Raw genomic sequence first — 288,358 nt, 5'->3', positions numbered from 1 at the left:
AACATAGGCCAAAGGTCAACTACTTTTTTCAAATTTCTAAAATCCTCAATTTTCATCCGATTGAATTGAAATTTGAATAGGATTTGCATACCAGCCAACTGAATTCAACCACCAACTATTTTTGAGATCACCATAGGCCAAAAGAGCAACATAGGCCAAAAGTCAACAACAATTTCTAATTTCTAAAATCCTCAATTTTCATACGATTCACTTGAAATTTGAATGGGATACACACATCAGTTAACTGAATTCAACCAACAACTATTTTTGAGGTTAAAACGATGCTCTACTGAGTGCTATTCCACTTTGTTCTGTTTTGCCAAGTGTCGCTCTATGAGTGATTTTTCATAATGTCTGTTTGTTTGTTTGTCTGTCCGCTCTCTTATACTTGCCTACAGGACACAATTTTAAACCGATCTTCACGAAACTTTACCAAATGGTAGAGTTCGTGGTCCGACAAAATCCTCTATTTTTGGGGTCAAAAGGTCAAAAGGTCAACACAGCCAAAGGTCAACCACTTTTTTCAAATTTCTAAAATCCTCAATTTTCATCCGATTGACTTGAAATTTGAATAGGATATACATATCGGCATACTGAATTCAACCACCAACTATTTTTGAGATCAGCATCGGCCAAAAGGTCAACATAGGCCAAAGGTCAACAACCATTTCAAATTTCTAAAATCCTCAATTTTCATCTGATTGACTTGAAATTTGAATAGGATTTGCATATCAGCAAACTGAATTCAACCACCAACTATTTTTGAGATCACCATTGGCCAAAAGAGCAACATAGGCCAAAAGTCAACAACAATTTCTAATTTCTAAAATCCTCAATTTTCATACTATTCACTTGAAATTTGAATGGGATATACACATCAGTGAACTGAATTCAACCAACAACTATTTCTGAGTTCAGCATAGGCCAAAAGGTCAACCACTTCTTTATAAATTTCTAAAATCCTCAATTTTCATCCGATTCACTTGAAATTTGAATAGGATTTACATATCAGCAAACTGAATTCAACCACCAACTATATTTGAGATCACCATAGACCAAAAGAGCAACATAGGCCAAAAGTCAACAACAATTTCAAATTTCTAAAATCCTCAATTTTCATACGATTCACTTGAAATTTGAATAGGATTTTCATATCAGCCAACTGAATTCAACCACCAACTATTTTTGAGGTTAAAAGGATGCTCTACTGAGTGCTATTCCACTTTGTTCTGTTTTGCCAAGTGTCGCTCTATGAGTGATTTTTCATTGTTTGTCTGTTTGTTTGTCCGCACAGAATAAATATGATTTTCTCTGCAACCATTGATCCAATTGACAGGAAATTTTCGTCATAGGTGCAACTCCTCCTGTCGATTTTTTGAATGAAAAGTATGACGTCATATGTCACGTGGTACAGGTGCCATCTTGGAAAAACTGAAAAACTTTGCACCTCTATATCTACGAAAGCGCTGCATATAAAAAATTGAGACATGGCTCATTTGAAAGAACTCTCTATCAGGAATAAAATATGTTAATGATGATGTCATAGGTGCCTCCATTATGACGTCATAATTCGACAAGTACAAAACATCATCCGATCAAGATGAAATTTATTGAGCATAATCTAGGAATAAATTAGTTTAGAAAAAAATAATGATGACGTCATCGGTCACGTGGTTCTTAATGCCATATTTGTTTAAACACAAAAGCCTTAAAAACCACTGAAAACCCATCCTGGCAAGGGTCTGCAATCTGTGATTGCTCTTTCTTGTCGATTACTGTGCTTGACCTACCATTTTCGAATTGTCACCTAATTAACAACAAAACACCTTTTTTGATCATGATTTGAATAACTTTCCTCCGATTTTCATGATGTTGAGATTTTATGGATGGGATGTCGAAGTGGACATTTTCTTAATTTTCACTCTGTCCATAAATGTTGAAGGTCAAGGTCACAGGGTGGTCAGAAAAAATATGGCCATCATTGGATCACAGGCCAAGAGTAAATCGCAGGTGATCGCTTTGCAATCACAGATATTTGGTGTGGGCGATAGGTGTGAATAATTTCAGCCATTAAACTAGTAGTGGTAGTAGTTGTAGTAGCAGTAGTAGTAGTAGTAGTCGTCGCAGTACTATTATAATTAGAGGCCTATTCTCTTGACAGAGCTATGGTCTTTTGAGAAATGTTTCAAGATTGGAGCCAATTCTGGGACAGGTTGCCACACTGACGCCGAATATTCGACCAAAGGTGATTTGGGAAGGAATTTTCCAATTGTTCAGAGTACTATCACGTCTGACTTTGAGGGTACCTGCTTGCTCTCTGGGAACGACACCTTGAGATCTTTAGCGTCCACCAATGATCGGTACTGGCAGAGACTGGCTTAACATCCATCCGAGGAATGCCACGTAACACCAGGATGACAGTTCATAGCTGTCGAGTCTCGAACCCAGACTATACAGGTGAAAGGTGAGTGCATATACCTCTGTTATCCTGCCAGCCACTGTAATGATTGACAGGTGTGTTGTATATGTGTACCATGTAATGACATGTATACGTTTATAAAATGGAACCAAAGCCATGGAATCATGATCGACCGCAGAGGCCACATTTTCGTTTAATGTACACGTCACGGTCCGCACACCAAAACGACCTCACCAAGCCCTCGGCATGACTCGCAGTGCTATAGAGTTCAATGCATCCATCCTTAAGACTGTTCAACAAGAGTCTAGACTCTCTTTCGTCGAAGTTCGGTCTTCGACTTGAGGTTCTCTTTGTATAATATGCTTCGAAGTAAGTTCGAGTTGCAGGTTTTTAACAATCACCTCGGAAAATTCAAGTCCCGAGTCATTTCGAGTCTTCAGCCGGAGAGTCTCGAGAAAAGTCAGAGTCGTCGTCTCGGTCCCACGGGCGGAGTGTGGAGATGTTTGATGGAGGCGCACAGGAGAGATGGAGGAGGGATAATGAATACTGAAAAGAGATCGAGGGTTATGAGGGAAGTGGGAGAGGGGATGGTGTGGCCCACATTGTTGTGTTGAGCAGGGTTGGGAGGAGGGAGCTGCCGAGACAAAAGGCCCACAGATGCATCTGTCGTTTGTCGTCGCTCATCCGCAGGCTACCATCACCATTCGTTGGCACAGAGAAATGGTGAATGCTAATATGGATGCCAGTTTCCACTTTAAAATGGCTGACAAAAAGCAGTGAACAAATGGGTTTTTTTTCACGAGGAATTCTTGATATTTATTTCCCAAAGTCCTTTTTTTTGGCAGAACAAGATACTGTATATCCATATGATGACGAGAAATGGGGAGCGAAGGAAAGTAGGAGTTGTTGAGAAAGTCAGATGTTACGAGAAGCTTCTTATTTACATCTGTTTTACTTCTACATTCAACAGTTAAACATTGGAAAAATATTGGCTGGTTATTTTTTGGTCAGCATTATTTTTCAAATTTGCTTCATTACCTCCACCACCAAATGTGGATGGAGGTTATATTTTCACCCCTGTCTGTTTGTCCGTTTATTTGTGAACAAGATATCTCAAAAGGTTGTGGACGGATTCGGATGACATTCGGCAGAGAGGTAGCGTATGTGACAAGGACGAAATGATTAGATTTTGGTGAAGATCCGGATTTGGATCCGGTAGTAGTGTAATAATGTTGCTTCTGGGACACCTCCGTTTAACATGGGAAATCCCTATCTAATGTCATTTACCCCCTTGTCTTTTTCAAAAATCATAAACACCTCTATTTCTCCCACCCTCATCTTTATGAACCTTTTGTCTGTAGTACCTATCCTTAATGTTGTTCATTAGACCACTCAAACACTACAAATATTTGTTTTCTCTTATAGACCTATCATCCTTCTTCTACATATCATCTGGCAGATTAATCTTTGGCCCACTCAAACATTGACCCATTCACTTCCATATTAATTCTTTCCCTCCCTCATTGCCCCTAAACACCTATATTTCTCTCACCCTGTTCTTTACGAACCTTCTAACCTTTTGACATGTTATCCTTATTCATTAGACCACTTAAACACCTGTGATCCTTCTGACCTCATGGACCTTTTAACCTTTTACTCTTAATATCATCTGGTGAATATAACCCACTCAAACAACGACCCTACAAATATTTGTTTATGCGTGGGAAATAATTTAATTCTCCTACAACTCTCTTCACCATCTAATATATTAACAAAAAATATGTTTGAGTTTGGTTCTTTATTAAGATATTTTAACTGAGCTAAGATAAAATGGTAAACCTCCCTCAATGTTCTTGCTTGAGCGCCTCCAGTGCCACATACCATTTTTAAATTAAAGTATATATTTTCCTGACAACCATCAAAGTTTTCCGTCCACTCAAAAATATTTCCATCTTTTTTACCCAATTCACCGGTATTTAAATTAATTCTCTTATTTGTTTTGTGAACTTTTTTACCAGTTGCCTTTTCAATTATACCTATTTGATATTTTTCACATTCATTATGTTTTCCATTTATATACCAAGGTTGATTACACCTCCACTCTTTAGTCTGGTTGATACTTGGTTCTATCATTTATATAATAGTAAAAAAGGCGGCGGTAGCCCGTTAAAATCCCCAACCCCCCCCCTTTTTAACTTATCACTTATATATATCTTATCACTTATATATATCTTATCACTTATGTATATCTTATCACTTATATATATATCTTATCACTTATATATATATCTTATCACTTATATACTTATATAACCATAAGGGAGACTATCAATTCCATTTTCTAAAATAAACCTCTTATCATCAAAAGCCCCCAATGCTTTCTTATTTATCTCTTCTGAATATAATTGATGTTTATAACTTCTTATTCCATTAATCTTTCTAAACTCTTCTTTCTTTGTTGTTAAACAGTTATAATAATCCTTAAAGTTTATTGTTTCTTTAATAACATTTTTCTTTACACCTTTTAACTTCTTATCAGTCTTTTCAACGTTATTCACAATGTATTTATAAGCATAAGCCTTTGACCTCAATCCCACAAATTCACTCATAACATTTCCTCCTAATTCATCCTTGAACTTTCCAATCACCTTTTTATTTTTAGAAGAGAACAACTCACTCTCTGGACTGTAATTACTCGTGTCATAGATATTAATGTCTCTTTTCATGTCTGAATAAACATCGTTGGTATTAATTTTCAAAATAAAACTATCTGTATCCATATAAAGTAGATTAACATCATTTTGATATTTCTTCCTCAAGTTATTATAAAAGTAATCATACATTAATGACTTTGATAAATCAAGAATTGTTGTTCCAATATAAATAGGTTTGTTCATTTCAATACTCTCTTTAATCAAATGGATCGCACAAAAGTTCTCAGTAAAGACCTCAGCTCGAGTAAAACTCGGTCTATTAATTAATTTTGATGCTTGTTCCCAAGATGTTGATAGTCTGATATTTTGTCTTTTCCTCACATTCTCCATAGTCTTACCAAAGACCGCATTATTCATCAATTTATAAAAGTCTTTCTCAAAATCTGTTTTTGACTCTGTTCTTCTTTGTGTATTAAAATCAATGTACCCCTTTAACCAATGACTTTGATTGAACTTTAGAACCCTATGGATCTTCTCTACTCTTAGACCTTTTGATAAATATTGTCGCAAATTTCTTTGGTGTAGAACATAATTTTTCTTGTTATATAATGTAGTAAGTAATTTTTCTGTTGATTCACCTATATCAAACGATCGTTGATAATCACTCAACCATTCTTTCTTTGGACTTGCTTTCTCACAAGCAAATGGGAGATCTTTGTGTAGGTTATGGAGTTCCTCTGGATATTTTAAATCAATTTCAAAATAATAACCAACTTTTTCTTCATCCAATTCTTTTTGTGTAGAGATACATACATCTTGTAAAACGTTTTTGTAGTCTTTTTCCTTTACCCATCTAAGTTTTCCATAAGGAAGAGCCTGAGACATTGCCCAGCCATACAGGTTGTTCGCGTCATAGTACATCAAGTAAGAACTCTCTTTCGTTGGATCATAATTTGGAAGATATTTGTTATTTGCTTTTGCGTATCTACTCGAGCAGACTTGTGAAATTCCACCTCTTTTTGCCTTTTCAATCATCAAAAGCATATCAACATCGGTTATCAAATCCAAATCTTGTTTTGTCATTTTCAACATCGCACTCCAGGCCAATCCAGGTGCTGTGTAGTAGTGAGCAGGATCCAATCCATATCCAGTGCGACAAACAGATCTAAAGGCTTCAAATACATCGGCCAATAAAAGCACATCAGTTTTGAGATACAAATCGTGATACTCGCCAAGATTCTTGATGTTATATTTTTCCCAAACATTTTGTGCGTGTACATAATCTTTATCAGATATATGACTATTATTTAATTTGTTATAGAAATTTTCTTTTGAAGGAAGTTGTGTTTCATTGAATCTCTCAAATGAGTCCATATAGTCATAGGGGTAAATTCCCTTTTGTGTTAGAAAATCTTTATCTAAAAAATACTCTGAAAGACATGGAAACTCTTTTAGATTTTGAACCAAGTTAACCAATGGACTTGCCATGAATTTAAATGTATCAAGAAATCTGATATGAGTAATAGGAGATGTGTGAATTGTTTTTGTGAATGAAATGTATTTCTGATCCGTGTTTGGAATTGCTGAGATACTTCCAGAAGTCTTTGAGAGTTCCTTGATAAATAGATGTGTATCATAATGAGCGTTGTTATGAAGAAAGACAGGAATGAAAGAGGGGAGTTGATAATTAATATTACAACTTTGATGAGCCGGACCTCTATATTTACCAGTGAGATGGCAATGGTCTCTAACCTTTAGACCTTTACCAATTTTCTCCTCACAAATATGACAGACATTGTTTTTTATAAATTCCCTTTTTTCTTTACTTGTTAAGGACATTGGTTTATTGGTTTCTCTCATTATCTTGGTTAATCGAACACAGTCTTTTTCTAGTCGTTTCACAAACTCCTCTGGGGTATTTGAGCCTCTATACATCTCTAACTTGTTATATTTATCACCAACGGATGATTTGATATAATAACAAAAACCACAAGGAGTATGTTTTTGATATTTATTTGTGTATGATTCTTTTGGATCTTGAGAAGCAGTATCAATTTTTTCTAAAATACTTTCAAAATCAGCATATATAACAAATGGATGTTTGATCTTTTTATTTTCATCTTTGAATGTGATCTTTGAGCCTTCTTTAGGCATATTGATTACCGTTGATTTATGTTCACCACAATAATTTGAATGTTTATCTAATCTTTCTTGTGAATTGAAGAAGTTAAGACAACGCAAACAAATATATATTTTATTTGTTCTCTTACAGACTTGTGGTTTTATTAATTTAGCAATATCTTTGATGTATGTATAATGTGAATTTTCGTCTGAATTAAAATATAGAAGATTAATATGAGTTTGTTTACAATTGTCAGAAAGCTTTAAAACCTGAATGTTGTTTGTTTCTGTTAGACCATAAACATTAACTGATAAATTATTCATCTTTTCAAATTTAGGAATATCATTTAAAGTCATCGGAAACTTTAGATCTTTCGTATTTAATGTATTCTCATATTTTTTATAATGAGATACTCTTTCATCATGAAAATGTGGAGGATGTAAGTGTGCTAAAATAGACCAGAGAAAACATTTATTGTCTTTATTTTTGATATTGATAACTGCTTTTCTATTTTTGATAACACTGGGTAAATCAATGTAAGAAGAAGCTTTTAGAGGATCTGATTTAAGAATATGAATGTCTATGTAAATAATTTTTCCTATATTGAATCCACTTCCTACGATTGAATTATCCACATCTTGCTCTTGTTTAATAAGTTCATCATAGACTCCTGATGTTTTAAAATCTTGATATGAAGATATAAAGTGTGGCTCAGTTCTCATGTATGGTGCATCTATAACTCCTTCATCCTTTGTCATTTCTAATTTTACTCCCATATAAAATTTAAGTGGTTTCATTTCCTTTAGTGTTTTTTCAATCAACGTTTGAACAGCAGGTTTAACTATTTCTACAGCATCAACTATAGACTCTGGTTCAGGAGGTTTGAAGTTAAAGACTCTTATTTTAATATGTCCTTTGAATGCTCCATCAGAGTTTTTAGTTGTGATAAAATTTGATAAATGTAGATTTGTTTTAAGATGTATTTTGAAGCCTTTCTTGAGGATATTTTTATTACATGTAGAACAGTGTTTTGTTTCAGGTGGAAGAGGGGAAAGTTTGTTTAAAATGTTGTATGTATGTTTTGCGGTGAGAATATGTTGTTTATAATATTTTACTTCCTTCTCGCAAGTATCACAATAAACCATATTTATAGCGTGAGAAAACGTGGTGTTTTATATATATCACTGTGCTTAAAATAAAACACTTTTGAGCTTTACAGCTCCGTTTTATATATATCGCTGTGCTTAAACTAAAACACTTTTTCACTCAGAATCATCTAAGTCATAACTATCACATGAATACTCAGAATCATACTCAGAGTCATCAATAAAGCTACTCTCATAACTATCATTTGAGCACAAACTATTAGTATCATAACTATCATCTGTGTTCAATGAAATACTATCATCACCATCGTCCAAGTTCAATGAAATACTATCATCACTATCGTCTGAGTTCAATGAAATAGTAAAATCTTCACTGCTGTATTGACTCATATTTAATTAGCAAGAAAAATATTCCCATCAATATCTATATACTTTCTTTCATTAACAGATTCAATCTCTACAATTTTTATATCAAAAGTTATCTTTAAATAATCTCTAACTATCATAGAACGAAATGACATTTCACCAGAAATATTAACATCATTCATTTTACTTAGATCTACACCCTTTGGATTATTAAAGAAAATACAAATGTCTCCTCTAGAATTATTAATGGTCTTATCATTCTTTTTCAAAGTATCGTGGTCAATCACTTTTTCAAGCTTTGAATAAATTGCCAGGAGTAGAGGAGAAACTTTTGTTAGATTTACTTTAATGGATGTCTTTCCAGGTATAGTTAGAGCTCTTCCTTTAAATGAAATAGAGGGGCTCATGTTATTTTCCATAACTGGTTTTACCCAAAAATTTCCATATTTATCTTTGTTCAATTTAACATCTTTGACATATTTTTCTATATCTTCCACCGAAGTAGAGATTGATTGAAATTTGTCTTTTGTGCTTTGAAACATTGTATTTATTAATGAATAAACTTGCGTTTAGTTTAAGTAAAAATTTACCACATAAATATGATAAGTTCTGAAGGATATTTAGAATTTCCAGACTCTCCATATGATAAATTAGAGAATTGTCCGGCTTGTGATAGAGTGGGGCTTAATGATGAGGATTCATATAAACAATGTATTTTCTGTGATTTAATTTTAATTAATGATAATAAGAAATATAAAAAAATATATAACTCTTTTAAATTAGAACCAAAAATGAATTACTTTACAAGATTAATAAGAGAGATGAATGTTAAGTATTGTGATGATAATACACCATTTCTTTCAAGGGAAGAGACTAATTGTATTGAGGAAATGTATAAGGGTTTAATGATATTTATTATTCAAAATAATTTTAATGGAAATGTTAATACAAGATACTATATAAATAAAATAATGGATTATTTTGAAATTAAACCCGAACTCAGGATAAAATATAGAGTTTCTCAAATAGCTCAAAAAAAGTTGGATAACTTGTTTTCCAAATATATAAATGAATGATTTTTTACCCGTTTGGGAAAATAAGATAAAATTTAATAACCATAAAAACATTCCAAATTCATTGAGATGTCTAATAGTTGGTTCAAGCGGATGTGGAAAAACCTGTTTACTTTTAAAGATGCTCCTTGGTTCTAATTTTTTAGATTATGATAATTTAATAATTTTTACAAAGTCAAGTTTTCAACCCGAGTATCAACTACTCTCACAGGGTTTTAATGCGGGTCTTAAAAAGGAAGACATTATCGGTTTATTTAAACTTCAAAACAAACTAAATGATTATAATATTGATGATATAATACAATTATTTTGTGATACACAGAAATCAAAATCGAAACCCATAACTTGTATTCTCAGTGATAATACGGATGATATACCTTCACCTCAAGATTTAGATAAATCAAAAAAGAACCTTGTCATCTTTGATGATTGTGTTAATGAGAGAAACCAAACAGTAATGGATAGCTACTATACAAGAGGGAGACATTCTTCTTGTAATTGTATATATCTTAGTCAATCATATTTTCAACTCCCTCGACGCTCAATAAGAAACAATGCCAATACTTTTATTTTATTTAAGTTAAATTCAATAGATGTAAATAATTTTTGGAGAGATAATTGCTCTACGTTATGTAGTAAAAAAGAATTTGAAAATTATATGAAACACACGATTGGAAAATATAAATATATTGTTGTGAAACAAGATGAGATACTAAATGATATTTTTCAATAAATAAATACAGAAAATGAATACTGAAGAAAGAGAAAGAAAGTTTAAGGAACATCAACAATTAGTTTCAAAAGTTGTTAAACAACAGGAAGAGATAAAGAAGAAACGGAGACAGAAACTAACTGGTGAAGAAGCCTTTGAAAGAAAACAAGAGAAATTCTTTAAACCACTTTTGAAAACTCAACACCCTACAGTTCCCACGGTAGAATTTACTCCGAAAAAACTTCAAATGCTCAAAGATTTTAGTCAGATAACAAAACAAGAACTTGGTGAATTAGAATATGATGACGAGGGATTATTTCGGAAACTTGAGCAGGTAAATCAACCCCCTAATTATGTTGTGGAAGCTCTTCAAAACAATGAATATTCTGCGGGTTCAAAAACCAGAGCAGGTCTCATTCCAACAGAAGAACCAGCAGTGTTTCATCTTGTGGAAGAAAAGGTATTGATATTTAATGATGAATTGATGTTCTTGAGTTCTACTCAACCAAATGTTAAATTAACTCCAAGATTAATGTTTCTTCTAACAAACCCCGGATTCAGCGGTTCAAAATATTTTGAGGAACCACTTGATATGGAAAGAGAGGAAGATAGGGTATATATTGAGTTGTTAAATACACTTGATTATGGAGTTTCTGTTGCTGGTAAAAGTAAGAAGAATGAGAAGGAGAAACATATTATTGATGCTTTAAGTAAGCTTGGTTCGGGTGTTAGTTTTCTTCCAAATGACCCATCACAATTAGTTAATAGGCTATTATTGTTATTAGGTAGTAAGAAGGCTGGAAACAACAATTGTTTTAATGAATCCTCAGCCATTTTAGATCAGTTGATGAACATGAAAATAATTAATAAATGTCAATACAAAGATATTTTATTAGATATTAAATAAGATGAGAAGCACAATTCTTAGTTTTAATTTCACAACGAGCGATTACACAGCTTCATTCCCTTACCCACTACAACTTGACCCCCTTACCTCATATGAGGCATCTTTGTTGTCAATGGAAACTTACAATACCCTTTTTAATATCACAGAGAAAAACAACAAGTTTAGTTATAATCCAGGCACTGCCTACAAAACTATAACTGTTTCACCTGGAGCTTACGAGATTTCTCAAATATCTTCAGAAGTCTCTCGCCTTATGAAAGAAAAAGGTGATGAACCAAAAAATATTGTAATAGATATTCAAACACACACTTCAAAATCAACTATTAAACTGAAAAATAATTATAAAGTTGATTTCACGATTGAAAATTCGTTCAGAGAGCTATTGGGTTTCTCTTCAAAAAAGATTGAAAATAACGGGACGTTTTACAGTGATAATGTTATCCAAATATCCTCCGGTATAAATTCAGTATTAATTCATTGTGATTTGATTGATGGTGCTTATAACGATGGAATAAGAACAAATACAATATTTTCATTCAGTGCATACTCAACCCCGATTGGTTATAAATTTAATATGGAACCAAAAAATCTTGTCTATTTACCTGTGTCAGGAAAAACCATATACAGAGTAAACTTTAGGATAACCGACCAAGATAATCGTATGATATCCTTTAATGATGAAATTATATCCATCAGAATTCACCTACGTGAAGTTTTTCAATAAATAAATAATGGTTATTGTAAGAAAACACGAGTTGGGAAAATATAAAATAATTACAGGGGAGGGCATGTTCCTTTCACCAGACTATACAAGGTATGTGGGTAAAGGATACTATAAACCTAAGAGACAACGGGGTGTGGGTCATCAATTTCGAAATAAAGGAGATGGGATAATTGATACTCTAATGGGTATTGGTTCAACCATTCTTAAACATAAAGACCTAATTGGTTCAACTGCTTCTCTCATGGGAAATGTAGCAGGTGTTGTAAAGAGTATAAAAGATGCTCAAAAGGAGTCCCATAAATTACAAGCAATCAAAGAAATTAAAAAAGGTAAAACTCAACTATCTTCACAAGAACGACAAAAAATCATTAAAATACTTGGGTCAGGGTTTCAACAATTTTAATACTATATAAATACAAGTATGGAAGCGATTGATAGTATCTATGATTTGGATGATACGATTATCATTTCAAACTCTACTAAAAAGGAAGACTATTTTAAGGTAAATGCTATTACAGGAACCGACTGGAATTCAAACGGAACAAAAAGTTTTGAAATAAATAATCAACAAACTTACTTGAATATAGCTGATAGTTTCTTGCTGTGTAAATTTAAATTCACTAAGGCTGCGAATAATACTAATGCTACACTCGTAAATGATTTCTTCTGGAAAATGTTTGACAGTGTTCGCCTGTATATTGGAACACAAGAGGTTGAAGCGGTTGATTATGTCTCTGCTACATCTGAAATGATGAAATTTACACTATATTCGTTTGGTGATAGAATGGGTAAGGGAGCTGTTGAAGGCTTTATTCCTGATATGTCAACGGGAACAAACACAGACCCTGGTTATAGTCAAAGGAAGTCAATGTATAATGATGACGCAAAAGCTGAGAATAGTTTTACCGTAGCAGTACCTCTTAAAGGTATATTTGGATTTTGTGATTATGATAAAGTTTTGTATGGTCTTAAAATTAGATTTCAACTACAAAGGAATGATAATGTAAATAGATTGCTTTTTGGGGCTGAAAATGCTTTTGGCGACAATAATAAATTTGTTATTAATGATTTGTGTTGGTATATCAATGAATATACTCCTAATCTTAAAACGGAGGAGATGTTAAATAGAAGACTTAACTCAAAGAAACCGCTAAATGTATCATACCTTAAAAGAAGATGTCAACACGTTAAACTGGAACACACTACCTACACTTGGAATTTGGGTGTTCTTGAAGGAAAGCCACGATACCTATGGCTCATTTTTAAAAAACCAGATGGAGAGGAGGGTACTAATAAGAATAATGCGCTGAGTGATAATGCTAAGGTGAAACAACTTCGGGTTTCTCTTGATGGCACATTTTATCCGCGAGATAGATTGGAAATTGATTGGGAAAAAAATGATTATGCGGAAGCCTACAAGTCCTACCAAAAAGTGTGTGAAAGTAATGGTAATAATGATCCTATTTTGGATATGGTTGCATTTAAAGGTTTATATACAATCTACGCAATTGACCTGAGTTCTCAAAAGGAAACTATAAAGTCTAATCGAGTGGATACTTCTCTATACATTGAAAGAGGGGAGAATGAAGAAGTTGATGCTTATTGTTTGCTTTTGGAGGAAACAGAATTACAGATTAATACAGATAATGGTGTTATGATTAATATCACATAGGTTTTTTCTCATAAATAAATGGTAGGGGTATATGTTAATCAAATCAATCTTAATAAATTAACATCTTGTATTCAAAATCAAAAGCCTTGTATTATTAATGTTAATACAATTCAAAGAAAAGGAGCTGTAAGAATTGATGTTTTACTCACACACACACAAGTAAAAACACTAAATGATGTTGGATCACTTAAAATTAAAATGACGAAACCTATGTTAAAGAAATATTCAATAGACGAGTCAAGAGGAGGATTTCTCCCGTTTCTAATTCCTTTATTTGCTGGTTTAAGTGCGGCGGGAGCATTGACTGGTGGTATTTCAGCAGCGGTAAAAACTGCTAACGAAAGGAAGGCACAACTAAAAGCTCAAAAAGAATTGGAAAGACATAACAAGGAGTTGGAGAAACAAATTAGTGGAAGTGGTGTAATTGTAGATTTTGCTCAAAAACTTGAAAGTCTACCTGATAAAGCTAGATTGTTGGTTGGTGATATGCTTTCCTCTATCGCTCAAGCGGGTGTTAAACTAACTAAACGGGGTAATGGATTGTATCTTTCTCATAAATAAATGGATAAATGGTTTAAACAATTTGGAAAGAATACAACGTCAAATATAGAACTAGCCAAGTATTGTAAAACACTAAAAATTGATAATGTGGTAATCTGTATGAGAGATGAATTAATACATATAAATAAGAATACAAAGAATATTATTATGAATTTAGACACACAGAATGGTTCTCATTGGGTTTGTATTCATAATAGTCAGGATAAATATTATTTTGATAGTTATGGTATGCCACCACCTGTTGAAGTAATACAATTCTTACAGAATGGTGTTTATCAAACATTTCAAGTTCAAGAAATTAATTCTAAATGTTGTGGTCAATTATGTTTATATGTATTATTTCAACTCAACAATAATGAAAATTTTTATGATATCATTTTTAATCTAATATAAATGACTTATGTTGGAAAAGATGGTTCTATCTTTGGAAAATCCTCTCAGGATATTGATTTATCAAATTATTATACAAAGGCACAGGCTGAACGACAAAAATATAGTGTAAGTAAAAATATTAATATGAAGAATACTTATAAATTAATCAATTATCCAAACCCTACAGATGCGAATGACTTAATTAGATTAAGTGATTTATCACAATATATATTTTTAAAGAAAACAGCACGTTTTGTGAAAGAAGTAAAATTTACAACCACAACACCTGGTTATACTGACCATACACCTTTCCTCATTGAATTTAACTACCTGCTTACAATTGAATTTTATAAAGAAGGACATTTAGTTAATATGCGAATTAATAAATGGGGGTATGATATGCCTGATTTAGGGTATAATTGGTCTTTTTCAATAAACATAGAAGACCTACATGATTTAAATCAGTCTCGTAAAGAAGAATATTATCCACTTGGTGAGGATAAGGATTTATGTGGAAGTACAATTAGTAAACAACAAATACGTGATTTTAAGAAAAGAAAAATATATGATAGTATAGCGATGGTTCGCATGACAAAGAAGGAAGGTAATGAGATAAGGATAGAAAGCCGAGGAATACAAACCGATTTGGTAGTGGGAAGATGGGGTGGTATTACCTGTCATAATATTAATCTCACATATATTTCTGATACATAAATGGCAGGAAGAAGACTACAAGAGAATTATAATTTTTGTATTCAAGGATACCTACAAGAAAAGGGTGCTCGGTATTACATACCTTATGATTTGGAGCATATACATGGGAATTTTGTCATTAAAAACTGGCCTTATACTGATATTGTTAAACCCACAAATAGAGACTTGTTTAAAATATTAAATAAAAATGAACTTCTCAAAGTTATGAAATATAAAACTCTTTTAGAAATCGTCAACAAATCTTATTGGTATCCTATTATGAGAAAAATAATTATAGATACAAGAATATCTCAAAATCCAGATGAGTATATGTATAATATTCTTTGGGGTTCAAACTCAAGGGTAGCAAGGGATGAGGAAGGAGTTGAGGAGAAGGAGGAAGGAGTTGAAGAAGAGAAGGAGGAAAGAGAGAAAAAGGAGAAGGAGGAAAGGGAGAGGGAGGAGAAGGAGGAGAGGGAGAAAAAGGAGGAGAAGGAGGAGAGGGAGAAAAATGAGAAGGAGGAAAGGGAGAAAAGGGAGAAGGAGGAAAGGGAGAAAAGGGAGAAAAAGGAGAAGGAGGAGAGGGAGAAAATGGAGGAGGAGGAGAGGGAGCAAAGAGAGAGGGAGGAAAAATATAAAAAGATGGAAATCATTGAGATTCATAAAAGATTGAGTGTATTAAAGCAAATAAATCAATCTCAACGCACCGAAGAGGAAATTAAAGAATTAACAACTCTTATGAAGATAATGGTTTCAAAAATAAGAACGTCAATGTCTTCAATTTCAGAGATTTAAACGAGAAAGTGGTGAAGAAGAAGAAGAAGAAGAAGGAAAAGATTATGTGATTGATGATGTTGGTGTCATTGACTTTAGTTAGTTTTTATTTGTAAATAAATGGAGGAGAGAGTGAAGGCATTCCTTAGGATTCTTTATGTTTTAAAAATAAAGATTGAAATGTATATGTTGAAAACCAAAAAGGTTTTGATACTCTGTCGGAATTTTTCTGATAAATAAATATGAGTTATTGTCTCAAATGTAAAAAGAAAACTAAATCTAAAAATATCTCTTATGTTAAAGCTAAAAATAATAGAGTTTATCAAAAAGGAATATGTCAAGTATGTGGCTCTAAAAAGTGCCAATTCATCTCTCCTAAAAGAGGAGGAGACATACAAAAGTTTCTGTCAGGAAGTAAATTTACAACAACTGGAATTCCAGGGGAATTACACCTTCCAGGGTATTCTTTCTGTGGTCCAGGAACAAACTTGGATAAAAGATTAGATGAGGCTGACAATCCTAAACCTTGGTCTAAACCTACAAATAGGGTTGACGAAGTGTGTATGAAGCATGATATTGCTTATGGGAAAACCACTACGTTGACTGAAAAACATAAAGCCGACAGCGAAATGTTGTATAATTTGTCTTTGATACAAAATCCAACGTTGAGAGAGAAAGTTGATAGGTTTATTGTGAGAAATTTGATAAATGCTAAATTGAAACTTGGTCTTGGTTATTCCTCAAAAAACTATTAGGCTCTAATGATGCCATCAAGACTGAGGAGCTTTTGGCTGAAGAATTACACAAACCTATAATCACAAAGTTTAAAAGAAGGAAGGTTTATTCTAAATACACTGACCACATATGGTCAGCTGATTTAATTGAATTGAATAATGACAGGGGATACAGGTATGCTTTAACCGTTATTGATTTGAGGAGTAGATTTGCCTGGGTTGTCCCTTTAAAAAATAAAAGGGGTGATACTTTAATGTTAGCCTTTAAGCTAATATTTGATCGGGATAAAAGGAAACCAAAGAAGTTATGGACTGATGAGGGAACAGAGTTCTATAACAAAATATTCATGAAATTTCTTAAGGGGAAGGGTATTAAATTATACAGCACCTTTAATGAAGGAAAGGCAGTTGTTATTGAGCGTTTTAATCGTACTTTAAAAGAGAAATTATATAAAAAATTCACACAACTCGGTTCTCAAAAATGGGTGTATTTAATTCAGGATATTGTAGATAATTACAATAATACAGTTCATTCATCAACACAATCAAAACCATCAGAAACATTTACAAAATTAGAATATGAAAAGGAGATTAATTTGAGAAAGCCCAAGTTTAAAGTTGGTGATATTGTAAGAATATACAAATGGAAAAGTCATTTTGAGAAAGGTTATACACAAAAATGGACTCGTGAATTATTTAAAATCATTGATGTAATGGATACAGTCCCTTGGACCTACAAATTATATGATTTAAATGGAGAAGAAATCTTGGGTTCATTTTACTCACAAGAATTACAAAAAACACAAGTAAGCAGATAATACCCTTGAAAATAATAAATAAATAAATAAAATGTAATGGGGATACGTTTTTAAATCTGTGAACCCCAAACACAGAATCCCACAACTTTTTAGTTGGGGCTTAACTTTTGTGTGTGTATAATGGGGATACGTTTTTAAATCTGTGAACCCCAAACACAGAATCCCACAACTTTTTAGTTGGGGCTTAACTTTTGTGTGTGTATAATGGGGATACGTTTTTAAATCTGTGAACCCCAAACACAGAATCCCACAACTTTTTAGTTGGGGCTTAACTTTTGTGTGTGTATAATGGGGATACGTTTTTAAATCTGTGAACCCCAAACACAGAATCCCACAACTTTTTAGTTGGGGCTTAACTTTTGTGTGTGTGTGTATGTGCGAGTGAGTCATAATAATATACAAACCCTAACCCAACCCAAGCCCTAACCCAACCCCATCCCTAACCCAAACCCATCCCTAACCCAACCCATCCCTAACCCAACCCCATCCCTAACCCAACCCCATCCCTAACCCAACCCCATCCCTAACCCAACCCCATCCCTAACCCAACCCCATCCCTAACCCAACCCCAACCCTAACCCAACCCCATCCCTAACCCAACCCCATCCCTAACCCAACCCATCCCTAACCCTCACATTCAAAATCCCAACCCTAACCCAATCCCATCCCTAACCCAACCCCAACCCTAACCCTCACATTCAAAATCCCAACCCTAACCCAACCCATCCCTAACCCAACCCCATCCCTAACCCAACCCCATCCCTAACCCAACCCCAACCCTAACCCTCACATTCAAAATCCCAACCCTAACCCAACCCCATCCCTAACCCTCACATTCAAAATCCCACCCAAACCCTAACATAATCTTTCTTTTCTTCTTTTTTAAATACGTATTTCTTTTTTTTTTTTTCCTCTTCCTCCAATTCTGTCTTTCAAGGCTTTTAAGTTTGAAGAAGTAGAAATGGGAAGAAAGAATTTTCCAGCATTTTCTTCCTCGAACTTTCTTGATATTGCTTAAATCAAGCGTCATTAAATAAAGAACATTGTTCATTGCTTTAGAATCCAAAGAGTCTCCAAGAGGAACCCCACAGGTAGAGTCTCCAAAATAAAACCAACTTTCCAAGTTCCCAAGGTATAACCACATTCCTGTTGAGCCTCCAAGATAGGTATCACATTCCGAGTCATCAAAACAAAACCCCCATTCCGAGTCTCCAAAAATATAACCATCTTTCCAAGTCCCCAAGGTAAAACCACAATTTTCAGAAATATTGGGGGTTTCCGTGATAAGTCTCACATAGTATAACTGCGGACCATCAGGGAAAACTTCCCTTTCCCAATTTTTTAGGGTTTCTATGATGTGTCTCACATAGTATAACTGCGGACCATCAGGGAGAATTCCCATTTCACAATTTTTTAGGGTTTCTATGATGTGTCTCACATAGTATAACTGCGGACCATCAGGGAGAACTCTCCTTGCCCAATTTTTTAGGGTTTCTATGATGTGTCTCACATAGTATAACTGCGGACCATCAGGGAGAACTCTCCTTGCCCAATTTTTTAGGGTTTCTATGATGTGTCTCACATAGTATAACTGCGGACCATCAGGGAGAACTCTCCTTTCCCAATTTTCAGAAATTTGTGGGTCTCCAATGTATGACTTGTATTCTGGCTCATCAAGGTAGAACTTGTTCAGTGGGTTTTGTTTTGATAACTCACAACAAGTATCATCATGGTAAAACTCTTTTTCAGGATTTTGTGGATCTCCAAGGTATAACTCTTTGGCTGGGTCATCAAGGTAGAACTCGTTCTGGGGGTCTTGGTTGTTCAAAATGTCTTCAAACAAAAAAATAACTTCATCCCAAGTTGTGTTAAAAGCAGAATTTTCATTTCGTATCTCAGATACAATTTCCTGTGAAAGAAAATAACAATGTATTAATTTAATACAATATTTTTTATTTGTATAAATCAAGCTCTATGAATATTAAAATAAACTTTGTTAACTCTTACACGAGTCTCATCTTAAAAAAAAAAATTAAATAAATAAATAAATAAACAAACTTACCTCCATTGATAAGAGGTTCGAGTCCAGTTCATCAATCTGAAGGTTGAGTTCTACACAGGTAGTAGGACTCCATGGAATAGCAAAGTTATCCCATTCCATTTCGGCATAGTAGTCCATTCTCAAGTGAAGCAGAAAGCGTGTTTGAAAAAGCCTGTGTGGTCGGTGCCTTTTATAAGGACTGGGTGTGTCTTCCTGTGGAAATTCCCTGGGCGTGTCTTAACTGGAAATGATGTGATGGAAATTCCCTGAAAATGATGTAATGTATTACCTGGAAATGATACAATGCTGAAGAGTTTATAAAGTGGGTGGGACTTAGCAAAAGTGGGAGGAGCTTAGCAAAAGTGGGCGGGGCTTAGTAAAAAGTGGGCGTGGCTTAACAAAAAGTGGGTGGGGCTTAGTAAAAATGGGCGTGGTTTACCAAAAAGTGGGCGGAGCTTACCAAAAAATGGTATGTGGCACTGGAGGTGCTCAAACAAGAACATTGAGGGAGGTTTACCATTTTATCTTAGCTCAGTTAAAATATCTTAATAAAGAACCAAACTCAAACATATTTTTTGTTAATATATTAGATGGTGAAGAGAGTTGTAGGAGAATTAAATTATTTCCCACGCATAAACAAATATTTGTAGGGTCGTTGTTTGAGTGGGTTATATTCACCAGATGATATTAAGAGTAAAAGGTTAAAAGGTCCATGAGGTCAGAAGGATCACAGGTGTTTAAGTGGTCTAATGAATAAGGATAACATGTCAAAAGGTTAGAAGGTTCGTAAAGAACAGGGTGAGAGAAATATAGGTGTTTAGGGGCAATGAGGGAGGGAAAGAATTAATATGGAAGTGAATGGGTCAATGTTTGAGTGGGCCAAAGATTAATCTGCCAGATGATATGTAGAAGAAGGATGATAGGTCTATAAGAGAAAACAAATATTTGTAGTGTTTGAGTGGTCTAATGAACAACATTAAGGATAGGTACTACAGACAAAAGGTTCATAAAGATGAGGGTGGGAGAAATAGAGGTGTTTATGATTTTTGAAAAAGACAAGGGGGTAAATGACATTAGATAGGGATTTCCCATGTTAAACGGAGGTGTCCCAGAAGCAACATTATTACACTACTTCCGGTACTATAATTTTTTAAGTGATTCTTCACCATTGGGAGATAAGGCCAAAAATGATACATAGCGGGATATCTCAAAAAGTTGTGGACGGATTCGGGCGAAACTTGGTGGACCGGTTGGGTGTCTGACAAGGACGATTCGATTTTGGTGAAGATCTGAATATGGATTCGGATATGAGAATTATTTAATTTTTTGAGTGATTCTTCACCATTGGGAGATAGGGCCAAAAACGATACATAGCGGGTTATCTCAAAAGGTTGTGGACGGATTTGGACGAAACTTGGTGGACCAGTTGGGTGTGTGACGAGGACGATTCGATTTTGGTGCAGATCTGAATATGGATTCGGATATGATAATTATTTAATTTCTGAGTGATTCTTCACCATTGGGAGATAGGGCCAAAAACGATACATAGCGGGTTATCTCAAAAGGTTATGGACGGATTTGGACGAAACTTGGTGGACCGGTTGGGTGTGTGACAAGGAAGAATCTATTCGATTTGGGTGAAGATCTGAATATGGATTCGGATATGAGAATTATTTAATTTTTAAGCGATTCTTCACCATTGGGAGATAGGGCCAAAACTATACATTGCGGGATATCTCAAAAAGTTGTGGACGGTGATTCCTGTGATTGATTTGGATTAAATGTGATTCTGTATTGTGATTTTTTTTCTGGTCTACTCGGAGATGCAAAACGTAAACTGTGTTCACGAGGCGGAGGTATGCTCTCGACTGATTGCCGTTCTAGTTTTACGGACTGCGCTCATTTTTCGATCTCTATTACATGGCAAACTCTGTTTTACGACTGTTTAATTTCCTGCAATAACAAAGATGTGGTTTCACCAATCTTTAGGATTTATTTTGAGTTGATATCACCAACATAATGTGGTTATAATTGAAATGATATAATAAGGTTATGTTTACAACATGAGGGATTCAAGGAGGGGTGCATCATCCCTGCAGAAATAATTAAGAATAACACGTCATGTACATGAAAATGAATCCGATGCTCAATATGAACTCAGCGAAAACGACATCTGATGGGATAGGACAGCTCAAAGCTGGGACATGCAAAGCCAAAGAGAACTGCCATGGCGTGTTATGGCAAATTGAAGCAACCATGCGTGCATGAAGGTTACAAGCATGTAATGTGTGGGTGTAGGTGTGTAATCACGTGTGGCACCTGGAATGAATCCTTATTTTAGCTCATTTTGCGACGTACAATGGGGAATATTAATCCTCAAAGCAGTCTTTTCGTGGATCTGTTGTACCCACCGGTCTTGTTACATTTCCTACGACCATGATCCCTAAACTACACATGGGGAGTTGAAAAAGCTTCAAAAAGCGCCAAAAAGGTGTAACAAGGTGTTTACATCGATAAAAACCTAAATATGTATTTTCTTCCAAATTGTATGTACTTGTATGATTGAAAAATCCGAAGATCTTTCTGTATCGTGGACTCCTTTGCATCACAATTTAAATCACTCCCATGTTTTATTTTATGAAATCCCAGCTTCAACAGCAATGTAAAAATAGGAGCACAGGACCTGAAGCTCACCTGGATCAGGGCAACAGTCAATGAGGTCATAAAATATCGAAATTTTGTTCATGTGCAGAATTTGGTCACATGGTTGGTTGAACGGAAGCCATCTTGTTGCTCATTACAGCGAAGTTTTTTTTAGCTCACCTGGAACGTAGTTACTGGGAGGTCATGGGATGGCGTGTCATCCTTCCGTCAATCCTTCGGTCCGTAAAAACTTGCAACATCTTCTCCGAAACTGCTGATGGGATTGTGACCAAACTTGGCACAAATGATAGTTGGTATAATGCAACTCAAGTTCGTTCACGGCATTAAAAAAATCGAGGTCTAAGGGGGCCGACCGGCGGTCAAAGTGGATCCAGGTTTGACCCCCCAAAATAGGTATTTGCTTTCTTCTCAGAAACTGCACATAAAATTCCGAAGAAACCTGACCACAACGTTCCGTTCATCATCTGTGATGTACGAACGTTTGTTTCCGCCTTTAAAAAAATGAGGGTCGAAGGCGGTCTACGGGGTGGTTGCTCCCAAAGATAGGAATTTTGTTTCTTCTCAGAAACTACATACAATTTAAATGAAACTTGACCACAACCTTAATCACCCGTGATGTACCAAGGTCTGTTCACGGCATTTTACAAAAATCGAGGTCTAAGGAAGTCGACAGAGGAGGAGGGGGGGGGGGGCGGGGGCGTGGAGGGTTGAGCCCCACAAAATAGTTTTTTTTTTTTTTTCGAAGTCTTATGATTACATTAGTATGATTCTACATGTTGCCATGTCTTCTAGCAACCATTGAAATTTGTTAAAAATACCAGGATACTGTTTAAAATACCTTTAGTTGTTGGAGTGAACACTAACAGGTGGATGCCCAGGGGTATTGCCCCTATTTTTATAGGTTACATGTTTTTGGCTTAGGCCCTGGCTGTGTACGCCCCCTGTAGGTTAGGGCAGGATTTTTTTTTAGCGTTTAGGCCTGATTTCAACTCGTTAATGAGCACAGATTTTGATGCGGTCGATACACCTTCCTTAGGCACCAGATATGAACCTTATGGCCAAGTTTCGTCAAAATCGTTTGTTTGGTTCAGGCGATAATGACTGAAGTGTTTACGGACTCACTGACTGACTTACGGACACTGCTCGATCGCATAAGTTTCCCGGACTAAAGTTCAGGTGAGCTAATAATTGCTATACATATATAGCACCTACCAATCATAGACCATCCATCGTGCAGCTGGAGATGAGGTTTTGCAACTGGAGATGAGGTTTTGGTGTGTGTGTGTGTGTGTGTGTGTGTGTGTGAGTGCGCACACCAGTCTGTCTGTACAGGCAATAACTTTTTTTACCATTTGAGGTTTTGTCATCAAATTTTTTTTTAAATACCTCATTATGAGAATATGGAGAACACTAATGAATAATTGCCTCAAAATGTTAAAGGGCAAAGTCACAGTGAGTACAAATAGGCCTTATTATCCCATTCTCCGGGCAGCACGAGATGGCCGGGTTTTGTAATCGCTTTCATATTTATTTATTTACCAATTGAACTTCTGTAATCAAATAGTTAAACAAACCTTTATTATGAGAACATGAAGAAGACTAATAAATAGTACTTTTAGTTAGCTGTTGTTTAGTTGAGTCAAAAGGAGACGCGGATGGGCTTTGCATTTTGGGATGTTTTCTCGTTGAATATTGTTACGTTTGTGGGGGTAGGGATACTTTAGTCAAGGTAGATTTATGTAGGTAGGTGCTCCGAATGTCGTGTAGAAACCTCGATGTAATAAGTACTTGTTTAGACCGTGTGTTCGGATTAAGCTTGTATCTTCGTTTCCATTACGAGGAATGGGGCATGTTAACTAGTATAGGGATTATGTTAATTTCCCTGTTCGTCAAACCTCAGTGATTTATCCTTTAGCTCTTTTGCCTCTGCACCATAGACACTAGTGAGAAATGCCCATTTATTGCACTAAATAATAACAATAAAACCAACCAGAAGCCAGTTCTGAACACTGCCGATGGACACCACCATCTACATCGCCTCACATAGCTCGGGCAGGCTGAAGACACGCCCCGGGGACTCGTGATTGGCTAGGGCAGAGCAAGAAGCTACCCGCTGATTGGTGGAAGGAAGGCCGAGGAGGAAGCCGAGCACTGGTTGGTGAAGACCACCGATGATGTCAGGGGCGAGCAAGAAGCGGTGCACTGATTGGTGGAGAAGCGCTGATGACGTCACGACCCAACGTTAAAATAACTTAAGGACTGACATTTGCTCTCTTGTTTTCCTCTTGCTTCTTGCCCTCCGCTCTTACCCTGGACTCTTGCTTTCTGACCCTCACTGACCCTCTGATCTTGCCCTCCACTGGTTCCCTTGTTCTTCTCCCTCGCGCTCTTGTGCTTGGACAGACCGGGGCGAAGACACCACCGGGAGATGTGCAGAGACAACAGGAAGAGCCCGCAGCCTGGGAACTGCGGTTCTCCGAGTGGACGACGCGTGGACGGGCACGGTTTGCCGCTGCAGCGTGATGAGGCCGGGGTGAGCGAGATGCCGGCGAGGGCTAGCAGGGCGTGAACGAGCGGACTGCAGCCTTCTTCCCGCCAAGAACACCGCAGCGTCCGGACGGCGAGTTTGGGGCCGACACTATTCCTGACGATTCCGTTCAAGTCGATTGAGCTAAGTGCACACGCACATAATTTATTTTATCCAGTTTATATTCCCCTGTGTCTGTTTCTAAGTCTGGTGAGGGAGCGCTCCATTTAGGAACTTAGTTTTACCGTCGCGCTTTTCTTTGTCTTGGCATCTGTTTTAATAAACCCTTTATGATTTTCTGTACATTTATAAACCCGGTTTTTGTTTGAGTTATTTTCCGCAGGTTGAGACTACCCGGCAAGATCGCTCAGATAAGCACGTCAACTTCCTCTTCTTCTTTCTTCCTCCCGTGCATATATATAGTGAAATCCGCTAATTGAACTGAACGTCTTTGGAGTTAAAGCTGGCTTTGGCTATCCGTGATCCCTGTGGTGTTTACCAAGGGGAATCACACGACAATATTTATGACATGAGGAGGCAACGACAATGAGCCATACACATCATGCCACCAGAATCCGCTCACTCCACTATTTATTTAAAAAAACACTCTAACATCCTTTCAAACGAACATGGTGATTATATAAACTGTAAAGGATGGACTTTACAAAAAAGACTGGCCTTTTAGATATCGTCTTCTTAAAAATTAAACGGGCCATGGCTGCCTGTGTGTTTACACCAACTCGAGTTAGGTATTAGCAGGAGTAAATATCGGACTTACTCGCAGCATGAAACAACAACTACTGTCAGTACAGCTACTGCCTCGAAGGATAGGCTCGGGGTATGTACACTTGCCTCTGAGCAGCTGTCTATCCTGGGTTGGAACCCCGACCCAGCCATAAACTGTCATCTCGGCGTTTTGTAGGCAGGCGAAGCATCATTGTGTGTGCCGTCTATTGGATGGACGTTAAACTGGGCATCATGTCTAACGGTATTAGATCCCCCTGGTGTATCCTTCATGAAAAGTACCATAGGTGAGCTATTGCCAGCACCCTTGCCAAATGATCTTATTGTGAAAACGATATCTTGTTATCATTTTGTGTAATAAAATTAAATGGCCCATAAGTTTCTCGCAACATGAGGGGCATTCAAAAATATTTCTTTCAAAAAGTCTGAGAACCAAAAACATGACTTTATGTATATTTATAGCTATAGGAATGTCATCCACTTCGGACAATAAGTGTCTGACAGAGGATGGAAAATGCACATAAAAGGCCTAGCATCTGTGCAGAATCTGCAGGCGTGGGACAATTACTTTATGGTTGAGGAAAGAACGTTTTGACCTCAGCCATATTCCCAAAGTACTGGACAGCTCGTCAAACTTGAAATGAACCCTCACAACTAGCATGTGTTACAACCACCCACACTGCAAACAAGTGCTTTAGCAAGGATTGCATCAGACATATTGAAAACGTTTTAATCAACATGTCACAAGGCAAAGGGTTGATTGATCTCCAACGTGCAATGTATTTCTGTCACATTGGGCCTTCCAAGTTAACCCGTTTGTTAGTATTATTTGAAAGTTGGTGACATCTCTGTTCGTTACTTTCTTTCCTCTTGTCTACGCCCCTCTGCTCTCTCAACCCCTATTGTCCTCCTTAGCTCCTCAATGATGAGGACTTGCACTCTTTCAGTAACCACCTCCTGGATAAACTCACAAAATCTAAAATTCTCACCCACCACAACACTCCCTCCAGGGCTTTAAGTTGTTGTTGCACCACCCTCTCATATCATTCCCGATCCCTACCCTGATGTTTTCTACCCCATTAACAACCTAACTCAAACACACTTCAAAAAGCACCCAGGAATGGTTGAAGACAAAACGCCGGACTGTTCTGAAATGGCCAGCAATGAGTCCAGATATAAATCCCATTGAACACCTGTGGGGAGATCTGAAAACAGCAGTTGGGAGAAGGCACCCTTCAAATCTGGGAGAACTGGAGCAGTTTTCACAAGAAGAGTGGGCCAACCTGCCAGTGGAGAGGTGTAGGAAGCTCATTCGTGGCTACAGGAAGCGCTTGACTGCAGTTATTTTGGCCAAATTCTGTGCTACCAAATATTAAGTCTGGGGTGTCAATAATTTTGTCAATGCCATTTGTTTTTATTTTCTGATTTAAAAGGATATATTAAGTTCTGAATCAAAAACAAAGATTATGTAATATTAACAGTGAAATAAAGAATTGTGGAGAATAAATGCTTCTGTCAATTTCAACTTATTTTAAGAGAAAATTGTGATTGCAAGGGTGGCAATATCTTTGGTGCCAGTATATACTGCATATGTGTATATATATATATATACACAGTGTATGTGTGTATATATATATATATAATTATATATACTGTATATATATATATATATATATATATATATATATATATATATATATATATATATATATGTATATGTATATATATATATATATATATATATATATATATATATATATATATATATATATATATATAACTGTAAGAAATAGTAGAAACTCCAAAGTACGAGCAGGGCGTCTCATTTGTATTGAATAAATAATCGTTAGATTAAATAAGACGCGGACGTAGCTTCAGGACGAAGCTTTCGACCAACAAAGGTCTTCTTCTGTTGAAGGTGAAGGTCTTCTTTCCACTTCCGTTGAACTTGGGGCTGACTCAGAAGAAGACCTTTGTTGGTCGAAAGCTTCGTCCTGAAGCTACGTCCGCGTCTTATTTAATCTAACGATTATATATATATATATATATATATATATATATATATATATATATATATATAGATATATATATATATATATATATATATATGTATATATATATATGTATATATATATATATATATATATATGTATATATATATATGTATATATATATATATATATATATGTATATATATATATATATATATATAAATATATATATATACATATATATATATATATATATATATATATATATGTATTGTTCCGGTTTTGAACGACCACGGGGAGATGCATCCAAAACATAAAGGAACCCTGGAGTTGAGATATTTCCTAGTACTCGTATTTTGTTTAATTAGATGATCTCTCCCCAGTTAGCTCTGGCAGAGACAACTTGGTTTCAGCCTTTACCTCTTCCATTCAGTGCATACAAGGTATGCCTGTTGCTCTTCTTCTCTCAAGCAATACTCAGTATGGTTGATTTCTCCAGACTATGTTTCTGCACGCATGATGTGTCCAAAGTGTAACAGTTTCTGTTTTAGCATCAGTGCTTCAAATGTACATGGTGGTCAAATTACCTCCGCCACCGAAAGTTTTGTTTGTCTCTTTGTAATTTGGGAAATCAAAGATTCGCAAGTATATTGGTTGATCTGGTCTGTCATTCTATCTGTTTATATGTCAATAGGCTACAGGTCACATTTCTACTCCGACCTTCACAAAACGTAACCACCTAATAGAGGTAGTGTGACAAGCTTGAAGCCTATTGTTTTTGAGGTCAACAGGTCAAAGTGTGAAGGTCATATAAATTATCAATTTTCATCCAATTCACTCGATATTTATATAACGTACTGTAGATAAAACTGAAAAACATGAGTAGGAAATGACCCATCATCGAGATGAAGCCTTGGTTGACCCATGTCTCGTCTGGTTGATGCAGATCCGGCTTATCTTACAAAAATTCACCAAATGTCCGTCCGTGTGTCTGTCTGTCCGTTCGAAGGTACCGTAAAAACTGCTGAGCCGATCGCAACGATATTTTGGGTGGATAATCCTGGGATCTCCAGGAGTAAAAGAGGCTAATTCGTTTTCACAATTTCAGCTTTAGTCTCCAGCATTCTCAGGTTTGGACTCCCACATAACATTCACGTTCGCATAACGTTCAATGTGACGATAACGTTCATTGTGACGATGTTGTTTTCCCGGATGCCGCACAAACGGCTGCACCGATCGCTGCACAGCTGCACCGAACGGACTCGGTGACCTCGGACAAAGACCTTTTATAAGGACATGGGTTGCATCCCTGCTTGAGAGAATTCCAATCCCCTCGTCGCCATCACGGCCATCTCTCGAACTTACAATCCCACGAGATATGCGGAAAGGCCCCCGACCCAAAACCAATATAAACATCATTAAACATCATTCGTATATAAACATCATTAAAAGTAAATAATGACCTCGGCCAAAGTTCAAACGACATTTAATCTCTAAATGAGAGAATTCCACATAGCTATTTTGGCGGTGTATACGCTAACAGATCGCTGTCTCCATCGATCTTGCCAAGGCCGTAACACCTATCGGCTCAAAATCCTTTTAACTGTTGATTTGGTACAGTTACACGTATCGGGAATTTGGTACACGTATCGGGAGTACATACGACATTGCGATAGTGAATGTGACAGCTCTGAGGCGTCTTTCGCTTCGCATCGCAGTGACGGCGAGCACCAATATGGCGGCTGTAAGATTAAAATCTGGCTTCAAGCCCCTCACCACCCAAAGCCTTCAACCAGACATATCAACACGCTCCTCCCCCTTCATTCCCGTTCTTCAAAGCAAAGCGGTAAGAATTGTTGTATCGCCATTATATATGACGAGCAACGGTACCCGCCCTAAGGGCGGGGCTTCAATTGGGAGCCGCGATTAATTTTAACATCCGTTAAATATCACACGCAAATCATCAAAATCTAAACAGGATTTTTAGAATTTCAATAAAAAAAAACACATCACTGTGATTTGATGATTTGCGTGTGATATGATTTAACGGATGTTTATACGAATCGTTTAAAAATAAAAAGAGCCTTCAATTTCTGACATTTTGCCTTTTCATTTGGGCCTACCAATTGAAGCCCCGCCCGTAGGGTACACCGTAGGGCGGGTACCGTTGCTAGTCAGTAGATTACAAAATGTAAGGTGTTCAGCCTGGCAGAGGGACGTACTCTACTGAGTGCTGTTCTCATTTTATCAAGGATTGAATTTCAATTTTTAACACTCGCCTCCAACGCCACATTTCAAAACTGCCAATCTTTCTTTTTTTGTCCCCCGTCGCACCGCGGAGCGAAAGGGGGACTATGCTGCCCTACTTTGACAAAAGGAAGCAACTGTCATTTTTGTCGAAATTGAGTTATCACTTGTTCTAGGGTATTTGAGGTATTTTGAGGTATGCTCTACACGTTCGTACACAAAATAAAGTAACACGACCCTCCATTTCTGAGATATCATTTCTGATATTTGGCATTTCTGCCAAATTGAGCAGAAAGAAAAACACATTTTCCTCATTTACAAGAAAACTCCTTTCAGGCAGTTGCTTCCTTTTGTCAAAGTAGGGCAGTATGGTTTTCCCCACCGTCCGTGTGTGCGTCCGTCCGTCCGTGCGTGCGGACGTGCGTGCGTGCGTAAGCGAAGGACCGAGTTCTATTCTAGTGTGTGGGTGTATCTAGGCATAAGGAAGAACGCTATTGCAAATTGTGTCGCCACGTCAAAATCCAAGATGGCCGCCACCATATATATGTCTGAACCTTGTGAGCGAAATATCTTGAAATATAAACGAACTACTAACTTCTAATCTGGTGTGTGGGTGTATCTAGGCATAAGGAAGAACGCTATTGCAAATTGTGTCGCCACGTCAAAATCCAAGATGGCCGCCACCATATATATGTCTGAACCTTGTGAGCGAAATATCTTGAAATATAAACGAACTACTAACTTCTAATCTGGTGTGTGGGTGTATCTACGTATAAGGAAGAACGCTATTGAAAATTGGGTCGCCACGTCAAAATCCACGATGGCCGCCTTGCGTCTTCCACTTTGTCAACTCCCATCACTTCACCGACGGGGACCTCGGCGTAACGCTTGTTCTTTATCAATGTCCATGACTCATCTATACATTGCAACTGGAAATACCAGAGCATTTACCAGGCTCCTCTTGGTTTGTGTTGTCATATCTTTATCTTTCCAGATCGTTGTCAATCCTGACATTGCTGTTCTCCACAATGCTAACCGACATTAATTTATCCTCCACATTCTCCATGCACTTCAATCTTAGAACTCAGGAAGATGAAACTTTCCATTATTTCCACATGATCGTCTCCCAATCTGAGCACGTCGATTTTCTCAGTTGACAAGATTTGAATCTTTTTTAGGTTTAAATAACGGCCAGTCGTTTCACTTTCCTTTCTCACTACTTGCAGCAGTTTCATCAAGTCTTCTTTAAATTCTGTGAAAAAAGTAGAATCATCAACAAAGCATACCTAAGATTGTTGATACGTGTTCCTCCAATCTTGGCTCCAGCCCCTATGTCAACTAAGTTTGATTTCCTCATGATGTTTTCACGACACAGATTGAACAATCATGGGGAGAGAATGAACCCCTGTTTGACCCCTTTTCCAATTCCAAACCATTCCATCTCTCCATGGTCTGTTCTTGCTGTCTCTTCTTGTTTAGTGTGCAGGCTTCTTATCAGACATATCATGTGCTACCATTGCTCTCAGCATAATCCACATCAATTCATGATCAACAATATCAAAAGCTTTGCTATAATCTATAAAACAGAGATCCATCTTCCTTTGATATTCCCTTGCTTTTTCCATGATTCATCTCAGACTCGTGATTTTATCCCTAGTGCAGTGCCTCCTCCTCTTATGAAACCTGCTTGTTTAATGGGCATTTATAGCTTAATGAAGTCTTTTATTATGTGATGAATGATCTTTTGTAATATATTGCTCCCATGTGAAATCAAGGCAATATTCGTCGTTTTATGCAGCACAAGGCTGCTGGGTAGCAATACTGGCTGATGGTGTGGGTGTGCTGCTGAGCTGCTGATACAATGCCCTCTGCTGGTTAGGGCAGGAATTTGTAATTTGGCTGTGGTGCCGGCGATAGCTCGGCTACCCTTCGTGAAGGACACTGTGGGATCTCGAGAGTACAGCAACGAATGCTGGTGGAGGGGATGCCCATTTAACATCCACCCACGGGACACGGCACACACATTGATGAATCACCCTGCCTGTGAAACCGTTTATAGCTAGGTCGGAATTTGTATGTGTATATATATATATATATATATATATATATATATATATATATATATATATATATACATACATACATACATACATACATACATACATACATAAATAAACATATATATATATATATATATATATATATATATATATATATATATATATACATATAAATATATTATACAGGGTGAGCCAGAAAAATGATTATTTTTAACACTTGTGTAAAGGTAATAAAAAGTTGTATTTCAAAACAAATTCTAACAAAGAGAGTGAAGTACATAACATGCCATTTATTTGTGGAAAAGAACATTTAGGAGATGCGCACCATTTCGTCTGACACATTCCTCCAATCTTGGACGCCAATTATTCATGATGTTCTGCAACATGGCCCCGTCAATATCATTGATTTCACGTCTGATGTTTTCCTTAAATTCATGAAGAGTTTGTGGACGGTTAACATACACTTTGTCCTTTAGATATGACCACAATAAATAATCACATGCAGTCAAATCGGGTGACCTCGCTGGCCATGGAATATCGCCGTTTCTGGAAATGACATGCTTTGGAAAGAGAGCCCTTACAGTAGTCATGGACACTTTGGCAGTGTGGGAGGTTGCACCATCTTGCTGAAACCACGTCATTGGGCTCACTTCTGCAAATCTGTTAAATTCTATGGAGAGGAAGTTAGAAATCATATCGGTGTATCGAGCTGCAGTAACAGTGACGGCATTTCCGTTATCGTTCTCAAATAGGGAAGGCCCTATGATGCTGAACGACGGAAGTGCAAACCACACTGTGACTTTGGGACTGTGTAACGGTTTCGTGTAAATTTCTCTTGTGTTTTCGGCTGCCCAAAAACGAGTATTTTGCTTGTTGACGTAGCCACACAGATGAAAATGTGCTTCATCAGACATGAACAAATTTTTAGCAATGTTTTGGTTTTCATTTCCGTCCATAAATGAAAGCATTCCCTCACAAAAATTATTGCGGGCAATCTCATCATCTTGGCTTAATTCCTGGACAGTTTGAATTTTATAGGGATAAAAGTTTATATCCTTATGCAATATGCGGCGTAGTGACATGTGAGAAATTCTTAAGGCTGATGCATGCTTTCTGCTAGAGCAATGCGAACTTCTCAAAACGGACTCCCTCACACGCTCAATGTTTTGTGCCGTTCTTACTGATTTGGGTGCTCCCGGAAGTTTCTCTTTTAAAGTTGAACCGGTCCTCTCAAACTTCTGAACCCATAACTTGATAGCATGAACAGACGGCACATTTCCATGACGTTGAACATTGAAATGGAGTTTGAATTGACGTTGTGCAGCAGTTGCACGATCATTATTCTTGTAAAAAGCTTTGATCGCGAAAGCACGTTCTTCACCCGACCAGTTCCACATGGTCACTCAGTGTTCTGCCTGCAAAAAATCAAAACTAAATCAGTAAAAAATAAAAATGCATGTTATGTAATTCAATAACATGAATGAATTTATTTTGAAATACAATTTTTTATTTCCTTCACACGAATTTCAAAAATGACCAATTTTTCTGGCTCACCCTGTATATATATATATATATATATATATATATATATATATATATATATATATATATATATATATATATATATATATATATATATATATATATACATGTATATATATATATATATATATATATATATATATATATATGTGAATTTGAGAATGGTTGTAAAATATCACCCTGTGTAAGTGTCATGATTGTTGTAAATACCTCCTTTAAGAACCAAGATCAATGGTCGTCCCCTTAGTTAATTCACCGCATACACCGAGCCAATTTTAGAACCTCTAAATAGTTATTCCCTTATTCTATGTTAGTTAAAGGCTGTGTCTTCCATTAGTTGACACTCCATTGCACCGAATCAAATAAGAATAGCTCCCCTTCAATAATTACATTTCCCAGCCAAACTCTCCATCTCTGGGTAAAGCAGTTTCACAAGCGTGGGGTGCGCGCCCTCTCATTTCGCTGCTATAGTGAATATGTGCTCCGTGCTCTGTTTGAACAGGAGGGGCGGGGTCGCCGGGAAGAGGCAAGCCCAGGGCGCGCCACGAAGGGCAGGGCTGTTCAGCCCCCATGCCCAAATAAGGAAACAAGCCCGTGGCTCGCCACGAGGGGCGCGCCGTTCGGCGCCATGCCCAAATAAAGAGACAAGCCCGTGGCATTGCCATATAAGGTCACGAAACAGAGCACGGGGGAGGGCGGTACCGAAACCGACGAGGGCGTGTCACACCCACGCTGAATGTATTAGACAAGCGTGCGACGATCGCGCAGGAGAGATACAGCAAGAGATACAAAGAAGGTGGTGCCAAATAAAGAAGAGAGAGGAGGTGAGACACGGAGCAGATGAGATACGAGAGCTGAGCTTTGGGTCCACCATGCAGCTTTGACTCCACCACGCAGCTTTGCCACTGCCGCAGTTCGAACCGTAGCAGCTTGCACGACCGCAGCTTTGGCTTTGACGGCGGTGCCAACGTGGCCGCGAAGGAACGGCGGCTGCCCGCTCCCGGCCCGACCGTGCTTCGGTCCGAGCTGGACCTTCCTCTCCCTCCAGCCAATCCATCTGCAATTTCCCCATCGTGTGAGTCTGCCCGTTTGTCCGTCTTTCATGTTGTCTTGGGGTTTATAAGTAAGACTGTATAGGTAAGCTAATAATTGCACTGTGTCTCCTGCTCCTTCCATTGCCTTGTAAAATCGTATTTCATTTCTTTTCTGCTTTAGTTGTGTGTAAATAATAATAAATATCTGTTCTTCCTACCTTGTCTTCTTCTTCACATTCGGTCGCTTTAGAGGTTTCCATATTGAGGGTACGTGGCGCGATTCGGCCAACGAATATAAATCGGGTCTAGTCTTGGTAAACGGCTCACGCCGCAGTTTGCTTCGCTCGGCGCAAGTCATCCATTACGCTGCGGCCGTGAGCAGGGAGTATTTCCTTGCGTACCGGGAGGCGCTGGTATTTAGGTCATAGGACGGTTGGGCCTAATACCCTACCCAGCGCCGACCGGGCGTGACGTCATACCCCCGGGACCACGTCGGTCAGTCATCAGTGAGGGGATTAATCCCCCCTTCTTAAAGGGAAAGGCCGACGCTGGGATCCGTAACTATATATATATATATATATATATATATATATATATATATATACCCTGCAAAAAAAGAAACGCAAAACTGCAAAAAAAGAAACGCAAAAGTGATTTTAGATGTATATTTTATATATCATATAAATAATCAACAGATGGTAATCGACTGTTCAAAATTGGCACACATCATTCTCATTGACCCAAGTTCCTTATGACACACATGGAACAGTAGATTTTCAAGGTGAATGTCATCTGTGCTCAATATCTTGTATGGTCACCATTAGAGTCCAAAACTGACTGGCATCGTCGTCCCATGGAAGCAATCAGATCCCGAATTGTGGCCTGGTGAATGTTCACCCACTCTGCCTGCAGTGCTTGTGCCAACTGTCGGAGGTTCTGTGGTTGTTGCTGACGTGCTCGCAGTCGTTGATCCAGTGCATCCCATAAATGTTCGATTGGGTTTAAATCTGGAGACCTGGAGGGCCATGGCAGGACCTGGATGTTGTGATTCCTCAAAATGGCTGTTGTCAGTCTTGCCGTGTGAGGTCGGGCGTTGTCTTGTTGGAAAATGACGTTCGCTTGTTGCATAATGGGAAGGACGTGTGGCCGAAGAATCTCATCCGTGAGTCGTGGCATGTTTTCGCTGTTCACTTGCAGTAAGATTGTGATGGCATGCAAATGAAAACCCAACGTTTTTATAGCCCCACAAGTGATGTTGCACGTGCATGTCATGTTGGTGTGTTTCGGTGCCAGGCTCTCACGTGGTTGTGTTTTTGCGATTGTTCCATCTTTTCGCCAAATTTCTGCAGTACCTCATTCTTTCCACATAAATCAATCCCAATCCATGCAGAAATGACCAATTCATTTTTGGTATTAATTTTGTATGGATATCGGCAACGCTCTGTCAGATATTTACGATTTTACTACTTTTGCGTTTCTTTTTTTGCAGGGTATATACAGTCATGTGAAAAAGTAAGTACACCCCATGTAAAGTTTTGACTTTTTCAACATATTTCAACATACAGCTATTTGATCTTCATTTCAACAATATTGACAGATAAAGGTGATATAATATAACAAATATCATGAAATATTTACATTTTGTAGTCCATTGTATAATTTAAATAAACATAAATGCAAATTTCGCATGTGGAAAAAGTAAGTACACCCTTGGCTCTAAGAGGTGGTATTTCCCCCTTTGGCAGAGACAACCTCAAGTAGGCGTTTCTTATAACTGTGTACCAGTCTCTGACATCGACTGGGAGAAATTTTTGCCCACTCATCCATGCAGAATTCTTTCAGGTGTGCGATGTTTGAGGGGTTTCTTGCATGCACAGCTCGTTTCAAATCCCCCCCACAACATCTCATTGCGATTTCGATCCGGGCTTTGACTTGGCCATTCCAGAACCCTCCTTTTCTTTCTTTTCAGCCATTCCTTGATGGATTTACTGGTATGTTTAGGGTCATTGTCATGTTGCAAGGTCCACCTTCGGTTGAGCTTCAACTTTCCGACAGATGGCCTCACATTATCCTCAAGCACCCTCTGGTACAATGAAGAATTCAAAGTGGATTCTATGATGGTGAGCTGCCCAGGCCCTGATGCAGCAAAGCTGCCCCAAACCATAATATTTCCATCACCATGCTTTACAGTTGGTATCAGGTTCTTGTGGTCAAATGCTGTCTTTGGTTTTCGCAAAACATGTCTTCTGGTACTGTGGCCAAATAGCTCTATCTTTGACTCAACTGTCCAGAGCACATTGTTCCAGAAGTGCTGGTCTTTGCCGAGGTGTTCATTGGCAAACTTTAGTCTTGCCCTGATGTTCTTTCTGGACAGCAAAGGTTTCTAATGGTAGACTCGTGCACTTTGACATCAACAGTGCCAAGAGCTGCCTGTAGGTCCCGTGATGACATTCTGGGGTTCTTAGAGACTTCTTTCAGCATCTTGCGGTCTGCTCTCGGGCTGAACTTGCTGGGGCGGCCTGGCCTGAACGAGTTGGCAGTTGTTTGGAATCTTCTCCACTTGTAGATGATCTTCCGGACAGTCAAATGATTGATTTCAAATTGTTTGGAGATCTTGTTAAATCCCTTCTCAGACTCGTAGGCATCTATAACCTTCTTTCTGAAGGCCTCAGAGAGCTCTTTTGATATAGGCATGGTGACGCCGCACACTTCAACAACAACGAGCAAACCAAACTAAATTTCTGAGGTTTAAATAAGACAGGTTCCTCCAAGATCCTCTCTAACGATGTTCTAATCATTTGCACCTGAGCTGGTGCACCTGATTCTAATTTTAGATATTTGAAGTAGTGATAAATGTCGGGATGTACCGTACTTACTTTTTCCACATGCGAAATTTGCATTTATGTTTATTTAAATTACACAATGGACTACAAAATGTAAATGTTTCATGATATTTGTTATATTATATCACCTTTATCTATCAATATTGTTGAAATGAAGATCAAATAGCTGTATGTTGAAATATGTTGAAAAAGTCAAAACTTGACATGGGGTGTACTTACTTTTTCATGTGACTGTATATACAGTATATATATATATGTATGTATGTATGTATGTATGTATGTATATATATATATATATATATATATATATATATATATATATTTATATATATATATATATATATATATATATATATATATATATATATATATATATATATATATATATATATATATTGTTGCGGATATGGGATTTGCATCCATCCATATCCGCTTGTAAATATTCCCCTATTTCCTCAATACTTCCCAACTATCCCCAATCCCCCATTCCCTAGTCCCATTTTCTGTAGACAACACTCTGTAGACCCGACCTCCCCCTATTTCCCCCATTAAATGTCGTGCCCAGGTTCACTGCATCTCATGTAAGACAACTATAGGACATCTTGCTAGTTATTCTTTGTCTATGTCAGTTAAGGACTCGTTTCCATTAATTCTGACCCTTCGTTGCACCAGAATGTGATTGTATGGCACTGTTAGGAAGTTTAGGACCTCCCGATACCTCCCCGCAGCTCTTCCTCACGGTTCAGCAACAACAACAACAACAACAACAACAACAACAGCAACGGCAGCGGCGGGCGCGGGAAGTGCGCGTCCTCACTCCGGCTTGGTTGGTAGGGGGTGTTGGGAGGGCACCAGGCCTTCCCAACGAGCCGCCATCGAACATGTGCTCGACGGGGTTACCAAATAGGGGCTCCCTGTCAGCTCCTCGTCAAGGGCGGAGCCCGGTAACCCCCGCACCCAATGGAAGCGGCGGACCGGCCCCAGTGGGGCGGAGCCAACCAGCCGAGGGCGTGTCACTCCCCGGCTGAGCATGCGCGGTGAGAGGGGGGTGACGTTAGAGATGCGCGCAGAGCTGAAGGAGAAAGGATGCACCCTCCGAGCGCCGAGCGACCTCTGCCATTAAGAAAGACCTCCTAAAGACTAAGCTGTATCCTGTCCCCGAGCCAAGGTGCACCTTGTGCCATCGGTCTACCTGCCATCAATCCCTGTGTGAGTCAGCCTTGTCCGTTTGTCCGTGGTCTGTCTGGGACTTAAGTAAGCCAGTTAGATAAGCTAATCTTTGCACTGTGTCACCTGCTGTAAATCACCTTGACTGCTCCTTTTCGTTTGAGTGGTATAAATAATAAATCCTGTTCCTCTTCTGTACGTCTTCGTCCTCTTCTTCCTCTTTCCATTCGATCGCTTTAGAGTTTTCCCCAATTGAATATCTGTGACGCGATTTGGCCAACGTTCGGGGTAATCGGGTTAACTGTACGAACACGGCGGCCATTCCGCTCGGTCAAGCAACATCTTTAGCCGTGTCCGTAACATTTGGTGTCAGGAGTGGGAGTGGACCCGAAGCGCGCTTCACGCGCTCGAAATTATTAACTGTGAAATTTGTTTTGTTTTAAAATAAAAACCCGAATTTTGAAATCGCGCCATGGACAATCAAGGCGATCGGATGTCGGTGGGGGAGATAGACGGGTTAGGGGTAACCCAGGATCAGAGGGGAGAAATGGAGGAGAGCAATGAGGAGGCGGTTGAAGGGGTTCCAGGCGCGCAAAATGGCGCTCTCGCGCACGAGGTTACAGGCACACAAAATGGCGGCCTCTCGTATGTGACGGCGATAGCCGGACCCGCAGTGCCAATGGACTGGGGTGTTTTGATGATGCATTTCAGTGCCGCTCTGAGAGGTGACAGTAAGGGATTTGATGCAATGATGGCTACTCAGGGGCTAGACGCGAAAAAAGCGAGGCACGAAGCAAGGTACAACCCAGTTGGATTTCGGGAGCAAATGAACGCCACGGTAAAAAGAATACAGGAAGACATTGACCGCAGGTTGGGCGAGCAGGTCCCACGGGTGCACGAGGAGGTAACGCGGGTCGAGAAGCGCTGGTTGAGCGAAGCGGAGGAAAGCGCGGGTACAATGACGGGGGTAGAAATCGCGACACGGGGTTTGGAAAAGCCGGCGACCGATGAGGTAGAGGGAATTTATTAAAGCCAACGGTCGTCGAGGTGAGTAAAGAAAAAGCGGAAGTGGGCATTGAAATTGAAGAGATGACGGAGGTAGCCCGGGAATTGCAGGGAGAAATGGAAAATGTACAAAGTCCCTGCTCAAATCATGATGATGTACTCGCTAATCCAAATGGAAGTTTGCAGGTTTTGGTGCAGGGAGGAAGAAGAACCCCGAAGGTGAGACGTGCTGTGTTTTGTGCGGGGAGATTTTGTAAGAGGATGTTTGGCGACAAAAGAATTTTCGCGCGCTTGGGATCGAGGAGGCATCCGGGCGTTGGTGAAGGGTCCCGTGTGAGTGGAAATGGCACGCGTGGGAGGAAAAAGTGTGCGTCGGCGAGTGGGTGTGTTATAAAGTGTGGGAGTGAAACCGAGTGCGAGCGAGAATGCACGTCAGGGTGTACGGAGTGTACGTGCGAGGGTGAGAGTGACACGAGGAGTGAGTTGGTGGTGGAGCGGGTGCGAGAATGCACGCTTGGAATGGTTGAGGGTGTGCGAGGAAGCACACCTGAGTTGGTCATGGCGCGAGTGTGGGAGAGCCCATCTGAGCGCGTTAGTGGGTGGATGCCAGAGTGCACGCCCATGGTGAGTGTTACGGAGGACGTAACGGAGGAGAGGTGTGGACCGAGGTGTGCGCAAGAGTGTGCGCGAGAGGTGTGGTGTGTAACAGGGAGAGCGTTGGTAGAATGTACGGACGGCGTTGGAATGCCGGGTTTTGTGAGGGTGAAAGGGGTAGCGTATGCGTGTGAGCATGCCGGTGAAGCATCGACAGTAACCGGGTTAGCGGTTAGGGCGACGGATAGCCGATGCGAGCACTCGGGGCGCGGTGTGCTTTGTTGGGTGCGAGGCCCGGCGCGGATCGAAGCTGCGTCGTTTCTCTTCGAAGCGTCGTTGCCGATTCGGGCTTGGCCCTGCCCCGCACGGTCGAGTCCGGGCCTTGTCGGGCGAGGCGACCGGTCCGGTTCAAGGGCGAGTGGGAGGAAGCGGACCGGTGCCCCCTCGTGGGGACGGGGTTCCGACCGAGGGAGATTGAGCCATCGGGCCCGGGACCGCAAGGTGCCGCGCCGAGGTGGTGCGTGGAACCTCGGCCCAACCAAACCACCTCCCTTGAACCAAAAGCCGGACGGATTCAACCTGCAGGCGACCAAACCACCCGAATTCATTGCTCGGCTTTGCGAAGCCGAGTTTAATGATGTCATGACGCACCGAGGCTAGGATATAGCGGACTGTGGTGATGATGATAATAGTGATAGTGGTTTTGATCCAAAATTTAGAAAGGTGAATAGAATTGGCAGTAAATAGAAAATTTTTGATTTGTTGGATTTGGTGTGCAAAATTGATAGTGGGAACGTCCCCCATGTGGAGGGATGGCAACTCTGTCATCCCTCACAACGAGGGGGCAGATGCGCTATAGATTATGGGGTGTATGGCAGTGAAAACTAGCCCGGGTGGGTTAGGATATTGTGTGTAGGGATCTAGTGAAGATGACATTAGGTAACGTTAAGGTTAGTTAGTGACAAGGATACCTGTAGAGGGGACGCAGGTAGATTAGAGTGGATGATAATGACGAGGGAGCGCAATAGTTTAAAGGGACGACTGGGAAGCGCAAGTTTCAGAGGGGAGTAGTTAGATGAGATAATGCTGTGTGAGAACTGGACAGGTGTGTGGAGCAGTGTATGAGTAGTGAGTGTTGTGGATCAGCGCGAATGCGCTTGGGGGAGAGAAGGGTGCAGGCGGCACCATATATGAGAGCACAGGTGTGCAAGTACAGGTGTGTGGAATATATGGAGCAGAGAATGAGTGGTGTGGAGAGAGTTGGAGTAAGTGGTACGGAGTGGTGTGCGTGGTGCGAAGGTGTGGAGGGGGGAAGAGTGGACCCCCATCACGGATACCCGGGGCGGGTAGTGCAAGTGTTAGGTAGAGGGTATAGGTAAATTGTGGTTGGATATTGGCATCTGTGGTGTGAGGTGAAAGAATGGTATTTGGATGGGTGCATTGGTGTTGTGGAAATGGCTGGGCGTGTAGCCTGTTAGTGTGTGTCGTTGGTTTGGGCACTCCACCACTGTGAGGATGTCGGCCAGGTGAGGCCGCAGGTGGGCTCTGGGAGCCGGTAGTAGTTGTTGTGGATGGGGCCCGAGGATCCGGAGGACGGATCCGGGTAGCCCAGTGCCAGAGGGCACCGAGGGGTGACAGAGCCAGGAGGGGCCTTCCCCAGTTAGTTAGGTTAGGGTGAGGAGCGAGGTAAGCTCGGGTGGCAACTGCAGTGGTGGAGGTGTGCAGGTGGGTAGACCTGCTGGGAGAGCTACACGTCGCAGCCCAGAAATTGTGCAAGGGCACCGGGAGATGAATCGGGGGAGTGAGACCCCAAATTGAGAAGCACCACAGTTTGGTCAATGGGAATTGGTTTTTAGAACCCATAGTGTAAGTTGGCCAATGGATTTGCAGGGAAAGACCCCGGGTAGTGTAAAGTGTGTTAATGTCATTTAGAGGATAGTTAGGATTGAAGTCTCCTCGCACCATCTACATCCACTCACCTGAGGTGACGTAACTCCACACCATGCCATGTTTTATTATTTTTATTGTGCAGATGTTTTGGATTGTGAGACGCATCATGACGTGGGTGTGACATTGTGCTTTGTTGTTCCATCTCTCCCTCCTTATGAGGATTGATGATGAATTGGTGATAGCAAATTTTGGTTCGAGGGATTGTGGTAACGAATTTGGTATAGGAGAAAAATGGGGAAGACGTGACAGTAGTGACGAATTTGTAAAGATGTAGATTTTTGTAAATATGGGGTAAGGGCAAGGGTAGGGTAGGTGACAAAGGGGGGTGACGTACGGTAGGGACGAGCTTTTCTCACTTCACTCTCCGTATGCACTTCACCTTGCATTGCCTTTATGGATGTGTACCCTTGAGACCTTACCCCTCGCTCATCTGTCTTGTTCCCCCTTTTTGTCTCCCACATGAGGACCTGTGCGCCATTGGGCGCCAAGGGGAGTGTGCGTGAGTCCGCCATTGGGCGCCCGAACCTCTCGCAACCACAGCTGTCTGCATCGATGCACCACATTATGGACCACATGTCTGTGGCCGAGCACCACTTATGGCCCACATGGGTTGGGGCATGGCCCCTCTGCTGGAACCGGCCATGAGGGCCCGAGATTCTGCTGGCGGACCTTGGCCACAGGGCACCGATGCCCCACAGGTGAACCACACATAGTCGGCTCCCTGTGGGCCATAAATAAAAGAAAGGGACACGTGGGTGCATTTTATTTTAATAGTGCAAATAGGCCACCAGCAAAGGAAGATGACAACACCAGGAAAATAATAATAGCCAGCAGAGGGAGCCGAAGAGCAAGAGACACCTGCAGGGTTTGGGTTTGTTGGTTTTATTTTATTGACGAACTATGATGACTGGGCACCGATTGGTGCCTGAGGGTGTATTGGTGCGTGTTGGGCGCTTTCATGGTGCATTGATGCAGAGCGGACTGTCTCCCCCCCAGAAAGAACAATCACAGGTCCTGGGTTAGTCTTGTAAATAAAGTAGCGTCAATTATAAATAATGCTCCCTACCGGCTGTATGTTTATTTTGAGGATGCTTTCCACGATTCGGTTATCCTGTGGGTGTGTTTCTGTTAGGAGAAGGGTGCAACATCGCAGGGGGACATATTTACTCATTTGTGAACATCTGTAAAACTGTCGCACTCAGGGTTGAGTTAATAGTAGAGGGAACTACATCTGAGTGCCACACTAAAGTAGGTAAAAATTTATCGGGTTGGGACGCCCCGAGGTAGAGAAGGGTGCAATGTTGCGGATATGGGATTTGCATCCATCCATATCCACTTGTAAATATTCCCCTATTTCCTCAATACTTCCCAACTATCCCCAATCCCCCATTCCCTAGTCCCATTTTCTGTAAACAACACTCTGTAGACCCGACCTCCCCCTATTTCCCCCATTAAATGTCGTGCCCAGGTTCACCGCATCTCATGTAAGACAACTATAGGACATCTTGCTAGTTATTCTTAGTCTATATCAGTTAAGGACTCGTTTCCATTAATTCTGACCCTTCGTTGCACCAGAATGTGATTGTATGGCACCGTTAGGAAGTTTAGGACCTCCCGATACCTCCGCGCAGCTCTTTCCTCACGGTTCAGCAACAACAACAACAACAACAACAGCAACGGCAGCGGCGGGCGCGGGGAAGTGCGCGTCCTCACTCCGGCTTGGTTGGTAGGGGGTGTTGGGAGGGCACCAGGCCTTCCCAACGAGCCGCCATCGAACATGTGCTCGACTGGGTTACCAAATAGGGGCTCCCTGTCATCTCCTCGTCAAGGGCGGAGCCCGGCAACCCCCGCACCCAAAGCAAGCGGCGGACCGGCCCCAGTGGGGTAGAGCCAACCAGCCGAGGGCGTGTCACTCCCCGGCTGAGCATGCGCGGTGAGAGGGGGGTGACGTTAGAGATGCGCGCAGAGCTGAAGGAGAAAGGATGCACCCTCCGAGCGCCGAGAGACCTCTGCCATTAAGAAAGACCTCCCAAAGACTGAGCTGTATCCTGTCCCCGAGCCAAGGTGCACCTTGTGCCATCGGTCTACCTGCCATCAATCCCTGTGTGAGTCAGCCTTGTCCGTTTGTCCGTGGTCTGTCTGGGACTTAAGGAAGCCAGTTAGATAAGCTAATCTTTGCACTGTGTCACCTGCTGTAAATCACCTTGACTGCTCCTTTTCGTTTGTGTGGTATAAATAATAAATCCTGTTCCTCTTCTGTTCGTCTTCGTCCTCTTCTTCCTCTTTCCATTCGATCGCTTTAGAGTTTTCCCCAATTGAATATCTGTGACGCGATTTGGCCAACGTTCGGGGTAATCGGGTAAACTGTACGAACACGGCGGCCATTCCGCTCGGTCAAGCAACATCTTTAGCCGTGTCCGTAACAATATATATATATATATATATGAATATATATATATATATATATATATATATATATATATATATATATATATATATATATATATATATATATATATATATATATATATATTGCTGCGGTTTTGAGATTGGCACATTGAAGTCATTAAAGGTTAAAGGTTTGCCCCCCATAGTTAGTCACACGTGCAACCCTTGGCGGGAAAGGCGATCGGCACGGTTCAGTTCGAGGGGAGGAAGGAGAGGTCGGAGCTGCGCCCCCTGGCGGGCGCGGTGCTCCGACCGGGGGCAGCTGGGCCATCGTGCATGGGACCGAAAGGCTCCACGTAGGGATGGAGCCTTGAACCTTGGCCCAACAAAACCTCCTCCCCTGAATCTAAAATGCCGGATGGACCCAACATGCAGGAGACCAACCACCCGCATGCATCGCTCAGCTTTTCGAAGCCGAGCTGTGACGATGTATTTCCGCACCGAGAGGCTCAAGTGGAGTGGATGGATAGCGATAGTGTTGGCGAATGGTACCCTGCGTATAGGAGTGGTGGTTTCGCCATTCCTCACGTATTCTTTGGGGCACATGAGCAGTAGATTATGGGATGGCAGTGAAAACTAGCTGAGGGTGGGCTAGGTTAATTGTTAGGGATTTAGAGATGACAATAGGGACGAGATTTAAGTAGTGACTTTTGTACAGGTAGAGGGGACGTAGAGAGATTAGGTGGATGATAATGACGAGGGAAGTGCTTAGTGTAAGGGAAGACGGGAAAGCATGAGTATTAGGGGGAAAAGCAGCTAGTTAGATGATGCTGTGTGTGTGTAGTAGTGTGGAGAAATTGTGGGTGTGGATGAGCTAGAGCAAATGAGGAATTGATTGGGGATAACCAGAGGTGGTGTATGAGTGGTGTATTGAGGACGAATGGAGTGTGTTGAAGTGAATTGACTTGCATGGTGTGCAAGTGGGGAACAGGTATGAGAGCACAAGTGGTGTGCAAGAGAGCTTGGTGTGTTTGGGAATATTTGGTGTGGAATGCTTGGTGGGAGTAAATGGTGTGGAATGCATGGTGCGAAGGAGTGAATGGGGGGAGATGGACCCCTTCTCGAATATCCGGGGAGGGTAGTTTAAAGTCAGGTAGAGGGTTTAGGTAAATTGTTTGGATATTGACACCTGTGGTGCAGGAAGTAGCAGGAAGTGCTTGGATGGGTGCATGAGTCAGTGATTGGCTGGGCATGTGGGCTTTGTTGGTGCGTATGGTTATTGGGGCACTCCGCCACTGGTAGTTTGTCAGCCAGATGAGGCCGCAGGTAGGCTTTGGGAGCCAATTAGCGTTATGAGTAGTGTTCAGTGGGGCCCGAGGATCCAGGAGAAGGACCCGGGTAGCCCAATGCCAGAGAGGGCATCAGGGGGGTGAGAGAGCCAGGAGGGGCCTTCCCCAATTTAGGTAGTCGCAAGGAGCAAGGTAAGCTCGGGTGGCGACTTCAGTGGCGGAGGTGCACAGGTAGGTAGACCTGCTAGAGGAGCCATACGATCCAGCCCCGAAATTGTGCAAAGGCACAGTAAGAAAAATTGGGAGTGAGTCCCAAATTCAAGGGCACCACGGGGTGGGTCAATGGGAATTGGTTTTTAGAACCACATAGTTTAAAGATGCCGATTGGCAGGGCATGACCCTGGGTAGTTTAAAAAACTGGGAAAGATCATTGGGAGATCGATGAGATCGTTGAGAGCTCCTTGAGCGTTCGTTGAGCGTTCGTTGAGAGATCGCTTCCCTTGGCGATCGTTGAGAGATTGTTTTGGACTGAGTCAAAACTTTGAGGAGACCGTGGCGACCGTGAAGATCACTGGAGATCACTGGAAGATCATTGAGAGATCATTGAGAGATCTTGGCGATCGCTGGGCACTCATTGAGATTTTTTCATCGCTCAACGATCTCTCAACGATCACCACCCCTGTGTAAAGGGGGCGTTAGATGATAATAACAAGCCAATTCAATTTTGGTTCATGTCTGGATCAATATCTGGCCTATCAGTGGGGTACAAAACAAACTGTTCAGCCTGGCAGAGGTATGAGCTCTTCAGGGTGCCATTCTAGTTTTTCGTCCCACTGAAGCTCAGTCGCAATCGTCTTCTGCGGAAAGGAGTTGATGAGGCCTACCTGCAGGGCCAGGCCGCATCGCAAACGCATGTCTAATGGTGTGATATTGGGTGCAACGTGCGCAGTCCTCGGTCCAACCGAAGCTGTCGCTTTTGGTGCAGTTTTCGCTCATATCAAAGCTGTTATATGTGGCACGGACTTCGGTCCCACTTGTCCCCAGTAAGGGGGAGGTGGCAAAGGGTGTGTGTTTGTGTGTCTGTGTTTCATTGGTTGTTATCTCCATAATTTGGGTTTCAGAAGGTGGACCGGGGCCCTCTCAGGTCTCGATGTATCCACCTCGTGTGTGTGTGTGTGTGTGTGTGTGTGTGTGTGTGTGTGTGTGTGTGTGTGTGTGTGTGTGTGTGTGTGTGTTTGACAGTTTCATTCCACTGGTCACAATTCACACATGGGAACAATCAACATACACTATTATTACAAATAGATACAGGGATGGCCAGAGAACAACAATTGTCATCATACTAAAACATGCAATTTTGTGTCTCTGTCTATCTGACCACGATACATTCGGTCGTTACTTATCCAATCTCAACCGAATTTGTCAGGAGGAATAAGGGTCACATGATGGAGGTTGCATCGACTTCATTTGCCCCCCCCCCCCACCCCCCTCCCGAAGAGGATTTTTCCTGGTAAGCGTTGCATATTGAGGTGTGTAGCCATATTAAGATAGTTTATTGTGGCGTTTTTCCAAGGCGAGTTTTAATAACAAAAGTAATAACAACTCAAATGATAAGAGCATAATATTAATTTTATTGCAAAACAATATTAATACTTATCATACCCCTCCCTTCATCCTCACCTCTCCCCCCTCCCTCTCCCCCAAGGGGTTTTTGGACAAACATCGTGTTAAGATGTATAAATAGTTTATTGTGCCATTTTCAAGGGAGCCCCTACCAGAAGTATATATATATGTGTATCTATGTATGTATATATATATATATATATATATATTATAATAATAATTCATTTATTTTGTATAGCGCTTTTCCAGAAGCCCAAAGGCGCTTTGACAGAGTGGCAAACATAATGCATAACAATACATGAAAACAACAATTGCAAAAAGACAAGAATCAATAGGGAAATATTTAAAGCAAAAGGAGGGAGAAGGAGAAGAGATAGTCAGGGGTTAAATGCTGTGGGTTGATTGTTGAATGCAGTGTTGAACAGGTGGGTCTTTAGTGATGTTTTGAATGTGGTGAGTGAGGAGGAGTCTCTGATGGTGTGAGGTAGTGAGTTCCAGAGGGTGGGAGCAGCGATGGAGAAGGCCCTGTCGCCCCAGGATCTGAATTTGGTCCGGATGGAGGGGGTCAGGAGGTTGGTACCAGCAGAGCGGAGGTTGCGGGTGGGAGTGTGTCTGGAGAGGAGGTCAGCCAGGTAGGATGGGGCCAGGTTATGGAGGGCTTTGTATGTCAAGAGGAGGATTTTGTACTGGATTCTCTGGGGGATGGGGAGCCAGTGAAGCTTGTAAAGGACGGGGGTGATGTGGTCACGGGTCCAGGAATGGGTGAGTAGACGGGCAGCGGAGTTCTGAATGTATTGGAGTTTAATGGTGATTTTTGAGGGTGAACCATAGAGGAGGCTATTGCAGTAGTCCAGACGGGAGGTGATGAAGGCGTGGATGAGGGTTTCTGCAGCCGTGGAGGAGAGGGATGAGCGGAGACGGGCAATGTTTTTCAGGTGAAAGAAGGCTGACTTTGTGATCTGTAGTGTGATCTGTGATCTATATATATATATATATATATATATATATATATATATATGTATATATATATATATATATATATATATATATATATATATATATATATATATATATATATATATATATATATACATACATACATACATATATATATATATATATATATATATATATATATATATATATATATATATATATATATATATATATATATACATATAAAGCGCGGCGTTACGCGCGCTGCTTGTGAGCAAGGAGGAAGCGGACAAGCGGTAACATATAAACGTCTTTATTGTAAGACTACACTGTAACACTGTACCGCTCCGGGCTGGGCGCCCGGTGTATATCATGAGGCCACGCCTACCCCTCGGACGTGGCCACCGCCCACTTGGTGCGTGGAATGATGTCACCACGCCAGTGGGCTTTTGTGTCCGCCACACGCGCCCCCCCCCAGAATTCCCGCGCACCTGGAGGGCCAGTTTGCGGGGCAGATGAATGACCCGGCCGAAGCGCCCCCTGGCGATCGGCGGCGTCCGGGGTGCAGGGATGCCAGGTGGGATGCCCCTGGCTGCTCCTGGGATGGGTGCAGGACCGGGGGGCGGAGTGGCGGCGGGGCTGGGCGGTGCCGGGGGTCCGCCCGCAGGAGGGCGGCCCCGACGTGGGGGTCGGGCCACTGGCGGTGGATGGTCCACATCGAGGTGGGCCGGCTTGAGGCGGTCTACCGAAACGCGGTCAGGAGTACCGCCGATGTCCAGGGTGAAGTGCTTCGCCCCGGTCTCCAGCACGCGGAAAGGCCCGTCGTACGGGGGCCGCAGTGGTGTCCGATGGGCATCGTGGCGGACGAAGACGTACTCCGCCGTGCGAAGCTCCGGGGCGACGTGCGTCGGTGGGTGCCCGTGGCATGCCGTTGGCACCGGGGCGAACCTCTGGGCGGTCTCTTGCAGAGCGGAGCGCTGCTGTGCCGCGGACCATGGTGCCATGGAGTCGGGGAGGAACTCGCCCGGCACCCGCAGCGGTTGCCCGAAGACCAACTCTGCCGCGGATGCGCACAGGTCCTCCTTGGGCGCCGTCCGGAGGCCCAGCAGGACCCAGGGGAGCCTGTCGACCCAGCCGCCGTCGCGGAGGGTGGCCCGGAGCGCAGCCTTCAATGAGCGGTGAAATCGCTCACACAGGCCGTTAGCCTGGGGGTGGTAGGCCGTGGTTCGGTGCAGCCGGACCCCGAGCCCCTGCGCAACCGCCCCCCAGAGCTCCGAGGTGAACTGGGGGCCGCGGTCGGATGAGATGTCTGAGGGGGCGCCGAACCGGGCGACCCAGGTGGCGATGAAAGCCTGCGCGACATCGGCCGCCGTTGTCGACGCCAAGGGCACGGCCTCCGGCCACCGGGTGGTGCGGTCCACCATGGTGAGGACGTGGGTGAAACCCCGCGAGGGGGGCAGAGGTCCCACCAGGTCCACGTGGACGTGGTCAAACCGGCGTTCCGGCACCGTGAACGGGGCCAACGGGGCCTGGGTGTGCCGGTGCACCTTGGCGCGCTGGCACGCGAGGCATGTCCTGGCCCAGCCGCGGACGGCCTTCCGGAGGCCATGCCAGACGAACTTGTCGGCGATCAGCCTTTGGGAGGCCCTCGCGCCCGGGTGGGACAGGCCGTGGATGGCGTCAAACACCTGGCGCTGCCAGCCCGCGGGCACAATGGGGCGAGGACGCCCGAGGGAGACGTCGCACAAGAGGGCCGCGCCCGCACCGTCGAACGGCACCTCGGTGACGCGGAGGCCCGTGACGGCGGTCCGCAAGGCCTGGACGTCGGGGTCAGCGGCCTGGTCCGCTGCCATCCGGGCATAGTCGATGCCGAGGTGGACTGCGTGGGCGACGGCCCGGGAAAGGCAATCCGCCACCGGGTTGTCCTTCCCCGCGACGTGCTGGATGTCCGTCGTGTACTCGGACACGGCCGAGAGGTGACGCTGCTGCCGGGCCGACCACGGCTCGGTGACCTTGCCCATCGCGAAGATCAGCGGCTTGTGGTCGACGAAGGCAGTGAACGCCCGGCCCTCGAGCAGATGGCGGAAGTGCCTGACCGCCAAGTGAAGTCCGAGCAACTCGCGGTCGAAGGTACTGTAACGGCGTTCGGGCGGGCGAAGCTGCCGGCTAAAGAATGCCAGCGGTTGCCAAGCTCCACGCACCCATTGCTCGTGCACCGCGCCCACCGCGTAGTCCGAGGCATCGGTGGTGAGGGCGATCGGTGCATCGGGCGCCGGGTGCGCGAGCATGGTGGCGTTAGCCAAGGCGAGCTTCGCGCCCGTGAACGCCGTGTCCATCTGCTCGGTCCAGGTAACGTCGCCTTTGCCCGGCTTACCTCGGAGAGCTTCGTGCAGGGGGCGCAGGAGCTGGGCGATACGGGGCAGGAACCGATGGTAAAAGTTCACCATGCCCAGGAACTCCTGCAGCCCTCTGATCGTGCGGGGGCGCGGAAACCCCTTCACCGCCTCCACCTTGGCCGGCAGGGGGACGGCTCCGTGCCTGGTGACACGGTGCCCCAGAAAATCGATTGTGGCGGCGCCGAACCGGCACTTTGCGGGGTTCACAATCAGGCCATGCTGGCCCAGGCGTTCGAAGAGCGTGCGGAGGTGGCGTAGGTGCTCTTCGCGGGACGCGCTGGCGACGAGGATATCGTCCAGGTAGACGTAGACAAAATCCAAGTCGCGCAGGACACTGTCCATCAGTCGCTGGAACGCCTGAGCCGCATTCTTCAGACCGAAGGGCATGCGCAGGAACTCGAAGAGTCCGAATGGCGTGATGACCGCCGTCTTCGGGACGTCCTCCGGCCTGACGGGGACCTGATGGTAGCCGCGTATGAGGTCCACCTTCGAGAAGAAGGACCTGCCCGCCAAACGGGCGGAAAAGTCCTGAATGTGGGGGACGGGGTAGCGGTCGGGAGTCGTGGCGTCATTGAGACGGCGATAGTCCCCGCACGGTCGCCATCCCCCGCCGGGCTTCGGCACGATGTGCAGCGGCGACGCCCAAGCGCTCTCTGAGCGCCGAACGATGCCGAGTCGCTCCAGGGTAGCGAACTCCGCTTTTGCCACCGCCAGCTTCGTCGGTTCGAGGCGGCGTGCCCGGGCGTAGACCGGTGGCCCGACGGTGGGGATGTGATGGGCCACCCCGTGCTTGACGGCCCCCGCCGAGAAGGTGGGCCGCGTGAGGGCCGGGAAGCCGGCGAGGAGGCGGGTGAATGCGTCCGCTGCCGGAAGCGTACAGACCAACGTGGCCGGAACCGAATCGTTCGGCAAGCCGCTTGGCAAGCCGCTCGTTGAGCTGGGCAACGCACATGCGAGCGAGCTGAACGTCTCGGCCTGGACAAGCCGTCTGCGCTTGACGTCGACCAGGAGCCCATTAGCGCACAGGAAGTCCGCGCCAAGCAGTGCCATGGGCACGTCGGCGGTGACGAACGTCCATCGGAAAACCTGCCCTCCAAACCGCAGAGAGAGGCAGCGTTTTCCGTACGTACGGATGGGCGTCCCGTTCGCGGCAAGCAGCGCGGGGCCCCCACCCGCGGCGTGCTTGTCTGACGTGCCGGCGGGAATGACACTCACCTGTGCTCCCGTGTCGCACAGGTAACGGCGCCCGGAGAAGGTGTCCGTTATGAACAGCAGGCTGCTCGAACGGCCGGCGCTCATCGCCACAATTGAGCGCCGGCCCGGGCGTTTCCCGACCCGTTGAAGGAGCACGGCGGATGACACCGCCGAGCTTCGTGGCCGAACTTGGTGTGGAACCAGCACCAGGTGGTGGAGCTGGAGGAGCGCGGCTGGCTCCGCCAGGCCGGTGGAGTCGACGGGTTTCCCCGCGGTGGCGGTTTTCGCCGCGGCGGTGGGCGGGGCGTGGCGGCGTTCACGAGGTGCGTATCAGCATGCTGCTGAAACTCAGCGTGCTGTAGAAGATGATGCTGTGGAACAGCAGCGTCGAAGGCCGTGACGGCCACGCCAACGCTCGCCCGCGTGTCCGAAGCGGCGAAGTACTTGTCCGCCTCGGCCGCCAATGCTCGGGGTTCCATTAGCCCGGTCCCGGCCAACGCGAGGCGAACCTGCGCTGGAAGTTGGCGACGGAAAAGCGCCCGGAATAGCGAACCGGGGGCTTCGTCGCCCAACAGTGACAGCATATGGTCCATTCGGACCGACGGGCACATCTCACCGAGCTCGGGGAGATCCAGGAGGCGGTCGGCCCGTGCGTCGTCCGTGAGGCTGAACGTGGCTAGGAGTAGCCGCTTGAGTGCCTCGTACTTGTGGCCGTCCGGTGGGTGGCGAAGGACGGACACAACTCGAGCGGCCGTGCCGGGCCCGAGGGAGGCGACGACATGGCAGTAGCGCAGGTCGTCGTTGGTGAGGCGCCGAAGCTGAAATTGGGCTTCGGCTTGAACGAACCAGACCTCGGCCTGGGCCTCCCAAAATTCGGGAAGTTTAATCGCCATTGACTTGTCGTTGGCCATTGCAATGGCGTCGTGTTCGGAAGGATCGCTACGGCAGATCCAACGTCGAGGGTCACCAGTAAAGCGCGGCGTTACGCGCGCTGCTTGTGAGCAAGGAGGAAGCGGACAAGCGGTAACATATAAACGTCTTTATTGTAAGACTACACTGTAACACTGTACCGCTCCGGGCTGGGCGCCCGGTGTATATCATGAGGCCACGCCTACCCCTCGGACGTGGCCACCGCCCACTTGGTGCGTGGAATGATGTCACCACGCCAGTGGGCTTTTGTGTCCGCCACACATACATATATATATATACTGAAACGCAAAAGATACTTACCACCTTTGAAACCTTTAAATATCAACAATAACACTGCGTGTAGTAAATGTGTGAACTTATTTGTGGACAATAGTGTCCTCACTGTCAGACAAAACGGTCACGGATGGTCACTTGAACCTTCAATGGTCACTTCATAGCACAGCTGTTGAACAGCCGTTTTGACTGTCAGTGATTAGCCAAGGGGTACGGGATGATTTTAATGAGCTGCACGTGATGTCTTGATATTGGCTTTAAAAAGGCCAGTGCAAAATGGGCATTTCAATCAACATGCCACGATTGTCAAGGGATCAACGGCAGCGTGCCCTGGGCATGCTGCAAGGCGGACTGAGCTACCGTGAGGTGGCACGTCGCCTTGGCTGTTCACACCAGACGATATCGGCCCTGGTGGACAGAGACACCCTCCACAACTCTGCAGATGACAGACCTCGATCAGGGAGGCCAAGAGTCACCACTGCAAGGCAGGACAGGCAGATGGTCCGAAGTCACCTGCGGGATCGATTCCGTCCAGCATCCCACACTGCGGCAGAAACTCCGGGGCGTGCAAACCCACGGATCTCCAATGATACTGCACGAAGACGACTGCATGACTATGGTCTGACTGCCAGAGGATTCCAGCAGCAATCCATCCAAAGACTGGTAGGCAGTATACGCCGACGATGCACTGCCTGTATCCAAAACAATGGTGGCCACACACGCTATTGAAAGGGGACTGACATTGCACCCTGTGCTGTTCTGTACTGTAGAACAAACTGATGAGATGGTGTATTTTGGTCAAAAACTTGACATGTCATCAATAAAATGCCAATGTTTCAATTAGCAATTGTTGGTTTGTTTTATTTTGAACTGTTACAATTTTATTACATTTCAAACAAGTGGTAAACATTTCAAACAATCTCTGTTGGTTGTGGCGATGGGCAGCCGTCATCACGGGGCCTCTGTATGTCTACCTCTGTATGTAGATATACAGTATATGAATATACTGTATATCTACTAAATAAGAGAGATGTTTGGGTGTCGCCATTTTTCTCAGAGATGGCTGAACGGATCTTCGTCAAACTTTCAGAGGTTCACCAGTGAGTGCCTGGGAGTGTTTTAGGCAAAAAAGAAAACAAAAAAATTGAAAAAAAAAGATCGTTTTTTTGGAGTTAAATGTTTTTGTTTTTTTTATCGCTCGATAGTGCCTAAGCTTTTTAAAATTAATGATAGTTATGTACAAGTACACATTCGCATAAATAAATACAAAACAATCACCAGACATTTGAATACAAATAAATCAAACTATTCCGGAAGTGTACGAAGTTGGTAATACGGCTTCTTCTTCTTCCTGATCGACATCACACTTAACTCAGAAACGTGATGAACACCACATTCACCCCATTCACCCACCAGCATATATATGAACCCCCTTCCTCTCCTGCCTCCCCCCTCCCCTTCCCCCCTCTCCTCCCCTTTCACCCTCCTCTCCCCTTCCCCCCTCCTTCCCCCTTCCTCCCTCCCCCCTCCCCCTTCCGCCTCCCCTCCCCTCACCCCTCCCCTTCCACTCCTCCCCAACCCCTTCCCCCCTCCCCTCCCCTGTCCCTCCCCCCCTCCCCTGCCCGACAACGCCAGGTACTTCTGCTAGTATATTATAAACCGCAAACACGTTTGATTACCTTTTGAAACAGTCACTACTGCTGTTTAACAGTTTTGTGTTATTGTTTCTCAATAATAACACAAAACTGAAAGGGAGGAAAACCAGAGTGTGTTCAGTCACAGGTCACATGACGTATTATAATGTTATGTTGAGGTGTATAAATAACTTATATTGCCGTTTTTACAAGGCCGCTATCCCTCCTCCCCAAGGGGTTTTAATTCCGCACAAGAGTGGTTGCTTTGGACAAACTCTGTCATAAGGATTATGTCGTTTTTCCAAGACCGTTTATAATAACAGAAGTAACAACATTTGTGATAATAGCATTATATTAATTTTATTAGAAAATAATATCCCCCTTCCCCAAGGGGTTTTTGTAGTTATGCAATATTGCCCCCCCACCCCACTTCCTCCTCTCCGACACCCTCGCGGAAGTAGATTTCATTATAGGGAATTTAGAATGGTGAGGCACAGTCTGATATTTTCAATGACCTGATCTAACATAAGTAATATTAACAATAATTTGCATTAATAATAACGATATTAATATGACTCCTGCCACTTCCGCAATGAGCGGGTGTACTAGTTCAAAAAAATATGTTTGGATGGTGTTGCAGGATAATTCTTTGTGACCATCCCTACCTTGTTTACATATTTTTGGCATATCATCTCTCCATCATTTTGCATTTCTAAAAAATGTTTTTATTTTTAGAAATTAAATCTGGACATTTTTTAGATGTTATCACAACTGTATGTGTATCGAAAACACAGGAAACTCATCAGACAAAGGACGAATGAAGCAGTTTAGTGTCTCTGAGTCTCCAAAGAAGCTTTTATTGGACTTGCAAGAAAGCACTGCACAGTATGTTTCCTATAATCGCACAGTCAAGATGTCAGATGTTTCTTAAAAACCAAAGCCACCGTTGTTTTCTTGCAATGACATTGGCTTCGCATCTTGACCACCATATCGGTTCCAAATTTATATCTGATGAGTCGTTTTGGAGAAAATATAGGTGTTGGAAGAGGTTTGATGCGGAGCCATAAACTTACTTTGAGATATTTCTACTCACGTTACTTATTTGATAAAATAAAGGTTAATGCGAAAAGGCAAAAAAGGGGCAAAAAAGGAAGGGCAAAAAAAAGAAAAGAAAAAAAGGAATGCAAGCAGATGGAACAGACAAGCTTACTGGCTCCTGCAAGGAATGCTGGCTTTATTAGAACAGTGTAAACGTTACAGTAAATCGGATTGAAATCTTTGCAGTTGATCCCTATCCCCACACTGTCCTGTTCTCCGACTTTGTGTACAATTGCCATTCAAGACCCATTACACCATAATGGAATTTTGTCGCATTGCCACATGCAGTATATGTGTCACGGTTCTTTCAGGCGTTTGTGATTCAATTGCTAACCATACCATAACTTCAGAAACATCTGAAAAAGGCAGAGATGCCTACAGGCTCGAAATGTGGGCGCCGTTGCCCTATTACAGCGCAACTTCAATTATCGTTGAATGTAACGCTGTGACAGGACCAATTGGCTGGCCTATCTATATCTGATGAAAAATGTTCGGCTCGAATGGCAATGTAGGCCAAACGAAGGCAGCGTCGATGTCTGCAATCAAGAAATAAACAAACAAACATAAATAAGTAAGTAAGCTCAGGTTGGTCGTATGTCTGCTCGTTTCTGAATGTCTAATTCTGGGTTTGATCCCAAGCAGAGTCATAGAGTACTTGTTGACGAGTCGAATCTGAACAATTAAATATGTTGCCGTGGGAAGTGCAAACAGGCCGCACTGCATTGTGGATCGCAACAGAGTGGAGGCGATATCAAACTGGTCCAGTAATGTGGAAGGAAAATATATTCCACGATTTTTGTAGTATATCTATTGCATACACATATGTTATGGGATCTTATAACCTCCACCCTTGTATGCTCCATAGATGATCATTCTTTCTCTTCCCACTTTCAACCTTCTTCCCCGTGTCTTTCTACAGTCCTCCCACATTCCCTGAACCTGCTTCCTCTCTTCTATCATCCTCCCTTCTCTTCTTTTCGTTCCTAATTTTTTTTCTCAATTGTTTTCTCAATAGTTATTGAGCAGTCCAGATGCAATAGATCTCGTAATCTAACGGGACATTGATTGAGATGTATGCTTAGCTTTGTGGGAAGCAAGGAGAAGCTGAGTAATTCAGCTCTGACAAAGGGTTACCACCCAAAAAGTAAGTTCTAGATGCAGTTAGCTTAAAATTCATCCTCTCTGTAATTTCTAACAACACAACTATACAATAGTTACCTCCACCTCCAAAGGCGGGGGGAGGTTATGTTTTCACCACTGTCTGTTTGTTTGTGAACACAATATCTCAAAAAGTTGTGAATGGATTCGGACAACATTTGGTGGAGATGTTGGGTGTGTGACAAGGACGAAATGATTAGAGGTTTGTGAAGATCCGAATTTGTATCCGGATGCTAGAATTTTAAAAGTGATTCTTCACCATTGAAATATCGGGCCAAAACCGATATATATAGCACAATACGTATCTCAAAAATGTTGTGGACGAATTCCGACAAAACTTGGTGGACAGGTTGGGTATGTGACAAGGAAGAATTGTTTCAGTTTTTGGTGAAGATCCAATTCCGGATACGAGAATGTGTAGAATTTTATGCTTGTGAAACAAAATTTGGCATTAACATTATTAATGCCTGTTCTGACGTCACTTCAAAAGTGAATGTTGAGCTTTGCCGTGTGTGCAGCTTTCAAATGATTCGTGCAAAGCAGTCACAAATAGAAGACAGACATATGCATGGAAGGACACCATGGTCCGCAATATGTACATATTCAATATGGACCGCACAACACATTGTCATGGATTTCTCTGATATATATATATATACAGTCACGTGAAAAAGTAAGTACACCCCATATAAAGTTTTGACTTTTTCAACATATTTCAACATACAGCTATTTGATCTTCATTTCAACAATATTGATAGATAAAGGTGATATAATATAACAAATATCATGAAACATTTACATTTTGTAGTCCATTGTATAATTTAAATAAACATAAATGCAAATTTCGCATGTGGAAAAAGTAAGTACACCCCGACATTTATCACTATTTCAAATACCTAAAATTAGAATCAGGTGCACCAGCTCAGGTGCAAATGATTAGAACATCGTTAGAGAGGGTCTTGGAGGAACCTGTCTTATTTAAACCTCAGACATTTAGTTTGGTTTGCTCTTTGTTGTTGAAGTGTGCGGCGTCACCATGCCTAGATCAAAAGAGTTCTCTGAGGCCTTCAGAAAGAAGGTTATAGATGCCTACGAGTCTGGGAAGGGATTTAAAAAGATCTCCAAACAATTTGAAATCAATCATTCGACTGTCCGGAAGATCATCTACAAGTGGAGAAGATTCCAAACAACTGCCAACTTGTTCAGGCCAGGCCACCCCAGTAAGTTCAGCCCGAGAGCACACCGCAAGATGCTGAAAGAAGTCTCTAAGAACCCCAGAATGTCATCACGGGACCTACAGGTAGCTCTTGGCACTGTTGATGTCAAAGTGCACGAGTCTACCATTAGAAAGAGGCTGCACAAATTTGATCTACATGGGAGGTGTGCCTGGAGGAAACGTTTGCTGTCCAGAAAGAACATCAGGGCAAGACTAAAGTTTGCCAATGAACACCTAGGCAAAGACCAGCACTTCTGGAACAATGTGCTCTGGACAGATGAGTCAAAGGTAGAGCTATTTGGCCACAGTACCAGAAGACATGTTTGGCGAAAACCAAAGACAGCATTTGACCACAAGAACCTGATACCAACTGTAAAGCATGGTGGTGGAAATATTATGGTTTGGGGCAGCTTTGCTGCATCAGGGCCTGGGCAGCTCACCATCATAGAATCCACGATGAATTCTTCATTGTACCAGAGGGTGCTTGATGATAATGTGAGGCCATCTGTCGGAATGTTGAAGCTCAACCGAAGGTGGACCTTGCAACATGACAATGACCCTAAACATGCCAGTAAATCCACCAAGGAATGGCTGAAAAGAAAGAAATGGAGGGTTCTGGAATGGCCAAGTTAAAGCCCGGATCTAAATCCCATCGAGATGTTGTGAGGGGATTTGAAACGAGCTATGCATGCAAGAAACCCCTCAAACATCGCACAGCTGAAAGAATTCTGCATGGAGGAGTGGGCAAAAATTTCTCCCAGTCGATGTCAGAGACTGGTAGACAGTTATAAGAAAGGCCTACTTGAGGTTGTTTCTGCCAAAGGGGGCAATACCACCTATTAGAGCCAAGGGTGTACTTAATTTTTCCACATGCGAAATTTGCATTTATGTTTATTTAAATTATACAATGGACTACAAAATGTAAATGTTTCATGATATTTTTTATATTATATCACCTTTAGCTGTCAATATTGTTGAAATGAAGATCAAATAGCTGTATGTTGAAATATGTTGAAAAAGTCAAAACTTTATATGGGGTGTACTTACTTTTTCACGTGACTATATATATATATATATATATATATATATATATATATATATATATATATATATATATATATATATATATATATATATGTATGTATATATATATATATATAATTATATATATATATATATATATATATATATATATATATATATATATATATATATATATATATATATATATATACATATATATATATATATATATATATGTATATATATATATATAATTATATATATATATAATTATATAATTGTGGCGCGCGACCACAATTATATAATTGGGGATAATTGGGCATTGCGTACCCCCGTTGCGGGGGTACGCAACGAGGTAACGCGACTTGAGGAGCGCGGGTTGAGCGAGGCAGAGCAGAGCGCGGTTAAAATGACCGGGATAGAAATCGCGACACGGGGTGTGAAAAACCCGACGCCGCCGAATTGGACAAGGCAAATTCATGTGAGCCCGCGGTCGTCGAGCTGAATAAAGAAAAAGACGTGGTTGTAGTGGAAATTGGTATGGGAGAGACGGTAGATTTAGAAAAGGAATTGGAGGAAAAGATGGATAATGCTCAAAGTCTGTATTCGCATCATGATGCCGTGCTTAATCCTTATAAAGATTTGCAGGTGCGTGTGGAGCGAAGAAGAAGAATCCCGAAGGTGAGTCGGGCTGTGTATGGGGCGAAGAGATTTTTCGGGAGAGTGTTTGGCGCGAGAGGGTCTTTCGCGCGCTTTGGATCGCGAAAGAACCCGGGCATTTGTGGAGGGTCCCTTGCGCCCGGTGTGAGTAGAAATGGCGCGTGTGTTAGAAAAAAGTGTGCGTCAAAGAGTGAGTGTGTGACAGAGTATGGGAGTGATACCGGGTGCGAGAGTGAATGCACATCGGAGTGTGGAAGTGGAACGACGAGTGATACGGAGAGTGAGATGGATGAGGAGCGGGTGCGAGGATGCACGCTTGGAATGGTTGAGCGTGTGCGAGGAGGCACACCTGAGTTGGTGGTGGCGCGCGTGATGGGGAGTGTTACAGGGGATGTAACGGAAGAGTGCACGCCCGTGGTGGTTACGGAGTACGTAACGGGGGAGAGTGCACGCGAGAGGTGTGCGAACGACGAGTGTGCGCCAAGGTGTGTTATGGAGTGTGTGAACAGCGAGTGGTGTGTAACAGAGAGTGCGGTGGTGGAATTGACGGAGTGTATGGGATGTATGAGTAAAGAGCGGAACGCGTGTGGATGTGAGCATGCGAGTAAGGCATCGACGTTAACCGGGACAGCGTTCAGACCGACGTTTAGCCAACGCGAGCTCCCGGTCCGTGCCGGGCGGTGTGTGCTGCGGGAGCCGGCAGGGATCAGTGTCGCGTCGCTCCTCTTCGGAGCGCCGTGCACGATTCGGGCCGGGCCCCGCCCTGCACGGTCGAGTCCGCGCTTTGCCAGGCAACGCGATCGGCCCGGTTCGAGAGGTAGGAGGGGTCGGAGCGGCTCCCCCTTGTGGTGCGGCGCTCCACCCGGGTAAGGCTGGGACATCACTCATGGGAGCGCAAGGGATTGCGCCGGGATGGTGCTTGGAGCCCTGGCCCGACGAAACCTCCTCCCCTGAATCGAATGCCGGACGGATCCAACCTGCAGTAGACCAAACCACCCGTATGCATTGCTCGGCTTTGCGAAGCGGAGCTGTAAAAAAATGCATTGATGCACCGAGAGGCTCAAGTTTAATGGACTGTGATGGCGATAGTGATAGTGTAATAGGGAAATTGATGGCAAATGGTATATGGTGTAGAGGGATGGTAGATCTACCATCCCTCACATCGTATCTTGGGGGCACATGAGCTATAGTTTATGGGGTTATGGCGGTGAAAACCTAGCCAGGGAGGGCTTGGTTATTGTATAGGGATTTAGAAAGATGACCATAGGTAACTGTAGATTTAAGTAGCAACATGATACCTGTAGGAGGGGACGTAGCAGATTAGTGGATTATAATGACGAGGGAGTGCAATAGTAAAAGGGGCGACTGGGAAGCACGAATCTTAGAAGGGAGTAGTCAACTTAGATGATGCTATGTGTTTGTGGTGAGAGTGATGAAATAAGGAATTGAGAGGCAATGGTTTGGAGAAGTGAAAGTGTATTGAGCAGAGTATTGTGAAAGGTGTGATTGTGCATTGTATTGAATGAATGCACCTGGAGGAAAGGAGGGTGCAAGTGCCACCAGGTGTGCAAGTGCCACCAGGTGTGCAGGTGCCACCAGGTGTGCAAGTGCCACCAGGTGTGTGGGCACAAGGTGTGCAAGTGAAAGTACAGGTGAATGAAGAATGGTTGTATGGAATAGATGGTCTGGAGTAAATGGAGCATGGAGTAAATGGAGTATGGAATGGATGGTGTGGAGTGAGTAGTGTGGAATATGTGGAGTGGAGTGGTTGGTGCGAAATGAGTGGATGGGGAAGATGGACCCCTTCACGAGTACCCGGGGAGGGTAGTTTAAGAGTAGGTAGAGGGAGTAGGTAAATTGTGGTTGGATATTGGCATCTGTGGTGCGGGTAGTTGCACAGGAGTGTTGTGTTGGGTGCATTAGTGGAGTCAATTGGCTAGGCGTGTGGCCTGTTAGTGAGTGTGATTGAATGGGCACTCTGCCACTGTTAGTCTGTCGGCCAGGTGAGGCCACAGGTAGGCTCTGGGAGCCAGTAGTTGTTCAATGGGGCCCGAGGATCCGGAGGACGGACCCGGGTAGCCCGACGCCAGAGAGGGTGGTAGGGGGTGAGAGCGCCAGAGGGCCTTCCCCAGATAGGTTAGGGTAAGGAGCAGGTAAGCTCGGGAGACGACTACAGTGGCGGAGGTGTGCAGGTGTGCGGACCTGCTGGGAGCGCCACACGACCCAGCCCGGAAATTGTGCGAGGGCACAGGGTGAAGAATCGGGGGGAGTGAGACCCCTAATTGGTGAGCACCGCAGTTTGGTCAATGGGAGTTCGGTTCTTAGAACCACATAGAGTAAAAATGGCCATTGGTTTGGCAGGGAAAGACCCCGGGTAGAGTAAAGTGTGTTAAGGTCATTTAGAAGGTAGTTAGGATTGGAAATATCTTCGCGCCATCCGCATCCACTCACCAAGGTGACAGAACTCCACACCACCGTTGTTTGCAGACATTTGGTATGAAAGACGCATCATGACGTGGGGGTGACATTGTGTTTATGTTCCATCTCTGCCTCCTTAGGAGGGACCGATGAGGAATTGGAATTGGTGGCAAATTTGATTTAGAGGGATTGATAACGAATTTGGATTAGGGGAGATATGGGGAAGACAAGACGATAGCGACGGATTTGTAAATGGTGTAAATACGTGGTAGGGGCAAGGGTAGATTAGGTGACAGGGGGGGACGCACGGTAGGGATGAGCTTTCTCAGCTCACTCTCCTGCGCACCTCACCTCTGCATTACCTTGTGTTGATGTGTACCCTTGTGCCCTTGCACCCCGCTAACCCTGCTTTGTCTTCCTTCCCCACTCATGGACCGTGGTCTTTGTGTGCTGGGGGAAAAGTGTGCAGGTGCCCGCACCCTCGCTGCTGCCTGCCTGGACCGGTACCACACTTATGGACCGCACATTGTTGTGGCCGAGCACCACCATATGGACCACAGGTCTGTGGCCGAGCACCACATTCATGGACCCCACGTTTTGGGGCCTGGCCCCTCTGCTGGGGACCGGCCATTGTGGCCAGGGAGATCTTGCTTGCGGACCATGGTAAAGGTGGCACCTAAGCCATGCAGTTGGACCGCCCTTAGTTGGTCCCTGCTGGCCATAATTAAGAAATGGACACGTTTTGTGCCTTCTTATTATTACCAACTAGGCAGCAAGCAAGAAGTCGTCAAGAAGCATCGGCCCAGCAGAGAAGAGAAGACGTCTCAAAGCATCATTTATTGAACTGTAATGACTGTGCACTGGATGGTGCTTTTGGTGCTTTTTGTGCATTTTGGTGCTTTGGTGCTTTTGGTGCATATTGGTGCTGGTGGTATCAGTGCAGTGCAGTGTATGCCTTTCCTCTTTTCAAAACATCTTCTTTTGTTTCCCAAAAGACAGGTCCTGGGTTCACGTGTAAATACCAAGTAGTTCTTGTTAATAATACTCCCCACCGTCAATGTTTAGTTTTGAGAATTAATTCCGTGATTCGGTTATCCTGTGGGCATGAATCTGTTAGATAGAATGCAACGCAGCAGGCGGGACATACTTAGTTGTTTTAAAAATGTCACACTCAGGGTGAAGTTAATAGTAGAGGGTTACCACACCTGAATGTCACACTAAATTAAAGTTCTTTCGGGCCGGGACGGCCCTGGAGGTAATGAGGGTGCAGTGTTGTGTTTTTTAGAACCCTCCACTTTGTAAATATCTGTAATATTCCCTTATAAATAATCCCCTGTGAATATTCCCATTTTTGGTGTAAAGGTTAAAGGTCGCACCCTAGTTAGGCCACGAGCAACACGTAGCACACCATAGGCTTCTTCTTTAGTTATTTCATTAGTTTGTGTTCCAGGTAAGGATCTGTTTCCAATAGTTGAATCTGCGTTGCATTAATCAAATAACCTAGGCCCCTTCAATTATCCCCAATCTCTCTCTGTCTCTCTCCAAAGTGCCAGTAGCACCTTCAACCGGGCTTGTCCTTCCCAATGCTGCCACATAATCCTATTGCCGTCGTCGCTGCCTTAGCGCTCGCTCCAAACTCCATTGAACATGCGGTCGGCTCGAGGAAAGAAGGGGCGGAGCCATGGGAGGAGGTGTGGCCTCGCCCACGAGCCGTCGAGGGTGGAGCCAGTGAGCCCTCGCTGACCAACCAGGGCTGAGGTGAGCTCGTTAATAGGCGTGGCTCGATGAAGCGCGGCTTGATTTTCAAGCGGGTCATATAAGCGCGAGCGCGAAGCCCTTTTACGGAGATGCGGGAGATGAGCAAGAGGTGCGCCAGGGAGAGAGAAGGAGTCAAACTTGAGAGAACAGCGCAGAGACGGCAGATGATAAGAACACTGCGCAGAGGATCGCTTGGAACGATCGTTTGATACGAACTGCCATTTGGTTTGAGAGCGTTCGGCACGTTATACGCATGCAGCATCCCCGCCCCTCGCATTTGTAAGGTCCGGTCGCGCGCCAACGACACCAGCTGCCTGCCATTCTTTGCGGCGGACCCGGAGCCTGGAACCATCTGCTTGGACCGTTCTCTTCCTTCACACCACCATCACCCCTTTCGTGTAAGTGTGTTTGTATTGTCCTGGGCGTGTTATATAAGAGTGTATAAGGTTGCCCAATGTCCTTTTATTTCCTCCTTTTGTATATTCTTGCCTTTCGTTTCCTCTTTTAGTGTAGTTAATAAATCATATTTGTTCTTCCTTCACCCTTCTTATTCTTTGGGTTTTCCTCTCATCCGGTCGCTTTAGTCTTTTCCCAATTGAATACCTGTGGCACGATTAGAACCGCTCAGAATCGGGTTAGTTTTATTGCTAACGGCTCGAGCTTCGGATTGCTAAACTGCTCGGCAAAATTCCATCTTGTCCGTGGCTCGGGCAGAAGTAGCGCCCTGCTTTGCGGCGAGGTTGGCAAAGGTATCTGGGACTCCATTGACCAGTCACCCTGGTCATTCTCAACCCCGCAAAGAGCGCGATATCTTCTAGGACTCGGACGGCCAGCTTAAAAGACGAGGGGATTAAACCCCCCTCGGTAAGGGGAGCGCCGTAATCTGAGATCCGCAACAATATATATATATATATGTATATATATATATACATACATACCTACACACACACACACACACACACACACACACACACACACACACACACACACACACACACACACACACACACACACACACACACATCTTGTTTTTTTATTTTTGTTTCTCACAATTCTATCTCTTATGATTTTCAATTGTTATTTCTCTTTTTCAATCCTTATTTTAAAATGCATTTAATTAATTGTACAGTATCGGTTGTTCCTAAACTTAAATATAAATAATTTAAAGGATTTCTGTAAATGATGTTGATTTCACAAAATCCCATATTCAACTTTATTTAATTTGTAAAGCTCCAAACATAGTTCCCTTACCTAAAGCAAGAACCTTAACCTGTAAGCAATTGACTATTTTCCCGACTGCATGGATCATCAGCTGGGCACCGTTCTTCCTCTAGGTTTCGATCTACAAGATCATGTTGATGATATATACACACACACACACACACACACACACACACACACACACACACACACACACACACACACACACACTTACGAAACCCGTCTCCTGCAGGGGACAGGCTAAAGAGGATATCTGTACATTCAATGCATAGTTTGTTCTTGTAACATTAAAGTGGCAACATCAGGGGTGTGTGACCTGTGACAGATGCTAAAAGCAGAACTGCTTTTGTGACTGCTTCACTGTTGCTTGGTTTCACTTTATTTTTGAATGATGTTTGTGGATTCCTTTTCCTCTTGGTGTTTGGCATTGTCAACAAAGCAGTCGTTAAGTCAATTCTGTACTGCCGGTTTGTATCTGAGCATAACCCACCAACTGCAAATGTAGCAAACCATTTCACGGAACTTCTGCCCATCCTTTCTCAGGACAAAGATTGCACAGCAGTTCAACTGAAAAATCACTAATATAATGCAAAACTAGTCTTTCTAAAGATTAGAATTGGTCTGTGTTGGCGCAAAAACGAGCACAATCTTAAGTAGTTTGCAGCACATGGTTGTGAGTTAGCATCACTTCTTACAGGGGTGTGGCAGTGCCGCTGATGCAGTGTCCCCTCTAGGTTAGACCAATAGCGTGCCTACTTTTCGCGAAGAACACCGTAGGACCTTCAACGTCCACCAACGAATGCCAGCAGCATTGATGAATTATCCTGCCTGTGAAACACCGGCATGACAGTTTATATTTGGGTTGAGATAAAGAATGCAGACTAGACAGCTCGGAGGCGAGTACACATACCTGTTGGCTATGCTGCCAGTGTACAAGGACAATTAATTTTCTCAATCAAGTGGTTTGTCGATGTTGACAATTTTCTCTTGCTTTGAAGAAAGGCTCACACCCAAAATGTCACTTCACCTTCGTTCCCATGGTGGTTAGCACACTTCTATCAACGTATTGTCCCTGTAAAATACCTAAGCTGACAACGCCCTGTAAAACGACAACAGTTTAATCCTATCCCGATTGTGCGACTTTCGCTATGAAGAGGCGGTGGTCTTGGGAAAAATTCCAAGAGTCCTTTTTTTTATTGCTCGCATCAACCCTCAATAGAGTCACTAGCATTAACCCTTAACTAATACTAATTAGTATTCCCAAGAGTGGAATAAACTTGAACACGAAGGTTATACTCAGCAAATGATAGAGGATTAGAAACAGACTGAAATCTACCAAGAACGACACTCGGTAGAGTGCATACCCCCGCCAGGCTGAATAATTTACGCTTTGTATCCCACTGATAGGACAGATCTGGATTCGGACGTGAACCAAAATCTAATCGGCTTGTTCTTGTTGCCTAAACAACTCATCCACCTAGTTTTGTCATAAGCCGCCCATAACCTTTTGAAATTTCGTCTTTAAAAATTTCTTTTTTAAATTTTGAAATATCATGTTATATATAGCTTTTTGCCCACATAGCTCAATGGTGAAGAATCACTTAAAATTTTACAAAAATCTTGTATCCGGATCCGTATTTGGATCTTCACCAAAATCAAATCGATTCTTACTTCACACACACACAACCTGTCCACAAAGTTTTGTCCGAATCCGTCCATAACTTTTTGAGATATTGTGCTATACAGTTGGACCCCGCTATTCACGGTTCCGTTATTCGCGGTTCCGCTATTCACGGAATCCGCATATTCGGGGTTGATAAAATGCGACATGTTTCTCTATTCGTGGAAAAGTGTCCTGCAAATTTTTGGGTTTTTTTCTATTCGCGGCCATGTTCCGCGGAATCGCGGGGTTTTTTTCCCCTATTCACGGCGATGTTCCGTGAATTCGCGGTTTTTCATGGGAGCAAAAAGAATTTCACGATCCGCGAGCATGACACGTTTATAAAACCCATTTTTCACCAGCCATGCATAAAGTAGCTGGACGTACATACGCAAAAAAAACATCTTATACAAGCTGTGAGCATGACCTGCTTATACAGTACGGTAGAGTACCGTACATTCACTGCTGTGTGATTTGCGTTTTCATGGCTTTCGCGGTGCGAATTTTAGCCACACTATAAGTGAGCTTCACGGGATATCCCACCAGATGTGTAAACTAGTCAACTCCGCGAATTATAGAATGCAAACGCTTCATTAAATCGATTACAGTTTGTAATTTAGGTAAAGCATCATCAGAGATCTTACACAATGAAAACGCTTTGGGGGATGTTCCATCAGCGACGAAAACATGTCAACCCCTCGAATTATAGAATGCAAATGCTTCATTAAATCTATTATTGAAATTAGCAGGTAGGCTCAATACAGCATTCGATAACATCCCCCACAAACAATGGGCAGGGTACTTCTGCAACTACCCACAATGCTCGCAATCCTACATATAGAGACTGTGTTCTCGATCTAGATCATTTTTCTCGTCCCGTTGCTTTGACCTGTGGTTTTGACTCGCTCTGCTCATTGTTCAATTATGGCTCCCAAGCACGAGACCAGTGCCGGAGATGCGTCAACTGCCAAGAGTCAGAAGAAAGTGATGTGCCTGAGCCAGAAAGTGGAGCTGCTCGACCGGCTTTCGAGAGGAGAGAGAGCGGCCTCTGTTGGCAGGCATTGCGGCGTCAACATATCCACCGTTCGCTACATACGAAGAAGGAGAAGGCAATTCGTGAGAAACTTTCATTGAGAGCTGTATCGAGTATGAAGGCGGTCAACCATGTCCGGAATGTCCACATGGAAAGTATGGGGAAGACTCTCAGAATATGGATTGAGGACAACACACAGACGAGGGACTTAATGCTGAAAACCATGATGCTGAACCATTCCATAAACCCAATCATTGAGGACGAGTTGGACGCCATTCCAAAGATTTCCGAGTAGGAGGAGGCGGAGGTGCGCAGTAATGAGGAAGAGGTGCTGAGGTCCAACCTCACAGACCAGTTCCAGGGTGAGTTGCTGCAGGACATGCGGACGATTGTTAACTGGGTGCAAGACGCTGGCCCAGTCGTGGAGAGGTACCTCAAGTTCAAGAGGGACTTGGATGATGCGCTGCTCCCGTACAAAGAACTACATCAAAATGTTGGGCATTGTGTCAGGCAGCTCCCCATCACCCATTTCTTCAGCCCTGGTCCCTCCACCTCAAGACCACCAGCACCCTCTCCTGCCTTCCTCTCAGCGTCTTCACCAGCATTCTCACCAGCGTCCTCACCCTCTCATACCTCTCCCTTAGTGCACGATTTTGCTGCACCATCATTTGGGTCACCCTCAAAGTTCGAGGAATTCATGGGATTTCAATTCACCATCATTATCATCATCACCATCATCATCATCATTTGAAAGTTGCGTGTGTTTGTGAAATAAAAATTTTAAACGGTACATGATGGTGTTGTGTTATTTTTACTTTCACGGTATGGTATGGTTAAGCACTTTTAATAAACTGTAAGTGCATTTCTTTAATAAATTACAAATGGTACCTGGTGGTGTGGTTTTTTTATTTTATTTATCTGTAAGCATTTTTTATGAAGTTCATGTGCATTTGCGGTCGAAAACATTTTAAGCTTTAAAAATTTTCCTCAATGAATCAAGAACCGCTGGGAACCTATAACGTATCCCCCTTTTCCCCATTGAAACAATGCTGCGGCATACATTCACGGGATTTTCATCGACCTTCGTGGATTTTCAACATTCGCGGGTTTTGTCTTGCCATTTCCGGGACTTTCATCGACCTTTGCAGATTATCGTCGACATCTTTTTGCCTCTCCATTCGCACGTCGACATTTGCCTCACCATTTGCAGATTTTGCATTGCCATTCGCACTTTGTTCCTCTCTATTCGTGGATTTTCGTGACACGGGAACATATCCCCCCTTTTTCCATTGAAACAATGCCCCACTATTCGCAGGTTTCAATATTCGCGGATTTTCCAGGAACGTATGCCCCACGAATAGTGGGGTCCGACGGTACATCATTTTTGCCCTATCTCTCAATGGTGAAGAATCACTTTAAAATTCTCGGATCCAGATCCAGATTCGGATCTTCACTTGAATCTCGTCATTTCGTCCTTGTCACATACCCAACCTCTCCACCAAATGTTGTCTGAATCCGTCCACAACTTTTTGAGATATCTTGTCCACAGACAAACAGACAGGGGTGAAAACATAACCCCTATCCACCTTTTGGGGCAGAGGTAACAATCAGAAAGATGAGAAGTTGTCCATTTTAATTGGAGTATTTGGAGATAATGGCATTGCCAACATAATGTTGTAATGACATAATGCTGGCAATGCCCATTTGTAATATTAGGACCATCAAAGCCATTTAAAATTCAGTGAACTAAACTTTGAGGCAAGGATAACAATTGATTTATTTATGGCTTTATAATCAGCATCGTAAGATGTTAATCTCAATTTTGATGGAGAAGTTCATTCGTCACATTACAGGGTGTTTCATTCGATAGCTCAGTGTTGTGTGTCAATGAGACTTGACAGGTTTGTATCAACATGTTACATCAGAGAAGGGAAGAATTTTCTAATCGGCAGAATGGATTGAGACAGTTGAAGAACAATGTTTTGCTCATAAAGTATTTGTATAATATTTCTCTTTTGAATCACCTCACCGAAAGCAGTTTAGTTCTAGGGCACGATTCTCACTACCTACATATATTTTGTCCGAAGGTACTTAATATATCATTGGGCGTGCTTGTGTGCGTGCGTGCGTGTAGCTTCTACATTTTCTAGCAGACTCAAATTGTTGGAAAAGTTTATTTGGAACCATGTGGTATAATAACAGGAAAGTGTGTAACCAAGACTTTGCCCTCAAGCAATATACAATGACAACCATTCCCCGGATTTCTTTCTTGGGTGGTCTGCGCCCTGGCAGGGCCTGACTTGCACCGGCTTGGACACAAATTTGGCAATGGTCCAAATACAGTCACCTTCTCAAACATTCTTAAGACAAATGTAATCATCATTTTGTACACCCAAAAGGATTTTTCACGTAAGATCATGTTGTGATATGTTTGTGTATACAACAAGCGCAGGTGAAATAAAGAAATATAGGATGAGTCAGTTTTATCACCTACTTTGTCGGCTCTGGTGGCGGTAAGTAGGAGGAGTGAAAGGGTATCGTCGACTTAAATTGGCTCCAAAAGATACTTGTTTGTTTTGCCGGGCAGCCTTCAAAAGGGCCACAACACAATCTCGTTATGGTTGTTCCAGTCACATATTACATTTTTGCGTGAAGACAAACACTATATAAATATACGAATTAGCTGCAACCCTGTTGCTGGTAACAGGGTTACTTAACCCTAACCCCAATTTTAAGGGCAGCTGCAACAGTTTTTTGCCGCAGGAGGAAATTACGTTGTAAATCCTTTATCTGGGTTACTGGTACTGCATACTGTTAATTTGAGCTTTTGAGGATGTTTTTCCTATTAATGGAACACATTTTCTTGTTTGCCTTGTAATATAATTACTTACTTTGAGGTAAACAAGGCAGGAAATAGGTTTCATAAAAAGAAGAGCTCAATGCAATCATTCTGTCTTCGACCGCCTCCCCTTTGGTCTTGCACCCTCTGCTCTTTCCGTGCTTCGACTGCCTACTAGAATGTTGTGTTTTAAATGTCGGTGATGGAAATAGTTATAGTACAAATGAGGGGAGGGGGAGGGAGGGGGCTTCTGGTGAACCTACCTAAATCCAGGATCACTGCTCACCTCCACTCATTTGTTCTTCTTTTTTTCCCCCCACCTGTAGAACCAACTTCCACATCCTCTTCAATCTCATTCTTCCCTCCAGGTCTTCAAAACAGCTGTACACCACCTTTTCAGATCATCCCCAACACAAAAACATGATCTTTTCTACCATACCTAACCCTCCCCAAGCCCAGCTCTTTCCAGATTTCCAGTTTTTCCTTCCTGAGAGTTTGCTTCTGTATCCATCTTGTCGAGTCTGTGCGTCCTTCCCTACCCCTCAATCTTTCCCACATCCTTTATTTGGCCAGGTATCCCTCTATTTGTCCCTCAACCCTGCTATTGGTGTGTTTCCCCCTCTCTTTCTACTGTTCCTTTTGTCTAGTTACATCTTGATCAATTCCATGCTCTAGTTCCTCCACGAGCCTCGACATTGCATACAGAAAAAGAGAAATAGATGCAACTTCTCAACAATAAACACAGCTCCTAAATTACTGGAATATATGGTTATTCATTTTTATGGAGACTGAGTTTTGTAAATTAATTTTCACAGTTGTATGTTTTTGGGATTGTGGATTGGTGACAGACACCACTATAATTCTGTAAACCCATAACACCCGAGGGAAACTATGTAAACCCATAACAGGTTACACCTGCATAATGACTGAGTTGGTTTGAATAGCTTATCTCAATTGGACACATATGAATGTTGAGGATCATGGAAAAACTTAACGAAGAAGTATGGCTGGACAACCTATTGACAGGGCATGAAGGGGAATTGTAGATATCACTGGTCAAGTGCCTGGTGTTGGGCTAGCGGCTAGGGTGCCAGTTTAGGATCCTAGGATCCTGGGTTCGAATCCCGGTCGATCGCTGAACATAACGACCAGGGGGGTTGACTCAGCCTGGTCTATTCCTTCTGAGGTCGGCAAATTGAGTACCAGTTCTCTGGTAATTCCCTGTTTGTCGTAAAAAGGCGACAAAAAGGGTTGGCAGCAGGAAGGGCATCCGGCCGTAAAACATTGCTTCAAAAAGGGGACCAAAAAACAACAACAACCACGGTCCCCGAAAAAGGCCAACCCCCGCTTGCGGGGGAAAATGGCCTCTAAAGGTGGTTTTTTTTTTTTACTGGTCAACAAATTTTTTAAAGTTTTATGGTTCTAGTATATTTTGAGGTGATTCTAACCAACATGATGACCTGCAGATGACCTGCAACATGACCTGCAGATTTCGATTATGATATCCAATTTTCACGAGCACATCCAGTTTTTGAGAACCAGTATACCATAGGAATACCACTTCATTTGAAATTCACAAACCTCTTGTTGACCCTGAGAAGGTATTCTTACCACCACTTCATTTGAAACTTGGTTTGATGAAGAACTTTGTGAAGGCCATGGATCAAGATGGTGCTGGCTTCCACTACTTGCTAATGAAGTTCCAAGGCATTGTATCTGAGGCCAAAGTAAAGGCGTGTGTTTTCAATGGTCCTCAAATTCGTCTTGTACTCACGAATCAGGACTTTGTAACGAGACTATCTAAATGGAAAGCGTTGCTTGGGATAGCTTTGTGGCTCTTGCTAACAACTACCTTGGAAGTTTTCGAGAACCAAATTATGAAGAGCTTGTGGACAAGATGTTGAAGAGTTACCAGGTGCTCGGTGCTCGAATGTCACTCAAGATACATTTCTTCCATTCTCATCTGGACTTCTTTCCACAAAATCTTGGCGATGTCAGTGATGAACATGGAGAAAGGTTTCACCAGGAAATTGCCATCATGGAGACTCGATATCAAGGCCGATTCAATCCAAACATGATGGGCGACTACTGTTGGACTTTACAGCATGAAAGTGAATGCTCCTACAAACGCAAAAGTAAAGTTCAGAAGCACTTTTAATGTGATGTAAATAAAAACTTAAAGTTCATATTATTTTTTGTGATATTTTATAAAGTTCATATTATTTTTGGAGATTTACATTTTTTTATATGACGTAAATAAAAACTTCAAGTTCATATTATTTTTTGTGATATTCAAGAAATTCGCATGCTCTCAAGATTTTTTCCACACTTATGATGTACTACGTTAAGGTTACGTGATAGCGAAATTTTAAGGTCAGATTCGGATTCGTGGGCACCAAATTAGTTAGAAACAGTTGAAAATAAGTCAGAACCAATTTGGCTGTTGACCAGTGATTCAAAGGGGATTTAAGAGACTAAAAAATGAGTCTTTTTTGGAATTCGCATCTAAGCACAAAACTCATGGTGTGAGTCCAGATTCAAATCCCATGTACTGGATTTGTCTGTTGTGTTCAAATGACCTTGTAATTCAGGTGAAAGTACACAGATGTTTCCTAATGTCTTTGCCCTGGATTCGATTTATGTACGAGCTTGGCTGTGAGCCTTAAATCAATGTAAAAAAAATGTATTGGAGTTGCCAACCACTATCAGGGCAGAATCCAAGCAGTAACAGCAAGATGTCAAAGAGGGAACCACGAGATGCCTTTAAATTTTGCATTTTTGAAACCGACAAAACTACAAACCTATAAAATGCTGTTGTTTTAAGAAGAAATAGCAATCAGTGCCTCGGTTTTTAGGGGCACCATCTTGGTTGCTGAAGAAGGATTCGCAGGATGTGGTCACAAGTGTGCAAATCATAATTGCCATAGCCTACAACCTCTACAAACCCTTTTCTCCATTCAAATCCAACCTCCGGATGTTGAATAATTGTCAATTTTGATTGTCCCCGTGCTGGCCATTTTATGATACAGAGACACTTATTCATGAACGCAAAGTTATATATATATATATATATATATATATATATATATATATATATATATATATATATATATATATATATATATATACACATACATATATGTATATATACATATATATATATATATATATATATATATATATATATATATATATATATGTATATATATATATATTGTTACGGACCGTGGATAAGATGTTGTTTGCCGAGCGGATGGCACCGCGGCCGAACAGTTACCCCGACTAACCCGATTCCTGAACGTTGGCCGGATCGCGCCACAGATATTCAATAGGGAAAAGACAAAGGCGACACGGCTGTGAAGAAGAAGAAGAAGAAGACAAAAAGGTTGGCAATACTACTAAATTTATTCCTATTATTTACACGCTCAAAGTAACCAAGGAAGAAGGAAAGATAATAAAATAATGTACAGAAGATATTAGAGACAGTGAAAATCGCTAGCTTACCTACAGTCTTAATTAACCCAGGGACAAGACACACAGAACAAACTCACGTACACAAAAGGATGGAAAGGCAGGAGGTGGATGGCTGGAGGGAGAGGAAGGTCCAACGGGTCCTGCAGCACGATCGGCGCGTTTCGCAGCCGCCGTTCCTTCGCGGCCCTGCTCAAAACTGCCGTCCAGGCCCCAAGCTGCTGTTGTTGCTGCTGTGGCTGTGTGGACGTCGCGTGCTCTTTTTAGGACTCGTCTCTCTCGTCTTGTCCAAGCTCATCTGGTCCAACCACTCAACTCAACCACTCAACAACTCAACAACTTGCACGTCTCCCTGTCCAACTACTCCTCGGCTCTTGCGCGCGCGCTTTTTATAGCGCCTCGGGCGATCAAGCCGCCGGCCTTTAGGACACGCCCATCGGTCAGCTCGCCTCGGCCCTGATTGGTTGGCACGGCCCTCTGGCTCCGCCCTTGATGACCATGGGCAGGCACGCCCTTCTTCCCCGAGCTGAGCACATGCTTAATGGCGGCTTTGGGGCGAAATCAGCAACCCACCGCTGTAACAAACCTGGCAAACTGCCCAGTGCGGTTTGCAATGGAGACTTGGAGGGGATGTAGCTGGAAATTGAGATTTTGGGAATGGGAGTGAAAGGGAATCTATCTTGTTTCACTTGGTGCAATGGAGTGTCATCTTAATGGAAGACAAGGCCTTACCCTAATACACATAATAAAGATATAACTATCAACAAGGGGGAAATCTATGATTGGCTGACGTGTATGCTTTATGGAATTAACTACGGGAACGCCCTTTGACCTTTATACAACACTGGAGTGAGGAGGGTCCAGAATAAAGCAATAATAATAAAAAACACAATAAAAAAAACACAATCCTCATATCCACAACAATATATATTTATATATATATATTTATTTATTTATATATATATATAATAAAATATAATAATAACCACCTTTAGAGGCCATTTTCCCCGCAAAGCGGGGGTTGGCCTTTTTCGGGCACCGTGGTTGTTGTTGTTTTTTGGTCCCCTTTTTGAAGCAATGTTTTACGGCCGGATGCCCTTCCTGACGCCAACCCTTTTTGCCGCCTTTTAACGACAAACAGGGAATTACCAGTGAACTGGTACTCAATTTGCCGACCTCGGAAGGATGACAGGCTGAGTCAACCCCCCTGGCGTTAATTCAGCGATCGCCCGGGATTCGAACCCAGGATCCTAGGATCCTAAGCCGGCACCCTAGCCGCTAGCCCAACACCAGGCTACAAAATGTCTGTGTTGTTGTTGTATTATTTATATATATATATATATATATACTGTACAGGGTGATTGAAAAGTAACTCCCTATTTTAAAATATTTAGAAATTATTTATTTCTTGTAATATGTTTCTCGAATTTTTAGTGTTTGTTCCTTAATGTATGAGAATTTAATCTGTGTTGGTTTTTTTCAGATTATTTTTTGTTTGAAATTCGGAAGCCCTACAAACATGGCTGGACGTCTTACCCTGCAGGAGCGTGCCCAGCTAGTGGTATGAAGATTGGTCTGATCTCTTTAAAAATATCCTCTGGTCTGATGAAGCGGTATTTCACATCGGTGGGTTTGTGAACCGTCACAACTGCTATTACTGGGCAGGAGAAGATCCTCGTGTTATTTCTGAAAAAACGCAATATCGGCCCAAGGTAACGGTGTGGTGTGGAATGACTTCGGAAAGGATTGTAGGTCCCTTCATTCTTCGCGATACCATGAATGCCAAAAGGTACCTCACCATGCTGCAAGACGAAATCTGGCCAATTATCAGTGCTTCGGAGAATGTTGAAGATTTGATTTTCATGCAAGATGGCGCTCCTCCACATTTTGCTATTGTTGTTCGTGAATGGCTGAATGCCCACTTCCCTGGGAGATGGATGGGTCGTCGTGGTCCGTATGAGTGGCCAGCCAGGAGCCCTGACTTAACACCATGTGACTTTTTTCTTTGCGGTTGGGTAAAAGAGCAAGTCTACTGTACCAAACCAACGACTTTGGAAGAACTTGAAGGGCGAATACGAGAAGTTATGTCTTCCATCCCACAAGAGTTCCTGGTGAAATCAGTTGACGCGGTTCCCGGGCGGCTTGAGAAGCTGGTGGCGAATTCTGGTGCTCATATCGAATTTTAAATAAAACTTCATGCTATACGCTTTCTTCTTATATCCATTTCTTGTAAAAATTATAGTTAAGAAATAAATTATAAGTATTTTAAAATAGGGAGTTACTTTTCAATCACCCTGTATATATATATATATATATATATATATATATATATATATATATATATATATATATATATATATATATATATATATATTGTTACGGACACGACTTTGATGTTATGGTGGGCCGAGCGGAATGGCCGCCGTGTTCGCACAAGTTACCCTATTACACTCGAACGTTGGCCGAATCGCGCTACGCTAGATCAATGAAGGAAAGGACACAACGGCTGGGTTAAACGACACGACACCAGGGGTACAGTTCTCAAGACCTCTGGAGGAGGTTATAATATGGGTTTGCAGAATGTTTAGATTACACGGACAAAAGGTACAGCACAGAAAGGCGGGCACTTAGACACGGTCTTATCTTATTCCCGACAGACCACAGACAAACGGGACAAGACTGACTCACACAGGGATTGATGGCAAGGAGGGGCAGAATCGATGGCTCAAGGTGCACCTTGGCTCAGGGGCAGAATCGACCTGGTCCGGTCTAGAGATGCGGGGAGGTATCGTCGTGCTGGAGGTGGCGTCCTTTTCTCTCCAAGCTCAGGCGCATCTCACGTCACCTCCGGTAAGTGGCTGCGTATATCCAGCGGGGAGTGACACGCCCTCGGCTCGTTAGCTCCGCCCCAGATGGAATCGGTCCGTCGCTTCTTATTGGGTGCGGGGGGGTTACCGGGCTCCGCCCTTGACGAGGAGCTGACAGTCAGCCCCTGTGTGGTAACCCCGTCGGAGCACATGGGCAATGGCGGCTAACCAAGCCGGAGTGAGGACGCACACTCCCCGCGCCGCCGCCGCGCCGCCCCCACTGTTGTTGTAGTTGTTGTTGTTGTTGTAGTTCCATGAGGAAGAGATGCGGGGAGGTATTGGGAGGTCCTAAACTCACTACTGGTGCCATACAATCACATTCTGGTGCAACGAAGAGTCAGAATTAATGGAAACGAGTCCTTAACTGACATAGACTAAGAATAACTAGCAAGATGTCCTATAGTTGTCTACGTGAGATGCGGTGAACCTGGGCACGACATTTAATGGGGGAAAAAGGGGAAGGTCGGGGCTACAGAGTGTTGTTTACAGACAATGGGACTAGGGAATGGGGGATTGGGGATAGTTGGGGAGTATTGGGGAAATAGGGGAATATTTACAAGCGGATATGGATGGAGGCCAAATCCCATATCCGCAACATTGCACCCTTCTCTACCTCGGGGCATCCCGACCCGATAAATTTTTACCTACTTTAGTGTGGCACTCAGATGTAGTTCCCTCTACTATTAACTCTACCTGAGTGCGACAGTTTTACAGATGTTCACAAATGAGTAAATATGTCCCCCTGCGACGTTGCACCCTTCTCCTCACAGAAACACACCCACAGGATAACCGAATCGCGGAAAGCATCCTCAAACTAAACATACAGCCGGTAGGGAGCATTATTTACACAAGACTACACTGATATTTACACTACGATCCAGGACCTGTTTTTGGAGGAACACATGCAGATGTTATGCATAGAGAGAGCACGCATGCCAGCATCGATACACCAACCCACGAGTGCTCTGTGGCCTTACGGCCTTTAATAATGTGCAGAGCACCCCTTCCAAGCACCAAAAGCACCACCCCATAATGTACAGTCAGCACCATCCGGTGCACCAATAAAGTGTTCAACAATCACCGGTGGTGTCGCAGCCGGCCGATGTTCTGCCGCTGGTCTTGCCTTCATGTGGTGCACTTGGCCTTCTTGCCTCTTTAAAAAATAAAGAAAGGCGCCAACCGCGTCCATTTCTAAATTGTGGCCGTCAGGGGGCCAACTATAAGTGGTTCACCTCTATGGCATAGGTGCCACGTTGACCCAGAGGTCCATCCACGGGTGGTGCTTGCCCGCAAGAGAACTGCGGTCCATGGTGGGCGGCCACAAAAATTGCGGTCCATATGGTGTATCGATCCCGGCAGCAAGCAGCGAAAGTGCAGGCCCACAACTGCGGAGCCAGCACCTCTCTCTCCTCTCTCTCTGCTCCAAAGCCAGATCCTCGGAGGTGGGAGACAAAAGAAGACAAGTGAGTAAGGTGGTAAGGGTGCAAAAGTGCACGCAATACAAGGTGATGCACACTGGGGGCACATGGGAACCAGGTGAGACAGGTACGTTCCTACCGTACGCCCCCCCCCCCCCCACCAGGTAACCTACATTGCCCCTCCCTTACCCTTACTGTATCCACAAAACACAACACTACCCATAAACATCTACTTTACAAATCAACAAACGTCCCTACTGTCTTCCCCGTTCCTCCCATAAACCAAATTCGTCTTCTCTCCCTCCTAACCAATCAAATTTGCCATTTCCAACTCTCATCAAAATTTGCCATCACCAATTCATCATCAGTCCCTCCTAAGGAGGGAGAGATGGAATCACCCCAATGTCTCATCCACGTCGTGATGCGTCTCACCAATCCAACAGCAATTCTCACTTCCTGCAACACAGAACAAAGGAACACAGGTGTGGAGTCATCATCACCACAGGTAAGTGGCTGCGTATGGTGCGACAGGTTCATCAATCCTAACTATTTCCTAAATGACTTTAACAACTTTACATTACCCGGGGTCTTTCTCCTGCCAAACCATTGGCCCTCTTACACTATGGGTTCTCAAAACCAATTCCCATTGACCAAACTGTAGTGCTTTTCAATTTGGGGTCTCACTCCCCCGATTCATCTCCCGGTGCCCTCGCACAATTTCTGGGCTGCGACGTGTAGCTCTCCCAGCAGGTCTACCCACCTGCACACCTCCACCACTGCAGTTGCCTCCGAGCTTACCTGCTCCTTACCCTAACCTAACTACCTGGGGAAGGCCCTCTGGCGCTCTCCCCACTCGGTGCCCTCTCTGGCACTGGGCTGCCCGATCCACACCCGGGATCCTCAGGCACCCACTGACACTAACGGCTCCCAGAGCCCACCTGCGGCCTCACCTGGCCGACATCCTCACAGTGGTGGAGTGCCCAAACCAACTACACACACTAACAGGCTACACGCCCAGCCATTTCCACAACACTAATGCACCCATCCACAATACCATTCTGCAACCGCACCACAAATGCCAATATCCAACCACAATTTACCTATACCCTCTACCTAACACTTACACTACCCGCCCCGGGTACTCGTGAAAGGGGTCCACTCTTCCCCCATCCACACCTTCGCACCATGCACACCACTCCGTACCACTTACTCCAACTCTCTCCACACCACTCATTCTCTGCTCCATATATTCCACACACCTGTACTTGCACACCTGTGCTCTCACACCTGGTGCCACCTGCACCCTTCTCTCCCCAAGCGCATTCGCGCTGATCCACAACACTCACTACTCACACACTGCTCCACACACCTGTCCAGTTGCACACCTGTGCAATCACACCTGTTCAATTCTCAAACACACGGCATCATCTCAGCTAACTACTCCCCTCTGAAACTTGCGCTTCCCAGTCGTCCCTTTAAACTATTGCGCTCCCACGTCATTATCATCCACACTAAACTACCTGCGTCCCCACTACAGGTATCAGTCACTACCTAACCTTATCGTCACCTAATGTCATCTTCTAGGGCCCTATCAATATCCTAACCCACCCGGGCTAGTTTTCACTGCCATCACCCCATAAACTATAGCGCATTTGCCCCACATGGGAAGGGTGGCAGGGATGCCACCCTTACCCACCGGGCCCATCGCTCACTACCAATTTTGCACATCAAATTTCAACAAATCAAAAATTTGCCAATCACTACCCATCATCTGCCAATCATTACTGCCAATCCTTTGCCAATCATCAAATTTTGTTTTTTTCTAATTTTGGGTCCAAAACACTAACCTCATCACACAGTCTACTCACTAATGCCTCTCGGTGCGCCAATTTACTTCTAAAGCTCGGCTGCGTACAGCCAAGCCATGAATGCGGGTTGTTTGGTGCCAGCGGCTGGATACGTCCCGCATTCGGTGCAGGGAAGGAGGTTTACCCGGGCCGAGATCCCACGCACCATCTCGGCGTGGAGCCATCCAATGTCCCGATCTCAACCTGCCGGCACGTCTCAACAAAACGTGGTCGCCATGACGACCCTTCCTATCCAGCTGCCCGCTCCGCCTAGTGGAGCACGGACGCGGCCGTTCAAAGCGAGGCCCGGCACGCACCGAGGGCCCGATTCGGCTATAAGTCGTTCTAAACTCTACCCCGGTTACCGTCGATGCTTCACCTGCATGGTTACAAGCATACGCTACCCCTTTCTTGCTCATACCCCCAGCTGTTCCCATGCTCCTCGTCGTACCTTTTCTTACACACCTCGGTACACTCATCCCGCTTACCGACTTGGTCACACACCTGACCACCGAACACTTTGGCACACATTCGTTGGTCGCACACCTCACCAACACACCTCTTCGCACCCCCTCCTCGGTCACCTCCTCTGTGACAATCACAGGTGTGCTCTCACTCGCACACCCAACCACGTGCTTCACTACCAATTCCAGCGTGCATTCCCACTCACGCTCTACCATTCCAGGTGTGCATCCTTCCATTCCAGGTGTACATCCTCGCTCACCTGTCACACCCAACTCACGCTCCTTGTCACTCTCACTACTCTCACCTCCATTCTTGACAGCGCACTCACCCTTACTCTTGACAGCGCACTCTTTCCTCATGCACCCGTCCGTTACACACCTCTCTCGCGCACACTCTTGCGCACACTCTCCCGTCACACCCTCTGTAACACTCACCACAGGCGTGCATTCTTCCTTGCCTTTGACAGCGCACTCTTTCCCCATGCACCTGTCCGTCACACACCTTTCTCGCGCACACTCTTGCGCACACTCTCCCGTCACACCCTCTGTAACACTTACCACACCACGCTTCCATGTGCTCCCTCGCACATGCGCTACGACCGACTCACTCTCGCCAGCACCCTCACTCCTTGGCACGCACTTTTTCCTCACACACCCCAGAGTCGGACTTTCTCGCACACCTCCTTTTTCGCACACCAGACCTGTCGCACACTTCACCAACGGCCTCTCACGAACACCCGGGTCCATCTCGACCCCCAAGCTCATTAAATCACCTGGCGCATCATACGCACGACCATATTGGTCACCACTTACACCGGGTCCTCTTCCTCTTCGCTTCTCCTCCATCACCTGCGAATCCCTCATCCGGTTAATGAGCACATCATCACGATCCAAACACAGACTTTGGACCAATTCTTTTACCTCCTCTTTTATCTCTTTCTTATCCTCTCTCCGTCGCTTCTTAATTTCGCTCACCCCTTCTTCCACTTCTTCTAATTTCTGCTTCACCTCTTTTATGGCCCGGTACGTCTCCTCAAGCTCATCCTCTAAGGCTACCTTGACCGTTTCCATGTGCGTCCTCACCTGCCGGTCCTTCGTCTCCATTACCTCTGTCACCTCGTCCAACCTCGTTGTCAGTCCCTCATGTACCATCTGACATTCCCTCTTCGTCGCTATCAAGTCGTCTTTTAGTTCTTTCTGTGTCGCTTTTAACCCTCCTAATACCGCAGTGTTCCTTTGAACCTGCTCCACTAACTCCGTCTGTCCCACTGTCAGTTGTTCTACTCCCAGCGTCAACTCCTCTATACCACCTTGCAATTTTACAGTCCCCTTTCTCACCTCCTTCTCCATGCGTTCCTTACAGTGCCTCACCTCCTCGCGCACTCCTCCGACCTCCTCACTCACCCCTCTTCTGATCTCTTCTCCCATCACTTGCATCTCCTGCCCAGATGCCACCCTCATCTGCTCCATTTCCTCCCTGTGAGCATCCAGTTTAGTTTCTACCCCCATTCTGACCCCCTCTATCTGCTGCCCCATTTGTTTAACTTCCCTTTCCGCTTGGTCCCTCATGTCCCTCAATTTGCCTTCCATACTGTTTTCTAACCCCTCTAACCCATTTTTCATCCCTTCCATTTGATTCTCTTGAGCGGCCATTCTGTTTTCTACCCCCGTTAACCCATTCTTTACCTCTTTTATCCCATTGTCTAACCCCTCACCGGTACCCCTCGCTTCGTCCCTCATTACCCCCATTTGGCCCTCCAATCGCTCACCCAATCGCTCACTATCAGCCCTCATTTGCTCACTATCAGCCCTCATTTGCTCACTCTGAGCATCCATCCGATTCCCCATTTGTCCCATAAGGGCCCCCATCATTCTGTTTTCCATTTCTTCATTATTCTTGTCCATAAGGGCCTTCATTTGCATAAAAAAAAGGTTCAAATCTACCAGCGGCGCTACCACGGTCGCGGGCGCGGTCGCCGTGGCCATGTGCGAGGCGCCATTTTGCATGCCCGTAACCTCGTGCGCGATGACGCCATTTTGCGACCCTGCTATCCTCACTGCTTCGCTCTCCTCATGTCCCTCAATTTGGTCCTGGATCGACCCTGCCTCACTCTCCTCTACCGGAACCCAGCCGTCTTGATCTGCCATAGCGCGACTTTCAAAATTCGGGTTTTTATTTTTTTTTGTAAAACACAATCAAATTTCGCTGTTATAATTTCGAGCGCGTTTCACGCGCTCCGGGACCGATCCCACTTCCCGACACCAATTGTTACTCTAATAGTACAATTGGTGTTCCAAAATTTGGGCTAAATGAATTTAGTCCCAGGTCCGAATCCAACTCCTGACAACCAATTGTTACGGACACGACTTTGATGTTATGGTGGGCCGAGCGGAATGGCCGCCGTGTTCGCACAAGTTACCCGATTACACTCGAACGTTGGCCGAATCGCGCTACGCTAGATCAATGAAGGAAAGGACACAACGGCTGGGTTAAACGACACGACACCAGGGGTACAGTTCTCAAGACCTCCGGAGGAGGTTATAATATGGGTTTGCAGAATGTTTAGATTACACAGACAAGAGGTACAGCACAGAAAGGCGGGCACTTAGACACGGTCTTATCTTATTCCCGACAGACCACAGACAAACGGGACAAGACTGACTCACACAGGGATTGATGGCAAGGAGGGGCAGAATCGATGGCTCAAGGTGCACCTTGGCTCAGGGGCAGAATCGACCCGGTCCGGTCTAGAGATGCGGGGAGGTATCGTCGCGCTGGAGGTGGCGTCCTTTTCTCTCCAAGCTCAGGCGCATCTCACGTCACCTCCGGTAAGTGGCTGCGTATATCCAGCGGGGAGTGACACGCCCTCGGCTCGTTAGCTCCGCCCCAGATGGAATCGGTCCGCCGCTTCTTATTGGGTGCGGGGGGGTTACCGGGCTCCGCCCTTGACGAGGAGCTGACAGTCAGCCCCTGTGTGGTAACCCCGTCGGAGCACATGGGCAATGGCGGCTAACCAAGCCGGAGTGAGGACGCACACTCCCCGCGCCGCCCCCGCTGTTGTTGTAGTTGTTGTTCCATGAGGAAGAGATGCGGGGAGGTATTGGGAGGTCCTAAACTCACTACTGGTGCCATACAATCACATTCTGGTGCAACGAAGAGTCAGAATTAATGGAAACGAGTCCTTAACTGACATAGACTAAGAATAACTTGCAAGATGTCCTATAGTTGTCTACGTGAGATGCGGTGAACCTGGGCACGACATTTAATGGGGGAAAAAGGGGAAGGTCGGGGCTACAGAGTGTTGTTTACAGACAATGGGACTAGGGAATGGGGGATTGGGGATAGTTGGGGAGTATTGGGGAAATAGGGGAATATTTACAAGCGGATATGGATGGAGGCCAAATCCCATATCCGCAACAATATATATATATATATAAATAAATATATATGTTTATATATATTGTTACGGATCTCGGTTTCGGCACTCCGCTGGCCGAGGGGGGTTTAATCCCCTCGTCTTTTAAGCTGGCCGTCCGAGTCCTGGAACTATCTCGCTCCTTTATGGGATGAGATTGGCCAGGGTGATTGGTCAAGGATTTCCCAAATACCTTCACCAATCTCCGCAAAGCAGGGAAATGAGTCCCTGCTCGAACCGCGGATGTGATGGTAATTGCCGAGCGGTTTAGCAATCCACGATCCGAGCCGTTAGCAAATAGACTAACCCGATTATAGCGGTTGGCCAAATCGCGCTACACGTACTCAATTGGAGACAGGACAAAAGCGATCGGGGAAAGAAGAAACCAAAATAAAGGAATAACAGGTATTTATTAATTATTTACATGAAACGAAGAGGAAACGAAAGGCAAAGAATATACAGAAGAAGAAGAAGAAGCAGGACACAGGGCAGCCTTAAAACAGTCTTATATTACAACCCCGGACAAACAAACAGACTCACACAAATAGGGAATGGCAGGAAGGAATGGCTGGAAGGAGGAGAAGGTCCAGGCAGGCTGGCAGAGCAGGAAGGTCCGGGTCGATGCGCAGCGTCGAGGTTGGCTCCAGTCCACACTCCGGTCCACGCTCCGGGCTCGAGGCAAAACCCGGCGGCAGCTGCACATATATTTTCACGCGGTAGGGGCTTTCCGAAGCAGTTCGTCAAAGAGCTCTGCGCAGCTTCGTCTCTCAGCCAGACCCCACCAAGCGCCGTCTCCAACCCAAGTCGACTCTGTCAAAAGGCTCGCGCTGGTGCTTATATTTCGCGCTTCAAGATCAATGCGCGCTTCATAGAGACACGCCCGTGATGGTATTTCATCAGCCCTGGTTGGCTGGTAAGGGCTCGCTGGCTCCACCTCTGATGGTGCGTTGACGTGCCACACCTTGTTCTTGCGTCCCGCCCCCTTTTTCCTCGGCTTGAGACCGCACGTTGAATGGCGGCTTGGGGCCAACAACCGAATCAAGACAAGGAGCAGCGAACGCCGCCCTACTGCTCTCTCTCTGCACTTTGAAGAGCGGGAGAGATGATTGGGGAAATTGAAGGGGCCTATCTTATTTGATTAATGCAACGCAGATTCAACTATTAGGAACAGATCCTTAACTGAAACACATAACAATGAAATAACTACAGAGAGGTCCTATGGTGCTCTACGTGTTGTACATGGACTAACTAGGGTGCGATCTTTAATAAAGCCAATTAATGGGGATATTTACAGGGGATCATTTATAAGGGAACATTTACTAAAATTTACAAAGTGAAGGTTCTAAAAACCGTAACTATATATATATATATAATTATATAAATATATATATATATTGTTGCGGTACTCCAAGGTGCACTTGTCAAGGTGCACGCGCGTGCTGAAGAACCGTGCGATCGAACCCTCACTTTCCCACACCTTATGGGTGCCGAGCGGATTGGCACGGTGTGGAAAGCGGCATTACCCCCACGAGATTTATGGACCTGAGTCTAGCCAAATTCGGTCCCGGATGATGCCAGGCCAATTGGTGAAAGGACGTACCGAACAGGTTGGAAAGTAACAACAAAATGTACAGCCTTTTATTTTGAAGGCACAGAGAAACAGAGACGAAGATACAGCTTACCAATTCTTACCCTAATAATAACCCCGACTTGGCGCTTTCACACTCACTCTCACACAGGGAATTAAACACACTGGTTAAGGGCGTACCGATGTACGTGCTGGAATTGCCTCGCTGGTGACCACGTGGTCTGGTGTGCGCAGCTCGCGGCTCGAAAGTGACGTGCAGCCTGGATGAGGTAAGGTCTGAAGGATGAACCGCCACCTCAAAGTTGGCATGGACGAACTTCAGTACAGGTGGGACAAGCTTCCACGCAGGCAGAGGTGAGTCGTGTAGAAAAGCCAACGCTTGCAGGTCAGCCGGATGGCACAAGAGATCGGCGCAGAAGCGCTGGTGGTCGATGAAACAGAAAGGCCAAAACACGTGCCGTCTGCTGGAGCCAAAACAAGAGAGTCCAGAGCAGGGTGGCGTCCACATGGCAAAATCCAAGGCAAGAGAGATCGACCTGTGCACAGCGAAATCCCAGGCAAAAGAGAATCGTGTTGTCCACGAGGCAAAGAGAGAATAGAGCAGGAGGTCGTCGACGTGGCGAAATCCCAGGCAAAGAGAATGAAAATGCGATCCGCGTGGGCTTTTACCAGATCCGCCCACGCCCTTCAAAATGTTCCAGAGCCTCCCATTGGCTGAGGCTTGTCGCATCATGGCGACGGGTTCCCGGCTCGCCATTGGTCACGTGGGCCGTGCTTTTGGCCACGCCTTCCTGCTCATTAAAAATGGCTTCCCTTAACCAAAGAGGGTTTGAAATCCTGTCTAACTTCAACGCATATTGGTTTTGATTACTACACAATGGGAAAGGGCAAATCTTTACATTCAATAGAAAATAACTAACTACTGCTGGCAACATGTTGTCGTGCAACGAGTTATAGGGGGTTTGCCTTTATGGCACAACCGCAACAATATATATGTATATATATATATACAGACTTGGCATTTAATATGGAATTTTTTTTTTTTTCTTGACTTGGGTTTACTTTCTGAACTCAGTATATCAATCTGGTGAGTTTCTTTTACCCTCCGGTGATGTTTTTGTTGAAAGAACCATGTCACTGATTGTCTTTTGCAGCAAGAAGTCAATAACAGGATTATATCACAGGTGGCGTGACAAAATGTAAGGACAGGTACATTTGACGATTGGCTTCACAATCGGGTATATAAGGGTTGTTGCATTCTGTATTAGTGGAAAACAACTGCTGCACGTCTACAAAAGTTATTGTCACTTCCTCTGGAGATGGTCTGTCAACTTGACAATGCTGTTTGTCATGGAGTGGTGGCTTTACGAAATTCTGGCATGAAACAGCGTGCTATTGCTCGGCAGTATGGCATCACTCAAGGTCAGGTGTCAAAGATCCTGAAACAAAATGCTCAGAGGGGTGTCCCTCCTCCAATACCGAGGCCAGGACGTCCACGCAGAACCACAAGGAGAGATGATCGCCAGCTGCACCGGTTAGTCTGCAATGGCCGTACCAATTCAGCTAATCGGCTTAGGGCTGAGTGGCAGCAACTGACAAATGTGCCTGTATCCAGAAGGCTAGTCAACCAACGACTGCTTCAAGCAGGCTATCATGCCAGGCATCCCATGAGAAAGCCATGCCTGACCAGACAACACAGCCAGCGCCGATTGCAGTGGGCCAGAGAGCACCGTCAATGGCAGCCAGGACACTGGAATCATGTGACCTTCAGTGACGAGTCTAGATTTCTGGTCTATCGTCAAGATGGCCGCGTCCGAGTGCGCAGACAAGTGCATGAAGCCCACAACGAAGATTGTATAGTGCCCAGAGTCCAAGCTGGAGGTGGTGGGGTGACCGTTTGGGCTGCTTTTCATGCAGGGGGCAAAACTGACCTGGTTGTTCTGAATGGAAACCTGAACCAGTTCAAGTACAGGGTCATTCTGGAAGAAACATTGCTTCAATTTGCTCGTACAGCCTTTCGAGGAAACTTTGTCTTCCAAGATGACAATGCATGGCATCATCATGCTCGCATGATCCAACACTTTCTTGCTGACCGTGGTGTAGAGCATATGGAGTGGCCTGCCATGTCCCCGGATATGAATCCGATAGAGAACTTGTGGGCAGAATTAACGCGTCAAATCGACAACTTGGACCAGCAGCCTCCCTCTGTGCGTGAATTGCAGCAGACTATTGTCACTGCATGGCAAGCGATTCCTGTCCAAACCTTGGCAAATCTCGTGAACAGCATGCCTCGATGTGTACGTGTTCTCCTGAATGCTCGTGGGGGTTACACGAAGTACTGAACTGTAATTTTACTGTCCGTAATCCCAGTCATAATTTAGCTTTTGTTTTTGTTGAATTTTTTTTTGGCTAATGTGCAAAATAAAGAGATACTTCGGGAAAACGTACAGAAGTTTAACACAGTACTGTCCGTGAATTGAGTTCAATAACAGCTTACATCACTTTCAAGGATCAATTTATTTGTTTGAAATGTCAAATGTGGTTTTGGTTTCTTTTAAAGGTCACATTAACAAAATCTAGAATAATTTCAACATAATTCCAATGAACTTTTGGTTCTAAGTCATCTTGAAAAGTAAGTTCACCCCCACAAAAAAAATATTCCATATTAAATGCCGTCTGTATATGTATATATATACATATATATATATATATATATATATATATATATATATATATATATATATATATATATATATATATATATATATATATGTGTATATATATTGTTGTGGATATGAGAATGTATTTTTTATTTATTGTTGTGGTAAAATGTTGTTGTAAAAGGTTGTTGTAAAATATCACCCCTCCTCCCTCCGTTTGTGGTTGTATAAAGGTCAAAGGGCGTTCCCGTAGTTAGTCCATAAAACATACATGCAGGACACGATATATCTTTGTTGACAGTTATATCCTTATTATGTGTTTTTAGAGTAAGGCTGTGTCTCCCATTAATTGAAATACTCCATTGCACCAGTGAAAGAGATAGATTCCCTTCATTCCCACTCCCAACACTTCCATTCCCCCCGCCTTTCCGTCAATTGCAATTCGCATTGCCAACTGCATGTTGGGCGGTTTTCCCTTCATCCGCCATTGACCACGAGGCAGGGTTGGGGGAAGGAAGGCAGGTCCCCACCTCGTCAGAGAGGGGAGGAGTGAGCCGGCCCCACTCGACCAACCATGAACAAGGGGTTTGGCTTGAGAGGGCGGGGAGAGAACGTTTGGAGGAGGTTCGCAAAGGTTGAGGGGCGGGGCCAATATAACCCACGGCGGGGGTGTTCCCAAAAAAAGATGCACAGTGAGTTGGTCTGAGTCGGTTGCCAGAGGAGTTGGTCGTCAGAGGAGGGTCAGTGGTTGCGTTGGTTGCGGTGGTAAGAAGTCGGTGGTGAGAAGTGGTGGCGTCGAGTGGTCAGTGGTTGCGTTGAGTTGTCAATGGTGAGGAGACACCAGGGCCAAGAGAGAGAAGGTGCCAAGGGCCATTACCAGCAGTTGCGCCAGAGACGGCAGACGTGCCCTGAGCTGAGCCAGACAAACAGCGTTGACTCCACCAAGCAGCTTCAACCCATTACCCCGCGGGGACCAGATAGCGGTGGCATCGGTGGCCGTCGAGGTCCAGCCGACGTCCCGTGCGGGATCAAGCCCGAACCATCTGCCCCAGCTGAACCTTCCCATTCCTCCTTCCAACATTCATTCCATTCCATCCTTCTTGTATACGTGAGTTTGTTCTGTTTGTTCTGTCCTGGGTTAATTAAGCTGTATAAGTTAATAATTGCACTGTGTCTCTAATCCTTCTGTATATTATTTTATTATCTTTCCTTCTCCTTGGTTACTTTGAGCATGTAAATAGTAGGAATAAATTTAGTGGTATTTCCAACCTTTTTGTCTTCTGCTTCTTCTTCTTCACATCCGTGTCGCCTTTGTCTTTTCCCTATTGACTAGTTGTGGTGCGATCCGGCCAAAGTTCTGGGTGAATCGGGTGAGTCAGGGATCCTGTAACGGTCGCGGCAATACCACCGCTCGGTAAATAACATCTTAATCCGCGATCTGTAACAATATATATATATATATTGTTACATGCTCCTCCCCGACCCCCTGGTCACGATGTACCTCCGAGCCCCGGGAGGAGCCACGGCAGAAAAATATGTTATTCTGTGTCAGAAATCAATAGTGAAACCACACCAATGATTAATCACAAACAAATATTGTATTGAAAATCACACAAGAATAACGGTACAACAAATAGGAATCAAAAGTATACTCAATACATCTTATGATGGTACCATCAACTAGCATAGGATAACTCACGGTGTTCCCAGTGAGTGGAAAAACCTTCCCCAATGTCTCTATATTGCCGTCCTCAAGACGAAGTTGACTCGCTCCAGCGATCGCGAGAACAATGTCCAATCGAGACCAGAATCCCGTGTGGATGGCAAGGGCAGTCGCACCACCGAAGCAGCTCTCAGGCGTAGGCGGTCGAAGCGACGCAAAAAGTCACGTGGTCCAAAACCAAAGGCAAACTCGCGGCGGAATGGGAAATCCCAAAGGCGCCCTCCAGATGTGAACGGTCCCGGTTCAGTCGGCGAACCGCCACTTAAACTTTAAACTCAGCGTTGCGCACACACATCCCCGACAGACGACAGGATGGTGAAAAGCTGATGCGTAGCCAAGACCTTTTACTGAACAAAGTGCGAGTGTCAAAATGGCCGACGCCTCTTACTTGAGTCGACATGACCCAGCGATGATTCTTCGGAATCGCAATGCCCAAACCTGACCACGCATGTTTTTTTCAATCCCCCAGCGATAACACCTATCACGGGAACTCCTTTCAAGGAAACTCAAAGGTCACTCGCGACTTTCGTTCGACAACGCTCGCTACGGAGCTGGAAGCTACTCGCTTCTTGTCCGACTTCACTCGCCACGCCCCCGCCTCTTCTTCTTCTTCCTCTTCCGGTTCCCGATCTGGTTTCCGGTTTCATTTGAAGTTAACCCTTTTACATTTTGATAATACTAATGGCCATTTCACTCAAACAATGATAATAATAATACATAGAATCAGAAGTGTTTCAAGTGGATGAAAACCACAACAGCAGAAGTGACGAATCCGTAACAATATATATATATATATATATATATATATATATATATATATATATATATATATATATATATATATATATATATGTATATATATATATATATATATATATATATATATATATATATATATATATATATATATATATATATATATATAATCGTTAGATTAAATAAGACGCGGACGTAGCTTCAGGACGTCGATCTTTAATTGTCGACAAGCTTTCGACCAACAAAGGTCTTCTGCTCAGTCTACAAAAACAGCAGGCATGTATATCAGTCAAGTATGTATAGTGATATGTGTGTGAGATGGGTGATGTGTGTAGAAAATGCATACAGAAGGAAGAGCCACGCCAAAGTTCACTCACCGGCCCCAAGTTCAACGGAAGTGACCGTTTGCGTTACAGTTAGGGTGCACGTGCATATACAAATATAGAGATATACATACATAAACACACAAGCATATATTCATATCCCATTTATATTCATATAATATATTTATATATTTATATAAATGACATATAAAGGTAGAATGAATGAATGAATGAATGATGAATGAATGAATGAATGAATGGGTTACGGTTAACAATTTGATTGGCTTGATGTAGGAACATGCTTTAGTCATCAAAATTTATGCCATGAGGGACTTTTGTCCGAAGTTTGTGTATCCAAAAGGACTCACGTTTCAGAATCGTGGTGTGTGATCGATTTGTGATTGATTCAATGGCAGAGATCTGAATGTCATTTATAGAGTGATCCGGTTGATTAAAGTGTATCGTGTAAGGTAGAGATTTGCCCTGACTGGTGTGGAAGTTATTGATTTCTGACCGGGTGTTATTAAATCGTGTGTAGAGTGTATTTTGAGTTTTTCCAACATATTGTTTGGTGCACTTTTGGCAAGTGATTAGGTATATGACCCATGTAGATTTGCAGTTCATAGAGGAGGTGATGGGGAATTTTTGTCCAGTGCGAGAACTACAGAATTTGTTTCCTTCTAGTAAATGCTTGTGAATAATGCATTTGTTTGCTGTGCATTTATAGAAGCCAGGGATCCTAGTTTCTTTGTTGTGGGGCTGTGGGTGCTTTGCTTTTACCAAGAGGTCCCTGAGTGTCCGACCACGTCGAAATGATGTTAGTGGAGGTTGAGGAAATGTGGTGCCGAGTGTTTCTGATTGATGGAGGAGAGGAAGGGCCTTATTCAGAATACTTGGCAATTGGGATGAGGTAGCAGAGTAGGTGGTTACCAGTGGGACACGGTTAGTTGCAGGTTTGGGTTTGTAAGTCAGAAGGTCTGCTCTCGGTATGTGTTTTGCTCGGGTTATTGCTTCTTTCACAGAGTGAGGGTCATAGTTTCTTGCAATGAAGTGTGTTTCTAATTGGCAGAGAGAAGTTTCTTCTGCCATTTTTGTTGAGCAAATGCGTCTTACTCTGAGTGCTTGACTGTATGGTATGCTTGCAATTGTATGTTTAGGATGAGATGAAGAAGGGAGAAGGTAAGAGTGAGTGTCTGTTGGTTTGGTGTATAGTTCTGTTTCGAGTCTGTTATTTTGAAGCGTGAGTGATGTGTCTAGAAAGTGAACTTCGGACTGTGAGCTGTCGAATGTGAACTTGATGGTCGGATGAATCAAATTTAATTCATTTTCGAATTGTGTGCGACTATTTTGGATATATGAGAAGAAAAACACTTTAATCAACCGGATCACTCTATAAATGACATTCAGATCTCTGCCATTGAATCAATCACAAATCGATCACACACCACGATTCTGAAACGTGAGTCCTTTTGGATACACAAACTTCGGACAAAAGTCCCTCATGGCATAAATTTTGATGACTAAAGCATGTTCCTACATCAACCCAATCAAATTGTTAACCGTAACCCATTCATTCATTCATTCATTCATTCATCATCCATTCATTCATTCATTCTACCTTTATATGTCATTTATATAAATATATAAATATATTATATGAATATAAATGGGATATGAATATATGCTTGTGTGTTTATGTATGTATATCTCTATATTTGTATATGCACGTGCACCCTAACTGTAACGCAAACGGTCACTTCCGTTGAACTTGGGGCCGGTGAGTGAACTTTGGCGTGGCTCTTCCTTCTGTATGCATTTTCTACACACATCACACATCTCACACACATATCACTATACATACTTGACTGATATACATGCCTGCTGTTTTTGCAGACTCAGAGAGAAGACCTTTGTTGGTCGAAAGCTTGTCGACAATTAAAGATCGACGTCCTGAAGCTACGTCCGCGTCTTATTTAATCTAACGATTATTTATTCAATACAAATGAGACGCCCTGCTCGTACTTTGGAGTTTCTACTATTTCTTACAGTTATATATATATATTACTGTAGAAACTCAGAATTCCAACAGAACTCCAAGCCCTGTTGGGATCCGTGTAGGGTTGGACGGCTTCAGGATCTCTACATTACCATCACAGCAGACATGTCACGAAATGGCGATCGCGCTCACAACAACAACAACAACAACAACAACAACAACGATGTATACCTGACCACCACGATCAATGAACTTCAACGATTGATGCAAAAAAGACAAAGACATGAACTACACTTCACTTACCTAAACGAATATAAACAACGAGGGATCGTACCTAAAGGTCTCCTCATTAAAAAACGATCTTGCTTCGCAACTCAAACCAATGATGACGTCATCACTGCACGTTGGAATCTACTGCTATGGAACACTGCTCAACAACTACTGGAGATTGTAATAACACAAGTAAAAATAAAATTAATCAAATTGAATGAGAACATCAGCCAAAAGAAGGAGAAGATGTGGAAGAATGTGAATCCTGGACAATACCACCACATAATGTGCTCATTCAATGATAAGCTAATGGCTGCTAAACACGACATTGTTAAAGTTAAGGAAAGGAAACTTAAACGTGATGAAATGTTATGCAAGCATATAAAACCATCTCAAGAGAATACACCCATTGCAAACAATAACCAGGTAACTCCAACCACCACTCCCAACAACTTTTCTCCAACCACTTCTGACCAACCACTACAACCACTTCCAACCACTTCTCCACCAATTCAACCACTCCATCTTCAACCACCCCAACCACTCCAACCACTTCCAACCACTTCTCAAACCACTTCTGACCAACTTAAGCATAAACACAAAAATCGACATTATCGTAAAAAACAATACACAAACCGCAGACATCATTACATGCAGAACCGTTCCTCCATGGAAATGAACACAGCTGAGGTTGAAAATAGTCAAACCAACAACAATAGAACTTCTACTGCAACCAAACTTGTAGATCTACCTAAACTCGGGATCATCAATCTTTCCAATCATTCCCTCAGTGAGGCGGAAATAAACCTGCTCTCTAAGGGTTTAAAATTTTGCCCAATCGCTCCACAAATAGACCAATTACAATTGAAAGAAGATTTAAAAGATTTCTGTAGGCGAATGACATTAAAGGCACACTTTGCTAAAGTACACCCAGCACCATCAACGCCACAACAAACAACACCAACAACCACGCATACAATCACATACACCGATACTAATACACCACAACTCACTTTACCTAAACCAAAAAGCACCTGGACACCACGTGTTGACAATCCATATCTACATGTCTATATGGAACAAGTGAGCAATGAAATTGAAAAGGTGGCACAAAAATATAATTGTTCCAGACATAAGGACAATCTTACAAAGGCAGAGCGACGAGCACTTCACAATCTCCAAAACAATGAAAAGATAGTCATAAAGCCAGCAGATAAAGGTACTGCCATTGTCATTATGTCGACTACCGATTACGTTGCAGAAGGTAATCGTCAACTACATAGTGATACTTACAAAGAGCTCCCATCCGACCCTACCCTTTTACATCTTGAAGAGGTTAAAAAGGTAGTAGATTCTATTCGGGTGGATAAAACCATCAAATCTCGCTTGGTTCCGAAAGATCCTCATTGCCCTAACCTTTATTTTCTTCCTAAAATACACAAGGTAAACAATCCAGGTAGACCAATCGTATCTGGCTGCACATGTCCAACTGTTCTCATATCAAAATTTGTTGACTGTCATTTACGTCCTCTCGTGTTGAAGCTCTCCTCATACCTCAAGGACACAACCAGTTTTCTGACCCACATCCAAGGATTGAACAGAATATACTCACCTTTCAACTCCCAAACCATTTTAGTCACAGCAGATGTTACATCCCTCTACACTAATATTCCACATTCAGAAGGCCTGTCTGCATGCCGCAAAGCCCTCGATACACGACAAGTCCCAATGCCACCTACTCAAGACCTTATGCGCCTATTAGAACTGACACTCAAACTGAATAATTTCCAATTCAACGGACGACATTACATTCAAACTCAAGGTACCGCTATGGGTACCCCTGTTGCACCATCGTATGCTAACATCTTCATGGGAATGATAGAGGCCAAGATCAATGCACAACCTCATCACGGAATCTTGGAAAAATCCTGGGTACGTTATATTGATGACATCCAGTTCATCTGGTCAAAATCCCCCCATAGTCTCACACAATTCGAAAATGAATTAAATTTGATTCATCCGACCATCAAGTTCACATTCGACAGCTCACAGTCCGAAGTTCACTTTCTAGACACATCACTCACGCTTCAAAATAACAGACTCGAAACAGAACTATACACCAAACCAACAGACACTCACTCTTACCTTCTCCCTTCTTCATCTCATCCTAAACATACAATTGCAAGCATACCATACAGTCAAGCACTCAGAGTAAGACGCATTTGCTCAACAAAAATGGCAGAAGAAACTTCTCTCTGCCAATTAGAAACACACTTCATTGCAAGAAACTATGACCCTCACTCTGTGCAAGAAGCAATAACCCGAGCAAAACACATACCGAGAGCAGACCTTCTGACTTACAAACCCAAACCTGCAACTAACCGTGTCCCACTGGTAACCACCTACTCTGCTACCTCATCCCAATTGCCAAGTATTCTGAACTAGCGGGGTCACCCGTGGGAATCCCACGGGCATGGATGTGTGTGACATTTCGACATATTGAGTTATATGCTGCACATTCATTTTTACAAAATGGTTACTGGCAAGTCATCAGATCCAGAAATGGTGTGAATTTAGTTATTTCACATAATATGTGACCCCTCACTCCTCTCCACCTGACACTCTCCTGTCTCCACCTGACACTCTCCTGTCTCCACCTGACACTCTCCTGTCTCCACCTGACACTCTCCTCTCTCCACCTAGCACTCCTCTCCTCTCCAAACCCTCACATCCCTCTCCTTTCCAATCCCTCACCTCTCCAATCCCTCACACTCCTCTCCTCTCCAATCCTTCACACGCCTCTCCAATCGCGCCTCACACTCCTCTCCAATCGCGCCTCACACTCCTCTCCAATCGCGCCTCACACTCCTCTCCAATCGTGCCTCACACTCCTCTCCAATCGTGCCTCACACTCCCCTCCAATCACTCCTCTCCAATCGTGCCTCACACTCCTCTCCAATCACGCCTCACACTCCTCTCCAATCGTGCCTCACACTCCTCTCCAATCGCGCCTCACACTCCTCTCCAATCGCGCCTCACACTCCTCTCCAATCGCGCCTCACTCGCCTCTCCAATCGGCTTTCCCCGTCTCGTTTCTCTCCTTTTTCTCCCGTCTCGTTCTTTTTCTTGCTCCAAATCGGCCCGTCGGAATCGGAAATCGGCCCGTCTCGCCCGTCGGAATCGGAAATCGGCCCGTCTTGCTTTTGTGCTTGTGCGTAAATAAATTGTGTTCATGACACCATTTCTGGTGTTGGGCTAGCGGCTAGGGTGCCGGCTTAGGATCCTGGGTTCGAATCTCGGTCGATCGCCGAATTAATGCCAGGGGGGTTGACTCAGCCTGTCATCCTTCCGAGGTCGGCTAATTGAGTACCAGTTCACTGGTAATTCCCTGTTTGTCGTTGAAGGCGGCAAAAAGGGTTGGCGTCAGGAAGGGCATCCGGCCGTAAAACATTGCTTCAAAAAGGGGACAAAAAAACAACAACTACCACGGTCCCCGAAAAGGCCAACCCCCGCTTTGCGGGGAAAAATGGCCTCTAAACGGTGGTTTTTACACCATTTCTGGATCTGATGACTTGCCAGTAACCATTTTGTAAAAATGAATGTGCAGCATCTAACTCAATATGTCGAAATGTCACACACATCCATGCCCGTGGGATTCCCACGGGTGACCCCGCAAGTTTGCATTGACGTTCGTCGATGGACTCGTTCGCCCGTCTCATTCGTTTTCTTGCTGCATCCTGTTCAAGTCTGCGTTCTTCATCGATCGTCTCATTCATTTTGGAAATAGAAGTTTCCACGCAGCGCATGAATTGTCACGATCCTCAAGAGGAATTTGTCTCGTAATCATCAAATGATAAATGGCAAGTAAATTATATTGTGGAAAATTAAAGATTTCAAATAAACCTATTTAAAGTGTATTCGCACATAACTAATTTTAAAAAACGAAGAAATATCTCTCGGTAATTTCCTGAAACATATTTTACTTCCGGCTAATAATGTTGAATTAAATAAAAACGAAGAAATATATGTCGGCATCATTGTTGACGTTTTTGTGACGACTGTCATCAAACGAAAAAGTAATATATCTTAACGGAAAAGCAAAAGCGAATTTTTAATATATATCGACACGTTGCCGTCGGTGTCATGTTGGGCGGTGTATGATACACCATGACGCGATTTGTAAAAATATATCTCTGCATTTTCCCGCGTGTGTGGAATGTTCTCAATTATTGCTGACACCGAGTCCAAAACCATCGATAAAAATGAAATCATATGGTGAGTTAGATTGGAGATAAAGGCGTGAGAGAGACTCAATGGCCTTGAAGTTGAAGTTACAGGCGTTTGAGAATTCATTTCGTTCTATAAACGGCAACTTTCATTGGATTTCCTTCCCGTTTTTTTTCAACCGAGTCGAAAACTATGTTAGCGACTGTGAAAAATGAAATGATATATCGAATTTTTAATATGTATCGACACGTTGCCGTCGGTGTCATGTTAGGCGGTGTATGATACACCATGACGCGATTTTAAAAAATATATCTGCATTTTCCCGCGTGTGTGGAATGTTCTCAATTATTGCTGACACCGACTCTAAAACCATCGATAAAAATGAAATCATATGGTGAGTTAGATTGGAGATAAAGGCGTGAGAGAGACTCAATGGCCTTGAAGTTACAGGCATTTGAGAATTCATTTCGTTCTATAAACGGCAACTTTCATCGGATTTTCTTCTCGTTTTTTTTCAACCGAGTCTAAAACTATGTTAGCGACTGTGAAAAATGAAATGATATATCGAATTTAAAATAGATATCGACACATTGCCGTCGGTGTCATGTTGGGCGGTGTATGATACACCATGACGCGATTTAAAATACACCGCCCAACATGACACCGACGGCATGTGTAAGATACTCTCATTCTTTAAATTTCAAATAAACCTATTTAAAGTGTATGCGCACATAACTAATAAAAAAAACGAAGAAATATCTCTCGGTAATTTCCTGAAACATATTTTACTTCCGGCTAATATGTTGAATGAAATAAAAACGAAGAAATATATGTCGGCATCATTGTTGACGTTTTTGTGACGACTATCATCAAACGAAATAGTAATATATCATAACGGAAAAGCAAAAGCGAATTTTTAATATATATCGACACATTGCCGGCGGTGTCATGTTGGGCGGTGTATGATACACCATGACGCGATTTAAAAAAATATATCTCTGCATTTTCCCGCGTGTGTGGATTGTTCTCAATTATTGCTGACACCGAGTCTAAAAGTAAAACCATCGATAAAAATGAAATCATATGGTGAGTTAGATTGGAGATAAAGGCGTGAGAGAGACTCAATGGCCTTGAAGTTACAGGCCTTTGAGAATTCATTTCGTTCTATAAACGGCAACTTTCATCGGATTTTCTTCCCGTTTTTTTTCAACCGAGTCTAAAACTATGTTAGCGACTGTGAAAAATGAAATGATTTATCGAATTTGATTTGAAATAAAACTGGGGGAGAGCAAGACACCACGGGCCTACAAAACAGGACTCAAAGCTATGCGAGTTAATAAAATGGTGGATATTTGTTTATAGCCACTCCCAGAATGGGTGGAGCTATGGGTGGAGCTACTCTGCAAACCGAGTAAGCCACACCCCGGACAGACACCCAACAGATAGACAGACAGACAGACAGAATCATCTACGGCTATTATAATATAGATAAGGCCCTTCCTCTCCTCCATCAATCAGAAACACTCGGCACCACATTTCCTCAACCTCCACTAACATCATTTCGACGTGGTCGGACACTCAGGGACCTCTTGGTAAAAGCAAAGCACCCACAGCCCCACAACAAAGAAACTAGGATCCCTGGCTTCTATAAATGCACAGCAAACAAGTGCATTATTCACAAACATTTACTAGAAGGAAACAAATTTTGTAGTTCTAGCACTGGACAAAAATTCCCCATCACCTCCTATATGAACTGCAAATCTACATGGGTCATATACCTAATCACTTGCCAAAAGTGCACCAAACAATATGTTGGAAAAACTGAAAATACACTCCACACACGATTTAATAACACCCGGTCAGAAATCAATAACTTCCACACCAGTCAGGGCAAATCTCTACCTTACACGATACACTTTAATCAACCGGATCACTCTATAAATGACATTCAGATCTCTGCCATTGAATCAATCACAAATCGATCACACACCACGAATCTGAAACGTGAGTCCTTTTGGATACACAAACTTCGGACAAAAGTCCCTCATGGCATAAATTTTGATGCCTAAAGCATGTTCCTACATCAACCCAATCAAATTGTTAACCGTAACCCATTCATTCATTCATTCATTCATTCATCATTCATTCATTCATTCTACCTTTATATGTCATTTATATAAATATATTATATGAATATAAATGGGATATGAATATATGCTTGTGTGTTTATGTATGTATATCTCTATATTTGTATATGCACGTGCACCCTAACTGTAACGCAAACGGTCACTTCCGTTGAACTTGGGGCCGGTGAGTGAACTTTGGCGTGGCTCTTCCTTCTGTATGCATTTTCTACACACATCACACATCTCACACACATATTATCACTATACATACTTGACTGATATACATGTCTACTGTTTTTGTAGACTCAGCAAAGACCTTTGTTGGTCGAAAGCTTGTCGACAATTAAAGATCGACGTCCTGAAGCTACGTCCGCGTCTTATTTAATCTAACGATTATTTTGTAGCGGTTACCGCTGGATGTACATAATCGCCTTGCACCGGCCAGAACACGGCCAGACGCACCTCTCCCGGGCATGCCCGGACTCACTGTTCCCGGGCACGCCCGAACCTCCCGGGCACGCCCGGTCTCGTCTTTCCCGGGCATGCCCGCTCTCGCCTTTCCAGGGCTCGCCCAGAGCGTCCGGGCATGCCCGCTATCGCCTTTCCAGGGCTCGCCCAGAGCGTCCGGGCATGCCCGCTATCGCCTTTCCAGGGCACGCCCAGAGCGTCCGGGCATGCCCGCTATCGCCTTTCCAGGGCTCGCCCAGAGCGTCCGGGCATGCCCGCTATCGCCTTTCCAGTGCTCGCCCAGAGCGCCCGGGCACGCCCAGCCTCGACTTGCCAGGCCGCAGCCAAACACGCCCGGGCAGGTCCAGACTCGCCTTTCCAAGGCTCGCCCTTGATACCCGGGCATGCCCGGTATAGCTTTTGCCGGGCAAACTTCCCGACATAAATGTGCAGAATACCTGAGCTGTTTTGTTTCAATAAAGCAACTCGGACGAATTCCGTCTTTGGTCGCGTCAATTCTTTCGACTCGCGTTGGAGCGCAGTTCCTTCAATTTATTTAATACAAATGAGACGCCCTGCTCGTACTTTGGAGTTTCTACTATTTCTTACAGTTATATATATATATATATATATATATATATATATAATTATATATATATATATATATATATATATATATATATATATATATATATATATATATATATATATATATATATATATATATATATATATATATATATATATACAGACTTGGCATTTAATATGGAATATTTTTTTTTTCTTGACTTGGGTTTACTTTCTGAACTCAGTATATCAATCTGGTGAGTTTCTTTTACCCTTCGGTGATGTCTTTGTTGAAAGAACCATGTCACTAATTGTCTGTCGCAGCAAGAGGTCAATAACAGGATTATATCACAGGTGGCGTGACAAAATGTAAGGACAGGTACATTTGACGATTGGCTTCACAATTGGGTATATAAGGGTTGTTGCATTCTGTATTAGTGGAAAACAACTGCTGCACGTCTACAAAAGTTGTTGCCGCTTCCTCTGGAGATGGTCCGTCAACTTGACAATGCTGTTTGTCATGGAGTTTTGGCTTTACGAAATTCTGGCATGAAACAGCGTGCTATTGCTCGGCAGTGTGGCATCACTCAAGGTCAGGTGTCAAAGATCCTGAAACGAAATGCTCAGAGGGGTGTCCCTACTCCAATACCGAGGCCAGGACATCCACGCAGAACCACAAGGAGAGATGATCGCCAGCTGCACCGGTTAGTCTGCAATGGCCGTACCAAGTCAGCTAATCGGCTTAGGGCTGAGTGGCAGCAACTGACAAATGTGCCTGTATCCTGAAGGCTAGTCAACCAATGACTGGTTCAAGCAGGCTATCGTGCCAGGCGTCCCCTGAGAAAGCCACGCCTGACCAGACAACACAGCCAGCGCCGATTGCAGTGGGCCAGAGAGCACCGTCAATGGCAGCCAGGACACTGGAATCACGTGACCTTCAGTGACGAGTCTAGATTTCTGGTCTATCGTCAAGATGGCCGCATCCGAGTGCGCAGACAAGTGCATGAAGCCCACATCTAAGCTTGTATAGTGCCAAGAGTCCAAGCTGGAGGTGGTGGGGTGACCGTTTGGGCTGCTTTTCATGCAGGGGGCAAAACTGACCTGGTTGTTCTGAATGGAAACCTGAACCAGTTCAAGTACAGGGTCATTCTGGAAGAAACATTGCTTCCATTTGCTCGTGCAGCCTTTCGAGGAAACATTGTCTTCCAAGATGACAATGCACGGCCTCATCGTGCTCGCATGATCCAACACTTTCTTGCTGACCGTGGTGTAGAGCATATGGAGTGGCCTGCCATGTCCCCGGATATGAATCCGATAGAGAACTTGTGGGCAGAATTAACGCGTCAAATCGACAACTTGGACCAGCAGTCGACCTCTGTGCGTGAATTGCAGCAGACTATTGTCACTGCCTGGCAAGCGATTCCTGTCCAAACCTTGGCAAATCTCGTGAACAGCATGCCTCGACGTGTACGTGCTCTCCTGAATGCTCGTGGGGGTTACACGAAGTACTGAACTGTAATTTTACTGTCCGTAATCCCAGTCATAATTGAGCTTTTGTATTTGTTGAATTTTTTTTTGGCTAATGTGCAAAATAAAGAGATACTTCTGGAAAACGTACAGAAGTTTAACACAGTACTGTCCGTGAATTGAGTTCGATATCAGTTTACATCACTTTCAAGGATCAATTTATTTGCTTCGAAATGTCAAATGTGGTTTTTGTTTCTTTTAAAGGTCACATTAAGAAAATCTAGAATAATTTCAACATAATTCCAATGAACTTTTGGTTCTAAGTCATCTTGAAAAGTAAGTTCACCCCCACAAAAAAATATTCCATATTAAATGCCAAGTCTGTATATATATATATATATATATATATATATATATATATATATATATATGTCTTCAAATGACCACAGACGCTATCTGCAACATTCAACTCTGGCCGGATTTTCACGCCCAAGGTCAGTTTACCATGCCAGTGAGTTAAGCGAGGCAGAGGGGGAACCATACCGGCAACTAGGCAGTGGTCAATTAATTGGCCGAGCGAGCCAACGCTGCGTGCCGCATTATGTTGGCTACCATTACACATACAACTTTGTTGCATTCACCGTGGGTACTCTATTTCAGACCAATCCCAAGATGGATAAATCAGGACACATTCCACAATTAGAGACAGACAGAGAGAGAGAGAGAGACATACAGACAAAGACAAATGACTGGAGGAATGATGAGGAAACATAAGAAAGAGAAAATGGCAGGAGAAATTCAAATGCCAAAATGGCGGGAAAATCCAGTTATAAAAAGGCATCAACACAGCAAGTAATTTAAGCACATATTCAACACGTATATTTTACCTTTCCATTACGCAAACATACCCACCCCGGACAACAATCACGTGCCACAAACACTATTGGATCTAATACACCCGAGGAATGCTAGTTTGGGTAGAGAGTGAAAGAGAATATAGATATTGAGGGTAAAGAGGGAATGGGGTCTAGAATGCACTCCAGTAAACCTGCGATAGCTCCAGGAGATGTGACCGTTACCACAGCCCAGCACCAGAATCCTCTATTTGCACCTCCTCCCTCCCCTTTGTCGGCAGTGTTCAGATGTCCGGGAACACCACTGTGGCCCGGCCCAACCCATGTAATGCTCTGCAAGGCTACAGATGACTCGTCTGCCAAACATGAGGGGTGTTGGAATTTCGGGAAGGCAATGTGGAACTAGCCTTGGTTCTGAAAACTGCGTGCCAGGACCATGTCATGTTGAGGCAGCCATGGAGAAAGTGAGCTGAAAAACTGAAGGGGACAAAACATTGCTGTCTGAGAAAAGATTAAGTGTGTGCATGTAAATGTACGTGGAAAATAAGAAAGGCGTGACGTTTGTTGAGAAAGTGAGGCGACTAAGGCATGAAACTCTGTTCTGGAGGATTGAAGTGAGGGCGGGGACATCTCGGGGAGCAGGCTCTCAAACTGCTGTTCTTGCTGAGGCGGTGGTGAAGCGATATAGGGAATTCACCATGCTCTGCGCATTTATCTTCTCCCCCCCACCCTCTCCCCTCCCTCACCCCCCTTCCCATCCCACCCCACCTCCTCCACTCCCCCCCTCCCCAGATGGACCCTGCATCATGCGAGACCAATTGGCGTTCATAGTTGCTGGTTCGCAACCTGCCGGAAGAACAAAGTTATTCGTGCGAGGCAGCCACAGGTCCGGTAAGTTCGGGAGGAAACGGAGGCTAAACTGCTGTTGTATTAGATCCCGAACCCCGGGCCGTAACAGTATTTTCAGTCCCCATGTTAAAGCTGCATATAGGCCTCAAGCTGAGGCCTGAAATAGTGCCAAAAAATGAGTTTCGTTCCGAACTCGCGGGACTACGATTTCTATGCATTGTTTTATTGTATACAACATGTCTGACCTTGTGTTAAAAGTTTAACTCTGAAATCCTGCCAGTTTCCGTGAACGACCACGTCAAACTAGGTCATGTAGAGTCAAAAAGGAGGGTTTTTAGCTCCGGTGCCGACTTTGCGGCGTGGTATCTCCGTCAGTACATATAATTCAGCCTAGGAATTTATGCTAGGCACAGACCTCCCATGGTTCTGTGGCCCTACCAGTTTTGAAGGCTCTTATTTACGCACGCATCACACAGCAGAAATGTAAAAAATGTACTTTTGTCATACGTACCTACTGTAAAATTCATTGAATTTCTCCGAAATTAACCCAAAATATTTTCGAAACCATCAGAGATATCCTCTCGAAAATGGGTAAGCTTGGCATATGGAAGGGATACTGCTTATTGACGACGTTTCGTGGTTGTCTTGAAAACAACGGATGAAGGGGCGACACAAAAAATGCCTCCAGATGCATATGGGGACCGCATGATGACCAGGGATAGCATAGTGAATGTAGAGTAGGGAAGCTTGGTATTATGGTCGGCGGTATGAATCCGATGAATACATGATAATCCATTGATACAATAAGTATCAATCCATAGATCATAATAAGGCACACACCTGAAGTAAATCGCATGATAGTTTATTCACCGTCATATCAATACGCAAAGATGCAGGCTTCGATGTATGCGAAAATTCTGAATGTCCACGGGCTCAAGTAGCACAAATCTTCTTAAAATTTCAAGGCAATCGAATGAAAATTGAGGATTTTAGAAATTCGACAAAGTTGGTGAACTTTGGCCTATGTTGACCTACTGACCTTTTGATCCCAAAAAGAATAAGCTTCTTGCTTATGATCAACTCTACCATTTGGTGATGTTTCGTGAAGATCGGTTGAAAATTGTGACCTGTAGGTGCCTGACTGACAGACAGACAGACAAACAGACAGACAAACAAACAGACAGACAGAAAAACAGACAGAATAACGCACAAGATCAAGCAATATACAGACTTGGCATTTAATATGGAATCCTTTTTTTTTCTTGACTTGGGTTTACTTTCTTAACTCAGTATATCAATCTGGTGAGTTTCTTTTACACTTTGGTGATTTATTTGTTAAAAGAACCATGTCACTGATTGTCTGTCGCAGCAAGAAGTCAACAACAGGATTATCTCACAGGTGGCGTGGCAAAATGTACGGACAGGTGCATTTGACGATTGGCTTCACAGTCGGGTATACAAGGGTTGTTGCGTTCTGCATTAGTGGAAAACAACTGCTGCACGTCTCCAAAAGTTATTGCCGCTTCCTCTGGATATGGTCTGTCAACTCAACAATGCTGTTTGTCATGGAGTGGTGGCTTTACAAAATTACAGCATGAAAGAGCGTGCTATTGCTCAGCAGTATGGCATCACTCAAGGTCAGGTGTCAAAGATCCTGAAACGAAATGCTCAGAGGGGTGTCCCTACTCCAATACCGAGGCCAGTACGTCCCCGCAGAACCCCAAGGAGGGATGATCACCAGCTCCACCGGCTAGTCTGCAATGGCCGTACCAAGTCAGCTAATCGGCTTAGGGCTGAGTGGCAGCAACTGACAAATGTGCCTGTATCCAGAAGGTGAGTCAACCAACGACTGGTTCAAGCAGGCTATCGTGCCAGGCGTCCCCTGAGAAAGCCACACCTGACCAGCTAACACCGCCAGCGCCGATTGCAGTGGGCCAGAGAGCACCGTCAATGGCAGCCAGGACACTGGAATCACGTGATCTTCAATGACGAGTCTAGATTTCTGGTCTATCGTCAAGATGGCCACGTCCGAGTGCGCAGACAAGTGCACGAAGCCTACAACAAAGGTTGTATAGTGCCAAGAGTCCAAGCTGGAGGTGGTGGGGTGACCGTTTGGGCTGCTTTTCATGCAGGGGGCAAAACTGACCTGGTTGTTCTGAATGGAAATCTGAACCAGTTCAAGTACAGGGCCATTCTGGAAGAAACATTGCTTCCATTTGCTCGTGCAGCCTTTCGAGGAAACTTTGTCTTCCAAGATGACAATGCACGGCCTCATCATGCTCACATGATCCAATACTTTCTTGCTGACCGTGGTGTAGAGCATATGGAGTGGCCTGCCATGTCCCCGGATATGAATCCGATAGAGAACTTGTGGGCAGAATTAACGCGTCAAATCGACCACTTGGAGCAGCAGCCTGCCCCTGTGCGTGAATTGCAGCAGGCTATTGTCACTGCATGGCAAGCGATTCCTGTCCAAACCTTGGCAAATCTCGTGAATTGGGGGATCTCAAATCTCGTGAATCTCCTGAATGCTCGTGGGGGTTACACGAAGTACTGAACTGTAATTTTACTGTCGGTAATCCCAGTCGTAATTTAACTTTTGTTTTTGTTAAAAAAAATTTTGGCTAATGTGCAAAATAAAGAGATACTTCTGGAAAACGTACAGAAGTTTAACACAGTACTGTCCATGAATTGAGTTCGATATCGGTTTACATCACTTTCAAGGATCAATTTATTTGTTTCGAAATGTCAAATGTGGTTTTTGTTTCTTTTGAAGGTCACATTAACAAAATCTAGAATAATTTCAACATAATTCCAATGAACTTTTGGTTCTAAGACATCTTGAAAAGTAAGTTCACCCCCACAAAAAAAAATTCCATATTAAATGCCAAGTCTGTACTTGAAAAATCTCAGGTAGAATTACTCAGCAATTATTTAGCTCAGGTAGAACAGCAAGGTGATAGTGAGCATTTTATTATTAAAATTAGTATACAGTGCACGTTTTTATGCCTCCGCAGGACGGTTGTCCGTCCGGTTGTCGGTCCGTACCAGACTTTCGTTTCCAGAATAACCGCTTATGGGATTGGCTTATTGGTATGAACTGTAATAATTGGTATGATAACAAAATTGGTATGAACTGTAATGCAAAGATGAACTGGTTCGATTTTGGGTTGAAAAGGTCAAAGGGACCATGGTCATGTGACCTTTAATTTAAAATCTTGGTTACCACAACAACTTGTGGACGAGAGAAGGGATTTCAATCAAACTTGACAGTAAATATCGCGGATGCTTCTTCATGGTGGTCGAACCCTTCCCCCTCCAAAATCTTCCCCATTTTGTCCTGCTGCCCCGATTCGTCAGGTCAGCGCTTTGTTAGGGTCAGAGTGCCGATTGGTCCCCATGGACCGTCCCTTTCCCTCTTGTCCCTGTTTCTTTCTTTCTCCAACTCCGACGTGGCCCTGACTTCGTGAAGGTGGGTCACACCATCCTCGATGTGGGGGATCTCTGGGTCGTTTCTGGGAGATCGATCCGCTGTCTTTGTGTCACGGGCTTGTTGGAGAGAACTGTCCGAAGTGATACTACAACAACAACCAAATTTGACACCACAATGGCCTGCTGTGCAAAGATGGACAGATTAAATTTTTGGGTGTAACAGGACATGTGCCCTTTGAAAATATTTTTGCAGATCATAACTCGAGTTTGAAACATCTGAGGTTTTACCTCTGTCATGTGACCTTTAATCGAGATCAAACGTAAACAGTGGGTTGACATCGAACGCAGGCGGACGCATATCCAATATCACCCACCGATGCAGACATTGTACAACAGAGCTCGTTTCGTCCCACCCTGCACAATAACGTAGGGTATAAATTAGCAGTGTAGGTAGATCCTAGACTCGTGGAGGTAGATCCTAGACTCGTGGAGGTGTATCCTAGACTGGTGGAGGTAGATCCTAGACTCGTGGAGGTAGATCCTAGACTCGTGGAGGTAGATCCTAGACTCGTGGAGGTAGATCGTAGACTCGTGGAGGTGTATCGTAGACTCGTGGAGGTGTATCATAGACTCGTGGAGGTGTATCGTAGACTCGTAGAGGTGTATTGTAGACTCGTGGAGGTGTATCGTAGACTCTTGGAGGTAGATCCTAGACTCGTGGAGGTGTATCATAGACTCATGGAGGTGTTGGTGAACTCGACGTTGACCAGATTCTGGTGTCTGTTGGCAAGATTGTGACACTCACCGTCCAATTGCAGCCACGTCTGCAGGCATTCACGATATTTACTCCATCTAAGAGGCGTAAACGGCGAAGTTATGTCATTCACGACGTGTTCGAAGTGCATGAAGCACTTTAAACGCGATTTTCCCGAGGCCATGACTAAACATTCAGCGCGACATGGGCGCCGCCATTTTGTATGTCATGTGACCCAAGCAAGTGTTCTGATAGGCCTAGATTCAAAATTAGTGCCTTCGATGCAAGACAAAGTAGTGCGACATAAACGCGTGGAAAACTTTCAAACTGGCAGGATCTGTTAGTTAAACTTTTTGTATGTGCTACAACTCGGCACGTACTCAGATTACCAATGATTATTTTTTAGTCTCTCTGACCTCGGAACGGGATTGAACGATACACGGTGTCAGCTTGAGGCCTAATACAGAGAAACGACCCCTTTTATAAAGGTGAGGTGCTTTGCATCTCCCTTTGATTCTACCCTTTTGCTATGACAGCTCAAGTGCATCCAATTTCCTTTGATCGTGATTGGAGTCCACATGTGGCCAATTCAATTGATTGGACATGATTTAGAAAGAAATACACCTTTCTATACAAGGGCTCACAGTTGCCAGTGCATATCCGAGCAGAAACCTGACCATGAAGTCCAAAGAACTGTCTGTAGAACTCCGAGATAGAATTGTGAGGAGGCATAGATCTGGGGAATGGTATAAAACATTTTCTAAAGTGTTGAAAGTTCCCAAGACCACAGTGATTTCCATAATTACGAAAAGGAAAGAATATGGAACTACCCAGATTAATTTTTTTGGGATACAAGATCGAGGCTCGTGTAAGAGCTAACATTAATCACAAAAGAAACTGACACACAAAACATACAATAAAGGGAGCGGGAGACAAGATGGGGAGAGAGAGTGAAACACACAAGCACAACAGCAGAGGACAGGGACGTCGGGATATCTGTGGGATGGAGAGGGCTTGGGAGGAGTAAGCATGGGAATGGTGGGGGGGGGGGGGGGGAGGGGTGGGAGAGTTATAAAACACATGGACACCGCTAGGACTTCCAGGAAAGAAGTTGGTATTTCAAAAAAGTGCATCTGGGGCGAATTAACGGGGGTAGAAAAGATCAAGGTTTTGGATGGGGGAAGATAAGAGATGGTGGTGAACAGCTGTTTTAAAGACCAGAAGGGAGGAGTGGGATTGAAGAGAGTGAGGGAGTTTGTTCCAGAGGCGGGAGTAAAGATGAATGAAAGAGTGAAGGTGAGCAAAGAGTCTTGATTTTGGCAATTTCACCAGAAGAGTGTTGCTGGCAGATCTTGTGCGACCTGTAGGAATATTTGGGGGACAGAGCACAGATAGAGCTGGGGGTGCTTGGCCGGATAGGAGTCGGTAGAAGACAGAAAGACCACCAACCTGCCTGTGGTGAGTAAGTGAAAGGCCCTCACAATCAGCTTCATCACGGGAGATTCCAATGATTCTGAAAGCTTTGGTTTCAACAGCGTGAAGCCGAGCTAGGTGTGAGGCAGGAGCACCCGCCCAGAGGGGAGAGCAATATTCCGTTGAGCTGCGGATGAAAGCCTTGTATGTGCTGAGGAGCTCAGGTGTGCCAAGGAAGGACTTCACATGACAGAGGATGCCCAGTCGGCAGCTGGCTTTGGAGGCCAGCTTGGAAATGTGATTTTCCCAGGAAAGATCTTGGCAGATAGTGAGACCCAAAAGCTTGAGTGACAGAACTTCTTGGAGAGGATTGTTGAGAAAGTAGATGGGAGGGTTGTCCAGTCGGTCATTTCAGAGAGACATCGTAAGAGTGTGAGATAAACTGAGATATGTCACGTTTGAAAGACATGTTCCACTTGCTTGACCAGTTTGTGATTTTGTCTAGGTCTGCAGAGAGTGAGGAGGCTGCAGACTGCCGATCTGAGGGATGAGGTATGGAGCGGCAGAAAGTGGAGTCATCAGCAAAGAGATAGAGAGGATTTTCCAGAGAGTCGGAGAGATCATTGATGAAGACCAGAAAAAGCACAGGGCCCAGAACACTGCGTTGGGGAACTCCAGCCTGAACAGGAAGGGGAGATGAGAGAAATCCCTTCATGGCCACACGTTGACTACGACCAGAGAAGAAGTCCGCAAGCCATGCATGGAGATTTCCATGGATACCATAGGAGGAGAGTTTGGTGAGCAGAGCCAGACCGTATCGAAGGCACGTGATATGTCAAGGGAAACAGCTCTGATTTCCTGTTTGGCATTGAGGACCTCCATCCATTGTTGAGACAGCAGAAGCAGCATGTCCAGAGCAGAGTGACCTGGTCTGAAACCAAATTGATGATCAGAGATCAAGCCATTGGAGAAGAGGAAGGATTTGATATCCGAAGCAATGATGGATTCCATGACTTTGCTGATAATTGGGAGAAGGCTGATTGGTCTATAGTTGCAAGGCTCTGTTTTTGCACCTTTTTGTGTAAAGCGGTAATGTTTGCTGATTTCCAAGATGCTGGCAGATGACCTTGAGCAAAACAGAGGGTGAAAAGAATAGAGAGAGGGTGTGGAAGAGCGGCAGAGCAGGATTTCAGGTCACGCGGGCTTATGCCGTCTGGTCCAGTTGCAGAATCAGAGTCGAGGTTTGACAGAAACTTCTCCACCTTGTCAGGAGAGAAGGACACAGAGTCCAGGAGCAGCTGGGTTCGACTGGGTCAGGTGGGAACAGAGAGAGATGGGTTTGGGACACAAGATTTTGAGGCAAACACAGAGTTGAGGCATACGGCTTTGTCACGTGCTGTGTCAACTGTGTAGTCATTTGAGGTAAGGGCGGGGATGGAGGGGGCACAAACACCAGAAACATATTTGACCAGACTCCATCAGGATTTGGAGGAAGGAGACAGGTTTGAGAGTTCAGTCTTGAGAGTAGAGGAGATATTGCTTCCTGGCTCTCCTGAGGGTAGACGCACACTTGTTCCGAGCTTGGTGGAAGGAACTGAGATTGCCTTCAGTTGGATTTGCCTTCCAAGAGGCAAAGGCAAGTTGTTTCAGGGCAACTGCCTCACCACAAGATTCAGTGTACCATTGACGGGAGGAAGGGTATGACAACTGAAGATGAGATGGGATAAATTTGTGCATGAGACAGAGCAATTTACTTTGGAAGAATTCCCAGGAATAGTTGATTTCAGAGGCAGTAGAGATGGGAGACCAGTTCAGATGATTGATGACCGCTTGAAGACCGTGCCAGTCGGCCTGAGTGAAATGCCAGACTCGTCGGCACTGAGGAGGCTCTCTGAGAATGGCCAGAGAGATGTCCACTTTAACAAGGAAATGATCAGAAGAACCGATTGGAGCAGAAGACGAACAGCAGACATTTGCAGGGAAGTTTGTCATAAACAAGTCTAGAAGAGAAGATACTCCATTGGCTGAGATCCGGGTCGGGAAATTGACAGATTGTGTCAATCCCAGTGAGTCACAGAAGTCCTTTGTTGAGGTGCCATGACTGGTGAGAGAGGAACCCACAGAGTTGGAAAGGCTGGAGAGGTGGAAGAAAAAGGAGATAAAGGGGGCGGGCACTAGGCGAGACAAGGGGGGGCGAGAGAACAAACACGTGTCCGCAAGGAGATAAAGAATTAATACAGTAATTTTTTTTTTGTATTTAAAACGTTGGACAAAGGGTAAGATGTTCGTGGGAGGTAGGGGTGGGGGGAGAAAATGAAAGAAACAAGCAAATACAGCGAAGGAAAGAACTTATATTCACAAAATACTGACGGGGGGGGGGGGGGGGGTGGGGGGAGAGAGACCAGGCCGCGCACAAAAAACGAGTAATTACACACAAGTTTGCAATAATTACAAAATCAAAACTAACTAGAAACACACAATAACACATACACAATAAAATAACCAATGGAAATTTGACAAAGACACAAATGGGAAAATACTTAAACTTCGATGCCGTGGAGAGAACGAAGCAAGCCTCCTCACTCGAGGGACTAGGAGCGGAAGTCCAAAGCTGGCCATCTCTTCACTCTTCCTAGAGCTGGTCATCCGAACAAACTGAGCAACCGGGCAAGAAGGACATTGGTCAGGGAGGTGGCCAAGAACCCAATGACCACTCTAACATAACTACAGAGTTATTTGGCTGAGATGGGAGAACCTGCCGGAAGGACAACAGTCTCTGCAGAACTTCACAAGTCTAGGCTTTATGGGATAGTGGCCAGGCGAAAGCCACTCCTGAGAAAAGGCACATGACAGCACGCCTGGAGTTTGTGAAAGACTCTGAGAGAATGAGGCAAAATATTTTGTGGTCTGATGAGACGAAAATTAAACACTTTGGCCTGAATGCAAAGTGCTACGTCTGGTGGAAACCGAGCACAACTCATCACCTATCTAACACCATTCCTACCGTGAAGCATGGTGGTGGCAGCATCATGCTATGGGGATGCTCTTCAGCTGCAGGGACTGGGAGACTTATGATGAGAGAGGGGACAATGAATGGAGTCATATACAGGCAAATTCTTGAAAATAACCTGCTTCAAAGTGCAAAAGTCCCAAGACTGCAGCAAAAATGTACATTCCAACAGGACAATGACCCCAATAATACAGCCAAAGCAACACTTGAATGGCTTCAGAACAATATCGTGAAAGTCCTTGAGTGGTCCAGGCAAAGCCCAGACTTGAACTCCATTGAGAATCGGTGGAAGGACTTGGAGATTGCTGTTCACCAATGCCCCACATCCAACTTGACAGAGCTTGAGCAAATCTGCCAAGAAGAATGGGAGAATCTTCCCAAATCCAGATGTGCAAAGCTGATACAGACATACCCAAGAACACTCAAAGTTGTAATCGCTGCCAAAGGCACTTCTATGAAGTATTGACTCGGGGTTGAATACTTATGTAAATTAGATATTTCTGTCTTTCATTTACAATTATGTTGTAAACAATTTAAAAACAAGACCGGAAGTCTAACAGTGCCGTAGCCAGGCTTGTAATATATTATAAACCAAAACACACATGATTAGCTTTTTAAACAGTCGCTAATGCTGTTTATAACATTAAACAAAGACATTTGGAGGAATCCCGACATCCGTGAGGTAAGTTTTACTTACAGAACTCAGGGAAGATCTACTGTAATCTATATACGCCACAGGGTTGGGTTAATAACATGCTATCAAAAAACCGAGGCGAATTCCTTACTTAAGCGGTTGTTAGTACCGTACACCGATTTATCATGGAATCATGAACCATACACCGCTTCAATCTATTAACTTTGTATTCATGACATTGGGATTAAAGTGTTATGGTCATATTTACTATATTACTATTATTACTATTACGAAAACGATACTACTGAAACGATACACTACTGTATTAAGAAACCTGGGCTTAATTTGTCCGAAGCGGTCTGAAGTGTAGGCATAAAGCCTAAGGCCTGTATGTACCGTATTGTTGCAAGATATGTAACGCCGATGCTTTCAATATTTGATGGTCATTTTAACAATCAGTTTGTTTGTGTTTCACACTGAATGAAAAATGTATAGGTAGAGCATTGTGATTGTGATATATGACAGGTTCGACAATATGTTCTGCTTGAACGAATAGGAATCAAAATGCCGGAGTGTGGAGAGTCAGCCGCCGTACCGCCGTAATGACATCAGACGTAATCACATCACCCTGTCATATGACCAGATCCTCAGCTCTGATTGGTATACATTTGAGGGGACATACATGCATACATACATACATACGTACATACAAACACTATTCTAAATGGCTTTGTCCTATAGGCTACGCCGTAAAAAATAGTTCCACTTTGACATTATGGGGTATTATGTGTAGATCACTAAAAAAAAAGAAGTAAATTTAGTTCATTTTAAATTCAGGCTGTAACACAACAAAGTGTGAAAAAAGTCAAGGGGTATGAATACTTTCTGAAGGCACTGTACGTGAACAAAGAGTGGATTCGCTGATGTACAAATACACTACGATCTTGCAATGAAGCCGGAGAGTAATGGATGGAAGAGAAGCATGATGAGGTGTGAGACCAAATGAAAAGCAGTAAAAGTCTGAGAGACAGCGTGAGAGGTCGCGCAGCCTCCTGTCGGTTTATTCAAACGATGCCCAGAGCGCTTTAGCTTCCACAACATTCAGGGGTGCAAGGTTGGTTGCTGAAATTTAGCAAACAGTAGACAATTAAACTCCACAGAATTGTGTGCAAGTGCCTTGTATATGCTGTGAGAAGCTATGAGGTGTGAAAAAAACCCCAGCCCAGCAGGGTATATCCAGGCAGTCTGCCTTTGGTGTCCAGCTTAGAGATATAGTTTTTCTCTTCATGCTATAACACAGTGGATAATTGTAAAAAAAAAAATCTCCGGAATTGAAATGCAGAAGAGAAGGGACGATTTGCAAGGCATTTTAGGCCTAAATCGTTTTTATCTGCAATGCATTGAAATACGAGCTGAAATGATTCATTCACTGATCTAAGTTTATAGCAGCACTAATTGTATGTGTCTCCCTTTGTAGAATGGCAGGAAAGCTCTGAGATGTCTGGTCTTTTGTTTGATTTTACTTGGAAGTGGATTCAACTAGAATACGGTATCCTGGAGCAGTGCCAGCACTGCTCGGTATATACATACATATATATATATATATATATATATATATATATAAATATATATATTTATATATATTTTTTATATTTATATATTTTATAATTTATATATTATATTTTTTTATATTTTAAATTTTATATAAATTTATATAAATAAATTATTATAATATATAATATAAATTTATATAAATTTATTATTTTATATTTTATATATATATATATATATATATATATATATATATATATATATATATATATATATATATATATATATATATATATATATATATATATATATATATATATATACCGTTCTTCGGAGAACACAGTGAGCCCCCTCTTCGCTCTACAATTTGCGTCTTAAAAATCCTATTGTGTAATTTGACAAGAAGAAACCTTTGTTCTGGTATCCTAGCCAAATTCATTGTATAGATTGAGCAGAGAGTTGACAAGGTTATTTCAATGCACCTATTCCTTGTCTATAACCTATGAAATAAGTTATACTGATTTTTTTTCTTTCCTTCTTTTGTATACAAGATCGAGGCTCGTGAAAGAGCTAACATTAATCACACGAAAAAAAAACGGACACATAAAACATGTATAATAAGGGGAGCGGTAGACAATATGGGGAGAGAGGGGGAAGCACACAAGCACAACATTTGAGAGCAGGGACATCGGGAGATCTGTGGGAGGGAGAGGGCTTGGGGGAAGGAGGCATATGAAGGGGGTGGGGTGGGGGTGGGAGAAGTATAGAACACATGGACACTGCTAGGACTTACAGGAAAGAAGTCGGTATTTCAAAAAAGTGGATCTGGGGTGAATTAGCGGGGGTAGAAAAGATCAAGGTTTTGGATGGGGGAAGATAAGAGATGGTGGTGAACAGCTGCTTTAAAGACCTGGAGGGAGGAGTGGGATTGAAGAGAGTGAGGGAGTTTGTTCCAGAGGCGGGAGAAAAGAGGAATGAAAGAGTGAAGGTGAGCAGAGAGTCTTGATTTTGGCAGTTTCACCAGAAGCGGGTTGCTGACAGATCTTGCTGGCTTACGGTTGCTGGCTTACGAAATAAGAAGAGTATATAAGGATGTGCGGGGTTAAAATTTGACTTTAACTAATTTACATGCATTACTCTGTCTCTTGTCCATGTCACCACATCAATTCCGTATCCAACGCATTTCAATTCACCAAACCTTGTCACCTTTGTGAAAGAGTCGGATATCACTGTACAAGGTAAGACTGCAAACCACACTGGACAAAAAACATTACAAATAGACACTGCACAGAGCTCGTGCTCTTTTTTTCATATCCTGCCCAAATAATGAAGCCACAAATGAGAATATCAGACAGCGTAAGCCAACAATTTTGCCTGGGCTATCTGATATCCTCACTTGTGGTTTTCTTCTGAACTTGGGGAGGGAATTATGAATCCACACTCACTTTTCTTTGCTTTTGTCAAATTATCCTCAGAAGTAAACGTTAAGTGGTTGGAATCAAATAATTCCTTACTCATTCCCAGAAATCGTCCTAAGGATTGGCCTGCCAGGAGGCACAGCTTGGCTAAACAAAGCTTCGCTTTTCTATCCATCGTTAAGTAAGTTGAGCCTCTGAAAAGAGCTTAGTTTATGGAACTCCTTGGATTGAACACGGAAAGTCATTGACTCTATTTCCTTTCCTTGAAGAGCAAACCTTTTTCTTATTTTTTGAAAATATGATTCAACTAGAACGCCACTATGTAGAGCGCATACTCCCGCCGTGGGTTTAGTTGGAATAATACGTTTTGTTTAACATCCCCTCTCCCCAAAACAATAAATGAAAAAGAAAGTAAGCCCTAACTGTCAGAGAATTTATTTTGATATATCTCGGAATTAGAGGAGAAAAACATCATTTAAGAATAAGAATAAAAGCTTTAATGCAGTAAAACAGAAAAAAAATTCCCCAAAAAATTCCCCCAAAAAATTCCTGGATCCGGAATAATATCCTGAACTTCACCAAAAACGAATCAATTCTTCCTTATCCCAAGGGCAATCATCCCACCAACTTTCATCCAAATCCGTTCAGAACTTTTCCAGATATCTTGTTCACAAACACACGAACATACGAACACACGAACATACGAACACACATACACACACACACACACACACACACACACACACACACACACACACATACGCACACACACACACACACACACACACACACACACACACACACACGGGCACGATCGAATGCATTACTCCCTGGCAGAAGTAATGAAAGAGTTTAGCTCTTTCTTTTAACTTAAATTTCCTGCTTCATCGTGATATTTTTCTTCCAACTTGTCATTGATGCCTTTCTCCAATTACAACAAGGAAGATAAAACTTGTGTAGCATTATTCTTTAATGACATGGATCTTAAAGCATGAGTTCTGCAAGTTTGACTTCGATTCTGTGAAACATGAGTATGGCTCCGATTCCGTCACAGGCTCAGACTGCATCAGTACATTTGTCCTAAAAACCTGCTCTGCTGCTCTTGCACTTATCCTCTTTCTGCTGTGTTCACTTTATCATTCTATCAGTTTTTGTCTGCCTGGAAGTTAGCCAACATCACTGCAATACACAAACATGGTGCAAAAACGAATCCTCTTAGCTACAGGCCAATTAGCTTGCTTCCAATTATAAGCAAAGTCAAGTTGACATCAAATCCTTACTTTTTTTCCAACAGACTCATCTCAGATCATCAGGTCAGTTTCAGACCCAATCATTCGACAATGGACATGCTGCTTCTACTCTCCCGACAATGGATGGAATGCCTCAATCTCAGACATGAGATCAGTGCCGTATCTTTTGACATATCTCGAGCATTTGATTCACATCTCCTCTCTCGGTCAAGGTCTCAAGGTAGTGTTTTGGGTCCAGTCTTCTTCCTCATCTTCATTAATGATATTTCTGATTCCCTGGAAAATCCTACAACTCTTTGTTGATGATTCTACCCTCCGCCATATACTTTCTCATCCTTCAGACAGACAGGCAGGCAGCAGCCTCTTCCCTCTCTGCAGACCTTGATAAAATCGGGAGCTGGTCCAATATCTCAGTTGGAATATGTCTTTCAATCCTGACAAATCCTACACACTCACCCCATCTCTCTGAAATGACCATCTACTAAATCCTCCAACCTACTTCCTAAACAAACCACTTGAAGAGGTTGTCACTCAAACTTTTTGACCTTTTTGACCTAATGCAGGAGTGCCAGCCATGATGTTTCTTGGGCAGACCATATTTCCAAGATGGTCTCCCAAGCCAGCCACTGACTGGATGGGCCTCCTTCGTCGTGTGAGGCCTTTCCTTGGCCAAGCTGAACTTTTCATAACCCACAAGGCTTTCATTCCCAGCTTCATTGAGTACTGCTCTCCCCTTTGGGCTGGCACTCCTGCATTATACCTTGTCCTTGATGCCATGAAAAGCAAGCCCCTCAAAGTCATTGGGATCTTCTGAAGCTGAATGTCTGGACTGTTACCTTCACATCACAGACAGGTTGGTTGCCTCTCTATATTCTACCGCCTCCATTTTCGTCTTGAACCCTCTGCCCCCCTCTTGGCTCTGCCCCTCCCAGGTTTCTGCAGCGCATGATCTGCCAGTAACTCTACTTGTTCAATTCCCAAAATCCAGGCTCACTGCCGACCTCCCCTCATTTGTTCGTCTTTTCTCTCGCCTGTGGAGCCAATTTCCCCAGTCTGTTCATCACTCATACTTCCCTCCAGAGCTTAAAGACAGCTGTTCACCACTACCATGGGTCATCCGCCATCCACACTCATGATCTCTCCTATCCGAAATTACCCCATTCCCAAGCACTCCCTTTCTCCAGGTTATTGTGATTTTCTTCCCCCTCTTCCTAATCTCTTTTCGTTTGTTAGCTGTTGGCTGATTTGGTCCTTTTCTGTTTCATCGTCATCTCCCCCCTTCCTCTTCTTGCTGTACGTTTCATTCAGCTTGAGTGCAGCTCATTCACCCCCCACATGTCCTTCTCCCTGTCCCTCTGATCTCACTCTCACTTATACTTTGCTGTTGGTGTTTTTCGTTTCCATTTTGTTCTCTTACATCCTGCTTCAGCTCTTCCACGATCCTCAATCATAGACAAAAAAGAGAAAGAAAAACAAAAGTTAGCCAAGCAATTAACTAAACTACAAGTCACCAAGGATACTACAGTGCTATTGTTGATGCGGTTATTCTAACCACTGCTGGATAGTAACACATCTTATGCTTTGCTGTGCTGCTTGTAACTCAAGTAATAAATTACAAAGCATGTGATGTTTGTTTGTCGAAAGTACACACATATTGAGTCGTTCTTTGTTTGCAAGAACCTTCTTGAAAATAATTATGCTTCAAAACTTTGCTTATGGCGTAATATTGCTTATTGCGTAATATCCCGCATTGTTAAAACTTGCATAATTATGTATCTGACTACTTCAAACAATTTTAAAGGCTGAACGGGTTAGTGATTGTTTTCCTTCTCCAGATATGCATAAGACCAATTAATACGACATGCATGAGGACTCAGTAAAACTATGCCACCAAAACCATATTACCATTGCAAGTTCTGCATGTTGTGTCATTTTATCGTATTTCCAGAGTTGTATATCAAGTTTGTTTTACATGATTATTTTCCTCCTCCCTCTGCTCTCATTCGTTCAATTGTTTTTTAATTCATGCAAACAGACATTTTTTGCAACATATGCAAAGAGACATTTCGAAACAGATCAGGTCGTCTCGAGCTTTGCGCCACAGTTAATTATAGGCCAAACGTACTCGTACAAATATCAATAGCTAGGTTTTCAATTACCTTTTGGATGGAAGTTGTTGAGTATCATTTACCTGTATTTTCACAGACAGTGTGATTTCACAGACAGACATTAATGTGTGTGTATTTTCACAGACATTAATGTGTGTGCCGTCACTCCGATTGATATTGTACTCGGCGTCCTGACTGCCTGAATTAGTTGTTGGACATTAAAGATCCCACGGTGTCCTTCTCGAAGAGTAGGAGAGCTATAATATATATTATAAATATATATATATATATATTGTTGTGGATATGAGGATTGTGTTTTTTTTATTGTGTTTTTTTATTGTATAGTAAATCGTTGTAAAATATCGCCCTCCTTGCTCCAGTTATGTATAAAGGTCAAAGTGCGTCCCGTATTTAGTTCATAAACACCACACGTTAGCCAATCATAGATTTCCCCCCTTGTTGACAGTTATATCCTTATTATGTGTATTAGGGTAAGGCCTTGTCTTCCATTAACTTAATACTCCATTGCACCGAATTCAAATAGATAGATCCCCTTTCATTCCCCATTCCCACTCCCAAAACTTCTACTGCCAACTACATTTGCCGCCATTAAGCATGTGCTCAGCTCGGGGAAGAAGGGCGTGCCCGCCCATCGTCATCAAGGGCGGAGCCAGAGGGCCGTGCCGACCAATCAGGGCCGAGGCGAGCTGACCGATGGGCGTGTCCTGGACACTAGCGGCTTGATCACCTGAGGCGCTATAAAAGCGCGCGCGCAAGAGCCGAGTGTGTGGTTGGACCAAGCGAGAGACGTGCAAAGAGAGGGGCATCAGAGAGTTGGCAGTACACAAGCAGCGCAGAGCAGAGAGGAGGGAGAAGGAGTTCTGAGAGCAAGCATTGAGAGAGAGTCCTGAGAGCAAGCAAGAGGAGTACCACGAGCAGTACCAGCAGCTTTAAACTCCACCAAGCAGCGTTGGCTCCACCAGGCAGCTTTAACTCGACCGGCGGAGCTCGTCCCGCGGCAGCTCGCACGACCGCAGCTTGGGCATTGACGGCGGTGCCGACCGTGGCCGCGGAGGAACGGAGCTGCCGCTCCCGGCCCGACCGTGACCCAGTTCCAGTGGACCTTCCTCTCCCTCCAGCCATCCACCTCCTGCCATTCCTATCATCATTCCCCGCGTGAGTCTGTCTTTGTTTGTTCTGTCCTTGGGTATTAATTAAGCCTGTATAGTTAAGATAAGTTTCGCTGTGTCGCCTTGCCTCTTCTGTAAATTATTTTATTATCCTTCCTTCTCCTTGGTTACTTTGATCGTGTAAATAGTAGGAATAAATTTAGTAGCATTTCAACCCTTTTTGTCTTCTTCTTCTTCTTCTTCTTCTTCTTCTTCACATCCGTGTCACCTTTGTCTTTTCCCTATTGAATACCTGTGGCGCGATTCGGCCAACGTTCGGGAATCGGGTTAGTCGGGGTAACTGTTAGGGCCGAGGTGCCATCCGCTCGGCAAACCAACATCTTATCCGCGGTCCGTAACAATATATATATATATATATATATATATATATATATATATATATTGTTACGGACCACGGATTGGATGTTATTTACCGAGCGGAGGTAACCGCGGCCGAACAGTTGCTCCCCGTTTCTTCCCTTTACACTCACCCGATTCACCCAGACGTTGGCCAAATCGCGCTATGCTAAATCAATGATGGAAACGACACGACGACTGGGATAGATGAAACGACGCAAGGGGTACAGTTCTCAAGACCTCCGGAGGAGGGTATAATTACAGTGGTGGAGAAAAGGGGGTAGATTACAAGGCAGAGTGAGGTAAAGACACAGAAGAGATGGGCACTTAAATACAGTCTTATCTTAGCCCAGACAGACCACGGACAAACGGACAAGGTAGACTTACACAGGGATTGATGGCAGGAATGGACAGGTAGGTCGATGGCACAAGGTGCACCTTGGCTCGGGGACAGGATAAAGCACGGTTCAAAAAATGCAGGGAGGTCTCACAGCGCTCGGAGGTGGTCTTGCTTGCTCCAAGCTCAGCGCGCATCTGACGTCACCTCCCTCTCACTGCGCATGCTCAGCGGGGAGTGACACGCCCTCGGCTGGTTGGTTCCGCCCCACTGGGGCCGGTCCGCCGCTTCCATTGGGTGCGGGGGTTACCGGGCTCCGCCCTTGACGAGGAGCCGACAGGGAGCCCCTGTTTGGTAACCCCGTCGAGCACATGTCCGATGGCGGCTCGTTGGGAAGGCCTGGTGCCCTCCCACCACCCCTACCAACCAAGCAGGAGTGAGGACGCGCACTCCCTGCGCTCGTTGTTGTTGTTGTTGTTGTTGCTGAACTGTGAGGAAGAGCTGCGGGGAGGTATTGGGAGGTCCTAAACTTCCTAACGGTGCCATACAATCACATTCTGGTGCAACGAAGGGTCAGAATTAATGGAAACGAATCCTTAACTGACATAGACTAAGAATAACTAGCAAGATGTCCTATAGTTGTCTTACATGAGATGCGGTGAACCTGGGTGCGACATTTAATGGGGGAAATAGGGGGAGGTCGGGTCTACAGAGTGTTGTTTACAGAAAATGGGACTAGGGAATGGGGGATTGGGGAGAGTTGGGAAGTATTGAGGAAATAGGGGAATATTTACAAGCGGATATGGATGGATGCAAATCCGATATCCGAAACACTGCACCCTTCTCGACCTCGGGGCGTCCCGATAAATTTTTACCTACTTTAGTGTGGCACTCAGATGTAGTTCCCTCTACTATTAACTCAACCCTGAGTGCGACAGTTTTACAGATGTTCACAAATGAGTAAATATGTCCCCCTGCGACGTTGCACCCTTCTCCTAACAGAAACACACCCACAGGATAACCGAATCGCGGAAAGCATCCTCAAACTAAACATACAGCCAGTAGGGAGCATCATTTATACAAGACTACACTGATATTTACACTACGATCCAGGACCTGTTCTTTGAGGAACACATGCAGATGTTATGCATAGGGAGAGCACGCCTGCCAGCATCGATACACCAACCCACGAGTGCCCTGTGGCCCTACGGCCTTTAATAATGTGCAGAGCACCCCTTCCAAGCACCAAAAGCACCACCCCATTATGCACAGTCAGCACCATCCGGTGCACCGATAAAGTGTTCATAAAAATGCACAATCAAGTGTCCATGGTCACCGGTGGTGTCGCAGCCGGCCGATGTTCTGCCGCTGGTCTTGCCTTCATGGAGTGCACTTGGCCTTCTGGCTTCTTTAGAAATAAAGAAAGGCGCCAACCACGTCCATTTCTGAATCGTGGCCGTCAGGGGGGCCAACTAAAAGTGGTTCACCTGTATGGCATAGGTGCCACATTGACCCAGAGGTCCATCAACGGGTGGTGCTTGACCGCAAAAGAACTGCGGTCCATTGTGGGCGGCCACAAAAATTGCGGTCCATATGGTGTATCGATCCAGGCAGCAAGCAGCGGAAGTACAGGCCCACAACTGCGGAGCCAGCACCTCTCTCTCCTCTCTCTCTGCCCCAAAGCCATCTCCTCGGAGGTGGGAGACAAAAGAAGACAAGTGAGTAAGGTGGTAAGGGCGCAAAAGTGCACGCAATACAAGGTAATGCACACTGGGGGCACATGGGAACCAGGTGAGACCGGTACGTTCCTACCATACGCCCCCCCCCCCCACCAGGTAACCTACATTGCCCCTCCCTTACCCCTTACTGTATCCACAAAACACAACACTACCCATAAACATCTACTTTACACATCAACAAACGTCCCTACTGTCTTCCCCGTTCCTCCCATAAACCAAATTCGTCTTCTCTCCCTCCTACCCAATCAAATTTGCCATTTCCAACTCTCATCAAAATTTGCCATCTCCAACTCAACATCAAAATTTGCCATCACCAATTCATCATCAGTCCCTCCTAAGGAGGGAGAGATGGAATCACCCCAATGTCTCATCCACGTCGTGATGCGTCTCACAAATCCAAACAGCAATTCTCATTTCCTGCAACACAAAACAAAGAAAACACAGGTGTGGAGTCGTCATCATCATCACCTCAGGTAAGTGGCTGCGTATGGTGCGACAGGTTCATCAATCATAACTATTTCCTAAATGACATTAACACACTTTACACTACCCGGGGTCTTTCCCTGCCAATCCATTGGCCAACTTACACTATGGGTTCTAAAAACCAATTCCCATTGACCAAACTGTGGTGCTTCTCAATTTGGGGTCTCACTCCCCCGATTCATCTCCCGGTGCCCTTGCACAATTTCTGGGCTGCGACGTGTAGCTCTCCCAGCAGGTATATCCACCTGCACACCTCCACCACTGCAGTTGCCACCCGAGCTTACCTAGCTCCTCACCCTAACCTAACTAACTGGGGAAGGCCCCTCCTGGCTCTGTCACCCCACTCGGTGCCCTCTGGCACTGGGCTACCTGGGTCCGTCCTCCGGATCCTCGGGCCCCATCCACAACAACTACTACCGGCTCCCAGAGCCCACCTGCGGCCTCACCTGGCCGACATCCTCACAGTGGTGGAGTGCCCAAACCAACTACACACACTAACAGGCTACACGCCCAGCCATTTCCACAACACTAATGCACCCATCCAATCATCATTCTTCCACCCGCACCACAGATGCCAATATCCAACCACAATTTACCTATACCCTCTACCTAACACTTACACTACCCGCCCCGGGTATCCGTGATGGGGGTCCACTCTTCCCCCATCCACACCTTCGCACCACGCACACCACTCCGTACCACTTACTCCAACTCTCTCCACACCACTCATTCTCTGCTCCATATATTCCACACACCTGTACTTGCACACCTGTGCTCTCATACTTGGTGCCGCCTGCACCCTTCTCTCCCCCAAGCGCATTCGCGCTGATCCACAACACTCACTACTCACCATGACACTCATCCGCAATGCTCTCTCATTCATCACTTGTACACTCACACACACCTCGGAGCATTGCCTCACCGATGCCTCATTCGAAGCTGCTCACCAGCACTTCCATTCATACTGCATCATCTGCTCTGTTTACTCCCTTCTAAAACTCGCGCTCCTCCGTCTTCCCTTACACTCAACGCTCCCACGTCATTATCATCCACTCTAATCTACCTGCGTCCCCACTACAGGTATCAGTCACTAACTAACCTTAACGTTATCTAATGTCATCTTCTAGGTCCCTACACACGATATATCCTAACCCTCCCGGGCTAGTTTTCACTGCCATCAACTCCATAATCTAGTGTTCCTTTGCCCCCCTCTGTGAGGGATGACAGAGTTGCCATCCCACCACATCGGGGACGTTCCACTACCAATTTTGCACATCAAATTTCAACAAATCAAAAATTTGCCAATCATCTGCCAATCACTGTACCATTACCAATCATCACTCTGCCAATCCTTTGCCAATCATCAAATTTTGTTTTTCTAATTTCGGGGCCAAACCACTATCCTCATCATTACAGTCTACTTACTAATGCCTCTCGGTGCGCCAATTCACTTCCACAGCCCGGCTTCGTAAAGCCGAGCAATGAATGCGGGTTGTTTGGTGCCGGCGGCTGGATGCGTCCCACATTCGGTGCAGGGAAGGAGGTTTACCCGGGCCGAGATCCCACGCACCATCTCGGCACGGAGCCATCCCATGGCCCGATCTCGACCTGCCGGAATGCCTCAACAAAAAGGGGTCGCCATGACGACCCTTCCTATCGGGCTGCCCGCTCCGCTTCGTGGAGCACGGACGCGGCCGTTCAAAGCGCGGCCCGGCATGGATCGTGTACGGCGGTTCTTTCGAAACCGCCATGGTTCGGATCCCCGCTGGTCCTCGCGGCACGCGAAGCTGCTCGGCGCGCACCGAGGGCCCGATTCGGCCATAAGTCGCTCTAGCCACTAACCCGGTTACCGTCGATGCCTCACCTGCATGCTTACACGCATACGCTACCCGTTCCTTGCTCAAACATCCAGCTGTCTCCCTGCTCTTGGTCATTGCACCTTCTCTTACACACCCAGGTACACTCATTCCGCTCACAGACTTGGTCACACACCTGACCACCGAACACCTTGGCACACATTCGTCGCTCGCACACCTCACTAACACACCTCTTCATGCCCCCTCCTCGGTCACCTCCTCTGTGACAATCACAGGTGTGCTCTCACTCGCACACCCAACCACGTGCCTCACGACCAATTCCAGTGTGCATTCCCACACACGCTCTACCCTTCCAGGTGTGCATCCTTCCATTCCAGGTGTACATCCTCTCTCACCTGTCATAACCAACTCACGCTCCGTGTCACTCTCACTACTTTCACCACCACTCTTGACAGCGCACTCACCCTTACTCTCGACAGCGCACTCTTTCCTCATGCACCTGTCCGTTACACACCTTTCTCGCGCATCCTCTTGCGCAGACACTTTCGTTACTTCCTCCGTAACACTCACCACAGGTGTACACTCTTCCTTACTTTTTACAGCGCACTCTTTCCCCATGCACCCGTCCGTTACACACCTTGCTCGCGCATCCTCTCCCGTTACATCCTCTGTAACACTCACCACAGGCGTGCATTCCTCCGTTACATCCTCTGCAACACTCCTCACTACGCGCTTCCATGTGCTCTCTCGCACACGCGCTACGACCGACTCACTCTCGACAGCACCCTCACTCCTTGACGCGCACTTTTTCCTCACACACCCCAGAGTCGGACTTTCTCGCACACCCCCTTTTTCGCACACCAGACCTGTCGCACACTTCACCAACGGCCTCTCATGAACACCCGGGTCCATCTCGACCCCCAAGCTCATTAAATCACCTGGCGCATCATACGCACGACCATATTGGTCACCACTTACACCGGGTCCTCTTTCTCTTCACTTCTCCTCCATCACCTGCGAATCCCTCATCCGGTTAATGAGCACATCATCACGATCCGAACACAGACTTTGGACCAATTCTTTTACTTCCTCTTTCATCTCTTTCTTATCCCCTCTCCGTCGCTTCTTAATTTCGCTCACCCCTTCTTCCACTTCTTCTAATTTCTGCTTCACCTCTTTTATTTCCCGGTGCGTCTCCTCAAGTTCGTCCTCTAAGGCTACCTTGACCGTTTCTATGTGCGTCCTCACCTGCCGGTCCTTCGTCTCCATTACCTCTGTCACCTCGTCCAACCTCGTTGTCAGTCCCTCACGTACCATCTGACATTGCCTCTGTGTCGCTATCAAGTCATTTTTTATGTCGTTTTGTGTCGCTTTTAACCCTCCTAGTACCGCAGTGTTCCTTTGAACCTGCTCCGTTAGTTCTTTTTGTCCCTCCGTCAGCTGTTCCACTCCCAGCGTCAACTCCTCTATACCACCTTGCAATTTTACAGTCCCCTTTCTCACCTCCTTCTCCATGCGCTCCTCACAGTGCCTCACCTCCTCGCGCACTCCTCCGACCTCCTCACTCACACCTCTTCTGATCTCCCCTCCCATCACTTGCATCTCCTGCCCAGATGCCACCCTCATCTGCTCAATTTCCTCCCTGTGAGCATCCAATTTAGTTTCTACCCCCATTCTGACCCCCTCTATCTGCTGCCCCATTTGTTTAACTTCCCTTTCCGCTTGGTCCCTCGTGTCCCTCAATTTGCCTTCCATACTGTTTTCTAACCCCTCTAACCCCTTTTTCATCCCTTCCATTTGATTCTCTTGAGCGGCCATTCTGTTTTCTACCCCCGTTAACCCCTCCTGTATTTCCCCTAATCTATTGTCTAATCCCTCTATTCTACTCCCTAACCCTCCGATCTGGGCCCCCATGTCCTCCCTCAATTTCTCGCTATTGGACCCCATCCTTTGTTCTAACCGTTGGCTATTGGCCCCCATGTCCTCCCTTAATTGCTTGCCCATTCTTTGTTCCAATTGTTCGCTATTCTGGGCCAACAGGGCCCCTATTTGCGCCATGAGGACTTGCATGTCCATTGGCGGCACGGGTACAGCTACCGCAATCCCATGCGCGGCGCCGACCTGTTGTTCGCGCTCCTCTTCCCCATGCCTAGCGCCGCCATTTTGCGAACCTGCCGCCCTCACTGCTTCGCTCTCCTCATGTCCCTCAATTTTGTCCTGGATCGACCCTGCCTCACTCTCCTCTACCGGAACCCAGCCGTCTTGATCTCCCATAGCGCGACTTTCAAAATTCGGGTTTTTGTAAAACAAAAGCAATTTCGGTACTTTATAATTTTGACCAAATTTTGTCTAGATGTTTTTTTTTTTTTAATTTGGTTCGGGCCTCGTATCTCACTCCCAGACACCAGTTGTTACGGACCGCGGATTGGATGTTATTTACCGAGCGGAGGTAACCGCGGCCGAACAGTTGCTCCCTGTTTCTTCCCTTTACACTCACCAGATTCACCCAGACGTTGGCCAAATCGCGCTATGCTAAATCAATGATGGAAAGGACACGACGACTGGGATAGATGAAACGACGCAAGGGGTACAGTTCTCAAGACCTCCGGAGGAGGGTATAATTACAGTGGTGGAGAAAAGGGGGTAGATTACAAGGCAGAGTGAGGTAAAGACACAGAAGAGATGGGCACTTAAATACAGTCTTATCTTAGCCCAGACAGACCACGGACAAACGGACAAGGTAGACTTACACAGGGATTGATGGCAGGAATGGACAGGTAGGTCGATGGCACAAGGTGCACCTTGGCTCGGGGACAGGATAAAGCACGGTTCAAAAGATGCAGGGAGGTCTCACAGCGCTCGGAGGTGGTCTTGCTTGCTCCAAGCTCAGCGCACATCTGACGTCACCTCCCTCTCACTGCACATGCTCAGCGGGGAGTGACACGCCCTTGGCTGGTTGGTTCCGCCCCACTGGGGCCGGTCCGCCGCTTCCATTGGGTGCGGGGGTTACCGGGCTCCGCCCTTGACGAGGAGCCGACAGGGAGCCCCTGTTTGGTAACCCCGTCGAGCACATGTCCGATGGCGGCTCGTTGGGAAGGCCTGGTGCCCTCCCACCACCCCTACCAACCAAGCCGGAGTGAGGACGCGCACTCCCTGCGCTCGTTGTTGTTGTTGTTGCTGAACTGTGAGGAAGAGCTGCGGGGAGGTATTGGGAGGTCCTAAACTTTCTAACGGTGCCATACAATCACATTCTGGTGCAACGAAGGGTCAGAATTAATGGAAACGAATCCTTAACTGACATAGACTAAGAATAACTAGCAAGATGTCCTATAGTTGTCTTACATGAGATGCGGTGAACCTGGGTGCGACATTTAATGGGGGAAATAGGGGGAGGTCGGGTCTACAGAGTGTTGTTTACAGAAAATGGGACTAGGGAATGGGGGATTGGGGAGAGTTGGGAAGTATTGAGGAAATAGGGGAATATTTACAAGCGGATATGGATGGATGCAAATCCCATATCCGCAACAATATATATATATATATATATATATATATTGTTGCGGATCTCCAAACGTCGGCCTTCCCCTTACGATTAATCCCCTTGTCTTTTTACTAGCCGACGCGATCCGGGGCTATCACATTCCTTCCGGTCAGCGCTGAATAGGGTGGTAGGTCGAATTAGTCCTATTACCTAAGTACCAGTGCCTCCCAGGAAGCAAGGAAATACACCCCACCCGAACCACGGTTTTAGTGGACACGCCGAGCGTTAGCGAGCCGTGATTCGGGCCGTTAACATGAACTAACCCGATTGGAGCGGTTGTGATCGTGCCACGTGTACCCAATGGAGAAATCACTAAGACGGTCGAATTAAGAGGAAACAGGAAGAACAAGTAATTTATTACACACTTTGTACAATGAAGAAGAAGAAGAAGAAGCAATGTACAGTGAAGAAGAAGAAGCAGATACACAGGGCAGCCTTATAACAGTCTTAACTTATCCCTGGACACGGGCCCGTTCACACTCAGACTCAGACTCACACGGGGTTGTCGATGGTCAGGCGATGGTCCAAAGGTTTGCGTCCACAGCTCGCACCGGTCCCCGACTCGTGCAGCGGTGAAGATGGTAGACGGCAGGCAAGATCTCCACGTGTCGTTGGTGCGGATCGGACAACTATACGGGGGGGATCGGTAAGCTGGGCGATTACACTGGCGTGGCCGCGTACGTAGTAGATATACCGGCGCTTTATACGCGTTCCTGGTATAGTTCAATACAATGCGCCACTTTCACAAGTCCTCTGCAATGCACCGCTCCAGCAATGCGTTCACAGGACACGTCTTTTAACATAGGGCGCTCTCCAATCAGGCCTCTTTCAATAGTCCTTCACAGTCCTTATCACGCGGGTCCTCTGGCAAAGCGCAGTTCCTTTAATCTATCTATAATTCCAGTAATCTCTGTGTGTATGTTTGTATGTTTGCATGTTTGTATGTTTGTATGTCTGTGACCGCTGTTTCTCGACAACCACGGGTCCGATATACTTTAAACTTGCCAGGTATATTGCTGGGGACCCGAGGATGTGCCTTTTCAAGGTTTCATATTAATCGGACAAGTAGTTACCGAGCTATGTCCAAAAAACGATTCAACCAATCAGAGAGCAGCGAGCTATCACGTGTGCCGAACGTGGCGAACAGACTCTGCCTCGGACGGCACATTTGAGAGCGTATTCATTTATTTCACGTTGGAAAACTATGTTGCCGTTAAACTATGTTTTAAAACTAATTAAAACTAATTTGCGATTCATCGTAACTGCGATTTGCGACCTTCCGGACAGTCAAATGAGGACGTCACTTCCGGACTTACGGATAGTCATAGTGACGCTGAACGTGGCGAGCAGACGCTGCCTCGGACGGCACATTTGAGAGCGTATTCATTTATTTGACGTTGCAATCTGTGTTGATTGTTGTAAGGTACGATCGATTGTAGTACATACATATTTATATTTTGTACATATTCATTACGGGCACGTCACGGGTACGGGTACGGTACGGGTACGGTACGGGTACGGTACGGGTACGGTTCCGGGTACGGTTCCGGGTACGGTACGGTTACGGGTACGCCACGTACGGGCACGTCCTAGTAATAATAATAATAATAATAATAATAATAATAATAATACATTTATTTTATATAGCGCTTTTCAAGAAGCCCAAAGGCGCTTTGACAGAGTACAAAAAAACAAGTGCAAAAAGACAAATATCAATAGGTAAATAATCAAAGCAAAAGGAAGGAGAAGGAGAAGAGATAGTCAGGGGTTAAATGCTGTGGGTTAAATGTTGAATGCAGTGTTGAACAGGTGGGTCTTGAGTGATGTTTTGAATGTGGTGAGTGAGGAGGAGTCTCTGATGGTGTGAGGTAGTGAGTTCCAGAGGGTGGGAGCAGCGATGGAGAAGGCCCTGTCCCCCCAGGATCTGAATTTGGTCCGCATGGGGGGGGGGGGGGGTCAGGAGGTTGGTACCAGCAGAGCGGAGGTTGCGGATGGGAGTGTGTCTGGAGAGGGGGTCAGTAAGGTAGGATGGGGCCAGGTTATGGAGGGCTTTGTAGGTCAAGAGGAGGATTTTGTACTGGATTCTCTGGGGGATGGGGAGCCAATGAAGCTTGTATAGGACGGGGGTGATGTGGTCACGGGTCCCGGAATGGGTGAGTAGACGGGCAGCGGAGTTCTGAATGTATTGGAGTTTATTGGTGATTATTGAGGGCGAACCAAAGAGGAGGCTGTTGCAGTAGTCAAGACGGGAGGTGCTGAAGGCGTGGATGCGGGTTTCTGCAGCCGTGGAGGAGAGGGATGGACGGAGACGGGCGATGTTTTTCAGGTGAAAGAAGGCTGTCTTTGTGATCTGTTTAGTGTATTTGTCGAAGGAGAGGGTTTGGTCAAAGATGATGCCAAGATTCCGGATGTGAGGGGAGGTGGATACTGGGAAACCGTCGATGTTGAGGGCAAAGTTATGGGTGGATTTGGTGAGCGTTTTTGGGCCAATGATGATTATTTCAGATTTATCATAGTTAAGTTTGAGGAAGTTGATTTGAAGCCAGGATTTTATTTCAGTGATGCAGTTTGTCAGGATAGAGTGGGTGGCGGTGGAGATGGACTTGGTGGAGATGAAAAGCTGGATGTCATCGGCGAAGCAGTGGACCTCTCCCTCTCCCTTTAGACCTCTCCCTTCTCATAACTTGTCACAGCGCATCTCTCCTCATAACTGAGGTGGGGGCCTTGTGCAAAGGGTTTTATTGCCACGCCCTTAGAACCCTCTGGAACCTCTAGCCACACCCTGTCAGGCGATGTCGCCTCAGCCCTGATTGGCTGGTGGCCCTTACCGCCCCCCTGCTGCCAATCCAGATCTCAGCCTCGCTGCCGCTCCACAACCTTTTTGGGCCTACCTCGTGTCACTGGGCTAGTTCCAGCAAACCAGCAAACCAAGAGCAGCAAACGCTGCTGGCAGCCAAAGCGTAACAAACTGCGAGCATCCCAAGCGTAACAAACTGCGAGTTGTCAAATGGGGCGTGGGATGGATTCTGCCCAACGAGGTGGAATTTGGAGGGTGGAGGCACAATGGAAGGAGCCTATTCTCATTTGTTTTACACAACGCAGATGATAACTATTGGAAATGGCCTTATCTCACATATACTAAGAAATAACTAACATTCTAAGGTGACCTACATGTTGCATGTGGACTAACTATGGGGGCAGAACCTTTAACCTTTATTAATCAAATATGTACACTTTCTCAGAACCACAATATATATATATATATATATATATATAAGCAAAGATTTGCGGTTGGGAGTATATCCAAATGACTCCATGGTAAGATCTCCAACCTTTAATTGAACAAACAATGACTCAACGTTTCGATTAACAACATGTGAAGCCACACGCCTCCGTTAATCTTCCTCAAGAGTGATAAAATCATCTCAACATCCCCTTATATGCACAGTGGGCGTGGTATATGCAAAGTGGGGTGGGCAATGCTGGACAGCCAATGAAACCGTATCACACCGCTCTCGTGAACAGAGACGTTACCGACCAAATTCAAAAATCAACCGCATATTAACAGTTCAAAATAATCCTGTAAGCAATGCTGGATTATAACGCAAGTGTTGAGAAAATCCGGAACAATCATTACATTTAATCAAAAGTTAAACTTGCAAACAATTAAATTGTAAATTAAATTAAAACTGTAAATATATTAAAGCCAAAATTTTTTAAGACAAAATAAAATTGTCACCTTATCAAGATCATCACATGTGGCCCTATGCGGTAAAGGTGAATGCGGGAAGGAGGTTGGTTTTAGGGGGGATAAAATGGGGGGGGGCAGAGGGGGTTGGAAGTGGATGGGGGGGGGGTGTGGGAGAGGGGTGGTTTGGAGGGATTGGAGGTGGGAGGGGGCAATTGTCCGAATAAAAACCTTGTGTGATATATTATGTGGACTCGTTGTTCAAAGTACGGAATGCCTGCTTCGTTTACACAAGAGTGGGTCAAAAGCTACCGGTAAGTCAACGACCTCTTGTGTGATCGAGGTAACAGTTTCTTCTGTGTGCCAAGCCTCCAAAACACGTCTTCTGTTTCTGTTGGGTGTGGAGCCCAAAATATCAACCCTGTCCCATAAAGGTGTGTGGCCTTCCTTAAGGCCATGTTTGGCAATAGCAGATCTGCTAGGATAATTACATTCAAATGCTTTTTGGTGTTCAGTAATACGTTGACCTAAGGTCCTCCCGGTTTCACCCACATACTCAGCTCCACAACCACAGGGCACCACGTATACCACCCCTGACCTATCCTTCCTCGGAAGCTTGTCCTTGACCCCTCATAAGGGCTTGGCGAAGGGTGAAAACCGGTGTGAAACTCACCCTCACTCCTGCCGATTTCAAAATTCTGCCGACCCTCTGTGAAACCCCCGGTACAAAAGGGAGAACACACCAACCCTTTGGTTGTTCTCGCGGTCTCAGCCTGTTGTGTGGGGAAGCCCTTATCGTTTTCCTGTTGGGTAGCAAGCTGTCAGGATAGCCATTTGCCCTTAACACATTTTGAAGATGGTCCACCTCACTCATCTTGTCTTCAAAGGTAGATGGTAAATCACGTGCTCTTTTTGAGAGGGTGTGCACCACCGATCTTTTGTGTTCCATTGGATGGCAAGACTTGAAATCAAGGTAGCGATCAGTGTGTGTAGGTTTTCTGTACACCGTTACCTTTAAGGCTCCTTTGGGATCCCTTGCTACGAGTGTATCCAGGAAGGGAAGGGCTCCATTTTTCTCCTCTTCAATGGTGAAATTAATGGAGGAAAAAGTTTTATTTATGGTCTCATGGATGATGCCCACCTCATCAGAATGACAGATGACAAATGTGTCATCCACGTACCGGAACCAAACACGTGGTTGCACTAACAGGGCTGGAATGGTGCGTTCCTCCAAATCCTCCATCACCATGTTGGCAATCACAGCCGATACCGGGGAACCCATGGCTGTGCCATAAACCTGCTTGTAATATACCTCATTAAATACAAAGTAGGTGGAAGAGAGGCAGGTAGAAAGCATGTCGCACACGTCCGTCGGGCTTAAAGCTCCCGCAGTCTCTTTCCATCGATCATCCTCCATCAAACGCCGGTCTGCCACCTCAATCGCCAGGGCTATGGGCACGTTGGTAAATAAAGACACGACATCAAACGAAACCATGGTCTCGTGTGCCTCGATGGTGAGCTGCTTCACTCTTTCAGCAAATGCTGTGCTATTGTGCACGGTTCGCTCTGTCGTCCCCACCAAATGCTTCAAAATGTTTGCCAAAAACTTGGATAGCGCATATGATGGACCATTAATACAGGAAACGATTAACCGTAGCGGAAATCCCTCTTTGTGCACTTTCGGTAGCCCGTATGCCCTGGGAGCCACTCCCTTACTGCTGTACAGACGTTTGTATGCCGCAGCTGATAATCTCCCAGTCGCTTTTAATCTGGCAAGCATCGAGTTTAACCTTCGTTCCTCCTTCTTCGTTGGATCTGCGGTTAACCGTTCATAAGTACTTTGGTCAGCCAACATATCCTGCATTTTGTTCGTGTATACAAGACGATCCATGAGCACCGTTGCCCGTCCTTTGTCCGCTGGTAAGAACACCACATCGTCCATGTTGCGTAACTCTCGTAAAGCTTGTTGTTCTTTCGGGTCCAAATTGAAATTGTTGCGTGAAAATTGCGGAGGGCGAAGTAAAACAGCAGCCACATGATTGTTCCGGATTTTCTCAACACTTGCGTTATAATCCAGCATTGCTTACAGGATTATTTTGAACTGTTAATATGCGGTTGATTTTTGAATTTGGTCGGTAACGTCTCTGTTCACGAGAGCGGTGTGATACGGTTTCATTGGCTGTCCAGCATTGCCCACCCCACTTTGCATATACCACGCCCACTGTGCATATAAGGGGATGTTGAGATGATTTTATCACTCTTGAGGAAGATTAACGGAGGCGTGTGGCTTCACATGTTGTTAATCGAAACGTTGAGTCATTGTTTGTTCAATTAAAGGTTGGAGATCTTACCATGGAGTCATTTATATATATATATATATATATATATATATATATATATATATATATATATATATATATATATATATATATATATACATATATATATATATATATATATATATATATATATATATATATATATATATATATGTATATATATATATATATATATATATATATCATATATATCATATATATATCATATATCATATATATCATATATATATATCATATATATATATATATCATATTTATCATATACATATATATATATATATCATATATATATATATATATATATATATATATATATATATATATAAATATATATATATAAATATATACGTATATATATTGTTACAGATACGACTTTGATGGTATGGTGGGCCGAGCGGGATGGCCGCCGTATCCGTACAAGTTACCCGATTGTGCCCGAATGTTGACTAATCGCGCTACGCTGGCTCAATAGGAAAGAGAAGACACCCGGCTGGGTTATAATGACACAATACGACACCAGGGTTTCGATTCTCAAGTATATTCGTACGGAAAAAGGTTAGATTACAGGGGCTAGAGGTATATTACAGGAAGACAGGCACTTAGACACACTCTTATATTATCCCCGGACAGACGACAGACACACGGGACAAAATTGCTGACTCACACGGGGGTTGATGAAAAGGGGAGGCAGGTCGCGATGGCTCAGGTGCACCTGGCTCAGGGACAGAATCACGTACGGTGGTGTCCAGAGATGCGTGAAGGTATCACAGCGCTTGTGGGTCGCGACTTTGGTCTCAAGCTGGGGAGGTCGCTCAGCGCTCGGGAGGGTGGCGTCTTTTCCTTCCAAGCTCGGGGCGCATCTCACGTCACGTCCGGCGCGGGGCCGCGTATATATCCGGCGGGGAGTGACACGCCCTCGGCTCGTTAGCGCCGCCCCAGATGGCATCGGCCCATGGCTTCTCATTGGGTGCGGGGGTTACCGGCTCCGCCCTTGACGAGGGGCCGACAGGGAGCCCCTTCGTGGTAACCCCGTGGAGCGCGTGGTCAATGGTGGCTAACCGAGCCGGAAGGAGGACGCCCACTCCCCATGCCGTCACCGCGCCGCCCCCCTCTTTTGTTGTTGTTGTTGTAGTTGGCGCTTCTTCATGGGGAAGAGATGCGGAGAGGTATGGGGAGGTCCTAAACTTCCTAACAGGTGCCATATAATCACATTCTGGTGCAACGAAGAGTCATAATTAATGGAAACAAGTCCTTAACTGACATAGATTAAGAATAACTAGCAAGATGTCCTATAATTGTCTACGTGTGGTGCGGGGGACCTGGGCACGACATTTAATGGGGGGATGAAGGGGAAGATCGGCTCTAATGGGTGTTGTTTACAGACAATGGGACTAGGGAATGGGGTAAGGGAGAGTTGGGGAGTATCGGAGAAAATAGGGGAATATTTACAAGCGGATATGGAGGCCAAATTCCATATTCGCAACATTGCACCCTTCTCTACCCTCGGGGCGTCCCGACCCGATAAATTTTTACCTACTTTAGTGTGGCACGCAATGTAGTTCCCTCTACTATTAACTCTACCCTGAGTGCGACAGTTTTACAGATATTCACAAATGAGTAAATATGTCCCCCTGCGACGTTGCACCCTTCTCCTCACAGAAACACACCCACAGGATAACCGAATCCGGAAAGAATTCTCAAACTAAACATACAGCCGGTAGGGAGCATTATTTACAAGACTACGCTGCTATTTACACTACGATCCAGGACCTGTTTTTGGAGGAACACATGCAGATGTTATGCATAGAGAGAGCGCGCTTGCCAACATCGATACACCAACCCACGAGTGCTCTGTGGCCGACGGCCTTTAATAACGTGCAGAGCACCCTTCCCGAGCATCAAAAGCACCACCCCACCACCAATCGGTGCAGTCACCATTGTTCATTGGAATAAAAATAAACTCGACAACCCCTAACCCTGCAGGTGTCTCTTGCTCTTCTTGTGGTGCACTTGGTGGTAACTAAAAGTGGTTCACCTGTATGGCATAGGTGCCACGTTGACCCATAGGTCCATCCCCGGGTGGTGCTTGGCCGCAAACGAACTGCGGTCCATTGTGGGTGGCCACAAACATTGCGGTCCATATGGTGTATCGATCCCGGCAGCAAACAGCGAAAGTGCAGGCCCACAACTGCGCAGCCAGCACCTCTCTCTCCTCTCTCTCTACCCCAAAGCCAGATCCTCGGAGGTGGGAGACAAAAGAAGCAGACAAGTGAGTAAGGTGGTAAGGGCGCAAAAGTGCACGCAATGTAAGGTAATGCACACTGGGGGCACATGGGAACCAGGTGAGACAGGTACGTTCCTATCGTACGCCCCCCCCCCACCAGGTAACCTACATGGCCCCTCCCTTACCCCTTACTGCATCCACACAACACAACACTACCCATAAACATCTACTTTACAAATCAACAAACATCCCTACTGTCTTCCCCGTTCCTCCCATATACCAAATTCGTCTTCTCTCCCTCCTAACCAATCAAATTTGCCATTTTCAACTCTCATCAAAATTTGCCATCTCCAACTGAACATCAAAATTTGCCATCACCAATTCATCATCAGTCCCTCCTAGGGAGGGAGAGATGGAATCACCCCAATGTCTCATCCACGTCGTGATGCGTCTCACAAATCCAACAGCAATTCTCATTTCTGCAACACAAACAAAGAAAACACAGGTGTGGAGTCATCATCATCACCACAGGTAAGTGGCTGCGTATGGTGCGACAGGTTCATCAATCCTAACTATTTCCTAAATGACTTTAACAACTTTACACTACCCGGGGTCTTTCTCCGGCCAACCCATTGGCCCTCTTACACTATGGGTTCTAAAAACCAATTCCCATTGGCCAAACTGTGGTGCTCTTCAATTTGGGGTCTCACTCCCCCGATTCATCTCCCGGTGCCCTCGTACAATTTCTGGGCTGTGGCGTGTACCTCTCCCAGTGGGTCTACCCACCTGCACCCCTCCACCACTGCAGTTGCCTCCGAGCTTACCTGCTCCTTACCCTAACCTAACTACCAGGGGAAGGCCCTCTGGCTCTCTCCCCACTCCGTGCCCTCTCTGGCACTGGGCTGCCCGATCCACACCCGGGATCCTCAGGCACCCACTCACAACTACCGGCTCCCAGAGCCCACCTGCGGCCTCACCTGGCCGACATCCTCACAGTGGTGGAGTGCCCAACCAACTACACACACTAACAGGCTACACGCCCAGCCATTTCCACAACACTAATGCACCCATTCACAACACCATTCTGCAACCGCACCACAAATGCCAATATCCAACCACAATTTTCCTGTACCCTCTACCTAACACTTACACTACCCGCCCCGGGTACTCGTGAAAGGGGTCCACTCTTCCCCCATCCACACCTTCGCACCATGCACACCACTCCGTACCACTTACTCCAACTTTCTCCACACACCTGTACTTGCACACCTGTGCTCTCACACCTGGTGCCACCGGCACCCTTCTCTCCCCAAGCGCATTCGCGCTGATCCACAACACTCACTACTCATACACTGCTCCACACACCTGTCCAGTTGCACACCTGTGCAATCACACCTGTTCAATCCTCACACACACAGCATCATCTCAGCTAACTACTCCCTTCTGAAACTTGCGCTTCCCAGTCGTCCCTTTAAACTATTGCGCTCCCTCGTCATTATCATCCATACTAATCTACCTGCGTCCCCACTACAGGTATCAGTCACTAACTAACCTTAACGTTACCTAAGGTCATCTTCTCTAGATCCCTACACACAATATCCTAACCCACCCGGGCTAGTTTTCACTGCCATACACCCCATAAGCTATTGCTCCTTTGCCCCCCCATATGGGAAGGATGGTGGATTTGCCATCCCCCCACATCGGGGGTCTCTCACTACCAATTTTGCACATCAAATTTCAACAAATTAAAAATTTGCCAATCACTGCCCATCATCTGCCAATCACTACTGCCAATCCCTTGCCAATCATCAAATTTTGCTTTTCTCTAATTTTGGGTCCAAAACACTAACCTCATCACCCAGTCTACTCACTAATACCTCTCGGTGCGCCAATTCCTGTCCAAAGCCCGGCTTCGTAAAGCCAAGCAATGGATGCTGGTTGTTTTGTGCCAGCGGCTGGATGCGTCCGGCACTCGGTGCAGGGACGGGGGCTTACCCGTGCCGAGATCCCACACACCACCTCGGCGTGGAGCCATCCAATGCCCCGATCTAGACCTGCCGGCACGTCTCACCAAAAAGTGGTCGCCATGACGACCCTTTCTATTGGGCTGCCAGCTCCGCCTAGTGGAGCCTGGACGCGGCCGTTCAAAGCGAGGCCCGGCACGCACCGAGGGCCCGACTCGGCTATAAGTCGTTCTAAACTCTACCCCGTCTAACGTCGATGCTTCACCTGCATGCTTACATCCCGCAGCCCGTTCCTTGCTCACACATCCAGCTGTGCCCATGCTCCTCGTACCTTTCCTTACACACCCAGGTACACTCATTCCACTCACAGCCTTGGTCACACACCTGACCACCGAACACCTTGGCACACATTCGTTGCTCGCACACCTCACCAAAACACCTCTTCGCGCCCCCTCCTCAGTCACCTCCTCTGTGACAATCACAGGTGTGCTCTCATTCGCACACCCAACCACGTGCCTCACCACCAACTCCAGCGTGCATTCCCACTCACGCTCTACCATTCCAGGTGTGCATCCTTCCATCCCAGGTGTACATCCTCGCTCACCTGTCACAACTAACTCACTCTCCTTGTCACTCTCAATACTCTCACCACCACTCTTGACAACGCACTCACCCTCACTCTTGACAGCGCACTCTTTCCCCATGCACCTGTCCGTCACACACCTTTCTCGCGCACACTCTCCCGTTACACCCTCTGTAACACTCACCACAGGTGGACACTCTTCCTTACTTCTGACAGCGCACTCTTTCCTCATGCACCTGTCCGTCACACACCTTTCTCGCGCACACTCTTGCGCACACTCTCCCGTCACACCCTCTGTAACACTCACCACACCACGCTTCCATGTGCTCCCTCGCACACGCGCTACGACCGACTCACTCTCGCCAGCACACTCACTCCTTGGCACGCACTTTTTCCTCACACACCCCAGAGTCGGACTTCCTCGCACACCTCCTTTTTCGCACACCAGACCTGTCGCACACTTCACCAGTGGCCTCTCACGAACACCCGGGTCCATCTCGACCCCCAAGCTTATTAAATCACCTGGCGCATCATACGCACGACCATATTGGTCACCACTTACACCGGGTCCTCTTTCTCCTCGCTTCTCCTCCATCACCTGCGAATCCCTCATCCGGTTAATGAGCACATCATCACGATCCGAACACAGACTTTGGACCAATTCTTTTACTTCCTCCTTTATCTCTTTCTTATCCTCTCTCCGTCGCTTCTTAATTTCGCTCACCCCTTCTTCCACTTCCTCTAATTTTTGCTTCATCTCCTTCATCTCTTCGTGCGCCCCTTTAAGTTCTTCCTCTAACTCCACTTTATTTTTTTCTATGTGCTCCCGCACCTCCCGCTCTTTAACCTCCATTACCTCTACCACCTTGTCCATTTTCCTCGTCAGGTCCTCATGTACCGTCTGGCACTCTTTTTTAATTACCCCTACGTCCTTTTTCATCTCCTTCTGTGTCGATTTTAAACCCTCTATTACCGCTGTGTTCTTCTTTACCTGGTCCCCCAGCTCCTTTTGTCCCACTGTCAGTTGTTCTACTCCCAGCGTCAACTCCTCTATACCACCTTGCAATTTTACAGTCCCCTTTCTCACCTCTTTCTCCATGCGCTCCTTACAGTGCCTCACCTCCTCGCGCACTCCTCCGACCTCCTCACTCACTCCTCTTCTGATCTCCTCTCCCATCACTTGCATCTCCTGCCCAGATGCCACCCTCATCTGCTCCATTTCCTCCCTGTGAGCATCCAGTTTGGTTTCTACCCCCATTCTGACCCCCTCTATCTGCTGCTCCATTTGTTTAACTTCCCTTTCCGCTTGGTCCCTCATGTCCCTCAATTTGCCTTCCATACTGTTTTCTAACCCCTCTAACCCTTTTTTCACTCCCTCTATCTGATTCTCCTGGGCAGCCATTCTATTTTCTACCCCCGTTAACCCATGTTTCACCTCTTTCATCCCGTTGTCTAACCCCTCAAAATTATTGTCTAACTTCCCAATTTTCTTGTCTAACTCCTCAAAATTATTGTCTAACTTCTCACCGGTACCCCTCATTTGGCCCTCTAATCGCTCACCCTGAGCATCCATCCGGTTCCCCAACCGCTCACCCAATCGCTCAATCTGGCTCCCCATACTCATCTGTACAGCTGCCTGTAACTGCGCAATGAGGGCCTGCATGTCAATCGGCTGCATGTTAAAGCCCGGTGATACAGCCGGCTCGGCTACCGCACGCTCGTGCGAGGCGCCTTTTTGCGCGCCCGCCACTTCGTGCGTGACGGCGCTATTTTGCGAACCTGCCGCCCTCACTGCTTCGCTCTCCTCCTGTCCCTCATTTTGGTCCTGGATCGACCCTACCTCACTCTCCCCTACCGGACCCCAGCCGTCTTGATCCGCCATAGCGCGACTTGCAAAATTCGAGTTTCGTAAAACAAAACAAATTTCGGCCGCTCCAAATTTTGACCAAATTTTTTTTTTTTTCCTCTATTCGTTTTTTTTTTTTTTTCTTCAAAATTTGGTCGGGCCTCGAATCTCACTCCCGACACCAATTGTTACAGATACGACTTTGATGGTATGGTGGGCCGAGCGGGATGGCCGCCGTATCCGTACAAGTTACCCGATTGTGCCCGAATGTTGACTAATCGCGCTACGCTGGCTCAATAGGAAAGAGAAGACACCCGGCTGGGTTATAATGACACAATACGACACCAGGGTTTCGATTCTCAAGTATATTCGTACGGAAAAAGGTTAGATTACAGGGGCTAGAGGTATATTACAGGAAGACAGGCACTTAGACACACTCTTATATTATCCCCGGACAGACGACAGACACACGGGACAAAATTGCTGACTCACACGGGGGTTGATGAAAAGGGGAGGCAGGTCGCGATGGCTCAGGTGCACCTGGCTCAGGGACAGAATCACGTACGGTGGTGTCCAGAGATGCGTGAAGGTATCACAGCGCTTGTGGGTCGCGACTTTGGTCTCAAGCTGGGGAGGTCGCTCAGCGCTCGGGAGGGTGGCGTCTTTTCCTTCCAAGCTCGGGGCGCATCTCACGTCACGTCCGGCGCGGGGCCGCGTATATATCCGGCGGGGAGTGACACGCCCTCGGCTCGTTAGCGCCGCCCCAGATGGCATCGGCCCATGGCTTCTCATTGGGTGCGGGGGTTACCGGCTCCGCCCTTGACGAGGGGCCGACAGGGAGCCCCTTCGTGGTAACCCCGTGGAGCGCGTGGTCAATGGTGGCTAACCGAGCCGGAAGGAGGACGCCCACTCCCCATGCCGTCACCGCGCCGCCCCCCTCTTTTGTTGTTGTTGTTGTAGTTGGCGCTTCTTCATGGGGAAGAGATGCGGAGAGGTATGGGGAGGTCCTAAACTTCCTAACAGGTGCCATATAATCACATTCTGGTGCAACGAAGAGTCATAATTAATGGAAACAAGTCCTTAACTGACATAGATTAAGAATAACTAGCAAGATGTCCTATAATTGTCTACGTGTGGTGCGGGGGACCTGGGCACGACATTTAATGGGGGGATGAAGGGGAAGATCGGCTCTAATGGGTGTTGTTTACAGACAATGGGACTAGGGAATGGGGTAAGGGAGAGTTGGGGAGTATCGGAGAAAATAGGGGAATATTTACAAGCGGATATGGAGGCCAAATTCCATATTCGCAACAATATATATATATATGTATGTATGTATATATATATATATATATATATATATATATATATATATATATATATATATGTATATATATATATATATATATATATATATATATATATACAGACTTGGCATTTAATATGGAATATTTTTTTGAGGGGGTGAACTTACTTTTCAAGATGTCTTCGAACCAAAAGTTCATTGGAATTATGTTGAAACTATTCTAGATTTTGTTAATGTGACCTTTAAAAGAAACAAAAACCACATTTGACATTTCGAAACAAATAAATTGATCCTTGAAAGTGATGTAAACTGATATCGAACTCAATTCATGGACAGTACTGTGTTAAACTTCTGTACGTTTTCCAGAAGTATCTCTTTATTTTGCACATTAGCCCAAATTTTTTTTTTAACAAAAACAAAAGTTGAATTACGCCTGGGATTACGGACAGTAAAATTACAGTTCAGTGCTTCGTGTAACCCCCACGAGCATTTAGGAGAGCATGTACACGTTGAGGCATGCTGTTCACGAGATTTGCCAAGGTTTGAACAGGAATCGCTTGCCATGCAGTGACAATAGCCTGCTGCAATTCACGCACAGAGGTAGGCTGCTGGTCCAAGTGGTCGATTTGATGCGTTAATTCTGCCCACAAGTTCTCTGTCGGATTCATATCCGGGGACATGGCAGGCTACTCCATATGCTCCATATGCTCCACACCACGGTCAGCAAGAAAGTGTTGGATCATGCGAGCACGATGAGGCCGTGCATTGTCATCTTGGAAGACAAAGTTTCCTCGAAAGGCTGCATAAGCAAATGGAAGCAATGTTTCTTCCAGAATGGCCCTGTACTTGAACTGGTTCAGGTTTCCATTCAGAACAACCAGGTCAGTTTTGCCCCATGCATGAAAAGCAGCCCAAACGGTCACCCCATCACCTCCAGCTTGGACTCTTGGCACTATACAATCTTTGTTGTAGGCTTCATGCACTTGTCTGCTCACTCGGACGTGGCCATCTTGACGGTAGTCCAGAAATCTAGTCTCGTCACTGAAGATCACGTGATTCCAGTGTCCTGGCTGCCATTGACGGTGCTCTCTGGCCCACTGAAATCGGCGCTGGCGGTGTTGTCTGGTCAGGCATGGCTTTCTCAGGGGACGCCTGGCACGATAGCCTGCTTGAACCAGTCGTTGGTCGACTAGCCTTCTGGATACAGGCACATTTGTCAGTTGCTGCCACTCAGCCCTAAGCCGATTAGCTGACTTGGTACGGCCATTGCGGACTAACCGGTGCAGCTGGCGATCATCCCTCCTTGTGGTTCTGTGGGGACGTCCTGGCCTCGGTATTGGAGTAGGGACACCCCTTTGAGCATTTCGTTTCAGGATCTTTGACACCTGTCCTTGAGGGATGCCATACTGCCGAGCAATAGCCTGCTGTTTCATGCCGTAATTTCGTAAAGCCACCACTCCATGACAAACAGCATTGTCGATTTGACGGACCATCTCCAGAGGAAGCAGTAATAACTTTTGGGGAAGTGCAGCAGTTGTTTTCCACTAATACAGAATGCAACATCCCTTGCATACCCGACTGTGAAGCCAATCTTCAAATGCACCTGTCCGTACATTTTGCCACGCCACCTGTGATATAATCCTGTTGTTGACCTCTTGCTGTGACAGACAATCACTGACATGGTTCTTTTAACAAATAAATCACAAAAGTGTAAAAGAAACTCACCAGATTGATATACTGAGTTAAGAAAGTAAACCCAAGTCAAGAAAAAAAAATATATTCCATATTAAATGCCAAATCTGTATATATATATATATATATATATATGTATATATATATATATATATATATATATATATATATATATATATATATATATATATATATATATATATATATATATATATATATATATATATATATATATATATATATATATATATATATATACGAGGGTCGGTACAAAAGTAATACGTCGTGCTTTTCAATTCAGAACCAAAGCATTAAAGGAAAACTACATGAGATCACAATGAAAGGTTTGTATCTCCCGCCCACTTTAAGCTGAGCAGTACTGTAATCAGTCCACATGACAACATCACACCACGCTTTCAAAATGGCTGCCTCGCTAGATGTGCGTACAAAGGAGAGCACGGTTATTTAATTTCTTACTGTGGAATTTCTAAGGTTCCTCCAGTGGATATTCATGGGCATTTAAAGAATGTGTATGCCGACTCTACCATTGATGTGAGCTCCGTTAAACATTGGGCAAAGCCTTTCAAAAGCGAGAAAAGATATCTATGACACGCCTCAACGTCATTGGCCTGCAACCGCAGTGACACCCGAAAACAAGAGTCCAATTGATGCGCTCATTAAAGTGCATTGCAGTTGATGGAGACTTTGTGGAAAAAGAACTAAATATTTGCCACATATGTATGCATATTCCCTGTAATCGGCGTTGTGATTGAAATTATATCGAGTGAGAAATAAAATAAGAGGCATTACTTTCATACCTACCCTTGTATAAACGTACAAGACTTAATGTTGCACTGTAACAATTACCACTGCGCACACTCCCTGAATGATAAACCCCACAGACACTTCTCAAATCATAATGCCATGAAGGTTAGAAACACCTGCTCAATATGAACAATTGTGCCCATGTAAGATCATGTGACATGACATTATCAAGTCACATGACGTGCCGTTATCTTTGGTCACATGACTCTCCATGAGCGACGCTATGTGATACAAACTGGCCAACATTTGTTTACGGATATTTTCATTTATGGATGTTTTGTGATCTTTTTTTTCTGAAATTGTAGCTTCGAGTTACATCAGCATGGAAAATTTAAACTTTTTCTTATCACCGATAAAGTACTAAACAGTTATATCAGTGCCTCAGAAAGCTTTATATTGTCATGTTCCCAGTGTTAAGACCCCTGGGTGATAGATGACCGAAACGAGCTTTAACTCCAGGGCGTATTTCCAACTTGGCAGGATTGTCTTTGGCACTCGCGGGAAAGGCCCAAAGCCTTATGGAATCGGGAACACACGGGGTTAATCCGAACCAACATAACAAAGAAACGAAACAAGACACACAAAAGTAAGATGCAACAAATAATGAATTTAATGAAAATAAATGCAAACACAATAAAAATGTTGAGGTAAAACTAATAGTAATAGGCTAATTTGGGGGACCCTCCAGCCGACTCAATTACAGACACAGGGAAAGAAAAAGAAAATAAAATCCGCTTATAATCGGCCGGCACTCAGCTTTGCTTCCCCAAATAACTGGTAGGGGTTGATGGTCATTGAACCAGTCACCACGCGGGAAGCGCACAAGTTGGCAAGGAATCGCGCCCGTAGCCAGCACCACGTGAGGCAAGCAGGCAGGATCCTTCTTTGTGTCGCTCGCGACCTCCTCGCACCACCGTCAACCAACACCTCCACCTCATGCTAAAACGTGAAAGTTGTCCACAACAGCTCCGGAAAAGCTCTCCTCGCAAGCCCAGAAAGCGTCCGTTCGCCACAAAGCCAGGACCAGAAGACAGCGAGAGAGAGGGAAACGCACCCTCCCCTCTTCTTGCTGACGTCACACTCGAAACAATCCCCGCACCCCACCACTTCAGTCCATGGCTATGACCAATCGTACCCTTTGGGGCAGGGCCTCATGGCCCTTCTTGACGCCCATCGAGAATATTCGGGGGCGTGGTTCCCTTGCCGATCGGCAAATCTGTTGGGTTTCTGTTGGGCTTGTCGGTGTTGTTGTGGCAATGTGCCGATTGCATGGCTGACTGAGTGAATTCTATAAGAACAAAGGGAAAAATCACAGGGGGCCAATTACACACTGGGGTTTATTAATCTTACGCCCTAGAACTAGTTAACATAAAAGCCACACCCATTATGGCGACATGCAAACATTCTTAACCTACATGTTTATCCTGCTTATGTACATCGAAATGGGCTTTCTACGCATCACACAATCTATGCTAAACTATACATTCCTGACTTCACTAAGGTATTTCATCTCCTACCCCATTTCATCTTTCACCCCAGGCCCTCTCCCTCCAAAAACATCTCCCGATGTCCCTGCTCTCAAATGTTGTGTTTGTGTGCTTCCTCCCCTTCTCTCCCCAACTTGTCGACCGCTCCTCTTTTTATATACTTTGTTTGCTTGTTTGTTTGATTTGTTTGTTTGATAAATGTTAGCTCTTTCACGAGCCTCGACTCTGTATACAAAAAAAAAAAAACCCCCCCACAAACATAACAATACATTTGATGTCACTTGGATAGATTATCTACGGAGATCAAACCAATAATGGACTTGGTTCAATTCCTATGAATAAAATATTGGATCCTTCACCTCATCTCATGAAACAAATTGTATGACATTAAATGCAGTAATTACCTGCGCCACCAAAGGTGGACGGTGGTTATGTCCTCATCCCCGTCTGTTTGTCTGTCTGTCTGTTTTTTGTTTGTGATATTTCAAAAAGTTATGGACGAATTCGGATGAAACTTGGTGGACAGTTTGGATGTGTGACAAGGACAATTGAATACGATTTTAGTGAAGATCCAGATCTGAATCAGGATCTGAGAATTTCAAAAAGTGATTCTTCACCATTGAGAGATGGGGCCAAAAACGATATATACACGATATCTCAAAAAGTTTTGGAAGGGTTATGACAAAACATGGTGAATGAGTTTGATTGGTGACAAGGACAAGCTGATTAGATTTTGGTTCAAGTATGGATCTGGATCCGGCCTATCAGTGGGTTACAAAAAAATTAACTGTTCAGCCTGGCGCAGTCATGTGCTCTAATGAGTGTCTTTCTTCGTTTTCGTTTTCAAATTTTTGGGAGTAAAGAAATTACTTGTTTGGTTGGAGTCTCCTTTCATGTTTGACAGATGCCAGAATTACCCCCTCACTGGGCCCAAAGTATCTGTCGATTTTTTTTGTTTCATGTTCTTGTTACAAGGACCAAGTTGTATTGTTTTCAAACTTAAGGAAACAAACATTTTCAGGTGTTCCATAATCACAAGATCGTTACCTGAAGGTCTGTTTTATGGATTGTCACTGAACCACAGAGAGCTTTCAGTTGTAGCTCATTTATTGTGACATTTTCTGGCATCTCCCTCAAGTAGTCCAAGAGGTTGTGTTTTATCACTTGTCACTCAGACGACTACTTGCATAATGTCGACTTTAATCAGTTTCCAAGTTGTCATGGTTTTGTTTTGGTTTTATTTTTTACATCCTGATATTTGACCATTTTATTTCTTTCCGAAACGTCTAGACCAGCCACTGGGTTCTGATACTTCAATCATCGATATGCATCCTTTCTTTCTTTTTATTTCTGAGTACTATATCTGGTCGCACTGAGTATTTTCAACGTTGACGCAAGTTGTGATGGACAGGGAATACCTGAGCCATACCTCATCATTATTGATCATTCTTTCGTTGACATGTTTCCACGATTTTTCAGGTAGCAGGTAGAAAAGTTTTTTTTAGATGTCTCATTGGATTACTCTGCATACTTGCGTGTGTGTCTTCTGGGATTAAGATGCCATTCCTTATGAACGCTTTAAAATGCCACACCCATATCGATGTGAAGTACTGCACCTACACACTGACAGCTGAGAGATGTTATCAAGAACAAAGAATGTGCAAGACTTTGCCACCTGCCCTGGGTTATATCACGTTGCACAACAAACCTTGCTGCAAGGTTTGCTTCAAATGGCTGCAGTTTTGGCTGGTCAGATGGTCAAGTTGGCTGATCTACACATCCACATCAAGGTTCTAGGGTTGTCACGTTCATCTTTTTTTTTTCCTCCAAAGTTTACCCAAGTATTTATTTGCAATTCAATGAGGCAAAGTTTTAAAAAACGTATATGTAATGCTTATGCTGTGTTTAGCTTGTAATTCACTGTGGGCCATATATTGTTATGATCTAAACTATTGACGATTGCGGAGTTAATTTTGGTTTTAAATGTTGTTGTTTTTTTAAATAAGGGGTTAGTCGTGGGGGAATGTACGAGGTTATGGCAGGGTATAGAGATGGTAGCTGTTAAAAGCTACACAAATACATTGTCGCTATGAATGAAGTCGTCTCCTATGTCCACTCAACTACCTCATCCTTGCTGTTGAAGGTATTAGACAATTAATCTGAGGGTTTTCATGGTTTGGTTCAATATCAATCGCAAGTCTGACAGACAGCTGGGGCTGGTTTCACACCCCTTCAGATATTACGTAACACTTGAAGACTCCCCTCCCTCCATCCAATCAACACTCGACCCAAACAAAGCCAATGGAAATCTGATGCAACAAACCCAGATAGTGTATAATTAACAGAGGCCTAAAGGTCAGATGTCTTAGACCCACCAGAACACCAAGATGGCAGCCATATTATTGTCGCGTGAATCCCTCCGGTTAACACCGTAGGACCGCGGATGACCAAACGGCTTTACTTGAGGCGACGATCAATCATGGATTCGACTATAAAAAAAACACGGGAGGAAGAATGAAGAGGAAGGAGCGGCCAGCGCGTACCTGTAGATCCGACGGCAGCTTCCAAATCAACCCTGCAAATTAATGAACTCGAACACGGGAGGTAAAATGTACAAAAGGAATGATTTATTATGAACCCGATACAATGGAACGCGACGGAAGATAAATAATGTTCCGAGATCGGGATCCCGCACACCGACTTCAAATATGAGACACAGGAATGAATGAAATACAGAAATCGTTGTGTACTTGTGAAATGTGGTGCGAGCTTATCTGTCTGTAGTGTGTCCGTCGTCCAACGCGGCCCCGTCCGGCCCCGATGCTAGCACAAAGAAACTTCAGTCCACCTCGCCCGCGCGCTCCGCCAGGCCCCGAGTGACCCGCTCAGCTGCACACCCCACTCCAAGCTCCTCGTTGGTCGCACACGAGGTCCCTTTCCCTCACAGCACCGAGCCTCGCTCCAAGCTCCGAGCACCCGAGCACCGCTCCAAGCACCACGAAGATGACGAACCAACGACCACCAGTCAAGAACGCAGGGAAGAGCGCGAATCAACCCAGGCAAGTGCCATAAGGGACACTGGGTTTGCGACAGAGGGGAAGACAAACGAAGGAATTTTACCCATAATGCCTGCACAACTTAGCACGCCCCGCCCCCTCGTGGCGGAGACACCAATACAGCTTATACCGACATCTGGGCTAAACATAGAACTTATTACAGGTAGATTCCCTATCCCGACAGACGAAGCATGATACCTATTCAGATCTACCTGGCTCTAGATATTCCTCTACCCAAATTCATAACATTATTATCCCCCGTTGGACTTTGTGCATGCGTTCATGCGTGCGTCCGTCCGCAGCCATATCTAGGACATTTATGGACCACTTTTGTTCAAACTTAGCAGAAAGACAGCACATGATGGTATACATATGCAGATCATTTTGTTTCACGATGCGATCAAAGATGGCTGACTGGTGACCATTTTAGTTGTAAAAACCCAATGTTGAACCCAATGTTGTACTCAACCATTTCTTGGACATGCATTTACCGATCTTGTTCAAACTTGGCACATGGATAATGAATTATGGTTTACATTTCGAGATCAGGTCCAAGATGGCCGACTGGCGGCCATTTTATTACTTATGCATGGACTGATTATGTTCAAACTTGACACAAAGCCAATACATGAGTATATTGTACACATATGCAGAATATTTTATTTTGCAATCGGACCAAAGTAATATAACTCCGTACAGCAAAAGTAACTGTGTTTACTAAAACCACGTGGGCTATGACATTTTATGTCTTTTTCTGCTTGTTTTGTCTGGGTGCCATGGCCATGGTGGGTGGAGTCAATATGAGCTATGGTTAGCCGTATATTTATTATGTACGCAAATATTATAGAATTTTGACTCCCCCAACCACACCAACCTCTCAGTACGCTCTTTACCCCTGGCCCTGTCCCCTTAATTTCCCTCACCTTATTCTTAGCTACTCCCAAACTTCTCTCCCTTCACTCATACCAACCCCTACCCTTCTTTCTTTCTTGTAATCCTTATTTCTCTTCCCTTGCTCAATTTTGCCGCCTCCGTGAATGACGGCGTCTCTTTACAAGTGCAGTACTTTTACTTAAGTTGAAAGAAAACCTCTTAAACATATCCAACAAGAATCACTTTTACATCAATTGTGCCTTCGCATTATCTGATCTGTCATAATGCGTTCTCGCCTGTTCCTTGCTGACACATTCGGTCTCTTCGCAAGGAACGCTGATCATAATTTGATTTCACGATGAAAATTCACAAACGATGTGTCAATGAGAGATTGCGCTTTACAGGCGAGATGTCGGCGCAACGCTTATTCAGGTTGTGCCACCTTGCATTGGAGAAACTTTATATGTCGAACATGATAAAGTAAAACTATAAACAAAATGCAATGGATGTAAATAGAATCAGTCTTTGCGTGTCTGTTAGGCGGTGTATGGGTACAGCGAGAGGTCAACGCTGGTACATCGAAGGTCTGATATAAAATGTACTGGTTATAGTATATAACTGTGTAATGTTTGTCGAGGTTATCATGTATTCTAAATGTTATTTTGTGTTGAAGGGGAGCAGGTTATAATGTTGAGGTTATAACCTTTGACTTATGGATATAATGATGCTGAGGTGTGAGATTTCCTTGTAGTCAGGTTCACTATGTTTTTTCGTTCAAAATCATGGTAGATTAGCAAACCTATACATTTTTGGAAACGTTATTACATGGAAAATCTGAAAATCAATGTTTACATTTGCCAATTCCCACCAATTCGATTCGACCAATCGACCAATTCCATTCGACCAATTCGACCATTCGACCATTCGACCAATCGCTTCGATCGACCATTCGACCGATTCGATTCGATTCGATTCATCGAATTCGATTCGATCGACCATTCGACCAATTCGATTTGCCAATCAATTTGACCGACCTTTGCTTGTGTGGAACGGACTGTGAAAACGATGCGGACTATATTGTCGGATACGACACACAGGACAGTGATGACGAACTCTAAATGGCATATTCTGTAATCGTGTATGTTTGATGCCATTGACTGCCTGTGTATATTTTGTCATTGACTGCCTGTGTAGATGTGAAGTTATACTGACTGCATGTGTATATATGATTTTGCTGACTGCCTGTGTATGTTTGGTGATATGAATTATTGTGACACATTTTGATGTTATTAACTGCCTGTACAAAATGATAACATGTATTTGATTATGCAACTTATCGCGAATATAAAGACAGTATTTTGCAATTCAAAACCTTTGATTCGTGTCTTACCATTCTCCATAGCACTAATTTGATACTTTCATTGGATTCCTTGTCCCTGAAAATATAGGTTTAGTATATTTTAAAAAGTTTTTAGGGTAATTAGAGGCAGAAATAGAACAAAATATGTATTTTACAGTGGCCATTTTGAAAATCCAAAATGGCCGCCATACAGGTATCTCTCCAAATGTAAACATTGATTTTTAGTTTCCTTATGCTATAACCTTTCCAAAAATGTATAGGTTTGCTAATCTACCATGATTTTGAACGAAATATAATTTATTGACATAGTGAACCTGACTATTGGTTACGTCTGGATTTCGAATCGTCTGGAAGACATGAGCTACTTGAAGAAGAAAGAACCTTGTAGGAGATTTTCTCTAGTAGTAGTAGATATAAATGTGAAGAGGAGAAGGAATGGAGATCCCAAGTTTGTGTGTTCCGTGACTCCTATTTTTAAGCGGTGAAGCTGCTTCAATATTTGGCTATGTCCTTCCTTCCATCCGTTTGTCCGTCAAAAATGAAAAATAAGAACCTTTCTAAACCACCGTGTTAAATTCTAAAGGGTTCTAAGGTGTAATTTTACAAGGTTCTAAAGGGTATTTCTAGACGGGTTCGAAAGGGTAACTCCAATGGGTAATTCAAAAGGGTGTGTATTCTAGAGGGTTCTACAGGGTAATTCTGATGGGTTCTAAAGGGTAATTCTAGAGGGTTTTAAAGGGTAATTCTAGGGGGTTCTAAAGGGTAATTCTAGAGGGTTATAAAGGGTAATTCTAAAGGGTAATTCTGATGGGTTCTAAAGGGTCATTCTAGAGGGTTATCTTACTATAATTCACCAAATGTCTGTCCGTCTGTCTGTCCGTTTGAAGGTACTGCAAAAACGGCTGAACCGATCGCAACGATATTTTGGGTGGGTAATCCTAATACCACCTAGAGTAAAATAGGCTATATTGTTTTTCCAAATTTTCCAGTTTTTCCAAACACGATGGAATAATATTTACCGATATGAACAGTGATGTGGCTTTTGTTGAAATTCTACGTACTAGGAGAGTAGATCGACTCCTGATGAACTTTTCCTATATAAACGTGCGGCTCCGAAGTAACACGGCAGCGTGTGCAAAGCGACTGAGAAACAGGTGTAGCGGCCGCTTCCGTGTTACAGATTCGGCGCGCACTCTTCACACATAAACGTGCGACTGAGAAAGACGTGTAGCGGCCGCTTCCGTTTTGCAGAATTCAATCTTTTTTCAAAATGGGCGCCATGTACTGTTTAGATTTTGATGATTTGCGTGTGATATGATTTAAAGGATGTTTATATGAATCGTTTAAAATAAATAAAAAGCCTTCAATTTCTGATATTTTGCCTTTTCATTTGGGCTTCCCAATTGAAGCCCCGCCCATAGGGCGGGTACCATTGCTAGTAAAGGGTAATTTTAAAGGGTAATTCTGATGGGTTCTAAAGGGTAATTCTAAAGCGTTCTAAAGGGTAATTCTAGTGGGTTCTAAAGGGTAATTCTCGAGGGTTCGAAAGGGTAATTCTGATGGGTTCTAAAGGGTAATTCTGATGGGTTCTAAAGGGTAATACTAAAGGGTTCTAAAGGGTAATTCTAGTGGGTTCTAAATGGTAATTCTAGAGGGTTCTAAAGTGTAATTCTAATAGGTTATAAATGGTATTTCTAATGGGTAATTCTAAAGGGTAACTGTAGAGGGTTCCAAAGGGTAATTGTAGGAGGTTCTAAAGAGTAATTCTTATAGGTGATAAAGGGTAATTCTGATGAGTTATCTATCTATAATTCCAGTAATCTCTGTGTGTTTGTTTGTTTGTACGTTTGTCTGTGACCGCTGTTTCTCGACAACCACGGGTCCGATATACTTTAAACTTGCCAGGTATATTGCTGGGGACCCGAGGATGTGCCTTTTCAAGGTTTCATATTAATCGGACAATTACTTACCGAGCTATGTCCAAAAAACGATTCAACCAATCAGAGAGCAGCGAGCTATCGCGTGTGCCGAACGTGGCGAACACACTCTGCCTCGGATGGCACATTTGAGAGCGTATTCATTTATTTCACGTTTGCAAACTATGTTGCCGCTATGTTGGCGTTAAACTATGTTTTAAAACTAATAAAAACCATTTCATCTAAATAGAGGGGGGGGGGGGGGGGGGATTGTCACTGTACTCGCAAGCCGTTCGCCGTTCGCTTTGGCGTTACGAATGAACCAACACATTTCATGGACCAAACCATTTCATGTAAAGCGTTCGCCGTTCGCTTTGGCGTTGCGAATGGACCAAAACATTTCATGCACCAAACCATTTCATGTAAATAGAGGGGGGGATATAATTTTAGATATAGATATAGTACGGGCATGCCCTAGTAAAGGATAATTCTAGTGGGTTCTAAAGGGTATTTCTAAGGGTTCTGATGGGTTTTAAAGGGTAATTATAGTGGGTTCTAAAAGGTTTCGGTCTTTGCTAGGTTTTGCCTATTTCATATTAAAAATTCCAAACGGAACCGCTTCCTTCGGACATGGGTGGGATACTTGTTTTTTGGATAGATACATCCCCATTTTCTATGGTGACTCAATGTATGGAATTTTGCTTTATCACTTTAACCTAATATTTAAATTAGGAAACCAATTTGTTATATGTTGCGCTCAATTCGCCTTTACGGTATTTTGAATATTTAAATTATAACAAAAAAAACGGAGGGGGGGGGTGAATCAATGGAACAACGCACGGTCGTTTGTCCTGGTATGCTTTTCATACTGCTCCAGGTCATTTGGGTGTGTTTGTCATACTGCTCCAGGTCATTTGGGTGTGTTTGTCATACTGCTCCAGGTCATTTGGGTGTGTTTGTCATACTGCTCCAGGTCATTTGGGTGCGTTTGTCATACTGCTCCAGGTCATTTGGGTGTTTGTCATACTGCTCCAGGTCATTTGGGTGCGTTTGTCATACTGCTCCAGGTCATTTGGGTGTGTTTGTCATACTGCTCCAGGTCGTTTGGGTGTGTTTGTGGTCATACTGCTCCAGGTCATTTGGGTGTGTTTGTCATACTGCTCCAGGTCGTTTGGGTGTGTTTGTCATACTGCTCCAGGTCGTTTGGGTGTGTTTGTCATACAGCTCCAGGTCGTTTGGGTGTGTTTGGCATACTGCTCCAGGTCATTTGGGTGTGTTTGGCATACTGCTTCAGGTCGTTTAAGGTGTTTGTCATACTGCTCCAGGTCGTTTGGGTGTGTTTGTCATACTGCTCCAGGTCGTTTGGGTGTGTTTGGCATACTGCTCCAGGTCGTTTGGGTGTGTTTGTCATACTGCTCCAGGTCGTTTGGGTGTGTTTGACATACTGCTCCAGGTCGTTTGGGTATGTTTGGCATACTGGTCCAGGTCGTTTGGGTGTGTTTGTCATACTGTACTGCCTTCCCATGCTTTTTGGGCCATTCAAGCTTGGCTTGTTCTGGTTCAGTCTGTTGTGTTGATCGCCCTTGGCACTACTGTGCAGTATTTTACCCTTTTTCAACGTTCTTTCTTCAGTTGTTGTTGTTGTTTTGGATGCAGCCTGAGGCTGCTGGTTGCATGATTTCTGGAAACGTAGCTGTGTCGCTGATGCAGTGCCCCTGTTGTTGACAGTAATCTGTTACTCATTTTGCTGACCTTGGAAGGATGACATACCTAGTCAACCCACCTGGTGTTATATCAACGGCACGACAGGGGCTCAAACTCAAGACCTGAAGATCTTAAGCCAGCTACCTTAACCATTAAACCAGCACCAAGCTTCTTACTTCAGTAAAAGTAAGTCAAGATTTCTGGAAAAGGCCTTTATGTGCAAGTGATAGCAGAAGTGCAAAAAAAAAGACGACAAAGCCATTACCTTGGATGTACTAGAGAGTTCATAGAACACGTTCACCTGCACTGTCTTGAGAAACAAGGATATGAGTGGAGTCTGAGAGCAGCAAATTTTATTGGTCGTGATGACGTAAAATCCCGTAATATTTTGTCCAAGTACTGCTCAACGGAAGGACTTTTGAAAGTGTCAAAAAGGCGATTTGTGTTATGCAGTGTTCAAGTATATAATTCAATTGAAATAAAATAAAGATCTTAAAGGTGTAGAAAACAAATTCCAGAAGTTTACCACTGTTGATGCAGCATCTTATACACCACCTTATTTAACACTTTACATTCGTTTTTCATGCCTGGTGTTTGTGTCCTTTATGATGTCCTTAAAACAGTAGGTTTACTGTTTGGAATGATATTCAATTTTGTTTGACTGCCTGTGTCCAAAGGAAGCAGTTCAGTTTGTCATTTTAATATGAAATAGGCAAAGCCTAGAAACAAACGAATCCCTTTCGAATGACCTTTTAGGACCCACTAGAATTACCATTTCGGACCCACCAGAATTACCCTTTAGGACCGGCTAGAATTTCCCTTTAGGACCCACTAGAATTACCCTTTAGAACCCACTGGAATTACCCTTTAGGACCCACTAGAATTACCCTTGAAGACCAACTAGAATTACCCTTGAAGACCCACTAAAATTACCCTTTAGGACCCACCAGAATTACCCTTTAGGACCCACTGGAATTACCCTTTAGGACCCACTAGAATTACCCTTGAAGACCCACAAAAATTACCCTTTAGGACCCACTAGAATTACCCTTGAAGGCCCACTAGAATTACCCTTTAGGACCCACTAGAATTACCCTTTAGGACCCACTAGAATTACCCTTTAGGACCCACTAGAATTACCCTTTAGGACCCACTAGAATTACCCTTTAGGACCCACTAGAATGACCCTTTAGGACCCACTAGAATTACCCTTTAGGACCCACTAGAATTACCCTTTAGGACCCACTGGAATTACCCTTTAGGACCCACTAGAATTACCCTTGAAGACCCACTAAAATTACCCTTTAGGACCCACTATAATTACCCTTGAAGACCCACTAAAATTACCCTTTAGGACCCACTAGAATGACCCTTTAGGACCCACTAGAATTACCCTTTAGCACCCACTAGAATTACCCTTTAGGACCCACTAGAATTACCCTTTAGGACCCACTACAATTACCCTTTAGAACCCACTGGAATTACCCTTTAGGACCCACTAGAAGTACCCTTGAAGACCCACTAGAATTACCCTTTCGGACCCACTAGAATTACCCTTTCGGACCCACTAGAATTACCCTTTAGAACCCACTAGAATTACACTTTAGGACCCACTGGAATTACCCTTTAGGACCCACCGGAATCACCCTTTAGAACCCACTGGGATTACCCTTTAGAACCCACTAGAATTACTTTTTAAGACCCACTAGAATTACCCTTTCAGACCCACTAGAATTACCCTTTCGGACCCACTAGAATTACCCTTTCGGACCCACTAGAATTACCCTTTCAGACCCACTAGAATTACCCTTTCGGACCCACTAGAATTACACTTTAGGACCCACTGGAATTACCCTTTCGAACCCACTAGAATTATCCTTTCGAACCCACTAGAATTATCCTTTCGAACCCACGAGAATTACACTTTAGCACCCACTAGAATGATCCTTTAGGACCCACTAGAATTACCCTTTAGAACCCACTAGAATTACCCTTTAGAACCCACTAGAATTACCCTTTAGGACTCACTAGAATTACCTTTTGGGACCCACTAGAATTACCCGTTATAACCCACTAGAGTACCCTTTCGGACCCACTAGAACTACCCTTTAGGACCCACTAGAATTACCCTCTCAGGCCCACTAGAATTACCCTCTCGGACTCACTAGAATTACCCTTTCGGAGCCACTAGAATTACCCTTTAGGATCCACTATAATTACCCTTTAGGACCCACGAGAATCACCCTTTAGGATCCACTTTAATTACCCTTTAGGACCCACTAGAATCACCCTTTAGGACACACTAGAATTACCATTTAGAACCCTTTAGAATTACACTTTAGAACCCTTAGAACATGGTGGGTTGTTATTCTTCTTCCTCGCAAATGAAATGGACAATGAAAGCATTAGAGCCTGCTACATCTAGAGTGGGAACAACATGTGATAATAAAGACAAAATAAAATCAAGTTCACCAGCGTTTTTAGTTTCCGTTTTTTTATCCCACTGATAGGCCAGGTACTGATCTTCAGCAAAATCGAATCGATTCGTCCTTGTCACAAGCCCAACCTGTCGTCCTAGTTTTGACCGAATCCGTCTAACTTTTTGAAATATTGTTCTTGGCCTCATCACTCAATGGTGAAACATCACTTATAAAAATAAAAAATTCTCGTATAGGGATCCGGACCTTCACCAGGATTGAATCAATTCATCCTTGTCGCACACCCAAACTGTCCACCAAATTTCGTCGGAATCCGTCCATAACCTTTTTGAGATAGCCTGCTCACAGACAGACAGGGGTGAAACCACAACCTCTGTCGACCTTGGGTGGCGGAGGTAATGAAATATTGGAAGTCAATGTAAAAATAGGGTTCTATATAAGGAATTTCGCTGTATGTAAAATTTTTCAAAAAAATTGTGTGTGTGTATATATATATGCAGACTTGGCATTTAATATGGAATTTTTTTTTTGTGGGGGTGAACTTACTTTTCAAGATGACTTAGAACCAAAAGTTCATTGGAATTATGTTGAAATTATTCTAGATTTTGTTAATGTGACCTTTAAAAGAAACAAAAACCACATTTGACATTTCGAAGCAAATAAATTGATCCTTGAAAGTGATGTAAACTGATATCGAACTCAATTCACGGACAGTACTGTGTTAAACTTCTGTGCGTTTTCCAGAAGTATCTCTTTATTTTGCACATTAGCCAAATTTTTTTTAACAAAAACAAAAGTTTTTTTTTTTTTTTTTTTTTTTTTTTGTAAAGAAGATCGAGGCTCGTGAAAGAGCGAACATTAATCACACAGAAAGACAAACCGACACATAAAACATATAACATCGGGAGCGGTAGACAAGATGGGGAGAAAGGGGGAAGGACACAAACACAACATTTGAGAGCAGGGACCGAGAGACATGGAGACATCGAGAGATCTGAGAGAGGGCGAGGGCTTTGGGGGGGGGGGGGGGGGGCATGGGAAGGGGGCGGTGGGAGAGGTATAAAACATATGGACACTGCCAGGACTTCCAGGAAAGAAGTTGGAATTTCAAACAAGGTGGATCTGGGGTGAATTAGCGGGGGTAGAAAAGATCAAGGTTTTGGATGGGGGAAGATAAGAGATGGTGGTGAACAGCTGTTTTAAAGACCTGGAGGGAGGAGTGGGATTGAAGGGAGTGAGGGAGTTTGTTCCAGAGGCGGGAGAAAAGAGGAATGAAAGAGTGAAGGTGAGCAGAGAGCCGAGATTTCGGCAGTTTAACCATCAGAGGGTTGCTGGCAGATCTTGTGCGACCTGTAGGAATATTTGGGGGACAGAGCACAGAGAGAGCTGGGGGTGCAAGGCCGGAGAGGAGTCGGTAGAAGACAGAAAGACCACCTACCTGCCTGCGGTGAGTGAGTGAAAGGCCCTCAGAGATAGCTTCATCGCGGGAGATTCCAATAATTCTGAAAGCTTTGGTTTCAACAGCGTGAAGCCGAGCTAGGTGTGAGGCAGGAGCACCGGCCCATAGGGGAGAACAGTATTCCATTGAGCTGCGGATGAAAGCCTTGTATGTGGTGAGGAGCTCAGGTGTGCCGAGGAAGGACTTCGCACGACGGAGGATGCCCAGTCGGCGACTGGCTTTGGAGGCCAGCTTGGAAATATGGTTTTCCCAAGAAAGATCATGGCAGATAGTGAGACCCAAAATCTTGAGCGACAGAACTTCTTGGAGAGGATTGTTGAGAAAGTAGATGGGAGGGTTGTCCAGTCGATCTTTTCGGAGAGACATAGTAAGAGTGTGAGATTTGTCAGGATTGAAAGACATGTTCCACTTGTTTGACCAGTCTGTGATTTTGTCCAGGTCTTCAGAGAGTGAGGAGGCAGCAGACTGCCGATCTGAGGGAAGAGGAATGGAGCGGCAGAGATTGGAGTCATCAGCAAAGAGATAGAGAGGATTTTCGAGAGAGTCAGAGAGATCATTGATGAAGACCAGAAAAAGCACGGGGCCCAGAACACTGCCTTGGGGAACTCCAGCCTGAACAGGAAGAGGAGATGAGAGAAACCCATTCAGGGCCACACGTTGACGACGACTAGAGAGGAAGTCCGCCAGCCATGCGTGGAGATTTCCATGGATACCAAAGGAGGAGAGTTTGGTGAGCAGAGCGGGGTGCCAGACCGTGTCGAAGGCACGTGATATGTCGAGGGAGACAGCTCTAATTTCCTGTTTGGCATTGAGGACCTCCATCCATTGTTGAGACAGCAGAAGCAGCATGTCCAGAGTAGAGTGACCTGGTCTGAAACCAAATTGATGATCAGAGATCAAGCCATTGGAGAAGAGGAAATATTTCATATCCGAAGCAATGATGGATTCCATGACTTTGCTGATAATTGGGAGAAGGCTGATTGGTCTGTAGTTGCTAGGATCTGTTTTTGCACCTTTTTTGTGCAAAGCGGTGATGTTGGCTGATTTCCAAGCAGATGGCAGTTGACCTTGAGCAAAAGAGAGGGTGAAGAGAACAGAGAGAGGGTGAGATAGAGCAGCAGAGCAGGATTTTAGGACCCGTGGGCTGATGCCGTCGGGTCCAGTTGCAGAATCAGAGTCGAGGGTTGACAGAAACTTTTCCACCTTGTCAGGAGGAAAGGACACGGAGTCCAGGAGCAGCAGGGTACGACTGGGTATGGTGGGTACAGAGAGGGATGGGTTTGGGACACAAGATTTAGAGGCAAACACAGAGTTGAGGCATTCAGCTTTTTCATGTGCGGAGTCAGCTGTGTAGCCGTTTGAGGTAAGGGAGGGGATGGAGGGGGAACAAACACCAGAAACGGATTTGACCAGACGCCACCAGGATTTGGAAGAGGGAGACAGATAAGAGAGTTCGGTCTTGAGAACGGAGAGATATTGTTTCCTGGCTCTCCTGAGGGTGGACACACACTTGTTACGGGCTTTGTGAAAGGAAATGAGATTTCCTTCCGTTGGATTTGCTTTCCAGGAGACGAAGGCAAGTTGTTTCTGGGCAACAGCCTCACCACAAGATTCCGTGTACCATGGACGGGAGGAAGGGTATGACAACTGAAGACAAGATGGGATAAATCTGTGCATGAGAGAGAGCAATTTACTTTGGAAGAATTCCCAGGATGAGTTGATGTCAGAGGTGGTAGAGATGGGAGACCAGTCCAGATGATTGATGGCTGCTTGAAGACCGTGCCAGTTGGCCTGAGTGAAATGCCAGACTCGTCGACGCTGAGCAGGCTCCCTGAGGATGGTCAGAGAGATGTCCACTTTAACAAGGACATGATCAGGTGATCCGATCGGAGCAGAAGAAGAGCAGCAGACATTTTCAGGGAAGTTAGTCATAACCAAGTCCAGAAGAGAAGATGTTCCGTTGACTGAGATCCGGGTCGGGAAATTGACAGATTGTGTCAGTCCCAGTGAGTCGCAGAAGTCCTTTGCTGAGGAGCCATGGCTGGTGAGAGAGGTACCCACACCCAGCCAACTGGCATGATGACAGTTGAAATCACCACATATGAGGAAGAGAGAGGTGGGATGAGTAGATAGAAGTTGGTCCATATCATCAGACAGCGAGATGTAGATGGAGTCATCACTGTTTGGTGGACGGTACAACACACATATGAACAAGAGGTGGGAGCGAAGGGGAAGCCGTAGCCAGAGGTATTCCTGGGGGTGAGGTGGAGAGAGTGCAGTGCAGGGCGAGTGAGGAAGAGAGTTTTTGATAAAGATAGCAACCCCGCCTCCAGGACGAGGCTCAGGTCTATCATACCGGAGGAGGGAGTAGCCCGGGAGAGATACTATGGAATCAGAGACATCATAAAGGAGGAAAGTTTCTGTTAAGTTAAATTACGACTGGGATTACGGACAGTAAAATTACAGTTCAGTACTTCGTGTAACCCCCACGAGCATTCAGGAGAGCACGTACACGTCGAGGCATGCTGGTCACGAGATTTGCCAAGGTTTGGACAGGAATCGCCTGCCATGCAGTTACAATAGCCTGCTGCAATTCACGCACAGAGGCAGGCTGCTGGTCCAAGTTGTCGATTTGACGCGTTAATTCTGCCCACAAGTTCTCTATCGGATTCATATCCGGGGACATGGCAGGCCACTCCATATGCTCTACACCACGGTCAGCAGGAAAGTGTTGGATCATGCGAGCACGATGAGGCCATGCATTGTCATCTTGGAAGACAAAGTTTCCTCTAAAGGCTGCATGAACAAATGGAAGCAATGTTTCTTCCAGAATGGCCCTGTACTTGAACTGGTTCAGGTTTCCATTCAGAACAACCAGGTCAGTTTTGCCCCCTGCATGAAAAGCAGCCCAAACGGTCACCCCACCACCTCCAGCTTGGACTCTTGGCACTATACAATCTTCGTTGTAGGCTTCATGCACTTGTCTGTGCACTCAGACGTGGCCATCTTGACGATAGACCAGAAATCAAGACTCGTCACTGAAGATCACGTGATTACAGTGTCCTGGCTGCCATTGACAGTGCTCTCTGGCCCACTGCAATCGACGCTGGCGGAGTGGCGGTGTTGTCTGGTCAGACATGGCTTTCTCAGGGGACGCCTGGCACGATAGCCTGCTTGAACCAGTCGTTGGTTGACTAGCCTTCTGGATACAGGCACATTTGTCAGTTGCTGCCACTCAGCCCTAAGCCGATTAGCTGACTTGGTACGGCCATTGCGGACTAACCGGTGCAGCTGGCGATCATCCCTCCTTGTGGTTCTGCGGGGACGTCCCGGCCTCGGTATTGGAGTAGGGACACCCCTCTGAGCATTTCGTTTCAGGATATTTGACACCTGACCTTGAGTGATGCCATACTGCCAAGCAATAGCACGCTGTTTCATGCCGGAATTTCGTAAAGCCACCACTAAATGACAAACAGCATTGTCGAGTTGACGGACCATCTCCAGGGGAAGCGGCAATAACTTTTGTAGACGTGCAGCAGTTGTTTTCCACTAATACAGAACGCAACAACCCTTATATACCCGATTTTGAAGCCAATCGTCAAATGTACCTGTCCGTACATTTTGTCACGCCACCTGTGATATAATCCTGTTATTGACTTCTTGCTGCGACAGACAATCAGTGACAAGGTTCTTTTAACAAAGAAATCACCGAAGCATAAATGAAACTCACCAGATTGATATACCGAGTTCAGAAAGTAAACCCAAGTCAAGAAAAAAAAAATCCATATTAAATGCCCAGTCTGTATATGTTCCATAAATTGAGGGATGGGTGTACATGGTCGAGGCTCGTGGATAAGGTCGAGCAGAATGGAACAAAATAGAAATGGGGAAACACCAACAAGAGAGTATAAGTGAGAGTGAGATTAAGGGGAGGCGGAGAAGGACACTTGGGGGTGGGGGTGAATTGAAGCTAAAATATACAAGAGATGAGAAGCACAAAGACGCAACGGACAACTTCACATGCATTGCGTTCAAATAGGAGCAAACAAGCAGCCAATAGAGTGATAGATCCAGCAAAAAATGGAATGAATGACCCTGCAGTTTGTTGCTCGATGATTGATATACATCTGATGGCAAATATTTTCCTACAGTTTAGTGGCAATTCTGTCCAATCGGAATAACAGACTAGCTCAAAGGTCTTGTATTTACCTTCCACGTGTCTGGTCTGTAGGTACGATACCCAATGGTATATACAGGTACTATATGGGATCCAACTATGAGCAATTGTTCAGGTACCGGTACTCCTTTGGCAGGGTATTGTATCGAAGAACACGCCTTGCGTGGTGGGGATTTGGTACCCCAGAGCTGGCGTGCATTGTGGAGGAAACCCACACGTCTCAGGTAATATAGGTACTTAGCAATAACTCGGTGCCAATGAGTAACCTTTGTTCTACATGGCAATGCGGCGCACGTGGATAGTTTGAGGTGGTAGCCATGCATTATTTGCCGCAAGATCACTAATGCAGAGTGATCCACATGATGGTAACAATATTGCTGTAAAGGTAGCTCGTCGCCCCATCCTACAGATCTCTCCAGCATTCACGCTGAAACTCGTCATTGTTGGCAGAAAGGCCAATAGGCCACGAGTGAGACGGTTGAGCCTTTCACAAATGGCTGCCATCAACCTATAGCCTGGTATTCATCCAATATTTCAATACATTACGGAAAGCACAGCTTGTGTTATACTAAGGGCGAAATGGTTCATTCCCAGTCATTATTTGCCTATAAATATTTTTACGGCATAGTCCATCGGGCAGAGCCGTCTAGAACAGTGTTTGTCTGTCTGTATGTATGTATTTATGTCTCCTCAAACGTATACCAATCAGAGCTGAGAATCTGGTCATATGACAGTGTGATGTGATTACGTCTGATGTCATTACGGCCGTGCAGCATCTGACTCTCCACTCTCCGCTATTTTGATTTATAGCCGGCGAAGCCGGTGTTGTCAATAAACGCGTACGTATTATGTCGAAAACCAGATTATGCCTTGGCTTGAGAATTCCGAAGCGCAATGGAGGCCGCCATCTTGCGGATGCGGAAGTATGCATAACAAATTGAAAAACGTTCAATAGGAGTTTCTTTCACCCGTCTTTGTTTGATTCACAATCTTATGCACCACTAATTTATTATTAAAATACTTTAAGACCAACCTCGGCCCGCACGGGCCTGGTTATCTTCAACGAAAAGCGTTACCAAACACCGGAACCAATGAGATTCGAGCATTTGAAAAAATATTTCTAAAACCAAATCACGCAATGGAGGCCGCCATCGACCGGATGCGGAAGTTTGCATAAAACAATTGCGAAAAAGTTCAATAGGAGTTTGTTTCACCCGTCTTTCTTTGATTCACAATCTAATGCACCTCTAATTTGTAATTAAAATACGTTAAGACCAACCTCGTTATCGTAAACGAAAATCGTCACCAAACACCGGAACCAATGAGATTCAAGCATTTGAAAAAATATTTTTTTAAACCTTATTACGCGTTTCGGACGCTGAAAACGGCGTCAAATATTCTAAAATTGACGAAGAATTATTTTTTAGAAATAACGGCGCTATCGTCTGATCTGTTGGCACTGATCTTACTGCAAGCTAACTTCTTCTGGTGGAGGAAGCGGCAGTGCCCGGAGAGAACCAGCCCTGACAGCGACTGAAGTTAGAAGACGACACACATACTGTGAAAACGTATGTTAAGCCCAGTTAAAATTTCTTAAAATAGGCCTTAAGCTAGCACATCGTAGAGTTACTTCCTTAAGCTTCTTGTGACATTTATTGTATGTAGGTATTGGGGAGGACTGTCTGCTCTTCTCTTTTACCAAGTCTTACCAGGTACGGTACCTACACCTACCTACTACCAACTACCTAACCTACTGATGCCATCGTGATGGGTAAAATAGTGGGAAGAGGCTTTGGCTTCGCCGGCTCATTGCGGCTTTGCAGTCGGGTACTAGTAGCCGGCGAAGCCGGTGTTGTGAATGAACGCGTACGTATTATGTTGAAAAACCAGATTTTGCTGGATCCTTTGAGAATTCCAAGCTTTGACGCACCAAATCACTCAATGGAGGCCGCCATCTTGCGGATGCGGAAGTATGCATAAAAAATTGCGAAAAAGTTCAATAGGAGTTTGTTTCACCCGTCTTTTTTTTATTCACAATCTTATGCACCTCTAATTTGTAATTAAAATACTTTAAGACCAACCTCGTTCCCCGGGCCCATACGGGCCCTGGTTATCTTCAACGAAAATCATCACCAAACACCGGAACCAATGAGATTCGAGCATTTGAAAAAATATTTCAAAAAAGCTTATTACTGTTTCGGAGGCTGAAAACGGCGTCAAATATTCTAAAATTGACGAAGAATTATTTTTTAGAAATCTCGCGGCCGTCGGGGATAGTTTTTCACGGCCGGAAATATCCGAAGTTGAGACGGAATTCACCGAATTAATCAAGAAGGAAATTTTATAAATTTTAATCTCATCCAGAATGCAAATGGTGTCATTTTGAACTAGGTACGGTACCTACTACACCTACCTACTACCAACTACCTAACCTACTGATGCCATAGTGATGGGTAAAATAGTGGCAAGAGGCTTTGGCTTCGCCGGCTCATTGCGGCTTTGCAGTCGGGTACTAGTATTGATTTATACTAGGGCATGCCCGTACTATATCTATATCTAAAATTATATCCCCCCCTCTATTTACATGAAATGGTTTGGTCCATGAAATGTTTTGGTCCATTCGCAACGCCAAAGCGAACGGCGAACGCTTTACATGAAATGGTTTGGTCCATGAAATGTGTTGGTTCATTCGCAACGCCAAAGCGAACGGCGAACGGCTTGCGAGTACAGTGACAATCCCCCCCCCCCCCCCCCCTCTATTTAGATGAAATGGTTTTTATTAGTTTTAAAACATAGTTTAACGCCAACATAGCGGCAACATAGTTTGCAAACGTGAAATAAATGAATACGCTCTCAAATGTGCCATCCGAGGCAGAGTGTGTCCGCCACGTTCGGCACACGCGATAGCTCGCTGCTCTCTGATTGGTTGAATCGTTTTTTGGACATAGCTCGGTAAGTAATTGTCCGATTAATATGAAACCTTGAAAAGGCACATCCTCGGGTCCCCAGCAATATACCTGGCAAGTTTAAAGTATATCGGACCCGTGGTTGTCGAGAAACAGCGGTCACAGACAAACGTACAAACAAACAAACACACAGAGATTACTGGAATTATAGATAGACTAGGGCATTGCCCGTACGTGGGTGCCCGTTCCTTGCCAAAAAAAAAAAAAAACGCTACCCGTACGCTCTACCCCGCCCGTACGCCCGTAAACAAAAAAAACAACGCTCTTCGCTTCCGCCCTTCGCTCTGACTGAATTGGGAGAAATAATGCGCATAAGAAATCGAATTACGTACCGTAATGGCGGTCAGCTCGTAACGCGCTCAGCTCCGCTCGTCTCACATCGGCCACGCCTACGCAACAAAGCGTTCTGTGATTGGCTGCCGGAAGTGAAGTCTTCACTGTCCGGAAGTTCGCAAATCGCAGTTACGATGAATCGTTTTAATTTAATCGCAGTTTGAATTCGTTTTAAAACATAGTTTAACGGCAACATAGTTTTCCAACGTGAAATAAATGAATACGCTGTCAAATGTGCCGTCCGAGGCAGAGTCTGATCGCCACGTTCGGCACACGTGATAGCTCGCTGCTCTCTGATTGGTTGAAGCGTTTTTTGGACATAGCTCGGTAAGTACTTCTCCGATTAATTTAAAACCTTGAAAAGGCACATCCTCGGGTCCCCAGCAATATACCTGGCAAGTTTCAAGTATATCGGACCCGTGGTTGTCGAGAAACAGCGGTCACAGACAAACGTACAAACAGAGATTACTGGAATTATAGATAGATGCCGTTCATGCCGAACAAATCGTCGAACCTGTCATACATCACAATCGCCATGCTCTACCTTTACATTTTTCATTCAGTGTGAAACACAAACAAACAGATTGTTAAAATCACCATCAAATATCGAAAGCATCGGCGTTACGGCTCTTCCAACAATACCGTGCGTATAGGCCTTAGGCGTTATGCCTCACCTTCAGACCGCTTCAGACAAATTAAGCCCAGGTTTCTTAATACAGTAGTGTATCATTTCAGTAGTTTCATTTTCGTAATAATAATAATAATATAGTAAATATAACCATGACACTTTAATCCCAATGTCGTGAATGGAAGGTTCATAGATTGAAGCGGTGTATGGTTCATGATCAATGATGAGTGTTGGTCGGCACTACTATTAATAACCGAGCAAGTAAGGAATTAGCATCGGTTTTTTTTATAGTACCGGTAATATCATTTTCGAAATAATGATAACGCAACGTTAATATGATAGTAAATCTAATCATAACATTAATCCCTTCGTAGTGACTGCAAACTTACTGTTAGTTAAAATATATCATCTTCTACATATTAAAGAAGCAGCAGTTTTGTGTCCGTTACGTCATTACGTCTATGATGTCATTACCACGGCTGACTCCACCGGCTGACATTTTAATTTACAAGTGCACCCGCTCACTACGGGAGCTGCAGGAAGAGCCATTCCTCTTTGGGGTATATAGATTACAGTCGACCTATGGACGGGTCTCAAGAACATTGGGTGTGTGTTCATTTACCAAGTTTCTTGTGGAGAGATCGCCAAGTGGTTTAAGCATTCGAGCAAGCACTCCATTCAAAACCGTTAAGGAACGGCTGGCTTGGGAAGCGCTAGCTAGCTGATCGGTAAATGAGCACACCTCCAAACCTTGTGGGGTATATAGATTAGAGTAGATCTTCGCTCAATTCTGTAAGTAAAACTTACCTCATGGATGTCGAGATTCCTTCAAATTTCTTTGTTTAATGTTATAAACGGCATTAGTGACGGTTTGAAAAGCTAATCACATGTGTTTGTGGTTTATAATATTTTACAAGCCCGGCTACGCCGCTGTTAGACTTTTTTTTTTTTTTTTTTTTGTTGTTGTTGTTGTTGTTGTTGTTGTTGTTGTTGTTGTATACTGAATCGAGGCTCGTGAAAGAGCTAACATTTACTTCACAAACAAATCAACCAGACAAACAAAACACACAAAAAGCGGGAGCGGAAAACAAGATGGGGAGAGAAGGTGAAGCACACAAACACAACATTTGAGAGCAGGGAGATGTGTGGAAGGGAGAGGGCTTGGGGGGAGGAGGCATGGGAAGGGGGGCGTGCTTGTTTTATATTTGAAACGATTGAGCAATTATTGCAGCATCATTCGTGTGTTATTCAAATCATATTTAACTCCGCCACCAAAGGTGAATGATGATGATGTTTTCGCCACTGGTTCTGTCTGTCTGTCCGTCTGTGAACAGAATATCTCAAAGAGTTGTGGACGGAGTTGGACAAAACTTGGTGGACACGTTGGGTGTGTGACGAGGACGAACTGATTCAATTTCGGTCAAATCTGCATTCGAGATTCGAATCTGGATTCAGATCAGATAATTTTTTCAGTGATTCTTAACCATTGAGTGATCGGGGCAAAAACGATATTTAGGACGAAATTTCAAAAAGTTGTGGATGACTTATGACTAAACTTGGTGGATGAGTTGGGTAGGCGACAAGAACAAGCCGATTAGCTTTTGGCTCACGTCTGAATCCAAAATGTGGAATACAAAACAAACTGTTCAGCCTGGCGGAGGTTTGCTCTCTACCTCGTGCCGTTCTCGTTGATCATAAGATAATTTCATGTGTGGACACTCAAACATCATTTAGTTGGACGTTTTGCTCGAGTCTCGATAAGAAATGTCATTTCATGCTTTTTAACAGGAAATCGGGTTGGCAGGATAGCCTAGAAGTATTCACACTCACTTCTGAGCTGTCGAGACTGGGTTTGAATCCCGATCCAGCTGTAAACTTCCATCCTGGTGTTTCGCAGGCAGGCCGAGGTATCAATGTGTGTGCTGTCCGTCGAATGGACGCTAAACCGAAAAAGCCGGAGGCGGAGTCCGCCGGCACCAGTAGCTGGTAGATGTTAAAGATCCCACGGTGGCTTTTGGGAAAGGTGGGCGAGTTATCGCCGGCACGCTGAACAAATCCCAGATTCCTGCCATAACTACCCAGCAATAATCCTCGCCAATGGCTATTGCAGCAACAGCAGCGTTTTGTAAGGTCTGTCTGGTACATTAATGATGTTGATGAAGAAGAGGAATATCACGCTAACCTTACTCAGCCTTCAAGGCATATATTCACTGCAAAAGTGCAAACATCCATGTATTCTGGAAATATGTGGGTAGTTACCGCTCATTTGGCCTGTTCAAGTTTCAACCTCCCACACAAAATCTCATGTCCTGCCATCATTCCATTTTATTTATACTTCCTTTAAGATTCATGGGGAGCTAAGCAATCATTCAGTGTTCGATCAGATCAATTTCGCCGAGTTGAGATGTCGCATCGATTTAAGCTATGTATGTCGGTCTGTCTATTTATCTATATATTACGTACACCAGACTGATGTACGCGTTGGAGCGTCTGCTGTGAGTGCATCATCAATTTTGACTTGCATTGGCTGCCATTGCTTATGATGTCATCAGCGTTAAACATCATCTTCTCCAAAACCGCTCAACGGATAAATGCAAAATTTTACAAACATCGCCTAGCCATGTGGATAAAAGTTTGCAAAAAAAACAAAAACCGTCATCAGTCACGTGGTTTTGGCGGCCATATTGGATTTAAAAATAAAACTTTTCAAAAGTACTTCTGAACCGCTTATCCGATCGATACGAAACTTGAAGCACATACATTTACAATGCGGTGGGGGGAAATATTTGCAAACTATGATGTCATCAGTCATGTGGTTTCGCCGCCATCTTGAATGTCACACCAAAGATTTTTTTTTAAATCGAGTTTATCTCGGACTTAAATCTTAAATATCTTAAATCTCGGACTCCCTGTCCGAGTCACACCGAAGACTTTTTTTTTTTTAAATAGTACGTTTTAAAAATATATATTTTAAAGCTCATCGACCCTGCATTCTCCACTGCCTCTCCCCTCTCCTCCCGACCTCTCTTGCATCTTTCTTTCCTTCCCTAACTTGTGAAACTTTTTTTTTTTAACCACAAACACTCATTCCACCTGCCGTAGCTTACTTAGCTCCACGCTCATTCCCCCACCCGAGTCCCACGACCGTTAAGCGGTGGTCAGAAGCAGATCGGCGCTGTTAAAGGAGGGATTAAAACAAACATAAAAACGAAAGGAAAGTTTATGAGGCAGAGAGAGAGGTGGGAGGGGGAGGGGGAGGGGTTGGGGGAGTGGAGAAAAAGGTGTGCTTATATAGGTGCCGCAAATGAAACGGACAGTAAAAGCCATAATGGTTAAGAAAATTAAGCTGAAAAGAGTAATTAGAGGTTATCAAGGAGATTAAAACACCAGACAGCTCTTTAGGCGAGGGACGGGCGCAGGGAAGGGAAAAGCGCACGCCAAGTCCGAGGCTCCCTCAGCTGAGTGAGAGCCGGGGGCACAGGTATTTCAGAAGGAACAGGCGGGCGCCCTGAACGGTTGGGCGTGTCCGCTGGTGGTCAAATATGTCCGTACATGCCCGGGGCTCACTGGGTCCATGCACGACATTCCAGCGAGCCTTTCTCAGCGTCTATTTTACTACGCCATTAACGTGGAGTTTAGAAAATCCCGTTTCTTGCACACACACCCCTGCCCCGCACCCCCGCGACCCTCGGAAACCCCCCACCGTCTGATAGGGTTCCCGCCGGAATGTTTTCAGCGGCACCGCGTGACGTCTTTATGTGCGTTAAGCTTTACATGGGTTAGTGCCCCATCGCTGCGAAGCTTACAAGCGACCGGGCCGCTCTTGTTTCTATGGGAAATGGTCGGGCACCTCGTCGGTTTCTCATGGACTCGGCCGTGCGCGGTACTCCGGCGGCCGCGCATGAGTGGCAGGCAATTGGTTCGGAAAAAGCTGCAGCTGGACTTTAATGTTATTACGGCGCGAACAGCAGGACGCCGCGGCCAGCAGCTGTGTTGAGCTGCGCTTCTCTCAGGCCTCGACGCCGTAGCCCCCCCGGCCCACCGACACCCCCACCGCTCGTCCTCCGGGGACGAGGGCTTCGAACGACGGACCCCGGGTGGAGACGATGCGGTCGCAGGGTGCTGAAACCCGGAACACTCATCACGGCTCTTCGGGAACGCTTTGCACTAATAACGAGCTGATAAGTTCGTGTGCTGAGCCGGGCCTGTTGTTGTTCTTCTTCCTCTTCCTTCCTTCTTCTTCTTCCGCTGTCTCGTCTTCTTCTTCTAACTCCTCTTCTTCTTCCTCCTTCTCCTCCTCTTCTTCTTCTTCTTCCTCATTCACCTCCTCTTCTTCATCCTCTTCTTCCGCCTCTTCTTCTTCTTCTTCTCTTCTTCCTCCTCTTCATCCTCCTCCTCTCCCTCTTCCTTCTCTTCTTCCTCCTCTTCCTTCTTCCTCTTCCTCCTCCTCTTCTTCCTCTTCCTTCTCCTCTTCTTCTTCTTCCTGCTCCTCATCCGCTCCCAACCACCCCTACCTACACACACGCCATCATCCTTCTGTGCCAGGCCATTATGATGATTAAGCGTGTCTTCCTTGGAGAGACGTTATTTCATTAATTGCTAAATTGTAGATGTTTATGCCTTTCTGGGCTCGTTAATAGGTCTGCCGCATCCATAATGGTGGGTGTTCTGTTTACCATTTCAGCCATTAGTGTATATGTATATATATCCGACACCGTGGCAATTCAAACTACAGACCCCATTGCCTCGCCTTCCTTACACCAACAACCACAAAGTCCACAACACACGCAGCTCCACGTGGTACCTCCCAATGTAGGTCGTCCCGCATTTCCCGCCTTCCCAATGCAGCTGCTGCCCTTCCCGTCCTCGTGGACCCGTGGCCATCTGGATCCATCTGCTTCTGCGATCATCGACTCGTTCGCTGCCAACGTGACCCCGAAACAATGGACATTTAGTCGAGGGCTTCGTTCACAATTGCTGTCAGTTGTTGACAAGAAGCGATCCCACTTGGAATTGATTCCATTTCCGGTGCCTGTATGCAGAATAACTCAAATGGGCACAATTCTCTCATCATGTTGCCGACCGTACACGTCATTCATATATCTGACCGAATTTGATTCATTATCAACCCCCGTTGGACTTGGTCTGAAAAGGGGGCTTGTGCATTGGGTCTCGACCATCTGTCCGTCCATGCGTCCACAACCATTTCTCAGACTTGCATTTTACCGATCTTGTTCAAATTCGGCACACAGATAATGAATGATGGGTTACATGTGCACGTCATTTTCTTTCACGATCAGATCCAAGAAGGCGGACTGGCAGTCATTTTGTTACTTAAACGTGTCTCTGAAGGAGCTGCGCTCCAACGCGAGTCGAAAGAATTGACGCGACCAAAGACGGAATTCGTCCGAGTTGCTTTATTGAAACAAAACAGCTCAGGTATTCTCACAAAAGCCCGTTTATCGGGCAGCAATATATATACACATTTATGTCGGGAAGTTTGCCCGGCAAAAGCTATACCGGGCATGCCCGGGTGTCAAGGGCGAGCCTTGGAAAGGCGAGTCTGGACCTGCCCGGGCGTGTTTGGCTGCGGCCTGGCAAGTCGAGGCTGGGCGTGCCCGGGCGCTCTGGACGAGCACTGGAAAGGCGAGAGCGGGCATGCCCGGACGCTCTGGGCGAGCCCTGGAAAGGCGATAGCGGGCATGCCCGGACGCTCTGGGCGAGCCCTGGAAAGGCGATAGCGGGCATGCCCGGACGCTCTGGGCGAGCCCTGGAAAGGCGAGAGCGGGCATGCCCGGGAAAGACGAGACCGGGCGTGCCCGGGAGGTTCGGGCGTGCCCGGGAACAGTGAGTCCGGGCATGCCCGGGAGAGGCGCGTCTGGCCGTGTTCTGGCCGTGTTCTGGCCGGTGCAAGGCGATTGTGTGCATCCAGCGGTAACCGCTACACACGCCCCTCCAGAATCGACCTGCACCGGCAGGGTCAATTTAAGGGGGGTCCAGATGACCCGGCCGAAGCGACCCCTGGAGGGTCGTGGGGAGGGGTCCGACGTGGTGGTGGGTGGTCGAGCGGGGGGAACTGTGGACGGGGGGCGGCCTCGCCGCGGAGGAAGGGCCAACCGTGGTGGTCGGTCGACGTCCATGTGCACCAGTGTGAGGCGGTCCACAGAGATCCGGTCCGACCGGCCGCCAACGACGAAGGACTTGTCGCCCCATCGCAGGACCCGGAAGGGCCCATCGTACGGCGGCCGGAGTGGCCCCCGGTGCGCGTCATGACGCACAAAGACGTACTCCGCTGTGCGAAGCGCCGGGGGGACGTAGGACTGGGGGCCACCGTGGCGGGACGTTGGCACGGGGGCAAATCGGCGGGCGGCCTCCTGGAGGTCCGAGCGCTGGTGTGCGGCGGACCAGGGACTGGTAGCGTCGGGCACGAACTCGCCCGGGACGCGGCGCGGCTGGCCATAGACGAGCTCGGCGGCGGACGCCCGGAGGTCCTCCTTGGGGGCCGTGCGGAGGCCCAAAAGGACCCACGGCAGCCGGTCGGTCCAACCGTCGTCCTGAAGGCCGGCCATGAGTGCGGCCTTCATGGAGCGGTGAAACCGCTCGCACAACCCGTTGGCTTGGGGGTGGTAGGCCGTGGTGCGGTGCGGCGTGACCCCCAACGAGCGGGCGACCGCGCCCCAAAGTTCGGACGTGAACTGTGGGCCGCGGTCGGACGAGATGTCCGCCGGTGCGCCGAAGCGCGCGACCCAGGTGGCGATGAACGCCTGCGCCACGTCGGCGGTGGTGGTGGAGGTGAGGGGCACGGCCTCCGGCCACCTGGTGGTCCTGTCCACCATGGTGAGCAGGTGGGTGAACCCCCGCGATGGGGGCAGGGGACCCACCAGGTCCACGTGGACGTGGTCGAAACGCCGTGCAGGCACGGTGAAAGGTGCCAGCGGGGCCTGGGTGTGGCGGTGGACCTTGGCCCGCTGGCAGGCCGTGCAGGCGTTGGCCCAGTCGCGGACGTTCCGTCGAAGGCCGTGCCAGACGAAACGCGCCGACACCAGCTTCTGAGAAGCTTTCCGGCCCGGGTGAGAAAGGCCGTGGATGGAGGCGAAGATGCGGCGCTGCCAGGAAACGGGCACGATGGGGCGAGGCTGGCCCTGGGAGACGTTGCAGAGCAGGACGGTGCCCGCGAAGGGGATGTCGGCCAGGCGGAGGCCCGTGTCCGCCGCCCGGAGGGCCTGCACCGAGGTGTCGGTGGTCTGGTCGGCCGCCATGAGCGCGAAGTCCACGCCGAGGTGGACCGCGTTCGCGCTGGCCCGAGAAAGACAGTCGACCACAGCGTTGTCTTTGCCGGCGACGTGCCGGATGTCCGTGGTGAATTCCGACACGGCGGAGAGGTGGCGCTGCTGGCGGGCCGACCACGGCTCCGTGACTTTGGCCATTGCGTAGACCAACGGCTTGTGGTCGACGAAAGCCGTGAACGGGCGGTCCTCCAGGAGGTGTCGAAAATGGCGAACGGCCAGGAATAGACCGAGCAGCTCGCGGTCGAACGTGCTGTATTTTAACTCGTTCGGCCGGAGCTGCCGGCTGAAAAAAGCGAGTGGCTGCCAAACCCCGTCCACCCATTGTTCATGGACGGCACCCACCGCGTAGTTGGAGGCGTCCGTAGTGAGGGCGATGGGCACGTTGAGCACCGGGTGAGCCAGCAGCGTTGCGTTGGCGAGGGCCCGTTTTGCGCTCGCGAAGGCTGCGTCCATGGCCGCGGACCAAACGATGTCATGCTTGGCCGGCTTGCCCCAGAGGGCCTTGTAAAGGGGCCGCATGAGCTGAGCAGCGCGGGGCACGAATCGGTGATAAAAATTCACCATGCCGAGGAACTCTTGTAGGGCCTTGATGGAACGGGGATGCAGGAACGTGGTGATGGCCTCGACCTTGGTCGGCAGCGGCACGGCCCCGGTCTTGGTGATGCGGTGGCCCGAAAAGTCAACGGTCGTCGTGCCGAAGTGGCATTTGGCTGGGTTGACAATTAAGCCGTGCTCGCTGAGGCGAACGAACAGTGTTCGGAGGTGGAGGAGGTGCTCGGCGCGGGACGTGCTGGCGACGAGGATGTCGTACAGATAGACGAAAAGAAATGGCAGGTCGCGCAGCACGCCGTCCATTAAGCGCTGGAACGCCTGGGCCGCGTTCTTGAGGCCAAACGGCATCCTCAAAAATTCGAACAGGCCGAACGGCGTGATGACGGGCGTCTTCGGGACGTCGCCCGCCCGGACAGGTACCTGGTGGTATCCCCGTATCAGGTCAATTTTGGAAAATATGACCCGTCCCGCCAAACGGGCGGAAAAGTCCTGGATGTGCGGGATCGGGTACCTGTCGGGGGTGGTAGCGTCGTTGAGGCGGCGGTAGTCGCCACACGGGCGCCATCCGCCCCCCGGCTTTGGCACGATGTGCAGTGGTGAGGCCCACGCGCTATTGGAGCGCCGCACGATGCCGAGGTGCTCCAACGCGTCAAACTCGGCCTTTGCCACGGCGAGCTTGGCCGGGTCGAGGCGGCGGTCCTGGCATAGACCGGCGGGCCCGTAGTGGGTATTTGGTGCTCGATCCCATGCCGCACTGCGACGGCCGAAAACGTCGGCCGTGTGAGGGCCGGGAATTCCGCGAGCAGGCGAGCGAACTCCTTCGCCGTCGGGAGGGCGCACGCCAGTTCGGTCGGCATGGAGCTGCTCATCGTGCACGCCAGGGAGCTGAAGGTCTCGGCGTTGACAAGGCGACGACGTTTGACGTCGACCAGCAGCCCGTGCGCGCAGAGGAAGTCGGCGCCCAGCAAAGCCATGGGGACGCAGGCGGTCACAAAGGTCCACTGAAAGCGCTGGCTGCCGAAGCAGAGGGTGACGTTGCGCGGGCCGAAAGTGCGTATGGCCGAGCCATTAGCAGCGACCAAAGAGGGGCCGCAAACGGCGTCCCGCCTGTCCTGCTCGGAGGCGGGTATGACGCTCAGTTGGGCGCCGGTGTCACAAAGGAAACGCCGCCCGGACGCTTTGTCCCGAATAAAAAGCACGTTGCCCGAGTGGCCGGCACTCATGGCTGGGAATGAACGCCGGCCCGGCCGTTTCCCGACTTGCCGAAAGTGCACGGGGGTCGGCACGTCCGAGCCTTGTGTTCGAACCTGGCATGGTAATAACACCACGCCTTGTCAGGTGGAGGCCCCGGCCGTCGTGTCGGAAGCGGTCGGTGCGGCGTGGCGGCCGCCAGTTTCACCGGCAGTTCGGCCTCCAACCGCGCAGGGCGCTCGGGCGTCGCCTCGGACGGCGGCAGGCTCCAGGTAGCCGCGCCGATGTGTTGGCCCGCCGAGGAGATCTTATCGGCTTCCCTGGCGAGGGCGCGGGGATCGGTGATCGACGTGCCAGCCAGGGCGAGGCGTACCGGGTGAGGCAGCTGGCAAAGGAACAACTCGCGGAACAGAAAATCCGGAGAGTGCTCACCGAGCAACGAGAGCATATAGTCCATGCGCTCGGACGGGCGCGTGTCGCCGAGCTCGGGCAGGTCGAGCAGGCGCCGTGCGCGTGCCGCCGGTGAGAGGGCGAAAGCGTCGAGGAGGAGCGTCTTCAGCACGTCATACTTGTCGGCAGCCGGCGGGTGCTCGAGGAGGCTCAGGGCGCGGGCCGCGGTGGCGGAACCGAGCGCTGCCACGACGTGGTGGAAGCGGGTGTCGTCCGCGGTGATGCCTCGCAGGGCGAACTGGGAGTCCGCCTGGGCGAACCAAACAGCCGCGTGAGCCTCCCAGAAGGTAGGCAGTTTAAGAGTCACTGCCGTGTCCATGTCGGTAGGTCACCAGTGAAGGAGCTGCGCTCCAACGCGAGTCGAAAGAATTGACGCGACCAAAGACGGAATTCGTCCGAGTTGCTTTATTGAAACAAACCAGCTCACGTATTCTCACAAAAGCCCGTTTATCGGGCAGCAATATATATACACATTTATGTCGGGAAGTTTGCCCGGCAAAAGCTATACCGGGCATGCCCGGGTGTCAAGGGCGAGCCTTGGAAAGGCGAGTCTGGACCTGCCCGGGCGTGTTTGGCTGCGGCCTGGCAAGTCGAGGCTGGGCGTGCCCGGGCGCTCTGGACGAGCACTGGAAAGGCGAGAGCGGGCATGCCCGGACGCTCTGGGCGAGCCCTGGAAAGGCGATAGCGGGCATGTCCGGACGCTCTGGGCGAGCCCTGGAAAGGCGATAGCGGGCATGCCCAGACGCTCTGGGCGAGCCCTGGAAAGGCGAGAGCGGGCATGCCCGGGAAAGACGAGACCGGGCGTGCCCGGGAGGTTCGGGCGTGCCCGGGAACAGTGAGTCCGGGCATGCCCGGGAGAGGCGCGTCTGGCCGTGTTCTGGCCGGTGCAAGGCGATTGTGTGCATCCAGCGGTAACCGCTACATCTCCATCCATTTCTTGGACGTGCATGGACCGATTTTGTTCAAACTTGGGACAAAGACAATACATGAGGGTGTACATATGCAGAATATTTGGTTTTGTAATCCGACCAAAGATGATTTTAGCAAAATTACTAAAACCACGGTGGGAGATATGACATGTTGTCTTTTTCGTCTTGTTTTTAACAATATTTGCTTTTTTTTTTTTAAGGAGATGCAATACCGAAGCTGGGCAGAAGTCTAGAATGTTAATAGAACATTTAATTCCCTGCACACGAAGGTTGTATTCCTCAATGATGCCTACCCACGGAGCTGGCACCACCAGGAGTTGCTTGAGTCGTGAAGCTCATGAACACGTTTCTTAATTTCCATCAACTAGGTAAGACGTGCATATTTATTGTGCAATCAGTGAGGTGGAACCCACATTGTGATGGACTGACGTTTGTCCTCTTGCTCAATCGGATTGCTCTGCTCTGTGAATGATGTATCACTTAACTGAATAACGTATGCCATGGAAACACAGCACCGAAAGCACCTTCGTTACTGAGCTGACAATTTCTGGGTTTGAATCTGCTTTCGTTCAGTGTGGAAAACTACCATTCCTGTTGGAGTGCATTGGGAGCGCTTGCATCTTCCTTGATTATGGTAATTTGAGCCACCTATTTCTCCATCTCGAATATTTTAATGATTGGATCTCGTACATACCTTAAGTTGCCTGATTGGTGCACCGGGACACTTCAAGAGCTTGTGAAGGAGAACTATCTCTGTAAGATAGTGGTAACAGTGTTTCTTGTATCCAAACAAGGCATTTTGCAATATGGAACGACACATTTATTCTGGCAAGGTTGTGGACCTAATGATGTAGATCCATGGCTGTGGTTGAGGGCCTACTTGTTTGGAGTGCATCTGGGCTCAAAGCATTGAAACCTCTCAGAAGAAAGGAGCCCAGCTGATGATCCGGGTAGTCCGAAAATCAAAGGAGGGGAAGGGGGGAAGCGAAGCCCCTTCCCTTTATAAGGGACAGTTTCTCTGTATGCAACTTTAACATAGGGACTGAAAATTTGTTTCTCGGCTTCTACTGGACGAAATCGGCTGCAAATTTCAGAAGTAAATGCTTTCTTTGTACGTTTAGGTAATATGTTCCAAATTTCAGCAACGTCTGTTTCTGCATTCTTGAGTTTTATAAAGAAAAACACTCGAAATCACGTTGGTGTCCATCCATCCACCCAAAATGTGTTGGTGCTCATATCTCAAAGGCTATACATTGAAACTAGCTGAAACTTGGAATATACATCAGCCAATACGTCTAATTCATGGCTTTTGATACAAATTCCACCTACGTGCTATAGTTTTTGCTTTAAAAGTTTATATTTATATATATATATATTGTTGCGGATCTCCCGAAGCCCGTTCCCGTTACACAGGGGGGATTAAACCCCTTTTTTCCCCCTGGGTCTTCGGGAATCGCCACTTCCGGGCAAACGTGAAAAAGGGAACCCACGCTGCCACGAAAGCGGGGATCGAGCCTCGCACAAGCCACGCTTAATCGAGTACACCCGAGCGGTATGCGTATCACGTGACTCGTGCTGTTACTTTTATTGGAACCCGATTCGAGCGGTTTTATTCATACCATGCGAAGCCAATGGATGGAAGGGACAGGACGGTCAAATCAGAGGAAGAACACAATTTATTTACACTATTATGTACAATGATTCAGGAATAAGGAAAGGGGGACACAGAGCAGAAGCTTAACCAGTTTAACTTATCCCCAGACAAATGGGCCCACTCACGCACACGGGGAGATGGAAGAAGAGCAGGTTCGCGCGCCAAACGTGCCTTGCTGCCGGTCACTCCCGGACAGCTCGCTCGTGGTGTAGCCCTCTGGCGGTCACAACAGGCATGCAGGAGAAATGCAGGCAGGAGATCGCGCGTCTGTGGCCCGGCACGGGTCATCTTCTCGAGCGCACGATTAATGCAGCGGCAGAGCGCAGGGTACGGGGCAAGTTCGTGTACAACAAGGCTATTACAACAGTCAATTCAAGCACTTCAACTTGTTCAGGGCTGGGCGACTTTTACTCCTAGTCTCTAGTTCTTGCTCTCACCCATTCTGCCGCGTTCTCTCTCGAACTCTAACTCTAACTCTAACTCCACGAACTCTGTCTGACGAACTCTCACAGCTCTCTCCTCTCGTGCGTTCCCGTGCGTTCTCGCCAATGGGCACGGGGGCGGGCCTTATATGGCACCTCCCCGATCTTACCTGAATGTTCCAAGCCCCGCCTCCTGCCGCAGTGGTAAGCCACTCCCCTCGAGCCCTGATTGGTGGCTCGTTGCTTACCGGACACTCCCCCTGCAGCTCGTCCCTTCGGCCTTGCCAGACTTGTTGAAGGCCTACCACGTGGCATTTCGGCGCCAAACCAAACCAAAGCGCCAAAAGAACACCTGAGCTCACTGGCCTACTCAATGCAAAACTAAACACAGGAAAGGACTACGCTTACATTTACTAAGAAATAACTGAACTATCGCGAGGCTTCATGTTGTGGTGCGTCTGTCTACGAGGGGGAATTAACCTTTATTCCAAAACCGCAACAATGTGTGTATATATATATATATATATATATATATATATATATATATATATATATATATATATATATATATATATATATATATATATATATATAATATATATATATATATATATATATATATATATACGTATATATATATATATATATACTAGCCGAAACCCATGGAACATCCACGGAAGGGAGGATGTGGTGTATGGATAGAGTGTACCATTATGGATGGCATAGGGGAGCGCTCATGGGATCTTCTTCTTCCGTTAAGCTCCAATTTTTTCTCTTTAAGTTAAGTCCAATCAGTCCTCTCTGCTCGAAGTGCTCAGGCCATGCCTTCCCGCTCTCATACTTTTATTGCCGTTCGGTGTAGAAAGAGATTGACATATCGTTCGTCTGTTTCAGCTCGTTATCTTTAAGCTTCCTTATGTCTCGCCACCTGCTACACCTCTCTGAGTTACGAGGATTTATGCAACGCACCCCGAGTATCGCAACGTCACTCCATTTAACTTTATTAAAATGACGATAAAGACGTTTCCTTATATATCCTAATTTAAATGTTCAAGGGAATAAAAAGACCATTTGGTTCACACCACCCATGTTCACACCACTCGACTGTCCAATCAGCGGACGGCTCGCTTCGCCTTCGCCCAGCAGACGCCAATACGATGGCGTCGTAAGATGGCGTCGTATCGGCAGTTAATCGGATGCTTTTGGGCCCCAACGTCGGGCGAATTCAGATTTTTCGAGTATGTCTGTACGTGATAAACAAAGAGCGCGGTTCGTAGATCGTAAATCCATTAGTGCCGTGGGCATCGGGTCACTGGGTGCGGCGTAAAAGGGATAACAAAGTCGAGTCCTTACGGTATTATTATATAGATATACATACTTTATACCCTTTAATATTGTTACAGATTCGGGGGTCGGCTCTCCCATTATCAAGGGGGGGTTAATCCCCTTGTCCTTTTAAGCTGGCCATCCCGAGTCCTGGAAGCTACAATGCTCCTCCCGGTCGGTCTTGGGTCGGGTAATTGGTCAATTTGCGTCCCCAAATACCTAATTACCAACACCGACCGCGAGCAGGGAAATAACTCCCCGCTCGACCCACAGACGTGATGGTAAATGCCGAGCGGTTAGCAGTCCGCGATCCGAGCCGCGAACAAATGACTAACCTGATTCTAAGCGGTTCTGAAATCGTGCCACAGGTACTCAATGGAAAGAAAGGACGGAGGCGATCGGATTAGGGAAAAACCAAGAAATAACAAGGTGAATTTATTTACAAGCAAAAAGAAGAGGAAACGAAAGGATTATACAAGGAAGAGGAAGAAGCAGGACACAGGGCAGGCTTACCTATACAGTCTTAACTTAACAACCCCAGACAACATACACACTCACACGGGATGGTAGCTGGTAGGGGAGGAAGGTCCAAGCAGATGTCCAGGCTCCTCGTCCGGTCCCGACTCATGCCGTGGTGGTGATGGAAGCGGGCCGGCAGCGCGTCGTTTTCGTTGACCGTGAACGGACCTTACAGATATTGGGGGAACTGGGATGCGGCGTACGTAATACGTATTTTGTGCCAACGCCCTCTCTCTCCCGATCAATGTTCTTATCAAAGGCAGTTCGTATCAAAGGGCAGTTCGTATCAAAGGGCAGTTCGTATCAAACGAGCTCCCTCACGCAGTTCCTCAAGTCCCCAAGTCCGTGGTAATCGAGCTCTCTCCGCGCAGTCCTGTACAATAAACAGTCCGTGGCGCAGTCCCTTCAAAGGGCTTGGCGCGTGCGCTTATATAATGCGCTCACAGATCAATGCGCACTTCATTAAACCACGCCCGCCAGTGAGCTCACCTCAGCCCTGGTTGGTTGGCGAGGGCTCACCGGCTCCGCCCTTGATGGTGAGTTTGACGTGGCCACACCTCATTCTTGTGTCCCGCCCCCTTTTTCCTCAGCCTGAGACCGCATGTTCAATGGCGTTTGGAGCGAGTGCTAAGGCGACGAAGGCTCAATGCAGCGAACGCTGCTAATCAAACCACGTGACAATTTGGGGAGAGACAAGCCCCGGCTGTAGGGGCGCATAATGGCATAGCTTGGAGAGTGGCTGCAAAATGAACGAAAGGGCCTACTCCTTATTTGATTGATGCAACGCAGATTCAACTATTGGGAACACGGCCTTATCTAAAACACATACTAATGAAATAACTAAAGTTCCTATGGTGGCCTACGTGTTGCATATGGACTAATTAAGGATGCGACCTTTAACCTTTTAATAATGGAATATTTACAAGAATTATTTACAAAGTGAGGGTTCTAAAACCGCAACAATATATTAATACAAAAACTCTAACATGCTGGTCCAATGGCTTACCCGCTCTAGCCAATTGCTAACCCCCGCTCTAGCAGGGAGAATGGCCTTAAAATTGCATGTTGTTGTTGTTGTTTGTTGCTGGTCCAACGGCTTAATGGATAAGGCATCAGACTCCACAGCTGGGGATTGTGGGTTTGAGTCCCATCTGGGCCGAATAATTCCCCCCACCCCCCCCCCACCCCCCCCCCCCCCCCCCTTACTGTTTCGTTTTGTCTTGTTTTCGTCTTCTTTTGTTTTTGTCTTGTTTCTTGCTATCGTTTTGAATAAAGTCTTGTAAGATGAACAAATGCATTTTGTTCGTATTTAAAATGTAATTATTCTTAAACCTGATTTTCAGCGTCATGGGTATTGTACCATATCAACCGAAGGTGGATGGGGGTTGTGTTTTCACCCCTCTCTGTCTGTTTGTTTGTCTGTTTGTTTGTGAACAAAATATCTCAAAAAGTTATGAATGGATTTGGGCGAAACTTGGTGGAGAGGTTGGGTGTGTGACAAGGACTAATCGATTAGATTTTGGGAAAGATCTGAATATGGATTCGGATACGAGAATTATTTAATTTTTAAGTGATCCTTCACCATTGAGAGATCGGGCCAAAAGTGATATATAACATATTTTTAAAAGTTATGTACGAGTTATGACTAAACTTGGTGGATGAGTTGCTTAGGTGACAAGAACAAGCCGATTAGATTTTGGTTCAGGTTCGAATCCAGATCCGGCTTATAAGTGGGATACACATTGTAAACTGTTCAGTCTGGCGGAGGTATGCGATCTACCGAGTACCGTTCTAGTTTGCCAAATTTGGTGGACGTCGAGCTATCAGTTGCTTTCTTACGCTTTTTTAACCTTCGAACCCGAACATGCACAGTCGAACATGCACAGTCGTGCAGACAAAGTTGTTGTGCTGTATACCTGTTGGTACAAATGTCCTAGCTACTGTATTACAGTTATTTTACATCGTACAAGTTCGTGGTGACATTAAAATTTGATTTTGATGTTGGGAAATTCTTCCCCAATCATTCACAACATTAAACACAAACAAATGCTATTACATATACAATAACGACATGTTGTTGCATCGCTAATCACATCTTAACATCAACGTCGGTCTTTAGTTTTGAGGGAACTAAAGGATAAACGGGTATATTAACATTTAATAACGTTATTGACTAGTATAGGCATTGTGAGGCCTTGTCGGGCCTTGTAATTTAAAAAACAGTTAATATAAAAATGAAACGTATAGGAATTAAACGCACGTCTCAACCACACGTGTACAAGTCAAATTCAACATAAAATATTTAAGTTGAATGCGTGGTTAAAAGAGAAATTAATTTGCATTTCATCTAAAGAGTACACGTCTTTTAAAGTGCTTTATAGATTTTGTAACCAAAAGTAACATTTTGGGTAATATGACAGATGTCACACTTATACATTAACCATTAGTCCCATAAAAATAACAAATAACTGCTTTCTAAGGACTTAAAAAAAAAAAAAAAAAAAAAAATTCGAAATGAGTACCCTCCATTACTATGCACTGCTTTCATAAACCACACAAATTACATACTTAACGCAAATATATATGTGAACATTTTATATATTTAAAAAGGACATAATTACCTTCTTACATGTTAAGTTTCACCACTCTGTAGGTTCAAATAAAGACGTCAAGAGTTCCCCATAAATGTGGCAAAAAATGCAGTAAATTTGGCACAGAGAAATCTAACTCCAGTTTTCCAGATCCAATTTTGAACAATGTTTTTAAAATATAAACTAATATTGCAACAAACATATTTAGGTTAATTTTTGTCGAGGAAACCAATTCTGATCTTATTTAGGGGATTCGGTAGCTTATTTTAGCCAGAGATTGTGTTTAGAACCGAGCTTCTTTTCTGTTTCTTATTTTCACTCTAATGCATTCATTTTTTGTCTGATTTGACATTCCGGCCATTTTCTGTGATCACAGTAATCCCCTGCACACAATATTATGATTTGTTTAAAAATAAATAAAAATTTATAACCCTAACCCTTATTTTTGCTCGAATTCCTTCGGGTTTGGTCAGATTTGACATTCTGACCACGTTCTGTACTCGCACCATCCCCTTTACACTGTAATATAATTTTTGTTCTAAAAATAAAACAAATATGAAAAACCCAAATCATAACCCTAAAAGCACAGAAACTGCTGTAGTTTTGATTCCCGACATGACATGGAGCTCAGATTTTAACTCATCCTGGGGGTAGCATTTGCAGTTAAGCATACCAAATTTCAAGGCTCCAGTTCAAATAATAACGGAGTTATTGGAAAGCATGATCTTAGCCAATCAGGAGTGAGATATAATTGCGTATTTTTAATCGTTTTTTCAAAACCCGTAAATTAACACTTGTTGATATGAATGAACAAATAATCGCATTTTTTCGCGTTTACAAGTACAACGATGCAAATTGTTACTATGTTTATTAAATAGTTATTTTTTCAATATGGTTTAAGATTGCTTAAAGCAGTGTATAAATAGATGTGGCTCTGGAGTGTAAAATAAAACTCGTTCCCAGTTTTATTTTACACTCCAAAACTTCATTATTGTTACTATATGGAAAATTTGTGTAGTTCCTCATTTTTGTGCAGCACTTAAAACTAAAGCATTGATAGTGTTTACAGTTGAGCCATTTACTGTTTAGGTTTAAAGTGATTCAGCTAATTGTTAAAACTGCACAATGAAAGAACTGAATGTGTTTTGGATCGCGCGTGCCATTCATTACACGAAGGTACGACATTCGAGTTTAATATCTACGAAAATCTGGAACATCGGTTGGAGTTATTTTGATTTTCCTCTGCAGGATTGTTTAATTCTGTCCGTTAATCCTTTAAAATAATCTGCTTCACGATTGCATGGTACGGGCGTTTTGGCGGGAAACCAATTACGCCTGGTACGTGTGGGTTCTTACTGCTGTACCCTAAAAGTTTCACTGAAATATTTTTTTACTACTGTACCCGAAAGGTTTTACTGCACCCTAAATTTTGCCGGAATTGGGCCGAGTCCTAGTTCTTGGCAATCGGAGTCCGAGTCCTCCAAAAAGTGGACTCGAGTCCGACATCACTGATTCATATATATACCTATATATTGTCACGCAACTCCAATTAACATCAGAGTTGCGGAGGCCGATTACGAGGCTTTACTCTCCCGAGGCGAAACCTCAATAGCGGATTCCAATCAAAGTGCGCAGGATGGAGGGAAACGACGAGAACCCCACAGTCTTAGCTATGAAAATCAAACACCCAGGAAACTGCGTTCAGATATATACAGAAAATAATATAAGGATTTATTAAATAAAAGCAAGGACAGAAAAAGCACGCGCCGGTAATGAATATCCTAATCGGGACGTCCCCACACGACTGATATCAATTACAAACGAGGGAATCTGAATTAAGGAAAATAAAATGTCTCATCATGTACAGTGTAACCGCGGAGCTCGGCTTATCTGGCTCTAGTCGTCTTCGTGGCTGCCGTCCAACACCGCTCCTTCCGGCCCGATCGCAACCCACGAGGTCCCTCGCTCCAAGTCCACAAGGCCTCCAACGCACCAAAAGCACCACGCGTCGTCGATCTCCAACACGAGCACAACCTCAGAACCAAGACGAATGGCGAAAAAGGGGAAAAGGGCGCAAGTGCGACTGCGCGCTATGGCCAAGTCCGAGTTCGCTCTCTCCAGACTCTTCCGAACTGAACTGCACTGCGGGACTGCTCAACTCAACTCCCTCCACTCGCCTGGCAGCCAACTACCGAAAATGGCGTCCGGTGCTCGATAGTATCTCTGCTGATGACATCACATTGGCGCACTGTTCTGCCAATCAGAGCCTCCCACGACTCGCCGGCTCATGCCCTCTGCACCACGGCCGCTCCCGTCCCCGACTCCGTGGTCACCGCACGTGCTATGCGAGGTGGGCAGGCCTTTTGGAGGTGTAAATGGTGGCGGCCAATTGTGGCGGTGTTTGTGGCCTGGTTTCCTGTCCGTTTTCTTCCGAAGTCATTGTCAGGGCAAGGAAATTTTAATGTTGCGCTAGGGACATAACTAATGTTTATGTGGTTTGCAGTGCCATAATGGACAAAGGTTTGACTACTAGGTGAGACTCACAGGAGCGTTATCTTTAATCCCTCACTACTTAACACTCGAATCTCCTGGTAGATCCACAATCATACATCTTACCCCGACAAACGCCTAAACATGAAGAACTTATTACAGGTAGATTCCCTACCACGACAGTCGAATACCTACCTATACAGATCTAGCTGGCTCTAGATATTGCTTTACCCCCATACATAACAATATCTATATATACCTATATACCTATATATACCTATATATATATATATATATATATATATATATATATATATATATATATATATATATATATATACATATATATATATATATACATATATATATATATATATATACATATATATATACATATATATATATATATATATATATATATACATATATATATATACATATATATATATATACATATATATATATATACATATATATATATATACATATATATATATATACATATATATATATATATATATACATATACAGTGGGACCTCTAAATCCGAATTTAATTCGTTCCAGCGGCAGTTCGGATTGGGAAAAGTTCGGAATTAGAAACTATTTTCCTCATAAGAAATAATGGAAAGTGAATTAATCCGTTCCTGGACCCCAAAAACCCATTATCAAGACACTGTTAACTGCAAATACACATGATTCAAGGTAAAATGAGATGAGTAAATGCCCTAAATATCAAATAATAATAATAATAAAAACAAGAAATAAATGTACTAACATGAAAATAACTGCATTTACCTTAGTGGAGAGTTCTGATGGTGCATGTGGAAGCCGGAGAGGAGGAAGGAGGGAGAGGGTTTTATTGCTTGGAAGGTGAGGCACCTTCCAAGCTAACATCAGATGACTGTGCTTCTGGTGTTTGCTCTCTTTGTCTCTTAACACCACGTGTAGAGGGTTGGGGCTCACTAGGCTTGCTTTCTTTAGAGAACCACCTCTCCAAAGTTGCCTGGTGTTGGCGACTCTTCTCCTCAAGATAAGCCTTCACAGAAGGGGCAAACTACTCATGAATCCACTCAGTGAAGAACTGCCTGGTAGCCCATGCTTTCACGTTTGCCCTCCACGTTCGGTTATAGAAATACATTCGGAATTAGGGACAAAATTTTCTCGAATTTACGGTTCGGAATTAGAGTAGTTCGAGATGAGGGGCGTTCGGAATTAGGGGTCACTACTGTATATATATATATATATATATATATATATATATATATATATATATATATATATATATATATATATATATATATTGTTATGGATACGGAGGACGGCTCTCCCGTTAGCAAGGGGTGATTAGCCCCTTGTCCTGTTAAGCTGGCCGACTCCCCGTTCCTGATACTTGTAACGCTATCCCACGGGATGGAACGGATCAGGGTTATGAGCCCAGGGTTTATCCCGAATACCTTTATCCGTCCCTCCGCAGACTAGGGAGACAAGTACCGCTCGAACCCCGGTTTGGATGGTCTAGTTAGTTGCCGAGCGGTTTTTAGCAACCCGACGTTCGAGCCATTAACATTACCAAAGACTAACCCGATTCTCAAACGTTGGCCGAGTCGCGCCACGTGCACTCAATATGGAAACCTCTAAAGCGACCGAAAGAGCATGAAGAAGTAAAAACAAAGTAGGGAATAACAAGATTTATTACTATTTATACACACTAAGCAGAAAGGAAAAGAAAGATGATTTAAAAGGCAATTGAAGGAGCAGGAGACATAATGCAATGAATTGGTTTATATATGGCAGTTTTAATTAATACCCCAAGACAACATGAAAGACGGACAAATGGGCACACTTACACGGGGGAATTGATGGCAGGAATCACTGGAGGGAGGAGAAGGTCCAAGCCGATGGCAGGGCAGGAAAGGTCCGGGCAATTCCACACCGTCGAGGTCCACGTTCCGTGCTCGAAGCGAACAGCAGCTGGCAGCTCCGCGTCTCCACAGCCGGCAATAGGGCCTAGAGGGTCTCGGGGTATTGCTCAGTATCAGCACCCCCTCACGTCTCGTTCTCTCTTGGCTGCTTTAGCTGGATCGCGCATCTGCCACACCTCTCTCTCACTCTTCCTCGGACCTCAATCTTCTCCAAAAAGCTCATCTGCTCATCTCCTCATCTGCTTGGGGAGCGTCCCGCAGCGGGTTATATAGGCCCCGCCCTTCACCTTTTGCGAACCTCCTCCAAGCGTTCTCTCTCCGCCCTCTTAAGCCAAACCCCTCGTTCTGGGTTGGATGAGCGGGGCCGACTTATTCCTCCCCTCTATGACGAGGTGGAGACCCGCCTTTCTTCTTCGTCGTTACCTCGTGCGTAATGGAGTCAAATGCAGCAAAGTGGACGGCAGATGAAAATGCAGCAAAGTGCCTAAAGAGTCAATTGCAGCAAAGTGGCAACCTGGCACTTGGAAGCTGCCATGGGGCGTCGGAGGGCCTACTCTTATTTAATTCGGTGCAATAAAGAGTCAAACTAGTGGGAAACACATCCTTAACCTACAGAGAATAAGGGACTAACTATTTAAAAGGATATATGGTGTCCTGTGGGTAGGTTTATGAAATTAACTAGGAGGACGAGCTTCGACCTTTCTTTACATTACGAGAGTCAGTTACACACAACAAAACCATACTTCTCACATTCGTTACACTTTCACAAAATCGTTACACTTCTCAAATTCGTTACACTTCTCAAATTCGTTACACTGCACCCTCCTTCCTTCAGGCCCGTACTCGGGCCTATAAAACTTTAACTTAGTGTGACACGTAGGGGTAATTCCCTCTACAATTAACCTGACCCTGAGTGTGACAATTTTAAAACACAAATAAATATGTCCCCCTGCTGCATTGCACCCTGCCTAACAGATTTGCGCCCACAGGATAACCGAATTGCGGAATTGTTTTCAAGCTATACATTTACGGTGGGGAGCATTATTTACAGTGACGTTATTTCTTATTTACAACGCAACCCAGGACCTGTGTTTTTTTTTTTTCTTTTTAGGGAAACAAAAAGAAGGAAATTCCTGTTGGGAGGGAGGAGACAGCACCCATTGCATCGATGCACCAGTACCAATAACACCAAAGCACCCAAAAGCACCCAAACGCACCAACCAGTGCACAGTTATTACTGTTTGTAATAAACACACACACAAAAAAAACAACTGGTGGTGGTCTTCTTCTTCTCTGCTGGGCCGATGTTCTTCCCGATGTCTTCTTGCTTCATGCGGCCTACTTGGAAATATAAAAAGCACAAACCGTGTCCATTTTTATTTAGGGCCACAGGGGCCAACTAAGGGTGGTCCACCTGTTTGGCATAGGTGCCACCTTACCGAGGTCCGCAAGCAAGATTCCCTGGCCCCTATGGCCGGTCTCCAACAGAGGTGCCCTGCCCCAGAACCTGGGGTCCATCAAGTGGTACTTGGCCGCAGAACAGCGGTCCATAAAGTGGTACATCAATGCAATGCATGCGGGTTGCGAGGGTCCTGGCACACAAGACGACCTCCGCACGCTCCCCTCGGCACCCAGTGGCGCACAGGCCCTCATGTGAGAGACAAAGGGGGGAAAAGACAGATGAGCGAGGGGTAAGGTCACAAGGGTACACTTCAATAAGGCAATGCAAGGCGAAGTGCGTACGGAGAGCGAAGTGAGAAAAGCTCGTCCCTACCGTACGTCACCCCCCCTGTCACCTACTCTACCCTTGCCCTTACCCCATATTTACAACAATCTACACATTTACAAATTCGTCACTACTGTCACGTCTTCCTCATATTTCCCCTATACCAAATTCGTTCCCACAATCCCTCTAACCAAAATTTGCCATCACCCAATTCATCATCAATCCTCATAAGGAGGAAGAGATGGAACATCAGCACAATGTCACACCCACGTCATGATGCATGTCACATTCCAAACATTTGCATCAAAATAATAAAAACATGGCATGGTGCGGAGTTATGTCACCTCAGGTGAGTGGATGTAGATGGTGCAAGGAGATTTTCATCCTAACTACTTTCTAAATGACATTAACACACTTTACACTACCCGGGGTCTTTCCCTGCCAATCCATTGGCCAACTTACACTATGGGTTCTAAAAACCAATTCCCATTGACCAAACTGTGGTGCTTCTCAATTTGGGGTCTCACTCCCCCGATTCATCTCCGGGTGCCCTTGCACAATTTCCGGGCTGGGTCGTGTAGCTCTCCCAGCAGGTCTACCCACCTGCACACCTCCACCACTGCAGTTGCCACCCGAGCTTACCTAGCTCCTCACCCTAACCTATCTAATTGGGGAAGGCCCCTCCTGGCTCTGTCACCCCTCGGTGCCCTCTGGCACTGGGCTACCCGGGTCCGTCCTCCGGATCCTCGGGCCCTATCCACAACAACTCTACCGGCTCCCAGAGCCCACCTGCGGCCTCACCTGGCCGACATCCTCACAGTGGTGGAGTGCCCAAACCAACTACACACACTAACAGGCTACACGCCCAGCCATTTCCACAATACTAATGCACCCATCCAAATACCATTCTTTCACCTCGCACCACAGATGCCAATATCCAACCACAATTTACCTGTACCCTCTACCTAACACTTACACTACCCTCCCTGGGTATTCGTGATGGGGGTCCATCCTTCCCCCATTCACACCTTCGCACCATCCACTCCACTCCACTCCACAGTTTCCACCATACTCACTCCACGACCATCCATTCCAATACTCCATATACCAGACCATTTATTCCATACACCTGTTCTTCATTCACCTGTTGTTGCACACCTGTGCAATCACACCTGGTGCCACCTGCACCCTCCTTCCTTCCTGGACCATTTGGGTCAACACACACACATCACTATCACTCACTCAAACACTGTTCCATCCACCTGTCCAGTTGCACACCTGTGCAATCACACCTTTTAACCATACACACGGCATCATCTGAACTACCTATTGCCCTGCTAACTTAGTGCTCCCCGTCTTCCCTTTAAACTAAGCACATACCACGTCATTATCATCCAAACTAATCTACCTGCGTCCCCACTACAGGTATCATTGTCACTACCTAATCTTAAAGTTACCTATTGTCATCTTCTCTAGATCCCTATCATTATATCCTAACCCTCCCGGGCTAGTTTTCACTGCCAAACCCCATAAGACTAGTGCTCCTTTGCCCCCGCTGTGAGAGATGGCAGAGTTGCCATCCCACCACATCGGGCCTCTTCCACTACCACCCCCCCCCCCCAGTCCTCTGACGCTACGAGCCCCCGTCGCAAGAGGTACTGGGGCCTGCCTCGGCATCTAGAGCCGAGGCGATCCATGAGGGCGCCTGCTCGCCGGCATAAGGTCTTATCCGGTCGGCATGGATGATCCGAGGGAGGGCCCGTGGCCCCATCTTGATCTTAACGACCACGTCACAGACTTGTGACAGGACGACTCCCGGGCCTTGCCAGGGGGAGGTGAGTTTTTGGCACCTACCCTTCCGCCTCCGGGGATTAAAGAACCAAATCTTCATCCCCGGAGCGTACTGACTCCCCTGGCTCCGGTCGTCGTACCTGCGCTTCATCTTGGCCCCCGCCAGATGGAGCTGGCGGCGGGCGAAGGCATGGACCCTCTCCATGCCTTCCTCCAGGTGATGTGCGTAACCCTCCCTCGGCGGGATATCTGTGGTCTCTGGCACGGGACCGCATAGCAAGTCGGCGGGAGCCCGTAACTCCCGCCCATACATAAGCAACGCTGGACTGCATGCGGTGGCTCCGTGCTGGCTAGTTCGGTAGGCCATCAACAAGTACGGGAGATGTTCGTCCCAGTCATCCTGACGGGTGGCGGTGAACAATGCCAGTTGTTGGATCAATGTTCGATTGAACCTCTCCACCATCCCGTCAGATTGTGGCCGCAAGGGCGTGGTCCTGGTTTTTCGAATTGACAGGAGCCTGCACACATCTTTTAGCAATTGACTTTCAAAATTTCGACCCTGATCGGTGTGCAGCTCCTGTGGAATCCCGTGCCGACATACAAATCCTTCCACGAAGGCCTGCGCTACAACCCCGGCTTCTTGGTTGGGGAGGGCGTAGGCCTCCGGCCACTTGGTAAAATAATCCATCACAACGAGGATATACTTATTACCTTGGCGGGTGCGGGGCAGCGGTCCTAGAATATCCATAGCCACCCGCTCAAGGGGGGCCCCCACCTGATGTAACTGAAGGGGGGCCCTCATCCTCCGTGCTGGTCCCTTTTTGGCAGGACAGGCGTCGCATCTCCGACACCAGTCCTGTATGTCGCGCCCCATATTCACCCAATAGAACCTCCGGCGGACCCGAGATATTGTCTTTGTCCTGCCCAAATGGCCGCCGGAGCGGGTACCATGCACCTGTTGTAATATGACGTTCTTGAATTTGTCAGGGACTATCACCAGCCAGGAAGTTCTATCAGAGGGAACCTCCACCCACTTGCGATATAAGATGTTGCCTTTCAATTCCAGGGTCTGCCACTGAGCCCAATACGCCTTTGTCTGTGCCCCGAGGGGGGTGACCTCTTCCCCTTTTGGTCTTTGCCCCAATTTGACCCATTTGAACACCGGCCCCAGAACGGGATCCTCCTGCTGGGCCGTGCTCCATGCCAAATTTCCAAATTCCTCGTCCGCGGTTAGTGGCAAAATTGGCCCTCTCACCCGGGTTGCCCGGACGACGAGAATCGGGGCAGAATCGCCCAATTGCTCCCTCTCCTCGTGTCTCGCACAAAATTTGCAGTTTTCCCCCAGACAAGGACGCCGAGAGAGTGCGTCCGCATTACCATGGGCCTTCCCGGCCCTGTGGGTCACATTGAAATCGTACTGCTGCAACTTTTCCAACCACCTTGCAATTTGGCCCTCCGGTTCCTTGAACCGAAGGAGCCATTGCAAGGAGGAATGGTCAGTTCGAACCGAAAATTTCCGCCCGTACAGGTACGGGTGGAAATGGTTCATGGCAGCCAGCATAGCCAATAACTCTTTGCGAGTGACACAATAATTTCGCTCGGGCCTACTTAAGGCCCGACTATAGTAACCAATCACTCTCTCCACGCCCTCCTGTGTCTGAGACAAAACTGCGCCCAATCCTTCCTGGCTCGCATCCGTGTCCAGGGTAAATGTCCCGTCACTAGTGGGGTAAGCTAGAAGGGGTGCGGATGTTAGACACCCCTTCAATTTTTGGAAGGCCTCGTGGCACTCCCGTGTCCAATTAAATCGCGTCCCCTTCTCCGTAAGCCGGTGGAGGGGACGGGCCAACTCCGCAAATTTCGCCACAAAACGCCGGTAGTAGGAGCAGAGTCCCAAAAATCCCCGCACCTTTTGATGGTACGTGGTGCGGGCCACTCCTCCACCGCTTTAACTTTGTCTGGGTCCGTTTTTACCCCCTCGCGGCCGATCACGTGACCTAGATAGGCCACCTCGCTTGCAAACAAGGTGCACTTACTCAGGTTCAGCTTCAACCCTGCCTGTCTGAGGCACCCGAACACCTGGTCCAAATTAGCTAACGCCTGGGGGAAGGTCTTGGCATGTACTAGGACGTCATCCAGGTATACCAGGCATGATTGCCATGGCATGCTGCCTAGTACATGTTCCATCAATCTCTCAAAGGTGGCGGGGGCGTTACACAAACCAAACGGCATCACAGTGAACTGATACAGCCCCTTACCTGTGGAAAATGCCGTTTTCTCCTTCCCTGCCCGATCCATCTCCACCTGCCAATACCCACTCTTGAGGTCTAAAGTTGAAAACCAATTTGAGCCCGCAACGGCATCGAGGGTGTCATCAATTCTTGGCAGGGGATATGAGTCCTTGAGTGTCACGTTGTTTAGCTGGCGATAGTCCACGCAGAACCGCGTGGTCCCATCCTTATTTTTGACCAGCACAACAGGTGACATCCAAGGACTTCCCGAGGGCTCGATCACGCCTGCGTCGAGCATTTTTTCAACCTGCTCGTCAGCTTCCGCCCTCTTGCTCCAAGGGAGCCGTCGGGCGGCCTGACGAATAGGCCGGGCCTCACCGGTGTGGATCTGATGTTTCACCAGGCCCATACGTCCAATATCCTCGGTGGACAAGGAGAAGAGGTCCAAATGGGACCCAACCAGTTTGTGTAAGGCCTCCCTCTGGGTACCTCCCAACTCTACACTACTACGATTTACCATCTCGCAAATGGGATCGGGCCAATTCCTAGTATTTATTGAAGGCTCCCCCTGGGGCCGGCTCGGCTGGACGTTCTCGCCCCTCACTGACGCGACTTCTCTAACTGGGGTGCAGCCAGCTATCTTCGTGCCCCTCACTATAGTGCGTGGTTCTGTACTAATGTTAATTACTCGGACGGCCACCACCGGCCCGTCTGTTTTTACGAGGGTGCGGCCCACGATTAAACCAGGTATGGATCGCGCTGCCACCGGTTCGACCAGGCCGCAGGATTCCTGCCATGTCGGGCGAGCTGACCATCGGGCCGGCACTATGGCCTCGGCCCCCGGAGGGATGGTCACGGCCTCAGGAGCCTCCAGCTCCACCCTCTCGGCCGTGCTCACCCCCTCCAATGGTAGCTCTGCCACTCCCCATTGCAGGATCCCCCGGCTCAAGTCGATTTTACAACCACTGGCAGTCAACAAATCCAACCCTATTAAGCAAGGGTCGCACACCTCCGCCATCCAAACCTCTATCTCTCTTTTTACCAACCCCAACTTAAGGGTTACAAAACCACGCCCTATGATCGGGGCCGTTACCCCAGTAGCCAACTGCAAACTATGATTTTCCAGACGCTGGATTTTACCCCAGCCGTCTGCACTCGAATTAAGGATCACGGGGCTGAGATCGTGGCGCTGGCTCCCGTGTCCACAACGGCGTCTACCCCCCACGCCGGCAATTTTGCACCGAATTGTTAAGCTACCTGTTCCAATTTGGCCACAATGAATGACCTGTTGCGTCAACGAGGGCTTCTCTCCATCCCCTACTGCCGAACACCGCCCTGCATGCCCGGCACGTTCTAGTTTCCCGGGCCCTGGCGGGGGGGTGTCTGAGGTCGGCTAGGCCGATCGATACTGGGCGGAGTTGAGGGCATTGGCTGACGGGGAACGTCCCTGCGCGGAGCTCGACACTCCCACGCACGGTGACCCATCCGAGCACAATTATAGCACCTCACCTGGTAAGGTGCTTGCCTCCGGTATACAAAATTTCCCCCCCTGTATGTCCGAATTGGGGTACTCTGTCGGCGACTACCGGGTGCCACCACTGGAGCCGCCTGCCATGGTCCAGGTCCCGCTAGACGCCGATCCACCAGCCTCCGAACCATGCTCTCCAGGTCAGGGCCCCCGTCGGGGGCAGGCCCCCTGGGGGGGGCGACCCCCATTGCGGGCCATACCTGACGCACCGCCACTGCTTGGCGCTCGCCTCCCCGGGCCAGGGGCCTCGCTGCTTCCCAACGGGCCGCAGCGTCGGCCGCCTGACTCATGGTCTGCGGGCGCCACATGGCGAGCTGTTGTCGGAGCTCCAGATCCGGGAGGGCCTGGATAAAGTGATCCAGCACTAGGCTTTCCTGGGAACTCGCTGCCATGTCCGCATGTGCAATCCCTACCGTGCGGCGAATATCGTGAGCAAGTTCCCCGATGGTCTCCTGCGGCTTGCGTTTTCGCTGCACAAGTTGAGCTTTAACAAGCTTGCTTTGCTGCTCAATACCGAATCTGTTAATTAAAGCCGCACGGAGAGCTGACAGGGTGAGAGCACCCGGTGGTAAAGCTGTCAGCACCTCCGCTGCCGCACCGCGCAGCGCCCCTACCAGGTGTACTCCACCTTCGTCCGGACTCCAACCATTGCCTCGGCACACGTACTCAAACTGCGCCAGGTACGCCCTCAGATCACTCTTGCCGTCATACGGCGCGAGTGGTACCTTGTGGGCGCCCGAAGGCCGGACCCCGCGCGTCACTCCTGGCGGGATCAACGCGGGACCAAACCGTTCGGGTTCCCACAGTGCGCTATTCCCGGGGGGCTCCCGCGCATCCCCCGTCCCTCCCAACACTACCCCTCTTGGTGTCGATGCCTGGGTCGCCCTTCCGCAACCCGCTACCCACTCCATACCCGCACACCCTTGCTCACCAGCACCCCCCTCACTCCCCATAGCCAGACCTCCTTGCACACCTCCTCTTTCCACACACTCCGGACCAGTCATACATCTTACCATTGGTCCCTCACAAACACCCGGGTCTACACCACCCCCCAAGCCGACTAAATCTCCCCTCACACCATATACATTTCCGCGTATATCGTCACTCACATCGGTACCTCGTCGTCGCACCTCCTCTGCCACCTGCAAACTCTTTATTTGGTTAGTGAGCACATCATCATGATTCGAGCACAGACCTTGTACCAATTCCATTACTTCCTCCCTTATCTCCTTTTTAGTTTCCCTCCGTTTCTTCTTAATTTCACTCACCCCTTCTTCCACCTCCTCTAATTTTTCCTTTACCTCCTTCATCTCCCGGTGCGCCCCCTCTATCTCTTCCTCCAACGCCACTTTAACCGTTTCTATGTGCGTCCTCACCTCTCTGTCTTTCGTCTCCATTACTTCTGTCACCTCTTCCAACTTCTTCGTCAACCCCTCATGTACCATCTGACATTCCTTCTGTGTCGCTATTAATTCATTCTTGATGTCTTTTTGTGTCGCTTTTAACCCCCCGATTATTGCAGTGTTCTTTTCCACTTGGTCCACGAGTTCCATTTGTCCCACTGTCAGCTGTTCTACTCCCCTCGTCAGACCCTCTATTCCCCCCTGTAACCTAGCCGTATTATTCCTCACCTCTTTCTCCATACGCTTCTCACCTCGCTTTACCTCCTCGCGTACCCCCGAGACCTCCTCGCCTACACCTCGTCGTATTTCCTCCTTCATCTCCTCCATCTCTTTTGTAGATGCCGCCCTCATCTGTCCCAATTCATCCCTCTGAGCATCCAATTTACCTTCCAACCCGATTTTCACGTCCTCTATCTGGTTCCCCATCCGTTTGATTTCCCGGGCGGATTGCTCCCCTACTTCCCGCAATTTGTCGTCCATTGTATTTTCCAACCCCATTAACCCCTTCTTCACCTCTTTTTTCCCGTTGTCTAACCCTTCAAATTTATTGTCCAACCCGTTTAAATTGTTGTCTAACCCCTCAAATTTAGCTTCTAGCCGCTCCCCCATTCTGTTTTCCATTTTCTCGCTATCAGCCCTCATTCGCTCACCCATTTTGTCCATAAGGGCCCCCATTTGTAGCAAAAAAAGGTTCAAATCCACCGGCGGCGCTGCTACGGTCGCGGGCGCGGTCGCCGTAGCCATGTGCGAGGTGCCATTTTGCGCGCCCATAACCTCGTGCGCGAGGGCGCCATTTTGCGCGCCCGAAACCCCCTCAACCACATTGCCATTGTTCTCCTCCTCCCTTTCCTCCACATACATTTCCCCGAGGTCCTGGGTCGATTCTACCTCGTCTCTCTCTCCCACCGGCATCCGATCGCCTTGATTGTCCATGGCACGACTCAATTTGGGATTTAAAAAAACAAATTTCGGCCGCTCCAAATTTTGACCAAATTTTTTTCTTTTAGACGTTTTAAAAATTTGGTTCGGGCCGCGAATCTCACTCCCAGACACCAATTGTTACGGATACGGAGGACAGCTCTCCCGTTAGCAAGGGGTGATTAGCACCTTGTCCTGTTAAGCTGGCCGTCTCCCCGTTCCTGGTACTTGTAACGCTATCCCACGGGATGGAACGGATCAGGGTTATGGGCCCAGGGTTTATCCCGAATACCTTTATCCGTCCCTCCGCAGACTAGGGAGACAAGTACCGCTCGAACCCCGGTTTGGATGGTCTAGTTAGTTGCCGAGCGGTTTTTAGCAACCCGACGTTCGAGCCATTAGCATTACCAAAGACTAACCCGATTCTCAAACGTTGGCCGAGTCGCGCCACGTGCACTCAATATGGAAACCTCTAAAGCGACCGAAAGAGCATGAAGAAGTAAAAACAAAGTAGGGAATAACAAGATTTATTACTATTTATACACACTAAGCAGAAAGGAAAAGAAAGATGATTTATAAGGCAATTGAAGGAGCAGGAGACATAGTGCAATGATTAGCTTATATATGACAGTCTTAATTAATACCCCAAGACAACATGAAAGACGGACAAACGGGCACACTTACATGGGGGAATTGATGGCAGGAATCACTGGAGGGAGGAGAAGGTCCAAGCTGATGGCAGGGAAGGAAAGGTCCGGGCAATTCCACACCGTCGAGGTCCACGTTCCGTGCTCGAAGCGAACAGCAGCTGGCAGCTCCGCGTCTCCACAGCCGGCAATAGGGCCTAGAGGGTCTCGGCGTATTGCTCAGTATCAGCACCCCCTCACGTCTCGTTCTCTCTTGGCTGCTTTAGCTGGATCGCGCATCTGCCGCACCTCTCTCTCACTCTTCCTCGGACCTCAATCTTCTCCAAAAAGCTCATCTGCTCATCTCCTCATCTGCTTGGGGAGCGTCCCATGGCGGGTTATATAGGCCCCGCCCTTCACCCTTTGCGAACCTCCCCCAAGCGTTCTCTCTCCGCCCTCTTAAGCCAAACCCCTCGTTCTGGGTTGGATGAGCGGGGCCGACTTATTCCTCCCCTCTATGGCGAGGTGGAGACCCGCCTTTCTACTTCGTCGTTACCTCGTGCGTAATGGAGTCAAATGCAGCAAAGTGGACGGCAGATGAAAATGCAGCAAAGTGCCTAAAGAGTCAATTGCAGCAAAGTGGCAAACCTGGCACTTGGAAGCTGCCATGGGGCATCGGAGGGCCTACTCTTATTTAATTCGGTGCAATGAAGAGTCAAACTAGTGGGAAACACATCCTTAACCTACAGAGAATAAGGGACTAACTATTTAAAAGGATATATGGTGTCCTGTGTGTCGGTTTATGAAATTAACTAAGAAGACGAGCTTCGACCTTTCTTTACATTACGAGGGTCAGTTACACACAACAAAACCATACTTCTCACATTCGTTACACTTTCTCAAAATCGTTACACTTCTCAAATTCGTTACAATATATATATGTATATATATATATATATATATATATATATATATATATATATATATATATATATATATATATATGTATGTATATATATATATATATATATATATATATATATATATATATATATATACACATCATACATATTGTTGCAGTTATGGAAAACCACTGAGAAGTAATGATAACCACTATACAGGTCCCTGAGAATAGTTATTTCATAGCAGAACATTCTCTTAGTCCATTCCCCTTATTTTGGGTTGGTATGTTGTCCTTCGTTGGGAAGGGAAAGACAGGCCCTCCACTCATAAGGGGAAGGCAGGCAGATGCACAAAGATTGCATCTTCAGATATTGATTCAAAGTCTTGAAGGACAAAAGACAGGCCAAAGACCATTGGGATATGCACCAGGTAAAAGTCCCGTCGAGAAGGCTTGTAGGAGCAGGGGAAACAACACTCCACCAATCGGCAAGCCTGGAAAACACCCTAAAACAGCCCCCACCTCTCGCCAAGGCTGGACAAAAAGGCCATGCACATGTGCCTCTTGCTCTTGTCCGGTCTCTCTCTGCCCCCTCTGCATGTGTGCATGTGTCTTTTGGCCGGACCCTCTGTCTTTTCCCTGCACATGCCTGCACGACGCTCTCTGCTGGATAGAAAGGCCTGGGACTTTGTTCGTTCTTTTTTTTTTTTTTTTTACAAAAACATGACGCACGTGTTTTTCGCACTCTGTGCATATGGTCTGCCGGCCGATCTCTCTCTCTCTCTGCTCCCTCTTGCTGGACGTGTGCGCGACGGACTCTCTTGCTGCACAAGGCCACGACGTATCCTTACTCTGCATGAGATCATGACGTGCTCTCTCTCTCCACGTGTACTGGCTCTTACCTGCACGGTTTCCGACGCACTCAATCTGCCGAGTTCCCGGCGCTTTTTACCTGCTTGTGTTTGTGCTGGGGATCTCCTTTGCCTGCTCGTTTTAGTGCTGGGGATCGCCTTTTCCGGCTTGTATTAGTGCTGGGGGTCACCTTTACCTGCTCGTGTTCATGCTGGGGATCACCTTTGCCTGCTCGTGTTTGTGCTGGGGATCGCCTTTGCCTGCTCGGGTTCGTGCTGGGGATCGCCTTTGCCTGCTCGTGTTGGGGACTGCCATTTGCCGTCCTGGTGCTTGTTGGCGAGGTCAAGACAAAGGTCGTCGTGAGGAGAAGCATCTGGTAACACCGTGGTCATTTTGCTGACAAGATACCAACGTTCGTTTTCCCCTCCCCTCCCCTGTGAATGTGTGCTGGGCACCCTTGTTGTGTTTTTTCGAAGTAATCCTCATAAGGCGTAGAATAAGCTGAGTTTCTGCCTTTTGTCCCTTTTTATTTCCTATTGTTAAGTTGCACTGTAAATACTTGTAAATAAATCGAATCTTTAAACGTTTTCTTTCCATCTCTCCGTGAATGTCCTTTCTTCCATTGGTCCGCCATTGCTCACACCCAGAGTAGCGATCGGCCGTAACAAAATTAGCATCAGCCCGACGTGTACCAACGGTTGCTCAGCCGTCTAAATTTCCATCCAGGAACAAAGGAAAGTGGTACACCGCCAGAGGGTATGTTCCCCGAATGAAACCGTCATGTGGTACAGGTATGTGGTGTCAGATGATTGGACCCTGCTATCGCGCGATGGACCAATTGGTGTTCGTCGTTGCTGGTTCGCAACCTGCTGAAGTACGAATTTATTCGTGTGCGGCAGCCTCAGGTCCGGTAAGTTCGGGAGGGAACGGAGGCAAACCCCCTCGTAGTAGAACCAGGGCCGTAACAATATATACAGTGCCTTCAGAAAGTATTCACAGACCATGATGTTTTTCATATTTTGTTGTTACAACCTGAATTTAATTAAAATAGATTAAATTGAGATTTTTTTGTCACTGATCTACACATAATATCCCATAATGTCAAAGTGGATTTTTTTCTTCGAAATCTTTACAAAATAATAAAAAATGAAATGCAGAAATATCTAATTTACACAAGTATTCAACCCCCTGAGTCAATACTTTATAAAAGCACCTTTGGCAGTGATTACAGCTTCGAGCCTACTTGGGTATGTCTGTGTCAGCTTTGCACATATGGATTTGGGGAGTTTATCCTATTCTTCCTTGCCGATTTACTCGAGTTCTGTCAAGTTTGATGGGGAGCGTCGGTGAACAGCAATCTTCAAGTCTTTCCACAGATTCTCAATGGCATTAAAGTCTGGGCTATGACTAGGCCTTTCAAGTCTGTCAAATTATTGTTTTGAAGCCATTGTAGTGTTGCTTTGGCTGTATGCTTGGGTCATTATCCTGTTGGAATATAAACCTTTGCTGCAGTTTATGGTCTTTTGCATTCTGAAGCATGTTCTCCTCAAGATTTGCCTGTATTTGGCTCCAATCACTGTTCTCTCTTTCCTTACAAGTCTCCCAGTCCCTGCCACTGAATAGCATTCCCATAGCATGATGCTGCCGCCACCACCATGCTTCACGGTAGGCATGGTGTTAGATGGGTGAAGAGATGTGCTCGGTTTCCACCAGATGTATTCAGGCCAAAGAGTTCAATTTTCGTCTCATCAGACGACATCATATTTTGCCTCATACTTTGAGTCTTTCACAAGCTTTTAGCAAACTCCAGGTGTGCTGTCATGTGCCTTTTTCTAAGGCGTGGCTTTCGCCTGGCCACTCTCCCATTAAGCTTGGATTTTTGAATTGCTACAGAGACTGATGTCCTTCCGGTAGGTTCTCCCATCTTAGCCAAGAAACTGTAGTTCTGTCAGTGTGATGATTGGGTTCTTCGTCACCTTCATGACCAAGGTCTTTCTTGCCCAGTTGCTCAGTTTGGTCAGACTGCCAGCTCTACAAAGATTCTGGATAGTTCCATATTGTTTCCATTGCTAATGATGGAGCTCACTGTGCTCTTGGGAACCTTCAACCCTCTATGCTTGTTTTATACCCTTCCCCAGATTTATGCCTCCTCACAATTCTATCTCACAGTTCTACGGACAGTTCCTTGGACTACGTAGCGGAGTTTCTGCTCTTACCTGCACTGTCAACTGTGGGACCTTATATAGAAAGGTGAGTTTCTTTCTAATTCATGTCCAATCAATTGAATTGGCCACAAGAGGACTCCAATCAAGTTGTAGAGACATCTCAAGGATGATAAAAGGAAATTGGATGCACCTGTGCTCAATTTGGCACGTCATAGCAAAGGGGTTGAATACATATTGTCACGCGAATCCCTCCGGTTAATACCGTAGGATCGCGGATGACCAAACGGGCTTTAACTCCGAGGCGACGATCAATTGCGGATTCGACTATGCTAGCATGAGGGGAAGAATGAAGAGGAAGAAGCGGCAAGCTCTTACCTGCGCCCCGACGGCAGCCCTCGATCCTGTAGGGAATGAACTCAAAATGGACATGGGGGTAAAGTGTACAAAAATAAAGATTTATTACGGAACCCGATACAATGAAATGCGACGGAAGAACTAATTATCGTTCCTAAACCAGGATCCCGCACATCTCACTTCAACAACAGCACAGGGGGATGAATTAAAGAAAGAAATCGTCGTGTTGTGCGCATTTGTGGGTGCGAGCTTATCTGTGTCTGTAGTCTGTAGTCATCAGGAATCGTCCAGGCTCCGGTTTTCACGCGAAGCAGGCCTCCGTCCGCCTTGTTCACGCCCTGGTAGGCCCCGAGCCACCCGCCCAGCGACACGCCTCGCTCGCCCATGGCGTCGGTCGCACGTGTGGTCCCGTCTGCTCGTAGCACTAAGCCTCGCTCCAAGCACCACGAAGAGCACCAAGATCAAGCACCAAGCCCAAGCACCACTCCAAGCACCAAGCACCGCTCCAAGCACCAAGACAAGAACCCAGGGAAGACGACGAACCACCAGGGAAGAAGACCATGACCGAACCCAGAATGCCCGCGAACCAGACGTTTTGTCCCCCGTGGTCTGACGTCAATTCTCCCGCGTTACCAATCAGTCCCTCTCTTCTTTGTGGTCTTTCCCGCCTTCTGACGTCACCCGCCCTTTTTCTCTAATCAGCGACCTGCTTCTTAGTAGTGGTTTGGCGCCTTCCGCACTGATTGGCCGAGTGTTCGCGCCTTCCGCACTGATTGGCCGAGGTGTCCATGGTCGGTGGCCAATCAGTGCGCCGCTTCCTTCCACCTTCCTTTCACCAATCAGTGGCCAGCTCCATATCCCAGCCAACCACACGTTCTCTGGGCGTGGCTATAGCTTGCCTGGCACGATGTTTGTCGCCCATGGTGGTATACTACATGGCTGCTACCTTTTGGCTCTTCCAAAGTTATTGTGGTGGCGGGGGAATTATTTAATGTGTGGTGCACTAATGGGCCTATCTAATGTCTATGGGATGTATTGCCATAAGAGACACTGGGATGCTCACCGAGGGAACGACACACAAGGGAATTTTACCCATAATTCCTGTACTAATAAGCATGCCCCGCCCCCTCGTAACAGGGACGAAGATACAAACTTAATCCGACATCCGGGCTACAGAACCTATTACATCTAGATTCGCTATCACGACAGCCGGACACCTACCTATGCAGATCTACCTGGATCTAGATATTCCTCTACCCCTAATTTTCACAACTATATATATATATATATTGTTGCGGATATGGGATTTGGCCTCCATCCATATCCGCTTGTAAATATTCCCCTATTTCCCCAATACTCCCCAACTATCCCCAATCCCCCATTCCCTAGTCCCATTGTCTGTAAACAACACTCTGTAGAACCGACCTTCCCCTTTTTCCCCCATTAAATGTCGTGCCCAGGTTCACCGCATCTCACGTAGACAACTATAGGACATCTTGCTAGTTATTCTTAGTCTATGTCAGTTAAGGACTCGTTTCCATTAATTCTGACTCTTCGTTGCACCAGAATGTGATTGTATGGCACCAGTAGTAAGTTTAGGACCTCCCCATACCTCCTCCCATCTTCCTCATGAAACTACAACAACAACAACAACTACAACAACAGCGCGCGGGGAGTGTGCGTCCTCACTCCGGCTTGGTTAGCCGCCATTGCCCATGTGCTCGACGGGGTTACCAAATAGGGGCTCCCTGTCAGCTCCTCGTCAAGGGCGGAGCCCGGTAACCCCCCGCACCCAATAAGAAGCGGCGGGCCGATTCCATCTGGGGCGGAGCTAACGAGCCGAGGGCGTGTCACTCCCCGCTGGATATACGCAGCCACTTACCGGACGTGACGTGAGATGCGCCCCCAGCTTGAAGAGAACCAGACGCCACCTCCAGCGCGACGATACCTCCCTGCATCTTTTGGACCGCGCTAGCCTGTCCCTGAGCCAAGGTGCACCTTGTGCTGTCCATCGACTACCTGCCCTTCCTTGCCATCAATCCCTGTGTGAGTCAGTCTTGTCCCGTTTATCTGTGGTCTGTCGGGAATAAGATAAGTGTGTCTAAGTGCCTACCTTCCTATGCTGTACCTCTTGTCCTTGTAATCTAAACGTTCTGCATACAATATTATAACCTCCTCCGGAGGTCTTGAGAACTGTACTGTGGAAGTGTAACTCAGTGTAACTTATTAATTGGCACTGGTAACTTATTAATTAACCTGGTAACAAAGCAGATACATTTTACCTGCAAACTATGTGAAAGACGAGTTCGTAAATGAGTGTCAGGAATGCGCCCGAACATGATAATCTCTTGTCCACCTGGTCACAGCCCCTGGCTGAAGCACCCCCCTATCGTTTGGTAAACGGAACTCACAACAGGAGGGGAGCGAGCTGATGCCAGGACTCGGTGCACGCATGACCTCGGGGCATTAGCGGAGAAAGGATTAACGGTCAGCGAAAAGGGGATTAAGTCCAGTTTGTCCATATAAACGAGAGCAAACGTGGAGTCGACAGGACTTGCTACCAGGAGCTCTGACCAACGGGAGTGGCGGAGGAACATCAGCAGAACGAGAAGGAAAAGCAAAAAGAGTTAACCTGGTCCATTGAATTATGCGGTATTATTTGGTAAATGGAATGAAGTGAATAACCAGTTAATAAACCAGACCTTTTGTAAACCTGTGTCCGGTCATTGGAGTCTTGAGTCCCCCACTACAAATTCCCCTACAATTTGGAGGCACCGCTGACATCAATTGTACGAACAAGTCTTTAAAAAAAGGTGAGTGTGTCTTGTTTTGCCCAATATGATTACGAACTTGGAAATAGTTTTGTACATACATGGGGAAGGAGGTGGTTCTGGGGGTTCCGTGCGCACCGATGCCGCGATAGATGGCGTGAGCCATCACGAATGGTACTTCGATAAACGACTGTAGCAATTTATTCGTGTTTTTTTTAATTTTTTTAAAATGATTTCTGTAAATACGTATTTTTGCGCTGGTCATTAAGGGTCTTACTGTGACCTGGGAGCAAACGGAGCATGCGTGCACCTTGCGACCATTTGCTTCCAGGACGTGTAAGGCCGGTACACTCGTTTACACACCCGTACACGTATAAAGTACTTCTTTTTTTTTGCACTTGTTCAAAGCACTCGACTTGCTCGGCGAGCGACAGGGAACCGGGAAAGGGAATTATATTTATATATATATATTTTTACCTCATTCCAATTTATGGTATTGCGACAAAACGGCTTATATCTTTGGAACGACTGGTCGGATTTAGACAAATTAAAACTCGTTCGATCAACAAATAAATTCATGACAGACAATCCCACCTCATGCCGGTCCAGAATTACTGTGAAAGATGGCGATTGGATAAAAATTGCATACCAACACTCCCTCACTGTCCCTCATTGTCCCTCATGTCCATTCCGGCACCCTGTCTCTTGCTCCCGCTCCTTTTTCCTCCCTTTACTTCCCATTGGCGGACGTTTTGCGAGAAGCAAAGCGTTTTGCAGGACGCTTCCAGGAAATAAAACCAGTGCTGTTGTTTTTTTTTGACGAAATTTGCCAGATAAATAGCATGGGTGACACGGACAAAATGATTGGATTTTGGTGAAGACCCAGGTGCGAATCCGGCTACGAGAATTGTTTAAAGTGATTCTTCACCATAAAGAGATCGGGTGAAAAGCGATATACATGATATTTAACATAATATACTTATTAATGTTATTATTTTAATATTATTCATATATTAAAAAAAAAAAGTGACAAAAACACGCCGATTCCATTTTTGGTTCAGGTCCGAATCCAGATCCGGCCTATCAGTCGGATACAAAACATAAACTGTTCACCAAGGCGGAGATATGCTCTCTACTGAGCGTCGTTCTAGTTGTGTGTTTGTTCGTCTGGGCGATATCTTAGCCATCCTTTGAGATAGGAAGCTGAAATTTGGGGAAATTGGTGAACAAGTGCTTTTGAAAAATAATAATAATAATAATAATAATTCTGTATTATTTGGTTAACCAGTTTGTGTGAAACCTCAACCTAAATATAAAAATTGATCTGCTTGGTGATAGTTTAAGGGCTGTTCCAAATTTATCCTGATTATGAGAGATAATTACAGGAAATGTGTACTGTTCTTGTTTGGTGATTATGAGACAAAAACAGCAGAGTGGGAATCGGCAGACAATGGAACAGCTAGCGACGAGTGTTTGTGAGTAACAACCACCCTCTGGTCGAGGCTCATAGGAGGGGTGATGCTTACTGATTCGGCACGCTTACAATAGGTGTTAATGGTGGGATGTCAGAGGTTTTGGTGTGGTTTAATGTTCACACTGTTTTGGAAAATAATGCTCGATGCAACATGATCCTAAAAAGAACCCATCCCTACATCGAAAGATCAGGAAGGGAAGGAATGGAAAATTTGAAGTATTAAAGTTACGGAACTCAAAATGTCTGGGTTTGGATGTAGTCATTAAAGGATTGAGTCATTCATTGGTGTGATGATGGTCCTAATATTTTGATAAATGTTTGATAATGGTCCTGGTAATTTTAGTCTGGTAAGGTAAGGTAAGGTTAGTCCTGGTAAGGTATATTGCTGGGGACCCGAGGATGTGCCTTTTCAAGGTTTGAAATTAATCGGACAAGTGGTTCCCAAGGTATGGTCACCGCACTCGCAAGCCGTTCGTTTTGGCTTTGCGAATGGACCAAACCATTTCATGTAAATAGAGGGGGGGTTCTGTGGTCGTTCGCTTTGGCTTTGCGAATGGACCAAACCATTGCATGTAAATAGAAGGGGGGTTCTGTGGTCGTTACTGCCACGTGGTTTCAAAGTTTTTTGTTGTTTGCACGCATGTTTTTTTTTTGCAAGCACGTACGGGCAAGCACGTACGTGCGGGCACGCCCTAGTATATATAAATTGAGGTAATATTAAGTTATGGAATTAATTGCTTTCAACAATGCAAAGGGTGACAAGATATGGGATTTTAATGGGATTTAAATGGGATATTGGTTTAGGAATGTTTAGAGGTCATTGCAATGTGATAATTACTTGTGATCTTTCGTTGTTGCAACGTTTTGCTCCAACGTTTTGGGAACATTCAAATGTTGGGTTTTGCTGACGTTTCCACAACGTCGCCACAACGTTTCACTTTCGTTGTTGCAACGTTTTGCTCCAACGTTTTGTGAACATTTAAATGTTGGGTTTTGCTGACGTTTCCACAACGTCGCCACAACGTTTCACTTTCGTTGTTGCAACGTTTTGCTCCAACGTTTTGTGAACATTTAAATGTTGGGTTTTGCTGACGTTTCCACAACGTCGCCACAACGTTTCACTTTCGTTGTTGCAACGTTTTGCTCCAACGTTTTGTGAACATTTAAATGTTGGGTTTTGCTGACGTTTCCACAACGTCGCCACAACGTTTCACTTTCGTTGTTGCAACGTTTTGCTCCAACGTTTTGTGAACATTTAAATGTTGGGTTTTGCTGACGTTTCCACAACGTCGCCACAACGTTTCACTTTCGTTGTTGCAACGTTTTGCTCCAACGTTTTGTGAACATTTAAATGTTGGGTTTTGCTAACGTTTCCACAACGTCGCTACAACGTTTCACTTTCGTTGTTGCAACGTTTTGCTCCAACGTTTTGGGGACACTCAAATGTTAAATAAACCGGATAAGAATTCACGAGTTATTTAATTATGAGCGATTAATGAAGTACTTATTTAATTAATTACATTTCTTATTAAATTACAGTAATTACATTACAGTAATTACCTGAGGTAATTACAGTAATTACAGTTCCGGTAATTACAGTAATTACAGTAATCATTACAGTAATTGCAGTAATCTTATTACAGTAATTACATTACATTAACTCAGGCACCTTTTGAGTAAGGAAGCTGATATTTGGACATGACACTGACCAAGTGATGTGGCTGTCAAGGAAAATATTGATTTATTGATTAATCATTTAATAAATTAACTCGTTGATTTATAAATGACTTATTTAATTAAAAGTCCTCAGAAATACATCTTCGGATGAAATACTTGCAGATTGGTTATGCTATGAGCCAATTGATTAAGGAAAATATTTTGTGATGGCCATATTGGCAATTTCGTGGCCATATTCGTGGCAACTCAGTTAGTGCCACTGCACCTTTAAAATGCATCCCTGCGTTCATTTTTCGATCGATTGAGTTGAAATTTTGAACAATCGGATCTGGACTGTCGCTGTTAACGACTCTAGCACGCACTCGTCCAATCAGGATGGAGCGGCATGGTCCCCGGATCATCACTGCCCGCAGTTTTTAATTAATTTTACTTTTTCTCTTGGTCATATAATTTTGAAGACATGCATGTCATGATAGAGGAAATGTTTGTTCTGTTAAAACGGAATAAATGTTGTTTATTTGTGTGGGTGTGTATTTTTGTGTATTTTGGATATATTTTCACGACTAATTCCAGTTATCGTCCTGCAAAATGTCTGCTCGTTCTTTTTCCTTTGAGTCGTAAATTCCTGTTGAACTCTCATTAAAATGCGGAATTAAGTACGCTGTGTGATGATGGAGATCCTTGATGACGAATCAGGAATAGTGAATGAGCAAACAAATATCACGGATGGTACACCGGATAAGGAAAATGTAGATGAAACCCCTTTTGCTCAGGTGCTGTGCAGCGCTGCACAAAGATCCATATGAGCGGGGCCTGGGTGCTGTGTAATTAGTACACAAAGAGCCATTTACTAGGGTGCTGAATAAACACAAAGATCCATTTTTTGGAGCTGGTTCTCCCGGTGCTGTGATTTATTCAAAGAACCAAATCTTGTAAGAATTAAGATATGATTTGTCGACATTATAAATACTTTAATATATGTAACGATTTTGTAACGATCATCCTGCAAAAGGTCTGCTCGTTCTTTTTCCTTTGAGTCGTAAATTCCTGTTGAATTCTCATTAAAATGCGGAATTAAGTACGCTGTGTGATGATGGAGATCCTTGATGACGAATCAGGAATAGTGAATGAGCAAACAAAATAACGAATGCTGCGGCTGGAGCAGTGGAAGCGATTTTTGAATTGTTCAATGATTATTCGATATTGTTATGACTTATTGTCAATAGGTATACTAAGTGGCCATGAGGTAGCCTGTTGCTATGTACAGTTTTATTCTATTGTTGATTATACCACATAGCTGTGGTGATAAAGGAAATGTTCGTTTTAAATAGATGATTATGATAGGACCATGACTATAAAATCATGATGATTATTATGAATGATATCATAGGGTTCAAATGCAGAATGCTGCATGAACTTGGGAAAGAACTTTCAAGCCCTATGGGATAAATTGGGTGTTACAAGCGATGGAGTTTTAAAATTTAGCATGATTGAAGGAATTTTACAGTCTTATTTCAGGAGTTTTACGAAATTTATATTGCCAAGAGATTTGGGTACTATTAAAAGAAAAATGATGAGATTTTTTCCCAAAGAACTTTAATATCTGCCATCCATTTTGGCTGTCTCACGAATGAAGGATGAGTTGCCTTTAGTGGTTGCAAAGAAAATTTGTGGAGACCAGGCAAAATGGGGAAATATGTCAGATATGACCCTAGGACAGGACGGTGATTCATAAATTAACATGAGGTACCGACATCAAACCGATGAGATTCGATCTCAGTCAATGGATGGACCTGTCCTGACATCATTGGGGAAAGGGCTTATGCAAGGAGTCATCCAAAATGATTAATTTGATTTATTGATGAATATTGATGAATTAATTGAAATTGAATAATTGATTGAATTGTTAATTGATTGAATCTAATTGATTGAATTTAACTGAATAAATTGAACTGAATAAATTGAATTGAATATATTGATTGTTTGATTGATGAAAATGCGGTCTCAAGAAAGAAGCTTTGATATCTTTGCGAGATATTAACAATGTGGAGACAACCTGGGAAAATTGAGCAAGGTGGTGAGTTTATATACAGATATATATGTGCGGTTACCATTGTGTGATTTCCCCGTCAACAGAGCGGACACCTGAGGATTCACCCATTTCATACTGACCCTCCGGCTCATCTGCAAATACTGATCTGTCAGATTGGATTGTGCAAAAGCCACAACTGAGGGAGACTCTCTGGAAATCACCGTGTGAACAGGTGGAGAGATCCTTCCTGGAGGTACGAGTGAAGCTTTAGAGGAACCTGGAACAAGCTACAACACATCCAACGCTACTTTGATAAAAGGCAGAATGGGAAATGGAGCCTGCAAGAATACACAAGGACAACCAGAGATTCCACAAAAAGGTACTTGTACACATCATATGTACGACCGTTATGGTGCCGAAGCTATAAGGCAGGTCGAGAATTGGTATTTGTGGACAAAGGGACATGATGAGGAGTTTCCAAGAGATGGTACATTTGAGCGAAGTCGATTGGAAAGATTGGAACAAAGATTGAAAGCCAGGAAGAGACAGAATCTAACGGTAGACTGGCTTGCATTCCATCTTTGGGATGGTGAATCCAGACAACGGGAACAGCAAGAACGGATAACGGATCTAGAACTTAAAATAAAAAGGATACAGGATACAGTGGAGGAGACAAATGCACAACTGCCCTCGAAATTAGGAATGAAAGTGACGGTTGTCCCATCTGATTTCCAGTTGTCTCCCCAAAAAGGACGGTACAGAGAATTTTTTCGTGTTTCAGGAGACAACGAGAGATTGCAGTGGCAACTCAGGGATGTAGAGATGCAGCCCAGCAATACAAATGCACAGGTGCACAGACCAGGAAACGACAGAAATCGGTGTTTCGAGTGTGGAAAGATGGGACATTGGAGAAGAAGATGTCCGTATGTCAACAGGAGGACAAGGTCATGGGGCAAACCAAGATCAAGGGTACCAGTGCGTACCGGTACCTCAGACAATGATTAGGCCTTCATTGCTGCAAATCCCAAATGATGATTGGCCTCAACAGATTCGATTACTGGACAAACATGAATAACTGTCGATGATTCTTGGGTCTGAAAAGTTTTCGGAGCAAGAATTATTCATTTTTTCTTTTGCTTGTAAGCAAATTAGTAATTAATTGATCACATGCCGAAATTGGATCTTTTATGTTGGGCACACAATTTTAAATTTACAAAGTTGGAACAATTGCTTTGCAAATTTTTGAAACTAAGTGACAAGGGTCACATGATGATCAGGTGGGAATTTCGGACTATTGTTTCGCATGATTGATAGGTCAGTGGTCGACTGACATGTAAATGGGTGTGTAGTCAAATTTGGATAAATTATTGTGGGAACTGAAAGGGTAATTTCAATGTGACATCATAGGGGTTTTCTAAGAATAAACTTTTTGGTCCATTTGTGTATTAGCATTTCTAAAATTGAAGGACAAATTTTATGAAATTGAAATAAAATTGACACCCATCTTGATCTGTAAATAATAGTTCCAACGCAAACAAATACGCATAATGCATGTGTGTGTGTATTTTTGTGTGTCAATGTTAGTGTTTTTTTATTGTTTTGTGTATCAATCTTACAAGATTGTTGACACCGACAGTGTGCCTGTCTGGAAATGGATAGTTTTATGTGGATGGGATTGAATATGCAGAGAATCCGTAAAATAAAATAGAAATAAAATTTGATTATGAACATTATCTCTTTTGTCAAGGGAAATAGAATATAAAGATTTGATGTGTTGGGTTATGAGCAGCCATTATAGTCTAGTAGGAAGACTAGGTCCCCCTGCACCCCCCGGAGATATACTTCTAATCAGTGTTTCTAGATTGGAAAAAATGTGTAGAAAATGACTAGCTATGGCCCCAAGCTGAAAAAATGTCCCACATACCATTTTTATGCAAATTACTGCTGCCATTATCAATCATAGACTAGGTCCCCCTGCACCCCCCGGAGATATACTTCTAATCAGTGTTTCTAGATTGGAAAAAATGTGTAGAAAATGACTAGCTATGGCCCCAAGCTGAAAAAATGTCCCACATACCATTTTTATGCAAATTACTGCTGCCATTATCAAAAAAAGACTAGGTCCCCCTGCACCCCCCGGAGATATACTTCTAATCAGTGTTTCTAGATTGGAAAAAATGTGTAGAAAATGACTAGCTATGGCCCCAAGCTGAAAAATGTCCCACATACCATTTTTATGCAAATTACTGCTGCCATTATCAAAAAAAGACTAGGTCCCCCTGCACCCCCCGGAGATATACTGAAACTGGCAGTGACTGGTGATTGAAATGCGGTGCCTTTTTGTGTTTCAGGTCGAGGTACGTGAACTCCCCACGATCTACAGCAACCAGGAAGAGACTGATACCAGGGTGGTTCTGTACCTCCATCATGCTGCTACCATCGGATACAAGAACGCTGTAGTCAGAACACCGGACACAGACATCCTCCTGATCCTGCTCCACCATGCCCACAACATCAAGCTGACGGTGTACCTGGATACAGGGTCAGGGAAGCATCGCCAACTTGTCAACGTCTCTGAGCTGGCAGAATCCCTGGGAGAGGACTACTGTGCCACTCTCCTGGGGTACTATGTGTTCAGCGGAGAAGACTGCACCAGTGCCTTCAAAGGGAAGGGAAAAGTCGGGCCCTTGAAAAAGCTGGAGAAGAATCCCAGGTTTCACAGGGCATTCGGTGAATTTCACAGGGTATTTAGAAAAATAAAACTTTGTGTTAACGTCTGTGTAGACGGACCTTAATATGAGTCTATTATTTCGTAAAACTGTGATTATTTTGTAAATAAAGCACTAATTAGCATACTAGTATACCATAGACACATGTAATCATGTTATGAATAGTTCTATCATGATCTATGCCCTTCAAAACATGGGTCTAGACACCTTCATTTTTCAATTATCTGCAATATTGGCTGAGATATGTCAAAAATCGTTTTTTTGATAATGGCAGCAGTAATTTGCATAAAAATGGTATGTGGGACATTTTTTCAGCTTGGGGCCATAGCTAGTCATTTTCTACACATTTTTTCCAATCTAGAAACACTGATTAGAAGTATATCTCCGGGGGGGTGCAGGGGGACCTAGTCTTTTTTTGATAATGGCAGCAGTAATTTGCATAAAAATGGTATGTGGGACATTGTTTCAGCTTGGGGCCATAGCTAGTCATTTTCTACACATTTTGTCCAATCTAGAAACACTGATTAGAAGTATATCTCCGGGGGGTGCAGGGGGACCTAGTCTTCCTACTAGACTATTAATTAATAGTAAAATTGTGAGTAATTTGGGGATTCCATTTTGATAGAATTTATATGAGAATCAAAGCTATTTATGGATATGAGCTTCATAAAATGTGGGAGTACAAAATTAGCCAAATTTGGGAGAGGTCTTACACTGACTTCCCAGAGTACTCTGCTCACGGATTTTTATATATATAAACTTGAATTTTATCAGCATATAAATTGTGCTGTATGTATGGATGTGTTTTAGGCATAGATGATATGGGAAAATAGTAAAGAAAATTTTGCTGGTTTGAACTATTGTGGGTTTTCAGTTCTGGAGTTTAAACAAAGTCACTGGTTAACAGATGAGAAAGGATAGTAAATAAATTATTCGCTGCTGGGCAAATTAAGTACGATATTACTAAGACGTATGAGAGCTATTGTTCCGCCTTACAGCAGTGGAAAATTATTGGAAAAAAATTAGATCCAACATAATGAATCTATAAAAGAATGTGATAGGGATAATATCCTCAATTTGTACTAATTATTTGATTGTGGGTAAAGGAATTAAGTTATCGTAGTGGATTGTTAACAGCAGCCTGAAAATGTCCTGAGAGTGTGCATCCATGTAATCAGAAATCCCAGATTTGTTTTTTACAAACAATATTTTGGTAGAGGTCTTGTGTGGAACACTTCCTTGGTAGATAAAAAACGGTACTGCATGCTGGCAGCCACTTTTGCGGCCAGTTAGGCCAAACAAATGAGAGGAAATTGTAGTTAAATACGTAAGTTACACATGGCTATTTGAAAAAAAAAAAAAAAAAAGGAAATTTGTTGAGATGGGAAACATTTTTCGAAGGTTTATTAAGGTGTTATAATATGACATGTGGCAAGGCAAACTATTGGATGGGAAAATTAGATCTGGCTATAGAATAAATTTATTGACCCCTTGAAGTTAATTCTTCGAATCATTGTTTCACTGGCATTTTTGTTCAAATTGGAAATAGTTTGGTAGAGCTTTGGTTAAAACCTTTGGTTGCGGTATCTTGGAACGAAATGATAAACCATAGGAGATTGATAAGAATAGAAAAAATATGGACCCAAAATAGAAAGTTGGATTCATGCCCCTCATTGCAAACAAGCACATGGGGCTAAGGTGGACGATCCCACAGAAAATGAGGCTGCACCTAGCAGCCCAGCAGAACATTCAGTGGTAGATAAATGATAGTCGTGATTTACAGTCATTTGAATTACATTTTAACACCCCTTGCATTGATAAACATTACATTTTCAACATGTGAGATTCCTACTTGGGATAGTGACATTTATTTGCCTACATGACATACAATTACCTGCTGATATTAATACAACATGAGTGAAAAATGTATCACAACTACACTCATGATCAGGGGATTGAGTTCAACCCCGGGAGATAGGGGGATCAGGGTAAGACAAATAATCTGATTATGTTACATATTAAGGGATTTTCTTTATTTACCTTTTAGGAAGCTTGTTAGTTTGGTATATAATGTTAAATGTCATCGACATATAACTATGTCATAGGTATGAATATATACAAGGAGTAGCAGACTTGTTTGTTGGTTTAGTAGTTATATTGGCAATTGTTTTAGTGGTGGCTTGCTTGAAAGCCTTAGTGACGGTGTGTTTGAATAAGGTAACCAACAACACGATGATAACGCATGAAGTGACAAATGAGGAAAGAAATGTGGAACCAGAAAAGGAAGACTTTTATGGCGACATAAACAGTAGAATTAAGATAATGGCGTAACGACAATGTTATGAGTTGTGTCAATTACAATATCAGTGAACTCATATCACCACGAGTGACACACTGTTAGGAAAAAAGAGGGAAAAGAAAAAGTGGAGAGGAATTATGGTAATAATACATTATGCTTAATTTGTTGGTTTGGGAAAATTGTTGTTGGGAATTAGATATTCCCGTTTGTGATTGTAATCATATACAATTTATTTTCTTAGAGTAGTGCTAAAATACCTGCATGAGTTAATTTTTGAATTATATTAACCTGAAAGCAATGGTGAATGCTATTCTTAGTTTAGTAGTGAAATACATACCAGATTGAATATTATTTGTATGACGCATATAAATGAATATAACTTTTTGAATGTGTTAAGGAAAAACAACAAATTGTTGAATGTGAAACTGTCGGAAGATATACATGATTATGCTGATTTCATGGTAAGATGTACCCTATCTGATTCAGTGTGTGCGGAAAGCAGATTCAGATGTGACTGAGCATAAGGATAAGACGAGATCACATTTTGGAGGGATTGCTAACGGAATTGGGAAGAAGTTCGAGAAAGAAAATTTGTGGCTAAAAAATGAAGTTAATCATGGCATACACCCTCTTTCTCAAAGAATGATGAAGACATTCTCCCGTGTAACTTGGAGATGAATGCTTACCTTCACCAAGGAAATTTATGTGACCATTTGCCTGGATCACACTGCAACATATGAAAGAAAGGCGATCACTTACTCTTGTTCGAAGGCTTCGAACATTCACCACATCAGAAGTTGCAGGACAACGACATTTTACCTGCAACCTCTGTGAAATGCGGGGACATATGTTATTACTTCACCAACGTCCGGGGAACCAGCATGGAGCTGCAAAAAACGGCTGTGCCCTTGTCACAACAGCTGTGCACGATTCTGCTGGTTGCTCCTGGTAAGGACCATGAATGACCGGAACACCATGGTCCCAACATCATTGTGGATGCATCCGGCATCCCTGTCCCACATCTTGCTGGCCAATCAACGTCACACCAATACTTGCTGCCCACTCACAATGAGGGAGGAGGCAAGTCGACTACAACTGGGTGAAGGCCTTGTTCAGGAATTACTATGGTTTACAGCAAAAAGTGGCAAGAATGCTACAAGGAGAGCAGGGTCAGTCTATGACTCCGAAATGTTACCACAACAGCGAAATCCTACACGAAGTAGTGCAGGAGCTATGAAGACATTAGGAGAAAATGTTTCATACCAGGATTCAAACACAAGTGATCAGCCCTTCCTTTCAAACAAAGTCAACATTTGTGTAGAGGCAAACGTTTTTTGCCAGATGGTGCAGATGCTTTGTAAAACTTGAAAATGAAGTGAAATTGTTGTATCTTGGTGATGGTGAAGTGTTGTTTTGAAAATATATTTGTGATGCAAATGCAATAGATTGAACGATAAGGAAGGAGTCAATGACCAACGAAATGTTTTGTGATTCTTGCAGGATGACGGTGTATGCCCAAGGGAATTTGATTACCAAAGTGATTGATTATTTACTTATCTATCTATAATTCCAGTAATCTCTGTCTGTACGTTTGTACGTTTGTACGTTTGTACGTTTGTACGTTTGTCTGTGACCGCTGTTTCTCGACAACTACCGGTCCGATATACTTTAAACTTGCCAGGTATATTGCTGGGGACCCGAGGATGTGCCTTTTCAAGGTTTGTAATTAATCGGACAAGTACTTACCGAGCTATGGCGATTTAGCCGTTCGCCGTTCGCTTTGGCGTTGCGTCTGGACCAAACCATTGCATGTAAATAGAGGGGGGGGTTCTGTGGTCGTTGCGAATGGACCAAACCATTCATGTAAATAGAGGGAGGGGGGTTCTGTGGTCGTTACTGCCACGTGGTTTCAAAGTTTTTTTTTGTTGTTGTTTGCACGCATGTTTTTTTGCACCCACGTACGGGCACGCCCTAGGATGTTTACACACACACACCCCTACACAAATTTTTTTTTTTTTTTTTTTTTTTGGCAAGGAACGGGCACCCACGTACGGGCACGTCCTAGCTTATATATAGTACGGGCATGCCCTAGTACTTGTAATGATGTTTACTTGTAGTGATTGATTATTTACTTATACTTGTAATGATGTTTACTTGTAGTGATTGATTGTTTACTTATATTGATGTTTAGATTAATGGTTAATATAAACAAAAAACAAAAAGATGAGGGAATTGTGGAAGTGTAACTCAGTGTAACTTATTAATTGGCACTGGTAACTTATTAATTAACCTGGTAACAAAGCAGATACATTTTACCTGCAAACTATGTGAAAGACGAGTTCGTAAATGAGTGTCAGGAATGCGCCCGAACATGATAATCTCTTGTCCACCTGGTCACAGCCCCTGGCTGAAGCACCCCCCTATCGTTTGGTAAACGGAACTCACAACAGGAGGGGAGCGAGCTGATGCCAGGACTCGGTGCACGCATGACCTCGGGGCATTAGCGGAGAAAGGATTAACGGTCAGCGAAAAGGGGATTAAGTCCAGTTTGTCCATATAAACGAGAGCAAACGTGGAGTCGACAGGACTTGCTACCAGGAGCTCTGACCAACGGGAGTGGCGGAGGAACATCAGCAGAACGAGAAGGAAAAGCAAAAAGAGTTAACCTGGTCCATTGAATTATGCGGTATTATTTGGTAAATGGAATGAAGTGAATAACCAGTTAATAAACCAGACCTTTTGTAAACCTGTGTCCGGTCATTGGAGTCTTGAGTCCCCCACTACAAATTCCCCTACAGTACCCCTGGTGTCGTGTCATCTAACCCAGCCGTTGTGTCCTTTCCTTAATTGATTTAGCGTAGCGCGACTCGGCCAACGTTCGAGTATAATCGGGTAAACTGTGCAGACGCGGTCATACCAAACCGCTCGGTAAACTAACATCCAAAACCGCGTCTGTAACAATTGGTGTCGAGGAGTTGGATTCGGACCTGGGACTAAATTTGTTAGGCCCAAATTTTGGAACACCAATTGTACCATTAGGGTAACAATTGGTGTCGGGAAGTGGGATTCGATCCGGAGCGCGTTTCACGCGCTCGAAATTATAACAGCGAAATTTGATTGTGTTTTACAAAAAAAATAAAAACCCGAATTTTGAAAGTCGCGCTATGGCAGACCAAGATGGCTGGGTTCCGGTAGAGGAGAGTGAGGCAGGGTCGATCCAGGACCAAAATGAGGGACATGAGGAGAGCGAAGCAGTGAGGGTAGCAGACGCACAAAATGGCGCCTCACACATGGCCACGGCGACCGCGCCCGCGACCGTGGTAGCGCCGCTGGTGGATTCGAACCTTTTCCTCCTGCAAATGAGGGCCCTTATGGAACAAATGGGGAACCGGATGGATGCTCAGAGTGAGCGATTGGAGGGTGAAATGGGGGTAATGGGAAACCAAATGGGGGTAATGGGGAGCCGGATGGTAGCTCAGGGTGAGCGATTGGAGGGCCAAATGGGGGTAATGAGGGACGAAGCGAGGGGTACCGGTGAGGGGTTAGACAAGAAATTTGGGAAGTTAGACAATAATTTTGAGGAGTTAGACAAGAAATTTGGGAAGTTAGACAATAATTTTGAGGAGTTAGACAAGAAATTTGGGAAGTTAGACAATAATTTTGAGGGGTTAGACAACGGGATAAAAGAGGTGAGAAATGGGTTAATGGGGGTAGAAAACAGAATGGCCGCTCAAGAGAATCAAATGGAAGGGATGCAAAAGGGGTTAGAGGGGTTAGAAAACAGGATGGAAGGCAAATTGAGGGACATGAGGGACCAAGCGGAAAGGGAAGTTAAACAAATGGGGCAGCAGATAGAGGGGGTCAGAATGGGGGTAGAAACCAAACTGGATGCTCACAGGGAGGAAATGGAGCAGATGAGGGTGGCATCTGGGCAGGAGATGCAAGTGATGGGAGAGGAGATCAGAAGAGGGGTGAGTGAGGAGGTCGGAGGAGTGCGCGAGGAGGTGAGGCACTGTAAGGAGCGCATGGAGAAGGAGGTGAGAAAGGGGACTGTAAAGTTACAAGGAGGCATAGAGGACCTGACGCAGGAAGTAGAACAACTGACAGAGGGACAAAAAGAACTAACGGACCAGGTAAAGAAGAACACAGCGGTAATAGGAGGGTTAAAAGCGACACAAAATGACCTAAAAAATGACTTGGTAGCGACGAAGAGGGAATGTCAGATGGTACGTGAGGGACTGACAACGAGGTTGGACGAGGAGATAGAGGTAATGGAGACGAAGGACCGGCAGGTGAGGACGCACATGGAAACGGTCAAGGTAGCCTTGGAGGACGAGCTTGAGGAGACGTACCGGGAAATAAAAGAGGTGAAGCAGAAATTAGAAGAAGTGGAAGAAGGGGTGAGCGAAATTAAGAAGCGACGGAGAGGGGATAAGAAAGAGATAAAAGAGGAGATAAAAGAATTGGTCCAAAGTCTGTGTTTGGATCGTGATGATGTGCTCATTAACCGGATGAGGGATTCGCAGGTGATGGAGGAGAAGCGAAGAGGAAGAGGACCCGGTGTAAGTGGTGACCAATATGGTCGTGCGTATGATGCGCCAGGGGATTTAATAAGCTTGGGGGTCGAGATGGACCCGGGTGTTCGTGAGAGGCCGTTGGTGAAGTGTACGACAGGTCTGGTGTGCGAAAAAGGAGGTGTGCGAGAAAGTCCGACTCTGGGGTGTGTGAGGAAAAAGTGCGTGCCAAGGAGTGAGGGTGCTGGCGAGAGTGAGTCGGTCGTAGCGAGTGTGCGAGGGAGCACATGGAAGCGCGGTGTGGTAAGTGTTACAGAGGGTGTAACGGGAGAGTGTGCGCGAGAAAGGTGTGTAACGGACGGGTGCATGAGGGAAGAGTGTGCTGTCAAGAGTAAGGGTGAGTGCGCTGTCAAGAATGGAGGTGAGAGTAGTGAGAGTGACAAGGAGCGTGAGTTGGTTGTGACAGGTGAGCGAGGATGTACACCTGGAATGGAAGGATGCACACCTGGAATGGTAGAGCGTGAGTGGGAATGCACGCTGGAATTGGTAGTAAGGCACGTGGTTGGGTGTGCGAATGAGAGCACACCTGTGATTGTCACGGAGGAGGTGACCGAGGAGGGGGCGCGAAGAGGTGTGTTGGTGAGGTGTGCGAGCGGCGAATGTGTGCCAAGGTGTTCGGTGGTCAGGTGTGTGACCAAGGCTGTGAGTGGAATGAGTGAACCGAGGTGTGTAAGGGAAGGTACAAGGAGCATGGAAACGGCTGGATGTGTGAGCAAGGAACGGGCTGCGGGGTGTAAGCATGCAGGGGAGGCATCGAAGGTAACCGGGTTAGAGGTTAGAGCGACTTTTAGCCGAATCGGGCCCTCGGTGCGCGTCGGGCAACTCGGTTTCGAAAGAACCGCCGTACGCGATCCACGCTGTGCCTCGCTTGGAACGGCCGCGTCCGGGCTCCACTAGGCGGAGCGGGCAGGCCGATAGGAAGGGTCGTCATGGCGACCACTTTTTGTTGAGACGTGCCGCCAGGTCGAGATCGGGCCATGGGATGGCTCCACGCCGAGATGGTGCGTGGGATCTCGGCCCGGGTAAACCTCCTTCCCTGCACCGAATGCGGGACGTATCCAGCCGCTGGCACCACACAACCCGCATTCATTGCTCGGCTTTACGAAGCCGGGCTTTGGACAGGAATTGGCGCACCGAGAGGCATTAGTGAGTAGACTGTGTGATGAGGATAGTGTTTTGGCCCCAAAATTAGAGAAAAACAAAATTTGATGATTGGCAAAGGATTGGCAGTAATGATTGGCAGATGATGGGTAGTGAGTGGCAAATTTTTGATTTGTTGAAATTTGATGTGCAAAATTGGTAGTGAGCGATGGGCCCGGTGGGTAAGGGTGGCATCCCTGCCACCCTTCCCATGTGGGGCAAATGCGCTATAGCTTATGGGGTGTATGGCAGTGAAAACTAGCCCGGGTGGGTTAGGATATTGGTAGGGATCTAGCGAAGATGACATTAGGTAACGTTAAGTTTAGTTAGTGACTGATACCTGTAGTGGGGACGCAGGTAGATTAGTGTGGATGATAATGACGAGGGAGCGCCATAGTTTAAAGGGACGACTGGGAAGCGCAAGTTTCAGAGGGGAGTAGTTAGATGAGATGATGCCGTGTGTGTGAGAGCTGGACAGGTGTGTGGAGCAGTGTATGAGTAGTGAGTGTTGTGGATCAGCGCGAATGCGCTTGGGGAGAGAAGGGTGCAGGCGGCACCAAGAATGAGAGCACAGGTGTGCAAGTACAGGTGTGTGGAGAGAGTTGGAGTAAGTGGTACGGAGTGGTGTGCATGGTGCGAAGGTGTGAATGGGGGAAGAGTGGACCCCTTTCACGAGTACCCGGGGCGGGTAGTGTAAGTGTTAGGTAGAGGGTATAGGTAAATTGTGGTTGGATATTGGCATTTGTGGTGCGGTTGCAGAATGGTATTGTGGATGGGTGCATTAGTGTTGTGGAAATGGCTGGGCGTGTAGCCTGTTAGTGTGTGTAGTTGGTTGGGCACTCCACCACTGTGAGGATGTCGGCCAGGTGAGGCCGCAGGTGGGCTCTGGGAGCCGTTAGTGTCAGTGGGGCCCGAGGATCCGGAGGACGGACCCGGGTAGCCCAGTGCCAGAGAGGGCACTGAGTGGGGAGAGCGCCAGAGGGCCTTCCCCAGGTAGTTAGGTTAGGGTAAGGAGCAGGTAAGCTCGGAGGCAACTGCAGTGGTGGAGGTGTGCAGGTGGGTAGACCCGCGGGGAGAGCTACACGTCGCGGCCCAGAAATTGTGCGAGGGCACCGGGAGATGAATCGGGGGAGTGAGACCCCAAATTGAAAAGCACCACAGTTTGGTCAATGGGAATTGGTTTTTAGAACCCATAGTGTAAGAGGGCCAATGGTTTGGCAGGAGAAAGACCCCGGGTAATGTAAAGTTGTTAAAGTCATTTAGGAAATAGTTAGGATTGATGAACCTGTCGCACCATACGCAGCCACTTACCTGTGGTGATGATGATGACTCCACACCTGTGTTTTCTTTGTTCTGTGTGCAGGAAGTGAGAATTGCTGTTTGGATTGGTGAGACGCATCACGACGTGGAGGAGACATTGGGGTGATTCCATCTCTCCCTCCTTAGGAGGGACTGATGATGAATTGGTGATGACAAATTATGATGTTGAGTTGGAGATGGCAAATTTTGATGAGAGTTGAAAATGGCAAATTTGATTGGTTAGGAGGGAGAGAAGACGAATTTGGCTTATGGGAGGAACGGGGAAGACAGTAGGGACGTTTGTTGATTTGTAAAGTAGATGTTTATGGGTAGTGTTGTGTTTTGTGGATACAGTAAGGGGTAAGGGAGGGGCAATGTAGGTTACCTGGTGGGGGGGGGGGGGGCGTACGGTAGGAACGTACCTGTCTCACCTGGTTCCCATGTGCCCCCAGTGTGCATCACCTTGTATTGCGTGCACTTTTGCGCCCTTACCACCTTACTCACTTGTCTTTTCTTTTGTCTCCCACCTCCCAGGATCTGGCTTTGGGGCAGAGAGAGAGGAGAGAGAGGTGCTGGCTCCGCAGTTGTGGGCCTGCACTTTCGCTGCTTGCTGCCGGGATCGATACACCATATGGACCGCAATGTTTGTGGCCGCCCACCATGGACCGCAGTCTTTTGCGGGCAAGCACCACCCGTTGATGGACCTATGGGTCAACGTGGCACCTATGCCATGCAGGTGAACCACTAATAGTTGGCCCCCTGACGGCCACAATAAAGAAATGGCCGCGGTTGGCGCCTTTCTTTATTTTTGAAAGAAGCAAGAAGGCCAAGTGCACCACATGAAGGCAAGACCAGCGGCAGAACATCGGCCGGCTGCGACACCACCGGTGATTTATGAACGCTTTATTGGTGCACCGGATGGTGCTGACTGTGTTATGGGGTGGTGCTTTTGGTGCTTGGATGGGGTGCTCTGCACATTATTAAAGGCCGTAGGGCCACAGAGCACTCGTGGGTTGGTGTATCGATGCTGGCATGCGTGCTCTCTCTATGCATAACATCTGCATGTGTTCCTCCAAAAACAGGTCCTGGATCGAAGTGTAAATATCAGCGTAGTCTTGTGTAAATAATGCTCCCTACCGGCTGTATGTTTAGTTTGAGGATTCTTTCCGCGATTCGGTTATCCTGTGGGTGTGTTTCTGAGAGGAGAAGGGTGCAACATCGCAGGGGGACATATTTACTCATTTGTGAACATCTGTAAAACTGTCGTACTCAGGGTAGAGTTAATAGTAGAGGGAACTACATCTGAGTGCCACACTAAAGTAGGTAAAAATTTATCGGGTCGGGTCCGCCCCGAGGGTAGAGAAGGGTGCAATGTTGCGGATATGGGATTTGGCCTCCATCCATATCCGCTTGTAAATATTCCCCTATTTCCCCAATACTCCCCAACTATCCCCAATCCCCCATTCCCTAGTCCCATTGTCTGTAAACAACACTCTAGAACCGACCTTCCCCTTTTTCCCCCATTAAATGTCGTGCCCAGGTTCACCGCATCTCACGTAGACAACTATAGGACATCTTGCTAGTTATTCTTAGTCTATGTCAGTTAAGGACTCGTTTCCATTAATTCTGACTCTTCGTTGCACCAGAATGTGATTGTATGGCACCAGTAGTAAGTTTAGGACCTCCCCATACCTCCTCCCATCTTCCTCATGAAACTACAACAACAACAACAACTACAACAACAGCGCGCGGGGAGTGTGCGTCCTCACTCCGGCTTGGTTAGCCGCCATTGCCCATGTGCTCGACGGGGTTACCAAATAGGGGCTCCCTGTCAGCTCCTCGTCAAGGGCGGAGCCCGGTAACCCCCCGCACCCAATAAGAAGCGGCGGGCCGATTCCATCTGGGGCGGAGCTAACGAGCCGAGGGCGTGTCACTCCCCGCTGGATATACGCAGCCACTTACCGGACGTGACGTGAGATGCGCCCCCAGCTTGAAGAGAACCAGACGCCACCTCCAGCGCGACGATACCTCCCTGCATCTTTTGGACCGCGCTATCCTGTCCCTGAGCCAAGGTGCACCTTGTGCTGTCCATCGACTACCTGCCCTTCCTTGCCATCAATCCCTGTGTGAGTCAGTCTTGTCCCGTTTATCTGTGGTCTGTCGGGAATAAGATAAGTGTGTCTAAGTGCCTACCTTCCTATGCTGTACCTCTTGTCCTTGTAATCTAAACGTTCTGCATACAATATTATAACCTCCTCCGGAGGTCTTGAGAACTGTACCCCTGGTGTCGTGTCATCTAACCCAGCCGTTGTGTCCTTTCCTTAATTGATTTAGCGTAGCGTGACTCGGCCAACGTTCGAGTATAATCGGGTAAACTGTGCAGACGCGGTCATACCAAACCGCTCGGTAAACTAACATCCAAAACCGCGTCTGTAACAATATATATATATATATATATATATATATATTGTTGCGGATATGAGATTGGCCTCCATCCATATCCGCTTGTAAATATTCCCCTATTTCCCCAATACTCCCCAACTATCCCCAATCCCCCATTCCCTAGTCCCATTTTCTGTAAACAACACTCTGTAGACCCGACCTTCCCCTATTTCCCCCATTAAATGTCGCATCCAGGTCCACCGCATCTCACGTAGACAACTATAGGACATCTTGCTAGTTATTCTTAGTCTATGTCAGTTAAGGACTCGTTTCCATTAATTCTGACTCTTCGTTGCACCAGAATGTGATTGTATGGCACCGTTAGAAAGTTTAGGACCTCCCAATACCTCCCCGCAGCTCTTCCTCATGGTACAACAACAACAACAACAACAGCGGCGGCGCGGGGAGTGCGCGTCCTCACTCCGGCTTGGTTAGCCGCCATCGAACATGTGCTCCGACGGGGTTACCACGTAGGGGCTCGCTGTCAGCTCCTCGTCAAGGGCGGAGCCCGGTAACCCCCCGCACCCAATAGAAGCGGCGGACCGATTCCATCTGGGGCGGAGCCAACGAGCCGAGGGCGTGTCACTCCCCGCTGAGCATGCGCAGGAAGAGGGAGGTGACGTGAGATGCGCCCTCAGCTTGGAGAGAGAAGACGCCACCTCCGAGCGCTGCAATACCTCCCTGCATCTCTGGACCGGACCGTGTTTGATTCTGCCCCTGAGCCAAGGTGCACCTTGTGTTATCGACTGCCTGTCCTTCCTTGCCATCAATCCCTGTGTAAGTCAGTCTTGTTCCGTTTGTCTGTGGTCTGTCGGGGATAAGATAAGACTGTGTCTAAGTGCCCATCTTTTCTGTGCTTTACCTCTTACCTTGTAATCTACCCTTTTCTGCATCACCAATTATATCCTCCTCCGGAGGTCTTGAGAACTGTACCCCCTTGTGTCGTTTCATTTATCCCAGCCGTTGTGTCCTTTCCATCATTGATTTAGCGTAGCGCGATTCGGCCAACGTTCGAGTGGAATCGGGTGAGTTGGGGGTAATCGGGTAAACTGTGCGAACACGGCGGCCATTCCGCTTGGTCAAGCAACATCTTAAGTCGTGTCCGTAACAATTGGTGTCGGGAAGTGGGATTGGACCCGAAGCGCGCTTCACGCGCTCGAAATTATTAATGGCGAAATTTGATTTTGTTTTACAAAAAAAAAAAAAACCCGAATTTTGAAAGTCGCGCTATGGCAGATCAAGACGGCTGGGTTCCGGTAGAGGAGAGTGAGGCAGGGTCGATCCAGGACCAAATTGAGGGACATGAGGGACATGAGGAGAGCGAAGCAGTGAGGGCGGCAGGTTCGCAAAATGGCGTCCTCGCGCACGAGGTTGCGGGCGCGCAAAATGGCGCCTCGCACATAGCTACGGCGACCGCACCCGCTGCACAAGTGGGAGGGATGGCCCAAATGCAGGCCCTCATGGAGCAATTTATGGCGCAAATGCAGGCGTCCCTCAAACTGCAGAGTGAGCAATTGGGGGTGATGGGAAACCAAATGGGGGTAATGGGGAACCGGATGGATGCTCAGGGTGAGCGATTGGAGGGCCAAATGGGGTCCAATAGCGAGAAATTGAGGGAGGACATGGGGGCCCAGATCGGGGGGTTAGGGAGTAGAATAGAGGGATTAGACAATAGATTAGGGGAAATACAGGAGGGGTTAATGGGGGTAGAAAACAGAATGGCCGCTCAAGAGAATCAAATGGAAGGGATGCAAAAGGGGTTAGAGGGGTTAGAAAACAGTATGGAAGGCAAATTGAGGGACATGAGGGACCAAGCGGAAAGGGAAGTTAAACAAATGGGGCAGCAGATAGAGGGGGTCAGAATGGGGGTAGAAACTAAGTTGGATGCTCACAGGGAGGAAATGGAGCAGATGAGGGTGGCATCTGGGCAGGAGATGCAAGTGATGGGAGAAGAGATCAGAAGAGGTGTGAGTGAGGAGGTCGGAGGAGTGCGCGAGGAGGTGAGGCACTGTAAGGAGCGCATGGAGAAGGAGGTGAGAAAGGGGACTGTAAAATTGCAAGGTGGTATAGAGGAGTTGACGCTGGGAGTAGAACAGCTGACGGAGGGACAAAAAGGACTAACGGAGCAGGTTCAAAGGAACACTGCGGTATTAGGAGGGTTAAAAGCGACACAAAACGACATAAAAAACGACTTGATAGCGACAAAGAGGCAATGTCAGATGGTACGTGAGGGACTGACAACGAGGTTGGACGAGGTGACAGAGGTAATGGAGACGAAGGACCGGCAGGTGAGGACGCACATGGAAACGGTCAAGGTAGCCTTAGAGGACGAGCTTGAGGAGACGTACCGGGACATAAAAGAGGTGAAGCAGAAATTAGAAGAAGTGGAAGAAGGGGTGAGCGAAATTAAGAAGCGACGGAGAGGGGATAAGAAAGAGATAAAAGAGGAGATAAAAGAATTGGTCCAAAGTCTGTGTTCGGATCGTGATGATGTGCTCATTAACCGGATGAGGGATTCGCAGGTGATGGAGGAGAAGCGAAGAGGAAGAGGACCCGGTGTAAGTGGTGACAAATATGGTCGTGCGTATGATGCGCCAGGTGATTTAATGAGCTTGGGGGTCGAGATGGACCCGGGTGTTCGTGAGAGGCCGTTGGTGAAGTGTGCGACAGGTCTGGTGTGCGAAAAAGGAGGTGTGCGAGAAAGTCCGACTCTGGGGTGTGTGAGGAAAAAGTGCGTGCCAAGGAGTGAGGGTGCTGTCGAGAGTGAGTCGGTCGTAGCGCGTGTGCGAGGGAGCACATGGAAGCGCGTAGTGAGGAGTGTTACGGAGGGTGTAAAGGGAGAATGCACGCCTGTGGTGAGTGTTACAGAGGATGTAACGGGAGAGGGTGCGCGAGAAAGGTGTGTAACGGACGGGTGCATGAGGAAAGAGTGCGCTGTCGAGAGTAAGGGTGAGTGCGCTGTCAAGAGTGGAGGTGAGAGTAGTAAGAGTGACACGGAGCGTGAGTTGGTTGTGACAGGTGAGAAAGGAAGCACACCTGGAATGGTAGAGCGTGTGTGGGAATGCACGCTGGAATTGGTAGTGAGGCACGTGGTTGGGTGTGCGAGTGAAGGCACACCTGTGATTGTCACAGAGGAGGTGACCGAGGAAGGGGCGCGAAGAGGTGTGTTGGTGAGGTGTGCGACCAACGAATGTGTGCCAAAGTGTTCGGTGGTCAGGTGTGTGACCAAGGCTGGGAGTGGAATGAGTGTACCTGGGTGTGTTAGAGAAGGTACGAGGAGCATGGGAACAGCTGGAGGTATGAGCAAGAAAGGGGTAGCGTATGCATGTAAGCATGCAGGTGAGGCATCGACGGTAACCGGGTTAGAGGTTAGAACGACTTATAGCCGAATCGGGCCCTCGGTGCGTGCCGGGCTTCGCGTGCCGCGAGAACCAGCGGGGATCCGAGCCACGGCGGGTTCGAAAGGACCGCCGTACGCGATCCACGCTGGGCCTCGCTTTGAACGGCCGCGTCCGTGCTCCACTAGGCGGAGCGGGCAGCCCGATAGGAAGGGTCGTCATGGCGACCACTTTTTGTTGAGGCATTCCGGCAGGTCGAGATCGGGCCATGGGATGGCTCCGTGCCGAGATGGTGCGTGGGATCTCGGCCCGGGTAAACCTCCTTCCCTGCACCGAATGCGGGACGTATCCAGCCGCTGGCACCAAACAACCCGCATTCCTGGCTTGGCTGTACGAAGCCGAGCTTTAGAAGTGAATTGGCGCACCGAGAGGCATTAGTAAGTAGACTGTAATGATGAGGTTAGTGTTTTGGACCCAAAATTAGAGAAAAACAAAATTTGATGATTGGCAAAGGATTGGCAGTAATGATTGGCAGATGATGGGTAGTGATTGGCAAATTTTTGATTTGTTGAAATTTGATGTGCAAAATTGTTAGTGGGAGATGCCCGATGTGGTGGGATGGCAACTCTGTCATCCCTCACAAAGTGGGGCAAATGCACTATAGATTATGGGGTGTATGGCAGTGAAAACTAGCCCGGGTGGGTTAGGATATGGTGTGTAGGGATCTAGCGAAGATGACATTAGGTAGCGTTAAGGTTAGTTAGTGACAAGGATACCTGTAGTGGGGACGCAGGTAGATTAGTGTGGATGATAATGACGAGGGAGCGCAATAGTTTAAAGGGACGACTGGGAAGCGCAAGTTTCAGAGGGGAGTAGTTAGATGAGATGATGCTGTGTGAGAACTGGACAGGTGTGTGGAGCAGTGTATGAGTAGTGAGTGTTGTGGATCAGCGCGAATGCGCTTGGGGGAGAGAAGGGTGCAGGCGGCACCAAGTATGAGAGCACAGGTGTGCAAGTACAGGTGTGTGGAATACATGGAGTAAGTGGTACGGAGTGGTGTGCATGGTGCGAAGGTGTGGATGGGGGAAGAGTGGACCCCTTTCACGAGTACCCGGGGCGGGTAGTGTAAGTGTTAGGTAGAGGGTATAGGTAAATTGTGGTTGGATATTGGCATTTGTGGTGCGGATGCAGAATGGTATTGTGGATGGGTGCATTAGTGTTGTGGAAATGGCTGGGCGTGTAGCCTGTTAGTGTGTGTAGTTGGTTTGGGCACTCCACCACTGTGAGGATGTCGGCCAGGTGAGGCCGCAGGTGGGCTCTGGGAGCCGGTAGTTGTGGATGGGGCCTGAGGATACGGAGGACGGACCCGGGTAGCCCAGTGCCAGAGGGCACCGAGTGGGGTGACAGAGCCAGGAGGGGCCTTCCCAAATTAGATAGGTTAGGTAAGGAGCAGGTAAGCTCGGGTGGCAACTACAGTGGTGGAGGTGTGCAGGTGGGTAGACCTGCTGGGGGAGCTACACGTCACAGCCCAGAAATTGTGCGAGGGCACCGGGAGATGAATCGGGGGAGTGGGACCCCAAATTGAGAGGCACCACAGATTGGTCAATGGGAATTGGTTTTTAGAACCCATAGTGTAAGTGGGCCAATGGTTTGGCAGGAGAAAGACCCCGGGTAATGTAAAGTTGTTAAAGTCATTTAGAAAATAGTTAGGATTGATGAACCTGTCGCACCATACGCAGCCACTTACCTGAGGTGGTGATGATGACTCCACACCTGTGTTCCTTTGTTCTGTGTTGCAGGAAGGGAGAATTGCTGTGTGTATTTGTGAGACGCATCACGACGTGGATGAGACATTGGGGTGATTCCATCTCTCCCTCCCTAGGAGGGACTGATGATGAATTGGTGATGGCAAATTTTGATGAGAGTTGGAAATGGCAAATTTGATTGGTTAGGAGGGAGAGAAGACGAATTTGGTTTATGGGAGGAACGGGGAAGACAGTAGGGACGTTTGTTGATGTGTAAAGTAGCTGTTTATGGGTAGTGTTGTGTTTTGTGGATACAGTAAGGGGTAAGGGAGGGGCAATGTAGGTTACCTGGTGGGGGGGGGGGGCGTACGGTAGGAACGTACCTGTCTCACCTGGTTCCCATGTGCCCCCAGTGTGCATTACCTTGTATTGCGTGCACTTTTGCGCCCTTACCACCTTACTCAATTGGCTTCTTTTGTCTCCCACCTCCGAGGATCTGGCTTTGGGGCAGAGAGAGAGGAGAGAGAGGTGCTGGCTCCGCAGTTGTGGGCCTGTACTTTCGCTGCTTGCTGCCTGGATCGATACAACATATGGACCGCAATTTTTGTGGCCGCCCACCATGGACCGCAGTTCTTCTGCGGGCAAGCACCACCCGTGGATGGACCTATGGGTCAACGTGGCACCTATGCCATACAGGTGAACCACTTTTAGTTGGCCCCCTGACGGCCACAATTTAGAAATGGATGCGGTTGGCACCTTTCTTTATTTCTAAGGAAGCCAGAAGGCCAAGTGCTCCATGAAGGCAAGACCAGCGGCAGAACATCGGCCGGCTGCGACACCACCGGTGACTATGAACACTTTATTGGTGCACCGGATGGTGCTGACTGTGTGTATGGGGTGGTGCTTTTGGTGCTTGGATGGGGTGCTCTGCACATTATTAAAGGCCGTAGGGCCACAGGGCACTCGTGGGTTGGTGTATCGATGCTGGCATGCGTGCTCTCTCTCTATGCATAACATCTGCATGTGTTCCTCAAAGAACAGGTCCTGGATCGTAGTGTAAATATCAGTCTTGTATAAATGATGCTCCCTACCGGCTGTATGTTTAGTTTGAGGATTCTTTCCGCGATTCGGTTATCCTGTGGGTGTGTTTCTGTGAGGAGAAGGGTGCAACGTCGCAGGGGGACATATTTACTCATTTGTGAACATCTGTAAAACTGTCGCACTCAGGGTTGAGTTAATAGTAGAGGGAACTACATCTGAGTGCCACACTAAAGTAAGTAAAAATTTATCGGGTCGGGACGCCCCGAGGTAGAGAAGGGTGCAATGTTGCGGATATGAGATTGGCCTCCATCCATATCCGCTTGTAAATATTCCCCTATTTCCCCAATACTCCCCAACTATCCCCAATCCCCCATTCCCTAGTCCCATTTTCTGTAAACAACACTCTGTAGACCCGACCTTCCCCTATTTCCCCCATTAAATGTCGCATCCAGGTCCACCGCATCTCACGTAGACAACTATAGGACATCTTGCTAGTTATTCTTAGTCTATGTCAGTTAAGGACTCGTTTCCATTAATTCTGACTCTTCGTTGCACCAGAATGTGATTGTATGGCACCGTTAGAAAGTTTAGGACCTCCCAATACCTCCCCGCAGCTCTTCTTCATGGTACAACAACAACAACAACAACAACAGCGGCGGCGGCGCGGGGAGTGCGCGTCCTCACTCCGGCTTGGTTAGCCGCCATCGAACATGTGCTCCGACGGGGTTACCACGTAGGGGCTCGCTGTCAGCTCCTCGTCAAGGGCGGAGCCCGGTAACCCCCCGCACCCAATAGAAGCGGCGGACCGATTCCATCTGGGGCGGAGCCAACGAGCCGAGGGCGTGTCACTCCCCGCTGAGCATGCGCAGGAAGAGGGAGGTGACGTGAGATGCGCCCTCAGCTTGGAGAGAGAAGACGCCACCTCCGAGCGCTGCAATACCTCCCCGCATCTCTGGACCGGACCGTGTTTGATTCTGCCCCTGAGCCAAGGTGCACCTTGTGCTATCGACTGCCTGTCCTTCCTTGCCATCAATCCCTGTGTAAGTCAGTCTTGTTCCGTTTGTCTGTGGTCTGTCGGGGATAAGATAAGACTGTGTCTAAGTGCCCATCTTTTCTGTGCTTTACCTCTTACCTTGTAATCTACCCTTTTCTGCATCACCAATTATATCCTCCTCCGGAGGTCTTGAGAACTGTACCCCCTTGTGTCGTTTCATTTATCCCAGCCGTTGTGTCCTTTCCATCATTGATTTAGCGTAGCGCGATTCGGCCAATGTTCGAGTGGAATCGGGTGAGTTGGGGGTAATCGGGTAAACTGTGCGAACACGGCGGCCATTCCGCTCGGTCAAGCAACATCTTAAGTCGTGTCCGTAACAATATATATATATATATATATATATATATATATACATATATATATATATATATATATACATATACATACATACATCCGAAAAACACGGTCGGTCCGTGAAGCCGTTCGTCCATATGGGGGAAGGCGTGAAACTGTTATTATGTGTATTAATTACGTTCTGTTTGAACACCGGTTGCATCCTGGCTATGACTTATGTACGTCTATTAATCACGTATTGTTGGAATATACCTTTCGACCCTTCAGACTGCTGAGATCCCTTAGACCTTTGAAGACCCTTTTAAGTCCCCCATGACTCTGAAAGACTCAAACGACCCAGAGGACCCCAAAGACCCAGAGGATCCTAAAGACCCCAAGGACCCAGAGGACCCAAAAACCCTAAAGGCCCCAAAAGGACCAAAGTACCCCGAAGACCCAAAAGACCCCAAATATACAAAAGTCCCAAAATACCCTGAAGACCCCAAGATCCTGAAGGCCCCTCCAAGACCCTTAAGACCACTTTTACCTTTAAGACCCTTTCAATACTTTAAACACCTTTAGATCCCTTCACCCTTCAAACCTTTTATAAACTTTATGCCCCATTAAGTCCCTTTTGACCCCTTAGGCTTTATCAGCATTTAGACCCCTTACACACTTCATACCAATTAGACAGCTTAGACCCTTGACCATTTAGAGTTTTACACCACTTATACCCGCGATTGGAGAGATCTCGCGAGATCTTGGAGACGGTGGCAGGGGTTTTCGATGGTCCACACGGTCTCCACGTTTTTCAAAGTTAAGTCTGTTCACAATTGTATTTTGTCGAAACTGTATTTATCGTTCGGTGTGTGAACTTATAATGTCCCCCTTGGAAGTTTCTCGGTGTTTATCTTTCATATATTAATCGTTTGTTTGCCACTTCGCGAGCAAGGCCTTGCAGCCTCAGGCTTCCCCTGTCGAAGGTTGTTCCTTCCTTCGCTGTTTTGCTAGCTTTTTTGATTTCCCCTTATCCACCAAGCTTCACCAAACATCTACTATTTGTCTAACGTTGTAACCCCCACCCCCCCCCAAAAAAACAAACAAAAAAACAAACAAAAAAAACTTTTATTTCCCTTTCTCCTTGTGTGCTTTTGCCTCTGCCCACGTGCGCTGTCTCGCCCCGCCCCCATTTTCCCCTTGCCTTCCACCTTTTGCCCTGTTCAAGTGACTCATGGTCGTCGCTCTAGGCTTCCTCTCCCCATTGGTATTTTTGTGAATATAAGATTGTTCTTCACAGTTCTGTTTAAATATGTTTCAACTATCCCCTTCAGTGTTTTATTCAGTGGTTTATTACAACACGCTGTTTTTCTTCTTATTGAAAAGGCTCCTTTCAATTTCCTCTTCAACTCATTCCATTTCAAAAAAATATTCAATCTCTTATGATTCCAAATCACTCCATGCTCTAAATTCTCATTCATTCCATCCCTCCTCCATCATTCTTAAACGAATCGCTAACTTGAAAATCACAACAAACCCAATTTGTTATATATGTTCATCTTTCATTAATCATCCACTTTCTAAACTCCCCCCTTGCCCCTCCCCTTCAAATCTCCCCCCCAACCATCCCTCCCAAATTCTCCCTCCTCCCACCTCCTTCTCAAAGCTGCCTCCTCCCCACTTCGTCTCCCTTCTATGTCATACCTCCACCTCCCCCAACCTTCTACTTTCCTCTGCCCCCCCCCCCCCCTCAAACAAACTCTCACTGTGCCTCATTCCATCACCATCAAACCTTTCGTCCTCCTCATCCTTCCCTTTCTTGTAACTCTTCTGTAATCTCTGACACAATATCAACTGCTCTTCCTACATCCCCCTCTCACCCTTCATCTGACCCTACCCCTCCCCTGTCCTGCGCCCGATGCTCCCCCTCTCTCCTCACTAATGGTATGGACCTCAAACATCTGGGGCCTTCGCTCAAACCTGATTGATCTCTCCATTCAGGTTGCTTCTGAAAATCCAGACTTGATCTGCTTAACAGAAACTTTCCTCCTTCAAGATGTCTCTGATTCCTTAATATGTCTTCCTGGTTACTCCCTCCTCCGGTACGATAGACCTGAGCCTCGTCCTGGTGGTGGGGTGGCTATCTTTATCAAAAACTCTCTTCCTCACTCTCCCTGCATTGCCCTCTCTCCACCCCACCCACAGGAGTACCTCTGGCTACGGCTTCCTCTCCGCTCCCACCTTTTGTTCATATGTGTTCTGTACCGTCCTCCAAACAGTGATGACTCCATTTACATTTCTCTGTCGGACAACATGGACCAACTTCTATCAACTCATCCAAACTCTCTCTTCCTCATATGTGGCGACTTCAACTTTCATCATGCCAGCTGGCTGGGTGTGGGTTCATCTCTCACCAGCCATGGCACCTCAGCAAAGGACTTCTGCGACTCATTGGGACTGACACAATCTGTCAATTTCCCGACCCGGATCTCAGTCAATGGAGTATCTTCTCTTTTGGACTTGGTTATGACTAACTTCCCTGCAAATGTCTGCTGCTCTTCTTCTGCTCCAATCGGTTCTTCTGATCATGTGCTTGTTAAAGTGGACATCTCTCTGGCCATTCTCAGAGAGCCTCCTCAGCGTCGACGATTCTGGCATTTCACTCAGGCCGACTGGCACGGTCTGCAAGCAGCCATCAATCAACTGGACTGGTCTCCCATCTCTAATGCCTCTGACATCAATTCTTCCTGGGAATTCTTCCAAAGCAAACTGATCTCTCTCATGCACAGATTTATCCCATCTCGTCTTCAGTTGTCTTACCCTTCCTCCCGTCCATGGTACACTGAATCTTGTGGTGAGGCAGTTGCCCTGAAACAACTTGCCTTTGCATCTTGGAAGGCAAATCCAACTGAAGGCAATCTCAGTTCCTTCCACCAAGCTCGAAACAAGTGTGTTTCTACCGTCAGGAGTGCCAGGAAGCACTATCTCTCCACACTCAAGATTGAACTCTCAAACCTGTCTCCTTCCTCCAAATCCTGGTGGCGTCTGGTCAAATCCGTTTCTGGTGTTTGTTCCCCCTCCATCCCCTCCTTTACCTCAAATGGCTACACAGTTGACACCGCACGTGACAAAGCCGAATGCCTTAAACTCTATGTTTGCCTCAAAATCTTGTGTCCCAAACCCATCTCTCTCTGTTCCCACCTTTCCCAGTCGAACCCAACTGCTCCTGGACTCTGTGTCCTTCTCTCCTGACAAGGTGGAGAAGTTTTTATCAAACCTCGACTCTGATTCTGCAACTGGACCAGATGGCATCAGACCTCGGGTCCTAAAATCCTGCTCTGCCGCTCTATCTCACCCTCTCTCTGTTCTTTTCACCCTCTCTTTTGCTCAAGGTCATCTGCCAGCATCTTGGAAATCAGCAAACATTACCGCTTTACACAAAAAGGTGCAAAAACAGATCCTTGCAACTACAGACCAATCAGCCTGCTCCCAATTTATCAGCAAAGTCATGGAATCCATCATTGCTTCAGATATCAAATCCTTCCTCTTCTCCAATGGCTTGATCTCTGATCATCAATTTGGATTCAGACCAGGTCATTCTACTCTGGACATGTTGCTTCTGCTGTCTCAACAATGGATGGAGGTCCTCAATGCCAAACAGGAAATCAGAGCTGTCTCACTTGACATATCACGTGCCTTCGATACGATCTGGCACCCAGCTCTGCTCACCAAACTCACCTCCTATGGTATTCAGGGAAATCTCCACTCATGGCTTGCGGATTTCCTCTCTGGTCGGAGGCAACGTGTGGCCCTGAATGGATTTCTCTCATCTTCCCTTCCTGTTCTGGCTGGAGTTCCCCAAGGTAGTGTTGTTCTGGGCCCTGTGCTATTTCTGGTCTTCATCAATGATCTCTCCGACTCTCTGGAAAATCCTCTCTATCTCTTTGCTGATGACTCCACTATCTGCCGCTCCATTCCTCATCCCTCAGATCGGCAGTCTGCAGCCTCCTCACCCTCTGCAGACCTGGACAAAATCATAGACTGGTCAAACAAGTGGAACATGTCTTTCAATCCTGACAAATCTCACACTCTTACAATGTCTCTCCGAAAGGACCGACTGGACAACCCTCCCATCTACTTTCTCAACAATCCTCTCCAAGAAGTTCTGTCGCTCAAGCTTTTGGGTCTCACTATCTGCCATGATCTTTCTTGGGAAAACCACATTTCCAAGCTGGCCTCCAAAGCCAGTCGCCAACTGGGCATCCTCCGTCGTGCGAAGTCCTTCCTTGGCACACCTGAGCTCCTCACCACATACAAGGCTTTCATCTGCAGCTCAATGGAATACTGTTCCCCCCTCTGGGCTGGTGCTCCTGCCTCACACCTTGCTCGGCTTCACGCTGTTGAGGCCAAAGCTTTCAGAATAATTGGAATCTCCTGCGATGTAGTCAACTCCGAGGGCCTTTCACTCACTCACCGCAGGCAGGTTGATGGTCTTTCTGTCTTCTACCGACTCCTCTCCGGCCTTGCTCCCCCAGCTCTCTCTGTGCTCTGTCCCCCCAATATTCCTTCAGGTCACACAAGATCTGCCTGCAACCCTCTTATGGTTAAACTGCCAAAGTCTAGGCTCTCTGCTCACCTTCACTCTTTCATTCCCCTTTTCTCCCGCCTCTGCAACAAACTTCCCCACTCCCTTCAATCCCACACCTCCCTCCAGGTCTTTAAAACAGCTGTTCACCACCATCTCTTATCTTCCCCCATCGAAAACCTTGATCTTTTCTACCCCCTTGATTTTCTACCCCCTTTTCAAACCTTGATTCACCCCAGAGTCCTTGCAGTGTTCATATGTTTTATTCCTCTCCCACCTCCCCCCAAGTCCTCCCGATGTCCCTGCTTTCAAATGCTGTGTTTGTGTCCTTCCCCCTCTCTCCCCATCTTGTCTGCCGCTCCCCTTGTTTTTTGTGTTTTGTGTGTCGGTTTGTCTTTTTGTGTGATTAATGTTAGCTCTTTCTCGAGCCTCGATCTTGTATCCAAAAAAAAAAAAAAAAAAAAAAAAACCTTTTTATATTACAAATAAATTACCATTAAATATCACTAATATCACAAATAAATTTGTACAAAAGAAATGTTTTTATTATGATTGGTGGAAATCATGACAACACAGCAACTCAAGTTCAGTCAGGTCATTATCCACAGTTTAAACAAGTCCGTGCCTCTGCGGGGAGTGTGGTGAGACGAGCGTAGCGAGCTGATCCATGTTAGTATCCAATATATAAAGCTCTTTCTGAGTGACTGACTGATATTAATGTTCGGTACCTTTAGGATGTTGTAGAAAGCTGAATTTTGGCATTCTGACGGACATCGAAACTGGTACACCGGGAAATATCACTGAACCGCCAGAAAGCATCTGTAAATGCAAATTTACGTAAAAACCAATAAATGTGTCCATAAAAACCCTTCAATCAATATCTAGCATTTGAAAATTGTAATTTCTATAACTGTAAACTGAAATAAAAATCTCAATGAAAATTTACGTAAAAACCGTAAACGTGTCCACAAAATAAAGAAATAAATAAACCTAAATTGAAAGCAGCAGGTCGGTGATGCTTGCCTATATTCATAAAACTTCTATTTATTATGTACCGACACACGAAGCACAATGTGTAAGCATACCCCACTAGTTATATATATATATATATATATATATATATATATATTGAAGGAACTGCGCTCCAACGCGAGTCGAAAGAATTGACGCGACCAAAGACGGAATTCGTCTGAGTTGCTTTATTGAAACAAAACAGCTCAGGTATTCTCCTAAGCCCGTTTATCGGGCAGCAATATATATACACATTTATGTCGGGAAGTTTGCCCGGCAAAAGCTATACCGGGCATGCCCGGGTGTCAAGGGCGAGCCTTGGAAAGGCGAGTCTGGACCTGCCCGGGCGTGTTTGGCTGCGGCCTGGCAAGTCGAGGCTGGGCGTGCCCGGGCGCTCTGGACGAGCACTGGAAAGGCGAGAGCGGGCATGCCCGGACGCTCTGGGTGAGCCCTGGAAAGGCGATAGCGGGCATGCCCGGACGCTCTGGGTGAGCCCTGAAAAGGCGATAGCGGGCATGCCCGGGAGAGGCGCGTCTGGCCGTGTTCTGGCCGGTGCAAGGCGATTGTGTGCATCCAGCGGTAACCGCTACACACGCCCCTCCAGAATCGACCTGCACTGGCAGGGTCAATTTAAGGGGGGTCCGGATGACCCGGCCGAAGCGACCCCTGGAGGGTCGTGGGGAGGGGTCCGACGTGGTGGTGGGTGGTCGAGCGGGGGGAACTGTGGATGGGGGGTGGCCTCGCCGCGGAGGAAGGGCCAACTGTGGTGGTCGGTCGATGTCCATGTGCGCCGGTTTGAGGCGGTCCACAGAAATCCGGTCCGGCCGGCCGCCGAAGTCGACGATGAAAGACTTGTCGCCCCGTCGCAGGACCCGGAAGGGCCCGTCGTACGGCGGCCGGAGTGGCCCCCGGTGCGCGTCATGACGCACAAAGACGTACTCCGCTGTGCGAAGCACCGGGGGGACGTAGGACTGGGGGCCACCGTGGTGGGACGTCGGCATGGGGGCAAATCGTCGGGCGGCCTCCTGGAGGTCCGAGCGCTGGCGAGCGGCGGACCAGGGACTGGTAGCATCGGGCACGAATTCGCCCGAGACGCGGAGCGGCTGGCCGTAGACGAGCTCGGCGGCGGACGCCTGGAGGTCTTCCTTGGGGGCCGTGCGAAGGCCCAAAAGGACCCACGGCAGCCGGTCGGCCCAACCGTCGTCCTGAAGGCCGGCCATGAGTGTGGCCTTCATGGAGCGGTGAAACCGCTCGCACAACCCGTTGGCTTGGGGGTGGTAGGCCGTGGTGCGGTGCAGCGTGACCCCCAACGAACGGGCGACTGCGCCCCAAAGCTCAGACGTGAACTGTGGGCCGCGGTCGGACGAGATGTCCGCTGGTGCGCCGAAGCGCGCGACCCAGGTGGCGATGAACGCCTGCGCCACGTTGGCGGTGGTAGTGGAGGCGAGGGGCACGGCCTCCGGCCACCTGGTGGTCCTGTCCACCATGGTGAGCAGGTGGGTGAACCCCCGCGAGGGGGGCAGGGGACCCACCAGGTCCACGTGGACGTGGTCGAAACGCCGTTCAGGCACGGCGAAAGGTGCCAGTGGGGCCTAGGTGTGGCGGTGGACCTTGACCCGCTGGCAGGCCGTGCAGGCGTTGGCCCAGTCGCGGATGTTTCTTCGAAGGCCGTGCCAGACGAAACGCGCCGACACCAGCTTCTAAGAAGCTTTCCGGCCCGGGTGAGAAAGGCCGTGGATGGAGGCGAAGATGTGGCGCTGCCAGGAAACGGGCACGATGGGGCGAGGCTGGCCCTGGGAGACGTCGCAGAGCAGGACGGTGCCCGCGAAGGGAATGTTGGCCAGGCGGAGGCCCGTGTCCGCCGCACGGAGTGCCTGCACCGAGGCGTCGGTGGTCTGGTCGGCCGCCATGAGCGCGAAGTCCACGCCGAGGTGGACCGCGTTCGCGCTGGCCCGAGAAAGACAGTCGGCCACGGCGTTGTCTTTGCCGGCGACGTGCCGGATGTCCGTGGTGAACTCCGACACGGCGGAGAGGTGGCGCTGCTGGCGGGCCGACCACGGCTCCGTGACCTTAGCCATTGCGTAGACCAACGGCTTGTGGTCGACGAAAGCCGTGAACGGGCGGCCCTCCAGGAGGTGTCGGAAATGGCGAACGGCCAGGAATAGCCCGAGCAGCTCGCGGTCGAACGTGCTGTAGTTTAACTCGTTCGGCCGGAGTTGCCGGCTGAAAAAAGCGAGTGGCTGCCAAACCCCGTCCACCCATTGCTCATGGACGGCGCCCACCGCGTAGTTGGAGGCGTCCGTAGTGAGGGCGATGGGCGCGTTGAGCACCGGGTGAGCCAGCAGCGTTGCGTCGGCGAGGGCCCGTTTGGCGCTGGCGAAGGCCGCGTCCATGGCCGTGGACCAAACAATGTCATGCTTGGCCGGCTTGCCCCGGAGGGCCTCGTAAAGGGGCCGCATGAGCTGAGCAGCACGGGGCACGAATCGGTGATAAAAATTCACCATGCCGAGGAACTCTTGGAGGGCCTTGATGGAACGGGGACGCGGGAACGTGGTGATGGCCTCGACCTTGGTCGGGAGCGGCACGGCCCCGGTCTTGGTGATGCGGTGGCCCAAAAGTCAACGGTCATCGCGCCGAAGTGGCATTTGACCAGGTTGACAATTAAGCCGTGCTCGCTGAGGCGACCGAACAGTGTTCGGAGGTGGAGGAGGTGCTCGGCGCGGGACGTGCTGGCGATGAGGATATCGTCCAGATAGACGAAAAGAAACGGCAGGTCGCGCAGCACGCCGTCCATCAAGCGCTGGAACGCCTGGGCCGCGTTCTTGAGGCCAAACGGCATCCGCAAAAATTCGAACAGGCCGAACGGCGTGATGACGGCCGTCTTCGGGACGTCGGCCGCCCGGACAGGTACCTGGTGGTAGCCCCGTATCAGGTCAATTATCGAAAAGATGACCCGTCCCGCCAAACGGGCGGAAAAGTCCTGAATATGCGGGATCGGGTACCTGTCGGGGGTGGTAGCGTCGTTGAGACGGCGGTAGTCGCCACACGGGCGCCATCCACCCCCCGGCTTTGGCACGATGTGCAGTGGCGAGGCCCACGCGCTATCGGAGCGCCGCGCGATGCCGAGGTGCTCCAACGCGTCGAACTCGGCCTTCGCCATGGCGAGCTTGGCCGGGTCGAGGCGGCGGGCCCTGGCGTAGACCGGCGGGCCCGTAGTGGGTATGTGGTGCTCGATCCCGTGCCGCACCGCGACGGCCGAAAACGTCGGCCGCGTGAGGGCCGGGAATTCCGCGAGCAGGCGAGCGAACTCGTTCGCTGCCGGGAGGGCGCACGCCAGTTCGGTCGGCGCAGAGCTGCTCATCGTGCACGCCAGGGAGCTGAAGGTCTCGGCGTTGACAAGGCGACGACGTTTGACGTCGACCAGCAGCCCGTGCGCGCAGAGGAAGTCGGCGCCCAGCAAAGCCATGGGGACGCAGGCGGTCACAAAAGTCCATTGAAAACGCCGAGCCATTAGCAGCGACCAAAGAGGGGCCGCAAACGACGTCCCGCCTGTCCTGCTCGGAGGCGGGTATGACGTTCAGTTGGGCGCCGGTGTCACAAAGGAAACGCCGCCCGGACGCTTTGTCCCGAATAAACAGCAAGTTGCCCGAGTGGCCGGCGCTCATGGCTGGGAATGAACGCCGGCCCGGCCATTTCCCGACCTGCCGAAAGTGCACGGGGGTCGGCACGTCCGAGCCTTGTGTCCGAACCTGGCGTGGTAATAACACCACGCCCGGTCAGGTGGAGGCCCCGGCCGTCGTGTCGGAAGCGGGCGGTGCGGCGTGGCGGCCGCCAGTTGCACCAGCAGTTCGGCCTCCAACCGCGCAGGGCGCTCGGGCGTCGTGGGCGTCGCCTCAGATGGCGGCGGGCTCCAGGTAACCGCGCCGATGTGCTGGCCCGTCGAGGAGATCTTATCGGCTTCCCTGGCGAGGGCGCGGGAATCCGTGATCAACGTGCCAGCCAGGGCGAGGCGTACCGGGTGAGGCAGCTGGCGAAGGAACAGCTCGCGGAACAGAAAATCCGGAGAGTGCTCACCGAGCAACGAGAGCATATAGTCCATGCGCTCGGACGGGCGCGTGTCGCCGAGCTCGGGCAGAGCGAGCAGGCGCCGTGCGCGTGCTGCCGGTGAGAGGGCGAAAGCGTCGAGGAGGAGTGTCTTCAGCGCGTCGTATTTGTCAGCAGCCGGCGGGTGCTCGAGGAGGCTCAAGGCGCGGGCCGCGGTGGCGGAACCGAGCGCCGCCACAACATGGTGGAAGCGGGTGTCGTCCGCGGTTATGCCTCGCAGGGTGAACTGAGAGTCCGCCTGAGCGAACCAAACAGCCGCGTGAGCCTCCCAGAAGGTAGGCAGTTTAAGCGTCACTGCCGTATCCATGTCGGTAGGTCACCAATGAAGGAACTGCGCTCCAACGCGAGTCGAAAGAATTGACGCGACCAAAGACGGAATTCGTCCGAGTTGCTTTATTGAAACAAAACAGCTCAGGTATTCTCCTGAGCCCGTTTATCAGGCAGCAATATATATACACATTTATGTCGGGAAGTTTGCCCGGCAAAAGCTATACCGGGCATGCCCGGGTGTCAAGGGCGAGCCTTGGAAAGGCGAGTCTGGACCTGCCCGGGCGTGTTTGGCTGCGGCCTGGCAAGTCGAGGCTGGGCGTGCCCGGGCGCTCTGGACGAGCACTGGAAAGGCGAGAGCGGGCATGCCCGGAAGCTCTGGGCGAGCCCTGGAAAGGCGATAGCGGGCATGCCCGGACGCTCTGGGCGAGCCCTGAAAAGGCGATAGCGGGCATGCCCGGACGCTCTGGGCGAGCCCTGGAAAGGCGAGAGCGGGCATGCCCGGGAAAGACGAGACCAGGCGTGCCCGGGAGGTTCGGGCATGCCCGGGAACAGTGAGTCCGGGCATGCCCGGGAGAGGCGCGTCTGGCCGTGTTCTGGCCGGTGCAAGGCGATTGTGTGCATCGAGCGGTAACCGCTACAATATATATATATATATATATAAATATATATATATATATATATATATATATAAATATATATATATATATATATATATATATATATATATATATATATAAATATATATATATATATATATATTGTTACGGTTTTTAGAACCTTCGCTAGTAAATTTTAGTGAATGTATCCCTTATAAATGTCCCCCTGCAGATATCCCCATCAATTGGCTGGTTAAAGATCGTACCCTAGTTCGTCCATGAACAGCACGTAGCGAACCAGAGGACCTCTTCGTAGTTATTTCATTATTATGTGTTTCAGTTAAGGACCTGTTTCCAATAGTTGAATCTGCGTTGCATTAATCAAATAAGAGTAGGCCCAAAGTTCCCTTCAAAAGCGGTGCGAGTGGTTTTCTAACTCCCCACCAGCCGCCATTGGCCATGCGGTCGGGCCGAGAAGGGGGGAGGAGCCACTAGAACGGGCGTGGCACGTCGACGCATCGGCAGAGGTGGAGTTAGCAAGCCCTTAACGGCCAACCAGCACCGCGGTGAGCCAACCGGTAGGCGGGTCATCAGAGCCGGCGGCTTGATTTCCAACACAGCAATAAAGGCGGGCGCGGGGGACTGCTTAGGCAGATGAGTGATCCAGCCGAACCGAGAAGAGAGAGAGAGACGTGGGGGTGCTCGCATTGCGGCAATAGTTTGAGACCCTCTAGGGCCCTATTGTCACCGGTTGTTGAGACGCGAAGCTGCCGGCCGCTGTTCGCCTCGAGCCCGGAGTGTGAACCTGGAGTGAACCTCAACGCTGTGCCGCTGCCTGGACCCTTCTCTCCCTGGCGCATCCTTACCGCTGCCTGGACCCTCTCTCCCTGGCGCATCCTTACCATCTGCCTGGACCCTTCTCTCCCTGGCGCATCCCTACCATTGCCATTCTCCCTGTCGTGTAAGTCTGTTCATGTTGTCTGGGGTATAATATAAGACTGTTTTAAGGCTTGCCCTGTGTATCTTCTTCTTCTTCTTCTTCGTCCTGTATATTATTTTAGTTTTTCTCTTCCTTTGGTTTTTTTGTACATAATTAATAAATGTCTGTTATTTCTTACCTTTGGTTTCTTCTTTCTCGTCCGATCACTTTCGTGATTTCTTTCGATTGAGTACCTGTGGCACGATTTGGCCAACGCTTTATAATCAGGTTTAGTCTCTTGATAACGGCTCGAACCGCGGATTGCTAAACCGCTCGGCAAATACCATCTTGTCCGTGGTTCGAGCGGTACTTGCCTCCCTGTTTTGCGGTGGGATTGGTAAAGGTATTCGGGAGAACACCTTGACCAATAACCCTGATCAATTCCACCCCGCAAAAGAGCGTTACAGGTACCAGGACCAGAGACGGCCAGCTTAACAGGCCAAAGGGATTACTCCCCCCCCCCCTTGCTAAGGGGAGTGCCGTCTCTGAGATCCATAACAATTGGTGTCAGGAGTGGGATTTGGACCCGAACCAAATTTTTAATCCATCGAAAAAATTTGGTCAAAATTTGGAGCGGCCGAAATTTTTATTAACAACGAAATTAAATCGTGCCATGGATGATCAAGGCGGTCGGATGCCGGTAGGGGAGGTAGAAGAGGGGTTAGAGGCAACCCAGGACCCCAGGGAGGCAGTGGGAATAATGGAAGAGGAGAGCAATGAGGACGCGGTAGCGGGGGTTGCAGGTGCACGAGATGGCGGCGCCTCGCACGTGGCGGCGAGAGCCGCGCCCTTTGTACCAACGGTTGTCGAAATGCAAGCCTTTATGGCGCAAATAAGGGCCTCTATGGAAGAGTCAATATATAATGAGAAAAAGGATGCCATGTCAGACGAATCCGGGTGTGATCGGGAAAAATTGAGGGAGGAATCCAAGTGTGAAGTGAAAAAATGGATAGCAGAGGCGGGAAGGGTTCATAAAAAATTGATGGAGGACATGGGGCGCATGTTGAGCGGGAAAGGCACACGGGTACACGATGAGGTAGCGCGGTTTGAGAAGCGCGGGGTGAGCGAGGGTGAGCAAAGCACAGCCGGGTGGACCGGGATAGAAATCGCAACACGGGGTGTAAAAAACCCGACGGCCGTCGAATTGGACAGGGCAAATTTAGGTGCAGCGACGGAAAAATAATTAATTCAGAATGAAATGGTTATAGTTGGAATTGAAATTGAAGAGACGGCAGAGATCGGAATGGAATCGGAGAAAGTGATGGATAATGTGCAAAGTCCGTGTTCGCATCATGATGCTGTGCTTAATCCTTATAAAGATTTGTAGGGGTTGGAGCGAGGAGGAAGAAGAATCCCCAAGGTGATCCGGGTAGTATATGGGGCGAAGAGATTTTTCGGTAAGGTGTTTGTCGCGAAAAGAATTTTCATGCGCTTGGGATTCCAGCGTAACCCGGGCGCTCGTGAAAGGTCCGTGGTGCGCTGTGTGGATGGCAATGGAGCGCGTGTGAGGAAAAGGTGTGTGAAGGTGAACGGCGCGCGTGTATGAATGGCGTCGGAGCGCGAGTGTGATACCGGGTGCGAGGGAGAATGCACGACCGAGCATGGGAGTGAAACCGAGTGCGAGCGAGAATGCACGTCGGAGTGTATGTGTACGGAGTGCGACACGGAGGGTGAGTTGGTGGTGGCGCGGGTGCGGGAGAGCACACCGGAGCGCGTGAGTGGGGATGTGCTGGAATGCACACCTGTGGTGAGTGGTACGGAGTACGTACCGGGAGAGTGTGCGCGAGAGGAGTGGTGTGTGAATGGTGGAATGGATGCGCAAGATGTGCGCGAGAGTGTGTGGTGAGCATTATGAGTAGACCGGAGTATGGAGCGAAAGAGAATGCACGAGCGAGTACAGTGGTAGAATGTGTGGGATGTACGAGAGGCGCTGAGACACCTGCATGTGTGTGTAAAAGGGGTCGCGTATGCGTGTGAGCATGCGAGTATAGCATCCACATTGACCGGGTTAGCGTCGAGACCGACGTTTAATCGACGCGAGCTCTCGGTCTGTGCCGGGCTGTGTGTATTGCGGGAGCCAGCGGGGATCGGTGCCGCGTGGCTCCTGTTCGGAGCGTCGTGCATGATCCGGGCTGGGCCCCGCCCCGCACGGTCGAATCCGGGCTTTTCCGGGCAAGGCGACCGGCCCGGTTCGAGGGAAGGTAGGAGGGATTGGAACGGCGCCCCCTTGTGGTTGCGGCGTTCCACCCGTGCAGAGTTGGCCCACCGCGCATGGGAGTGAAAGGCCCCGCACCGGGATGGTGCTTTAAACCTTGGCCCAACCAAACCTCCTCCCCTGAACCGAATGCCGGACGGACCCAACCTGCAGGCGACCAAACCACCCGAATTCATTGCTCGGCTTTGCGAAGCCGAGTTTTAATAATGTAATGATGCACCGAGGCTCAAAGTTTAATGGACGATGGTTGGGAATAGTGAATTGGATTGGCAAATTGGATTGGCAAATTTGATGGGTAAAAATGATTGGCAGTAGTGATTGGCAAATTTGATGGGTAAAAATGATTGGCAGTAATGATTGGCAAATTTGATGGGTAAAAATGATTGGCAGTAATGATTGGCAAATTTGATTGGCAAGAATTGGATGGGCAAAATTTATAGTGAGAGATGCCCGATGTAGAGGGGTGGTAAATCCACCATCCCTCACATCTCCCGGGCACATGAGCTATAGTTTTATGGGGTTATGCTGGTGCAAACCAAGCCAGGGAGGGTTTGGATAATTGTATAGGGAAATAGCTGACCATAGGTAACTGTAGAGTTAAGTAGCGACATGTACCTGTAGTAGGGGACGTAGGTAGATTAGTTGGGTGATAATGACGAGGGAGCGCAGTAGTATAAGGGCCGACTGGGAGCGCGAGTTTCAGAAGGGGGGTAGTCAGCTTAGACGATGCAGTGTGTGTGAAGGAGGTGATTGAGCAGCGTATTGTTAAAAGTGTGAGTTGAGTGCGTAGTATTGAATGAATGGTCCTGGAGGGAAGACGGGTGCAAGAGCCACCAGGTGTGTGTGAGCACAGGTGTGCAAGTGAAGTACAGGTGTATGGAGAATGGTTGAATGGAATAGCTGGTATGGAATATATGGAGTATGGAATGGATGGTGTGGAGTGAGTAGTGTGGAATATGTGGAGTGGAGTGGTTGGTGCGAAAGGAGTGGATGGGGAAGATGGACCCCTTTCACGAGTACCCAGGGAGGGTAGTTTAAGAGTAGGTAGAGGGAAAAGGTAAATTGTGGTCGATATTGGCATCTGTGGTGCGTGTGGTAGAATGGTGTTTGGATGGGTGCATTAGTGAAGTGGAAATGGCTGGGCGTGTGGCCTGTTAGTGTGTGTGTGGTTAAATGGGCACTCCGCCACTGTCAGGATGTCGGCCAGGTGAGGCCGCAGGTGGGCTCAGGGAGCCGGTATAGTTGTTCATTGGGGTCCGAGGATCCGGAGGACGGACCCGGGTAGCCCAGTGCCAGAGAGGGCACCGAGTGGGGAGAGCGCCAGAGGGCCTTCCCCAGGTAGATAGGTTAGGGAAAGGAGCAGGTAAGCTCGGAGGCAACTACAGTGGCAGAGGTGTGCAGGTGAGTAGACCTGCTGGTGAGCCACACGACCCAGCCCGGAAATTGTGCGAAGGCACAGGGAGTTGAATCGGGGGAGTGAGACCCCAAATTGGTGAGCACCACAGTTTGGTCAATGGGAGTTCGGTTCTTAGAACAACATAGTGTAAGATGGCCAATGGTTTGGCAGGGAAAGACCCCAGGTAGAGTAAAAGTGTTAGTCATTTAGAGGATAGTTAGGATTGAAATCCCTTCGCACCATCTGCAGCCACTCACCTGAGGTGATGACATGACTCCACACCATGGTTGTTTTGTGATTTTTGCAAATGTTTTGGAATGGTGAGACGCAACATGACGTGGGGGTGACATTGTGCTTGTTTGTTCCATCTCTTCCTCCTTATGAGGGATTGATGATGAATTGATTGATGGCAAATTTGGTTTCAGAGGGATTGGTAACGAATTTGGTATTAGGGGAGATATGGGGAAGACGAGACAGTAGTGACGGAGTTTGTAAATGTGTAGAGTTGTGTAAATATGGGGTAAGGGGCAAGGGTAGATTAGGTGACGGGGGGTGACGTACGATAGGGACGAGCTTTCTCCGCTCGCTCCCATGCGCACCTCACCTCTGCATTGCCTTGTATTGATGTGTACCCTTGCGCCCTTGCACCCCGCTAACTCTGCTTTGTCCTCCTTCCCCACCTATGGACCGTGCTCTCTGGGCAATGAGGGGAAAGCGTGCAGGAGCCGCACTTGTGTGCCCGAGCCGCCGCTGCACAGCCTGCCTGGATCGATACACCACCTTATGGACCGCACGACTTGCGGCCTAGCACCACCATATGGACCACACATTTCTGTGGCTAAGCACCACACACTGATGGACCCCACATGTTGGGGCCTGGCCCCTCTGCTGGGACCGGCCATGATGGCCAGAAAGGAGTTGGCTTGCGGACCACGGTGAGGTGGCCCCTTTTTGCCATACAGGTGGACCACCCATAGTTGGCCCGTTGGCCATAAATAAAAATGGATGCGTTGTGTGCCTTTTTATTATTGCAAATAGGCAGCAAGCCACAAGATCAAGAAGGACAACGTCTGGAAGAAACATCGGCCAGCAGAGCAGGAGCAGAAAGAAGAACCCGGCCAACAGTTTGTTTTATTTGAAATGTGTACAATGAGCACTGGATGGTGCTTTGGTGTTTTTCTGGTGCTGATTGGTGCTGATTGGTGCTTTGTGATGCTCTTGTGCTCAGGGGTGCACTGCAATATCAATTGTGCATTCCCGGGCACTTGAGTATGGTGTATCGGTGCAGTGCAGTGCATGCTCTTCCTCTTTTGCAGATCTTTTCTTTTTGTCTCACAAAATGACAGGTCCTGGGTTGCAGTGTAAATACAAATTAGTGTTTTGTAAATAATGCTCCCCACCGTGTATGTGTAGTTTGAAAACCATTCTGTGATTCGGTTATTCTGTGGGCATGAGTGTTAGGTAGGATGCAACGTAGCAGGCGGGACATACGTAGTTGTTTTAAAACTGTCGCACTCAAGGGTAAGGTTAATAGTAGAGGGCTATTACACCTGAGTGTCACATTAAGTAAAGTTAGTTTGGGTCGAGACGACCCTAGAGGAAAAACGGGTGCTGTGTTACGGTTTTTAGAACCTACACTAGTAAATTTTAGTAAATGTATCCCTTATAAATGTCCCCCTGTAGATATCCCCATCAATTGGCTGGTTAAAGATCGCACCCTAGTTAGTCCATGAACAACACGTAGCGAACCATAGGACCTCTTCGTAGTTATTTCATTATTATGTGTTTCAGTTAAGGACCTGTTCCCAATAGTTGAATCTGCGTTGCATTAATCAAATAAGAGTAGGCCCAAAGTTCCTTTCAAAAGCGGTGCGAGTGGTTTTCTAACTCACCACCAGCCGCCATTGGCCATGCGGTCGGGCCGAGAAAGAAGGGGGAGGAGCCACCAGAACGGGCGTGGCACGTCGACGCATCGGCAGAGGTGGAGTCAGCAAGCCCTTACCGGCCAACCAGCACCACGGTGAGCCAACCGATAGGCGGGTCATCAGAGCCGGCGGCTTGATTTCCAACACAGCAATAAAGGTGGGCGCGGGGGACTGCTTAGGCAGATGAGTGATCCAGCCGAACCGAGAAGAGAGAGAGAGACGTGGGGGTGCTCACATTGCGGCAATAGTTCGAGACCCTCCAGGGCCCTATTGTCGCCGGTTGTTGAGACGCGAAGCTGCCGGCTGCTGTTCGCCTCGAGCCCGGAGCGTGAACCTGGAGTGAACCTCAACGCTGTGCCGCTGCCTGGACCCTTCTCTCCCTGGCGCATCTTTACCGCTGCCTGAACCCTTCTCTCCCTGGCGCATCCTTACCATCTGCCTGGACCCTTCTCTCCCTGGCGCATCCCTACCATTGCCATTCTCCCTGTCATGTAAGTCTGTTCGTGTTGTCTGGAGTATAATATAAGACTGTTTTAAGGCTTGCCCTGTGTATCTTCTTCTTCTTCGTCCTGTATATTACTTTCTTTTCTCTTCCTTTGGTTTTTTTGTACATAATTAATAAATGTCTGTTATTTCTTACCTTTGGTTTCTTCTTTCTCGTCCGATCGCTTTCGTGATTTCTTTCGATTGAGTACCTGTGGCACGATTTGGCCAACGCTTTATAATCTGGTTTAGTCTCTTGATAACGGCTCGAACCACGGATTGCTAAACTGCTCGGCAAATACCATCTTGTCCGTGGTTCGAGCGGTACTTGCCTCCCTGTTTTGCGGAGGGATTGGTGAAGGTATTCGGGAGAACACCTTGACCAATAACCCTGATCAATTCCACCCCGCAAAAGAGCGTTACAGGTACCAGGACCAGAGACGGCCAGCTTAACAGACCAAGGGGATTAACCCCCCCCCCCCCCCACCCCCTCCCCTTGCTAAGGGGAGTGCCGTCTCTGAGATCCGTAACAATATATATATATATATATATATATATATATATATATATATATATATATATATATATATATTGTTGCGGATATGGGATTTGGCCTCCATCCATATCCGCTTGTAAATATTCCCCTATTTCCCCAATACTCCCCAACTATCCCCAATCCCCCATTCCCTAGTCCCATTGTCTGTAAACAACACTCTGTAGCCCCGACCTTCCCCTTTTTCCCCCATTAAATGTCGTGCCCAGGTTCACCGCATCTCACGTAGACAACTATAGGACATCTTGCTAGTTATTCTTAGTCTATGTCAGTTAAGGACTCGTTTCCATTAATTCTGACTCTTCGTTGCACCAGAATGTGATTGTATGGCACCAGTAGTAAGTTTAGGACCTCCCAATACCTCCCCGCATCTCTTCCTCATGAAACAACAACACCAACAACAACAACAGCGGCGCGGGGAGTGCGCGTCCTCACTCTGGCTTGGTTAGCCGCCATTGACCATGTGCTCCGACGGGGTTACCACGCAGGGGCTCACTGTCAGCTCCTCGTCAAGGGCGGAGCCCGGTAACCCCCCCGCACCCAATAAGAAGCGGCGGACCGATTCCATCTGGGGCGGAGCTAACGAGCCGAGGGCGTGTCACTCCCCGCTGGACATGCGCAGGAAGACGGAGGTGACGTCAGATGCGCCTCAGCTTGAAGAGAAACGGACGCCACCTCCAGCGCGACGATACCTACCCGCATCTTTGGACCGGACCGGGTCGATTCTGCCCCTGAGCCAAGGTGCACCTTGAGCAATCGACTGCCTGTCCTTCCCAGCCATCAATCCCTGTGTGAGTCAGTCTTGTCCCGTTTGTCTGTGGTCTGTCGGGGCTAAGATAAGACCGTGTATAAGTGCCCATCTTTCTGTGCTGTACCTCTGTGCCGTGTAATCTAAACGTTCTGCATAACCCATATTATATCCTCCTCCGGAGGTCTTGAGAACTGTACCCCTGGTGTCGTGTCATTTAACCCAGCCGTTGTGTCCTTTCCATCATTGATTTAGCATAGCGCGACTTAGTCAACGTTCGAGTGGAATCGGGTAAACTGTGCGAACACGGCGGCCATTCCGCTCGGCCCTTCATAACATCCTAATAAGTCGTGTCCGTAACAATTGGTTGTCAGGAGTTCGATTCGGACCTGGGACTAAATTTGTTAGGCCCAAATTTTGGAACACCAATTGTGTTATACAGTAACAATTGGTGTCGGGAAGTGGGATCGGTCCCGGAGCGCGTTTCACGTGCTCGAAATTATAACGGCGAAATTTGATTTTGTTTTACAAAAAAATAAAAACCCGAATTTTGAAAGTCGCGCTATGGCAGATCAAGACGGCTGCGTTCCGGTAGAGGAGAGTGAGGCAGGGTCGATCCAGGACCAGATTGAGGGACATGAGGAGAGCGAAGCAGTGAGGATAGCAGGGTCGCAAAATGGCGTCCTTGCGCACGAGGTTGCGGGTGCGCAAAATGGCGCCTCGCACATAGCTACGGCGGCCGCACCCGCTGCACAAGTGGGAGGGATGGCCCAAATGCAGGCCCTCATGGAGCAATTTATGGCGCAAATGCAGGCGTCCCTCAAACTGCAGAGTGAGCAATTGGGGGTAATGGGAAACCAAATGGGGGTAATGAGGGACGAAGCGAGGGGTACCGGTGAGGGATTAGACAAGAAATTAGAGGGGTTAGACAATCAGATAGAGGGAGTGAAAAATGGGTTAGAGGGGTTAGAAAACAGTATGGAAGGCAAATTGAGGGACATGAGGGACCAAGCGGAAAGGGAAGTTAAACAAATGGGGCAGCAGATAGAGGGGGTCAGAATGGGGGTAGAAACCAAACTGGATGCTCACAGGGAGGAAATGGAGCAGATGAGGGTGGCATCTGGGCAGGAGATGCAAGTGATGGGAGAAGAGATCAGAAGAGGTGTGAGTGAGGAGGTCGGAGGAGTGCGCGAGGAGGTGAGGCACTGTAAGGAGCACATGGAGAAGGAGGTGAGAAAGGGGACTGTAAAATTGCAAGGTGGTATAGAGGACCTGACGCAGGAGGTGGAACAGCTGACGGAGGGACAAAAAGGACTAACGGAGCAGGTTCAAAGAAACACTGCGGTATTAGGAGGGTTAAAAGCGACACAGAAAGAACTAAAAGATGACTTGATAGCGACGAAGAGGGAATGTCAGATGGTACGTGAGGGACTGACAACGAGGTTGGACGAGGTGACAGAGGTAATGGAGACGAAGGACCGGCAGGTGAGGACGCACATGGAAACGGTCAAGGTAGCCTTGGAGGACGAGCTTGAGGAGACGTACCGGGAAATAAAAGAGGTGAAGCAGAAATTAGAAGAAGTGGAAGAAGGGGTGAGCGAAATTAAGAAGCGACGGAGAGAGGATAAGAAAGAGATAAAGGAGGAAATAAAAAAATTGGTCCAAAGTCTGTGTTCGGATCGTGATGATGGGCTCATTAACCGGATGAGGGATTCGCAGGTGATGGAGGAGAAGCGAAGAGGAAGAGGACCCGGTGTAAGTGGTGACCAATATGGTCGTGCGTATGATGCGCCAGGTGATTTAATGAGCTTGGGGGTCGAGATGGACCCGGGTGTTCGTGAGAGGCCGTTGGTGAAGTGTGCGACAGGTCTGGTGTGCGAAAAAGGAGGTGTGCGAGAAAGTCCGACTCTGGGGTGTGTGAGGAACAAGTGCGTGCCAAGGAGTGAGGGTGCTGGCGAGAGTGAGTCGGTCGTAGCGCGTGTGCGAGGGAGCACATGGAAGCGCGGTGTGGTAAGTGTTACAGAGGTTGTGACGGGAGAGTGTGCACAAGAGTGTGCGCGAGAAAGGTGTGTGACGGACAGGTGCATGGGGAAAGAGTGCGCTGTCAAAGGCAAGGAAGAATGCATGCCTGTGGGGAGTGTTACAGAGGGTGTGATGGGAGAGTGTGCGCAAGAGTGTGCGCGAGAAAGGTGTGTAACGGACAGGTGCATGAGGAAAGAGTGCGCTGTCGGGAGTAAGGGTGAGTGCGTTGTCAAGAGTGGTGGTGAGAGTAGTGAGAGTGGCACGGAGCGTGAGTTAGATGTGACAGGTGAGCAAGGATGTACACCTGGAATGGAAGGATGTACACCTGGAATGGTAGAGCGTGTGTGGGAATGCACACTTGAGTTGGTCGTGAGGCACGTGGTTGGGTGTGCGAGTGAGGGCACACCTGTGATTGTCACAGAGGAGGTGACCGAGGAAGGGGCGCGAAGAGGTGTGTTGGTGAGGTGTGCGAGCGACGAATGTGTGCCAAGGTGTTCGGTAGTCAGGTGTGTGACCAAGTCGGTGAGCGGAATGGGTGTACCGAGGTGTGTAAGGAAAGGTACGAGGAGTATGGGGACAGCAGGAGGTATGAGCAAGAAAGGGGTAGCGTATGCTTGTGAGCATGCAGGTGAAGCATCGACGGTAACCGGGTTAGAGGTTAGAACGACTTATAGCCGACTCGGGCCCTCGGTGCGTGTCGGGCAGCTTCGCGTGCCGCGAGGACCAGCGGGGATCCGAACCACGGCGGTTTCGAAAGAACCGCCGTACGCGATCCACGCTGTGCCTCGCTTGGAACGGCCGCGTCCGGGCTCCACTAGGCGGAGCGGGCAGCCCGATAGGAAGGGTCGTCATGGCGACCACTTTTTGTTGAGGCATTCCGGCAGGTCGAGATCGGGCCATGGGATGGCTCCGTGCCGAGATGGTGCGTGGGATCTTGGCCCGGGTAAACCTCCTTCCCTGCACCGAATGCGGGACGTATCCAGCCGCTGGCACCAAACAACCCGCATTCATTGCTCGGCTTTACGAAGCCGGGCTTTGGACAGGAATTGGCGCACCGAGAGGCATTAGTGAGTAGACTGTGTGATGAGGTTAGTGTTTTGGACCCAAAATTAGAAAAAAACAAAATTTGATGATTGGCAAAGGATTGGCAGTAATGATTGGCAGATGATGGGTAGTGATTGGCAAATTTTTGATTTGTTGAAATTTGATGTGCAAAATTGGTAGTGAGCGATGGGCCCGGTGGGTAAGGGTGGCATCCCTGCCACCCTTCCCATGTGGGGGCAAATGCGCTATAGTTTATGGGGTGTATGGCAGTGGAAACTAGCCCGGGTGGGTTAGGATATGGTGTGTAGGGATCTAGCAAAGATGACATTAGGTGACGTTAAGATTAGTTAGTGACTGATACCTGTAGTGGGGACGCAGGTAGATTAGTGTGAATTATAATGACGAGGGAGCGCAATAGTTTAAAGGGACGACTGGGAAGCGCAAGTTTCAGAGGGGAGTAGTTAGATGAGATGATGCTGTGTGAGAGCTGGACAGGTGTGTGGAGCAGTGTATGATTAGTGAGTGTTGTGGATCAGCGCGAATGCGCTTGGGGAGAGAAGGGTGCAGGTGGCACCAGGTGTGAGAGCACAGGTGTGCAAGTACAGGTGTGTGGAGTACATGGAGTAAGTGGTACGGAGTGGTGTGCATGGTGCGAAGGTGTGGATGGGGGAAGAGTGGACCCCTTTCACGAGTACCCGGGGCGGGTAGTGTAAGTGTTAGGTAGAGGGTATAGGTAAATTGTGGTTGAATATTGGCATTTGTGGTGCGGTTGCAAAATGGTATTGTGGATGGGTGCATTAGTGTTGTGGAAATGGCTGGGCGTGTAGCCTGTTAGTGTGTGTAGTTGGTTTGGGCACTCCACCACTGTGAGGATGTCGGCCAGGTGAGGCCGCAGGTGGGCTCTGGGAGCCGGTAGAGTTGTGGATGGGGCCCGAGGATCCGGAGGACGGACCCGGGTAGCCCAGTGCCAGAGAGGGCACCGAGTGGGGAGAGCGCCAGAGGGCCTTCCCCAGGTAGATAGGTTAGGGTAAGGAGCAGGTAAGCTCGGAGGCAACTACAGTGGTGGAGGTGTGCAGGTGGGTAGACCTGCTGGGAGAGCTACACGTCACAGCCCAGAAATTGTGCGAGGCACCGGGAGATGAATCGGGGGAGTGAGACCCCAAATTGGAAAGCACCACAGTTTGGTCAATGGGAATTGGTTTTTAGAACCCATAGTGTAAGAGGGCCAATGGTTTGGCAGGAGAAAGACCCCGGGTAATGTAAAGTTGTTAAAGTCATTTAGGAAATAGTTAGGATTGATGAACCTGTCGCACCATACGCAGCCACTTACCTGTGGTGATGATGATGACTCCACACCTGTGTTTTCTTTGTTCTGTGTGCAGGAAATGAGAATTGCTGTGTGGATTGGTGAGACGCATCACGACGTGGATGAGACATTGGGGTGATTCCATCTCTCCCTCCTTAGGAGGGACTGATGATGAATTGGTGATGGCAAATTTTGCTGTTGAGTTGGAGATGGCAAATTGTGATGAGAGTTGGAAATGGCAAATTTGATTGGTTAGGAGGGAGAGAAGACGAATTTGGTTTATGGGAGGAACGGGGAAGACAGTAGGGACGTTTGTTGATGTGTAAAGTAGATGTTTATGGGTAGTGTTGTGTTTTGTGGATACAGTAAGGGGTAGGGGAGGGGCAATGTAGGTTACCTGGTGGGGGGGGGGCGTACGGTAGGAACGTACCTGTCTCACCTGGTTCCCATGTGCCCCCAGTGTGCATCACCTTGTATTGCGTGCACTTTTGCGCCCTTACCACCTTACTCAATTGTCTTCTTTTGTCTCCCACCTCCGAGGATCTGGCTTTGGGGCAGAGAGAGAGAGGAGAGAGAGGTGCTGGCTCCGCAGTTGTGGGCCTGCACTTTCGCTGCTTGCTGCCGGGATCGATACACCATATGGACCGCAATTTTTGTGGCCACCCACCATGGACCGCAGTCTTTTGCGGGCAAGCACCACCCGTTGATGGACCTATGGGTCAACGTGGCACCTATGCCATACAGGTGAACCACTTTTAGTTGGCCCCCTGACGGCCACAATACAGAAATGGACGCGGTTGGCGCCTTTCTTTTTTCTAAGGAAGCTAGAAGGCCAAGTGCTTCAAGAAGGCAAGACCAGCGGCAGAACATCGGCCGGCTGCGACACCACCGGTGACTATAAACACTTTATTGGTGCACCGGATGGTGCTGAATGTGTGATGGGGTGGTGCTTTTGGTGCTTGATCGGGGTGCTCTGCACATTATTAAAGGCCGTAAGGCCACAGAGCACTCGTGGGTTGGTGTATCGATGCTGGCATGCGTGCTCTCTCTATGCATAACATCTGCATGTGTTCCTCCAAAAACAGGTCCTGGATCGTAGTGTAAATATCAGTGTAGTCTTGTGTAAATAATGCTCCCTACCGGCTGTATGTTTAGTTTGAGGATTCTTTCCGCGATTCGGTTATCCTGTGGGTGTCCTTCTGTGAGGAGAAGGGTGCAACGTCGCAGGGGGACATATTTACTCATTTGTGAACATCTGTAAAACTGTCGCACTCAGGGTTGAGTTAATAGTAGAGGGAACTACATCTGAGTGCCACACTAACGTAGGTAAAAATTTATCGGGTCGGGACGCCCCGAGGTAGAGAAGGGTGCAATGTTGCGGATATGGGATTTGGCCTCCATCCATATCCGCTTGTAAATATTCCCCTATTTCCCCAATACTCCCCAACTATCCCCAATCCCCCATTCCCTAGTCCCATTGTCTGTAAACAACACTCTGTAGCCCCGACCTTCCCCTTTTTCCCCCATTAAATGTCGTGCCCAGGTTCACCGCATCTCACGTAGACAACTATAGGACATCTTGCTAGTTATTCTTAGTCTATGTCAGTTAAGGACTCGTTTCCATTAATTCTGACTCTTCGTTGCACCAGAATGTGATTGTATGGCACCAGTAGTAAGTTTAGGACCTCCCAATACCTCCCCGCATCTCTTCCTCATGAAACAACAACACCAACAACAACAACAGCGGCGCGGGGAGTGCGCGTCCTCACTCCGGCTTGGTTAGCCGCCATTGACCATGTGCTCCGACGGGGTTACCACGCAGGGGCTCACTGTCAGCTCCTCGTCAAGGGCGGAGCCCGGTAACCCCCCCGCACCCAATAAAAAGCGGCGGACCGATTCCATCTGGGGCGGAGCTAACGAGCCGAGGGCGTGTCACTCCCCGCTGGACATGCGCAGGAAGACGGAGGTGACGTCAGATGCGCCTCAGCTTGAAGAGAAACGGACGCCACCTCCAGCGCGACGATACCTACCCGCATCTTTGGACCGGACCGGGTCGATTCTGCCCCTGAGCCAAGGTGCACCTTGAGCAATCGACTGCCTGTCCTTCCCAGCCATCAATCCCTGTGTGAGTCAGTCTTGTCCCGTTTGTCTGTGGTCTGTCGGGGCTAAGATAAGACCGTGTATAAGTGCCCATCTTTCTGTGCTGTACCTCTGTGCCGTGTAATCTAAACGTTCTGCATAACCCATATTATATCCTCCTCCGGAGGTCTTGAGAACTGTACCCCTGGTGTCGTGTCATTTAACCCAGCCGTTGTGTCCTTTCCATCATTGATTTAGCATAGCGCGACTTAGTCAACGTTCGAGTGGAATCGGGTAAACTGTGCGAACACGGCGGCCATTCCGCTCGGCCCTTCATAACATCCTAATAAGTCGTGTCCGTAACAATATATATATATACAGTGGAACCTTGACTTACGAGTTTAATTCGTTCCGTGACCGAGCTCGTAACTCAAATTGCTCGTATCTCAAATCAAATTTCCCCATTGAAATGCATTGAAATGCTATTAATCCGTTCCAGCCCGCCAAAAACCACACCAATTTTTTTTAAAATATACAGTATATTTAAAAATATCTCGCGCTTTATATTTCACCAGCCATCAATCCCTGTGTGAGTCAGTCTTGTCCCGTTTGTCTGTGGTCTGTCGGGGCTAAGATAAGACCGTGTATCCCTACCGGCTGTATGTTTAGTTTGAGGATTCTGCCTGAGTTTGAGGCCTGAGCAATATGTATGTATGCAATATGTATGTATGCAGCATACAAGTTGGCAGGATGGCCTGGACTGGAGGTACGCACACTTGACTCTAAAGTCTAAACTGTCCAGCCTGGGTTTGAATCCCGACCCAGCTATAACCTGTCATGGGTGAATCACAGGCAGGGTGATTCATCAATGTGTGTACCGCTAAACTGGGCGCCCCGTTTGCGTCCCATTAGTTGTTGGATGTTAAGGATCTCACCGTGTTTTCCACAAAGAGAAGGCGAGCTATCGCCGGCATTCTGAACAAGTTGTGGCCTGGCATGCTCTTCTCCTCTGCCGTTATATACGTCCTCCTCGACACCTCGCTCATGTTTTTCGACGATTGCGTGTTTTATATCCAAGCACATCATCCTCTTCTTCTTCTCAGCACTGCACTTGCCACTCACTTTCTTAGGCCCCATGGTTAAAACTAAGAAATTTTCCGAAATAACCAAAATGCGGAAAAAAAAATGCAGCGCTGTACGACAGAGATACGTACTGTACTTGCACGGCAAGATAACCACGTGACCAGAACCCACCTGGCGGCGTGAACTCGAAATAACCAAAATGCGAAAAAAAAAATGCAGCGCTATACGACAGAGATACGTACTGTACGTGCACGGCAAGATAACCACGTGACCAGAACCCACCTGGCGGCGTGAACTCGAAATAACCAAAATGCGAAAAAAAAAATGCAGCGCTATACGACAGAGATACGTACTGTACGTGCATGGCAAGATAACCACGTGACCAGAACCCACCTGGCGGCGTGAACTCGAAATAACCAAAATGCGAAAAAAAAAATGCAGCGCTATACGACAGAGATACGTACTGTACGTGCACGGCAAGATAACCACGTGACCAGAACCCACCTGGCGGCGTGAACTCGAAATAACCAAAATGCGAAAAAAAAAATGCAGCGCTATACGACAGAGATACGTACTGTACGTGCACGGCAAGATAACCACGTGACCGGGTGGCGAAAGCTCGTAACTCGGATCTCGGCTCGCATCTCAAAGCAATAAACCGCCCGAGCGACGGCTCGTATCTCGAAAAACTCGTAAGTTGGGGCACTCGTAAGTCAAGGTTCCACTGTATGTATATATATATATATATATATATATATATATATATATATATATATATATATATATATATATATATATATATATATATATATATATATATTATACATGCACACAGTGGGATACACAGTATGCATCTCAGGATTCATATTTGTGGGAAGAAGCAGCACACTGAACAATAAAGAATAAAAGTTATTTATTGTTGCTGAATTCTCCAAGAACAGAATATTTCCCTGGAAATTGTACTCGCCCGCTTTTAAAACGTTGGGCAAAAACAAATAATCCTTTATCCTTTCCCGTTCAGTGTGCAAAAACAAATAATCCCTTATTCTTTCCCGTTCAGTGTGCTGCCCTCTTCCTACATAGCAAAGGAGGCTTATACATATACTGTATATATATATATATATATATATATATATATATATATATATATATATATATATATATATATATATATATATATATATATATTAGGAGGCTGGGAAAGAGGGTAAATATAACACCTCATTTCCTGCACATTAAGGTTGTACTCAATGATGAGTGCCCTTGGAGCAGGCACCAGGAGTTTGCACCATTTTGACCTGTGGTAAAGTGGTCACAGATGTTGTAGCAGAAATGCCATTTGGCTGATTATGATGAAAAGGTATCAGATTATATGGTATAGTTGTCATTGCCCCGTCTTAATAATATTTACTTCCCTTTTGCTGGGGATTTATTTACTACAAACTGCCTTCGTGTGTACACTGCAAATCCCCAAAATAGAAAGTACAGTAGGTAGAAGTAAAAAAAATAAAACTTCCTTTAACGACTTTCCCAAATAGCTTCAACTGCACTCAGCCTGATATACTACAGTATTCCATCATTCTTTCCTCCTCTTAAACAGACGGATCTTTCACTGTCACATTGTATTCCATCCAGGTCACTGAACTTAGGACATGCTGCTGCTCTTCTTTCAATAATGGTTGTGGTCCTTAAATCTCAAACAAAAGGTCAGGATCATCTCCGCGGACATATCTCGGATATTCGACATGGTCAGGCATCCTGCTCTGCTTCCCAGACTTGCTGCTGATGTCAAGTAAGGCTGCCTTCTTACCTGGATTTCTGACTTCCTCTATTAATTTTGTTCTGTCTTTGTGTTGCTGTCAATGGAACCCTCTCCTGTCCCCTCGCAGTGGAGGCTCAAGTACTCCAAGGCTGTACATAAATGACCTATTCCGATGCATCAGTAAAGCACACTCTTTCGGTTAGCAGACGACTCTAAATTGGGTCGTACAGTATCCCCATTCCACTGCCAGGCAGACAGCAACTGGGTCACTCTCTACCCATCTGGAATTGATTTGACCAGCAGATAAGCCGTCCTTAGACAGGATAATTCCGCCAGAACCGCATAACGCATAACGTATCTTCGTATGATTTGTACGAGTAATACCGCCTCACACAAAGAGCAGTGCGATGCACATACTTGCATTAGAATGAATTGGATTACTCCTCCCACGCTGAACCCCTGGAGCTATAAATTTGTTTTACCCCCTCAGAGCTTTCCTTGAACACCATGAGTAAAGCCACTAGTTTTCAACTCATTTCATCCAACAGTTCAGGAGTGCAGACGTCAAACAAAGAAACACTAATTGGTGTGTTTCTCTAATTTTCTAGACTTCTCTAATTTTAGACTTCTAAACTTTTCTAGACTTCTCACACCAAACACTTCTCTAATTTTCTATTTTGAAGATGGTCTGGTAAATGGAATATGTCGTCCAATCATAGAAAATCTCTCAGTTTCACCCTGTTCCTTCAGAAGGACCCACCTATCTATTTCCATGGATTCAGCTTCTTGAACTTCTCAGCTTCACTATCAGCCATTACCTTTCCTGAGAAGACCATATCATAAAGCTGGCCTCCAAAGCCTGCCGCAGACTGGGCATCCTTCGTCGCTCAAGGTCTTTCCTTGAAAAAAATCAGTATTACTCAGTCGATAAGGTCATTCATTGTCGTTAGTTCAATGGAGCACTGCTTTCCCCTTTGGGCTGGCACCCCAGCATCACATCTGTGTCTCCTGGAATGTGTGGAATCGGAAGCTCTGAACCTTGTTTAAATGTTGCGTGATGAGGCCATGGCACAGGTCCTGTTGCTCTAACATCGCAGGCGGTGGCCTCTCTGTTTTTACAGACTCTCCTCTGGTTTAGCTACATCTGCTCTCTGAGCTCTCCAACTGTCCGCGGCTCCTCCGGAACGCAAGCGTTTTGCCGGTAAACCCCCTCCTGGTTCAACTCCCAAAATCCAGGCTGATTGCACTCAACACTTTTGTTAGTTTTTCTTTCCTGTTTACCCATTTGCTTTATTGAGACGGTTCGATTGTATTCTTCCCTCAAGGGGTTCAAGTAGGCGGTGTACCACCATCTCACGTCACCCTCGTCACAACCCGGGGACACAGCAACACAGCGGGTTGTGACGAGGGTGACATGAGATGGTGGTACACCGACTACTTGAAGAGAGCAGATTTTTAGAATACCTCTATTTACATTATCTCACCCAACCCTCTTTCTTGCAGGTTGCTGTGTCCCCCATCCTGCTTCTCTCCTCTTTTCCTGTTCATTCATTCCTTTGCTTATTATGTTCAACTGTGCAAGGCCCTACCATCAGTTTTTCACCTTTTAATGCACCACGGTCTTCAATGAGCTTCGATATGTTATGAAAAAAGCACGGAGAAACAGCTATTTGCTACCAAACACCATCCTACCAAAAAATCCTTGGACAGACTGTGAATAACAGTACCTTAACGAGCTTTGGCATTCGGCCCACATCGTGTCCCCTTCACGCGCCGTCACCGAGGGCTGCCTTCGTTTTCTATTTAATACGTCCTACCACCACCCCCATATTTCTCCCTCGCCATCCCGAGTGTTCCTTGTTGAAAACATGCGGAAAGTCGAGAAGAAGAAGAAACAACGCTAAAGGTCGGTTAAAGAGGAAACGGCATATGTTCGGCCCGGGGGGTTCGCCCGGAATCTCCGTGACGCTTCGGGTCGAGACAGCAAGCGAGGCAACGGGACGCCTGTCCGCTTATCAGAGCAGCTGCCTGTGGAAGCAGAGATGGATGGGGGATGGCGGTGGGTGGAAGAAAGTTGGACACTGGCATAAGAGCGAAAGGGAGGGGGGGGCAAAAAGGGGGCCGAATATAATTATGAGGTCCAGTCTGCCGACTTCCCTCGCAAACCCAGTCACCTCCAATCTTTCTGAACTTACCGTCATCACCTTGGCCTGCCACCGTCACCCAGTCGTGAACCTAATCCAGCGGCAGTGCCCTCATCTCCCAGCCGTATCGGTCTTGAGGGTCGACGTTCTCCTCGCTCATTCATTCGCCCATGTTCCCTGCACTGAACCAATTAGGACTTTCAGGACGTCGGTTTATCCTTAAAACTGCGAGCATATATAGAACGTGGAAAATAAAATACAACGCATGAAGTTCATCTCAAACCTTCATTTGAACTTTGATTTCAGTCGAGGCTTTTTCTTTGAGTTTGGCAGCACGGCTCTTAACTCCAAGGCAAATGGCTCTAATGAGGCGTTTTCTATATAACAACGCTGGGCGGCTTAGCGGATCGCTTTGATGCGCTTTGCCGGCTGCCCGCCTTAATTTGGGAAAGCTCCAGCGGTGCTTGCTCGTTGGACGGAGGGAGAAGAAGAAGAAGGCGTAGGAAGAAGAAGAAATCCCCCACGGAGTTGCACACAACCGCATGAGAGTTCGCGAAAACCATACGGTTGCGTTTATAAGTGGTTTTAAAAAGGGAAAACAAAGTCGGAAATGCTTTTAAAGTCCCGTGCGTTTCCATAGCGACGGTGGACCAACGGCGAAAGGGCGCATGCCGACTACTAAAAAAAACAACAATAAAACAAACAACACCCCCACCATTCACCGCTCGCATTCACAACAATACACCGCTCGACCTGAGCATACATAACCCAACGTTTAGAGCTTTAGACGGACGACCTCATGCGATACGACAGAGCTGTCATCGCAATCGTGCGAAATGACGTCATAAGGTGCGCGTAACGTCACTCTTTAAGTTTGCTCATGAGCGCTGTGTGTCTCGTTTACAAAGACGTGAACGCGGCCTCCGTGCCTTTGACGAGGGTCGTTTGCCCGCTGGCAATGCCAACGTGACATCCCGCAAACTTTCATTAAAGTAAGTCTCCGGAACGTCATTTTAAAAAGCACCGATATTGATGCTCCCGCGCGGAGCAGTAAACTCGAGTGTGAGCGCACACGGGTCCGAGCAAGACGGACGCCTGCCCACATCGGGCTGCTCACACCAGGCTGCCCACATCGGGCTGCCCACACCAGGCTGCCCACACCAGGCTCACCAAGTGCCTCGTAATTCCAGATCCTCCTCCCCGACCGCGTACACACCCCACGTCTCCAAACGTCTCCCCCCCCCTCGGCACCGGTGTCCCCTTCACTCTCCCTCCCGGAGCTTTAGCTGTCCCCAGAAGGCGAGAGTGAGACGATCGAGTGAGTAAAAGCAGGTCATGAATAGAGAGCACTTCATTAAATCGCTCCATAGAATAAGTCGGCACGCCCTGCTGCCGTGTTTGTTCACGGGACACCCTAGGGAGAAGCCAGGCGGGTCTTTTCTCCACCGTGTGTGTGTGTGAAGTGTAATCTGTGCTCCTTTCGAAGACAATGTTTGCATGCGGATTAGGCGAATAGCATGCGGTGTGCGATATCGAGCCATATTTACGCATTTTCGCGTGAGATCTTTATTCTGACGCAGATCTTTCAAAGGCCGCGAGTTGCGTGAGAGTTTAGAACAACAAAACACGTCATTCCAAAAACACGTCATTCTATGCCTTGGCACAGTATGGAGCAGCTTGGGATCATTGCTGGAGTGTCAGCACTTACTGTACCGTCGGGTTACCATCCATCGGTCATCATACGACAAACACGATTCATTCTTTACTTTATCATTGTTGAAAGTACCGATAATAAAACAGGTGTGCACCTGCACGTTGTGCTCGTCGATACCTGGCACATTGTGCGCCTATGCTCGTCTATCCCTGGCGCGTTACGAGCCGATACCTCATCTATACCTGGCTCATTAAGCGTCTATGCCTCGTCTATACCTGGCTCATTAAGCGTCTATACCTCGTCTATACCTGGTGCATTATGCGTCGATACCTGGTGCATTATGCGTTTATACCTGGTGCATTATATGTCTATACTCATCTGTACTCATCTATACCTGGTCCATTATGCGTCTATACCTCGTCTATACCTGGTGCATTATGCGTCTATTACCTCGTCTATACCTGGTGCATTATGCGTCGATACCTCGTCTATACCTGGTGCATTATGCGTCGATACCTGGTGCATTATGCGTCTATACCACGTCTGTACCTGGTGCATTATGCGTCCGTACCTGGTGCATTATGCATCTATACCTGGTGCATTATATGTCTATACTCATCTATACCTGGTACATTATGCGTCTATACCTCGTCTATACCTGGTGCATTATGCGTCGATACCTAGTGCATTATGCGTTTATACCTGGTGCATTATATGTCTATACTCATCTGTACTCATCTATACCTGGTCCATTATGCGTCTATACCTCGTCTATACCTGGTGCATTATGCGTCTATTACCTCTTCTATACCTGGTGCATTATGCGTCTATTACCTCTTCTATACCTGGTGCATTATGCGTCGATACCTCGTCTATATCTGGTGCATTATGCGTCCATACCTCGTCTATACCTGGTGCATTATGCGTCTCTACCTCGTCTCTACCTGGTGCATTATGCGTCTATAACTCGTCTATACCTGGTGCATTATGCGTCTATCCCTCGTCTATACCTGGTGCATTTTACGTCTATACCTCATGTACATATACCTGGTGCATTATGCGTCTTTACCTCGTCTATGCCTGGTGCATTATGCGTCTATACCTCGTCTGTACGTGGTGCATTATGCGTCTATACCTCGTCTACACATGGTGCATTATGTGTCTATACCTCGTCTATACCTGGTGCATTATGCGTCTATACCTCGTCTGTACGTGGTGCTTTATGCTAATATACCTCGTCTATATCTGGTGCATTATGCGTCTATACCTCGTCTATACCTGGTGTATTATGCGTTTATGCCTGGTGCATTATGCGTCTATACCTCGTCTATACCTGGTGTATTATGCGTCTATACCTGGTGCATTATATGTCTATACTCATCTATACTCGTCTATACCTGGTGCATTATGCGTCTATACCTCGTCTATACCTGGTGCATTATGCGTCGATACCTAGTGCATTATGCGTTTATACCTGGTGCATTATATGTCTATACTCATCTGTACTCATCTATACCTGGTCCATTATGCGTCTATACCTCGTCTATACCTGGTGCATTATGCGTCTATTACCGCTTCTATACCTGGTGCATTATGCGTCGATACCTCGTCTATACCTGGTGCATTATGCGTCGATACCTCGTCTATATCTGGTGCATTATGCGTCCATACCTCGTCTATACCTGGTGCATTATGCGTCTCTTCCTCGACTATACCTGGTGCATTATGCGTCTATAACTCGTCTATACCTGCTGCATTATGCGCCTATACCTCGTCTATACGTGGTGCATTATGCGTCTATACCTCGTCTGTACGTGGTGCATTATGCGCCTATACCTCGTCTGTACGTGGTGCATTATGTGTCTATACCTCGTCTATACGTGGTGCATTATGCGTCTATACCTCGTCTATACCTGGTGCATTATGCGCCTATACCTCGTCTGTACGTGGTGCATTATGCGTCTATACCTCGTCTATATCTGGTGCATTATGCGTCTATACCTCGTCTATACTCGTCTCTACCTGGTGACTTGAAAGTGTTTGCACACGAGAATGAGGTTCAACTCCAGATTGGATCGGGAAGGAGGAATTGCAGTTCGGCCAGGACTCTATAACGTTCCCGACAGGTACCGTTGAAAGTTTAACGTTTGGCGCGGTTAGAAGGAGACCGGTGAGTCAACCTGACACCGATAAGGACTAGGAGGGCGTCTTCCGTTCCAGAACCAAAACGAACCAACCCCCCACATCACCGGTCTCCACCATCAACTTTGCGTCACAAGAAAATTTTAAAATCAGGTATGGATTCGAACCTTTGAATCAGAACGTCGATTGTTATTTGTCAAACTGAATGTTTTATACCTGATGATCAAGGTACATCAAGCATTGAGACGGCACAGCAGGTTATTTCATGAATTCCAGTGCACGACCAAGGCCTCTCTGCAGTCACGTCGAGGAGGGTTTCGCACACAGCGCCCATCATCGGGAGTTCTGTCGATCTGGATTTTGCGGCACCAACAATAAGCGTTCGGTGGAGCAGCGCAAACCGCAAACCGCCGACTTTGGGAATTCCCATCGGTCCAGACGAGACCCGGTGAGGGGAGCGAGGAGGGACGGGATGGCTTGGTTCAAGTACCTCAGGGCGGTGCGCGATCTTTTGAGGAGCCGTAGTCATGCACAAGTGGGAGTCTGCTGGGGCCGCCGCGCCCGAGATCCTGACTTCTGTTCCATTGTGCGTCGCCCGCGCCGCTATTTTCACACTCGGCAGACCCCCCGCCCGAAGCATAACCTCGGGGTTAATACCCTTCAAAACTGCGACGAAGGCGACGTAATTGGCCCGCGGGCGAATCCACCACCGCGCCCTTTAACACAAAAAAGTTTAGTCGATAATGGTGGGGACAGGGGAACCGGGGTTGGGGTGCTGGGTGGTTCGATGTCGAGAGAATGGATGTAAAGTCCTCGACGCCGACTCTCTCACAATAATTCGAAGGTGTGGGGAAACCGAGGAGATGTGATCCAACTCATTAAACCATTAGCGTGAGCCGCGTTTGAAGCTTCCTCGCCCGAGACCCCTGGAGACCTTTCGCGTGTCCCGCGGATGTGTGGGAGTCTCTGCCCTTGGCGAGCCTGGCCGCGGACTCCACGTACGAATGATGCGCGTACGAAGCTGTGATTGTGCATACGCGTGCATGCCCTGCCTGTGCTTTACGAGATCTGCGTGTAATGTGTGCGTGCCTGGCGATGGACCTCGTCCACGGTCTACATGCACTTGTCACACCAGATACACGCCGATAGATCAAAGATGGCCGACGATAGATCAAAGTTTACACCAGATCAAAGATGGCCGACGATAGATCGAAGATCACACCAGATCAAAGATGGCCAACGCTAGATCAAAGATCACACCTGATCAAAGATGGCCGACAATAGATCGAAGATCACACCAGATCAAAGATGGCCGACGATAGTTCGAAGATCACACCAGATCAAAGATGGCTGACGATAGATCGAACATCACACCAGATCAAAGATGGCCGACCATAGATCAAAGATCACACCAGATCAAAGATGCCCGACGATAGATGAAATATCACACCAGATCAAAGATGGCCGACGATAGATCAAAGATCACACAAGATCAAAGATGGTCGACGATTGATCAAAGATCACACAAGATCAAAGATGGTCGATGATAGATCGAAGATCACACCAGATCAAAGATGGCCGACGATAGATCAAAGATCACACCAGATCAAAGATGGCCGACGATAGTTCGAAGATCACACCAGATCAAAGATGGCTGACGATAGATCGAACATCACACCAGATCAAAGATGGCCGACCATAGATCAAAGATCACACCAGATCAAAGATGCCCGACGATAGATGAAATATCACACCAGATCAAAGATGGCCGACGATAGATCAAAGTTCACACAAGATCAAAGATGGTCGACGATAGATCAAAGATCACACAAGATCAAAGATGGTCGATGATAGATCAAAGATCACACCAGATCAAAGATGGCCGACGATAGATCGAAGATCGCACCAGATCAAAGATGGCCGACGATAGATCGAACATCACACCCGATCAAAGATGGCCGACGCTAGATTGAAGATCACACCAGATCAAAGATGGCTGACTCAAACGCTGCATCTTGTGGTGAATTTGTTTTGCTGATGAAGCCTTAAGGTAGAAACACTGGGTGAAGACTGATGGTTATTAGCCCCCGTTGAATTTTGTCTGAAATGGGGGCTTATGGATCGGGTCTCGTCCGTCCGTCCCTACGTCCGTGTGTGCATCCGTCCGTGCATCCATGCTTCCGCACCCATATCTCGGAGATATATGGGCTGATTTTGTTCATACTTGGCACAAGGACAATGCATGACGGTACATAGATATACACATCATTTTGTTTCGTAATGCGATCAAAGATGGCCGACTGGCAGCCATTTTAGTTGTAAAAAATCCAATGTTGAACACGTCCTTAACCTTTTCTCGGACATGCATTTACCTATCCTGTTGAAATTTGGCACACAGATAATGAATGATGGCTTACATATGCACGTCATTTTTTGAGATCAGATCCAAGATGGCCGACTGGCGGCCATTTTGTTACTTAAGCATGTCCCCATCCATTTCCCGGACATGCATGAACCAATTTTCTTCAAATTTGGCACAAAGCCAATACATGAGCATACATATGCAGGAGATTTTGTTTTGTCATCCGACCAAAGATGGCCGACTGACGGTCTTTATCTCAGTACAGCAAATTACTAAAACCATGGCGGGGCTATGACGTTTTATGTCTTTTTCTTCTTGTTAATAAAGAAGTCTATTCAATCATCCATTGTGTACTATTGTTACGGATTAGTCACTTCCGTTGTTGTGGTTTTCATCCACTGTAAACATTTTTGATTTCATGTACTATTATTGTCGTTTGAAGGAAATAGAGATTACTATTTGCAAAAGGTAAAAAAGTTAATGTTTTAAATGAAACCGGAACCGGACGACGACGAAGAGGAAGAGGAGGAAGAAAAGGCGGAGCGAGTGAGTCGGACAAGAAGCCGAGCCGCTTCAAGGTCCTGCGCGAACTTTGACGAACGAGGGTCACGTGTGAACTTTGGGTTTCCCGGGAAAGGGATTCCTGCGACAGAGTTGTCATCGCTGTGACAGATAAACCTGCGTGACAGGTTTTGCGGTCGATTCCGACGAGAATCATCGGAGTGCCGTTACGCCACGAGAACGGGCCATCGGACATTTTTACCTTGCGCAGGATTTGCGCTTCGCTCAAGGTTTTTCACTTCGCTTCAACAATTTTCACCGCATTCAGACGTTAATCTGATGTGTGTGTACAACGTGGCTTTTGAGTGGGAAATCTGCGGTTCGCCGAGTGGGAGCCGTGGAACGTCCATACCCGAGGGTGTGATTTCCCTGTCGCCTTGAGGGCACCTTTGCACAGCTTTGGCAGCGAGACTGTGACTGTCATCCGAATGGGATTCTGGTCTTGATTGGACATCGTTCTGACGTTCACTGGAGCAGATCGACTTTGGCTTGATGTTGGAATAGAGACATTGGGGAATGTTCTTCTTTTCGCTCACTTGGAGCACAGTGAGTTATATATTACGAAACTGATGGTACCATCATAGGAAATATATATTGGTTGTACAATTGATTACTCTTGATGTTGTACTGTTATTCCTGTGTGATCTTAATACAATACTTGTTTGTTGGTAACAATTGGTGTGGTTTCACCATTGATCTATGACATACAGAATAACACATTTTTCTGCCGTGACTCCTCTCGGGGCTCGGAGGTACACCGTGACCGGGGTTTGGGGAGGAGCACGTAACAGAAATTGGGGGCTCGTCTTTGCTGATTAAATTACCTAACATTCGTCTGGGATAGAATTCCCTAACACTCGTCCGGGATAGAATTCCCTAACATTCCCAAAATTCCCAAATTGGGAATTTTTCTAACATTCCCAAATAAAAAATAAATAAAAAATTGAAAATTTTTGTGTGAAGGTTAACAGGTGCTAACTAATAGTCACCATGGTGTTTGACACAGAAAAGTTTGCGGCATCCCCTAATGAGGCACAGTTCCAAGCGTTAAAAAGATCGGAACTCTTGATATTGGCCAAATATTTTAACTTGGAGGTCCGAGTTAATATGAAGAAAGCAGAGATGCAGACATTGGTGGTAGAATCTCTGGTGGGACAAGGAACATGGAAAGAGTAACCTTGGATTGGTTACCCGAGGAAAAAGAAAATGTGGAGCTCTGGAAAATGGAGATGCAACTGCAGAGCCAGGAAAGGTTAAAAGCAGAGGAAAGGAAAGCAGAAAAGGAAAGAGCAGGACAGGAACGAGAACTCGAGGAGAGAAGAGCAGAGGAAAGGAGAGCTGAAGAAGAAAGAAGAGCAGAGGAAAGAGCAGAGGAAAGGAGAGCCGAAAGGGAGTTAAAGGAACGTGACATGGAGTATCAGAAGGAACTTAAACTCAAGGAGCTGGAATTGATGGGAGAACGGAGAGAAGTAGTATCCATGCCGGCTAGTTCGACAACTAGTCAGAACACTTGGGATGTTGGTAGGCATGTGAGGCTGGTTCCACCCTTCAATGAAAAGGAGGTAGCCAAGTTTTTTTTACACTTTGAGAAAGTGGCTCAAATGCGAAAATGGCCTGTGGGGTCCTGGACTATGTTAGTGCAAAGTGTTCTGGTGGGTAAAGCTCAAGATATCTATTCGGCTTTAACGATTGACCAATGTGCAGATTATGAGATAGTGAAGAAAACCATTCTCAAAGCCTATGAATTGGTCCCTGAAGCTTACCGGCAAAAATTCCGGAATGCCAGGAAGAGGGAGAGTGAGACCCATGTGGAGTTTGCCAGAATGAAGGAAACCATGTTTGATCGGTGGTGTGACTCGAAGGGGATTGGGAAAGACTTCAACCTGTTGCAACAATTTATCTTGGTGGAGGAATTCAAACAGTGTGTCCACGTGGACATTAAAGTACATCTGGATGAAAAGAAAGTACCAGAGTTGTATGAGGCAGCAACTGTGTCAGATGACTATGCCTTGACACACAGGATGGGGTTCCACGAACCTAACTTCCCACCTAGAGTTAGCCAGGGGAGTTATGGTAAATCAGGGGTGGAGAACAAATATTCATGGAGGCGGCCTAGAGATGACTATGGGGACAAATCTGATACTGCGACTTTTAGGGATCAGAAGACTACAGTTCCAAGACAGACTTATCTTCCAGGGGGCTCGAGACAGACCACGAGTTTCTCCTCCGGGCCTATTTGCGCTTTTTGCAAGAAACCTGGACACTTGATGTCCCAATGTTACGCCCTGAAAAGGAAAAATCAGGAGCGGAGTCAGACTAGTACAACTCCGAATGCATTGGCCAATGCGAGAAATCGTCCTTGGAGGACAGTGCCTTGTGAAGGTTCCCATGCCAAAGTTACGGCATCACAGAACGACCTTGTTCAAGAGGGTTGCAAACCTTTTATTTCAGAGGGGTTTGTATCACTGGATGGAGACTTAACGAACCAGAGACCTGTTAGGGTATTGAGGGACACAGGAGCACATCAATCTTTGATGCTTGACGGCATTTTGCCATTGTCAGAGAAGACGGCAACTGGTGTTCGTGTTCTTTTACAGGGGGTTGGTGGCTATGTTAAAGCTCCACTTCATGTCATCCATTTGAAGTCTGATTTGGTGTCAGGACCGGTCACCGTAGGTTTACAAGCCACTCCTCCTGTAAAGGGAATCTCTTTTGTTATCGGGAATGATTTGGCCGGTGGTCGAGTTTCTGGTAATCCGATGTTTGTTGAAAAGCCCAGTATGGAAAATACCACCGCACAGTTAGAGCAGGAGATTCCGGGTATCTTTCCATCCTGTTCAGTGACTCGTGCTATGGGTAGAAAGCGCTCTGAAGAGAAGGAGAAGGTACTGTCGTCACGCTTTGCACAGTCACTTCTTGTCGAGTACCCTGAAACTAAGTGTCAGCACACCCAAGTCATGGATGGAGGCAATCTTGGCAAGCTATTTGTAGGTGGACTGAACTTTGACACAAGTGAAGATGTTCTGGACTCTATCTTTGGCAAATATGGACCACTCTTGGAAGTGCTGCTGATAAAAGACAGGGAGACGCAAAAGTTGAGAGAGTTTGGCTTTGTCACATTTGAAAACACAAAGGACGCCAAAGATGCATAACAGGCTTTGATTGGCAAGGATTTGGATGGTCGGACCATAACAGTAGAGAAGGCAGGCCATGGGCGTCGAGGGGGCTACAGAGGAGGAAAACGTGGAGGTAGTTTCAGGGGTGGCTATGGCTCCCGGGGTGGGAGTAGTAGTTTTGTTGGTGGCCGCAGTCGTGATTACTCCGGAGGCTCCCAGCAGCAGCAGCGCAGTTTTGGTAACTCTCGACGGGATGACTATTACGGTGGTAGCCGAGATGGGGACCACTACTCACGTGACTACAGCACCCGACTCTACAACTGTGATTATGATTTTTATGATCAAGAGAAGAGTTGGAAGCACTGAGTGCTCAGGAGCAGCCGAGCCAAGATTCCTACACGGATTAACCCGTGAACTCCACATTCCTAAATGCGTCCATGCAGTGAATACTTCCAGGCCTCACCACCCAACCACCATGAAACCTGGCTCTCAGCTCGACCTCCTTCAAAAAGTGCTATGGATTTGCTTTGCTTTGGATTTTTGATCACAACCCCTTAACCTTCATTCAAAAAATGAAAAATAAAAATCAGAGGTTGATGAGATGGAGTTTGGCTTTGCAGGTGTTCAACTTGGAAATTGAGCATGTAAAGGGCAGGGACAATGTCGTTGCCGATGCTTTATCCAGAGTGAACTAACTTTGGAAATTCCTGTAGGTGATTTGGAAGTTTTGTTGCTTTATTTTGGGGAATATTAATTATTGTTGCTAACGTGAATTGATAATTTGGGTGTGAGTTTTACTTTTGTTTGTTAAAAGAGTTTTTGCCTGCAAAGAAAGTTTTCACTATGTTCAAACTTTTTTTCTTGAGGGGGGGAAGTGTTACGGATTCGTCACTTCCGTTGTTGTGGTTTTCATCCACTGTAAACATTTTTGATTCAATGTACTATTATTGTTGTCGTTTGAGGGAAATAGAGATTACTATTTGCAAAAGGTAAAAAAGTTAATGTTTTAAATGAAACCGGAACCGGACGACGAAGAAGAGGAAGAGGAGGAAGAGAAGGCGGAGTGAGTTAGTCGGACAAGAAGCCGAGCCGCTTCAAGGTCCTGAGCGAACGTTGACGAACGAGGGCTACGTGTGAACTTTGGGTTTCCAGGGAAAGGGATTCCTGCGACAGAGTTGTCATCGCTGTGACAGATAAACCTGCGTGACAGGTTTTGCGGTCAATTCCGACGAGAATCATCGGAGTGCCGTTACGCCACGAGAACGGGCCGTCGGCCATTTTTACCTCGCGCAGGATTTGCGCTTCGCTCAAGGTTTTTCACTTCGCTTCAACCATTTTCACCGCATTCAGACGTTAATCTGGTGTGTGTGTACAACGTGGCTTTTGAGAGGGGAATCTGCGGTTCGCCGAGTGGGAGCCGTGGAATGTCCATACCCGAGGGTGTGATTTCCCAGTCGCCTTGAGGGCACCTTTGCGCAGCTTTGGCAGCGAGACTGTGACTGTCATCCGAAGGGGATTCTGGTCTCGATTGGACATCGTTCTGACGTTCACTGGAGCGGATCGACTTTGGCTTGATGCCGGAATAGAGACATTGGGGAATGTTCTTCTTTTCGCTCACTTGGAGCACAGTGAGTTATGTATTACGAAACTGATGGTACCATCATAGGAAATATATATTGGTTGTACAATTGATTACTATTGTTGTTGTACTGTTATTCTTGTGTGATCTTAATACAATACTTGTTTGTTGGTAACAATTGGTGTGGTTTCACCATTGATCTTTGACATACAGAATAACACATTTTTCTGCCGTGACTCCTCTCGGGGCTCGGAGGTACACCGTGACCGGGGTTTGGGGAGGAGCATGTAACAACTATAAAGAAGCTATTGAAGTCCCAGCAGTGTGAAGCTTCCACTAAAAAACATACATTGTGTGATAAGTATTTACATGAACCAGGATAAGGTGCTTTCATTGCCCAGTGAGCACACAGACGTTGAGCCAACGTTAGCAATGGATAACCCAAGCTTTGCCAACGTCGGTGTCGAAGTGGGGTTATTTGATGTTATTCAAGGAACTTCAACACAGGGGGAGGCCATTAGGCACATCAAGCCTGCCCAATCACGCAAACAACTTCGCACTTTCCCATCCCCATTACTTCCAGGTACATTCTTAATACTGTACTAGCGTGGATCTGAGGAACTGAGCACAAATTTCTATTTATTTTAAATTATCAGTTAGAACTGGAAGGGAAGGTCAATACAAATTTATCAAAAACATTAATGGAAATTAGAACTGACCTTACAGAGCAGATGTACCCCCAAAGCCCCAATACACTGGTCTTCGGTTATTAATTAAGTCCAAGTCACAAATAATTAGCGCTGATGAATACAGGTACGTCATGAATGTGTTTCTTAGATTAGCTTCATATATATGAACAACATGACGGAACTTGTTGAAGAAATTTGAAGAAGAAGACGTTTTCATCACAAATATGCATACATAACCATATCGTTTGCTCCATTATAAGAAAAATGATACTATTGAAACATGAGTACGTCTATTAATTACATACTGATGAAACATGAGTACATCTATTAATAACATACTATGGAAACATGAGTACGTCTATTAATTACATACTGTTACGTTTGTAGGGGGGTAGACAGTGATTACCTCAGAGCTAGGTAGAGTGTATAGATTAGTGTGCTCCGACTAGCTTGAAGAAGAAGAAACCTCGATGTATCATAAGTAGGAAATTTGTGGAGATCGTATGTCATGGAAGAGCTTGTATCTTTGTCCCCATGAGAGGGGTGGGGTTTGTTAATTAGCGAGGGATTATGGGTAAATTAATCCCCTGTATGTAATTGCCTCTGTAATCTTTTTCTGTGTTCCTTATGACACCACACTACTCACCATAGCCAAGCTAAGCAATCGACACCATAATTAATGACACTAATCCAACCAACCAGAAACCAGAAAAACCAACCAGAAACAAGGCATCAAGCGCTACCGCAAACAACATCGACTTGGTGAGTGCACAGGCACAGGCAGGTCCATGAGCCACGCCCCGAAGAGCAGTGATTGGACCAGGATTTGATTGGCACAATCACTGGTAAGATGGGACTCGCTGATAGGAGTGGACACGGAGACGTCGTGGGATGACGTCAGAGCCTCAAGTACAAAATAGTTGGAACGGCGGCCATTTTGGCTCTTCTGGCTTCTTCTCGTTCTGGTCCCATCACGAATGGTCGCTTTTTGGCTGGTCTTGCGCAAGGGAGATTGATCATGAACAGTCGTGTTCTGACATCTTCATAGTGATTGTGAGGAGGAAGAACTGTGGACCGAGAGCTGCAGTTTCCCGTGCGAGGACGACGAAGATAAGCGTGGCTGGAAGAGCGAACTGTGCATGAAGGCCTGGTTTTCCCACCCACACGCTGCGCAGCAAAGCGTGCGGTTCCCGCCAAGGCCTCAGACGATCTTTCACGATTCCTGACGAGATACACCAGCCGATTTGAGCTAAGTGCCACAAACTACACGTATTTATTTTCCAGTTATTTTATCCTTTGTCTGTATTCGGGTCTGTGTGGGAGCCCTCCAATTAGGAATATAGTTTTATCGTGTTTTCTTTGTTACCGGCATTTTCTTTAATAAATTCGGTATTTTTGTACATTTTAATTCCGTGTCGGTTTGAGTTGATTTATTGCAGGGTAGAGGACGCCGGGTGGACTCGTGAAGGTTAGCTCTTCGGTCTCCTTTCCATCGTGTGTAACAAAGGTCCGCCATTTAATTAAACGCCTCGGAGTGTTAAGCTCGTTTGGTCGTCTGTGTCACCCTGCAGTGTTCACCGGAGGGTAGTCACACAACAATACTATTGAAACATGAGTACGTCTATTAATTACATACTGATGAAACATGAGTACATCTAATAATTACATACCATTGAAACCTGAGTATGTCTATTAATTACATACTGATGACATGAGTACATCTATTAATTACATACTATTGAATCCTGAGTACATCTATTAATTACATGCCATTGAAACCTAAATGCATCTAATAATTACATACCATTGAAACATGAATACGTCTATTAATTACATACTAATGAAACCTGAATACATCTTTAATTACATACCATCGAAACCTCAGTGCATCTATTAATTACATACCATCGAAACCTCAGTGCATCTATTAATTACATACCATTAAAACATGAGTATATATATTTGGGGTCATTTGAGTCTTTTGGGTCTTCAGGGTATTTTGGGTATTTTGGGTATTCAGGGTATTTTGGGTCTTCATGGTCGTCTGGGTCATCTGGGTCTTCAAGGGTATTTTGGGGTCTTTTGTGTCTTTGAGGTCTTTAAGGGTCTTTTGGGGTCTTTTTGGTATTTTGGAGTCTTTTGGGTCTTCAAGGTATTTTGGGTCTTCAAGGTATCTTGGGTCTTCAGGGTTTTTGGGTTATTCAGGTATTTTGGGATATTTGGGGTCTTCAAGGTCTTTGGGTTATTTTGGGTCCTCTGGGTCTTTTGGATCTTTAAGGGTCTTTGGGGTATTTAAGGGTATTTTGGGTCGTTAGGGGTCTTGGTGGTCTTATTGATCTTGATGGACTTAAAGGGTCTTCATATGTCTAAGGAGTCTCAGCAGTCTAAAGGGTCGAAAAGTATATTGCAACAGTACGTATTTAATAGACGGGATTTAAGAGATGTTAAAACAGCCCATTATTAAAAGATGTATAGTCACACGGCTTCGCCCCTCACTGCTTCACCGCCTCATGGCTTCATGGAACGTGTTTTTTGGTTTTATATAGATTTGAAGAAGAAGATGTTTTGGTCACAAATATACAAATATAACCATATACGTTTGATCCATTATAATAAGATTATTTACGACAAGATGAATTCCCAGGTTTCACCGATTTCATTTTTTGTTGTTTTTGTTTTTGTTTTGCCATTGTCTGGAGTACTGAAAAGTGATCCCTGCCTAGACGATGAATTGAACAGAGGAGGTCGGTCCTCAGATGTAGCCTAAGTAGTCTAGTAGGAAGACTAGGTCCCCCTGCACCCCCCGGAGATATACTTCTAATCAGTGTTTCTAGATTGGAAAAAATGTGTAGAAAATGACTAGCTATGGCCCCAAGCTGAAACAATGTCCCACATACCATTTTTATGCAAATTACTGCTGCAAATTTTATGCAAAATTATGCAAATTTTATGCAAATTTTTGATGAGGAGTAGAGTTGAGGGGTCTTTGAGGGCTTCATCGAGGTGCTCTCGGTTGCAAGACTGGGTCATTCTGAGAAGCACAGCAGGGTCAGAGATCATGATGTTCTCCTCCTCAGTGAATCTCTCCATCAACAGCCTCTCCATTGCCTCACACACTGTTTTGAGGCAAAAGAGGGACTTTGCGTAGGCCTTTCCACTGAGAACACCTTTGAGAGATCCACTTGTTACTAGTTGTGCCTCAAAGAGAATCTCTGCATATCCAGAACCACGCATCTTGTGTCCAGTGAGCATCCCGATGTAGTTCATGGATGTGTGGAAGGGTCCAATCGTTACTACATGACTAGCAAATTCATTTGGCCAGCGCCAGATGATGGGAAGGGCTTTCATGCAGACACCCAGATCAAATGTATTCAGGACCCATCTCTGACCCACCTCAGCAGTTGCTGCCTCGGAACGCTTCAGCTCACGAACAACTGCGTTGTCTGTGATCGGTTGGTGGATAGGCGTGCAGTAGTCGACTGTTGATTTGCTGGGTGGGGGAGAACCAGTTGCAGAGGTGAAACCCCCTAGCCCAGGCACAGGCTGCAGGCCATTGCCATGCCATGCAGGCACCAGGCACAGACCGATCACAGACAACGCAGTTGTTCGTGAGCTACTGAAGCGTTCCGAGGCAGCAACTGCTGAGGTGGGTCAGAGATGGGTCCTGAATACATTTGATCTGGGTGTCTGCATGAAAGCCCTTCCCATCATCTGGCGCTGGCCAAATGAATTTGCTAGTCATGTAGTAACGATTGGACCCTTCCACACATCCATGAACTACATCGGGATGCTCACTGGACACAAGATGCGTGGTTCTGGATATGCAGAGATTCTCTTTGAGGCACAACTAGTAACAAGTGGATCTCTCAAAGGTGTTCTCAGTGGAAAGGCCTACGCAAAGTCCCTCTTTTGCCTCAAAACAGTGTGTGAGGCAATGGAGAGGCTGTTGATGGAGAGATTCACTGAGGAGGAGAACATCATGATCTCTGACCCTGCTGTGCTTCTCAGAATGACCCAGTCTTGCAACCGAGAGCACCTCGATGAAGCCCTCAAAGACCCCTCAACTCTACTCCTCATCAAAAATTTGCATAAAATTTGCATAATTTTGCATAAAATTTGCAGCAGTAATTTGCATAAAAATGGTATGTGGGACATTTTTTCAGCTTGGGGCCATAGCTAGTCATTTTCTACACATTTTTTCCAATCTAGAAACACTGATTAGAAGTATATCTCCGGGGGGTGCAGGGGGACCTAGTCTTCCTACTAGACTAAAGCGACTTTACAGAGAAGATACTCAAACTTTAGTTTTGTATGTAGCAGATGGGACCGACATTTGCCATGTGTAATCATTGTCTACCCCCTACAAACATAACAGTATGTAGCAGATTTTTTTCCGCATCATCCCTACATAAGGAGTTCGAGCGCACTGTTTGACACATGCATACAAATAAGCTTTGTAAGTTTCAATCTGATATCTTGAAACATTCCTGAGCTTTGGTAATAATAACATCTCAAAACGAGAACGGCACTCAGTAGAGAGCATACCTCCGCCTGGTTGGCCATATCACTCAATGGCGAAGAATCACTTAAAAAAATTCTACTAGCCGGATCCGGATCCGGATCTTCACCAAAATTGAATCGATTCTTCCTTGTCACACACACAACCTGTCCAATAGGTTTCGTCCAGATCCATCCACAACTTTTTGAGATATCTTGCTATATATCGTTTTTGGCCCTGTCTCCCAATGGTGAAGAATCACTTACAAAATTATAGTAGCCGGATCCGAATCCGGATCTTCACCAAAATCTAATCATTTCGTCGGTGTCACATACGCTACATCCCTGTCTACAACTTTTTGAGATATTTTGTTCACAGACAAGCGGACAGACAAACAGACAGGGGCGAAAACATAACCTCCATCCACCTTTGGTGGCGGAGGTAAATATCCCATTTGATTGTAAAATGGTTGCTGGGGACACCATTTTGTGATTTGCCACGTGGAATTTTTCTTTGCCATGTAGGACTTTTCTCATTTCCATGTGGGACTTTTGTCTTTGCTATGTGGGACTTTTGTCTTTACTATGTGGGACCTTTGTGTTTTCCATGTGGGACCTTTGTCTTTGCCATGTGGGACTTTTGTCTTTGCCATGTGGGGCTTTTCTCTTTGCCACGTGGGACTTTTCTCTTTGCCACATGTGGCTTTTCTCTTTGCCACGTGGGACTTTTCTCTTTGCCATGTGGGACTTTTCTCTTTGCTACATGGGACTTTTCTCTTTGCCATGTGGGACTTTTCTCTTTTCCATGTGGGGCTTTTCTCTTTGCCACGTGGGACCTTTCTCTTTGCCATGTGGGACTTTTCTCTTTGCCACATGTGGCTTTTCTCTTTGCCATGTGGGACTTTCCTCTTTGCCATGTGGGACTTTTCTCTTTGCTACATGGGACTTTTCTCTTTGCCATGTGGGACCTTTTGTCTTTGCCATGTGGAACTTTTGTCTTTGCAACATGTGGCTTTTCCCTTTGCCATGTGGGACTTTTCTCTTTTCCACATGTGGCTTTTCTCTTTGCCACGTGGGACTTTTCTCATCGCCACATGTGGCTTTTCTCTTTGCCACGTGGGACTTTTCTCTTTGCCACATGTGGCTTTTCTCTTTGCCACGTGGGACTTTTCTCATCGCCACATGTGGCTTTTCTCTTTGCCACATGGGACTTTTCTCTTTGCCACATGTGGCTTTTCTCTTTGCCACGTGGGACTTTTCTCTTTGCCACGTGGGACTTTTCTCTTTGCCATGTGGGACTTTTCTCTTTGCTACATGGGACTTTTCTCTTTGCCATGTGGGGCTTTTCTCTTTGCCATGTGGGACTTTTCTCTTTGCCATGTGGGACATTTGTCTTTGCCATGTGGAGCTTTTCTCTTTACCACATGGGACTTTTCTCTTTGCCATGTGAGACTTTTGTCTTTGCCATGTGGGACTTTTCTCTTTGCCATGAGGGACTTTTGCCTTTGCCATGTGGGACCTTTATCTTTGCTATGTGGGACTTCCTCTTTGCGGAGTGGGACTATTTCTATGATATGTGGGACTTTTCCTATGCCACATGGGACTTTTCCTATGCCACGTGGGACTTTTCCTATGCCACGTGGGACTTTTCTCTTGCCCTCATTCCCACATGGGAACACAAAAGCTCTCCAACGTACTCATTGAACGAATAAAAATAAATCGGGACAACAGAGTGAAATATGGGAAGGTTATCTGGTTATAGACATTAACAACGGTACCCGCCCTATGGGCGGGGCTTCAATTGGGAAACCCAAATGAAAAGGCAAAATATCAGAAATTGAAGGCTTTTTTATTTTAAACGATTCATATAAACATCCGTTGAATCATATCACACGCAAATCATCAAAATCTAAACAGTACATGGCGCCCATTCTGAAAAAAGATTGAAGTCTGCAAAACGGAAGCGGCCGCTACACGTTTTTCTCAGTCGCACGTTTATGTGTGAAGACTATGCGCCGAATCTGTAACATGGAAGCGGCCGCTACACCTGTTTCTCAGTAGCTTTGCATACACTGATGTGTTATTTTGGAGCCACACGTTTATATAGGAAGAGTTCGTCAGGAGTCAATCTACTCTCTCCTGGTACATAGAATTTAAACAAAAGCCATATCACTGTTCATATCGGTAAATATTATTCCATCGTGTTTGGAAAATCGGAAAATTGGAAAAATTGGAAAAACAACGTAGCCTATTTTACTCCAGGGAGACCTAGGATTACCCACCCAAAATATCGTTGCGATCGGTTCAGCCGTTTTTGCGGTACCTTCGAACGGACAGACGGACGGACATTTGGTGAATTATAGTAAGATGGTGTGTGCATCGGAAGTTTATCTGGTGATGTACATGGTGTATTTGGGAAGGTTTACGCAGGTTACACAGGTTATCCAGTCATATTATTAGTTATACATGGGTTAACTAGTTATATCAACAGTGTTTGGGAAGGTTATCCAGTTATAAACACGAGTGAGGTACCTGTGCGACGCACGGGTCAGAGGCCAGAAGCAAACAGACAATGCAGAAACGGCGAATGCTAAAGCATGAAACCAATAAATTCCACATTACTGTAGCACCTTCAGTCACACGTCAGACATGGACAGCAAGTTCGTGAAGGACTTCCATGAAGAACGTACCCGTTTGCAAACAAACAGGTACGTGTGTTCTATTCCCAGTCAATGGCGAAACTGCATATGGTGATCCGCGAATTCATTTTTAGAACGTAAAACCGTCATGGCATTCCGTCATTGACTTGAACTCAATATCTCTTTTTTCATTCCAAACAGCATAACTCCAATCACAAATGAAATAACATTAATATAAAAAACAAACTTTTAACAACATTCGTGACATAAACAAATATTTAAATCCTGATGTGAAGTTCCATATGTTTGGGTGAATACAATTACGAATTCAAAATTGTAATTGTATTCACTCAATTCTAAACATCCATTGATACTTTAACAAAACGATTAACATGATTAACGTTTAACGATTAAACATTATGATTGAATGACGGTTGTGTTGGGATATTATCAAACCCGTGCATTGCCGTCATCTGTCCACTTCCGCATTCGTGACAGGTTCGTAATTCTCATCAAAATCTAAACAGAATTTGTAGAATTTCAATAAAAGCCGCATCACTGTTCATATCGGTAAATATTATTCCATCGTGTTTGGAAAAACTGGAAAATTGGAAAATTGGGGAAAAAAATTGGAAAAACAATATCACCTATTTTACTCCAAGGGGTCCCAAGAATACCCACCCAAAATATCGTTGAGATCGGTTCAACCGTTTTTGCGGTACCTATGAATGGACAGATGGACATTTGGTGAATTATAGTAAGACTAGTAAGATACGCGTGCTACGCACGGGTGGGAGGCCTGAAACAAACAGGCAATGCAGATGCGGCGAATGCTAAAGCATGAAACCAATAAAAAATCCACATTCCTGTAGCACCCTCAGTTGCATGTCAGACATGGACAGCAAGTTCGTGAAGGACTTCCATGAAAAACGTACCCGTTCGCAAACAAACGGGTACGTTCACATATCGAAACATCGATCATGGTTCCGTGGCGAATCTGCATATGGCGATCCGTGACGTTCACGTTTTTTAAGGTAGAAACCATCACAGGATGACATCATTTACTTGAACTCAATATCTTTTTTCATTCCAAACAACATAACTCCAATCACAAATTCATCACAAAATAAACTTTTAACCACATTGTTAATGTTTCCTTCATTGTAAAAACTACCAAGTCAACAGTTAAAAGGATTTTGAGCCGATAGGTGTTACGGCCTTGGCAAGATCGATGGAGACAGCGATCTGTTAGCGTATACACCGCCCAAATAGCTATATGGAATTCTCTCATGTAGAGATTAAACTCACGTTGTTTGAACTTTGGCCAAGGTCATTATTTACTTTTAATGATGTTTATATACGAATCAAAAAGAAGATAATTGGTTTTGGGTCGTCCTTTCCTCATATCTCGTGGGATTGTGAGTTGGAGAGACGATCATGATGGCGGGGAGGGGGTTGGCATTCTCTCAAGCAGGGATTCAACCCATGTCCTTATAAAAGGTCTTTGTCCGAGGTCACTGAGTCTGATCGGTGCAGCTGTGCAGTGCAACTGCGCAGCGATTGGTGCAGCCGTTTGTGTGGCACCCGGGAAAATAACGTTATGTGGTAGTCCAAACCTGAAAATGCTGGAGGCCAAAGCTGAAATTGGAAAAACAATATACCCTATTTTACTCCAGGAGATCCCAGGATTACCCACCCAAAATAGCGTTGCGATCGGTTCAGCCGTTTTTGCGGTACCTTCGAACGGACGGACAGACAGACAGATGGATGGACATTTGGTGAATTATAGTAAGATGGTGTGTTTGGGATGGTTATCTGCATATTTTGATGGTGTGTACAACAACAACAGGCATTTTAAGGCCATTTTCCCTGCTAGAGCGGGGGTTAGCCTTGCGGGCCTGTTACGTGCTCCTCCCCAAACCCCGGTTACGGTGTACCTCCGAGCCCTGAGAGGAGTCATGGCAGAAAGATGTGTTATTCTGTGTGTCAAAGATCAATGGTGAAACCACACCAATTGTTACCAACAAACAAGTATTGTATTAAGGTCACACAAGAATAACAGCACAAAAACAATATTAATCAATTGTACAACAAATATATCATTCCTATGATGGTACCATCAGTTTCATACAATATAACTCACTGTGCTCCAAGTGAGCGAAAAGAACATTCCCAATGTCTCTGTCCCGGCTTCAAGCCAAAGTTGTTCCACGCTCCAGTGATCATCAGAACGATGTTGTATCGAGACCAGAATCCCATTCGGTTGACAGTCACACTGCCAAAGATGGGCAAAACACACCTTCGGGTATGGATGCGAGGTCGGGTATGGACGTTCAATGGCTCCCCTTATGGCGAACCGCAAATTCCCACTCAAAATCCACGTTACACACACACACCAGGTTAACGTCTGGATGCGGTGAAATGGTTGAAGCAAGGTGAAGAGCCTAGAGCTATGCGAAATCGGGCGCGAGGCAAAATGGCCAACCGGTCCGTACTCGAGGCGTAACGGCACTCCAACGATTCTCAACGGATTAAACCGCAAAACCTGCCACGCAGGTTTATCTGTCACAGCGATAACAACTCTGTCGCAGGAATCCCTTTCCCAGGAAACCCAAAGTTCACTCGTGACCCCCGTTCGCCAGCGTATGCTCAAGACATCAAAGCAGCTCGACTCCTTCTCGACCTCACTCGCTCCGCCTCCTTTTCCTCTTCTTCTTCGTCGTCTTCTTCGTCCGGTTCCCATCCGGTTTCCGGTTTCTTTTTAAAACATTAATTTTTTTTACCTTTTGAAAACAGTTATCTCCAATTCACTTAAACGATAACAATAATAGTACATGGAACCAAAAATGTTTACAGTGGATGAGAACCACAACAATGGAAGTGACAAATCCGTAACAGGACCCCATGACAATCTTCTCCATTTTGCCCTGTTTTCTGCATCTCCCCTTGTTAACTCTGTTACGTGGTCCTCCCGGTGACTACCTGGTCTCGGTGACCCCCGGACCGTGAGAGGAACTCCGCCAGAAAGATCTATTATTTCGGCGCTTTCGTCACGCAATCAATATTAATTCCGTTCTCAAGACCGAACTCTCTTATCTGTCTCCCTCTTCCAAATCCTGGTGGCGTCTGGTCAAATCCGTTTCTGGTGTTTGTTCCCCCTCCATCCCCTCCCTTACCTCAAACGGCTACACAGCTGACTCCGCACGTGAAAAAGCTGAATGCCTCAACTCTGTGTTTGCCTCTAAATCTTGTGTCCCAAACCCATCCCTCTCTGTACCCACCATACCCAGTCGTACCCTGCTGCTCCTGGACCCCGTGTCCTTTCCTCCTGACAAGGTGGAAAAGTTTCTGTCAACGCTCGACTCTGATTCTGCAACTGGACCCGACGGCATCAGCCCACGGGTCCTAAAATCCTGCTCTGCTGCTCTATCTCACCCTCTCTCTGTTCTCTTCACCCTCTCTTTTGCTCAAGGTCAACTGCCATCTGCTTGGAAATCAGCCAACATCACCGCTTTGCACAAAAAAGGTGCAAAAACAGATCCTAGCAACTACAGACCAATCAGCCTTCTCCCAATTATCAGCAAAGTCATGGAATCCATCATTGCTTCGGATATGAAATCTTTCCTCTTCTCCAATGGCTTGATCTCTGATCATCAATTTGGTTTCAGACCAGGTCACTCTACTCTGGACATGCTGCTTCTGCTGTCTCAACAATGGATGGAGGTCCTCAATGCCAAACAGGAAATTAGAGCTGTCTCCCTCGACATATCACGTGCCTTCGACACGGTCTGGCACCCCGCTCTGCTCACCAAACTCTCCTCCTTTGGTATCCATGGAAATCTCCACGCATGGCTGGCGGACTTCCTCTCTAGTCGTCGTCAACGTGTGGCCCTGAATGGGTTTCTCTCATCTCCTCTTCCTGTTCAGGCTGGAGTTCCCCAAGGCAGTGTTCTGGGCCCCGTGCTTTTTCTGGTCTTCATCAATGATCTCTCTGACTCTCTCGAAAATCCTCTCTATCTCTTTGCTGATGACTCCACTCTCTGCCGCTCCATTCCTCTTCCCTCAGATCGGCAGTCTGCTGCCTCCTCACTCTCTGAAGACCTGGACAAAATCACAGACTGGTCAAACAAGTGGAACATGTCTTTCAATCCTGACAAATCTCACACTCTTACTATGTCTCTCCGAAAAGATCGACTGGACAACCCTCCCATCTACTTTCTCAACAATCCTCTCCAAGAAGTTCTGTCGCTCAAGATTTTGGGTCTCACTATCTGCCATGATCTTTCTTGGGAAAACCACATTTCCAAGCTGGCCTCCAAAGCCAGTCGCCGACTGGGCATCCTCCGTCGTGCGAAGTCCTTCCTCGGCACAGCTGAGCTCCTCACCACATACAAGGCTTTCATCCGCAGCTCAATGGAATACTGTTCTCCCCTATGGGCCGGTGCTCCTGCCTCACACCTAGCTCGGCTTCACGCTGTTGAAACCAAAGCTTTCAGAATTATTGGAATCTCCCGCGATGAAGCTATCTCTGAGGGCCTTTCACTCACTCACCACAGGCAGGTGGGTGGTCTTTCTGTCTTCTGCCGACTCCTCTCCGGCCTTGCACCCCCAGCTCTCTCTGTGCTCTGTCCCCCGGGTGTTCCTACAGGTCGCACAGGATCTGCCGGCGGCCCTCTGATGGTTAAACTGCCGAAGTCTCGGCTCTCTGCTCACCTTCACTCTTTCATTCCTCTTTTCTCCCGCCTCTGGAGCAAGCTCCCTCACTCCCTTCGGTCCCACTCCTCCCTCCGGGTCTTTGAAACAGCTGTTCACCACCATCTCTTATCTTCCCCCATCCAAGGCCTTGGTCTTTTCTGCCCCCGCTGGTTCGCCCCAGATCCACCTTGTTTGAAATTCCAACTTCTTTCCTGGAAGTCCTGGCAGTGTCCATATGTTTTATACCTCTCCCACCGCCCCCTTCCCATGCCCCCCCCCCCCCCCCACCAAAGCCCTCGCCCTCTCTCAGATCTCTCGATGTCTCCA

The 288,358-nt window shown here is 46.2% G+C and overlaps 2 long non-coding RNA genes across 4 annotated transcripts; both read right to left on the bottom strand.

Annotated features, from left to right (window-relative positions):
- Positions 1-53,632: 53,632 nt before the first annotated feature.
- LOC137422640 (uncharacterized) lies at positions 53,633-264,606 on the bottom strand. Of its 3 annotated transcripts, XR_010983554.2 has the most exons (4): positions 264,381-264,606; positions 264,149-264,279; positions 239,106-239,196; positions 53,633-54,253 (listed from the first exon to the last, which is right to left on the bottom strand). It is a non-coding gene; the product is annotated as an uncharacterized LOC137422640 (long non-coding RNA). The 3 variants fall into 3 exon arrangements; XR_010983553.1 differs by lacking the exon at positions 53,633-54,253 and having other exon boundaries at positions 239,014-239,196; XR_010983552.2 differs by lacking the exons at positions 53,633-54,253; positions 239,106-239,196 and adding an exon at positions 263,570-263,981.
- Positions 146,358-173,176, bottom strand: LOC137422639 (uncharacterized). The gene is made up of 3 exons (XR_010983551.2): positions 172,881-173,176; positions 149,542-150,244; positions 146,358-146,967 (listed from the first exon to the last, which is right to left on the bottom strand). It is a non-coding gene; the product is annotated as an uncharacterized LOC137422639 (long non-coding RNA).
- Positions 264,607-288,358: the final 23,752 nt, after the last annotated feature.

This window comes from Myxine glutinosa, chromosome 2, assembly GCF_964187855.1.
Source record: "Myxine glutinosa chromosome 2, kmMyxGlut1.1, whole genome shotgun sequence".
Taxonomy (NCBI): domain Eukaryota; kingdom Metazoa; phylum Chordata; class Myxini; order Myxiniformes; family Myxinidae; genus Myxine; species Myxine glutinosa.
Note: the sequence above shows the minus strand (reverse complement) of the source record. Positions and strands in the feature narration are given on the sequence as shown.